The sequence below is a fragment of the Cydia amplana genome, chromosome 27, assembly GCF_948474715.1.
Source record: "Cydia amplana chromosome 27, ilCydAmpl1.1, whole genome shotgun sequence".
NCBI lineage: Eukaryota > Metazoa > Arthropoda > Insecta > Lepidoptera > Tortricidae > Cydia > Cydia amplana.
In genome coordinates, this window is record NC_086095.1 from 7,495,805 (window position 1) to 7,751,321 (window position 255,517).

Consider the following 255,517-nt stretch of genomic DNA (forward strand, 5'->3'; position numbering starts at 1 on the left):
CCGTCTGTCTGTCCGTCCGTATGTCACAGCCACTTTTTTCCGAAACTATAAGAACTATACTGTTGAAACTTAGTAAGTAGATGTATTCTGTGAACCGCATTAAGATTTTAATAATTACAAAAATAGAAAAAAAAACAATAAATTTTGGAACTGACTGGAACATACTTAGAACTGAAACTCAAAAATTTTTTTTTCATCAAACCCATACGTGTGGGGTATCTATGGATAGGTCTTCAAAAATGATATTGAGGTTTCTAATATCATTTTTTTCTAAACTGAATAGTGTGCGCGAGAGACACTTCCAAAGTGGTAAAATGTGTGTTCCCCCCCCCTGTAACTTCTAAAATAAGAGAATGATAAAACTAAAAAAAATATATGATGTACATTACATGCAAACTTCCACCGAAAATTAGTTTGAACGAGATCTAGTAAGTAGTTTTTTTTTATACGTCATAAATCCCCTAAATACGGAACCCTTCATGGGCGAGTCCGACTCGCACTTGGCCGCTTTTTTTGTTCTTATTTACTGACAATTTGGTTTGACCAACTATACCTATATCCATATATCATATATTAATTATACTTCATCTCATCATATTTCCCGCGTATTCAATCCGTCATTTTGAAATAAATAATCAATTGACCTATTATTATATTAGTTACTCGTAGGTATACGCTATATTAATAACTTAGGTACTCAATTCACGAAGCCAAGCCACTTCAAAACAAGATTGATGACTATTTGTACAAATATTACTAATATGTTTTCAATTAATGTAGCGAAGAATATAATATGGCTATAATGATAATAAAATGACTTGAATCATAATGTGTTCAATTGACACTTCCTGTTTAATTGATGATTAGTCCAATAATAAATCATCACGTACTGTCTCTGACTCATTGCAAATGCATTATTTTTTCTGTTCATCATATACTTGGTCAAGCAAATCTTTTCAGTAAAAAAAGGCGCGAAATTCAAATTTTCTATGGGCCGATATCCCTTCGCGCCTACATTTTTCAAATTTGCCGCCTTTTTCTACTGACAAGATCTGCTTGACCAAGTATAAATGTACGACTTTTATACTTTTATTTTAGACACATAGCTGGATTTATTTGGCTAGGCCCCCGGGTGAAATTAGAGGAATTAGTAAAATATATTAAAATTGAATCACGAAAGGTATTTAATCTAGTGTACTACAGTAACGTACCTATTCTATAAAATTTTTACGACCTGTAATTTATTAGTTCAAACGAGAGACGAACAAAAATAAAGACTGGTGAACTCTATAATCTTAATCTCTAAATAAAAGTTTCTTTACTAAGCTGCCCTGCCCCCTGCAATAAACTTTCTATGCAGTCAGTTATCTCTGCAGCTTAAATGTATGTATAGTGGATCAAGCAGACAGTGCCGGCCCGAGCCCTTGATCAGGGTATTTTTCTCATTTGCCATTTTGGTGCCCCCTCTTGCCATCCGGCGCCTAGAGCGGCCGCTCCACTCGCTCTACCCTAGATCCGGCCCTGCAAGCAGATCTTGACAGTAGAAAAAGGCGGCAAATTTGAAAAATGTAGGCGCGAAGGGATATCATCTCATAAAAAATTTGAATTTCGCGCCTTTTTCTACTGATAAGATTTGCTTAACTAATCAAATGGAGTTTTTTGTATGGGGTGATTGGGGTGTTTAGTTTTTAATTTTTCTCAAGACAATTATAATTTATAAAGCTATAAAGACATGCAATAGCACTCAACTTTTTTATTTATTTGATAAAAGACAAAAATAGAAGCATGACATAATCTAATCTAATATACATAGGTGCTTTTGTTTTGAATGCATTAAAATAAATTAACTCGAATTAATAAATTTATACTTAAAATACCGAATGTAGTAATGACATTTGGATTGGGCAGATTGGGTATTATAGTAAAACAGTTTATCAGTCTGTATTATTGCCTTGTCTGTGGCAGAGCCTATGGGAATATGGTTTACAAACATAGAGGTACATATACATACATTACATAGCCCATAATGTAATGAAATGAGTCAAAGTAGCCAGTAGAAAGTAGAACATACACGCCACATGCAATGTAATGCAGAAACTTAACTTGCGTTCTAAAATTTAATTTTTATTGACTTTACATGTTTTTTTATATTTTTAAATAATTGTCAAAAATTGCAAAGTGCGCAGAATAAAATGTTCTCAGTATTATTTTCTGCACGACACTTGAAATAGGCACCAATGTGTGACGTACGGGTAAATGTAAAATGAAACAGTCGACAACTCTTAAGAACATTGAGTCAATAATCCCTATTTAATCTAAACGGGATATCTAAGTGGAAACTTGCACGACAATTTTGAAAAAGTCCTGTAATTAACTTGCACATTGCACAGTTCGTTTTTTTTAGCATTAGAAAAAGACTACGCGATATTGACGTGTCTTTTAATTGAAAAAGGCTTTTTTAAATCAGTAATAATTACGAGTACATACTCTTACATACTTCGTTTCATTTGCTTTCATAAGTACATACTTATGAAATTAAAAGAATGTTTATTATCGTAGGTATATAATAATATGATTCATTGTTACATGTTTGCCGTGACTTATTTTACAAAAGCGTTTTTCAATAAAAATACACGTTAAAATTGTTTACCTTTGTTCTAATGGTAAAAAAATCGAACTATAGTTTGTCAAAAGACTGTCTCATTTCAGACTTAGACAGAGAGAATCATACTATCTTTGTCTTACACTAGTACTAGCAGAGCAGAACATCCAAAACTCCCAAAAAAAAAGGATGCGTATAGTTTTTTTGTTATTATTTACTGACAAATTGGTATATAAGTATGATAAAGGAGTTGGGTTACTGCTATACCACCGTATATGACCGTAGTCTGTTAATTACGTTAACGTTCGATTCCCAGCAGGCCACTTTCCATCGATTCATGTGAAAATGAAAGTTCTGCGAAAATTATAAATGTTGCAAATTATTGCAACACGGAGAGGCCTAGCTAATGCACACAGGGGGCCTACCGCGAACCATGTTCGGCGTGTTGCCTCCCTGTCACACTTACGTACGAATATATAAGTGCGACAGAGAGGCTACACGTCGAACGGTTCGCGGTAGGCCCGCACAGACTTTCGGCCTAATTCGAACTTTAAGATACGTCAAATATTAGGTCTCGATGCGATATGGATCGGACATACCAGACATATGACATATCCGATCCATGTCGTATCTAGCGCTAGTATTTGGCGTATCTTAAAGTTCGAATCAGGCCGTGTAATTACACGGCTCTTAATACATATTAAGAGCCGCCATACAATCGAAGCAACGCTCTAATCGACCGAGCGAAAACGAATGTGTCCGTTTCAGCTTGGAATTTTATTCCGTTAATCCGTATGTCCGGATGTTCTCTCATGCAGGGTCACATTTTCAACCGATTCTCGGGAAATGTATACTTGGTCAACCAGATCTTGTCAGTAGAAAAAGGCGGCAAATTTGAAAAATGTAGGCGCGAAGGGATATCGTCCCATAGAAAATTTGAATTTCGCGCTTTTTTTTACTGACAAGATTTGGTTGACCATCTATAGTTAGCGGGTTCGATATATAGGTACCAATAGTTTTTTTTGACATTTTTCCTATTCTGTTAACTGATGTATATGTATGTATAAACTCTTTTACAAAATACAAATTTATGCCAGAGGATAGGCAGCACAAAGGCGAACTTATTCCTTTAAGGGGTTTCTTCCAGTTAACCTTTGAGTAGATGTACCTGACCGATATTATTAAATAAGTTTTACCACAGATTATATAATAGTTCCTAGTACCTTAGTCGTTCCCCATAATTTTGTAAGTAAGAGAAACCTGAATTGATAACAGAACATGTTAATGAATGTATCGAGTTATCGGTTATTTCCGTACAATTAATTAATATTCTAAATAATCCGATCAACGGCAATTAAATTCAAACTGTTTAAACCTATAAGAGGATACACGAAGTCTCCATTTTCCTCTCTGGATGTTTACATTTTCGATTTTCCGTTTATTATGCGAGCGAAAAATAATTTCCATACCTTCCTAACTCTTATAATACCTAATGATAAATTAGATTTAAATAAAACAAACATAGGGGCATAGTTTTGTGGCTGATATTAGGTATTTATACATCTAATTGTTTAAAATATTCTTAATCATATTAATATCCAGAGAGGAAAATGTGTGTTACATACGTTTGTATGAAAATGTGATTTCGCGAGGTCGTCCACTTTTGTCTGAGGCATTCAGTTCAACTTCGAGTCTCTTATTGATTGGAGTATACATTTATCACACCGTTATACCCCAATAAATAATGGTTCCTGTATCGATATCGATACAACGATCAGGCTTTCTCGAAAACTAACAATTAGCGTTTCCTTACGCCAATTTTAATTAATACAACTGTTTTAATAAGAAAACTTCCATACCTATCACTACACCTTATAAAACAAAGTCCCCCGCCGTGTCTGTCTGTTTGTGTTTGTACCTATGTTCGCGATAAACTCAAAAACTACTGAACGGATTTTCATGCGGTTTTCACCTTCTTGTTTCGGTTTCTCGAGGAAGGTTTGTGTTGGTATAATTTGTTAATCCGTGCGAAGCCGGGGCGGGTCGCTATAGTTATAGTAGGACATTAGGTAAGTTACATACATACCTAGGGAGGTGAATTCGTAAATGCTCCAGACCGCAGGTGTTTGTGGCCCGAACCGAAGGTGAGGGCGATAAATATACGATCTGGGGCTTTACGAAACGAATTACCGTCCGTGGTTTGTCTAACTAAAATTTTACGTCTTGCCTTGGCCAGGAAGTGAGATTTCGAGAGTGAGGCCTCGCGTAGCGGGATGAATATCCCACTTACGGGCCTAGGGTGACGTAAAATATATTAAAAACTGGACACTCACGTATTACAGGCCAACGCAAACTCCTGACGATACTCCTCGGTACGGAGTGAAACACGTTGAGCGTTCTTCGATTTACAATACGTGAGTGACCCGTTTTTAATAAGTATATTTAAATGCAACTGTTATTAAATAACTCTGAGTAAATTTACAATTCCTATAAATAAATTAGTCACTCAAAATTAATACCTTCCAATAATCTTACCGTAGTATCAAACTAGAAAACAGTTAAGACGCTCCACTTTTGTCTCCGTTGCATCGTGCTTAATTCTAAATCGTTACAAAACGTCGTAAGTCTAAAGCAAATAACACTTAGTTACGACATTCTTTAAGTTACTAAATCCTGTAATTGTCAAAAAGGCGTAAGTACACAGCGAATGCTGGTTACATACGACATTGTTTAGTGTCACGATTATTTCTGTCTGGTTCCGAGAATGCACGAGAGGCGCCGGAGACGGCCGAACGGACTCGAAAGTCGTGGGCGGCGGGTTGCCAGCGTGGGGAAAATGGGGCGAATTAGGGGAATTTATTCATTGGTTATTTTTTGTTTAGATCCTTAGTTTTTGTTTAGTTTTATTTAATTATTTATTATTTCCTTGTAATATAGGTTTACAAATAGGGGCCCTCTTTAGATATAGATTTTAAGTTTTCCTTTTTTAAGTAGCAGTTTGAGTTTTGTAGGTAGTTTTATTTAGGTTATTTTATACATAATATATGTTGTTGTTCAATAAAGAAATAATTGGTTTTCAAATTGTAATTACTGTTAATACTGTTAATAGATCGAAATGAGCAAACAAAAAAGAAATTTAAATTGTTAGGAAATATTTTACGTTTTGTGGATTAAAGGGTTTCAGAGGGGCTACCGTAAAAATTACGGGGATCTTTCTCTTTTACTCCAATGAAGGCGTAATTAGAGTGACAGAGAAAAATGCCCGCAATTTCCGAACCTCCCAGCCCCAGCCTTCAGAGCCCAGATTTCATTTGTTATTATTACAGTTTATTTTCCGCTGGAACTTATGCTATATATAGATATTTTTTAGGTTAGTGATTTTAGTTTGCGATAATCCATTTATATTTTTCTGCTAGTGAAGGCTCGCAGTTTGACTTAGACGACCAACATTAGGCGCACTTGCACCATCCCACAAACCCGGGGTTAAGCGATTAAACCGTTAACCAAGTGCCAATTGTACTGGTAACCATGGTAACTCCAGGTTTAACCGGTTAACTCCGGGTTAGTGAAATAGTGCAAGTGGGTCTTACTGTAAAATGTGTAACGTAAAAACAGTTTTCATAAAATAAATAGAAAACTACATCATAACCCCCCATTTACGTGTTGCAGTAGGAATATTGTTCGCTCCGGTGACTGTAAATTATAACAATAATTCCCCCAAATCCCACAAAAAATCCCCCCAATCCGAATTTCTCCGCTAGCAACACCCGGCAACTTTTCCCTCAGTTTGTTCTCAGCGTCCATCGCGGAGCCACGTCGCTCCGCCGCGGAACTTTACGAAACCGGTTATTATTTGAAAGTGCTAGGTGTGGCCTACCAGTGTTTTATAGTGTGTGTTGGATTTACCATTATCACAGGTAATTTATTTAAAAAACTTTTAAGTGTAAAACAAAATAAAAGTTCAGAAACTTAGTCGAGTAATTTTAAATCTTGAACGCGTCTTACTGAGCGTCAGTTTTTTGTGTAGCAAACAAGCACACGGCTCATATCACGGTACGAGGACTCCGTAGTATATAGACACATTAAAAAATATTGCGTACGATGTTTCATTTTGTGAATAACCATTATCTTGTTTTATCTTGATTTGGATTGGTTTCCTCGACAGGTTGATAAAAACACGTACACTCATCTACCTGCTTTTTTTTAGCTGACCGCATCTATTGTTGCGTTTTGGGATCTGACCTGTGAAAAAAAAAACAAGTTGACTATGACCGCGTCTAAGATACAGCCACGTTTGAAAAAAAAAAAGAAAGGAAACTAGTTTAGGGGCTTAGTCATTTTGATATATTGATATAATGAAAGTAGTTCTCGAATATTAGTCTTTGTCAAACTATTTTTGTTGCCACGCTTCTATTTTAAGTTTGAAAAACACAGAAAAAGCTGTGGTTTCGTTTTAACCCATTATTTATGGTTACGGAGAACAGAATCGGCGGTTTCCAAGTTTTTCTCTCAAATATAAAGTGTGGGTAAACGAACTCTCATAAAAAATGCATGCGGTGTGAATATTCCCATGAATTGAGACACAAAAGCGAAAATAAAGAACGAAAGTTATAACGAAACGGTTTTTTTTTTCAATTCGCTATTGAATCGATATCGATATAGGTGATTACGATATTCAAATGAAACGGCCGCTTATTGAGATAGATAGACACATTCATTGTACAGCTTATCGACACGATTCGGACTGAAGGCATTCAACGTCGAGGCTACATTGCATCAGTGACTCATTGAGTCTTGAATCTTGCGAAGGGAAAGTTACTTTTAAAGGCACTATGCCGTTACTGAGGCGGTTGGGGAACTTATGGTTAGCTACGGACTGGTTGTACGCTTGGCCAAAGAGCATATAACCTCGTTTAGACTTGGCTGCAAAGCTGATGTTATGTTTAAACTAGTTTTAGTTCCAAAACTCAGCTGGGCTATATTTAAAGTCGGATATTATACTTATTTTTCAATTTGATATTATTTAGAATGACAAGCTCTTTCAATCGTAATAGGAGAAACAGTGTCCCAAGATTTTTATTACCATCCCGTTACTATTTTTCATATACTTTATATGACGGTAGCGAAATAGAAGGACTGAAGGACCAAAAAATGTATGGAAATTTTGGGACACATTTTTCTGCTATGCGGATAGGAAGAGCTCTTTTATTTATAAAAAAAAGGGTAGTGTACAGTTAAAATTTAATTTCCGACTCATTTTGTGCCTTGTCACAGTGACAATTAGTATGAAAGTCGCTAGAGACCTTGTCACTGTGACAAAGTACTAAATGGCTATGATTTTTTTGTCTGTACAATTAATAAAATGGCTTACCAATCGCCTGAAATAATGGTAGCCCTATAAAACGTGGGCAGTGGATCGATATCCTTATTCCAGTATGATTCAAATAGAACAAGTTGGACCGGTTTTAAACATTAATTCAAAACGCTTTTACGTAATAAGATACAGAATTAAACTTAATTCAAATGCAGAAATACGTAATTAGCTAATTAGCATTGTTTAGTCTCGCAACATTTTTGAAACGTTGTTGGAATAAGTATTTAACGTTCGTAGCCACAATTTCGGGGAAAATTATAATTTTGCCTGGCAACATTTTTTACGTTTTGTTTTTTCTTTTCATACTTAACTACAAAATGACAAATAGTTTTAGTTAGTTAGCGTATTGTTTAGTTTCACTTTATAAATATATTTAAGTAGCTACTTTGCTTTTATGTGTAAACACTTTTTCAAAAGTGTGAATGGTTGGTGGTAGAGGGAATGATTTTCGGTTTTTAAAGTTTTTTTAAATTTACATATCTGCTAAGAATTATTTTAGTAGTTGTAGCCACGTATCCCTTATCCTTGATGTCATCGTCTGTGATCTCAAAACTGAAATAAAGCGTAGAAATTCTTTTGTGAAGGAAATACCTACTACCTACGCATAATGCTTGTTATTTTCGTGATTCCTTTGTGTATACACGTAAACTCGACTCACAATGTCATTGTCTCATTGTTTTGTGCACACACGACATGATGCACTCGACATATTTATGACTACAAAACTGAATGGAGGTGTCTATGATTTTAGCATCTATCTTATTTATGATTTTAGATTTTAGCAGTAACTTAATTACCTATATGGATGTATGCTAGTGGGTAAGTAGGTAGAGATAGGTATGTCATGTTTTTAGGATTGTATTGTTTTAGTGAAACGTCAACCTGGGGGTAAAGTCAAGTTTAATTTGAGAACACATAAATAACAATAAATAAGTACCCTCGTCAGTACTCAATACAGTAATAATGTAATAGATTTAGATTTATTTATTTCATAATATGAAATTACAATATAAATTATTTTACACTAATCTATACGAATTTATATTATGATCGTCAAGTAGGAAAATAACAATTGATTATAATTATACAAATTTCAAGCAATACACAATTTAAAAAACCATTACAATCAATTAATTAACAAAAACAATGTCAAATAATATAAAATGAAAAAACAATGTCAATACAGTAAGCATGGATATCTCATAATGATCGTCAAATTAAAATAAAAATGCAATACAGGTCAATAGAAAAATTAATTATTTAATTAATATACTCGTAATAGATTTTAAATGTGTTTTTATATGCTTGATTTTAGATGCTTGTAATTCCATGTTGACGTGTAAAAGTGCCAGTTGTGGCTTATTTGCTGAATAAATGTTGATGTAAATCGTGGAAAATTAACAAAACTAAATTCCACCAAAATCCTTTGTATTTTTTACTAACTAATCAAGAAGAAAGGGAAGTTAGTTTTTGTGAGTTTAATTAAAGTTGTTCGTATAATCTAGCTTCGTTCAGTCTCCTATATATTTTGTTGTTCATTGTAGAATCCTCATCTAGACTCATGCACTGTTAAATTGTTAGTGCTTGAAAATGTCTGCGAGTGACTAAAAATACGTGAGTTGAATAACATTAAAACCGTAAAATTAGCTTTATTGCGCAATGATTTATAACTCAAGATAGGTTATAGTTCCAAAATTGAAGGGCTTATCTTGTGACATGATGGACAAGTTTCCTTTAGACGCGGCTGGACAAGCGAGAAATGTGCACGTGCTAACGAGCTCCCGAAAGAGAATGAGACGACCTTATGTTTAACAAGATGGATGTAATGAGAAAACTAATCAAAAATAACAGATTTCTTCGTAGGCACAGAAATAAATATGGAAGTATTTTTTGTGCTCCTCAAGTACTATGAGTATAACCTATTGTTATTGCGGAGTCTTTTTCTATTAATAATCTTACGCTTAATAATTTTTATATTAATGTCACAGTCAATGTAATGGCTCTTCAAATAAAAAAAATCATAAAAAAATATAGGTTATTTTCTTCCGATTCTGTAAACATTGGTTTCTTAATTTCGGGGAAAATGTTTATTAATTCTCTTCAATTGCGGGGAATGTAAATCTCTTTGTCTACAGAGAATAATTTGAGGAGCGGAAATATCTCTTGAGGGTTACCAGATTAATTTTTTTTTAACTTTTTGTTTTAAATGTGTTGATTTTTATTTTGTTGTTGATATTATAGAAAAATTTGGTGGATAGGTTGAGTTCCTTATACGCTACATAATAAGCGCTATTTCACCATAATGTCATAAAAAAATCTTCCACTGAGTTATTTATGAAAACGTATGGTATTTTCGTAACGGAAAATTACATAATTTTTTTCTGTCGAAAATTTGGATTTCATATTTTATCCAAATTTAACGAAACAAAAATGAAAACAATTAAAACCGGCCATGACAGTTTGTCCAAAAAAATCTGTCATTTTAGTACAAAATTGGTACAAACACATGATTGGGTACCGTAAGAGAGATGGTAGACCATTACATGTTGTAAATGAGGTTGTAATACATATAGTTTTCATACCTATCAACCTGGCGAGACTCTGCGCTCTGCGACTGTGGACTGCGACAAACCGTTGAGCATATTATACAGCGCTGCCCTCTGCAGTCTGCACTCTTTCCCAGGTCCCCCAGAAGATCTGTATAAATTAACACCTGACGTAATCTCGTGGCTCAGGACCCTGAATGTGGATTTATAATTATAACTATTTTATTTAGCTACTTACACATATTGTTTGAGAATGTTTATGTATATACGCCATACGATTAAATAAATAAATACCTATATAAAAACTTGGATTGAACAATTACCCGAGGAGCAAAGTACTAACAAAATATGGATGTAAATCTGATATAAATATTTTCAATTCGAAAAGTAGGCACATTTTATTGTAGTGCGGTCAATCGAACTGTAAATTAAATATCAGAGATATTAAACCACATTTTAAAACGAAATTAAAGGCATAAAATACCCATTGCACTCTCACAAAGTAATTAAATATTGAATACTCTCTCAATTAATTTGGGACAAAATTACGAAATTAGTAATTAAGCAAAACCACTGAACGCAGTTGAAAGCAGTTTATTACGTTAAAACGGTAAATTAATGTTCCTGTAAAATTTAAACAAGCCAATTTGACTGTGACCGGTACGTAATTATGTTTTTATTATTACACTATGTTGTTTCTGTTACCGTAGCCTAAGGATGCCTGCAACTTTAGGGGTGTCACGTGCGCAGAGTAGCAGAGACCTTATTGATTCTTGATCTTTGGTCAGTAGTTACTATCTATTTTCTTTGCTAATACTAATTGAAAAAACCGGCCAAGTGCGAGTCGGACTCGCGCACGGAGGCCATCAACAAAAATAGAACAAAACAAGCAAAAAAAACGGTCACCCAACCAAGTACTGACCCCGCCCGACGTTGCTTAACTTCGGTCAAAAATCACGTTTGTTCGGTTCGGTCAAAAAACGGCTCTAACGATTTCGATGAAATATGCTATATGGGGGTTTTCGGGGGCGAAAAATCGATCTAGCTAGGTCTTATCTCTGGGAAATACGCATTTTCGAGTTTTTATCGGTCACCCAGATATTTAAATATAACGCACCTAAGATATTCTTGCTCAAATACTACCTATAAACGTTTAATTTTTTTTTTAATAAAAAATACTAAAAAAATAATATTTGGCGTTTTCTAAGTACCTAATCTTGACATCCGCATCCGCATCCGCGGATGTGAGCCTTTAAATATCCGAATCCGCATTCGCATCCGCGGATGTCAAAAAATCTGCATCCGCAACATCCCTGATCTGAACACATGGCAACCCCGTGACGATAATCGTACAATTTAATCTTCTTGTTGTCGCGCAACCAGAAAAATGTAACTTGATGAATTCATGTGTGTGAAAACGGGTTAGTATCTTATGAGCATCTTATCTTTTGAATAGGTTACAAAAGGATTGTAGGAAACGTTTGTGATTCAAATTGCAATATAATATGCTGTTTAGAACCGGAATAGACATAAGTTTTTGTATTGTACATATTTGAATAAATAATAGGTAAGTATATTTTTATAGTTTAAATCCTTGCAAAAAAAGTCGGTGGCCTTTCTTTTTAGACATAATAAACAATAATTCGTGTAGGTATGTGGTTTTAAAAAACCGGCCAAGTGCGAGTCGGACTCGCGCACGGAGGGTTCCGCACCATCAACAAAAAATAGAGCAAAACAAGCAAAAAAGCGGTCACCCATCCAAGTACAGACCCCGCCCGACGTTGCTTAGCTTTGGTCAAAAATCACGTTTGTTGTATGGGAGCCCCACTTAAATCTTTATTTTATTCTGTTTTTAGTATTTGTTGTATAGCGGCAACAGAAATACATCATCTGTGAAAATTTCAACTGTCTAGCTATCACGGTTCGTGAGATACAGCCTGGTGACAGACGGACGGACGGACGGACGGACGGACAGCGGAGTCTTAGTAATAGGGTCCCGTTTTTACCCTTTGGGTACGGAACCCTAAAAACGGCCTCAAAACATGTTTTATACATGTCACAAACTGCATAAACATAAACATAGCAACGAGCTCGTTGCAAGCGTCTATATGCTAAGGTGTTCGCTTACCATTAGGTGAGCAGAATATTTATTTGCGAATGATTTTATGAATTTCGGAGACTGCCTTGTTAGGTATAAAGAAACCTAATTTAAAAAGAAATACCTCAGCAGTAAAATCCAAAAACCTAGCACCTTAATACATTATTTAAAGCTTTTGCTTCTACCTTTTTCCTCAACATTTCTTCCAAATAATGAACTCAAACCCAAGCGAAGGTACTTTAGACAGTTGATATTAATGGTGCTGAAGCGTTATTACTATAAAAAAGTCTTTATTTCTATAAAAAGCGACGTCTGATAAGACATTTTAAGACTGGACTTTATGACAGCATTTCACGGAAAAGTTCGGAAGTATTAAACCAACTTTTATCAATATTTATTTTCATGTCATATTACCGTAATAAATATTTTTTTACTGCCTACCAATAATTTCATATCTCTGACATTGGAAATTATTAAGGATTATTGTAGGTACTTATTTTATATTTCATTACGAAAACAAAATTATTTTTTGAAACCGCTGCACTCGCTGCTTTAGGTAGATACCAGGGATGTTGCGGATGCAGATTTTTTTGACATCCGCGGATGCGGATGCGGATTTTTAAAGGCTCACATCCGCGGATGCGGATGCGGATGCGGATGTCAAGATTAGGTACTTAGAAAACGTCAAATGTTACATTTTTAGTATTTTTTTAGGGTTCCGTATTCCGTACCCAAAGGGTAAAAACGGGACCCTATTACTAAGACTCCGCTGTCCGTCCGTCCGTCCGTCCTTGGCCGGTTTTTATTAAAAAACCAAACGTTAAGTATTTGAGCAAGAATATAGGTGTGTTATATTTAATAAACAGTAACGTCGCCGACTTTTCTGGATCTAGGCGATTTCGTTATAGGTAATGACGAAATTACCTAGCACTTACGCCGCCGCTAAGACGTTCCTGTACCGACTTGTTCAACATCCGCATCCGCATAAGCTCCGCATCGATTTTATGCGGATGCGGATGCGGATGTTGAAAATAATGCGGATGTTCCGCGGTTGCGGATGCGGATGTTCGCAACATCCCTGGTAGATACATAGTATTATAAACTGGTCGAAAAAAGAATCTCAAATATTTCGTGTTCAATTTCATTAAGTACCTACTTTGTAATAAATAGCAATAAAAACATTTTTACTACAAATATTTACAACCAAATTTATATTTACTGAAAGTAAATTCAGCTCTTTAAAATATATTGCTATTAAGACATCATTTATAAAAGATGTAAATGAAAATGAGTAAAGTTATTTAACTTAAAAGCGGGATTAATTTTGTTCAAATATCCTCGAACTTGAAATAAAAACAGATATTTTATAAATTGTAATTGTAATAAGTACTTTATTAAAAATAAAGTTTTAAGGGTTTTGAAAATCGAACTCTGGCAACACTTTTTCAAAGTCGCCATTTTGAATTTCGCATTCAAGGTCAATTCCCCATTTGCATTCTACCATTTGGTCGTATACCGTTGGTCGGTATGTAACGGTTTTGAGACACGCAAATAACTTCCGGCCTTTTTAAGTTATTAGCTCTTTCCTTAATGGAAATCGATCGGTAAAAGGGAAAGTTTATTTTGAGTCTTTAGTACGTACAAAAGTTTATTATTTACTCCAATTTATCGCAGAAAATTATGGCTGTGAAAATATTCTAAATGGTTTTTTTTTCTTCCATTATTATAGTTGTAGGTCCTCGCTTTCAGTACAGGCGGCCTACAACTATGTGTTTATGAGTGAATTTTTTCTTGTGTGTCCAGTGATGACATATTTTTTGTATGCATGTGCCTAGATTTAAGATTTCAAACACAATTTAATATTGTTACTGAATAAATGATGATGATGATGATGACCCAGGGTAATATAACCATGGCATGGCAGCGAGTTGCCATGGTTATGCTATCCTGGGTCACTCTTTAAAGCCTGATTTTCAGGCATTTTAATTCACCAACGCTTTTTTTGACAATCCTATCCATAATACAATTCTAATTTTTGCCACGTTGAGTCCGATCATCACATCTACCAGTAACTACATAACTAATACAGATAGATCAACTAAAGTTATTTGTCTCCTAAGCCTCAGGGTCATTTAGAATTTTGAACTTGGAACCTTCTTTTCATTCTAATAAAGTTCAAACTTCGATTTGATTTTGTCCTTTTATTAGGACATCAGGACTTAGGATATTCCCGACAACATAATGAACAGGATTAACCAGAACTCGGTTATTTTAACTAAATTAAGCCAGTAGGGGGCCACAACTAGTTTAGTTAACTAACTAATGTAACTAGTCTAACTACGTTAGACGTCGACTAACGCTCGTCGAGGGTTGACTGCCAGATATATGTATGTATGTACAAGTAACACTTAACTGTACATCCGTGGACCTTATTACAAAAAGCATAAGGTCCATCGATAGACAGTTAATTAACAGTGTGTGCGATAGTACAGTCAGCAGCAATAGTTGCTTAGCGGGCGAGGTAATCAAAATGATCGTGACGCGACTTTATTGTTAAGAGAATAAGAGCGTGTCCAGGTAATTTTGAATACCTCGCCCGCTTAGCAACTATTGCTGCTGACTGTACGACAGGGTGGGTCATTGAAATCAGATCAACTATAATAAAATCGTTTATTTCAGAGAGACAGTCCATATACTCGTACATACAAATTATAATTAATAATTGACTATTAAAAGAAAACATAGAAACACATTAACCTATAAAACTTAAAAACTAAATGTAAAAATAAGTAAAACTAATCTTAAAATAAATAACTAAATATACCTACCCCGGCATAATTAACTTAGATAATTACATACATTACAATTTTTTTATGATATAATATCAGGATCAGGTTATCCAATTTATAATGGCTGAAACATTAAGGAAGGTCATTTCATTACAAATTAAACGAATCCAACATTTAAACTTTACGATTAGGTACAACTCCAATTTAAAACAAATCTTTCCAATATTCTACAAAATTCCCCAATTTAAACGGAAATAGCTACACGAGCGAGCGGAGTAAACTAATGTAATGATTTTTCCATTTATTCGCACCTTCAAATTGGACTTTCGGTCAATTTGCCCGGGAATCCAGCGAAAGAAACAAAAGAAAAAAACCAAGTAACCTAGAGAAACTCCCTTCAAAGTTTTTCCTCACGTTCGGATTTGAACTTTGTGTAATAAATATAAAGTTGAGTTTCCTTTGAAGTGGTCTTCCGTGTTGCTAGTCTTTTGAAAATGTTTTCCCATTTCCCACGCAGAGTGACTGATGTTTTTTTTGGGGTTCCCGAATTGTACTTTTAGACGAAATTGAATATTCATCAATCGAAAATGTTGGTAAAATTACCTGGTCTTTATTTTATGAAATCGGGTTCAGTAACTTAGAAATATTATTCATTTTAAAATTGTTGAGTGTTACAATGACTGAATTAATTAAATTAGCCACTCGTTACACTCATTTAGAAAGAGAAGTGAATACTGTAACATGACATTGAGAGATTTAAATGGTTTTAGTTTAGGTGCATATAGTTTTTGTCTATTATATCTTAATTTTACGTAATTCTAAAATATTACTATAATACGATATTATTTAAATGTAAAAGGGTCATGGATCCCCCTGGCCCTGGGCCGGTCTATGACAATTATTTTTTATTTGCGATAAAGAATTAGAAGGAATTTGATCACGACCCCCCCCCCCCCTCCTGATTATAAAGCTGGGGGCCTACCGCGAAAATCGAAAATAGATACTTCGTTATCTTTCTATCGCTCGATATGCAAGAGTGATAGAGAGGTATAAGTCAACGAAATTCCGATTTTCGCAGTAGACCCTCTGGATGCGCCCTTGCTTGGTTGCTACTGAACCCATGCGAACACCCGACTCGCGCTTGGCCGCCACAACATATTTTCCCGCTCAGTTCACTCTATTTCTTCGAATGTTTTTTCTTTTCCACGAGGTGGCAAAGATAAGATTCAGCCGTACAAATGGCGGTCTTTTTTTTTTACTTTTTATACAAACGTTGCTCTTTGAGTGCGGTTGCTTTTGCAGTATGAAAGAATTGTTGGAAAACTTTGAAAGATAAAAGTGTTTTTAAATATGCAAAGGTTTATTTTTAGCCCCCCGACGCAGAAGGGTGTTAGAGTTAGACCAAGAGTCGATTTTGATAGCACACGCAGGGCAAGTGTTATTTTAAACGTCAAACTTCTATGAAATTATGACGTATAAGTAACACTTGCACTGCGTATGCTATCAAAATATTTGTAGACTTTTCTTGGTCTACTTTTCTGTCAGGCCAGATATGTCAGTAGCAATGTAAAGCAAACTAAAGTATGGTATCCGTAGGAAACGAACAAAAATCAGCAATGTGAAATGCAATCAAAACAGTTCCACAGATAAGATATAAATGACACGCGATTTTCAATCAATTCAAACGTAGTGTTGCTAACCCGCGATTTTTCAATTTTGCCACCTTTTTCTACTGACAAGATTTGCTTGACCAGCTATATGTTTGGCCAAGCGCGCACCACGATTTTTTGTCGCGCGATTATTTTGTCGCAGAAATGCAACGTATGTGTTTATATGCCAGTGCGCGCACATGCGACAAGAAAATATGTCAGCGCGATTTTAAAATCGTGTCGCAAAAATTAAAATCGTGGTGCGCGCTTGGCCTTTGAGTCTGTATATAGCATCATAGCTCTCCAATGGATGGACCGATATCGATGCGGTTTATTTTACGTGACAACGAATTTACTTGCGGTGGTTCTTAACGTATGTTTGATCGAAATCGATCCAGCAGTGTGAAGAATATCAGTTCTTTTCCAAAAATGATGTAGGCATTTTTGGCATATAACGTAGGAGGTTTTTAATTTTTTTTATTTTAAGATTACGGCTGTTATGCCTGCTGAGGGGCTACCGCGAAAACCGAATTTCGCAAATTGCGGGGATTTTTCTGTTTTACTCCAATGAAGGCGTAATTGAGCGTTTTCCAAAAAAAGTGTACATTTCAGTCATGTCTTCTAAATATTGACTTGGGCTTATTTTACTCAGAATAATTTGTACATTCACGCCTCATACATGAAAAAATGTGTCCCAAAATTTTGTATGATTTTTTTTTCCAGTGCGTCACGTTCATACAAATAAAAAAGAAATCATACAAGAATGTGACGATCTGGAAAGCAAATCTTTGAACACATTTTTAGGGTTCCGTAGCCAAATGGCAAAAAACGGAACCCTTATAGATTCGTCATGTCTGTCTGTCTGTCTGTCCGTCTGTCCGTCTGTCCGTCTGTCCGTCTGTCTGTCCGTCCGTATGTCACAGCCACTTTTCTCCGAAACTATAAGAACTATACTGTTGAAACTTGGTAAGTAGATGTATTCTGTGAACCGTATTAAGATTTTCACACAAAAATAGAAAAGAAACAATAAATTTTTAGGGTTCCCCATACTTCGAACTGAAACTCAAAAATTTTTTTTTCATCAAACCCATACGTGTGGGGTATCTATGGATAGGTCTTCAAAAATGATATTGAGGTTTCTAATATCATTTTTTTCTAAACTGAATAGTTTGCGCGAGAGACACTTCCAAAGTGGTAAAATGTGTGTCCCCCCCCCTGTAACTTCTAAAATAAGAGAATGATAAAACTAAAAAAAATATATGATGTACCATGTAAACTTCCACTGAAAATTGGTTTGAACGAGATCTAGTAAGTAGTTTTTTTTTATACGTCTTAAATCGCCTAAATACGGAACCCTTCATGGGCGAGTCCGACTCGCACTTGGCCGCTTTTTTTTATGTATGAGGCGTGAATGTACAAATACAAATGATTCTGAGTAAAATGAGCCCAAGAAGTCAATATTTTGAAGACATGAATGAAATGCACCCTTTTTTTGGAAAACGCTCAATTAGAGTGAAAGAGAAAAATGGCCGCAAATTGCGAACGTCGATTTTCGCGGTTATAGCCTTGGAACCTGTAACAGTAAAATTCGCTCACAGCAATGAATTAATTGGCACAACTTTTATTGCAAACAAAAACACATAGTAACCGCCATGAAAATATAACGAACATGAATATTCGAATTTGGAACGAAAACACGGTGGCTTATTATAAGAGTATCTTTTATGATATGAAAGAAAATAAATATGTTCCGAGCAATTTATACGAAAATCCCGGAATTACGTGTTTTCTTTTAGTTAAAAAGACGCATTTCAATAGGTTCGAGGAATGAATGTGTTTTACTTTGAACGGTTTAGATCTAATGAAGGTAAAATATGGGAATTGGCCGTCTCTTTCACATAATAGTAATTAGAGAAAGGTGGGTAAATATCGTGTTTTATATTATTAATACGCCCGCGGTATTTCTGGACGACCTTCAAACCTTCAAGAAATAAAATTACTCATAAAAAAAAAGTAAAACCGACCTCAAAAAGGATAAAATAAAATATTATCCCGTTTTATATGCGCTAGCAACTGAAACATTTGAATTCGGTGCCTCCTCCTTTTTTTGAAGTCGGTTAAAAAGTGTACTCCCATCTTAACGGCTGGTAACTCTCACTTACAACCCCTCAGTTGTAGCAGGTGTCCATGGGCGACGGTAATTGTTGACCACCAGGCCATACCTCTGATCGTTTTCCTCCTATGATAAGAAAATATGACTATTACTTTTACCCGTGAATAGTTTTTACCCAAAATGTGTCTGGAAGATGTTTTTACTTTTTACCTTATTTATTGGTTGGAATAATCGTAATATACATAACAAAGGTTATTGTGTAGACATCAAAAAATCATGTATAACGTCAATAAGAGACTTTCTTTACATACAAATAGCAATAAAAATGCTTGTATGCCTAAATAAATAATATTATGAGTTCCTACTTGTAAGCAATTTCGCCAGACAATCATATATTAATGATTATCTGCGACATTTGAGTTTGTTCTTTTCTTATTCAGGCTATAACAGCGAAAATCGAAGTTCGCCATTAAGTTCGCAAATTGCGGGCATCTTTCTCTGTCACTCTAATTACGCCTTCATTGGAGTAAAAGAGAAAGATCCCCGCCATTTGCGAATTTCGGTTTTCGCGGTAGACCCAATATGGACCGCGGTCTGCAATAAAGAGGAATACATTTATTAAAATATTAACCTGAATCATTAGGCCCATTAGGGCCTCAAAGAGTTAGAAAGCCACTTATAACCAATTCGGCCCAAAAACCCACCTCAGCGTGAAGATATACATCAATTACGAAATGTTACATAAACATTATAATACACAACACAGAACGCTTTCCATACTATTGTTTTAGCCGCTTGTGGGAATATGTTTGGCGCTGGCAACACTATTGTCAATAATTGATTGTTTTTTTTTTTACATTGTTTTTGGTCAGAACTTTAATCGTACTGCCATATAAGTTGTAAGTTTTATCTTTCTTGACATTGTATCTGTTTGCATGTTTTTCTTTTGTTTTTTGTAATGTATAGATGTTTCTAGTGTGTAAGCGAATTGGTGTAGTACTGTAAGCTTGCACTGTATTAAATAAATAAAAATAAATAAATATAAGTTTTACTCCCAATTTCACTTTTTTAGAGAATGATTATGTGATAAAAAACTATAATAACGTTTAGGGTGCTAAATTTTATATAAATCCATCATAGTTTTATAGTGTTTTAGTAACAAAGTTTATAATGTATAGTAAAATATGTAAGCTTTAAGAGCGTTAACTCTTCCTTACTCATTGTAGTTCTATGATTATACCCTACCGCGTGGGAGTATTTTTTTGCGCTAGCAACACATTATTGACATTTCAAACAAGATGGCGTTCTTAGGGGATTTATTAATTATTTCCTGGTTCGTTTGATCATTACGTTAATTACATGCAGAGTTCATTTACGTTTTAACAAACGCTTTTAATACTCATTTTGGTTTGTAATGGATACGAGTTTTGAATTAAATGTCAACCACTGAAAATAATTAATACCGGAAAGCTTTAAAGGGGTATTATGTTTGTATGTGACCTAAATACGTACCATCGCATCATTTGAACCCCTTGGAGCTAACGTAATGATGAAAAACATCAAAACCAAATATTACAGAAAAATAACTGCTTATGTATAAGTCCATAAGCATTAAAATGCATGAATGAAATTATTCAAACCGATTATATCGCGTATAATAAATTTAATATACATTGAATATAATTTAATATAGATATATTAATATACACCCTGAGGGGTAGCCCGCGAAATGCGAAATACCGGGGCTTGCGAAATTCGGTTTTAGCGGTAGCCCCTCTGACGTTTCGAACTCTTTACAGCGTTCGTGGTCAATGGGAGACTGAGGAGAAATATATTAACTTCTGTCAAAGTTACAAAAATTACCTAGGTACCTAATGTACCTATCCAAAAATAATGAAAAAGAACTATACTTACATTTTAACCGTAAGTACCCTTATAGGATCACTCGTGCGTCTGTCTGTCTGTTTATCCGACCATTCCCCCCCCCCCCCCACCCATCTCCGAAACTACTGGGTCTAAAATTATGAAAAAAATACTCAAAATAGTTCTTTACCTATATCTATAGGTAAAGAACTACAGGAAAACCTATTAAAAATGTGCAGTCAAGCGTGAGTCGGACTTAATGTACGGAACCCTTGGAACGCGAGTCTGACGTGCACTTGGCCGGTTTTTTTTATTGACAAATTAGTTTGACAGACTTTATTTCATGGATGAAGTTGCATCTGCGGGCTCAGCACGGTTCCATTTTTATCGACTATCAGACTATCACTATGCCCGTCACTTTCGCACTTACATACTTGTTAGAACGTGACAGCCATGGTGATAAACGATAAAAATGCGACCGTGCTACTAGGGCTGGTGTTGCCATGGTAAAAATGAAAATAAAATGGGTAAATCAAGAGCGCTAATTAATAGCAAGTTTTTAGCTTTATTGTATCGTCGTATCGACGCCGGAGGCCATTAGCGGCGGCGTCGATATAGGGCTGCCAGCAGTTTAAATTATTGAATTATAAAGCCATAAATTTACAATTTAACTAAATATAACAAATTTTAGTTATATTTTATTATGTAATAAGCTTTAATCCCATATGGAAATATTTTCTGGAATAAATTAATTTACTTAATTAATTAAAATTTCTTTTACAGGTAATAATCGTCTTATCTATTATCAACAATCTACGAGTGTATCTGGGTCCTGGGTTTAAAAAAAAAGGTAAAAAAAGTAATTGGAGGATTATTAAGCTTCCACGACGATTGAGATGTAAGATCAGGCTTATTCAAATGTGGGATTCAAATTCAGAGAACCGCTTACCATTAGGCGGACTATAGTTGGTCAAACCAATTTGTCAGTAAATAAGGACAAAAAAAGAACAAAAAAAAACTATACTCATCCTTTGCTTTTGGGTGCTAGTACCAGTGTAAGACAAAGATAGCATGATTCTCTCTGTCTATGTTTGTAATGAGTTCACCGCTATGGTATAAAAACCGTACACCTAATAAACTTAAAAAAAACCGTACACTTGCTAGTTTGAAAGATTAAAAGATCGGATCGGCCACACCGCTGCTCAAAATACTGTCACCATCTTTTTAGCAGCGGTGTGGCAATCCGCAAGATCACCTTTTCAACGCGAGTGGCAACCCTAGCCCGCTTAGTCTATGATAAATGGCGGGCATACAAAGAAAACAAATTTAAAGACCCGTAGTTTGTGGAGCGTTCTTTTGCTTCCTGTGAATACATTAAGGAGGTTTTTATACGGAACATTAAAGAGAATCTTTAGGTAAAAGCCGTAAAAGTTAAGGATAATACACGTACCGTACGGTAAAACCACTTAAGTATAGTCCAAAAAACTAACTCGAATCTCGAATATATCCCTGATAAGTGTGAATTCATACTAATATTCATACTTTCATACTAATATTAATAAATGCGAAAGTGTACATATCTGTGTATTAGAACAAATTAAATTATTTCCAGAAAATATTTTAATTTGTTTTTATTTCAAGTAGACACAGCAGACAGTCCAGAGATGCGATTTATTTGAAATACTTCTATTTAAAATGCAAATACAAAATGCAAAATACCTATTTTGTATTTTGCATTTAAATGCCTTTTAGTAAAAAGCATTTTGTATTTTATTTGAAATACTTTTCGAGATGTATTTTGCATTTTGCATTCATTTCAAAATGCAAAATACTTTGTGATTAAGTTTAGCCAACATTACCAGTCAAACAAAATGAAATGAACGAATGACGCTTGTATTGCCGAATTTGACCGATAGAGGCGCCTACTGCTAGCCATGCCAGTCAGAGTGCGCGCCTTATTCGCTCCGTGCAAAGCACCCGTAGGGGAAGCCGAAACGATCGCAGCGCTTGATGTGGCCAATAATGACAAGATTGGTATCAGTGTTTCTGTCAATTCCCATACTTCTCAGTTATTTTAGCTTTATAATCATACTTACGATAAAAATTGGTCACGATAGCTATTGTGTGGTAAACTGCAATAATACTGGACGAAACCGTAATAGTAAATTTTATATATTTTCAACGCCGAGCTAGATATTAGCTTTTTATACCATATAGTACTATTCCAGGCTTAACAACGTAATGGCTAAACATTTTATCTAGTCTATGTCAACACAGTTTTTCTTGTATGTTAATAAAATAGCTAATACAGTGTACCAACATTAAGTGACTGTAATATTAGTTATTTAAAGCCCGTCAAAAGCACACTTTTGGCACGTAGGGTTATCTGTCGTCTGTCACAAGTGTCACAACAGACATTGTGCCTTAAGCGGGAGAACATAAATTTTTAACATAAAATGTGTTGATTAAAACCTGTGAAAAAGGTCAAAGTTTTTATAATTACAAGCATCGTACGTATCCCCAGGAAAAGGATCACTAAGTGAGTCATCAAAACATAGTGAAACATGCGTTTATTCATTGAATTTGTAACGAAACAACAACGAAGGATATTGACCGAATAATATAAAATACACAGATAATTCTTACTGTTTTCACTAAAGCAAAAACCAAGTGTATTTAACATTAAATACGAATAGATTCCGCACATTGTTAAGTACATTATAGTAAATATTTTTAAGGAATAATCTTTATTTTGTTGCGCTCGCTATTTGACAGCGCCGACCACGTTGCGAACGCTAGGCGGCGCTGCCATCGTGCACGGTCTCAATAGTCGTTTAGACTTGCGGCTCGCGGCTCGGCTCGTGGCTCGCCTCGACGCACTCGCGTTCGGCTTGTCATTCGGTTATAAACCTTATGCCGTGCCGTTAGTGTTTAAATTATATTAGCTCGACGAGCTTGCGAGCCACGAGACGAGCCGCGAGCCCACCGCTTACACTCGCGTTTCGTGGCGCGGCTCGCGGCTCGTCTCGTGGATCGCGCGAGAGTCTAAACCGGCTATTATGTCTGACTAGTGTCAATGTCAAACGAAAACGACGAACATGATCTATGGCTATGAAACGCAACGCCGCTGACGCCGACGATTCGATTTCACTGATTTATTGTTTGCTGGTGCTGGTGAAGTGGTTACTGATTTGATTTGATTACCTACTTTTATGATATTGAAGTGTTGTTGTTATCCCTACAATACTGGAACGGCTATGTACTGTACTACAACAAGATAATTTAGATAATGTAAACATTTACATGATTTACATTATTGATACGCGTACCTACTGATAAATATGACCAAAATGTCATGCATAAGGTGCCATGTTATTAGACGTTTTTGTTTGGCTCGGCATTGTGTCTCTATTTCTCATGATAAATAAGTACCTAAAATAAATAAATATATCTGAGATTTGGTCAAAAGGTATTTTATTTTGAAAAAGTATTTTGAAAATACCTATTTTGTATTTAGCATTTAAAATACAAAACGCAAAACTATTTGGTATTTTGCATTTGAAATAGTAAATCTGAAAAGTATTTTGCATTTTGTATTTAAATGCTTTTTTAAAACCATTTTGTACATCTCTGGCAGACACACAGTATATAAATTATAAACTTGGGCACTGAAGGCCTTGGTCACTTTTTCTTAGTATATGACATTTATTTAAAAGTGTACATATCTGTCTGTCTGATGGTTACCTCTTCACGCTACCGCTGAACCGATTTAGTTGAAATTTGGTATGGAGATAGCTTTTATCCCAAAAATCACCCTTTAAGGCGGTGAAAAGGGGGGTGGAAGTTTGAATGACGAATAGATAAAAAGCGATTGGATAAAAATGTGACGTTCCACTGCAAAAGGTACCTTATGGCACTTGGCGCTTACGTCGCATAGCGCCGCAATAATAATAGCGCGCGGCGGCGGAGCGGCGTTAATAGTAGCGTAAGCGCCAACGGTCATAAGGTACCTTTACTCGTGGGACGTCACAAATAAGCTACCCAAATTACTAACTCCACGCAGACGAAGTCGCGGGCAAAAACTAGTATTATAATAATTTCGCAATTTCGCTAATTTCATAAAAGGTAGAATAAACGCTGGCAATGACAACTGTCATTCTAACATTCAATAAATTACCTACTACAAAATACCTAAATGTGCGGAGTGTTAGGAGGCCGTAGTCGATTTGAAAACGCGCGAAGATACGACATTTACACAGTAACCGAACGCCGGCCCCTGCTTGAAACAACGCGACCGTCTTAAACAGTATTGATACTTTCGCAACAAAATATGCGTAACTTTAGAACTTTAGTTGGGTTAAAATAAAACTTTCGGTAAATTTGATATATTCGTTTATTATACTTACCAACCATGTATTCATATAATAGTTATTTGTACAACAAGAGATCAAAGTTTGATATTTCTTCGAGTGCTTATTTTGAGTCCCGTGCAAGCGAAAGATTCTATAATAGATTCACGAGCGTAGCGAGTGAATCTAATTTAGAATCTTGAGCGTAGTAAGGGACTCAAAAGCGCACGAGATGTAAATAACTTTGATCTCGTGTAGTTCACAAAACTTTTCACCTCAGCAGTGAGAACATATTAGAGAACCCGAAAAATGTATTCCTTCTTCATCACTTACCTATTCACTCATGTTTTCTTAAGACATACCAACAATTAAGTTTTCACCTCAGCAGCTCGAACAAGGGTACTTTGCTACTTAAAAACAGTGAGCAAAATCGCATTTTGCTCACTGAGTGAGCAAAATCGCTTTTTGCTCATTTTGTCTCACTTAGTGAGCAAAATGCGATATTGCTCACTGTTTTTAAGTAGCAAAGTACCCTTGTTCGAGCTGCTGAGGTGAAAATTATATTGCATGGTGATGATGATTGCATAAGGTTATAATATTATATATATATATATATATATAACCTTAGTGCAATTTTACGGTAACATATATTATATGTTACCCTTTTAGTAAATGAAAATTTTAGGTGACAATGCAATATTATGATGATATGGAGCTAATCTGATGATGAAGTTGGAAGGTAGCCATAGGAACTCTGGAATGAAACGTCGCAACCCTATCGAGTTTGGGCTCGTTTGATTCGTCTTGACGAGTACTTTGTCTTTAGATGGTATCCGGGGTCTGATGATGGCGCTGAACAGTTGCCATAGGAACTCCGTAATAAAACGCTATAACCCCATCGAGTTTGGGCTAGTACGATTCGTCTTGACGAGTACTTGGTCTCTCGATAGTTTCCAGGGTTTGATAATGGAGCTGGGAGGTGGCCATAGGAACTCCGTAATAAAACAACTCAATCCCGTCGAGTTTGGGCTCGTTTGATTTGTCCTGGCGAGTACTTTGGTCCTAAAGAGTTTGATGATGATTTGATGAAGCTAAAAAGTTCAAAAAAATATATATGAATATAAGATTTTTTATTTGTTAATACCTAACAAAAACTAAAAACCTTAAAATAATGCTAAAATAATTAAATAATTAAATTTTGATAAAAAATATACCTACCATTTTATTAATACATTTTACAATACAGATGGTGCTACTTTACGGCACTAGTGCGATAATTAGCACATTACGTAACTATGTCGAACATTAAAATGGCCATATGTACCTACTGTAAAACGTTGTATGATACATAATTTTGTAACATCTGTAAACGGACATTCACAATCTGACAATAAATGATTACTTATGGAGAAAGTTTTTTAGTACATTACCGTAAGTTGACCCCTAGGAAACTATTGATACTAGATAGGAATGGGATCGATTGGCATATAAAAATATCATGTGAAAAATAAAAGTTTTCATTTTCATACAAATTGTATGGGAAAAGTTTTCCTCGATTTGTGGCTTTTCTAGCCGGAAATTTTTTTTTGCTTCCATACAAGGTTTTGATCCTCAATAGAAATGGGATCGATTGGCATCAAATAAAAAGTTTGTCAAAAATTACCTTTTTCTCGCACCCTGTATGTTTTTTCCAAAATCTGTAAAAGCCAATCTTCATTGATTTGAAATCGAGGGAAGGTCTTCTAAGACCATTTTCTCGTAGCAGCACGGGATCTGGTAGCTGCCCTCACTGACCCAAAAAGAAAATCCACCCTGTATATATATATATATATATAAAGCTACTACTAACCGTTTTTAAATAATATCGTGTTACATTTTGGCAGCAAGAGGAATAAAAAAGGTGTAACACGCTTTTATTAAAAAAAAAAAAACAACGGGTTGTACTCAGGGAGTGCCGGCAGAAGTGAAAACTCAAAGACTACTGCAAAATGCACTATGTATAATTGAGGTTAACGCCATCTAGCGTTATTTCGTCGCATTACTTGAAACCCCTAAGCACATCACTGTTAGTACTCGAGTTATATTAATACCTACCAGTTAGAGCGAAACTCACTAGATGGCATTCAGAGCTTGTTGAGACGAATCAAACGAGCCCAAACACGACGTGGTTTCACGACCTGGTTGATGAGTACTCTTGAGCCCCTGTCGGCTTCATCGTCAGACTCTGAGTACCATCTCTTGTCAAAGATCTTGTTGAGGCGAATTAAACGAGACCAAACGCGAAGTGGTTTCACGTCCTGGTTGATGAGGACTCTTGAGCACCTGTCGGCTTCATCACCAGACCCTGAATACCATCTCGTGTCAAAGATCTTGTTGAGAAGAATTAAACAAGCCCAAACACGACGTGGTTTCACGACCTGCTTGATGAGTACGCTTGAGTACCTGTCGGCTTCATCATCAGACCCTGAATACCACATTGTGTCGAATATCTTTTTGAGACGAATCAATCAAGCCTAAACACGATCTAACCAATAATAGACTAGTAGTTCGCCCCGAACTGAGAACTCGCGGTTCGTCAAAAAGATCAATTGAAAGCAGTGCTACTTATTCCAAGATGGGCATTTCGTAATTGAATCCTGATTCCACGATTACTTGAAATTACTTTTTAATCTGATTACCGATTCCCAGATTAGGTACTTTGTAATGTAACAATACCGAATTACTAAGTACAATTCCATTTGAGGAATCAGGAATCAATTTCTCGAATATTACAATTACTAGTAATTGGAATCAATGTCGATTCCTCATTACAGGAATGCATTACTTGATTCCTTTCAGATTACATTTCGTACTACTACTATCAAAAGTACATTTCGATAGTTGACTTACTAGGATGCATCTATATCTTATTTGAAACAGGTGCGCAGATTTCGAATATGATGACCATGACCTATAAAACGACATCCATGACGACTTTTATGACATAGTGCATGGCCGCCATCTTGAATTCCAAAATAGTCATCATTTTCGAAATTTGCGCCGGGCCTAAACCTATAAAACGACATCCATGACGACTTTTATGACATAGTGCATGGCCGCCATCTTGGATTCCAAAATAGTCATCATTTTCGAAAACTGCGCCCTTTAAAACCTATAAAACGACATCCATCACGACTTTTATGACATAGTGCATGGCCGCCATCTTGGATTCCAAAATAGTCATCATTTTCGAAATCTGAGCCCCCTATAACATATAAAACGACATCCATGACGACTGTTATGACATACTGCATGGCAGCCATCTTGGAATTCAAAATGGTCATCATTTTCGAAATCTGCGCCCCCTAAAACCTATAAAACGACATCTATGACGACTTTTATGACATAGTGCATGGCCGTCATTTTAGATTCCAAAATGGTCATCATTTTCGAAATCGGGGCCCCCTAAAACCTATAAAACGACATCCATGACAACTTTTATGTCATAGTGCAAGTCCGCCATTTTGGAATCCAAAATGGTCATCATTTTCGAAATCTGCGCCCCTATAATCTATAAAACGACATCCATGACGACTTTTATGAAATACTGCCTGGCCGCCATCTTGGAATCCAAAAAGGTCATCATTTTCGAAATCTGCGCCCCCTAAAACCTATAAAACGACATCCATGACGACTTTTATGACATAGTGCATGGCCGATATTTTGGAATCCAAAATGGTCATAATTTTCGAAATCTGCGCCCCCCAAAATCTATAAAACGACATCCATGACGACTTTTATGACGCAGTGCATGGCCGCCATCTTGGATTCCAAAATAGTCATCATTTTCGAAATCTGCGCCCCCTATAATCTATAAAACGACATCCATGACGACTTTTATAAAATACTGCATGGCCGCCATCTTGGAATCCAAACTGGTCATCATTTTCGAAATCTGCGCCCCCTAAAACCTATAAAACGACATCCATGACGACTTTTATGACATACTGCATGGCCGTCATTTTGGATTGCAAAATGGTCATCATTTTCGAAATCGGGGCCCCCTAAAACCTATAAAACGACATCCATGACGACTTTTATTTCATAGTGCAAGTCCGCCATTTTGAAATCCAAAATGGTCATCGATTTCGAAATCTGCGCCCCCTATAATCTATAAAACGACATCCATGACGACTTTTATGAAATACTGCATGGCCGCCATCTTGGAATCCAAAATGGTCATGATTTTCGAAATCTGCGCCCCCTAAAACCTATAAAACGACATCCATGACGACTTTTATGACATACTGCATGGCCGTCTTTTTGGATTTCAAAATGGTCATCATTTTCGAAATCGGGGCCTCCTAAAACCTATAAAACGACATCCATGACGACTTTGATGACATAGTGCATGGCCGCCATTTTGGATTCCAAAATGGTCATCATTTTCGAAACTTGCGCCCCCTATAACCTATAAAACGACATCCATGACGACTGTTATGACATACTGCATGGCAGCCATCTTGGAATTCAAAATGGTCATCATTTTTGAAATCTGCGCCCCCTAAAACCTATAAAACGCCATCCATGACGACTTTTATGACATAGTGCATGGCCGCCATTTTGGATTTCAAAATGGTCATCATTTTCGAAACCTGCGCCCCCTAAAACCTATAAAACGACATCCATGACGACTTTTATGACATACTGCATGGCCGCCATTTTGGATTTCAAAATGGTCATCTTTTTCGAAATCTGCGCCCCCTAAAACCTATAAAACGACATCCATGACGACTTTTATGACATAGTGCATGGCCGCCATCTTGGAATCTAAAATGGTCATCATTTTCGAAATCTGTGCCCCCTAAAACATATAAAACGACATCCATGACGACTTTTATGACATAGTGCAAGGTCGCCATTTTGGAATCCAAAATGGTCATCATTTTCGAAATCTGCGCCCCTCAAAACCTATAAAACGACATCCATGACGACTTTAATGACATACTGCATGGTCGCCATTTTGGAATCCAAAATGGTCATCATTTTCGGAATCTGCGCCCCCTAATACCTATAAAACGACATCCATGACGACTTTTATGACATAGTGCATGGCCGCCATTTTGGATTCCAAAATGGTCATCATTTTCGAAACTTGCGCCCCCTATAACCTATAAAACGACATCCATGACGACTGTTATGACATACTGCATGGCAGCCATCTTGGAATTCAAAATGGTCATCATTTTTGAAATCTGCGCCCCCTAAAACCTATAAAACGCCATCCATGACGACTTTTATGACATAGTGCATGGCCGCCATTTTGGATTTCAAAATGGTCATCATTTTCGAAACCTGCGCCCCCTAAAACCTATAAAACGACATCCATGACGACTTTTATGACATACTGCATGGCCGCCATTTTGGATTTCAAAATGGTCATCTTTTTCGAAATCTGCGCCCCCTAAAACCTATAAAACGACATCCATGACGACTTTTATGACATAGTGCATGGCCGCCATCTTGGAATCTAAAATGGTCATCATTTTCGAAATCTGTGCCCCCTAAAACATATAAAACGACATCCATGACGACTTTTATGACATAGTGCAAGGTCGCCATTTTGGAATCCAAAATGGTCATCATTTTCGAAATCTGCGCCCCTCAAAACCTATAAAACGACATCCATGACGACTTTAATGACATACTGCATGGTCGCCATTTTGGAATCCAAAATGGTCATCATTTTCGGAATCTGCGCCCCCTAATACCTATAAAACGACATCCATGACGACTTTTATGACATACTGGATGGCCGCCATCTTGGAATCCAAAATGGTCATCATTTTCGAAATCTGCGCCTCCTAAAACCTATAAAACGATATCCATGACGACTTTTATGACATACTGCATGGAGTGCATGGCCGCCATTTTGGAATCCAAAATGATCATCATTTTCGAAATCTGCGCCCCCTAAAACCTATAAAATGATATCCATTACGATTTAATGACAGTGAATGGCCGCCATCTTGGATTCCAAAATTGTCATAATTTAAAAAAAAAATCTTTAAAAAAACAATATTATAAATGTGTAAACCGAGCACTTTCATTTGATACCAAACTCGACCATACTTTCTTGCAATGAACATGACCAGAATAGCAAGACCCCTCACAAATGGCTTTTTAGCATTTTAAGCTCTTCTAGCTTAATAACCTCTTGTTCAAGCCAGCTCAAAATTTAATGACTAAAATATAATGCCCTCGACTATACGTTCACCCAATTTCATTTAAATTAGAATAAATTTACTTAAGTTATTGAGTATCAAACTATCCTCTGAAAGTTCAGCTTTAAAACATTGAAATGCCGGGACGTGCCCCTAGCCAGCCGTGTGTTCAAAGTCGAATGTAAGAACTTCGCTTCGCTTCGCTCGCTCGTTCGATGATAATACTATAAAAAACTATACAAGAAAATAAAGAAGTACTTACAACCAAGGATTAAAGTTCCTGGTCGTAGTATACACGCATACCATAACAGCCAAAGACGCAAACAGATATAATATTTTACACGGCGCGCACGCACACAACAATAAATAACTTCGCGATCGTCGATGCAAAGTGCGGAGCCGATCAGCACACGTCCTGCCTCTATAAGCTCTGGCGAGCGAATGAGTCCGCGAGCGCGCGTCACTGGTTATATACGAATAAAGAGAGCAGTTTTTAAAAATTCGTCAAAAAATAAAAGTTGCAATTTATATAAAATTATGTATCACAACAGTTTAAGTAAACGTTGCAGATTATTTGAGTATGAAAACTACGTCGAAAATAAGTAGATTTTCGGAGAAATTGCCACTTGTTTTGAGGTAATTTCTGGAGAAAATTGATTTCGTCTAACCTTCATTTACACTATTTCAAAGTCATAAAAACAAAAATGTAGTCTACGACAGTTGAAGTACAGGATATGTGTAATACAAAATTACCATTTTTAGCAGTCCAAACTTTACGAAATTCACAAATAAGATCGACTAAATCAGTGCTTAACGCGCGTTTACCTAAACGTCCATCAGAAAAACAATCATTACTAACTTAGTGAGTCTGTTTTCAAAAAATTGATCTGTACAAGTGGAAGATAAGAAGACGTGCTAATAGATACGAGTACTTGTTATTTCTATTACGTAACAAAAGGTGTACAACTTCATTGCCTAAATCTATCAATTTTACATTTTTGCGGCTAAAATCAATACCGGCCTCTTAGGGTCGGAAACGCGCATGTAACTCCTCTGGATTTGCATGCGTACATAGGCTGCGGAGACTGCTTACCATCACGCAGGCCGTATGCTTGTTTACCACCGACGTAGTATAAAAATACCTAAAACTAATGCACTAATGCCTAAGTCTGCAACGATTTTGATAGCACACGCAGTGCAAATGTTATTTTATACGTCAAACTCTTATGAAATTCTGACGTGTGCTATCAAAATCGTTGCAGACTTGTCTCGGTTTAACTTTACCTGCCTTTACATCTCTATAAAACTTTTGCCTTTTGACGTGAATGGGTAACATTTAGTATAATTAGGAGCAACTCCTTTGTGCTCTCTCTTAAATTAACGTCTAACTTTCAACAAAAGCTTAACGCATGGTTGTTGTTCTTATTACTATAGGCTGGCAAAGTATCGTCTCATCTCAACAAACCGTTGTAAAACGAGCACTCATTGCTAGGGCATTATTATAGAGTTAAGGATTAAATTAAATATATGTATAACAGATCGGGATACACATATGAAAAAAAAATACTTAAACCACGGTTAAATAATTGTAAGTAATTGATTTTATTTTATTTCGTGCTATGTAATTATGTACTTGATGTTTGTTGTGATACTTGTGATTATTTAATTTTAATTTAATTCTACAAATGTACTTTTTTGACATTTGTAGGTGCATTGTGTTAATGCCTAAATTTAATAATAAAGATATTGATTGATTGATTTATTGAAACCAGTTTTGTTTTCACATTGCCCGATCGAATATCGGATGAAAGTAAAATGTGTTTTTCTGTATTACAATTTTACTAAAAAACGATAGATAAGTCAAAAAAGGCGGACTTGATGCCATATGGCACTCTCCTGTAACTGTTTTCTCCTTCCGACAGATAGCAAACAGTGTGTCCCCTTATTAGTTGATGCCATCCTTTTCTATTCCAGTAGAAAATATGTTTATTTATAATATTGTATGTATTGTAATTTTAATAATTAAATGTATATTTATAATAATTTCATTTAAATATAGAATAGTAATGTATTGTATATTTGACTACTAGTCAAATCAGTTTTCGACTATGGAATTTATATGAAACACTAGCATGTGACGTCACAATCAAATTACCTACTCTTTATAGTTTAATACGGGTTTTAAAATAGAAATTGTGTCTACTGTCTATAAATAACTGCTACGTTTCTCTATTAATCTTCTGGTGCTTTATTTCATGCATGGTGTAAAATAATTTATTTTAAATACAGTCAAATACCCTATTGAATTGGCTAGGCCTCCTGCCATGAGGCGTAGTCCCGATAAGTCTCGTGAACAACTTGAACTTGTGAACTTCCTAAGTAAAAGAACCTCTTTCAAAGCTCTCTGTCCGTTGTTTAAGTTATTTTTAGAGAGATAACTTCACAGCGTCCAAGATTTAAGAGTTAAGTGATTAATTAAATACAAAGCACAAAGAAATTCCTGGATTACTCAATCAATCGGTATTTGAGAGGATAGTGGGCTACCGTTCTACATACAGAGTCCCCATTTTCCTTCCTGAATACCTAGTGACATTATGGAAAACATTTCTACACAATTTAATTTTGTCGTGTGATGTACACACAAAATTTCGGGGGGTTGTCACACTTTTTCATAGGAAAAAGATAGGTCTTTAATACGTACTGTCATACTTGGAATGGCCCCCTCGCACCCCCTGTTGCCTTGACGTAATATATGGATGAACCCTTATTGAAAGTAGCTATGACTTTTTTTCGATACGAAAGTTTGTTTTTACGTAAATCCGTAAATTGCAGTAAAATGTGGGTTGAGTACTCAGTGCGTCATACTTATCGGCTAATCTTATCATTATCGCGAGATAAACGACAACATTGAACGATACCTTCTGTAAATAAATATAACACTATAAATATATTACAGTCATCAAAAGTATATAGGTACCGTAAAACGAGGTGACTTTAGGAAATTTTGGGGATACTTTGATAGTTTTAAAACTGCCACTAAATTATCATTATTCATTATTTTCTCGAACTGTTCGTGTAACAAGTTAGATTATTATACGTACATACTTGTTTACCTACTACTAAAAAATCCGAATAAAAATATGTAACGGCTGAAAAACTGAAATATCGAAGTCGCCCCTGCATTTGAAAGTCACCCCGGTTTACGGTATGCAAACGAATTGTAAACTGTGTTAATGTAGTATAATATTTACTTAGTTTATTTATAAGTAGTTTTAAGAATTGTATTGTATGTTCGCAAAGGGCAGCTGTTGATACTATTTATTATTTGTAAGATCATCTATGTATACACAGTGGACAATAAAAACCTTCTTATTCTTATTCTAACACATCAAACAAATAATAAGTACTGTAAGGTTGACTGGTAGAGAATGCCATTTGGCATTAAGTCCGCCATTTGTAAACATTATGTAGATAAATACATAAATGATACATAGAAAACATTCATGACTCAGGTACAAATATATCCGTATTCCGTGGTCATCAACTCATCAGTCATCAGTGTCATCACACAAATAAATGCTCTTACCGGGATTCGTTCTACCCACTAGATGACTAGACCAATGTAGTGTAAGTTAACACAATGCAACACACATATAACACACATATAATTATTTTATTTCACGATATAAATTAACTTCGTATAGTTAGTATGTCATATTTTTACTCTGTGGTTCATTATGAATTATACTACCCACCGCTGAGCAAAAGCCGTGTACAAGTACTTACATTCACATCCGCTCATACGATTTTAATAAAGACAAACTTCCTACACAAAACCACCGCAAAAGCCCAACTCACGAAAGACATAAAAGAATCATCCTTTCACATGCAAACCTGAAACAAAAAGCGGCCAAGTGCGAGTCGGACTCGCCCATGAAGGGTTCCGTATTTAGGCGATTTATGACGTATAAAAAAAAACTACTTACTAGATCTCGTTCAAACCAATTTTCGGTGGAAGTTTACATGGTAATGTACATCATATATTTTTTTTAGTTTTATCATTCTCTTATTTTAGAAGTTACAGGGGGGGGGACACACATTTTACCACTTTGGACGTGTCTCTCGCGCAAACTATTCAGTTTAGAAAAAAATGATATTAGAAACCTCAATATCATTTTTGAAGACCTATCCATAGATACCCCACACGTATGGGTTTGATGCAAAAAAAAATTTTGAGTTTCAGTTCGAAGTATGGGGAACCCCAAAAATTTTTTGTTTTTTTTTTATTTTTGTGTGAAAATCTTAATGCGGTTCACAGAATACATCTACTTACCAAGTTTCAACAGTATAGTTATTATAGTTTCGGAGAAAAGTGGCTGTGACATACGGACGGACAGACAGACGGACAGACGGACAGACAGACAGACAGACATGACGAATCTATAAGGGTTCCGTTTTTTGCCATTTGGCTACGGAACCCTAAAAAGCATCCTTACCTCTTTATAAATACAGTACACATTTAAAAAACACAGCAATAAAAAAAAAAGCGGCCAAGTGCGAGTCGGACTCGCCCATGAAGGGTTCCGTATTTAGGCGATTTATGACGTATTAAAAAAAAACTACTAACTAGATCTCGTTCAAACCAATTTTCGGTGGAAGTTTACATGGTAATGTACATCATATATTTTTTTTAGTTTTATCATTCTCTTATTTTAGAAGTTACAGGGGGGGGGACACACATTTTACCACTTTGGAAGTGTCTCTCGCGCAAACTATTCAGTTTAGAAAAAAATTATATTAGAAACCTTAATATCATTTTTGAAGACCTATCCATAGATACCCCACACGTATGGGTTTGATGAAAAAATTTTTTTTGAGTTTCAGTTCGAAGTATGGGGAACCCCAAAAATTTATTGTTTTTTTTCTATTTTTGTGTGAAAATCTTAATGCGGTTCACAGAATACATCTACTTACCAAGTTTCAACAGTATAGTTCTTATAGTTTCGGAGAAAAGTGGCTGTGACATACGGACGGACAGACAGACGGACAGACGGACAGACAGACAGACAGACATGACGAATCTATAAGGGTTCCGTTTTTTGCCATTTGGCTACGGAACCCTAAAAAGCATCCTTACCTCTTTATAAATACAGTACACATTTAAAAAACACAGCAATAAAAAAAAAAGCGGCCAAGTGCGAGTCGGACTCGCCCATGAAGGGTTCCGTATTTAGGCGATTTATGACGTATTAAAAAAAAACTACTAACTAGATCTCGTTCAAACCAATTTTCGGTGGAAGTTTACATGGTAATGTACATCATATATTTTTTTTAGTTTTATCATTCTCTTATTTTAGAAGTTACAGGGGGGGGGACACACATTTTACCACTTTGGAAGTGTCTCTCGCGCAAACTATTCAGTTTAGAAAAAAATTATATTAGAAACCTTAATATCATTTTTGAAGACCTATCCATAGATACCCCACACGTATGGGTTTGATGAAAAAATTTTTTTTGAGTTTCAGTTCGAAGTATGGGGAACCCCAAAAATTTATTGTTTTTTTTCTATTTTTGTGTGAAAATCTTAATGCGGTTCACAGAATACATCTACTTACCAAGTTTCAACAGTATAGTTCTTATAGTTTCGGAGAAAAGTGGCTGTGACATACGGACGGACAGACAGACGGACAGACGGACAGACAGACAGACAGACATGACGAATCTATAAGGGTTCCGTTTTTTGCCATTTGGCTACGGAACCCTAAAAATTGCAATCTAATTAAACAGTTGGCAACACTAATTGTCTCGCGGAATCGGGAGATTTAATTTGTTACATGGCAACATTGGCGTTGTCTCTGACATTTGAATTTGCGGTGAATGTTCTATTCGAATTTTGAATTTTAAAGCGCGCGCTCGTTACTTTTTCATGCTTTCTTTTGAACTTTTGACGTTTATTTAAGATTATTTTGAACAAGGCAATAAGTACTGTTATTAAATCTCACGTGAATTTTCCAAATGAATTTAATGCCAGTTTTTTCATGAAGAATAATTGAAATGAATGAAACGGTTTTGCGACTTAACTTCGTTTTCGTACATTTACTTATTATTTTGTATGTTTGATGTTTGAGAAACCCCAGTACTGATGGTCGGATCAAAGAGGTTTTTATGTATTATATATAATTGTAAGTCCCTACCTATATTGTTAGTGATTTCCTTTCAAATAACATTACAATACAACATAGAAGTAAACATAGCAGGCACTCGTGTCGAATCGAGACAAACCAATTTGGTTTAACGATGCTTTAAGGTCAAATATTATATAATCGTGATTTATCTCAATAAAATAAAACATATAAATAATTAAAAAATACAGTTTTCATCTGAGTCATTCATGATCGGATCGGACAATGTGTTGTCCGATCCGATCCGATATCGGATGTACCTACTATAATCCTACGCGGGCACGCGCTCTTTAGCGGTTACGAACACCGCACACTACAACAAACATTATGCGGTAAAGGGTTAAAGATGACTCACGTTAGACCAGGCCGTGTCCGGGCCGAAGCTTCCGGCGCATACTTTTCTATGACAGATGACCGGTGATCACGTGATGCTTTCCATATAAAAAGGAAGCTCCGGAAGCTCCGGCCCGGACACGGCCCGGTCTAACGTGAGTCATCCTTTAAGTAGATACCTAAGTTAAATTTACATATCAACTACCTAGTATAAGCATTTTTATATTCTGTGATACTTTTATATTATATAGTATTATTCCAAGCTTATCAACGTAACGGTTTAATAAAACAATATGGCCATACAGTGAACCAACATAAGGTGCTTGTAATATTAGTTCTAATGACAGTTATTGAAAGCCCGCCAAATCTATACTTTGAGCGATATATGTTATCTGTGACTCTTAGCTTTTGCCTGTCAACTGGTAGAGAATTACCGCAAGATGAGAAACCAGCTTTGTACAACGAATATTAATTATAAACCTGTCAAGAAGAACATCGTCTTTACATTTTTAAGCAGTATACGAATCCCCAGAGCGAGGCCCACAGGGTGAGCTAACAATTCAGAAGCAGGGATAAGCTGCTCCAGCTTGCTTTAAAACCGACGCCCGCCAGTTGGAAAAGACGCTAAATCTATAAATTGGGAGCCAATGGTCAGAGAATTCCAGTTATTTTCATCTGTTTTGGCAGTCAGAAGAGTGATTGATTAGCTACTAACAATCTGAGAGTTGGAGAAAGTGATATCCGAATAAGGAAAACTAACCTATTTGAACAAACTTTACACTAAGATAACATTGCGAGATTTGTTTTGTGACGTGAATTAACACCAATAGCTGTTATACTCAAGTGATTAATAATATGTGTTTGGCTTTTCGTGAGCATATTGATTGTTAATGGGAATAATTTTCAAGGAAAATCTGGTTCATAATTGTTACCTATGAATTTCACACTGAATTACTGGCTGTAAATATCATGCTATATGTGTAGGTACTTGATTTGTTTTTATATTGTCCGTTTTAACAGTAAAAGTGAAGTATGGAAAGATTCCATGGTTGTAGTGTATGTACAAGGTGTGATAGAAGAAATACCATAACTACTGGTACACCATAAAGACAAGTGAGTAAGTAGGTCTATGGTTTAGGCGCACACATAACACATAAGTGGAGGGATTGTTGTAACATTCATCTCATTCACATAGATGGTACCAAGTACCAATGCGAGCCATCAGTTATTTTCACATGACCGGAATGAAAAATGAATAAATGATTGTGACAAAGAATAAATGATTGCGACGAATAAATGATTATTATGATTATGAATATTATGGAGAACTTTTGACAAACATGTTGAAACTGGGATAGGACAGCTCTTAGAAAATTATTATTATGATAAAATGGCATTAGGGTAATAAGTGTGAGATATCCAGTGATAAAGTTGTTTCAGGTAACAGGTAGGAAAAATAGATACCTAACCATTTTGAGTCAATTTATATCACCAGAGTACAATACTAGGCATAGGTTGATTTTGATAGCCGGAGCATCTGAGCACAATGAGAGAAACTGATGCTTGAAATTTATACATGGAGCCAGTTAGGGTCTTATGGAAGTAAAGTATACGCTACAAATTATTAAAATACTGACCGTTGAAGATGATTTAAAGTACTAACTTTAGGATGATTTGAGAATATATAAACTTTGCTTGACATTTAAAGTAGTAACTGGTTGTATTGCCATATGCAGCATAGTCATCAAACATGATTTCATACCTAGAGATGCGCAATGACATAATCTTATGTTCGGTACTAGCTAATGTAGAATTTAGAGAGGAAGATACTCCTATTACTTAACAAGCTGTTACAATGTACAAGAGAACTTAAGTGTGAGAGAAGTATACTAGTATGCCTACATAGTGATTCAGAGTGAAAGCAAAGGGTAAACATGTTTACTATCAAAGCAAGTGATATATGTTTAAGATGTTATTAAATGGAAAAATAATAATGATGATACAATTGATACATGTGAAAAGTTGTGATCAATTTGAAGTTTATTATTCATAATTAATTATAAAGTGGTATTCATAGCTGTTGTAAAATTGAAATGCTAAGCAAGTTAATATTAGTGAAAATAATTTGAAATACAAGAGAGTCAAGAGAAAGAAAAACTTAAATTTTGCATGTTACTGTTTAAGATGATAAAGATGTTGTTTTATCTTTCTGTTGAAATTGTGATGAGATCACTACAAGAGTAACAGTATGAGTAATATGAATATATTGAAATTGTGAAAGATATATCCAATACAACTTGTTATAGAGGGAAACTAATATTATTAAAGAGATAATTACCTGACCTGTGTAAGACGTTCCCTAATATTTATTTATTTTATATATGATGGGTCCATAATCATTTTCTAAAAGTGAGTCAGAGAATTTTGTGATCTTAAAGAGAAAAGGTATTGTATAATAATTTGTAGCACAGGAGTAAATAAATATAAGAGTGAATTTATAAAGAATAATAAATTTTGTGAGCTTAAAGAGGAAAAGGTATGGTATAAAAATTTGTAACACAGGAGTTATAAGAGCGAATTTATAAAGAATAATATAGCAATATGTCAAACAATAAAGAGTGATTCAGTATAAAAGACATGCAATTATTAAAGTTGAGTGAGCTATATATGGTACATACATTAACAGTGAGGCATTGCAGATGAAGAGCTGCAATGGAATAACAGTGAGTCAATAATATGTAAATCCATGTATTTTTGTATTAAGTGAGCAACAGTGAGTCAATGACATGTCAGTCCATGTATTGATGTAACAAGTAATAGTGAGCCAATGATATATGAGAATCCATGTATTTTAGTATGAAATGAGTAACTGACATGAGTCCATATATTGATATAGTAAATGAGTAACAGTGAATCACTGACATGTAAATCCATGTATTGAGTCAATGACATGTAAATCCATGTATTGATGTATTAAGTGAGTAACAGTGAGTCAATGTAATGATGTATTAAGTGATTAACAGTGAGTCAATGATATATGTGACGCCATGTATTTATATTATGTATTAAATGAGTAACAGTGAGTAACTGACATGACATGGTGGTCCATGTATTGATAAGTATAGTTAATGAGTACCAGTGAATCACTGACATGTAAGTCCATGTATTGATGTATTAAGTGAGTAACAGTGAGTCAATGTAAGGATGTAATAATTGATTAACAGTGAGTCAATGACATGTGAATCCATGTATTGATGTATTAAGTGAGTAACAGTGAATCAATGATGTAAATCCATGTATTAAATGAGTAACAGTGAGTCCATGTAATGATGTATTAAGTGATTAACAGTGAGCCAATGGCATCTGAATCCATGTATTGATGTATTAAGTGAGTATCAGTGAGTCAATGATGTAAATCCATGTATAAAAAAAAATGAGTAACAGTGAGTCCATGTAATGATGTATTAAGTGATTAACAGTGAGTCAATGACATGTGAATCCATGTATTGATGAATTAAGAGAGTATCAGTGAGTCAATGACATGTGAATCCATGTATTTATGTATTAAGAGAATATCAGTGAGTCAATAACATGTGAATGCGTTATTGATGTAACAGTGAGTCAATAACACGTGAAAGCGTTATTGATGTAACAGTGAGTCAATAACATGTGAAAGCGTTATTGATGTAACAGTGAGTCAATGACATGTAAATGCATGCATTGATGTAGTGTGTAAGAAACAGTGAGTCAATAACATGTGAAGGCATGTATTGATGTAGTTTATAAGAGTGAGTCGTTGCAGGCATTGGAGGAATGCCTGTAATGATGCAGTTCATAAGTTGAGTAATATTGATTCTTTTGTCTATTGTTCTGTGGTGCATTATGTGTAATGTGGATTATTTATGTTTAACTCTTTAAAACGCAGAGACGCGTTGTACCCAGGATTGGCCGAATATAAGCATTTTTATATTCTGTGATACTTTTATATTATATAGTATTATTCCAAGCTTATCAACGTAACGGTTTAATAAAACAATATGGCCATACAGTGAACCAACATAAGGTGCTTGTAATATTAGTTCTAATGACAGTTATTGAAAGCCCGCCAAATCTATACTTTGAGCGATATATGTTATCTGTGACTCTTAGCTTTTGCCTGTCAACTGGTAGAGAATTACCGCAAGATGAGAAACCAGCTTTGTACAACGAATATTAATTATAAACCTGTCAAGAAGAACATCGTCTTTACATTTTTAAGCAGTATACGAATCCCCAGAGCGAGGCCCACAGGGTGAGCTAACACTAGCTTACATAAACATAAGAGGAGCCAACAAACCACTCTGTGGGCGGTAGAAGAGTAAATGTATAGTGTGTCAAAGGTCTGTTTGATTTCAAACATAGACAGAGAGAATCATACTATCTTTGTCTTACACTAGTACTAGCACCCAAAAGAAAAGGATGGATATAGTTTTTTTGTTCCTATTTACTGACAAGATTTGGTTGACCCAGTATAATTAGTTGTAAGCAAGATTTGTGAATAAACTTTTTTTTTATTCCTACACATACGCACACAAACAAATACTTATGGCTGAAACCAAATGCGAAGCCAGCCAGCTCTACCAGCAGTGGGACGTTTAATTAAAGGCTGAATTAATAATTCTTATAGGTATCTATTATAAAGTGAAAGTCCAAATTTAAAACTTGAACCTACACTCGAATATCCGTTTTATTATAAAATTGACGGATCAGTTATCAGATGAGATCTACTTTCACTTTGATTAATATAATAAATAACGGAAGTGATTAATTAGACTTTTGGACAAGATTGTCCGGATACACCTCTTATATAGGTACTTGAATGTGATGAATTCATAGCGCTTATCTTTTTTAATTTATCATTCCACTCTATCACTATTATCCCTGCCAAAGAGAATTTGAAAATAGAGGCGTATTGTCAAAATAAATTTTGTAGCCACAGTAAATTTACTGCCATCTTTCGATACATGATTAAAACTTTTAGAACGCCATTTGAATTTGATCCTTGTTCTTTCACTTTCTACTTTTTGTTAAATATCAAAAAGTGGCGCCATCTACACGAGTATAGCCCAAAGGTATGGCGCCAATGGCGCCATCGCTCGAAAAGATGGCGCCAATGGCGCCATCGCTCGAAAAGATGGCGCCAAACCATTTACGTATGAAAGTTTATTCTATTCCTATAATTCTATCATCATCTAGCACCCAAAAGATAATGATGAGTATAGTTTTTTTTGTTCTTATTTACTGACAATTTGCAACTATAGATTGCATTTTTCATGTATTTTCAGCTATCTCCTTTTGCATTTTTCTTTAAAAGGCCAGATACTAATAAAGCTTCCGATAAAAAGGCGCTTAAAACTGAAATGTTCACTAAAAGCTCAGTGTTGCAAGTTAAAAGGACAAATTTTATTTTTAATCTCCTGACAAAGAGTTTTCCCGTGAAAGGAAAATAAAAATGTAAACGTAATATCTGCTGCATTTGCTGGCAACACTGTTGTTTCTGTGATGCTGGCATTACTGGAAGAGAGTTTTTTTGTTTTGTCATTTAAATGGCTCGAGTCTTTTTTCGTTGTCTGTGGAATCCTTAAAGGCTTCTACAGAAGGTGCGACAAATGGCATGCGATTTTAGATAATTGCTGGCTAATTAGAAGCGACGAACTTAATCAATCGACCATAGAAGCATCCTATAGAAGTGGTCTAAGCGTGCTTCCGTGAGGGACAAAACATACGCAATGCGACGCTATGATTGGTCGAATTTATTTGTTGCCCACTATAATCCATACTAATTTATGGTGGGGAATAAAAAAAAAATGTGAGACTGTGACAAGGACAAACAATAATAGCGCTTTCGCTGCTACTCCTGTTGAACGATACATAAGACTATCCCGTTCTGTCATTTATCCCCACCACTCATGCCCAAGGACCGGAAAACCCCTCTTTACGCTTAATCCTATCCATTCGGTAACCCAATCAATTCGGTTACCTTATCATTCGGTAACCCTATCATACTGTTACCTGATTGTAACGGTAAGCTTATTGAAACGGTAACCTTAACCGTTAACCGAGTTAATCTCAAAACCCCATCGCGTTAGGGTTTTTGTTAGGGGTTTTTAACCGGTTTTTATTCAGTTATGGTAACCTTTATTATCGGTTGCTTATTGGTTTGCTACATTCGTATTTAGTGATGTGCCGTCAGTCAAATACTAAGAAAAATTGTTAATAATAAATTAACTACATATTTTATAATAGTTTATTTTGTTATTTTTATCAATTTTCTTAATTTTGCTTATTTTAATGTTTTTGTTTATTTTACTTATTTTGTTTATTTTTTTATTTTGTTTATTTTACTTATTTCATTTATTTTATTTGTTATTAATTTTGTTAATTTTATTAATTTTATTTATTGTATTTATTGTATATATTGTATTTATTGTATTAATTTTACTTTATTTACTTTATTTACTTTATTTACTTTATTTACTTTATTTACTTTATTTACTTTATTTACTTTATTTACTTTATTTACTTTATTTACTTTATTTACTTTATTTACTTTATTTACTTTATTTACTTTATTTACTTTATTTACTTTATTTACTTTATTTACTTTATTTACTTTATTTACTTTATTTACTTTATTTACTTTATTTACTTTATTTACTTTATTTACTTTATTTACTTTATTTACTTTATTTACTTTATTTACTTTATTTACTTTATTTACTTTATTTACTTTATTTACTTTATTTACTTTATTTACTTTATTTACTTTATTTACTTTATTTACTTTATTTACTTTATTTACTTTATTTACTTTATTTACTTTATTTACTTTATTTACTTTATTTACTTTATTTACTTTATTTACTTTATTTACTTTATTTACTTTATTTACTTTATTTACTTTATTTACTTTATTTACTTTATTTACTTTATTTATTTTATTTATTTTATTTATTTTATTTATTTTATTTATTTTATTTATTTTATTTATTTTATTTATTTTATTTATTTTATTTAGTTTATTTAGTTTATTTAGTTTATTTATTTTATTTATTTTAATTATTTTATTTATTTTATTTATTTTATTTAGTTTATTTAGTTTATTTATTTTATTTATTTTATTTATTTTATTTATTTTATTTATTTTATTTATTTTATTTATTTTATTTATTTTATTTATTTTATTTATTTTATTTATTTTATTTATTTTATTTATTTTATTTATTTTATTTATTTTATTTATTTTATTTATTTTATTTATTTTATTTATTTTATTTATTTTATTTATTTTATTTATTTTATTTATTTTATTTATTTTATTTATTTTATTTATTTTATTTATTTTATTTATTTTATTTATTTTATTTATTTTATTTATTTTATTTATTTTATTTATTTTATTTATTTTATTTATTTTATTTATTTTATTTATTTTATTTATTTTATTTATTTTATTTATTTTATTTATTTTATTTATTTTATTTATTTTATTTATTTTATTTATTTTATTTATTTTATTTATTTTATTTATTTTATTTGTTTTATTTTATTTATTTTATTTATTTTATTTATTTTATTTATTTTATATATTTTATATATTTTATTTATTTTATTTGTTTTATTTGTTTTATTTGTTTTATTTATTTTATTTATTTTATTTGTTTTATTTGTTTTATTTGTTTTATTTGTTTTATTTGTTTTATTTGTTTTATTTATTTTATTTATTTTATTTCTTTTATTTATTTTATTAATTTTGTTTATTAAACATAACCTAACCATTGTTCATTAATTTTTGTCATAAGCATTTATTTATTTAATTTTATTGTTAAACATTTTTTTTTACTCTATTAAACATTTAGAAGACCTGACGTATTTTCCTTTAGGTATATAGTTAAATGTTGTGACGTTTAGCGTCGCATTTAGAGTTGGAAAGAGGTAGGAAGGAAATGAAAGTTTGGTTTAGAAAAGTTAGTTAATATTATGTATTTAAAATTACAATAAGTTAGCTAGGGTCGTGAGTCCTTATAACTGAGCCGGCAAGAATGAAATAATGAAACAAGTCTTTAATAGGAGGCACTTTCCTGGAACTCTACTTCGCAGGCGGGCAGTTGTAGATGGCTCCGCTGAACAAAGCAGGCATCGCAGTCGCAGGTCCGGAATATTCTAAGAAGGCTCCGCACTGTGGTCCAGGATCCTCAGCTCGGAATGGAAACCATCCAGATTGTGGAGCATGCGCATAGCGCAACCCGGGGTAGTGCAGGCTAGTGGGTTTTCAGAGTGAACCCCAGACTTGATCCCTAGCAATATTGGTCTTATTAGAATATGCACACAACGGTGACTGCGTCATCCGGCCCGCAAGGAAAGAAATATCAGGAAAATTAACCTTTTAGCATTTCTTTAGTGTTCACGGATGAAGCAGTCAGGAAAGAACAGATTAGTTAACAGTATAAAAGAATACAACGTAACATTATTCCCATAAGAAACTTAGATTAGAGATTCACAACACTTACCCGATCCGGGGAAATGTACACAGCATAATAAAAACTAACGGCAGTTTGCGATCTATTTTAAATCAAGGTTAGTATTAATTCTACATTAAATATCGAAGGTTATTAGCGAAAATATGTGAGAAATCAATGAATCTACACCATATTTTTCATGTGACAGATTCACAAGATTCCTGAAGGAAATTTTAAAATATAATGTTTTTTTTTGCAACCGGCCAGCACAAAGCGCCGAGCGCAAACGAGGTTTTATAGCAAACCGTTACATACCCCCCTTTTTAGGTTAGGATTTTTGCTAAGAAAATCCGCTGCTAAGTCTATTTTACTTAATAGAAATACAAGTTATCAATCAGGCTTCACACACAAAATACCTCTTCATACTTACAACACGCAGACAAACAAGCAATAAACACTACAGAAAAGTGTTTTTGCGGCCATACAGACTGAGTATTTTACTTAAGCTAGAATAAAATACTCTCATATAACTATAAATAGATGTTGATTAGTCTAACTCTAAACCTCAGTATTCAAGTTGTTCACGCTGTACTATTCTTTATCATAAAACTTTGTAGAAGTCTTACATCCTAATATAATAGGCAAACAGCTCATTAACCAGTAGGGGATAATGGCAAATTAATTTTTCGAACTTTTTAGAAGTTCATTAACCGGTAGGGGTTAATAAAAAATTAATTTGTACCTAATAAGTAATTAGAAAATTCAAAGAATATTATAGCGGTTTAGTTAGTAAGTACGAGTTTCATGAGGGTAGTTTTACAGAATTAGACTATAGACGTAGATAGACGTAGAGATAGCAACAAGGGAAGAAATGAATTTTAATACTTTAAGGATGACAGCATAGTCTCTGACTTAGAAAGACTATCCTGCTTGACACCATTTAGATCAATCGCAGGCTCTAAGTGAGATTCTAAAATATCCTCAGGTGGTATGTTTAATTTTACAATCTGGCTTCGGAGATCTTGTACTAAGCCAGTTGATCCACCTCTGAGAACGACCTCGTATTCAAGCTCAGCTTTTTGTAGAGACAAAAATTTAATAGGGTGAGCCATGATTAAGTCACACGAATAGGGTAGGTGTTGCGATTACACAGTAGGTTGAGAAACAGTTTTAGTTTCTTAGTATGTGGTTTTAAAACTTATTAGAATAGTAGAAGCTACAGTAGAAAGATAAAGGCTAGAAGTGGTAACCTTGACAATAATTAACAAAAATATAGAACCACGTACCAAGGAACTGCTCTAAACAAACTTAAACTAAGTATGACAGTACAAATATGACTTAAAAACTAGAATGACAAATGAAGCTACCTACATCAGTGAAAACTAAAAAAAAATGCTAAAGACCTGTTTCGGTAGTGCTCAGCTCAGTTAAACCTAGTATGGGCGCCAATGTGACGTTTAGCGTCGCATTTAGAGTTGGAAAGAGGTAGGAAGGAAATGAAAGTTTGGTTTAGAAAAGTTAATTAATATTAGGTATTTAAAATTACAATAAGTTAGCTAGGGCCGTGAGTACTTATAACTGAGCCGGCAAGAACGGAATAATGAAACAAGTCTTTAATAGGAGGCACTTTCCTGGGACTCTACTTCGCAGGCGGGCAGTTGTAGATGGCTCCGCTGAACAAAGCAGGCATCGCAGTCGCAGGTCCAGAGTTTTCTAAGAAGGCTCCGCACTGTGGTCCAGGATCCTCAGCTCGGAATGGAAACCATCCAGATTGTGGAGCATGCGCATAGCGCAACCCGGGGTAGTGCAGGCTAGTGGGTTTTCAGAGTGAACCCCAGACTTGATCCCTAGCAATATTGGTCTTATTAGAATATGCACACAACGGTGACTGCGTCATCCGGCCCGCAAGGAAAGAAATATCAGGAAAATTAACCTTTTAGCATTTCTTTAGTGTTCACGGATGAAGCAGTCAGGAAAGAACAGATTAGTTAACAGTATAAAAGAATACAACGTAACATTATTCCCATAAGAAACTTAGATTAGAGATTCACAACACTTACCCGATCCGGGGAAATGTACACAGCATAATAAAAACTAACGGCAGTTTGCGATCTATTTTAAATCAAGGTTAGTATTAATTCTACATTAAATATCGAAGGTTATTAGCGAAAATATGTGAGAAATCAATGAATCTACACCATATTTTTCATGTGACAGATTCACAAGATTCCTGAAGGAAATTTTAAAATATAATGTTTTTTTTTGCAACCGGCCAGCACAAAGCGCCGAGCGCAAACGAGGTTTTATAGCAAACCGTTACAATGTTCCCAAGTTTTAATTCAGGCGTTCTGGGTTTCTGGCTTATATTGATATAGCTTGCATTTTTATACTACATACATTACTACTTAATTCCTTTTACTCTTTCGGGTTTAAAAAAATCCCGTGAATTGGAGAAGAAAGTTTTGTTGGAATGTAAAAAGCATACTACGGAATAAGAACATACATTTTATTCTTATTCCAATCGATTTGAATAAGAATAATTATTACACTCGTTATTTTAGAATAAAATAAAAGTTAATAAATCATGTCACTTTTATTTTATTAAATGAAAAATAAAAAACGGAATATTTATTCCAGGTGTAGGATTATTCTAAATAACGTTTTATTCAATTAGAATGTTAACTATAGATAGATAGTAAAATGAATGTTCGGTATTAAAACCTTCTCCGTTTAGTTATATTGATTTTATACATTTAAAACATTGACATATTAAAAGAGTGTGACTTTTCTATTTAGATTTGCACCAAAAACATGTATTCTTTATTAATAAATAAGAAACAACGATGATACGTGTTTAAATATACAATACATAATCCACTTCAATTTCACCCCTCTTTTCAATGGTCGGATTGATTTGAATTTTTTTTTAGCGTAAAAGATTTTATTGTGATAGATAGGTACATTTTTTGAAGTCTTCGAAACGGTGATGATAATTTTATAATGAAGCTACATATAAAGTAAACTGCGAAATTATAATTATGATGGTTCAATGTATATTTCTTTGCGTATTAAGTATGTATGTATTTTGTTTATGATTCCTATCAGCCTTGAGGTCATACGTGTGCTATCTCTTTCACACCTACGGAAAGTGAATGAGATAGTAAATTACTGCAGGTAAGAAAAGAGTCCTACGCTTATCACTAGATTTGCAGAAAGTTGCAGGCGTGTTTCCACTTGAGACCGTCATTTATTACTCATTGGTAATAACAATAGGATTAAGTCGTGGCGTGGTGAATTCTTTGTCAGCATTTGCTAAACACGTGCGGCAAGCGTTGTGTCAAACGATATTAATATCTGTTAATTTCCGTCTAAATAATAAATGCAAATTTTAAATATCAGAAGAACTTTTAAAAACACCATAAGTCTTGGTAGTAACTCGGACACTGAAACCACATACTAAACATAATTCGAAAACAGAAAATAAACATGAGTATTTTCCCCATTTGTTCCTGCCCAACGTGACCGCCGCGATACATGAGGCATGATTTAAATGAAGCGCCTATTCCCATCTGTGCCCGGCGGGGAGAAATAGGAATACACCATATCGAGCCATTCCTTATCCTACCTTTAAAAACATCTTTCTTAGGGTTCCGTACCCAAAGGGTATAAACGGGACCCTATTACTAAGACTCCGCTGTCCATCTGTCTGTCACCAGGCTGTATCTCATGAACCATGATAGCTAGGCAGTTGAAATTTTCACAAATAATGAATTTCTATTGTTGCTATTACAACAAATACTAAAAACAGCATATAATAAATATCTAAGTGGGGCTCCCATACAACAAACGTTATTTTTTTGTTGGTTTTTGCGTAATGGTGCGGAACCCTTCCTGCGCTAGTCAGACTCGCACATGGCCGGTTTTTTTTATTCATAGCAGCTGAATTGTACCTGATGATTTAGATCACATTAAAAGAAATACGGGTATCGTCCAATACCAAGACTATGCGGCAGTAAATTAAATTTGTAAGATTTTATTGCATAAAATCAGGTATAAATTAGACAAGAAACATAGTAGTTTCTTGTCTAATTTACTTCTATCTATACGTAACGCCTATACGGCACCCAGACTGCATGTTTAATCTAGGAATATTATTTAGAATATAAAATCATGATCTTGGGGCACGGCAGTGCCCCCGCCAAGTCGAGCGCGAAGCAAACACTGCCGTACCATCCTTTACTGGAACCATTTCGCCGCATTTTCAGGCCCCTATTTGAGAACCTCTGGATAAGACCAGAACGCAGAAATTTTCGTCATCCAGTAAGTTATAATCACATACTTAAAATCCAATTTCAAGTCTGTAGGTCATTTAGTTCCGAAGTTAAGCGAAAGCAAAGTTTCGCATTTATGACACTCATTCACTCATGATCATCAGAATAGAACTAGTACTTCCCATAAACTCAGAGAGCTGAAATTTGGTACAGAGTTAGGGTTTAATGGCCACATAAAGGGTACACCTAAAAATATTGCAATATCACTCACGTTTTAAAGATCTAAGAACTGCATAAGTAAGTTTGTAATCCCATATAAATATATGATATTACAAATTTACTGTTGCAGTTCATAAATGAAGATATATTTAGTTATGATATGTGTATACATAGTATGGGTATGAGTACCCGAAAAGAAGGACTGCCTACAAAAAGAGATGAGATCCCTTAAAAAAACATTACATGTAAAAAGGTGCAAGTCTCGCAACGCTTTTACTACAAAAAAGTTTTGAGATGTAATGTGAAACCAAGTCGGTTATTTCAATCAGTGCCAGGGGGTATTAAAACCGTATCAATAAGATATCTTTAATTTGTAATACATATAATGACTTGGCAATCGCACATAATGCTTTACTCGTACCGTACTCGTAAATATGTGTAATGCTCAAACTGCAATTAGCGCTAGCGTTATGTTCAATTAGAATTATTTTAATAGGTGACGATGATCCTTTTGCCATTATGCAGCCGTGCGATGGCCAAGTCATTATACGTATTACAAATTAAAGATATCTTATTGATACGGTTTTAACACCCCCTGGCACTGATTAAAATAACCGACTTGGTTTCACATTACATCTCAAAACTTTTTTGTAGTAAAAGCGTTGCGAGACTTGCACCTTTTTACATGTAATGTTTTTGATGGGATTACATTTATTTGATTAAGAATTATTCTTATTCAATTTTTTCACATACTAATTATTTCCGATCAAATTTATTTAAATAATTTTGACGGGAATAAAATCAACATGATTTTATTCTTAGGAATTCTTATTTAAATAATGATTTTATTCTTGAATGACCAACACTGCTTACTAAGTATGTATGTATCTATTTAATTTAAACAAAACTATTTCACCTAGCAATGTTATAGATACCCAATAAATATAATGAATTCTGGTATTAATGAAAGATTTGAAGTATTAAAATAAGTTTATTTATCACTGCTATAGATATATATTTTCTGATCGCTGCATTAAGCGGTACAAGGTAAATTACGGCTTTTAGCTCATACAAACTCACCGCATATGAAAACATTTTAAACTAAAGTCTATTTTTTTATTCGGTAGACTAAAATGACATTTCATAGTATGAATGAACATCATGTGTCATTTCATTTCATACTGTGAAATGTCATTTTAGTCTACCGGATAAAGAATAGACTTTAATTGCTTATTATAAAATAAGCTCGTAATAACTAGTACATATGTAATTTGTTAACAATGGTAAAATATCTACCACAATCCACTAGCGCATGTATCTTTATCACAAAGTGATTTTTTTTAATCACTCTATCTCTATTCTCTGGAATCTAAAGATAAATTATACCTAACTATGTACCAGTAAAATTACTAGTTAGGTAAAAATTTTTCTTTAAATCAGTCTTTAATCTGTAGGTACATACCAACTGTGAACCCGAAAATAAAAATAATAATCTAAGTAGCATAAAATATAACTATGTAAATAATAGCAGATATTACTAGGATAGGATGTTGTTTACTTGCAACCCCTTTTCTAAACATTTCTAAACTAGAATTGCTCCGAAACACAACAATAGGAACACACAGGTATAAAGATAAACAAAGGAATAACCACGCTGCCTGCGGCTGTCGCTCCAAAATAATACTGTAATCGCTCACTTATGTTTTCAACTTTAGCTTAAGGACTCAAAGTGCAATATTGTTTGAATTGACAATAAGCGAAGTTACCGGCAAAAAAACTTGTTTGTGCTGGAGGCTTCATAGACCGCCCATGCCAACCACGGTTATTCAATAATGAGTTGAATTTAAGTCTGCGTAAAGATTACAATCGTTTGAACTGGTTCAAAACCTTATTATGAGGTAACAGAATCGACTGGGTTTTTATTTCGGTTACCGGTAACAGGGGTTAACTCGATCTGATACGGTTACCGAATCAAAGTGTTACCTTATCAGACGGTTACCGTTATGGTAGGGGTTTTTATAACCACTTCTAAAATAACCCTATGAAAAACCCCGGTTAAGGTAACCGGTTCCGGTCCCTGCTCATGCCCAATCCAGTTTTTAATACTAGATTCATGCGATCGACCAATTACCGCAATGTATTGGAAATCGCATGCGATTATCGCACGTTTGTAGAGGCTAAAGCCTGGCAGTATTTTTGTAGTTTAGACGTTAAATAATCTGTTTTATCTCCATTCTCCTCTATTTTACGAGTACTTAGTTAAATTTCTTTCATTTGCATTCCGTTGCCAAAACACCAAGAAACCCTTTATAGACCCCCCTAACCCCCCCCCCCCCCCCTTAACCCTTTTCAGCCTGCCTAAATTTACTTATGAAGTACCTATTATAATATTAACATTGAACAACAAAAATTGTAACTGAAAACGAAACAGGAACTACATTTACCCACAGACTTGTCATTTTCGCGCTCGCCATTTACCCATCAATGTCATCGGACCCCCAAAAATCCCATTTGCTAAAACAATGCGCTGTCAAAATGAATATTCCCGCCATTTTCAGTCAGCTGTCATTGGCAGGCGTTCTTTTAAATTCCTTCCGCTTCGCCGCGGACAGATGGAAGCCGGCTGAGGCGTTTTTCGTTTTTAAATTTGAGGTTTCGGAAATTGTCTTGTCTTTTGGCGTACGTTTTAAAATATTTGTAATGCAAAGTTTTAGAGTTTAATTCTGCATTGTATTTGCAATGACACGTGGTAATGTATAGAATACCTACCTCATTAGAAATATTAATAACCCTTCAAGTGGCAGGAACCGGTGTCTATATAGCTGGTGAAGCAAATCTTGTCAGTAAAAAAAAGGCGCGAAATTCAAATTTTCTATGGGACGATATCCCTTCGCGCCTACATTTTTCAAATTTGCCGCCTTTTTCTACTGTCAAGATCTGGTTTACCAAGTATAATTATTAATTAGGAGTAAAAAATAATGTCAAATTTCAATTAAAATATGACGTTTAACTCACATTTATAGACGGGTCTATAGCGAAAAAAATAAACAAAAAATGTAATAAGTAAATTTGTATTTAGTGTATGTGTTATGAATGTGAGTTAATATGTGTTCAAAACGGCTAAGTTTTAATTATTATAATATGACGTTTATAATGACACTCCCTCACTTTGTTCTGTCAAAGTCGGAGCAGTTTTTTTAATGATTCAAAATCATTCTTCCGTATTAATAGTTTGACCAATAAGTAATATCTGTTTCACAAAAAAAGCGAATAACAAAAAATGGAAAGGTGAAATGTCCGACACATGCGCGTTGCTGCCCTTTAAAGTAAGTAAGTAAGTAATCATTTATTGTCAAATTGTGCATGTCAGTTTACAGATGTTACAAAATTATTAGATTAGTGAGTGCACAATACTCACAATCAACCGGTTTACGGTATACAATTCCTTATTCCTAAAATATATATATAGTACAATTCAAAATACACTAAAAATTAAATAAATGGCAAAAATACAAAATTCTAAATAAACTAAGAGTCAATTCAATATTAGTATAATTTACATTGCTATTAAGGTCAGGTTGGTATTAAGGTTAAAACCTACATCTAATCGAAAAGCTTACTATCTTACAACTTTAATTAAGATTACAACTAATATCGGAAGATCTTTTATCAAACCATCTTATTAATGAGACTTGATTAATGGAAGCGGAAATACTCGTCAGTTTCGGAGATAAACCAGAACAGACAGACGGACGTTGATTTATTACTATTACTGACACGCCTCACGTCGAGTGTCGCAGACAGGTACCTGGTACAGTCGGATTTATGTTCAAACGAATTTATAAAAGTAACAATTCAATATACAATGTATTTTTTTTTGAAAGTGTAATCATTTATTTACATAAAGGATATATACCTACAGCGGTACTACTATATATAAACTAAATTAATAATTACCTTAAATCTAAAATAGGCCCTTGAGGCATTGTAAGGATGCTAGCGGCATTCTCTCGTTGTATCGCAATGCTCGAATCGGCCGCTCGTCAATTCAAAATGGCGGGTACCAGTGAAAAGTAAGAGTCAATTGATGCTCTTTTATTAGCGTATTATAAATTAAAGTAAGAATAATCAGAATATAAGCTATTTATAAAACATAATCCTTACATTTTTATACTATAACCTACTATCGTGGACTAATATCCTACCATTACCATCTACAGTATAAACCGTATTAACCATATCGTCTACATTTGTCTTAGGGCTGAATTTACTAGCCCTAAATGATATCCCATTGCAAGAGCAACTTTTATCAGTTTAGAATCGTACCTACATAACAGGAAACTGGTTCACTTCAACTAAAGACTATGACAAATGTATTTCAAACTCGTTTCTTTTCGAATCATCAGACCATTAAATAGAAAATTACCACTCCATTAACCAAACGAGGGAACTTAAAAACAGGAATTCACGCAAAAAACGCTTAAATACGTGATTTGGCCATTAAGACATTTTGCAACAAATTTGCGTACGACAATGCAGCCAACATAACGAAATAACCAAAAACGGTTTAGTTCCAAAACCATGTCACTGGTTTAAAAAGTAAACAATAGAGTTTAGACTCTATTGTGTCGTCATAAAGATCGAATTAGCTAAAACAAAAGGAGGTTGTTGAACTTAACGGGGTCCGTTAGTTGGCGCAAAAAGTTCGCGCTTTGAGGCGTTTTTTGTTTGTTAAATTGGTAATTGTTTGGTTGAGCGTTTGCGATATTGCCATTTTTGTGACGGATACGTTTAAAGATATATCATTTGTATACTCTGGAAAGCGTACTTAGTCAGTAGAAAAATATTGCGAAATTTAAAATTTGTATGGGAGATCGGTCCGCGCTTACATTTTTCAATTTGCCGCCTTTTTCAACTTACAAAGCTGGCTTGCCGGAGTATAGTCTCTTTTAAGGCCCCAGTACACAATTGGGCCATCGCCGGCCACTCCCAGGGACCCATTTATGCGTTAGAGGGAGCAAGTGATATTGCTATCTCATTCTACCGCATGGCTGCGTCCCTTGGAGTGGCCGGCGATGGCCCATTGTGTACTGGGGCCTTTAGATAGTGCGATATTAATTTAAATATATCTTTATTTTCTTTTAAAGTTTTTAAATTCTGTTTCTTGCTTGAGTGGATTTGAATCAAACAATTCGTTGGATATTAATTTCATAAGAATATTAAACATCTCGTAATTAAGTACCTAAGAATAATATTAATTATTAAACATCTTCTCATTTTATCGAAATCTTTGAGCAATTTAAATCTTAGAAGCTGGCTGTCTTATTTTACTTTATTAATTTAAGTTTTAAGGTATTTAGGTATCTACGCGTTCTTAGTTGCCTGAAACTAATTAAAATCTAGTTAAGTATATTAAATTTGCAGTTTTCTACAAATTATTAAATTTTAGGCTACTTACGAAAATATTGAAAAATTATGACTACTTATAGCAATTTTATATGTACGTACCTATACTAGCTACAGTTGTGATGAAGATTGTCATAGACTTTTTGAATCTACTTAAACAAGCAGTCAATAGTAAAATGAAAATTAGGGGAAAACTAATAATACAGCTAATTTTGATACAAAACTAGTAAAGGCTACAGCTAATTTTGAAACAATGTCAAATAATGCAGAAGAATTATAAGAAAATATCCAATATAATTGATCTAAAGTTATAGTTTTCCCCTAATTTTCATTTTCCTATTGACTGCTATTATATTGCACACAACTGTGACAGACAATTAACTGTAATAAATTTTATTAGAGATGCCCCTCTTGCCCGAATACCGATTAAGGATGACTCACGTTAGACCGGGCCGTGTCCGGGCCGGAGCTTCCGGCGCTTCGTTTTCTTAGGAAAACATCACGTGATCTCCTATCATCTGTCATAGAAAAGTAAGCGCCGGAAGCTCCGGCCCGGACACGGCCCGGTCTAACGTGAGTCATCCTTTATTCGGCAAATAGTGGCCGAATACCGAATATTCGTGGCATTTTATTTACCTACAATTATCATTTTAAGAATTTTAAGTACTTAATAAAAATAAGGATAAACTTTTTTTTTGAGATATAGTGTTTGGAACTATATCGTGTCGTAGGGGCCATAATTCGACGTGCGACTTATAATAAGGCCTTTATATGGGGCATTATCTATGAAAAGGGACCATATTGTCGATGGCGCTTACGCCGCACAGCGTCGCGCGGCATTATATTTATATCGGAGCATCGTTAGTACCTAATGGCGTAAGCGCCATCGACAATAAGGTCCCTTGTCATAGATAAAATTTAATATTATATCGTAAAACTACGTGATCACACAAACCATTGTCCACAGATTGAGTATTCGTAGACCTTATAACAAGGACGTAAGGTCCATCTTTGTTATTGTTAGAACGCATACACCTGCGAAATGTGCAATGTACAAGTTAGTGCGAACGCTGAGTCAGCGAGCCTTGACTCAGTTCTGACAGACGTGACATTTGTCAAAACACGTTTGTCTTTAGGCCAATAGGGAGACCTATAGCAGGAGTCACCAAATGCCGGAGCGGTCCGGATCCGGACTGCCAACCTATTTTTTTAGGGTTCCGTACCCAAAGGGTAAAAACGGGACCCTATTACTAAGACTCCGCTGTCCGTCCGTCCGTCTGTTACCAGGCTGTATCTCACGAACCGTGATAGCTAGACAGTTGAAATTTTCACAGATGATGTATTTCTGTTGCCGCTATAACAACAAATACTAAAAACAGAATAAAATAAAGATTTAAGTGGGGCTCCCATACAACAAACGTGATTTTTGACCGAAGTTAAGCAACGTCGGGCGGGGTCAGTACTTGGATGGGTGACCGTTTTTTTGCTTGTTTTGCTCTATTTTTTGTTGATGGTGCGGAACCCTCCGTGCGCGAGTCCGACTCGCACTTGGCCGGTTTTTTTTTACTTATTAAAACTCAAGTAGAAACGGACCGCGATGATGGTCATTTTATTTTAAAAACCGGACCCCTGAAGAAATTGATTGGTGACCTCTGACCTATTAGGGAGCAGCATATATAGGTATCGGTATACTTTCATAGGTCTTTTATTTATTTCTTCATTTCTTTATTATTTTTATTTATTTTTTACGTGAGTCCGACTCGCACTTGGACGGCTTCTTTAAAACAATCCCATTATTTATAAGTCCAACCCCTAAAAGGTGAAAAAGTGGCCAAGTGCGAGTCGGACTCGCCCATGAAGGGTTCCGTATTTAGGGGATTTATGAGGTATTAAAAAAAAACTATTTACTAGATCTCGTTCAAACCAATTTTCGGTGGAAGTTTACATGGTAATGTACTTACATAATATATTTTTTTTAGTTTTATCATTCTCTTATTTTAGAAGTTACAGGGGGGGGGGGGAACCATTTTACCACTTTGGAAGTGTCACTCGCGCAAACTATTCAGTTTAGAAAAAATTGATATTAGAAACCTCAATATCATTTTTGAAGACCTATCCCTAGATACCCCACACGTATGGATTTGAAGAAATTTTTTTTTTTGAGTTTCAGTTCTAAGTATGGGGGACCCCCAATATTTATTGTTTTTTTTTTCTATTTTTGTGTGAAAATCTTAATGCGGTTCACAGAATACATCTACTTACCAAGTTTCAACAGTATAGGTCTTATAGTTTCGGAAAAAAGTGGCTGTGACATACGGACGGACAGACAGACCGACATGACGAATCCATAAGGGTTCCGTTTTTTGCCATTTGGCTACGGAACCCTAAAAAGGGGTTGCCAGGTTTTAAAAGACGAAATCACGGACGGCTTGTTTACCTAAAATTATTCTACTTTTTGGGAAAATACTCTAAAGTAAAGTTGCCCACGCTTACTCACCCAACCTTGACATTGCCCTACTCTACATTCGTGACACTTGTCTAAACACATAATGACAGCTTGTCATTTACACTACAGCCACAATAATGGCCATAGCGCGAAAATGACAAGTCTGTGATAATGGCGAGTCAATAAGGTTGCGACAACAGTTTTTGTGTTTTCGACACTAAATTACCTGCCAATGTTGCTTAGTTTTGTTTTTTTTTTTACTTATGAAAGTATATGTGTTATGATCTGAATTTTTATTAAAGATACATGTTAAACATTGCTGTTGTTTCGGACCAAAAATAACTCTACATTAGGCGGACTAGGGCGGATTTTTGAATTTGCTGTGTTACCTATTTTGCAACAGCCGCAATTTAAGTCACTAAAGTCTATTTTTTTATTCGGTAGACTGAAATGACAGTTCATAGTATGAACATAAAATGTCATTTCATACTATGAAATGTCATTTTAGTCTACTGAATAAAAAAATAAACTTTAGAAAAAGAACAATTTTTTTATGTTTTTTTCTTTTAAGTAGCTGCTTTGTCATCAACTATCATTTAAAAGGGGCAGAGTGCTTCATAAACGACGAATGGTCGGTCGGTACTTGTAGCAAATTGTGTCATTATTTTTTTATATTGTTAATTTAAAGTGTTAAAAATATATGAAAATATATGTTTACTGTTTCTCATTAATACTTAACTTACACCACGCTGTAAACCGTTTAAATTAACCGTAAACTCGACGAAACAGCCTAATAAAACACCTAATTAAAAAAGTTAAACGTCACTTTTTTCAATGCCGACCAACTTATCCTTTACACACGTTTACGTCCTTAATCCCTTTGTGTAAAGTTGACTTTCGTTTAACAAGAATAATGGATAAGTTTGCCATGTTCAGCCATAGTTCCGAACAAGGTTGTGTTAGCAAACTGCTAGTAATGTTTTCTAGTTGTGCAAAAGTAAATTAGTTTTAGTTTAGTATTGGGAAACGGTGATTACTGATTAGTTTTAACTGTTTTAAGCTAGGCAGGCGTAAAAGGAGTCTGATACCAAGGTCCTGTCTTTTTCTAGTAATTCTAAGCATAATATTAATTGAGTACAAAAGGAGTAGTTTAAACTAGGTAGAATGACTATCATTTTTTATGTTTGATACCTCAGAACTTTGTAATAAAGCCGAGAGAAACATCTAAAATACGACAGAGCAACAGAGGGCCTAAGAGCCTCATTTACACACTACTAGTCTAGTCATTACATGCGATGGAGCCCTCAGTTTAGTAACCACACAAATACCCATCTGGATGCCAAATTTCAACTTGCTAGGTCATCTAGAAGTGGGTTAGGTTTTTGATGATAGGTGAGTCAGTACGTGAGTGTCAGTGAGAAAAATCCCGATTTTTAGATGTAAGTATGTATCATAATCAGGGGTCGGACAAAAAGTGCGGATGACGTAAAAATGACGTAATCTTGCACACAGGATGATGTTTGAGTTTGTATTTAAACTTCCGTGTGACATGTAGTAACAAAGTAGTATTAATGAAGTAACAAAATAATCGTAAATAAATCCATGGAATTAATAATACAGGTGGTAGGGTGATGTAGTGAATAAAATAAATTTCACGAAACTTGTTACCATAAGGTATAATTATTTGAAAATTAGAACACTTAGAACAAGTCTGTGGGATCCTCAGATAAATAGGTTTAATAGTCAAAAATGGGAACAGTAGGTAAGATTAGTAAAAATAAAAAAAGATCATTTGATGCTATTATACTTTTATAGCTAAATTTTAGCTAAATATAATCGTGAAGATACAATAGCTAAACAATAACGAAGTCAATTTATTGTTCATCTGATTGACAATGTGTCAGTCAAAAACGTACTTACTCATTTCAAGTGGCGATATCGTTTAATAAAGAGGTTGATAAATGATAAGTGATAATTGTTTATGAAAATCAAAAATACTATTTGAAATCATCCTATAAGTGGTTTGACGTCATCCGCACTTTTTGTCCGACCCCTGATCATAATAATCGGTTGAGCTATATTCATGAAATTTTACTAGTTAGCCTTAAGGGTCTTAATAAATGAAACTAATTTCAAATTGATTTTGAGCTACGTAGGGGCCAAAAGTGGCTCCAAATGGTTCGTGTAATATAATCGTGTAATGTAACACACGGCCGATGCGTCGCCAAGAGGTCGCCAATGTTCTCTTCTTTTGAACTTGGCTTTACACGCTGCTGCGTGTCTGGATTATATATTTTTTTATATAATAATAATAATACTTCTTTACAATAGCCCAGTATGATTGTCCACCCAAACTTCAATCCATAGACCGATATACTGTTTACTTTTTCTACAATAGTCCCAATGCCTGCAGCGACCGGTTCATGAGTGTCTATTGTTGCACCTGTGAACGGGTTCCAGCAGGCGTTCTACATGACATCAAAGCTCTCCAAGGGGCCTCTACGTGTTGGATCTATATCCCCACGCAAGCCTATCAAAAGACCAGGATTTATAGGCCCGTGATCCCAAAAAAGGAGATACAAATAATAATAATAAAATCTTTATTTCGAAGCACATGACTCCATAGTTATTAAATTAAATTACAATAATTAAAATAATTAAAATAATTAAAATGGTCAAGCGCTGGTGGCCTAGCGGTAAGAGCGTGCGACTTGCAATCCGGAGGTCACGGGTTCGAACCCCGGCTCGTACCAATGAGTTTTTCGGAACTTATGTACGAAATATCATTTGATATTTACCAGTCGCTTTTCGGTGAAGGAAAACATCGTGAGGAAACCGGACTAATCCCAATACGGGCCTAGTTTACCCTCTGGGTTGGAAGGTCAGATGGCAGTCGCTTTCGTAAAAACTAGTGCCCACGCCAATTACTGGGATTAGTTGCCAAGCGGACCCCAGGCTCCTATGAGCCGTGGCAAAATGCCGGGACAACGCGAGGAAGATGATGAATTAAAATAATTAAAACTATGTTAGTGAAACTTTACTGTATCCTCCGTGTCCACTTACTTATGCATATATTAATAAAGCAGTGTGAATCATGGTACACATCTAATAAGTACTTAAAAGGTATATCTACTACGCAGTTTCATGCATGACTCACCTCAGATTCGCCACTCAATTCCCTTAATAGTTTTATAATAACATATTCCTTGATACGAACCGGACCCTTCTGCCCCCAATTCCATACAAAGTGAAAGGCTTTCACAAGTGAAATAAGCCTTGATAACGCTCCAATGAATGGATATTTTGAGGTTAAGGAACTAGCTTTGTTTGGACTTTGGTCGCCATGTTGAGATTTTGGTCTTTATTTTTATGGACATAGGGTTTTAAAGTGCCATTCTATGGAACTTACTAACTATGTAAACAAACCGCCATATTGAAACTGTAAAAAAATATGAATTTAGTAGTAACTTTTGTTTAGCAGTTAGCAAGTTCCACAGAATGACACTTTAGGGGGTTATGTGAAGATATTTTTGAGTTTGATAGCACAGCGGGATGTCTAAGTTCGAAGTTGTAGTAGGTAAGTACCTGTTACAAAAGAATATTGCCACAAACCCGCCGCCAAAAAACTTCACGTATACTCGTAGCGTTCCAAAAGTTCCGTACATTACCCAATTTTTAATAATTTATTTTTTTATGTGGAACGTGAATGAAATGTATAATTAACCCGTAGGGGTCGTATCAAAAACTAAGTAATTTAGTCCGACTTACGCTTGACTGCACATTTCGAATAGGTTTCCTGTCATCTATAGGTAAAGAACTATTTTGCGTATTTTTTCCAAATTTTAGATCCAGTAGTTTCGGAGATAAAGGCCTAGGGGTGATCGGACAGACAGACAGACGCACGAGTGATCCTATAAGGGTTCCGTTTTGACCTTTTGAGGTACTGAAACAAAGGGACCCCCTTTTAGGTGCATGATAATAGCTTCCTTTACATGTTTCTCGTTTCAAAGCCTTTTTTATTTAGCATACTTTTAGCCATGTTTAAAGCAGCTTTAAGCTTAGTCAAGATTTAAATTTAATAAAACATCCATCTCAGAGCTCATTAAGCATCGCTTGCCTAATTGACATTAATTAAATTAATCCCTTTTTACGCCTTAATTTATTTTTAAACCTGACCTAATTTACAATGAAAAACCGGCCAAGTGCGAGTCGGACTCGCGCACGGAGGGTTCCGCACCATCATCAAAAAATAGAGCAAAAAAATCGTGTTTGTTGTATGGGAGCCCCCCTTAAATATTTATTTTATTTTATTTTTAGTATTTGTTGTTATAGCGGCAACAGAGATACATCATTTGTGAAAATTTCAACTGTCTAGCTATCGCGGTTCTTGAGATACAGCCTGGTGACAGACGGACGGACGGACAGCGAAGTCTTAGTAATAGGGTCCCGTTTTTTACCCTTTGGGTACGGAACCCTAAAAACCCGAGAAACTAATGAGAGTAATGAGGTTCACTAATTAGCAGACGGTATTTAGACTATACCTTTCACTCTGAGTTGTACGTATGTACATGTATGTACATGTACCGTCCTCAAATGAATCCTGTTTTGAATATATTAAGATACTAGCGACCCGCCCCGGCTTCGCACGGGTTAACAAATTATACATAAACCGTCCTCTTGAGTTGAATCACTATCTGTTAAAAAAACCGCATCAAAATCCGTTGCGTAGTTTTAGAGATCTAGCATACATAGGGACAGACAGACAGACAGGGAAGCGACTTTGTTTATTTATACTGTGTAGCGATATACGGACTCAATATTGTGACGATTTTGCTATATTTGTTGTGTTGCTATTTTTATTTTACCCTCGACTTACGGTATCCTAATATCACTATCACTACACCTTATTAAAACAAAGTCCCCCGCCGCGTCTGTTTGTGTGTTTGTATTATGTTCGCGATAAACTCAAAGACTACCTACTGAACGAATTTTCATGCGGTTTTCACCTATCAATAGAGTAATTCTTGAGGAAGGGTTAGTTTCACCCTCACGTCGTTGCTCTGCCACTGGTTCGTACCAAACGCTATGCATCCAGCTTTATCATGCGAAAGGCTAGGGAGTGGAATTCACTTCCTGCAAATCTATTCCCAATCCACTATAACTTGGATCTTTTTAAATCGAGAGTGAATAGACATCTTTTAGGTAAGCATGTTCCATCCTAGACTACATCGGCACTTACCATCGTGATATTGTGGTCAAATACTTACCTATTTCTAATAAATAAATAAAAGGTGTATATGTATATAATTTGTTAACCCATGCGAACCCTGTTTATGATTGTGTTTTCAAGATTTGGCTACGGTTTGGTATCGGCTTATAAAAATAAGGGTTATTAGAGTCATAAAGTGGAATAGTCTTTTGTTATTGTAACGAAAATAAAACAATTTTTTTCTGTTTACAGGTAAATATCACCCTATACCAGAAAGAAAACAACTGTACAAATAAATACACTGAGCTGTACACAAATGTATGTATATGTACACAACACACATACTTAATACATCGTATGCTAGGCCTTATCAGAGAAAGCAGAGTTGTATAATCTTAGTGGGTCAGTCAGGTGTGCCCGATATACTTGCTGATTACTTACTAGCTTTATTAGAAAAGTAATGTAATGTACTATTAGCTATGGTAACCACTGAGCTATTATTACTACTAAAAGTATGTTAATGTGTGAGTGCCACAGATAAGTAATACAATATGGAACGATAAACTGGAGAAAAAGAAAAATATCGAAGAAAGCGGGCAATGTTGTAATGTTTTACGGTACTACGTAATACTGAGAGATAATATCTGAAATTCGGAACTTATGTACGATAATTTAATATTTACCAGGCGCTTTTCGGTGAAGGAAACGTGAGGAAACCGGACTAATCCCAATAATAAGGTAGGCCTTAAACTAGGGTTTACCTTCTGGGTTGGAAGGTCAGATGGCAGTCGCTTTCGTAAAAACTAGTGCCTTCGCCAATATTTGATACTTGGGATTAGTTGTCAAGCGGATCCAGGCTCCCATGAGCGTGGCAAAATGCCGGGACAGCGCGAGGAAGATGATGCTGATGACATAATATCTGAAATTAATTAAGAAGATAAGAATATAGTGCAATGGAAGCTAATATATGCACTTTCTACGTGCTACACTAGATTTTAAAAGCTTTCAATATAGATATAAAGTGTAGCTTTTAGTTTAGTTTTAGTTTACTTCGTTTTATAAAATCGTTAATAGTTATTGGTTTTCCTGCGTTTTAGAATTTTGTTTAATGGACGCATTTTTTGACGAAATGGTTTTTGCAAGTTTAGAACAAATAATGCGGTAAAACATATTTCTTAATTTTTTTTTCGAAAACGACATTTAATAAATTCATCCAACCGATTTGTTATTTTACTTATAAAGATGTACAAAAGATGATTTGATAGTAGGTTATTATTTTATTATCTTATTATAAAAATTGATTTGACTAAAATTTCACACTCTACCTACACCTGTCGACACTTCCCTAAAATATTCAAAAGAACCAACAAACAATCCATTGGTTGGAGTCGACCGCATTTCCCTACAGGGTGTGTTGCTAGGCGACAGAGTGGTCAACACAGGGGGTGCTGTTACACCGTTTAGATGGCTTTTTAAGGGCCATAAGAACATAGACGACGCCATTAAATCCAAGTAACGCTTTTATTTAAAAACTACACGGTGAAATAACCACACATTGATGTTTAAAGTAGAGTCCGACTACGCTATGTTTTCATGCCAAGAGCAATCGTCACGTATGATGCTTTTTGTGGACAACCATCATGATTTCATCAACGTTTTGTATATTAATTAGTACTTACGGCCTAATTCTAACTTTAAGATAAGTCAAAATTTGCTAAAGATTCGGTATCGATTGGATATATTGTATCTTTAGCAAATTTTTGACGTTTCTTAAAGTTCGAATCGGGCCGTTAAACCTTTTATTTATATCAATTACTAGTTAAAATGTATGTTAATTACTAACATTATTTCCATGAAAACAATCATCGTAAAACTTTTAGGTTTTACGTCAAATGCTAACAAAATCCGATATAGTGCATTGGGGTAAATGCGAAGGCGGGGTAAATTTCGAAACTGGCAAATATCTACATATTTGCCAGTTTCGAAATTTACCCCGCCTTCACATTTACCCCAATGCACCCTATACTTGTTTACATTATTTGTCTTTTCTATTGAAATGAAATCCACTTTACAAATAATATTATGTAGTAGGTACTTGCAAGATTTGACCCGAACAAACATTACCTACCTACACAAACAAACATTTGCAAGTTAAATAGAGACAAACCAAAGAAAGTCTGCAGCGCTAGATTAAAAGTAGTTTTTAAAAATCAGTATGCGACAACATCACAGAAAATGGATGAAATAGTCTTGATATTTGTGAAATTTCTACCATATTTACCGTCTATGAAAAAATTAAGCTGTATGCACAGCTTAATTTTTATGGTAAAATAAATTTCATTCCAACAATAGATGTCACTATTAATATGTAGACATATACTAATATTGATAAATAATATTGGGAGAATGTGACATTTGGCTTCATCAAAACTAATAAGCTTTTGTAATATCCGCGACGGCGGTAAATAGGTACAGAGGGCCTACCGCGAACACCGAAGTTCTCAATATGCGAGCATCTTTCTCTTTTACTCCCATTAAGGCGTAATTAGATTGACAGAGAAATTGCCCGCAATTTGCGAACTAAAGTTTTCGGAAAAACGAAATAAACCATTAAAACAATATACATATATTAAAAATTAATTTTAGCTTTAACTAGTAGGTACCCATGCCGTGAGCATAAGCATGGAGGTTGTGGGTTCGAGCTCAAAACCCGGCTAGTACCAATGAGTTTCTCGAAATGTTAGAGGAAGTTCATAAGTATGCCTATACCTATTAGGTGTGTTCAATTTGCTGTGAAACCTTTGTCTAAACCAAAATTATATTATCTAAGTAGGTACATATGGTGAAGTATTAAGATGTTTCATTCCACTTACCCAGAGGCGTATTTACAAATTTGGCGCCCCGGGCCATTTTGATTTGCCGCCCCCCTTCATCAGTGACGATAAAGTATTTTATTTAGGAAAAAACCAGCAACAAGTACCTTTGGGGTGTGAAATAAAAAAAAACTAAACATTTAACATTTACTCACATAGGCATTTACATTGTTTTGCTATGTACAAATTGGTTGACGAAATCATCAATGACGCTGTCGTAATTTAAAACGTTTGTCGGCTCAGCTTCTATATTAAGAAGAGCTAAGCTATTCAGGCGCTCTTCGCTGATGGACCCGGCCACATGTCAGCGGTGCGACATCAGCGGCGCCGCAAACCGCTCTGCGGCGTCGCCCGCCGCGGCGCCACGGTGCCGCCGGGCGGCGTGCGTCGCCGCGTGCGATGCCGCGCTGCATAGTAAAGAATAAAAATTCGACTAGGTACCAGTTGTTTGATCAGACATGAATCCCTTCACACGTGTTCTGCTCTTGCTGTTGTCGAGGTGATATTTTGCTTAAAAGTTCTTCAAAACACGGCACAGACATTCGAAAATACCTAGTTATAAAATTTAGTTTCAGTCATCTTCAACGCGTCGTATTTTCTTTTGAAATGATTTCCATCTTCATATTGTTTTTTTATTTCTGCGCCTTCTTAACAGCAGCAAGAGCAGAACACGTATGATAGCGCTGGCAGTACACCGAGAAATTCAGTAAAATGCTGCAAATGATGTTAAATGTATGAAAATCGGTACGATTGATCTTTAGGACATTTGAAACAATTTGACCCGAAGCACCAACAAATAAAAAAACGAGATAAGGACGTCAACTATTTTTTGTATAGAATTTTAAAAAAATGTTTAGAACCCTATCGTGTGTGCTATTAATCGAAAGGGCTTTCTGAGCCGATTCTAAAAATATATCATATCATTACACTTCAGTAAATTTTTTTTTATTATAATAAAAATAATTTTCAAAACATACCAATAAGTTTGGGCTTCTCCAGATACAATACCATTCAATATTTTTTTGTAAAATATACCTCAAATTATACCTATATGAGGATATTTAAAAATAAAAAACTAAATGTAAATATTTTCAAAATTGCTTTATTAGGATTAGACATGTGGATATTAGGTATAATTTGAGGTATATTTTACAAAACAATTTTAACGGTATTGTATCTGGAGAAGCTCAAACTTGGTATGTCTTGAAAATTAGTTTTATTATAATTTAAAAAAAAATACTCAAATGTAATGATGTGATATATTTTTGGAATCGGCTCAGAAAGACCTTTCGTGTAATACCACACACGATAGGTTTCTAAACAAATTTGTTTTATTCTATACAAAAAAAGATGATGTCATAAATCCTCTCGTTTTTTTTTTTTATTTGTTGGTGCTTCGGGTCAAATTGTTTCAAATGTCCTAAAGATCAATCGTACCGATTTTCATACCTTTAACACCATTTGCAGCTTTTTTTGGCGAACCGCTATCGCTATGAAGGGATCCATGTCTGATCAAACAGCTGGTAGTCGAATTTTATATTTTACTATGCAGCGCGGCATCGCACGCGTCGCCGCACGCCGCTCGGCACCGCAAAGTTTTGCGGTGCGGCGGGCGACGCCGCGCGGCGGCGGCGGCGTCGCACCGCTGATATGTGGCCGGGCCCTGGAACGTAGATAATTTTTTTATTCTTTTGAGTGCAGAAAATGATCGTTCTGCACTGTAATTAGTCACTGCAGTGCAAAGAAAAATGCGCTATGCAATTTCTACATATGGGAATGCTTCTTTAAGGCCCTTATTTTTTATGAGTAAGCTTAGTTGCCTTAAGCTCATTTTATTTTCGTAGGCGGTGATCACGCCCTACATGCGCCGTACTAATACTACTTCAACGAAAATGTTGCTTAATTTAGGTACTTGTTGGTAGATATTTTAAGCAATTGGTGGGGTTTGAAGCGTTCGTCTGTTTATTAATTTAAATGTCAATTAAAATATAATAAAAAATATAGCTAAGTTTGATTATAAAAGGCGCCCAGAAAAAGCCGCGAGGAGGCGGCTTCGCCGCCCCCCGCGGTCTGTCGCCCCGGGCCATGGCCCCCTTGGCCCTAGGGTAAATACGCCCCTGCACTTACCCGTCATCAACTCCAAATTTTGTAAACATTGTCGTTTTTCAGCTTGAATCGCCTCGTGCTGACTTTTTACAAGTGTAAAATTATTCGTCATGCGGAAAAGTAACTCCCGCACGCCGGTTTTGTAAGGTTTCACCATGTTTATTCCGTTCATCACAAAACACAATGAATATTTAAACGATTTTGACAAACACAAACCATAGTGCATGACGTTTACTGACTGCTTAAAAAACATTGCCATATGTAGTTTTTTAATTCGATGTCAAATTATTGCGCTGCAGACTTTCTTTGGTTTGTCTCTAAAAGCTTGTAAAAAGTAAGTGTTTATTTTACTACTGATTGACAACTTCTTTTTGCATCAACTACACAGTACATGTATGGACATAAATACCGTTTTAAGCGCCAAGTAACTTGATACTTTCTCCGCGAAAGTAGTATTTTTATTTCACTTAAGTCGGATCCATTAAATTTCGCTTAGTTGACGACGTGGACTTACTATAATGGAATATTTGCAGTCGGATGTTGTACTGTGCTGCCGTGCAGTATTTAAACCACAGTAAGTGCTACGGTTGGTAGGTAACACTTACTGTTGTTTAAGTACTGCACGGCAGTGTGGTCATGTCACCGGTGATCCGTAGCAATGTCACGAGATTCACGCGTTGACAGTTAGCAAATAGTTATTTGTACAACAAGAGATCAAAGTTTGATATTTCTTCGAGTGCTTATTTTGAGTCCCGTGCAAGCGAAAGATTCTATTAGCGAGTGAATCTAATTTAGAATCTTGAGCGTAGTAAGAGACTCAAAAGCGCACGAGATGTAAATAACTTTGATCTCATGTAGTTCACAAAACTTTTCACCTCAGCAGTGAGAACATATTAGAGAACCCGAAAAATGTATTCCTTCTTCATCACTTACCTCTATTCACTCATGTTTTCTTAAGATATACTAACAATTAAATTTTCACCTCAGCAGCTCGAACAAGGGTACTTTGCTACTTAAAAACAGTGAGCAAAATCGCATTTTGCTCACTGAGTGAGCAAAATTGCATTTTGCTCATTTTGTCTCACTCAGTGAGCAAAATGCGATTTTGCTCACTGTTTTTAAGTAGCAAAGTACCCTTGTTCGAGCTGCTGAGGTGAAAATATAATTGTGCCTCTGTAAAATTTTTATAACCTCTCGCGTTGAATGATGGTCCCTATGTCAGTTCACCAAGGGTTTTTAATTACTGGACCCTATTACTAAGACTCAATTGTCCATCTGTCTGTCTGTCACCAGGCTGTATCTCACGAATCTCATAGCTAGACAGTTGAAATTTTTACAGATCATGTATTTCTCTTCAATTCTTATTTAAATTAAGCGCTGCCAAGCCAAAAGATATATTAGAAGGAACTATCATAGAGACCATTATTTGACGCAAAAGCCTACCTATAAATAAAAACAGGCAAGTCAGAGGTCATAAAATCGGCTAGTCACATTTAATTTTAATCGTCTTAAATTATGTACGAACTCTAAAAAATCCTAAGTTATAAAATTGGCTACTGATTTGAGATAACTCAGAGTACCTAAATGTAGACAGATACTCGTACGCTACCGCTGTGATATTTATGATACGAGCGCCGAGCAAACTAGGAGTCGAAGTGGTCGCCATGGCCGAAATCGGCCGGAAGGATCATCATCATCATCATCATCATCATCGTCATCATTTATGATATTTTGAGGCCACTTTCTTATCTCAAGCTTTTCAGTAGAAAAAGTTATTTGTGCTAATAAAATCATTCGAAATTCAACCTTAATATCTATACGAGAAGATTCTATTTACAGTAATTGTATAGTCAAAATCAATCAACAATGGGTACACAGATAAAATCAAGCGAAAGTTACAGCAAAGTTATTGACTTGTCAAAACTTTGTCCGTTTTATAAGTACACAAGTTAATCATTCAATCATTCACTTTTGACAGTGACATTGACAGGCGCTGTCACTCGCCTGTTAAACCGTTGCTAGATTTAACGGGTTGTCATGTTTTTGATACTTTCACCTTACGAGTTATTATTGGGTGTATCAAGTTTCACATAAACTTTAGCTTTAATGGCTCCTCTACACGATGGGCCAACGCCGGCCGACGCAGCCATGCGGTAGAATGAGATAGCAATATCACTTGCTCCCTCTAACGCATAAACGCCATAACATTTTATTTATTCCATCTGAAAATGAAAATGAAAAAATGATAGTTATCTTGATAATTATCGCGATAAATATCGTGATTTTTATGCCTGATAATTATCGATTTGATAATAACCTAATAAAATTTATAAAAAATAGCAAAAAAATGCCCCAATTATTATTTACTATCAAAGAATTCAAAAGTAAATCAATATAGCACTATCCATACCTGGGATATATTATCCGATATTTAGCGAATAATTATCGGATAACTATCGAGATAATTATCAACGACTATAATTATCTGGATAATTTCGAACCCTGATTTCTAATTCTATATCTATTGAGCCTGGAGTCTCGAGACACCGCACTTTTACCTCAGCATCATAATTTCGGCAACTTTGATGGTATGGACGCGCCCCCATAACACTTGTTGAATATAGCATTCCTTCCCAGAATGGCTCATCATACTACCCAGATACTTAGTACTGATGGCACATAGTGAGATGGTGACTATAGTTGCCCATCGATGGGACCTACTGTAGGTATAAAACCAAACAACAGTTCTACCAACCAGGGCTTTAAATACCGTTAAAAAGTTGGTATCGTTACCACAAGGTGACAGATTTAACGTTAAGTTGTAACTAACGTTAGACCAGGTACCGTTAGTTATACTACTCTTTACCGGTAACAAAATGGTAACGTTAGCAGCTGTCAATTTGAGCTAACGTTAAGTCAAAGGTATCGATACACCATTGTTAACGTTAGTAGGTAACGTTAACAGCTGCTTATTTACCGTTTGATTAACTGATAGGTGCCATCATCATTGACAATCGAGCGAATGTTCATTCACTCTCAAGCAGAGATGGGCAATTTTAATAACAAAACTTCCGTGAGACAAAGACATGTTAAATGGAGATGGGCATTTCGTAATTGATTCCTGGTTCCACGATTACTCGAAATTACTTTGTAATCTGATTACCGATTCCCAGATTACTTTGTAATCTAACAATACCGAATTACTAATAGTGGAGTCAATATAAAGTTAAAGTTACATTAATTGCACAGTAAAATGTTTCTACACGGGTGAATTATATATCATATTGAATACCCGTCTGCGAATTAACAACTTGATATCTGTTCCCGTTTTTTAGAAATAACATTTTTTTTTATTTTATATTTTATACTACCTAAACAGTAATTTCTAACTAGAATTTTTTTGAAGAATGGGCTATGAAGCTTACACGACTACACGGTCAGAATTTCTCCCGACAATAATATTAATTATAGATTTAATGAAAAAAACAATAATTTTGTAAGTTTTCCATGACCGAGAATATCCCACACTGAGAGAAAAGTTTACTATTGTGGTTAATTTAATAGTATTTGTTTCGATCATGTTTAATTTATCTGCCCGAGGAACTGCTATATTCGCAGAATAGCAGCATGATTTTGGAAACAAACAGCAAATAATGTTCTACACAATTAATGGACACTTCTAGTTTTTTGGCAGTACATAACTGTACAAGTTATTGAAGACTACATACTTATTTTTCTCGCAATAATTAAATCAATTTCCAGCATAAAAAGTCAATGAAGTATGCTGTATTTCCAGGCTTCCACAGAGGCCAAGTCAAACTTTGTTTAAGATGTCAAAAAGATATCATTTTGTTATCATTCGCCCAACCGTCTCGCTCGCACCAATACATATTTCATCTAGTACGAGTGAAATGCACGCGCGAATGATATAAAATGACATCTTTTATAACAAAGTTCGAATTAGCATCAAGGTATATTAGGAAAATATACCTTATGACTTATGGCATTGCGTTAAGGTTTAATAATTCAATGCATAAAGTATCTGTGTTTATGTGAAAAATGATAGGTGTCAATTTTTATATCTATTCACAAAACGTTTAGAATACAGGATGCACAGTCAGATATAAATAGACCCTTAAAGTCTTACAACTATCTATGATACTGGATCTCAAGCTTATTTGGTTAGTAAGTACCGTCCACCAAGTTATACTTCGAATAGCCACCCGGACAAATTCCAAAGCTAATTTCGAATTTTAAAATTTGACAATTCACGAGAAGAGTAACGTAACGTCAAAGGATATGTTTGTCCCTTTTCAACGATCCTGTCATCCGATGCTTGAGTAGAGAAACTAAAAGAAGCAAATGTCAGCAATTCGTAACGCTTAGTTTTTGTTAGCGATAGCGCATCGCGACATGAGAACTAGTATGAGCCTGGCACTCGATTACGTATAATTGCAAGGAAACTTGGGATCAATTTTCTTAGTCAATTTAGAGCAGTTGGAAATCAACTCATTGTGAAATTTTTGAACGTTTTCAAATAATTTGTTGGATTAAGTAGTAAAAGTGTTACAGTATGTTATATATTTGTGATCTACTCACAAGGCCCTTTCATTTGGTACCCCACATGGTATGTTTAAAAGAAAAATGGTAAAAACTTTGCATCACAGTAACTACCCTCACCACTTTCGCGCTTGTCATCTCATATATTTGTGTTCAGGATATTATACTGAATGCACTGATACCAAATATACCTACTCATATCCGAGACGACATGAGCGTAAATTTTTCTAGAAGACTTTTCGAGAAAAGGCCAGGCTACAATATCTTTACAGGTTGATTGATACTGAGTGTATTAACACCATGTTCACCCATATCCAAGACGATATGAACGAAAAGTAACCTAAAGCCACCCTACCAACATTTTCGTAACAATGAGAGATTACACTGATTTAAACTTTCACGATTTTTACACATTATTAAATTATACAACGATACGCGATTAAGTCCCGTTGTATAATTTAATAATGAGAGATTATTTCTTGGAAATAATGTTGTAATATAAACTCCTTGTAGAGCACCTACCTGCGAAGAGATCGTGCTGTCAAAGTTGTTAATGATTTAATATAATATTGTTAGTTAACTAAAGTTTTAATAATGCATCATTTCATCTTATACACCGCGGGATTTAATAACCCGAAAGATTTAAACCACGTATTTTTGACGACAGTACGAGTAAATAATGTTATATCAACATGGGTCCAATTATATATTTTAATTAAACTACTATTTCAGTACAAATTAAATCATATTAATTTACCGCTTCTTTGTGAACAAGCCTTTATTCAGAGAGTGAGCGAGTTTAATTAATCTCAAGTAGAGAAACAGAGAGCGAGCATGACATTTCACGAATCACTCCGATATCATACGATGCACGGCGAATGCAGTGACATGTGTTCCATGACAAGAAGTGTCAAGTTATGTCTAGGATCATGTTTACGTTGAAATTATTTCAATTGATTGGCACCTCAAAATACCACAAATTGTATCAAAACTTTATTAATTACTACAACAGTAGGTACAGTGCAGTTATTATTGTTGAAACTTTGCGATAAAATCTTTTCCTTTGAGTGAGATAACCAAAGCCATTAACCATGATTATATCCGAAAGAAATCATGTCTCTTATTGTTTTAACTCATACTACAGCTGGAAAGGGATGATTACTTTGTTAAAATCAATGAATGACCTTTTGTTAAAATATCGATCATGCTTATCAGTACGTATTTTAAATTCTCGATGTGTTGATTTATACTGAGTAAAGTAAAATAAACAACTATGTTAAACAATTACGCTTTTTTATTAATTTAATGAATTAGGTTTTCACACCTGAGGATGCCGAAGACCGGGCAAAGTGGAGAAGGCTGAGCAGGAAAGCGGACCCTGGCGCTAGACCGGGAAAACGCTAGGTTGAAGAAGAAGAATGAATTAGGTTTTCGAAGTGTGTACCACCGTTTTCAGCACAAAGATTTAATTTTAAACGGATTTCATTATTTAGGTTTACAAAAGTGTTCTTTATTTCTTCGGAAGCCGTTCGAATTTTTATTAATAATTCTTCTCCAGACTTCACTGGTGTTGAGTATTCCTTCCTTATCTTTCAGAGTTCCAAAATCTTTCGGGTAATAACCCCCGCGGTGTATATAACCCTATTACCCTTTGAATGACCTTTTTCACGTTTTCTACAGCAATGCAGTCGACTGCAGCAATTTTGAAGCGCCACATTGCTACCGACTGCATTACTGTGGTAAATGTCAAAATCGAAGTTCCTGTCTGGATTTTGGCGTCCATTAAAAATAAATAATCAAAGGAGGTCATCGATCAAATGGCCCGGAGGACAAGCCATCGTTAACTGGTAGAGAATACCTTATGGCATTAAGTCCGCCTCTTGTACTATAAGGTTTTTCTTTTGTGCAATAAAGATTAACCACTTTATTCATAAACTTTACGGGCCTGATTTAGTTCAATTATGTTTATCCCTTACTTACAAATACATAAGTTAAAGTGACAGATAAGGACAAACGATTATTACTATTATTAGCTAATTGAAGTTTGTAGCGCGTTTATGAATAAGGGGTTAAAGAAATAAAATAAATACAGATGATGACAGTAATTATATACGCATTTTATTACGGAAAAAGATTTAATATTGGGTGTAAATGAAACGGGAATTGGAAATGTAAAATAAAATGATATTAAAATCTCGAGTGTCGGATTCATGTTTTGATATATTTTTTGTATTTTAATAATAGTTTGGATTTATTAAAAGAATGTGACATATTTTGTGGAGATTTCTTTTTAAATATAGTATTTGCAACATAGGTTATCACATCTCAAAAAATCTCTGGTGTGAGAATTCATGTAGAGCTCTCATACATTATGAACTGTGCTGACCAGACTATTTTACAAGCAAGCAGTAACATCAATAAATAGGTGTCTCATTTAATATAATCCGACTAAATTACATTTCAGCAACACCTCCATATTTCACAAAAAAAATCAAGACATTATCCAACCTATATAATCTTGACGTATATTATATAAAAGACGCCTGTACCTAATATAAACCGACCAAGTAACGAATTAGCTATACCATCATATTTAACAAACTAATTTATGACGTTTTGCAACCTTCTTATTTTGGCAAATATATTCCGACACAGCCGGGTGGTATTTTATCTGTCCAATCTCGGTCCATTGTGTATTTGCGTCTCACATTTTGCTTAATGAGAGAGTGAGACGCAATGCATATTGGACAAAGATCTTAAACAAGTAGAATACCACCTCTTTCATTTGATAAACATAAAGAATAATGACAAAAGACTATGAACTCTAACTACTAGAATTAAAGTTGAGTTTTACTAACGTACATAATTATCTTTAATGTATTTTGACTGATTCTATTTCAATTTGACAGAAGCCCTGCCGTATTTATGGTCAATAAGGTCTACTGGCCTTAAAATTGTGTATGAAATTACAAGCAAATATCAGCTTAAAGAATGATAGTGGTAACGTTAGTTTGGTAACGTTAGTTTATAATGTGAATTGGGTAACGTTAACAAGCCCTGCAATAAAAAATAAAATTACCGGTAAAATTAACGTTAACTAGCTAACGTTATAATAATGTTAAGTTATCAAGTATCGTTACCATTTACTACCGGTAATAAGGTATTTTTATGATTTTAACGTTAAGTAACGTTACTTTATAATGTGAATTGGTAACGTTAACAAGCCCTGCTACCAACGTGAGTTTTGAATGCCGACCGTAGATCGCCGTCGGTGTGACTGCGGCCGGGCGCCATGTTGGTTAATGGCAGTAGGCACTGGTTGATAATCGTCGGCTATTCCAAATGCTATAACTATTAAGTAGCGCGTTTTTTTAGTAAGTATTAGAAAAATGTTAAACATCTTGACGTGTATATTTATTGATAAACGCTTTAAAAAAATAACTATTATTTATGAAAGTAAAAGAATGTAAATTATCATACACGTTATATGATTCATATTTGATTTGATTTATTTTTCAAAAGCGTTTTTCATAAAAAAAATACACCTCAAGATTGCTTACCATTTTTCTAATGCTAAAAAAAAGAAGTATAGGTAAGTAAGTAGTAGGTACATATAGTCAAACACAGCTAAATCAGCATATCTATACCTAGTCTAACTAGTTTCATCTTTAAAATGACGGAATATTATAGACATAGACATAGAAAAACTTTATTAGAACCTTTTAGGCGCAAAACACACACGGTGTGCGTCAGCCAAGTTCTCAATACACATTATATGGAACCTGGATAAATGTATACCTCTAGCTAGGCTAGGGCCATTCGTTGCTGGATTCTGTTCAAAAGGGATTATGTAATTTTTTTCTATGAAACATCAGTTTTTTTTAGGTTGGCCCCATAGTCAAAATATTTAGTAAGACACACATAAACATACGTATATTCACTCCTAAGAGTATGGTCGGAGTTCGGACATAAAATGGTCTATGTGTAAATTTATAATGTGTATATGTTGTGTTTTATGTGTAATGCTTGCTTGTATGTTTGTGCTGTATATCTATGTGTTTAAACCACACGAAACCTTGGACCTTACAAGCGACAGCCTGGAAAGGCCCAGACGGCAAGAGAAAAAGAAGACGGCCATTGGCACGCTGGGCTGACGACATTATTAAAGTAGCGGGGGTCAACTGAATATGGGAGGCCCAAGACCGCACAAAATGGAAAAAGCTGGAAGAGGCCTATACCTCCAAAGAGGGTTCTGGTGAAATTTAGATTTAAGCATAGGTTAAGTTACTAATACTTTAATATTCATGTTATGAAAACCAGAAATAAAAGGCTTTTTTATTTTTTTTATTTTATTTATTTATTAAACCACACGAAATAAATATTTTTGAATTTGAATTTGAATAACAAAATCACTGACATCACTGTGTACCTACTACCTATATTGATGCGAAAAAAGGCAGCAAATAGTGCCAGGTCTGAATAACGCTGGCTTTCAGCGTTTGAGGTGGAATATGAACACGAAATGGAATCACGGCGACTGATGACTCACTTCTTTGTCCACATATCGATCGAGACGATTATGTTTTACGAGCTTTCATGTGACGCCGTACGCGTGTATTTGTCTGCTCCACGTGACCGCCGCCATACAGGGGGGACACATGCTCATGATTTTGAAATTTGGGATTTTTTATGTTATTTCTACTCAGAATCACGAGCTCTTTCTATCCTAATAGGAGAAAAAAAGTGTCCCAAAATTTCCATACATTTTTTGATCTTTCCATTACGTGACCGCCATACAAAGTCTATGAAAAATGGTGACGGAATGGAAATAAAAACCTTAGGACACTTTTTTTCTCCTATTAGGATAGAAAAAGCTCGTAATTCTGAGTAGAAATAACATAAAACCCCCAAATTTGAAAAAAAAGTGTAGGGGATAACAAAAAAAAACGCCCTTTTACGAAAGCGACTGCCATCTAACCATATATGAATAAGAACCACAAAACTAAAGCCACAGTCTTAGTTATCAAAATTTGCCCATCAGAAAAATTGGTAGCAAGTATTAGGTACTTACTAGGTAGGTAGGTAGCTAAAGTCAAGAAATATGTTAGGAATACATTTTACTATAGGTAGTTGTCCTAGATAGGTTCGAATCTTTTTAAGAGATACATATTTATTTGTGACCAGCGTACAAATTCTTTTTCCGTAGGTACCTAATGTTTAAAAAAAAATCAGTAGGTATTTATAAAATATTTAAATCGTCGTCTAAGGTAAACGCCCACGAAAAGATCTTTGTTAAGTTTAGTCTGGGACCTAGTCAAAACAACATAACGGCCATTTTTATATTAATGAGAAACCTCTATTACCAGTATGAAAATTTTAATATATTTCACTACACATGTTATACATGTCAACATGATGTTATACCGATATACAGCAAAGATATTAAACTCGGCACGAATGCGACCGGGATTCCAATTTTACACGCAAATATTCGCTTCGATTGCTCCAAATACTGCGCAGACTTGTAAAATGGCAGCCAAGTTCGAAACATACTTTATAGAGTCGTATCAAGTTAACTCGGCACAGCCTTTGCAATAAACAAAATTACTCATTTATTACTAATAAAGACTTACGGGCACCAAAAATGGGGCCAGGGCTATAACCACGAAAATCGAAGTTCTCAAATTGCGGGCATCTTTCTCTGTTACTCTAATTACGCCTTCATTGGAGTAAAAGAGAAAGATCCCCGCAATTTGCGAATTTCGGTTTTCGCGGTAGACCCCAGCACACTGGTGAGCACACGAAGGCGAGGCAATCGTGCAGTCCAGCGCAACTAGTTGCGAGTTGCGACCAATCGCGCGCGTGGTGTGAACTTGAAATCGTTGCAGACAAGGCATTTTTCAGACTGCACACATTGTGTCATTTTCTTTTACTGTGTTCATAATTTTATGTTTGGCTACTTTTTTTTTAATCGAGACAAAGGGTACACAGGCTACTTATTTTAAAAATCGAATGATGTTAGGGAGAGGACGGGAAAATGACAATGCCACGGCAAATCTCAAGCTAACTTTCGAGTCCTATATACAGTGTTGACGTTTGTGACGATGTGCAGTGTGACAATAAAACATTTTTTTTTAAGAAATTAACAGTGACAGGAGATTGACAGTGACATATATCGCCCACATCAATACTGATGATGTCGTCACCCAAAAGTCACCTTTAGTGTGAGATAACTGTGATCAATTATTTCAGAACTTGGCCCGCTGTTTACACTCACGCCCAACACTGTTTTATTAAAATGAATTCATATAAATTTAATTTAAATTTTAAACACTTTGCTCGAACAATTTGCGAGAAGCATAATTACTTTTATTGCTTATTTCAATTTGGCAATTAATTGATACTGGAACACTATTTATTGGAAATAAGTAATAATCAAAGGCTAGTGAAGAAAAAGACTGACAACCTCTATACAACGCGTTTCCCGTGTGCCTCAAGTCCTCAACACTATTGTAGTTGACGCTATTTGACTATTTTCCATTTTAGCTTTCTTCTTAACTATGAAAACTGTCACTTTATAGCTATTTACGACTTTTGAACGTAGAATTAGTAAGGTTGGCCCAAAAATTCCATGGCAAAGATTTTACCGTGCATATTGTTAATAATTTGAAGAAATGCGTTAATAACATATTTTGAATGTAACACGTTTTGTTTAAGTAAAGGATTGTAGGTTTAATATTTTATAAAAACAAATAAAACGACGTTTAAATAATAAAAATATTACTAAAAAATGTATTATAAATAAATGAAAAGTATGCAAAAAAATTTTTTGGTAACATATTTTTTGACCATCCTGTAGTGTGGTGTGGGTGGCATGGAGGACTGTCTGTCTAAATTAATTAGGTTCTTTAATAGATTTAATAATAAGATTTTATTAAAGATAGAATATTACATTTTGCTTCAGTGATCTATTGGAATTTTGTTAATTAAATGATTGATCGTCGGTTCTGGCCGTAATAATTATTAATTATATCTAACAAAGCCGAAATCTCATTACCTACGAGCAAATATGTAACAATTATGAATCGTATACGATTGTTTACATTTCTTTGCTTTCATAAGTAATATTGATCTATAAAAGCGTTTTTCAATTAAAAGACACGTCAAGATTGCTTACATTCTTTCTAATGCTAAAAAACGAACTATAGGCGAACTAATTTTCACAAGTGCTCGTATGCCAATGTGCGATGTCGGTGGAGGGGGAAGTGGCGCTGATCGTCACAAACACAGGTAATCTTATGGAATGTCCGATATTATAGTTCGTTTTTTAGCATTAGAAATAAGGTAAACAATCTTGATGTGTCTTTTAATTGAAAAATACATTTTAAAAATAAGTTACGGTAAATATGTAACAATTATGAATCTAATACTAATATTTTATAGTATTCTGCTTTCATAAGTAAGTAATAGTTATTGTTTCAAGTTCTTTCTAATGCTAAAAAAACGAACTATAGTACTAGCGGCAGCCGCTTGAACTAATTTTACTCCATAAGATTTAACGTAGAAAGTCCGACAAAATGAGGACAGCACCAGTCGTGCACGTAGCGAATAGGGATAGGGTCATATCATAACAGAACTGTGAAAGTGGTTTCATACTGGTTTCTGTGACTGTGGTGGTGGTGACCTGTAAAACATTGACTTTTATGAATAAATGTCTTGTATCTTGTATCTTGTATACTGCATTCGGACTATATTTGCGAGCATATATTCAGCACGGCTTGTCGGAGCTTGGTTTACTTCTGTTATCGACTCGGCTATTAAACAGGTTCAATGAACGGTATGCTTTGCCTTCACAGGTGTACAACATGTTGTACATACTATGTATAGACAAATAAATAGACGTGTAAAGTGTGAAGACAACAGCAGTATGTAAAGACAAGACTGAAGAAGTATATACGTATAAGACTTTTTGACTTATACAAACTAACTCCTGCCCGCAACTTCGTTTGCGGGAAATGGTGATGCCGATTGATAAAAACCATCCTATGCTCTTCCTCGGACCTCAAATTATCTCTATACCAAATTTCGTGTAAATCGGTTCAACGGTTTAAGCACTAAGAGGTAACAGACAGGCAGACGGAGTTATACTTCCGCATTTACACTGGCATGCATTTAGGTATTTTAGCAAACAAATAAGGCAACATTTTTGAAAAATGTAGGCAGTAAGGGTCGAACATATTTAAAATTACGCACCTCTTTTGAATGATAGTTTGGTTTAGGTTAGGTACCATCCTTACAGTAGTGTAGTTGTATGAACGCAATTGTTAGCAAGAAAATTTATTGATTTGATAGCTTAGGACTCTTAGGAGGGTCATAATGCACTTCAATTTGGACCTAAAGTTGTGAGATATAAACCCTAAGTTTTCTTCGAAATAAGTCTTATCTATTCACGACATTCACGTGTCTATGTGATAAAATTCTTAATTTTTAGTACACAAATTAACACCACAATTACAACTTTTATTTTAAAATCTGACCCAGACACAAATGCATCCAATACATTGCACAGCCGGTCTTACCGACCGTGAGAGATATCCTCCAGTTCGAGACAAAGATGGCTATTTCGGGAGCGGATGCGCGGGAGTGGGAGCGTCGGCAAAACATTCCCGATATAATTAACTTCACGTTTATTTTTACTTCGATACAGTCAGCAGTAAACGGTTCGTTTGTAAATATATTGAATATTTGTGCGTGATTTATTTGCTGGCTAAAGAAAACTTGAAGTATCTTCTTGATATGACAAGTCTCATCTGTTTTATTATATTACTAGCGACCCGCCGCGACTCGCACGGGTTAACAAATTATACATAAACCTTCCTCTTGAATCACTCTATCTAAAAAAACCGCATCAAAATCTGTTGCGTAGTTTTAAAGATCTGAGCATACATAGGGACAGACAAGGAAGCGACTTTGTTTTATACTAAGTAGTGATACTAGCTCCTGTCCAAGATTTTGTCTGCGTAAAATGATTAATTAAGTAGCGGTTTAAATGTAAAGAAGTAACAGACATAAATAAACGGATTTTTAAATCTATTATTTTAAAATCCCTTTATTTCTGACTATTCGACAAAAGTTTTAAAAAACTTACTCAAATCGTTAATAATATATATAAATTCACACGTTTTTGACAATCAATTCCGCCATTCAAGCCAAAACCTTCTTTACATGTTCATTCCAGACCTTGACGACGTGATTTTAAATATTATAATTATATCTGGAAGAGATCGCTCTTTAGCGTTAAGGCCGCCTGTTATTTACCTCTGTCTTCATGTTTTATTTGTGTTTCCATGTACATTTATTCTGAGGTTGTGCAATAAAAAGGATTTGTATTGTATTGTATCTTCTTAAGTTATTTTTATGCGAACGCTCCGTCTGCGTGCGTGTGAAAGGCGCACGAAAAAGCGCAAAACGAACTACACACAAGTGTTCCGCGCACGCTAGCACGCAAATCTCTTCATTGTACACTTGAGAGCATTGTAAATGGGTCAGTTTGCGAGGGTCATAATATTAAGCATACATCGGGGTTTTCGGTGCGGGGGGAACGTTTGACATTAGCCAAAGAGTAGGTAAGTACAGTCGCCATCAGATATATCGGAGCGGCCAAGGTGTTCACAATATCTGAACAAGCACTCTAAAGCCTTGGAGGCCTAAAGAGGAAGGTTTATGTATAAGCCGGAGTAGCTACTTGCTACTTAGTTAATAATACCTAGTTTAATGTTTTTCCCATTTTATTTATTTTTATTTCTAAGCTTTGTGATACCGTTTGCAGATGTTTTTGCTTAATACGAAATTAATTAATTTCACACATATACCTATATCATGTAAATTTTATGAATTTGGTCTCCGCGGGTGCGCACTCAGCCGAGCTGTGAAGTCAGTTGGAAAGCTCGATAATGAATGGGGATTAAATACTAATTTATTTAAACCCTTGTTAGCTTTTATTGAAAATATTAATGTAATTAACATAGGAGATAAAATACACATTTGTATTGAAAAACTGATTTTCAACAACAATACAGGATGGAACAAAAATAAATGGATACGTAGTAAAATATTTTTTCGGAATATTATCTTACTTACATTTTTATATTGTCACTAAAAGTTAAAACTATAATCATTCGTAGATATAATAGGTAAATTTTTTAGGGACTCTATCTATACCTTAAGATTTTATATGCTTTGAAATACTATTTAGTGGCTGTGGACTTCGGTTAAAGTTCTGTAGCTCGTATACATCCTTTTTTAAAACGAGTAGTCCAAAAAAACTCCATACAATTTCTATGTCGTTAGTTTTTTAAGTAACAGTAAAAAACGCCTTTCTACGTGCATCCTTCTACATCCTAAAACCGAAACAGCTTAAGTGCATATAATTATAATGTCGTATATCACGTTCTATAATAAGTTTGTAATAGAACTCGGAGATAACCGGTCCGACTAGTTGGAGGTGTCCGTCCTGTAGTTTACAGACACTTGGATTTCGAGGACGTGAACAAATACTGTTCAAATATTTGTAAAACTTGCTATTTACAGTTACGTATTTATATTTTGTGCTGCGTACAAATAGGTACGTTGGTACAGGACTCAGTGTAAGGGTAACATTCCGTTTCTGACCGCAGCTGCACTACTGGTACTGAACGCGTCGCTGTTACTGTCAATTTCCATAGTAAAATGAACAGTAGTGCCGCTGCGGTTGGAAATGGACTGTCACCTTAAGGCTTGAGTGGACGCTCGAAGGGGAGCGTTCGGCGGGGCGTGCAGCGTGGCGTCGGGGTACAATTGCGGCTCTTTACGTCAAAAACTAACCCTTGAGTGTTCTTACACCACTGAGCTTCCTGTCAACTAAGTACTTATTTGGCTGGCGCGATGACCCAAAATGAGTTTCGGCCTCCAACACAAGAGCAGGCCACTTTGCTCGCTCCAGAGCGGCATCACACCAGCCTTCGCCGACGCCGAGCTCACAGAGATCTGCCTCCACTCTGTCCGCCCAACTATATTTAGGATGACCAACAGGACGACGTTCAGTTGGTCGACCCAAGTAGGCCCTTTTGGCTGCCCGATCTTCACCCGTCCTTTCGAGGTGGCCAAGCCAGCGGAGACGATGCTTTAACCTCCTCAAAGGACAAATCCAAATTTTTTGACTAAAATTTGAACCCATAGTGTAGGAAATAGAGTTGATTTTGCGTGGTTTGAAAACTCAACGAAACAAAGCAAAAGTAAACTCTTTTCCAATTGAATATGATTCAATTTCACTGTACTGAATAATTACTATAGGTAGGGCCTTGGGCCTTAAAGTGTCATTCAATAGAACTTGCTAACTATGTAAACAAAAGTTACTAGTAATTTGACATTCAGTGTCAATTTTAGTATGGCGGTTTGTTTACATAGTTAGCAAGTTCTATTGAATGACACTTTCAGAGAACACAGCGCGCGCATCGTATCATTTTAACATAAATCTGAATATCAAATCTCCATCCCATTCCCATTCCCATCTAGCATTAGCCCATTTTTTCACCGAAACAATTCTGACCTGTGTTTCTCAGAAAAAGCGTGGCCGCTACGGAACCTTACAAAAGCGAAATGTCAACTTTATACGACTTTTAAAGGGACATATGTCGTTTTAGATTAGACAGTTGTAGCCACCCTAAAGTTTTCGGAAGAAAAATGTCAATTTTGTATGACACTTTAATGTACATACGTCGTTCTGGAATTGAACGTTGCGGCTCATCAGTTCTGGAACGCTTCAAATTGCCTAATCTGTGATTTTTATTAAAAAAAAGCGTCCGCGGCGAAGTGGGATCCGTTTTGTAGATAAGGGTTCCGTAGGTTTATGTTTTTGAGATAAGTTGATAGCTTACTAGAAAGTTAGTTGAGATTGTAGTTATCTGATAGTGGAATGTGGATACTGTAGTTAGAAGTTTATAACTAGACATACGATGAAAGTACGTTTCAGTTTTTTTTTATTACTCTTTAACGTGCTAGTGAAAATAAGGCGGTTTAACTACTTTCTACAGAGTTTTAGTTGACATTTTTTATTATTATTGGGAAACAAACAGCAAAAACAATGTAATTAAATACATACATGTGTATAGAATATAAGAGACTTTATATATAGAGTATACATAAAGCATTCAGTTTCAATTCTCAGGATAATAACATTTAACATTTTTGTTGCTCAAACTAGACTTAAATACATTTTTCACCTCAGCAGCTCGAACAAGGGTACTTTGCTACTTAAAAACAGTGAGCAAAATCGCATTTTGCTCACTGATGGAACAAAATGAGCAAAATGCGATTTTGCTCACTCAGTGAGCAAAATGCGATTTTGCTCACTGTTTTTAAGTAGCAAAGTACCCTTGTTCGAGCTGCTGAGGTAAAAATTTAATTGTTGGTATATCTTAAGAAAACATGAGTGAATAGAGGTAAGTGATAAAGAAGGAATACATTTTTCGGGTTCTCTAATATGTTCTCACTGCTGAGGTGAAAAATGTTGTGTACTACACGAGATCAAAGTTATTTACATCTCGTGCGCTTTTGAGTCCCTTACTACGCTCAAGATTCTAAATTAGATTCACTCGCTACGCTCGTGAATCTATTATAGAATCTTTCGCTTGCACGGGACTCAAAATAAGCACTCGAAGAAATATCAAACTTTGATCTCTTGTTGTACAAATAACTATTGGTTTAACTTCTATGACTTTGTAATGTAGGTTTAGGTAAAATTATTCAATTTTGACTTTTCCCAGAGAATCTAGATAGTGGAGTTGTTGACGCTATTTTTTTATTGTATCAATTTTGGCTTATAAACTTTTTTTTCATATCTCAAAAAAGATTTTTCAAATCTATTACTTAAACATTTTTTTCAAAAACAGACCTAAACACTCTTGCCAAAAGAACCCCAAAAACCTACATAACTCCCATTTTTTGTTTCAGAGTGCGCGCAGTGAGTGAGCAGGACAACGGAACCGGTCGAAGGATACGTTTTTTTTTTAAATTGGTCTAGTTATGCTGTGTTGAGTGTGAGTTTAAAAAGTTAAAGTTCCAAGATGGCTGCTTTTCCCGCGTTACTGTTGTTGTTCGTCGCCGTCGTTTCAGGTGAGATTTAGATTTTAATTAGTATTTTAGTAAATCTAGCTTTTGCCCGCGACTTCGTCTGTGTGGAATTAGTAATTTAGGTAGCTATTAATGCTATTATTTTATCCAAACTGCTTTTTATCGATTTCTCAAACTAACTTCCACCCCCTTCCCCCTTAGAGGATAGTTTCGGGGATAAAAACTAACCTATACTGTCCTTTCCCAGGACTTAAACTAAGTATCTCTATTCCAAATTTCAACTAAATCGTTCAGCGGTTTAAGCGTGAAGAGGTAACAGACATTAGTATGGATTTATAAAATTGTGCATTTTTAGAAGAAATGTTCATATTTTTTCCTCTTATATCATAAAAAAAGTCTTTGTTGGTATTCATATTTTTTGGCAACTGTATTATGATCAATAAAACTGCTAGGATTTTTCAAACAGCTGGCTGAACCTACTGCACCTTAACTAAGTAAAAATGTAATGTATAAGGCTAAAATGTGGCTTTCCATCAAATACGGGTCCTAATGCTTCATATGCATAAGGACCCAGGACCCTTCTCCATGGAAAGCCACAAATGGTCAAACTTATAGGTGAAGGTTTTTTGAAATTCATAAGTCTGTCAGTTGCATTCTTGTAACACGGCGCGCATCAGATCGTGCGCGGGCGCTGCCGAAACGTAAATATTTACATGAACATGACCGAGACATTGAACTGAAGCCGTCGGGTTCTGTCGTTAAAACGTTGTTACATAACGTTGGTGTTGAGGTAGGTATTAATTATTTTTCATCACACTTGTTCGTAAAAGGTGTTATTAGTGTTATTACACGTAGGCGATGCGGTCCGTAAATCCTAATATACTTTATTTGACGTTCATAAGCGCATTATATTTAATATGCCTACTTGAATAAACTATCTTTTATCTTAAGTATCTAAACCTAGGGCTGTAACCTACGTATGAAATCAGGCAGCAGTTTTATTTATTTCCCTTGTTTCCTAGAATTACGCATACAATCAGTCTATATGCAGGGGGGTCACCTCCCTCTGCAGCTGACTGTACTATTTGGAACGTTATTGGCTTATAAAGATATTCAATACTTACTTTTTTTTTATTACGCATTACGTATCTTTATTTAATTATCTTACTCTTACAAATACATTTCAACACATTGGTCGTTAAATTCACCATAAAAAATAAATTACAATTAAATAAAAACTAAATTACAACTACTTAACACAAATAGTATCCCAGATCCGATCCCTGCGGAAGGGTGCCCATAATGCTGGCTACATTCCACCGCTGAATGGCAACTCCGATTCTTTCCTAGCCAGCCCTAGGATCTCTGGTGGTGTCAAGGAGCATCTTCTTCAAATCTTTATACAGACTAAGCGCATCCTGACACCAAGGTCCCAAAGTTTCAACCGCAAACGCCGCAAATAAGGGCCACCCCACATCTAGCGTCTTTCGAGCGTCGGCGTCTGGTCAGCGCTATGGAAAATGACGTCGCTGCGCAGTTGCGTCGACGTTGCGTCGAGCAGCGGCCATAGAGTTGTAGACGCCGACGCTCGAAAGACGCTAGATGTGGGGTGGCCCTAAGCGGCCGTCCCATCCGCCAGGGAATAAGGGTCATTCCGTCGGGCCTCTTTCCATCGTCACGCACAAGACCGGGAGGCTCCAACACGGATGGCACGCCCACACTGACAAGGGCCCGGCGGATAACATACTTACTCAATATTTTACTGCAATTTCACAAAGTAATTTTGTACAGGTGGTAAACTTATAAGCCAGGTATTTGTGAACCCTGCAATATACTATTTACAATTCCAAGGAGAGGAGAATTTATGATTAATTATCTTAATAAACAATAATTAAAAGCAAATGTACCTGCCTTCAAATAAAATTAAATTTATGTCAAAATATTTATGAACTTGATTTTGACTGTACCTCTATCTAGCCTAAGGAACCCTAAAACAATACTCCGGAAGAGCGTGTTTACAATATTGAGGTGTCTGTCGGCGACGAGTACACAAAACACACACTACGCTCACGTGCTTCCTCCACACTCGTGGGACGATTCATTATGCCGGCTGTATACACGCGAGACCCTCTCGCCGAGTCTCGGCACCGGCCCCGTAGCCAACATGCCAATCGCTAACGCTACGTAGCGAACGAAACGCAACTGTCACTGTTGGACCTTGGAGGATATAATCAAACGGAGACGCCATGTCTGTAATTTTCTGTACAAAACAGTCTGCCGATTTTTGCGGGGGAGGGGAACGTCAAATGTATGCGTAACGTAAAAATAGCCATGTCAGATAAACGTCAGTCCATACATTGTGTATGACCGTTGGCCGCCTATTTTCGACAGAGGGGAAAGCCTGTTAATGGCTACTCCGTTTAGTTGTATCCTCCAAGTGGAAGACTGATAGAGAGACACAAAGCGATTCATCCGCTTCGCGCTTTTTAGAGTTCCGTACCCAAAGGGTAAAAAACGGGACCCTATTACTAAGACTTCGCTGTCCGTTCGTCCGTCTGTCACCAGGCTGTATCTCACGAACCGTGATAGCTAGACAGTTGAAATGTTCACAGATAATGTATTTCTGTTGCCGCTATAACAACAAATACTAAAAACAGAATAAAATAAAGATTTAAGTGGGGCTCCCATGCAACAAACGTGATTTTTGACCGAAGTTAAGCAACGTCGGGCGGGGTCAGTACTTGGATGGGTGACCGTTTTTTTGCTTGTTTTGCTCTATTTTTTGTGGATGGTGCGGAACCCTCCGTGCGCGAGTCTGACTAGCACTTGGCCGATTTTTGTATTCGTCATGTGTCTGTCTGTGATGTTCATAACAATTAAAATAATCGACGATGTCACAACTCTCCTCTGTCACAACTTACCTCGGTCTCCACAGTCCGCATTACATCAAAAAAGATTACGAGTAGCTAATTGAGAACCTCCATTTTATAGTGATGACCTGTCACGTTTAGCCCATTACGGTACGGTACTAGTCATTATAACCATGACTAAATACTAATTCGTAATTCGGAAGGTCAGTTCTAACGTTTAATGCCTAGCAGGCTAGCTACTCGTATATAGTCCTAAATACTAAAGTAGCTGTCCTACCGACGACATTGAACGAGAGCTAAGCAGAGTTTAGTGTTTTAGAAAAGTTTAAAAACTTATGTAAGTTTCCTTTGAGTTACTAAAAGTAAAATACCTACGTTTTTGTAAGTCTTAGGATTTTTTAGGACAGTAAAATTGCGCTTATATTGTACTGAACAAGTACAGAATAGAAAACTCAATCCATTCACCAAATTTTATCGAAATCTAAAAAAAAAATTCGAACACAAGATTAAATCGGGCCACATCTTAGTGTAAGTATAAGGCCTGAGTGGACGCTCGAGTTGGGCGTGTAGCGGGGCGGGGCGTGCCCGCTCGAAGCGGAGCGTTCGGCGGGGCGTGCAGCGTGACTGTGGGCTCACGCGTGATGTGAGCAGCGTGCATTAAGGCCGCTCCTATACGCTTGCATTTGTTTAACATGCACGCCCCGCCCCGCTGCACGCCTAACTCGAGCGTCCACTTAGGCCTTACACTTAGGTATTTGATTGCTAGTTGCGTTCTCGCTGTCGGTAGGACATATGCCTAAAGGATGCCGAGCCGTGTCCGGGCCCGAGCTTCCGGCGTTTACTTTTCTATGCCAGATGATCACGTGATGCTTTCCATAGAAAACGAAGCGCCGGAAGCTTCGGCCCGGACACGGCCCGGTCTAACGTGAGTCATCCTTAGCGCTAGGTTATTTAGGTACTAATTACAGTAATTACCTAAACTAATTATAGTTGGACCTAGCTAGTTGAATCATCGTGATTATTCATAATGATTCATGCTAGAACATAGCGATTGTGACCTATGCGACCACATTTTTGTTCAATAAATGACCACATAATTGCTGTTCAACTGAATCATTTCCTTTGTTGATATCTCGATGGTGGTAACTACACTTGGTCAACCAGATCTTGACAGTAGAAAAAGGCGGCAAATTTGAAAAATGTAGGCGCGAAGGGATATCGTCCCATAGAAAATTTGAATTTCGCGCCTTTTTTTGCTGACAAGATTTGGTTGACCAGCTATAGCATACACTACTTTTCATAAACTTTTTTTTTTAACTTTAGGGCTATTATGTTTATTTAATTCCTATTTTTCGGCCAAAAGAAAATCTTATCGTACAAAAATAAGACTTTTTTTTTCAAATGTTTGCCGATCTCTGGTATAAGTAGGTAACTATTACTATTAGTGCCAATTGTGCCAAAGTATTACTAGGTATAGGTAATAATATGTTAATTAAGGGCATCTAGTCAGCGCTATGGAAAATGGCTTCGCTGCGCAGTTGCGCCATCGTTGCGTCGAGCAGCGGCCATAGAGTTGACTAGGACGCCGACTCTCAGGAGACGCTACTATGGGGTGGCTTTATAAGTTCAGTAAATTGTAATTCCATCCAATTTGGTAGACTTTTTAACTGTAAAATAGGTTTAGGTTCCAATATCACTTATACGACACAGGGCTAAAGCTAGAGCTTATTCCAATACCTAGAACGTACAATACCTAAGTTAGACCTAGGCTAATCACTACGTAGCGTCATGCATGAATCAGTCTGAGTCAGTTTGGTCTAGGCAACCTACACAATGACCTAACCTTCGTGAACCTTATTACGAACGCATAAGGTCTATCTTTGACTGAGTTGCATAATCACTTGCAGGTGCATTGTGTCACTATTGTGATGCAATGCTCAATGTATGATGGGTTAGGTTTATGTAGGTACATACATTTTTAAGGTTACATTTAAATAAAGATGTTAACTGTAATTAAAACAGATTACTTTAAGCCTATTAACAGGAAATAACGGTCCGATTCGAAGTTTAAAACACGTCAAATAAATGTATTAGGTTTAGAAACGATGTGGACTGACATATCTAATCCATATCGTTTCTAGACCTAATATTTGACGTAGATATCTTAAAGTTCGAAGCCGTTAGTCAGATGTAAATGTCAGAAAAACAGACCGCATACATTCTTGGGCACAATGAGGCAAAATAAAAATAATGGAAAATATATAGCTACCGTTTTTATAGCAATGCAATAAATAAATACATAAATAAATTTTGACATAATCATGACAATGCAGAGTTAGCTTGGTCTGCCTCTAGAAACCTCCTTTTTGAAGTCGGGTAAAACACCTTGCGTCATTGTGAAAAGGCGAGTCAATGAAACCCCCCCCCCCTTCGACATCTGTTTTAACGGTCGTACAGCAAACTTGACCAATAGTATACCTTATGTTGTTGGAATAGAGTTCAGGATTGGTTGTCAGGTTGTATACCAGACATGCTCTGTTGCGTTCAAGGTGTTTATATTAAGGGTGCAAGGTTGAAGATAACATTTTTAAAGCATTTTAAACTTTAAGTCAGAGGTATAATGTTGAAAATTGTGTACGTATTTGTGGTGACTAGACTATAAAGTTGTGTTAAATTTAAATTTTAAATTACAATAACAAAAGCAGCCCTAGTAGCACGGTCGCATTTTTATCGTTTATCACCATGCCTGTCACGTTCTAACAAGTATGTTAAGTGTGAAAATGACGGGCATAGTGATAGTCGATAAAAATGGAACCGTGCTGAGCCCGCAGGTTGCATCTGTATATGTCAATAATGTTGTGTTGTTGTTAAATAATTTTAATAAAACATAATTTAACCTATTTTAACAAACGAACGTGCGTGTTTCTATAAACTTTTTTGAAGATAATCTTACTGTTTTTCTAGTAAAATTTATGTAGTTTCAATTTTTAATGTCAATTTGTGATAGATGTATTAATAAGAAAAATGTGTCTAAAAATTATTTTATATGTAGGTACATATACATAGAGACAGACAGACAGCGGGAAGCGATCAAGCGATTTTGTTTTATACTATGTAGCGATAGCGCGTGATCATATATTACTGGTCAGGCTTTACCTATACATAATTAATACATAATACATATTTACAGGTAAAACAGCGAACCTTTGTCTGACATCGTTTAAAAAGAGCCTTAAGTATCGAGCATTATTCTCCACGAGCTTTCCAAAGTTGTACATAGGCAAGAACTTCGGAACTTATCAAACAGTCATACTTTTTGTTTTCTATTAAACTTTCTTACTTTTAGCTCAGCTGTTGTAAGTTGTAACTTATAAAGGATAATGTATTTTTTAAACCTGTATTATTAAGCTGGAAACAAATTATCGGACGCGGCTGACGGACGCGGCTGACGCGCGCGACATAAAAGTGTGCACAGTCAGGAACATCCAGCGCGCCAGATTTCTGTCGGATGTCCGAAGGCTCAAGGTTACGCCGTCCACGGCTTACCTCCGATAGTTTGCACAGTTCAGTGTATATTCATTAAGTATCTAGATACCTATAAGTCGCGGCTGTGACCCGCGTCCGTCAGCCGCGTCCGATAATTTGTTTCCAGCTTTATTCTGCATTGGTTATGTAAATGTACACACATACAGTCAAATTTAATTTATGTACAGCGAGCTGCAAAATTGCATGGATACATTATCAAATCAAATTGTTGTCTGAAGCCCACCATAGTTTCAACTATCAAAATCCTAACCACTCAGCCGAGTAATGGGTATGCTGGAGAGCACGTCTCTAAAGGAAAGGGGCCCACTAATTAACAGTCCGCCGGACGATATCGACCTGTCCGTTAGAACAAAAAGTTGACAGTTCCGAATAACTGACAGGCCGATATCGTTCGGCGGACTGTAGCGACAGCGCCACGCGCGGCTTATTGCTAGCTATCAAAATTGGTGTGGAACGGATGTACTTTTAGCTACCTGTAGCAAAGCGACGAAATCCCGGAGTGAGCCACGCCCGGGCTCAGCACGGTTCCATGTTTATCGACTATCACTATGCCCGTCACTTTCGCACTTACATACTTGTTAGAACGTGACCGGCATGGTAACAAACGATAAAAATGCGACCGTGCTAATAGGGTTTAAGCAGAGATGCGATTTATTTGAAATACTTCTATTTAAAATGCAAATACAAAATGCAAAATACCTATTTTGTATTTTGCATTTAAATGCCTTTTAGTAAAAACCATTTTGTATTTTATTTGAAATACTTTTCGAGATGTATTTTGCATTTTTAATATTCATTTCAAAATGCAAAATACTTTGTGATTAAGTTTAGCCAACATTACCAGTCAAACAAAATGAAATGAACGAATGACGCTTGTATTGCCGAATTTGACCGATAGAGGCGCCTGCTAGCCATGCGCGCCCTTTTTAGGGTTCCGTAGCCAAATGGCAAAAAACGGAACCCTTATAGATTCGTCATGTCTGTCTGTCTGTCTGTCTGTCCGTCTGTCCGTCTGTCCGTCTGTCCGTCTGTCCGTCTGTCTGTCCGTCCGTATGTCACAGCCACTTTTCTCCGAAACTATAAGAACTATACTGTTGAAACTTGGTAAGTAGATGTATTCTGTGAACCGCATTAAGATTTTCACACAAAAATAGAAAAAAAACAATAAATTTTTGGGGTTCCCCATACTTCGAACTGAAACTCAAAAATATTTTTTTCATCAAACCCATACGTGTGGGGTATCTATGGATAGGTCTTCAAAAGTGATATTGAGGTTTCTAATATCATTTTTTTCTAAACTGAATAGTAACTGTAACTTCTAAAATAAGAGAATGATAAAACTAAAAAAAAATATATGATGTACATTACCATGTAAACTTCCACCGAAAATTGGTTTGAACGAGATCTAGTAAGTAGTTTTTTTTTATACGTCATAAATCGCCTAAATGCGGAACCCTTCATGATGGGCGAGTCCGACTCGCACTTGGCCGCTTTTTCTTCTTTGGTCAGAGTGCGCGTCTTATAGCCGTTTAGAGTTTAGACTCGCGGCTCGGCTCGCGGCGCGTCTCGTGGCTCGCCTCGACACACTCGCATTCGGTTTGTCATTCGGTTATAAACCTTTTGCCGTGCCGTTAGTGTTTAAATTATATTAGATCGACGAGCTTGCGAACCACGAGAGTCTAAACCGGCTATTTATGTCTGACTAGTGTCAATGTCAAACGAAAACGACGAACATTATCTATTCTATGGCTATTCTCATGATAAATACCTAAAATAAATAAAAATATCTGAGATTTGGTCATAAGGTATTTTATTTTGAAAAAGTATTTTGAAAATACCTATTTTGCATTTAGCATTTGAAATACAAAACGCAAAACTATTTGGTATTTTGCATTTGAAATAGTAAATCTGAAAAGTATTTTGCATTTTGTATTTAAATGCTTTTTTAAAACCATTTTGTACATCTCTGGGTTTAAGTGTATAAAGTATCGTTATTACCATGACAGTGCAAGGGAAAGCCGTTGGCCGTGCGAACCCAATCGCATTCTTTTACCGACGTAAAAAAATGGGGTCATGTTTCAATTTCGTTTGCTCACTAACTATTCTAATACGTAACTGTTATAACCATAGTAAGTTTAGCATTAACTTTATGTTGAAAAAGGCTATTAAAGTTACGTCACTTTGTGATAACCATGACAGTTGTAGTTCGTGTACCGTAACGGACACTTAAGAGTAAGAAAACGGTTCATTTTGTACTAGCGACCCGCCCCGGCTTTGCACGGCTGCAGGGCCGGATCTAGGGTAGAGCGAGTGGAGCGGCCGCTCTAGGCGCCGGATGGCAAGGGGGGCGCCAAAATGGCAAAAAAGACGCGAGTGTGGCGAGGGGGGGGGGAGGGTGGAAAATACGCTTCAAAATTTCAACGAAGGGCGCCAAAACTCGATTTCGCTCTACCCTGATCAATGACTTGGGCCGGCACTGTTGCACGGGTTAACAAATTATACATAAACCTTCCTCTTGAATCACTCTATCTATTAAAAAAATCCGGATCAAAATCCGTTGCGTGGTTTTAAAGTTCTAAGCATACAGACAGACAGACAGCAGGAAGCGACTTTGTTTTATACTATGTAGTTATTAAATTCCCATAAATGATGTGTATGAGCAATGTATAAGTTTAAAGTATTTCCTTTTTGATTAGGTACAATTTTTCATATATATATTCTTTGTACGACGGTAACGTATTGAAGGTAAAATAATGTAGGTACTTATTAAACATATTAGTACACTCTTTTCCTTTTTTGAGAAAAAATAAAACATTTCATAAAGAAAAACAATGATTTGGAAATATACGCAACAGACAAATGTATTTTTTTAGAAATATGTAGTTGTATCTAAATCTCATTTTAACTTTGTAAACAGTGAATCTTTACTAGGAAATCTTTGAAATCTACATAAACTTCTGTCATAATAGCCTGGCAAAAAAGAGTAGAAATTAAAAAGTGGCAATACTGTAGTTTCGTCCTTTTCAAATCAATCTAAGAAAAACGGGACGACACTACAGTGTCCATAGGCAACGGTGTCCTCTTATATCAAGGGGCCGTTTGCTTGTTTGCCACTGACGTGTTATTGACTTTATATAGTTGCATCACTCAACCCTTTTAGGTTATTGCAAGTTCGTGATTCAGTTGTAGATGCATATCAAAGTGTGACGAGTTGCATAATACGCTTTTGAATATGCTCTTCATTATGTGCAATAACTCTTTTATTACAGTCGCGTTACTTGCGTTATGTAGGTAGATGTAAGTAGTATCAGACCGAAGTTTCGGTTTCGGCAGGTTTCGGTACATCATACTTTAGCCGAAGGTTCGGTTTCTGACAAAAAACGGCTGTTCTTTCGGCCGCCGAAACTATATTGTCGTGTTGTCGGTCGGACCGAAGATTCAGTTTCAGTTTCGGCAGATTTCGGCTTAAAATTCATGTTTCGGCCGAAACTAGAGCAAAACCGAACCTTCAGTTTCGGTAAAATCCGGTTTTGCTCGGATACTATTGAAGGTAAAACGAAATTTGAAAAATATATCGGTATCTTCAAATGATGTCCATCCAGCTCCACCAGGAACATTTTTGAAATTCAATCTCAAGGTGTAGTTGCAGGCGTCTATAGGCTACAGATACTGCCTACTATCAGGCCGGCCGTACGTATGCTTGTTTACCACCGACGTAGTATTAAAAAAAGGTATGTAAGAATAACAGTTTTGAATGATTCACGGTTAGTTTCACTAGACTTATATCGACCGGGATATGAACCGTGATTTACCTTTTGTGTTGTTTTCGAGCTCCCGATATTTCGACGCAGTTACATGCATCTTGTTCACGGGTAACTGAAGATAGCAGGGAAATAACACAAAAGGTAATCATTTCGCGGTTCATATCCCGGTCGATATAAGTTTATGTAAGAAATAAACACTATATAAAAATTGCTTACTTTTTGCCGTGGGAAAACAGAATGGCAATGCAAAATAATAACTATACACATGTGAAGGTCGCTAAACTAAATACAATTTGTGGGTCTATGTGAAAATATGAGCAAGGCCGTTCAAATTATCAAGTGCAACCCAAAAGTACCTAACAAAAACCTTGTGTCAATGGCATAGTGTATAAAAGCTTCAAATCATTTTGTGTTACAACACGCATAATAATAACACAAAAGCAATTTTATATTTTGCGATTGTTACATTCATTATCATTCGGTCATGTCATGTCATGTTATGTTATATTTTTGGCGTATTCGCAAAATTTTAATAGCCAACCGAGTGGAGCGAAGGCTGCGAAGGTAACTTCTATGCCACTAGATTTATTTAATTTTAAAAGTTTAGGTACCACAGTTTTAATGCACAACTTTTTAATTTTAGAGTTTTTTTTTAAACGTTGGATTCCTATAAATTACGGAAAAAGTCGAGGCGAAACAATGACTACAATGAGCCATTTTTGTGAAAATAAATCGAAACAAATCATACAAATTTACCTTTTTAAATCAATATATACCTATAGTTATATACTCGTATGTATTTATGATTAGCAATGCAATTTTTTCATGATGTAGGAGGCAAACGAGCAGACGTATCGCCTGATGGTAAGCGATTACCGTCGCCCATGGACACCAGAGGAGTTGTGAGGGGGTCGAAAACAGACCCCCGTAAGGCTGCCGTTCCAATGAGGAGATGAGAGGAGATGTGAGGGAATCAACTAACGGCATTGGTGTAATCCACTTCTCTTTTCCGCTCTGCTGGATTACAAGACGCGGCCACATTCGGCTGTCAGTGTCAGAAGTGACATTTCTTCAACCAAAAACGTCAAAATGGTTTGGACACGTGGAAAGAATGAGTGAAAGAAGGCTGACAAAGAGAGTGTAAAAGGGAGAAGTAGAAGAGGGAGTTGGAAGAGGTAGACCTCGGCGGACTTTCTCTGATCAGATCGGGGAAATCCTGAAGAAAGGCCAGGTCAAGAGCACCCTAAACCGGCGAGCGTGTATGAGGAATGTTGTGAAAGTAACGGAAGCGAAAGAGGTAAGTATGTCAGGATCATAGCAAATGGAAATCCGTGGTCTCTGCCTACCCCTCCGGGGAATAAGCGTGATTCTATGTATGTATGCATTTATGTCTGTAAAAACGTCACTTTTGACACTGACATATCGGTAATCGGTATCGTATCGCTATGGCATCTGGTAAGCATTGTTCGAAATGTGCCGCAATGCTATTAGAAAGAAAGAAAGAAAATATGTACATTTATTTACGTTGTCTATTAGTTGTCTAGTTGATTCCTATTCCTGCCTTCCTCTTGCTTTCCAAGTTTGAAGGTTTATTTCGAATAGTTTATTCAGTAGTAACATGTGTACTAATGTACCGCTAGACGCACGCGCGCAAACAATGGCGGTCGACGACCCACTTCCACGCATGGCGACGCCTGCGCAGACACAATCGAGTGACCATCGGTCAACCTTGTGTGTCGGTAATAAGGTTTACAATTGATTGTTTAAAGTTAACCATATTTAAATGCTGGGTTGACCAATTCTGCTGTTTTCGAGCAAAAGCATTTTCACACTTTGCAACTTAGGGCCACTTGCACCATTCACTAACCCGGGGTTAACCGGTTAAACCTGGAGTTACCATGGCTACCAGAACAATTTGACACTGGGTTAACGGTTTAACCGGTTAACCCCGGGTTAGTGGGGTGACGCTTAAGAAACTATTATTTTTATGATATTATAATAGGCAAATGAGCATACGGATCGCCTGATGTAAGCAATTACCGGCCGCTCACGGACACCTGCAACATCAGAGGGGTTGCTACTGTTGCTAGTGCGTTGCCTGCCTTTAAGATGGGAGTACGCTCTTTTCTTGAAGGTTTAAAGGTCATATCGGTCCAAAAATACCGTGGGCGAAAGTTCATTCCATAGTTATGGAGGAAAAGGATATCCTTCTATAAGGATTCTGCAGAGATGTACAAAATGGTTTTAAAAAAGCATTTAAATACAAAATGCATAATACTTTTCAGATTTACTATTTCAAATGCAAAATACCAAATAGTTTTGCGTTTTGTATTTCAAATGCTAAATGCAAAATAGGTATTTTCAAAATGCTTTTTCAAAATAAAATACCTTTTGACCAAATCTCAGATATTTTTGTTTATTTTAGGTATTTATCATGAGAATAGCCATAGAATAGATAATGTTTGTCATTTTCGTTTCACATTGACACTAGTCAGACATAATAGCCGGTTTAGACTCTCGTGGCTCGCAAGCTCGTCGAGCTAATATAATTTAAACACTAACGGCACGGCATAAGGTTTATAACCGAATGACAAGCCGAATGCGAGTGTGTCGAGGCGAGCCACGAGACGCGCGGGGAGCCGAGCCGCGAGTCTAAACGGCTACATAGAGAAATAAGTAAGACAAGAGTGCTCACTCCATACATCAGTTCAGACTATTAATTTCAGTGTCTACATCTAGCATCGAGTAGCGGAACTATCAGTACTGCTACTTGACAATAGATGTCGCACCGACTGGAAAGTCTTATCTCAACAGCATAAGACTTTCCGGTCGGTGCTACATCTATTGTCAAGTAGCAGTACTGATAGTTCCGCTACTCGATACTAGATAGTCTTTTTGGTACTAAAACTGATGTATGGAGTGAGCACTCTATGTATTTTTTTTTCTCTATGACGGCTATAAGGCGCGCACTCTGACCAAAGAAAAAAACCGGCCAAGTGCGAGTCGGACTCGCGCACGGAGGGTTCCGCACCATCAACAAAAAATAGAGCAAAACAAGCAAAAAAACGGTCACCCATCCAAGTACTGACCCCGCCCGACGTTGCTTAACTTCGGTCAAAAATCACGTTTGTTGTATGGGAGCCCCACTTAAATCTTTATTTTATTCTGTTTTTTGTATTTGTTGTTATAGCGGCAACAGAAATACATCATCTGTGAAAATTTCAACTGTCTAGCTATCATGGTTCGTGAGATACAGCCTGGTGACAGACGGACGGACGGACGGACGGACGGACGGACGGACGGACGGACGGACGGACGGACGGACGGACGGACGGACGGACGGACGGACGGACGGACGGACAGCGGAGTCTTAGTAATAGGGTCCCGTTTTTACCATTTGGGTACGGAACCCTAAAAAAGGGCGCGCATGGCTAGCAGACGCCTCTATCGGTCAAATTCGGCAATACAAGCGTTATTCGTTCATTTCATTTTGTTTGACTGGTAATGTTGGCTAAACTTAATCACAAAGTATTTTGCATTTTGAAATGAATATTAAAAATGCAAAATACATCTCGAAAAGTATTTCAAATAAAATACAAAATGGTTTTTACTAAAAGGCATTTAAATGCAAAATACAAAATAGGTATTTTGCATTTTGTATTTGCATTTTAAATAGAAGTATTTCAAATAAATCGCATCTCTGGGATTCTGACTTTTGCAACTTAGCAAACCTCTTACGGATCATCTCATCAGATACAAAGACTAATAGAAAAAACTCACTGCCGGAACAGTTTCCTACTTTCGGTAGCCAATCGTACTACATAAAACCACGGAACCAATGACTTCAGGTCATCAAGACTATCAGGAGCTTGCGTTACCGGTGACGGACCGGCGCAGGTACCGCTAACGCAAGCTCCTGATGATGCTACTTGGTACGGAGTGAAACATATCGAGCGTTTTCGACTTAAAATACGTGAGTGACCCGTTTTTAATTATATATTTAATGTCTGTGTCTTACGCGAGTTTTGTTATAAAAATATTACTTTGTTTAAATAAGCCTAAACCTAAGCTTGGCTATATCCTACATACATAACATACATCAGTCAATTCGCTCTTCAAGCTACGAATCGAACTCAATGTCAGATCCAATTTAGTGTAAGCATCTACCCAATTGGAAGCAAATACCTCAGCTGGATAGTCTACTGGGAGAAATCTCCGGCTGTCACGTATTCCGTTTTTTCAACAAATAGCCGTAACAGGAATCTGCGACAAATTTCCGATACAGTTCGAACGCGTTTCCACTGCACTATGGGGAACATTTTATCGCTCCAGTTTGGAAATGCAGACGGATGGCAAAGTTGCAATTTATACACATAAATTGCAACTTTGCCCGCTAGCCCGCCCCGGCTTCGCACGGGTTAACAAATTACACATAACCCTTCCTCTTGTATCACTCTATCTATAAAAAAAACACATCAAAATCCGTTGCGTAGTTTTATATATCTAAGCATACATAGGGACAAACAAACAGCGGGATGCAATTTTGTTTTATACTAAGTATGTAGTGATATTAAAGATTAATTGTTAATTGCCGCTACCTAGGTTGTCTGGAAGAGATCGCTATTAGCCGGCCGACCTCCTGTTGTTTACTTCTAGTTCAGTTGCTGTCCAATAAAGCCTATTAATTAACCTTTAGCCGCTCAGAGACCTATAAAATGGTCTCCTGTTCCATTCTAATTTGAACTTTGTGTTGACAAAATAAAATTTCATTTTGCTTGGCAAGGTTTGACGTATGGGCGGCTTGAGGTTAAAGAGTATGTGTACTTACTTGTATTTTGTTTTTCACGCGTCAGCAATGGTTTTGCGCTTTTTTCAAGCTTTTATAAGCAGATTTATCGCTATGAATTTAAGAGATCTTCCAGGCAACCTTCTATTTATTAATATACAAAATTCGTTAGATCAAGATGTAGAACATACACTCGTTGTGTAATATATTTAATTTACTGCCGTATCGTATGCGAATGGGCCGGTGCCGACACGTGGAGGCGCGCTCTCATTACTGACGGCGCAGGTGTTTATTTAAACCGTTTTTTTTATTATCGTAATATCTATATAGTCGGTCGGAAACTTGCAAAAATATGGGCTTTTCTATATCTATTTTAACAAGATTTCCAGTTTTACTTCGGTTTGTTTTAAATTTCTGATATTTAGGATTCTGAATTATTTCCCTCTCATTGTAAACCCCGTGTTTTCAATGTTACACGAATTTTTTTTTAACACGAGTAAACTTGAAACGAATGTCACCGACTGAAAATGAATTGAATTCATTCGTTCGTTCATTCATTCATTCATTCATTCGTTTGTGGGTTTGACAAACGCGCCGCGTTACAATCAGATATTGTTTGCATATTGATTTAAACCCGACTGTACAGTCAAGTAAAATACCTATCGATACGGATAAAGAGACGAAATAGTACATCACGATACAAGTGTGAAAAGTAGGAAATTCGCGACGAGTGGCGATAAATTCAAACACGACTGAAATGAAATTTGTTACATGAGGGTTTTTGGGGGCGAAAAATCGATCTAGCTAGGTCTTATCTCTGGGAAAACGCGCGCTTTGAGATTTATAGTTTTCCGAGCAAAGCTCGGTCTCCCAGATATTAACTATTAAATACAGTAAATCTAAATATTCACCACTCAAGAGTATATGTTGGTAAAGTGTCATTCTATAGAACTTGCTAATAACTGTGTAAACAAACCGCCATATTAAAACTGTCAAAAAACATGAATTTACTAGTGACTTTTGTTTACACAGTTAGCAAGTTCCATAGAATGACACTTTATCTAATAGTGAGACATAAGTATAACAAAATCAACCTGTATACACAAATAAGGTATTTTCCTCGATAACATAGAATATTTCGTCTGAATCGACTCTAAATTATACATTCAATCCACGTGCCTTTGACAAATCGGGTACAATTACCATCACCGAGTATTGTTCGGTTATAGCAGTGTTGCCAGATCGTACCTTTTAGTACGGTTTTCCGTACTATTTTGGACCCTTGCGTACCTTTTTTGTAAGCAGCGTACATCGTACTAAAACCGTACCTTTTGATGTACGATTGTTTATCAACTTTTTTTTTCGTTGTATTGGTTCAGGATGGTTTGTTCAGGGCAAAATATCTAAAGTAATATCGTTTATTGCAAACCATGTTAACCATGGTACAATAGAATAGATGTTACAATGGAAATAGACGACATGGCACCCTGGTAGGGTATTGGCAATTATCCATAAAACTACATTAAATAATTTATGTGTAATATTATTAATATTGCTTTGTGATTGCTTCTAATGCAGTGCAGTTGCTCGAAGAATAATAAAAACGCTAAAAGAAGTTAAAAAAATTATAAAGAATTTGTTCTCGGGCTGTCAGGTCTAAGTCATGTCATGTCCATAAATCCTACTTGTTTATCTTACCAATCTTATTCACATGCATTTCTTTTTAATTTATATATGTACATTTGCATATCCAGTAGAAAGTTACTTAGTCATCTGAGTGTATTTCGTTTTATTTGGCATTATTATCCAGATTACAAAACTCAGGTAGTCAAAATTCAGCCGGCCATTTATAGCCCGTCAAACAACTTAGTCAGTATAAAATGGCGCGAAATTTAAGTTTTCTATTGGACCATAATCCTTCGCACCATTTTTTTTAAATTTGCCGCTTTTTTCATCTGACGGAAATGGCTTGACAAATTTTATTTTTCATGTACCTATCTATATCAATGCAAACAAAATTGGTTAACTATAGCTGGTCAACCAAATCTTGTCAGTAAAAAAAGGCGCGAAATTCAAATTTTCTATGGGACGATATCCCTTTGCGCCTACATTTTTCAAATTTGCCGCCTTTTTCTACTGACAAGATCTGGTTGACCAAGTATATGACGTGTACACTACACTTATAGTTGGTCAAATCAATTTGTCAGTCAGTAACAATCAGGAAAACTATACTCATGTCTCATCCACCCACCATACCCCCCACCCACACACCCACATATAAATATTGTTTCTGTAAGAAAATTATACTAATAAAAAAAACCGTACTTTTTTTATCAAAATCGTACCTTTTTTGACGTAGGACCGTACATAAGCTGGAAGCGCTCTGGCAACACTGGGTTATAGATAGAGTCGCAATCTCGTCATTTTGATAACGTAGGTTGGGGAGTGAATAGGCTCCCTAATTTAAATAACAATAATTATGTATTAAAATTTAACTAATAATATTTATTGTAAAAACTTAAATATAAATACAAACTAAAAATATAAAAAAACTACTTTCTAAAACCCGTCCCGGGCTGTCCCCGACGCAAAGGTGCCCATCACGCTCGCTGCGTTGCCGCGTTGTATTGCGATGGACAGCCTGTATTAAAATAAATATAAAATCGATTTTAGTAAGCAAGGAAATGTGTTTTTTTTTATTGGAAAAAGGTAAACAATTGACCACATTTTTTGTTTCGATTTAAAACACTCCCTTCGATCGTATTTTAATTTATCGCTACTCCTTTCGAATTTCCTATTTTTCGCACTTGTATCGTACAACGTTTTACAGTACATATGACCCTTTAAATTTTCGACATAGGCATGTATTGTGGTTACCGCACTAGGGCGGTAAAGTATGTAGTAAGGTTTATTCGGGTAATTCTTGAAATCGGGTAATCCCGAAAATCATTGTAAAATCACCCATATTCCGTTGTAGTAAGAGCCAGCTTTCGGAATTATCCGCCACTATTCGGAAATACCCGAATACACCTTACCATATGTTACATATGTACTGTAAAAACAATGTTGCCCCTTTGTAAAACAAATAACGATTTTAAGTCACATTTCATTAAAGGAACTTACTTATCTCCCACTTAAAATTTGAATAAAATGCAAATACCCAAAACTGCAGGTGCAGACGAACTAGAATTAAATGGTAATAAGCTAAGTTAGGACAAGTTAGTGCTTAAACTGGAGCACTAACTTCAGCTGTTAACTTGGAAGTAACATTTCGGAGTTTGACATTGATTTATCCCAGCCGATAGAGCATATGAGACGCGCGGTCAATTTCTGAACTATTTTAGATTAGAGTTTTGTTACTAAGGACCACTTGAACCATCCCACTAACTCAGGGTTAACCGGTTGAACCTGAAGTTACCATGGTTACCAGTACAATTTGACACTGGGTTAACGGTTTATCCGGTTAACCCCGGGCTAGTGGGATGGTGCAAGTGGCGCTTAAGAGTCATACGCACCTATAGCTATCACCAAATCATAGAAGTTACACTTTCATTATGAAATGACAAGCTTACATTACATGAAACTTGGCATAAATATTAACGTAACATACCTATATATTTATGTCAGGTACTAGTTCTCGTTGCTAAATTATTATACTTACAAAGAATATCGCTCAAGGTAATTTCTTTATATACAATTCCTAGCAACGAAACTTATAGTATCAGACATAAATATGTTACCTGTTCATGCTAAGTTTCATGTAATTTAAACATAAACTGAAATAAATATAAGAAAAAGTGACCAAGTGCCCCCAGGCTGGAATCGAACCAGCTATCGCGGCAGATGCCTGCACACAAAACCAAACAACACACAAACTAAAATATTTTCTAAAAATAATTAAAATTTTTCTTATATTGTTAGTAATTTAAACATGTTATTTTAAAATGAGAGCGTAACTTCATTTATTTTGTCAAGCGGGGCGGCTAGGTTTGTGCTCGGGGTAGCTTTGTAGGCGCTTTTCAGTATTTTTAAAAAAAAAATTATGATATAGGAGGCAAGTTTTCTTATGCTGAATCTATTGGGAGGTAATCTGTAGCTTAGTGAAGACAAGTAACTAAGTAACATGTATGAACTTGTTCCACATTTGTAGTTTCAAATGGTTAGGTTACTTAGTTGGCAGTTCGGACGTCCGGGGTTCAAGTTTTTGCTTTGACCTCATACAAAATAGGAGATTGACATTTGTCCGTACAAATGTACGCAACACGGTATTTTTTGTATGTTTTATAACATAAACTGACATTTCTGGAGGTATATATCCCGGTAAGGGCATTTATTTGCGTGTTGAGCACAGTTACCTGTTTGTTCCGGAGTCTTGGGTGTTTTCTAGTATTTATGTATTTGTATATGATAGGTAAATATCGTTGTCTGACTACTCACAACACCTAGATATCTTTTTGATGTGTTGTTTTGTTGTTGCGTGGGTTGTTGTTGTTTGCACTTCCCTTTTTTCCTCTGTCTAAGCTACAGGGTATACAATATTCTGTCGGATGTAACCATACTTTGCGTTTATAATTATTTATGGTTTAATTTAATGTAGTTTATTTACAAGAGATCTATTATAATTATAATTCAAAGACCGAGTTTTGTGCAATAAAGTTAAAACTGAATACTATTATTTGTCTTCCATTCACGTTGTATGGAAATAGCCTGGCGTGGGCGGGCGTGGGAGGGGGAGGCCATCACACGGGTATTGCTCCTTGAATCAAGGATTATAATAAAAATACTCATTTTAACGTTTAACACTTCAAAGGCCACGAAGATTCGTGTCATTCGTGTTCTTCTCTCACTCACTGAGCATAAGCGCAATGATATACAGGGTGTTGCCTATAACAGAACAGGAGCAATAAATTAAACTGTAGGCTGTACTCCTCAAACTGACCTGCCCTACTAGTAGCACGGTCGCATTTTTATCATTTATCACCATGCCTGTCACGTTCTAACAAGTATGTAAGTGCAAAAGTGACGGGCTTAGTGATAGTCGATAAAAATGGATGGGTTCAGCAACTTTTAAAAATAAATTATTCTTTTTGATTTTTATTACACTTTAAATTTTATTGTAAGACGCAATGTTGTTATGTTTAAAACGTGACAGGCAACGTCAAAGACATATTTAATTTGTATGAAAAAGAGAAAATTTAAAGAATTCACAATTTTTAAAAGTTCTTAGTCAAAAGTTCTATCGTTTGAGGAACACAATATACCCATGGTTTAATTATTTGCTCGTTCTACAGGAAACACCCGGTATATAGTGTGTCAAGAAAGTGCTTTTATTTTTATTTTGAGTTACATATATCTGCCGTTTTGTTTTGGTTCTGCCGCATTTCCGTCTTATTTGTAACAAAAACAAAACAAAATGTTCTCTTTCGAACAATAGTTGGCGTTTGACTTAGAACTTGACCTAGTATGACCCCACGTAAAGGCTGAACCGAAACTGATGGGATTAGCAACAGTTTGAAACAATAGACAAATCTAATCAATGATTATACACCGTTAGATAACGGAGTTCGTTGACTCTTCGTGTTTTCACTTTGAACCAGAAACATAACTAATTAAATGTTAACTAGTTAAATGTGTTAAAGCAAGAGTTCGAATAATATCCATCATTATTATATTTATAGTATGTATTTTATAAATATGTGGTAGTTTATATATATTTTATTTATTTATGTAATTTATAAGTATAGTTTGCTTTTTTTTAACTCACTCAATATATTTTCTCTCTCTGCACCAATTGAAGGTATCTCTGTTTGGCCCTATGGTTGTCTGGTAGAGAATGCCATTTGGCATTAAGTCCGCCATTTGTACATTGTTGTATATATTTTGTGCAATAAAGTTTAAATAAAATAAATAAATAAATAAATGTACGTTTGTTACGTATGTTTTTACGCTCTGGACCCGGCATGGCTCAGAACGGGTTTTAGTTCTTAAGTTTTGTATTTATGTTATTGGTGATTGATTGGTGAAGTGGAGTGAGGGAGAGGGGCTGCGACCCCCGCTCTGGGTCGTACCTGGTTCAACAGATCTCCATTGCCGTGCAGCGAGGAAACGCTGCAGGCATCATGGGGACTTTTGAGCCGGGTACGATGCAGGGTGGAGGCGCATATTAGACGTTTTTAGGGTTCCGTAGCCAAATGGCAAAAAACGGAACCCTTATAGATTCGTCATGTCTGTCTGTCTGTCTGTCTGTCCGTCTGTCCGTCTGTCCGTCTGTCTGTCCGTCCGTATGTCACAGCCACTTTTCTCCGAAACTATAAGAACTATACTGTTGAAACTTGGTAAGTAGATGTATTCTGTGAACCGCATTAAGATTTTCACACAAAAATAGAAAAAAAAACAATAAATTTTTGGGGTTCCCCATACTTAGAACTGAAACTCAAAAATTTTTTTTTCATCAAACCCATACGTGTGGGGTATCTATGGATAGGTCTTCAAAAATGATATTGAGGTTTCTAATATCATTTTTTTCTAAACGGAATAGTTTGCGCGAGAGACACTTCCAAAGTGGTAAAATGTGTGTCCCCCCCCCCTGTAACTTCTAAAATAAGAGAATGATAAAACTAAAAAAAAATATATGATGTACATTACCATGTAAACTTCCACCGTAAAATGTTTTGAACGAGATCTAGTAAGTAGTTTTTTTTTATACGTCATAAATCGCCTAAATACGGAACCCTTCATGGGCGAGTCCGACTCGCACTTGTCCGCTTTTTTTTTAGTTTATTATTAGTTTTAATGATTATGTTTTTTTTATTATTTGTTTATTATATTAATGTCAAATAAATAGATAATATTATATAACTAATAAATATCATTAATTTGAATTGATATAAAATAAATATACTAATATTTATGTTATTGAAATAAATTTTATTAATTGTTATATGACAATCTTACACAAATCGATCTGGGTCATACACATTTTTTAGCAAACTCGTTCGCATCTTTCCTGTAGACATCGCAAATTTAATGAACCTAAAGCTAATTTTTACAGAGGCGGTATAAATTTTTTCAGTACTTACTTGAAACTAAAATGAGAAAAACGGGATATCTATGTACTGTCCACAGAAGTGACCTTTTTCTAAAATGTGTTTGATCCACCTAGTCCCACAGGAAGCTCAATAAGTCTTGTGTTGTGGGTACTAGACGACGATAAATACTTTAAACATACCTATACAGTGTGTAAATCCAATACGGGCGAATATTTAAACGGTGGTTAGCATAGGACCTAAAAAGTATATTGAGATAGATTTTACTTAGAAATGCATGGAAAATTTTAACCATACAAAATAATTCGGCCCGCAATGTAATACACCACACAAGTTACGGGATACGAGCTTTTTAAAGTAACTGTCAACGCTTGTTGGCAGTTACTATAAAAAGCTCGTATCTCGTAATGTCATGTCATCTTCTGTTTCTTAATGTTTGCAGTACATTGCTGCTCGGTACATGTGGAAAAAATTAATCACGGGGTCATAATTAAGTGTAACTTAAAAAAAACATTTTAATTAATGATAAGACGGGTAAATTCTATATCTGGTTTAATTTATTGCCCGTATTAGACTTACACACTGTATGAAACGTCGAAAGATGGCAATAGATAAATAAAATAAATATTATAGGTCATTTTTACACAAATAGCTTAGCCCCACGGTAAGCTCAAGAAGGCTTATGTTGTGGGTACTCAGACAATGATATATATAATATACAAATACTTAAATACATAGAAAACAACCATGACTCAGGAACAAATATCTGTGCTTATCACACAAATAAATGCCCTTACCGGGATTCGAACCCGGGACCATCGGCTTCACAGGCAGGGTTACTACCCACTAGGCCAGACCGGTCGTCAATACAATATATTTACAATGCAAATATACAATACATTTAATTTATTTGCAATGGCAGTAGGTATATTTACGTTATTATCGTCAGAAACCGATTGGTTGAAGGTTTGAATGTATTAAGCACTTTAATGGCTTAGCCCCAAGTGTTATAAAAAGCTGATTTCGCGAGATTTTTACTTACAGTGAAAAAGCTATATACCTAGAGACAGTTTAAGCGTTAACAAAGGTCATTGCTACCTTATGTATAAGTATTACCTAAGCTAGGTTCTAGACTTTGTCTGAAGTCTAGGTATTCCAGCCAGACAGTTGAATGCACTTGCAGTCGACGATCTCTTGCATAATAGCTGCACGCGGCGTTGCTTGCTTTATACATACGATGACTTTTTAGTTTTTACAATACCACCATTAGAAATATGGAAATTGCTTTCAGCCGAAAAGTACATTTTTACTTAAGAGAGGACTAATATCATCCTAGCTTCACGCCCCCTATTAATGACTGGAAGAGATCCCTTCCTGGAGATCCTGGAAGGGATAAGTTCGCCTTTGTACTTCTTACTAATTTTATAAAGTTAAAGTCAAAGTGTTTTTATTTGCGAGTATATGTCAAACTGATTACAGTGGCGGTAAATAAATATTTGTAGTACTATACCCTGCCTGATGGCATACAAAAACTTGATTCATTTCTTTACATACTAACATGCGAAATAATTTTACATATGTATACATATACCTAGTTATTATTAATATTAAATTCATATCAAATCAGAAGCATTAAAATTATACAGCAAAAATTCAGAAATAGTGTAAAAACAATTATCAATTAAAAATGTCAGTAGTTTGTGCTTAAACTGATTTATGGGTAACATTCTGAATGGGACAGGCAATTTGTTATAAATCTTACTAGCTACCTAAGCAGATGTTTATGTGTAATTCTTGTATGTTTATTGTTGTATATAGCTGTGTGTGTAAATCACATGAAATAAATAATTTTGAAATTTAAAATTTGAAATTTTAGAACACACTTTTGCGCATAGGGCAGTATTTGCGGAAACAGGAAAGAGATTCTGAGGATACCTGGAATCTCTAGCAAATACCTCAGATACCGTTCTGAATAGTGTTGGGTTTGTCTCGATGTACATCGCAATCTCAAAAATATATTTTTAATATGTATGTTATATTTCTAATATGTATCTTTGTACAATAAAGAGTTTACTACGTTTATAAGGTAAGTTGGGTTTACGAACGAAGTAGCGGGCAAAACCTAGTTTCAAAAATATTTATTTCACTATTCAATTTCCAATATTTCCATAGAGAAATAGAAAATCATATCGCCTCAGGGTTTGGGAGATGCACTCGCAAATCTAATACTGAACCAATATCACTTTGTATTTGTAGCTAGTCGGTAAAATACTGGCACTCGCAACTATAGATAACATTTTTGAGAAAGATTCATGTATCATGTAACTTTTTTAAAACGAACAATTTTTGTATATTTATTTATTTATTTATTTATATGTATATATATTTCGGGGATCTCGGGAACGGCTCTTACGATTTCGATGAAATTTGCTATATGGGGGTATTCGGGGGCGAAAAATCGATCTAGCTAGGTTTTATCTCTGGGAAAACGCGCATTTTTGAGTTTTTATATGTTGTCCGAGCAAAGCTCGGTCTCCCAGATATTAAGTTTAATGTATGTAGTTGGTATTTTGACTTCGTTAAACTTACTTAAAATTACATTAATAAATAAATCTCTGCGGACAATCGCTCACAGATCAGCCTATGATATGACATAAATATACGATTCTTTATTTAATTTGCTGTTGTACCTAATGTATGTTTTTTACGCCAAATAAATATTTTCTATTTTCTATTTTTTTTATTACTTTTATTTATTAAAACCACTACTTACAATAAAAAGTAACCTAAAATTAAAACTACCTATAAAACTAAAACTAATACCTCAAAAATGTGACCTAGCCCAATATGTATATATTAGGCTAGATCACCCAGGTTCGATCCGTGTGGAAGGGTTCCCATAAGGCTGTCTGCGTTCCCCCTTTGGATGGCTATGCCGATCCGTTGGGCGAGGAACGAGCCAGCCCTACGGTCCCCGGTGACCTCGAAGATTTTTTTTTCACCTCAGCAGCTCGAACAAGGGTAGTTTGCTACTTAAAAACACTGAGTGAGACAAAATGAGCAAAATGCGATTTTGCTCACTGTTTATAAGTAGCAAAGTACCCTTGTTCGAGATGCTGAGGTGAAAATTTAATTGTTGGTATATCTTAAGAAAACATGAGTGAATAGAGGTAAGTGATGAAGGAATACATTTTTCGGGCTCTGTAATATGTTCTCACTGCTGAGGTGAAAAGTATTGTGAACTACACGAGATCAAAGGTATATTTACATCTCGTGCGCTTTTGAGTCCCTTACTACGCTCAAGATTCTAAATTAGATTCACTCGCTACGCTCGTGAATCTATTATAGAATCTTTCGCTTGCACGGGACTCAAAATAAGCACTCGAAGAAATATCAAACTTTGATCTCTTGTTGTACAAATAACTATTGACAGCTGCTACTTAATTATATCTAAATTAAAGATTATTTGGAATAAGAAAAAAAAAATTGAGTTTATAAAAGAATTATTGTAATACCTAACCCTATATATGGACTTCATGTTCGAAATAAAAATATTTCATTTCATAAAACAGCCTTATTTGCTTAAAACGACAATATTTTCAGTAAATTTGTAAGACTTAAAAAATAGAACAGAATTAACCTTATTAACTCGGTTTTAAGCCCAAATGCATTCTTTCCTTCACACCGATCGACGTTTGGTTAATAATAACTCCGTATATACAAAACGTACGTTTGTCTGTCTGTTCCCTCCCAACATAAACACACCAAAGTTAAGTATGCGGTCACCACCTTTAAACGAACCCAGTTAAGTCTGAGTTCTTGATCCTGTACAAATATGTGTAATCAAAGTCCTAATTATATTGGTTTATTGTATGGGAATAAGGCTTGGAGAAAACAAACATTAGATAGGTATTTTTGAATTGATCATGTTTATTTTACTTTTTTATGGCGGCAGGCGGAACAGAAATCTATAAGAGATCGATAACCTATCCCTATATACCTTGTATCTTAACCTGTATTATGTACAATACAGTGTTTACAATTACATACATACATACATAAACTGAAGGTGACTGAAGTAGGTACATACATGCCGCATGTACATTTACAAAACATCCTTCAACGCATAGCCATCCTATAGAGGTCCCTTTGTTTCACGTAAAGTTTTAAGGTTTTAACTGTTTTAAGTCATAATGTATTGATTGTCATATTATCATTAGTCCTAAAACTGAAACCGTTAACTTTTGAGGATTTTCGTAAGGTTATCCTATAGATAGGTTAGGTTAGGTTTCTTTTACGGCAATCCTGAAAAGTTACGCGATTCTAAACCAAACAAATAATGACTTACGAAAATTCGGGCAAACAATACATTATGACTTAAAACTTTTTGGGAAACAATAGAGACCCCCATCTTCTGTTTTAGAGGAAAGTAACGCACCGAAGATATTAGATCTCCCGGTTCTTAGATACTGGCCTATCCGCTCTAACCTGAGATACTAAAATTTTATTGGCTTATATTTCACAAATACAACGTTTGTTCAGAGGGTAACTTACAAAATATGTATAATGATAATATGTGTCGAAAAAACTACCCCATGTGGCCCACACCATCCCTTCCTTGGTTTGGGTAAACTTCCCTAATTACAGTAATTACGCATGTTAATTACCTTTAACATGTTCATCTCAAAGTACACATCGCATGTAGGATCATGTATCGAACTTATTGGATCTCGAAAGTTGCGGAATGAAGTATTTCCCAAACACGACGCGGACTTGGCTGTGGTTCTTCCGTGTACGTGACGTGACAGCGCAATAAACATATTTGCAGTATTTTATGTATTTTTGAACAATGGGGTTGGAATTCAAAGGTTTTATAGATGGCGCCAGCATAGGTGTTTTCCGGTTTCGGTTTACGCTAGCATGAAAGAAAAAACAAGAACTATTAGTAGGAATGAAATAAATAAAGCTGTAATAATAATAATAATGTTGATTCGACGATCATTGTCCCGATAGTCGTTTCAGCGAACGGTCTAATAGCGAAGAGTCTCGACCAACATCTTGAGAGACTCTCGCTAGGTGGTTGGATCAAGGGTCAGATGCAGAAGGCGGTGATCTTGGACACGGCGCGGATAGTCCGCCGGTTCCTCTCTCTGCAGCCCTGACCACCGGCAGCTTGGGCCTTGCCCCGCTGCTGGCGGCACCCTAGGTTAGGTTTTTTATAATATGTTTATAAGTATTTTGTATTGTTTTTGTAAGTGTTTTTGTATTTTATTTTTATATCCATATTATAAAATAACCTAACTTAAGACCAAAAATAAATAAAGAGAATAATAATAATAATTAGTAGGAATGACAGTATACTACTTAATACAACCCTTTATGAACTGTTATAACCACATTTTAAGTGTCAACCATAAATGACGTCACACGAATATCAAAATTTTAACCCCCAGCCCCCCCCCCCTTTCCATTCGCATGATTTGGCAAGTGAATGGACTTAGTGTGACGTCACAATGCACATATTTGGCAAAAAAAAAATATTTTGAACGAAATCGGCAATTCTAATTAGGTACCTACATATTATTATATTTTGTTGTTATGCAAAGGTACACATAATATATTATATTATGTCAATAGCTTAAAATTAGAACCTTATCAAAATACCTGATTTGAATAAACCGAACGCCGGCGCACCCACGCCGACCGTCTCTGACTAGTTTTCACTGCCACTGGCACTGGCAAGGTCATTGGTCGCCTACATGTTTTCGAGTTAAAATGTCGTATGTGTGTAGAAGCGGTTGTGACCGAGTGGATCTGACATCCGACTTTCAATTCGAAGGTCGCGGGTTCAAATCATGACCCGTACCATTCGTACCAATGAGTCTTTCGGAACTTATTTAGGTATACCACCGAAGTGCAAAAGTGTATCTGTCTGTTACCTCTTCACGGCTCACGCAAACCGCTGAACCGATTTCGACAAAATTTGGTATGGAGATACCTACCTAGTTTGGGCCCCGAGAAAGGACATGGGGTAGGGTTACCAGAAGTCAGGAATTTTGGCCGTTTGACAGCAATGCGGCCGGAATACGAAAATGTCAGGAATTATAGTGAATTATCAATTTGTACCTAAAAAGGTTCATTATTCAAATCACTACATAGTATAAAACAAAGTCGCTTCCCGCTGTCTTTCTGTCTGTATGTATGCTTAGATCTTTAAAACTACGCAACGCATATTGATGCGGTTTTTTTAATAGGTAGAGTGATTCAAGAGGAAGGTTTATGTATAATTTATTAATCCGTGCGAAGCCGGGGGGGTCGCTAGTTTACTTATCAAGCATATTACGGCTAGACGATTAAATCATCCCTGAAGCTTCAAGCTTTTGAATCTGAAATCGCTTACTGGGGATGTATGCTTGTTTACCACTGACTAGTATAAAAATAATAGTTCCATGACTTGTACATTCCGGGCGCCTACATACAATTTGAGTGACCAATTGACCAGTTTTCACTGCCACAGGCAAGGTCGTTCATCTTCACACCGTTAACTGATTTTATACTTTAATACAAAGCCTTAAGGTCCACTATTGGTCACTGTTACCTAGTACAGTCACGTCTAAAACTATTGAACGGACACAGTGCCAAAAATATGTACCTACACACTTAATACGTGGGCAATAAGGTCGTGTATACATATTTTTGTCGCTTTGTCCGTATCGATATTTTTGGGCCGCACTAAAAAACATCACTAAAAAATCCATCGCTTATAAAAATTTTCGTTATGACATTAAAGTTGAATTTCGTATTAAGTACATTCCAGAGTAGATATGACGTTTTGGTATAGGTTGGTGGAGTCGTTAAACTTTGTATCGTTTTGTAAAATAGTTTGAATATACGGTTACATACGTTCAAGCTTTGTGCATTAGATTACATTAATGTTTTTGTTGAGATTTCTAGAGTTGCTTATGTAAATGTCCTTTGAGAATAGTCAAAGGTTTATATACTTAAATATATTATATTCACCCTGTTATTACCTCTGTCTTCATGTATTATGTGTGTCTCGCTGTAAATGTTTTGTTGTTGTGCAATAAAGAGGATTTGTATTGTATTGTATTATGTAAGAATATTACTAGTTATATTCTAAAATCACAGGTACTTAAAGTAAATTTTAGAATCACGAAATATTATGCGGTTTTAGAGGAATATCCTCTCGCGGACGCTCCGGCTGTGTATAGACTATAGAGTTCTTTATAAAAAGGAGTCTATAGTCTATATAAATATATAAAAATGTAACACCCCTGCAGTTGCAGGCGTCCATAGACTACGGTGACCGCTTACCCTCAGGCGGACCGTATGCCTGTTTGCCTCAGACGTGGTGTAAAAAAACTGAAATGGCCCTACGGAAGACCAGCGCTGGTTTTATAGCTAGCATTATGCTGAGTTGGGTCCATTTCGTGATGCACACTTCTGGGATATTCATAAATTACGTCATTTCAAATTAAATTAGGGGGGGGGGTCTGGACATCGGATGATGGTAGCATGACGTAGGAGGAAACGGGGCCATTCGAAGCATGATATTTCGATGATTTTAGGGGGGGCGGGTCAAAAATCGTCAAAAATAGTTGACGTAATTTATGAACAGCCCCTTATGATTACAAGTAATTGTACATTAAAAAAAAAACTAACTTATCTATAAAATAAAACTAATTTAAAACTAAAAACCAATACTAAATTACAAAAAACCTATAAAGGACCCAATCAGGGCTCTTCCTAATTTCCATTTGCCCCTTATTGATTTCTTCTTTTCTTGTTGTTGTTGTTTGTCTGTACAAGTCCGTTCATGTTTTGCGATCGTCACGAATAAAATCTTTTATCTTTATCTAAATGGACGGAGGATAAAATACTGTTTAGCAACTGTATTGTGTAGTATAAAGGTGACAACAGGAAGCTTTCAGCATCGAGAGGCTTTTAGCGAACTTCCCGTTTACCTGCGATAGTGTATGCGGGTAACTATATTTGTTTATCCTTTTTAGGGTTCCGTAGCTCAGAAGGAAAAAAACGGAACCCTTATAGCAGCGGTCGGCAACCTTTTAGCAGCCAAGGGCCACATAGCACTTTGTTAATATTTATGACTTTATCAGACATTGTCGTTTGTCAATATTACATACAAAATAGCCAGGGAGGCTCGCGGGCCGCAAGTGAGAGGTTCGCGGGCCGCCGGTTGCCGACCGCTGCCTTATAGGATCACTCGTGCGTCTGTCTGTCCGACCATTCCCCCCCCCCCTTTATCTCCGCAACTACTGGGTCTAAATAGTTTCTTTACCTACCTATAGATGACAGGAAAACCTATTATTAGAAATGTGCAGTCAAGCGTGAGTCGGACTTAATGTACGGAACCCTTGGAACGCGAGTCAGACTCGTACTTGGCCGGTTTTTTATTTTGATCGGTCTTATTTTATGGCTCCTCTACACGATGGGCCAGCGCCGGCCACTCCAAGGGACGCAGCCATGCGGTAGAATGAGATAGCAATATCACTTGCTCCCTCTAACGCATAAATGCGTCCCTTGGAGTGGCCGACGCTGGCCCATCGTGTAGAGGAGCCATTATACCACGTCGATGGCAAACAGTAAGTGGTCATCGTAGCCTATGGACGCCTATGACTCTAGGTGTGTTACATACGCGTTGCCGACCCTTTAAAAACCTGTACACTCACTTTTAGGAGAACTCCATACTGTGGACCAGGTAAACCCTCGAGAAATGGTAATTCCACAGCCGCAGTGTCCGTGGGAGGAAATTCCTCCGGAGCGTTAACGATTGGCATGTTGGCTAAGCAACCTGGTGCTCCTGCCCAAAGGTGACAACAGCCACACTTTGTCAGCTTGACTCGACTATAACATACCTACATGTTTTTGTTCGACTGTTTACATGGATAATGTTTTTGTTCGACTATAACATATTAGATGTTTCTTCTTTAGCACTAAATTCCTTGTAAAAATCCCATTTTTACATACAGGGTGTCCCAAGAAGTAGTGATATACTGAAGCTGGGAGGTAGAGGACCTAGAGGGCTATCTGAATCACCCCCATGTATGTTCCGCGATTTTTCGTATTTTCGGAGTTATGTTTTTTTTTAATTTTTCACCTATCGCCGAGTACGATGAGATTTTTATTTATGGTCAGCTTAGCACACAAAAAAAATCAAGCATCTACCGCAATAATTCACGTCACCATAAAAAAAATCATAACTCCGAAAATACGAAAAATCGCGGAACATACATGGGGGTGATTCAGATAGCCCTCTAGGTCCTCTACCTCCCAGCTTCAGTATATCACTACTTCTTGGGACACCCTGTATAAGCCAATATAAAGTACACTCAAAACCGAATACGGCGAAGCACGTTGATATGCAATCGACGGTCGATGCATTGTTCTTCGAACGAGAGTGTGGCCATGAAACGAGCGGATTCTTTTTTCGCATTTTCATGATTGTAAGTGTTATGTCTGAGCTGGTTCTTATACACATTTAATGTACTTATGCTTAACCCTACGTATGTCTAAGCACTGATCAGTGCGCACGAATTTAAATCCATTGTTGAATACAATAGGTTTAAATTCGTTCGCACTGATCAGTGCTTGTACATACGAAGGGTTAAGTGTAAGGCCTGAGTGAACGCTCGAAGCGGAGCGTTCGGCGGGGCGTGCAGCGTGGCGTCGGGCTCACAAGTGATTTGAGCAGCGTGCACTAAGGCCGCTCCTATACGCTTGCATGTAACTAACCGCCTTCATTTAGATATAAATAGTTGTAAATATGAAATGTACCTAACTGACGTGTAAAACTATGTTTTATAAAGGAATAAATGAATGCATGCTTAATATGCACGCCACATGCCCCGCCCCGCTGCACGCCCAACTCGAGCGTCCACTCAGGCCTTACACTAACTCATTCGTGTCTTTCTTGTCATGTACACATCGAATATACATTTTAATTTTTTTTCAGTACTTTAGACTTAAATAAGAAAAACATGTATGTGGGTATACTAGATTCGTTAACATTTATGTATTGTCCACAAAAGCGAACTTTTTCTGATAACATGTATTAGCCCCATCTGTAACCCCTTTTAGGCTGCGTTTCCACCAGAGATGTGCGAGGACGCGTAGCGAGGGATGTTTGTTAATAACCAATAGAATAACTTCATTTGTTTTCCTCGCTCAGCATGCAGTGATTCTATTGGTTCTTAAAAACATCATCTCATCATCTCTCGCTGCGCATCCCCGCACATCTCTGGTGGAAACGCAAAAAAAAAAAATCTGTTTACCATTGAAGTTCCGCGCTCGCTCGTCGCCCATTCTATGGCCTCGCAGCATATCGCAAGGTATTTAGCATAAGAATGGTGTTCCTAAAAACGGCGTCAGTGCCTTCTGCATGACAATTGTAGCCATTGTCGAAGAACTTTGAACTCGGACACCGTTGAAATTGTGTCCCAATTTATTGCAAGCATGTGTAGGAAGTCTAGCCAAGATGACAATCGTACAACGACAAACGACAAACGAAAAGATAGTATCGATGACAGACGCTACGAAAAGTCACGTGACTATTTCCATACATTGAGGTTTCGATTGGCGTTGTCTACCAACGATTGTCATCTTGGCTAGGCTTCTGATATTCAGAATAATCAGGCCGCGTAGCCAACATGCCAATCGCTTACGCTCCGTAGCGATCGAAACGCAACTGTCACTGTCGCACTAATATAGAAGAGTGATAGAGAGAGAGACACAAAGCGTTTCGTTGTCGAAGCGATAGCGATTGTCACCTAAGGCTAAGCCGGCAGATTGAGTTCGCAAAAACATGTATTTAAACATGCCAAATACAAAGAAACATATACAATACAATACAATACAAATACTCTTTATTGCACACCTCATTACAGAAAACAATACGGATAATACAGGAAGAAGAGGTTAAACAACAGGCGGTCTTATCGCTAAAAAGCGATCTCTTCCAGACAACCTTTAGGTAGCGGAAATTAATAAATTAATATACCTTAATTTATAACTGTGAGTTTTTCGGACTTGCACGTGTTTATTTATATATTAACAAGTAGGACATTTTAAACAGGAAAATCATACCGGTTCTCTTTGGAAGACAGTTTAATATGCATTTCTAGAGCTGCACGGTAGATATATTACATTTTCCGGTGCTAGTATATTTCAGGGTAAAGTCTTCCTCTAACCACAGATTATATATGCTCTATAGTATTGTTTCCGCCATTTCTTACTTCAGTCTGTTTAATTTCTCTTGTTTTTGTTGCAGGTAAATAATGTGCAGAAGACACAGACTATGTTATATCTGTAAGTAAATATGAAGAAGGCTTTATAAAGGCTGCGTCACCACCAGAGATGTGCGAGGATGCGTAGCGAAAGATGCTGAGCGAGTGAAACAAATGAAGATATTCTTTTTTTTTACATAATAGATACATACAATTAGGTATACCTACAGTGGTACTACTTAACGAAATTAATAACTAGCTCAAATCTAGAATAGGCCCTTGAGGCATTGTACCAAGGATGCTGGCGGCATTTCCTCGCTGCGCAATGCTGATACGTTGTGCGAGGTAGCCGCCAGCTCTTCGGTCACCAGTTACGTCAACCAGACGCGTCGCGATTTCTGCAAACAACTTGTGGGACTCCATGGACCTAGAGTTTCAACAACCTTTGTTTTAAATCTGAATTCCCTCAACCTCATATTTCACCCTCCCATTTCCAACTTTTAGATATAATTCTATTCCGCGCGTACTAATTATGCGCGCCGTCTAAACATTATTCAGAATGAATATGCATGCGTTTTTAGAGTCCTCTGGGCACGAAAGTAAAAAAGGTATGGCTTGACAATGTGGGGCTCGTTGGGAAATGTATGGAAGGCTTTTTGAAAAATAAGAGCCACAGATTAAGTACAGTCACCTGCAATAATATGTTACTCTTCGAAGGCCTCAAAAATATGTGACACGCTCTTATGTCTTTACAAATAAGATCGTGTCAGATATTTTTGCGGCCGTCGTCGTGTTACATATTATTCCAGGTGACTGTACCGTCAAGTCAGTCAACTGTCAAGTGTCAGCTGGGAACAGGAGGGGTAACATTAGACAAAAATTATGTGTTGACTAATAATCCCTAATCTTAACGGGAACTTTCCATGTGGAAACTTGGCAATAGTATTTTCTCATGAAAGTTTCTAGAAGTTTTTGAAATTGGGACTTTGTTCTGCAACTTGCACATGCACATTGCTACTCCAAGATGATTTTTGAAATTAAAGGAACTTTCCTATTATCTAAATGTGTGTTTTTATTGCTGTTACGCGTTATAAAATGCACATAACTTATACAACAAGTGAAATAGCTTAACTTTACCTTCACCTAACCAGCAGGACGCCCTAAACACTTTTTTCCATAATTATAAACCAGTTACGGTTATCTGTCCATCACTGGCCCCCTCTTTAACTGCATTATATCCAAAATGGCGTAACAACCATGGTTTTCGTACAAAATTAGGTCGTTTAGTATTGGGCCTTCTTATATTTAAAATGACGTATCAACCATAGTTTTTGTATTAAGTTAGATTGTTTAGTTTCAAATAAAATGACTTCCTGTCTCTGGACAGGTGGTTAACAGACGTTGTTATTATCTGTTTTGTAACATTTGGGGTAATAGTTGAATTTATGATGTGGTTAGTTGTTGTGTATAAAGTTTTTTTAATTGTAAAACATTCCGGAAGTTCACTGTTTTTTAAGTTACTGTCTGTACAGTTACCTTTACGTTACCTTTTGTCCCCTGGGATGAAAATAGATGCTTCGTCGACTAGCTATATTCAGCCCTATGAAGAGCTCAGCCTTTGGCCTTGCTTTTTAAATTGGCAATTGTTTCTTGTCCGAGTAACTCTATTAAAGCACGGCTTTTGGTCTCGCGTGAACGCGCCCTACAGAAAAGCTACACGCCTTCAACCATAGGTATGCGTAGGTTAAATTGGCCTTCGGCCTCGCTTACACTTGAATATTGGTTTTTATTCCAAGCTCTGAGTGCTTACCGCGAAAACCTAAGATAAAAATTTCGTAATCAGCCTCTCTATCGCTCCAGTAATAGAGATGCAATGATTCAATTTTCGTTGTAGGTCCTCAGATCAGACCTCCTGCAGCTCGGCCTTCGGCCTCGCATGGAAGGGCGTAATTGAGCGCCCCGGGCCTCGGGCCATGCGGTCTTGATGTTTTAGGTATTCTACGGATTACGGATTATACAACTACCGGTAACATATACATTATGTGTGTATCGATGAAAAACTCTCGCCTTGTCCTCGTTGAGAGGTTTCACTCGACAACAATACACAATAGTTCCCACATGTATCGTTATGTCTACACTCTACATTATGTAACTGTTTAATAGATATTAGCTAAGAGGGTACAGAAATGCTGCGAAGTTAACATAGATTTAATCAGTTTCACTTACCATTCTTTTTTGCAAGAAAAGGGTCATCTTGTCGGGAGAGGAAGGGGGCAAGACAATACAAATAAGTACAAATACAAATTTCGGTTTATTCGCAGTATTATGCAATGTCACACATTGTGACAAGGGGGGGTCAAAATATCTTGAAATTTACGTGACGCAATTAATGGATGACCCCTATGGTATAATATGGAGATACCCTAAAACACTAGTTATTTTCATAAAGTTTGGTATAATATGCATAAGATTAACCTTTCGTATGCTAATGCAAAATGTTGGCTGTTCAATACATGGACTTATTGACATGCAAAGTCGAATGTACTGCAGGGAGGTGCGACATTGTATGGAGAAATTATGAAATAATTCATTGATAAAGTCGCCATACACTATGGGCTTTGCGGCTGATGGTACAGATTTATTTATTTATCGTATGGCGTTTACACACTGGTTTTTACAATAATGATTACATCAAATTAAAATTTACAGTTTTGCAGATATACACTCGCGTCCTTTGTCAGTTCAGACAGATTAGGGCTCCCGGTATCCATGTTACACGCCGAAACGAATACCCGTGTTCTTAAGCCCGGCGGTGCTAAGAACACGGTTTACACGGAACCGCCGGGATCCGGATACGTCTCCAATAAACGTTCCCAAGACACGTTTCTCAGATACGTATCTCCGTTTACACGGGTACTTAACACCGGCCCGAACGGATCCGAAACAGGTTGACCCAATCAATGCTCTAGGTCTTGGTATGTAAGGTCTAATATTGAATGTTGACTTCAGATGAACTCGTTTGGCGTACGATTTTTTTTTAATTATTTATAACTGTGTTGATATAACATATTTAGCCAACTATACAATATATTAATCGAAGTAGGTGTCCCTATCCTATATTGTCTACTATTTTTAATTTTAAACCTACTCGTCCCTAGTTTAAATTAAAACCTTCATTTTTTTACTATTATTGCTTTTAAGCTAACATATTCATTATTAATTACATAATTAATATAATTATATTTCAATCAAAGAAATACATTTAATACATGTATAATTGTGTAAGTAATATAGTTTCGTGAAGAATAGATGTGCAGACAAATACTACCTATATTAGTTAAAAATAACAGTTAAGAAAATAAGTATGAATTACTTTGTGGTTATTTCACCTTGTAACGGGCGACCCCCGCGCGGGCAGCTTTCTCGCGCAGAGAATTGCAATCAAAATCCAGCGCGGGAACGCTGCCTGCGTATTGGGCAAATGGGCACCCTCCCGAGGGCACCAAATCTTATTATTATCAATTTACTGCTGAGCAAAAACAGCAAATCTGCCAACGACGCAAAAAAAAGTCCACTGGTCCACGAGCCAGGCGCAAATTTCGTCAGTCATCGCCTCCCGGGTGAAAACTCGTATACTGGTTAACGGCTATATATGATGAACCCTCGTGGACGTCAGCTGCCGCTACGTTGGTGGGTTGAGGAATGGCAGCCACCGAAACACGTAAAAAAAAAATTTTTTTTCAGTCATCGCCTCCCGTTTGATACTTAGTCAGATGAAAGTTTAGGTGCTATTGTTAATAAAAACAATCGTCAGCCGGTTGTATCGCGGTGGAATCACCGTCAGCTGTACACATGAACATGTAAAAAAAAAATTTTTTTTCAGTCATCGCCTCCCGCTTGATACTTTGTCAGATGATAGTTTAGGTGCTATTGTTAATAAAACAAATCGTCAGCCGGTTGTATCGCGGTGGAATCACCGTCAGCTGGTCACATGAACATGTAAAAAAAAATTATTTTTTCAGTCATCGCCTCCCGCTTGATATTTTGTCAGATGATAGTTTAGGTGCTATTGTTAATAAAACAAATCGTCAGCCGGTTGTATCGCGGTGGAATCACCGTCAGCTGGTCACATGAACATGTAAAAAAAAATATTTTTTCAGTCATCGCCTCCCGCTTGATACTTTGTCAGATGATAGTTTAGGTGATATTGTTAATAAAAAAAATCGTCAGCCGGTTGCATCGCGGTGGAATCACCGTCAGCTGGTCACATGAATTTATAAAACAAATAAATAAATACAATCTAAAATTTAAAATAATTGGTTTCAGTCATCGCCTCCCGTTTGATACTTTGCCAGATGATAATTTAGGTGCTATTATTAATAAAAAAAATCGTCAGCCGGTTGTATCGCGGTGGAATCACCGTCAGCTGGTCACATGAACATGTAAAAAAAAATTTTTTTTTCAGTCATCGCCTCCCGCTTGATACTTTGTCAGATGATAGTTTAGGTGCTATTGTTAATAAAACAAATCGTCAGCCGGTTGTATCGCGGTGGAATCACCGTCAGCTGGTCACATGAACATGTAAAAAAAATATATTTTTTCAGTCATCGCCTCCCGCTTGATACTTTGTCAGATGATAGTTTAGGTGCTATTATTAATAAAAAGAATCGTCAGCCGGTTGTATCGCGGTGGAATCACCGTCAGCTGGTCACATGAACATGTAAAAAAAATATATTTTTTCAGTCATCGCCTCCCGCTTGATACTTTGTCGGATGATAGTTTAGGTGCTATTGTTAATAAAAGAGATCGTCAGCCGGTTGTATCGCGGTGGAATCACCGTCAGCTGGTCACATGAACATGTAAAAAAAATGTTCATTTGACCAGCTGACGGTGATTCCACCGCGATACAACCGGCTGACGATTATTTTTATTAACAATAGGACCTAAACTATCATCTGACAAAGTATCAAGCGGGAGGCGATGACTGAAAAAATAATTTTTTTTTACATGTTCATGTGACCAGCTGACGGTGATTCCACCGCGATACAACCGGCTGACGATTTTTTTTATTAACAATAGCACCTAAACTATCATCTGAGAAAGTATCAAGCGGGAGGCGATGACTGAAAAAAAAATTTTTTTTTACATGTTCATGTGACCAGCTGACGGTGATTCCACCGCGATGCAACCGGCTGACGATGTTTTTTATTAACAATAGCACCTAAACTATCATCTGACAAAGTATCAAGCGGGAGGCGATGACTGAAAAAAAATTTTTTTTTTACATGTTCATGTGACCAGCTGACGGTGTTTCCACCGCGATACAACCGGCTGACGATTTTTTTTATTAACAATAGCACCTAAACTATCATCTGGCAAAGTATCAAACGGGAGGCGATGACTGAAAATATTTTTTTTTTTACGTGTTTCGGTTGCTGCCATTCCTCAACCCACCAACGGAGCGGCAGCTGACGTCCACGAGGATTCATCATACGTAGCCGTTAACCATTATAGGAGTTATCGCCTGGGAGGCGATTGGTCATGGAAACCTGTTCGTGGCTCGCGGTCTATACACACAAGCGGCATTCGAAACACAGGATTTCACGCGAGAACCTTAAAAAGAAACCCATGCTACCTTGGTTACCTAGCGATTATATTGTTAAGAACATTAAGATAGATCTCAAAATTGCTAATCATTCATGTTCACTTGGGTCACTTTCACACGAGTGTTCAGGTAATAAATGCCGGCCGCTGGTGTTCCATTCATTAGAACGTGTTGTTTTCCAATACCCTTTTGTCTGATATCGCCGAAAACAAGTAGGTTCCCAAACCATTATCAGAACTGCCACAACCAATTATAAGCTTTATGTCGGTGTAATAAGGTGAACACGTCTACACAAGAAATTGTAACAAATGCAGCGGTAGATACAAATGATTATTTATAAATTTTTACATGGTTTACTATAATACTTAATACCTAGATGCCTGGCTTACGTAAGTTAAAAAATAATACAATTAAAAAATATACATTTCTTATTGACAGAATATTTATTCGATAGATATACCTATTCGAGAAAACTCACACATACATTGTAGGTAATATCAGTATTATGATTGACAATTGATTGAATTATAATTATACTTATAGGACTAATATACTATATTTAGTGTATTTATGGTACATGTTAATTACAAACACAATGGAGAAAAAAAAACTAAACGTTAAAATTAAAACTAAAATAAAACAAATCTTAAACAAAACTTATAAGTAAAAAATGCTCCCCAGGTCACCTTCATCATGCGATATGGTGCCCAGAAGGCTGGCAGCGTTACCTTTTTGGATGACCAGGCTTATCCTCTGTCCGAGGTAGCTGCCAGCCCTCCGATCACCTGAGGTGTCAATGAGACGCTGGGACATTTCCTTAAAAAAGCTTTTTGCGCTAGGCCCCCACGGTCCCAGAGTCTCTACGCCAAACGGCGCAAATATGTAGCCCTCGCCGAGGACAGCATATTTGCGCCGCTTGCTCTGTTCAGCGGTTGTAGCCGCAGCTCCCGCCTTGACGGAGGTCGCCTGTAGGTGGGACGGTGCGAGCGTGTCAACGCAGGTGGCGTCCCAAACAAGCGTCCTCCCCAGCCTCCAAGGAATGAGTGTCATCCCGTCGGGCCGCTTGCCGTCGTCGCGTGCGATACCGTTCGGCTCAAGGATGGCCGGCACGCTAACGGAAGCAAGCGCCCTCCGGATGACATCATTCAGGGAGGCGTGGCGAGAGATGCGGCCCGCGCTTCTCTGGCAGGACAAGCCGTGGTGGCCCAGCTCGTCAACATTGGAGCCACAGCGGCAGCGGTGGGGCTCATTGGTTTTGACCCCCAATCGCAGACTGGTAGCGAGTGTGAGGGTCGTTCTCTCAAGGAGGGTGCCTATGTTGGGGGATGGCAACGCATGGAGCCAGAGCCCCGACTCTGGCTCCGAAACGGCTAGGAGGCGAGCGCGCTCTGCAGGGCTTTGAGCATTATCAATAAGAGATTTTAAGGTGGCTCTGCAGAGGGGCTCATCCCAAAGTTTTTGTGAATGTACGAAGGCTGGGATTGGATTTTCCGGGCAGGCTTGCGTCCAAGCATTTTTGGCCTCGATCTGTATTTGGATGCAGATATTGTCGGCGGGAGGGCAAAAAATTTTATTGGCGAGATCTTGCGTGCTGTGGAAAGAGGACAAAAAAGCTGGGAGGGCGACGCTGACAACTTGTCGGATGCCCAGGCCGCCATGACGGATTGGCAAAGAGGCCTGGGACCAGGCGCGGTTGTCCAGGTTGATATTGAGAATTGATGAAAGTGTGAGTTTAAGGACGGAGTCTAGGGGTTCGATGAGATGAGGGTATTTCCAGACGGGGCTGCATCTAAGTATGTATGTGAATTTGGGCACAAAAAGACAAAATTTAATGATTACTAACGCCATGTGTGCACTGATTTTTAGAAGGCGGTCCGAATAAGCTTTGTGAGTATTTAGATGTTCACTAATGATAGGTTCTATGGATTCCGGGAAGATAGGAGCACCAAGGAGTCTAAGAGAGGTTTTGTCTATGATTTTGATATTAGGAGCTAAAGTGTTGAAATTTGAAATAAGGCTTTGCAGGTCGGTAGTGGGGCCAGGATTATTTATAAAAAGTTCACATTTTGTAAAGTTTAATTCTAAGCCTATTGTGTTAAAAGAGTCGGTTAGGCTTCTCAAATCATCTAGAACAGACCTCCAATCGCCACCTAGTGCTCCGTCGTCCAGGTACCACGAATTAAATTTTGATTTTAGGTTGGAAATTATGGGGTGGATGGCAAGGCTGAATATAGCTGGTCCAAGTGGGTCGCCCTGCTGACAGCCCACAGCTGACGCCAAGCGATGGGTTTTGAAGAGGAGGTTTGTTGATTGGTGGTAACATTGCCACAGGTATTTGTAGATAAGAGGTGTGGCATCTTGGATTTGTGTCAGAAGGGCGCCTCTATCGACGGAGTTGAAAGCGTTTTTCACGTCCACTTTCAGCAGCACCTCGCACGAGTCGTCATCGACAAAGGCGCGCGCTGCGTGAACAGCAGCCTCGCAGCCGCCTTTGCTGCCGAAACCAAGTTGGAAAGGTTGAAATTTTTTGGTGAGGGTTGGAAAAATATGTTTGCAGCAAATTTTAGAACAAATACGCCGAAAGGTAAAGCCTACAGCGATAGGCCTTATACCGCCGTCTTTCTTTTTAAGGGCGCAGAGATTTGCGCCATATAAGATTCCTGAGATCTCGCTGCAGACTTTACCAGACAGCATGAGGTTTATCAGTTGGGTGATACCGTCCAATAGACGCTCGCCAGCATCACCGGTGGCACCGCATTAGATATGAGCGCCGCGCCGGCGCGCCGCCGCCGCCGACAAAATTTTCGCGCCGCCGCCGCCGACGTTGCGCTATCGGCGTGGCATCGGCGTGACCTTGGTAGTTACTACTACTTTCAGAATCAGATAATATATTTTTAATCGAGTTTAGATCATTAACGGCGCCACTTCGAATAGTTTATAGGCATTGAAAAGGTATTGTAGGCCCATATAATTCAAAAATATCGAAGGCAAATGCAAACTTATCTGTCTAGTAACCGCGCTACTAGTCTTGGGGAAACGAAATTATTTAATATCAATTTTAACATCAATATGCTTGTAATAAACATACTGATTACCTTCCAGTTTTATTGTGGAACGTTCCACATTACAATTTATAGATTGTATATATACACTAGACATGTCAATCACAATGAAAAAATTTACTGTGATCAACTCTGGCTAACGTGAGACTCGAACCCACATCTTTGGATTACCGATCCAATGCATAACTAATTTTGCCAGCTAACCATCCGTCATTTACCGCGAATTTAACCATTGCAAGCATGGTTAAACGTCTTTAAAAGGTATAAAATGGGGTTAATTTTGAGATTTTAAGCGTTTTCACGTCCAAATGTCCGGGCCGTTGGCTTCACACGGAAGGGCGTCGGAATCGGGTCTCAATTAAACTTGGCCACTGTTGAAATTTCAAGCTTTGCTCTCTCGCAGCTCAATGCTCCAGGCGTTCAGCCGTCAGCCAAACTTACACTTGGCGTTCGATTCTTAGCTGTATGCTTACTTGCAGCTCATCCTCTGGCCTCGCATTGGGAGGCGTCGAAATCAAGTCTTCGGTGTTATATGAAGCTCGGCATTGGGCCTTACTTTTTGACATAAATCGGTTTTGTTTGGTCGATATTGGTTAATGACGGAGCTCGTTTTTTTTTTACTGTCGACAAGACGTTTCCCTGATACAGTCAATCCGCAATTTTTAACTTAGTACAAAAGATAAGGGCCTCGCTAAGATCTTCCGGCCAAAGCCTCGCCATGATTAAGACCGCCTCTGATGCCGCGCGATACCGCTTATCCACAGTTTATACGATATCTATTTTTTTCGTACCATTATTCAATAAATTATCCTTGAAAATAAAAAATGCATTTATTTCGTAACTTTCTTACGTAACATGTTTTTTCGGTAAAATTTTGGTTTGAATTCTTTTTTCATTAATCGAAGGTATTTCAAGGCCACGCCGCCGATTCGCCGCCGCCGCCGACCAATTTTGACCGGCGCGCCGCCGCCGGCTATATGCCTATCGGCGCTCATATCTACACCGCATAGCAAATCTTTTAGGTGTTGCGGCGAGAGGCCATCGGGGCCACCGGCGGAGCCGTTTTTGAATGACATAACTGCGGCCAACACTTCTTTCTTATTAGCAATCAGGTGTGGTGCATCGGGCTCCGGGGGTTCAGGCAGGCGGAGGGATGCTGCTGGAAGTGGATGTTTAGAGATTAATGCTGAAACGGTGTCAGGGGTATCTGGAGCAACAACGTCACTGGAAAAAAGCATTTGGGCGGCACCCTTTATATCACCGTCTGTGACTTTGTGTTCCACTATTTTAATTATTTTATTATTATTTGGGGTACGATTCGACTGAGGGCGGGGAACTGGGTCAGTTGGAAGGATACAGTTCGATTTAATTTTCTGAGTAAGGGATATGTTGTTGTTTGTGTCGCTGACGTGTAATGTTCTGTAGGTAAAGGATAATAGCTGGGTCCAACTTTGAAATGAATTCTCGCTAACAGTTTTTAATATAATTGGGCATAAGGCATTCGCGACGGAAATGCGAGCTCCCTTAGGAATTCTTTTAACGATAGGAGTTGCATTCCGTTGCGAACCAAGCCAATCCGGTAAATTGTTAATTGTATTGTCGCTCCTGATATGACTGGGCGCTGTATTTATGTGTTGCGACTGTTGGGAAGTTTGCGACTGAGATATGTGAATACGAGTAATATGGATGTTGAGACCTCTGCTACCTTTGTAAAGACGGCGGGACTGTGGGCAGTGAGGGCAGGGTAAAAGATCTTCAGTGACGTTGTTGCTGGTAGTGCTAGGTCCATTTTGGTAAACGGATGTTGAAGGGGTTTGTGACATAAGGCTGGGGAACATTAACTATATAATAGGCTAAATACTATGTCTTAAATATAAGTAATAAGAAATAAAATTATATAAAAACACCCTGCACTAAATGAATCTTCTGCACAGGATAAGTTTTTACGGAGTCGGAGAAGAGTCGAGCTAACAAAACTTGAAAACTGTTGAGTATCTGCACCACTGATACAGCATGCACTTTTCAAAGTGTAGTTTCGATAATTGGCGGAATATTTTCACAAAAATATTTGTTAGTAAATATTTTCAATGTTGACATATGGTGTCAAACGACGGGGCATCGAGGTGCACCACACACAGGCGGCGCCAGCCCGCACTGCGGTCTCCGCAGAGACAGTGCTGTTGTGCGGCTTGTCTATAGCTTGCGGATCTTAGGGATATCGGCAAACGATATATATATATGATTAGATTGATTAGTTTTATGAAATTTTGTGGAAGAGAAATAAATTTTACTTGTTATTCCGTTGCTAGGCGTTCTTATAGGACTTATATCTACAGATTATTAAAAATATAAGAACTGTTTAATAATGTGTAATTGGTAAGAATATTGTATGTATTTCCAGATCATGCATGGCCAGTTTTTATCGTACAGTCTTTATACTCTTTATTGCTTTTATTTTTTATTACTAGCACTTTATATTTATTGCTATCAAGTTATATAATAAACCATAAAGTATTAGTATTTGAAGTCTTGTATAAAATACTATTTTGATAGTAGCATGTAGGTATACCTACTGTATTTCTAATTTTCTACTCGTATTGCAACATTGCAAGCAAAAACTACCTGCTCAGAAAAGGGGTTACCGTTTATTGAATTTCGACTCTATGAACCACGAAATAAGGTTAAATATGACAGAAACACCTCATGAATCTTGTCTATTCATTTGTAGCTCTTAAGTACCTACGCCGGTTCATTCCTTCGCTACTCGTCAAGGACGTCTCCGGAGCCACGGGTAAATAAGATCCGTTTCTTCGAATACCCGTTTATCCGTGGGAACGGATCTTAATTACACGTTTCTTAATTACACGTGCGGAACGGGCCAGAAAACCGTGTACGTGTTATTCGGAAACGGGTATTCGAAACGTGTAAACGAAACACGGACTCGACCGCGAGCCCTAGTACTACAGATGCACTGATCAGTGGTCAAGCATTAAATTAATCAAGCATAAATACCAACCCCAAGCCTCTATATATAAGGCGCTTTGCTCCTTTCAAAGTTGGTACGAAAATATAGAAACATTGTAAAAGTCAGAATTAGAAATGCCAAGCACGATTCATGGACAGTGAGGGCAACAAATTGCTGGAAAACATTACTTTTATCCAGCATTTACATTTTACAATCTATAAACTTGCGTAAGGACGGTGCATACCTACTGAATGCTGTTTTTTATTTTTCATTCATAAAAAATACTTATAATTAAACAGTTTACAGAAATCCTCGCCAAACTGTGACGTTTGATGGCGAGAGGCGCTCATTGTTTCAGACATCTTAAAATCAAAAAGAAAAAACTATATACCTTATATTGTTCATTAAATAAAACAATTGAAAGTAACACTCAAGATAGTGAGTGCTCGAAACTAATTGATACATCGGGACCAGGGATGTTGCGAATATCCGCATCCGCATCCGCAACCGCGGAACATCCGCATGATTTTCAACATCCGCATCCGCATCCGCATCCGCATAAAATCGATGCGGATTTAATGCGGATGCGGATGTGGAACAGGTCGGTACAGGAACGTCTTAGCATTGGCGTAAGTGCTACACTGCTAGGTAATTTAGTCATTAACCAAAAAAACCTATTAGAAATGAGCAGTCAAGCGTGAGTGGGACTTAATGTACGGAACCCTTGGAACGCGAGTCTGACTCGCACTTGGCCGATTTTTTGAAATAAAAATTACTAAAATGTAATATTTGACGTTTTTTATGATACTATCTTGACATCCGCATCCGCGGATGTGAGCCTTTAAAAATCCGCATCCGCATCCGCATCCGCGGATGTCAAAAAATCGGCATCCGCAACATCCCTGATCGGGACATTAGTTTAAATTTAATATTAAATATAAGCTATAATAACCCGTTTCATCTTGTTTTACTCAACTCAACCGTTACGACCTCGTTGAGGACCCGCGCGAAATCGCCTTTTCACACAAACGTAGTCCTCATTTTGCTCTCTGGATATTACCCCTTTTCCTCTTAAGTAGGTAATTTACCTGCAGCGTGGCGGTGATCGCGTGACGCTTTCTACAGAAAACTCCCCGGCCCGGGCCCGGACCGTTGTAGAGTGAGTCGTCCTTTATTTTATCGGTCCATATTTTATGCAACTATAAATCAAGCGTAACCCGATCAAACGTACCGCAACCACACGACCGCAGCGGATCGCGACCGCACCGCAAACCGCAACCGCACCGCAACCGCCGCTGGTGTGGCGCGGGCTTTAGCCATTTGCATTTACAATCCATAAAGTGCTGGACTTTAAATAGGTCGTCGGGTATTTAGGTTAATTTTGAGATATGCTTATGACGTAAGGACATGAGAAGTACCTAGTGATAATGAAATTAAATTAAAAAGCTTTATTTTCGGATTTTTTTATTGAACCGATTTTTTATTTGTTACCAATGTTACCATTTGTCGTCATATATCTTTTTTTCGTCAGATGTCGATAAAATTTAGTTCCCAAACAATGATATTATTATACAACCATAGATAGGTTATACTCATACTTGAGGAGCACAAAAAATACTTCCATATTTATTTCTGTGCCAACGAAGAAATCTGTTATTTTTGATTAATTTTCTCATTCCATTCATTATTGTCACACTCGTTGTTAAACATAAGTTCGTCTCTTTCTGTTCTGGTGTGCGGGAGCTCGTTAGCGCGTGCACATTTCTCGCTTGTCCAGCCGCGACTAAAGGCAACTTGTCCAATTTGTCACAAGGTAAGCGCTTCAATTTTGGAACGCCTATAACCTATCTTGAGTTATAAATCATTGTAACCAAATATATATTTTATTTTGGTTTTACTTTCTACAAGTTGCCGCTTTCTATGCTAACCTCTCTGACGCCTGTCACTTTTCCAAGATGGCGCGCGGTTCATTAAAGACGCGGGATTACTCGTAATGCCGTAATACCAGTAAAATTCTCCCCTTTGTACAATTTGGCTTTCCTTAGCCTTAAATTAGGTGCTGGGGTGATTTAATAATCTTACTTTAATGAAAGGTGAATCTTATTTGACTCGACTATTTCGGGAAAGAGATAATTTCGGAACCTAAAAGAACCCAACAATTTTTCGAAGTCAAGACAATATTAAGCATCTGTATAAAACGAAACGTGCCTAGTTAAACTCGGAAGATGTTATAGGTACCTGGTCTACGTGTTAAAGGCGGTTGGTCATAGTTCATAATTAATTTAAAAAAAAGCTCTAGAGCAAATTATATTTTTTTATTGTTCCCAAAAATATACAATATTGCAAAAGTTGAAAAAAATATCCCACTGAAAATGATTTGATCCCTAATCCCTAACAGTGAAATTAATACATACCTACTTATATTAATTATTCAAATAAAATCATATTTGGTAACACTCACGCTAGGATCATATGCAAATACGAATTATTTAATGAATATTACATTTAATAAGAGTCAAACAATTTCCGTTATGAACCATATTCATATAAAAATAAGGTTGAATTCACATTCCATTTCAACTTGTTTGAAATAACCAGTGATGCTCAAAGTTTAAACCGCGACTTTGAAATGTCTTAATAAACCCCCTAGACCCCAATTTAGTGTTAATTTGCTTTCTTCACGAAGTAATATCGTAGTTCCAGGCTCTAATGATAGACATAACTGATAATAGCTTTTACTGAAGTTTTGAGTCGTGAACACGGATTGAGATACATATTTGATATTTGAATGTTTTCTATGCAAGTATTTATACTATTTATCTAATATTGTGAGAGTGATAGAGAGACACAATTCACAATGCGTTTCGTTGTCGTAGCGCAAGCGATTGTCACCTTGCCTTATTGAGTTTACTGTTGGACCATTTTGATTTGCGTAAAATATTGCCTTAGATAAAAAAAAGTCTTCACTTTTGAATTTTTATTTATATTTATGGATATTTTGATTGGATTTCAGCAACACATATTAACCAACGAAAATTTTAGTATTAATTATAAATGTGTATGATTATTACCTTACGTAACAACATGTAACACGACATTTATGTATGTTGCGATGTCCATGCGGGGTCATTAAAGTTTGAGAACCGTTATGTTTAATCCGGAAATTTGATCGGAATCGCAATGCGAGTAGTTCCGTTGATTTAATAACTCATTCCCTCTCTCTCTCCGTTTCCGGTTTCATTTAAGCACGCAATTAGAGATTAAAACAACATCATAACTGGGGGCCTAGCCAAGATGAAAACCGAAAAAATAAAACTCAACGCACAGAAATTCGTAAATAATGATACTTTGAGAATTTTATAATATTAAAGGATGACTCACGCTAGAACGGCCCGGGTCCGGGCCGGGGCAACCGACACTACATTTTCAATAGAGAATGATGCATTTTATAAAAAAAACGTATGCCCCGGTCCAGACCCGGGCCGTTCTAACGTGAGTCATCCTTTATAATGAATTTAACAAGTTTTCTTGCCCTAATTTAATTAAGCAGTTACTGTAATAGGTAAGTATAGTTATTTAAATACGTATTACGTAGGGGCAGGTCAAGACGCGGTTCCCACGCTTCCATAATTGTTTATGATTCTAAGCCGTCGTGACGTCGTTGTGGAGTTAATGATCTCTGTGGTAAGCTTGTTTATGGGTAATTAGCTTCTGCCCGCAACGTTGTCTGCGTAAAATGATGATGATGATTAATAAAAACTATGTCCTTCCCTGGGCTTCAAATCTCCACTTCTATCTCCACTACGCTTGTTTGATGAAAATAAACATTCATTCTTTCATTCCATATCTCATTAAAATCAATTCAACGGCTTAGGTACTTACGCAATTATAATAGTTAGTAGGGATTTTGTATTCTAAACGGCCGAGCCACATATTTTGACTAAGGTGTAGAGTTTGTGAAGTTAGGGCTTGTAGAGTTAGAAGCTTGGCTCTACAACTTGTACAAGAGATCTGGCGGCCTAGCCAAGGTGACGACCGCTTGCGCTTCGCTATCGAATCGCTAAGTGTCTCTTTATCACTCTTCCATATTAGTGTGACAGTGACAGTTGCGTTTCGTTCGCGATTGGCATGTTGTCTACGGGGCCAGGCAACTTTTTGACAGTGCGAGCCATGGTCTCGTCTTGGCAACATTTTATGTGAAACTGTTTTTGGTTGTTTTACTACCTACTTTAAGGATTTGTTGATAACTTGAGACGATATTTAATTAATAATTCGTAGCAAGTGGAAATCCGTGGTCTCTGCCTACCCCTTCGGGAAATAGGCGTGATTATATGTACCTATAGGTATAAGATATTTAATTAATCACTAGCACTAGTACAATTTGCCCCCGAAATACCGGGCTATGGTGATATTGCTGATGAGACAATGCACCATGCATACACTTTTATTCTTTCTGCGGCAGTGTCATAGTTTTACCTAGCCAGCCAACTTCTGGTGACTAACATTAAAATAGTAATTTAAACAGCAATGGCTGCCGGAAGCCAGTGGTCAGAATGCGTGTCGCCGGAACCGTTACAATTGCCGTCTCTATCGGAAAATGGAGTATTTGTGGACGTAATATTTGGATGTAGGCTTCGCTTGATTTTAAACGGCTTACCTACCGTAAAAGCATCCAACTTTGGTTTTGGTATTAGATAGAATCTATGTTTTTCAAACTATGGGTCGCGAACCCCTGGGGGGTCCCGAAGCCTCTGCTAGCCTTGAAAGAATACATAAGCGAAACATTTTGTTCGTACTAATAAGGGGGTACGTACTATAAAGGTATTCTTTATTGACATACCTCGGTAAAATATACCTATAGCTTAAAGAAACACAATTGATTAAAGTTAAAGGTAGAACAGGCGGTCTTATCGCTAAAGAGTGTTCTCTTCCAGTAACTTTGTTACATGTTACTGGTCTTAAGTTACGTGCGATCTCGATCTGAGACATTTTTTAGTTTACTTCCCTAGTGTGTATTAAACTATTCGTATGTATATTGTATGTATGGCTATTATACTTGTTTGTGTCATATTCGTTATAAATAGCGTGCCGTATTTAGCGCAGTGGCGCCCCCTTTGCGTGCTACATGACAGACGCCCCAGATAATTACTTCCACAGAATGCGCCCAATGTTGATGATATCTGGATTTCAACGGAAATATGTTAACAAATATGAATTGAATCGTATTTAATTAATTTCTGGTGTTTTTAAAAACTGTCAGAATTTTAGTAATTTGTAATATTTTTACCTGCATATTTTGGTTAACTAAACCTCTTGTTTCTAGGATTTTTTTTTGTGTTTTCTATCACGATGTTACATGTTACACAAAACATACGTACGAGCGCATGCTTCGTTATTCTAAAGGATGACTCACGTTAGACCGGGCCGTGTCCTGGCCGGCAGTGTTCTGCAATCTGTGGGTCGCGACGTCGCGACCCCCTACGTGGTCGCGGAGCCTTTGCCAGCCATGAAGCAATACGTAAGCGAAACATTTTGTACGTACCTACTAAGGGGGTCGCGTCATGAAAAAGTTTGGAAAACACTGTTCTTAAGTATTATAAGAGCATTTTTATTTTAACTTGTGCTTTATAGCGCGACTTAAGTCGTGTTTCAGTAACGTCTAACCGTCACATTCCTGACAAAATGTATGGGATTTTGACATTGACCGTCAGTTTTGTGACGATTGCTAAGCGGCCGTTAATGGTACACAGTTATAGTTTGTCAAAGGACTGTCTCATTTCAAACATAGACAGAGAAAATCATTGACAAATTGATTGAATCATTGAAATTTACTGACAAATTGGTTTCACCAACTACAAGTGAAAATTATTAAATTGTACAACGGGACTTAATCGCGTATCTAGTTTCCATGTCCTGTCCACGGATCGTCATTTCTACAGCAGGAAAGTATCCACATGGAATCCAGCCATTAGTAAATGTAAGCGTAAACGAATATCGACAGTCGATAAATCGAATATCGTTAGTGTTGTGCGTCGACAGAGTGACATCCCTAGTGCGCAAAACGTTCAAGCGGATAAACAAGACCAAGTGCGGGTAGTTCGAAAAACTCGCGCGGTTAGAAGATGCTGATGTCAACTTAAGCCAGTCTTCTCCGAGACCACGGGGACAACGCCGTCCTCGAAACGTCGGAGGTAAATATTAAAACAGATACGCGATTAAGTCCCGTTGTACAATTTAATAATGTGTAAAAATCGTGAAAGTTTAAATCAGTGTTACAAGTGAAAATGCCCATAAATCATGAATACCTCATTGTTGTGTTCTGTCATCATCAAAACCGGAACAAAGTCTTGCCGCGGCTTAATCGGGAACTAAACCGGCGGCAAGATGGCGCCTCTCATTAAAACTTGCCAACTTCGGACGGCGAGGTGTGTTCGGGCTATTCCGGCAACGGGAAAAATCGGAGAATTTAAAATATGAAAATAAATACAATATCAAACTTCAAAGAGTAGTATAATATACCAAACTTACAATACAAAGTAACCTAAAATTAAACTTACCTACAAAACTAAAACGAATACCTAAAAAAGTAAATAAAACATAATTACATATTGGGCTAGATCACCCAGGTCCGATCCCTGTGGAAGGGTTCCCATAAGGCTGACTGCGTTCCCCCTTTTGATGGTTATGCCGATCCGTTGGGCGAGGAACGAGCCAGCCCTCCCGTTTAGCGTTCCCGCTGACCTCGAAGATTTTTTTTATGGTTAAATTATGGTTTAATTTAAACTAGCGACCCGCCCCGGCTTCGCACGGGTTACACAGAACCTTAAAAAATTATACACCTAAGGAATTCTTTTCGACACTAATAACTGACTGTTCGTAACCCTTAGTTCAAAGAGAATAAGATCTATTGTTGATCAAATGTGTTTGTTAGTGATGGTGATTGAGTGAGTCGACCGCGTGAGAACGGTCACTAGTGACGGGCTCTTATCTATCGCCATATCTTATCTATTCTTGTTTCTTATGTATCGATGATTTTGACAGATAAGTTTAATGGCCGAGGCAGACACTTTGTCATATTAGGGTACCGTACCAACACGTTAAAAGAATACTTACTTCAGGCAATCCTACACAGATCAACCTATTAGCACTAAACTAAGCAATGCTTGTACTATGGGTACTAGGCGACGATATACAATACATATACATAACGATATACAGACTGTCTCTGACCATGGGGCTTTAAATCCAGGGCTCGATTCTACTCGCTAAACTGAGCTACTTTTATTATGGCACCAACCCCGAAATCCCGAAAACAATGTTTACTTTTTCATACATTTTGGCTGATCAGATGTCCGTGACGTTTTCTATGGAAAAGCCAAAAATATTTCCCCGATTTTAGGGTTGGTCCCATTATAAAAGTAGCTCAGTTTAGCGAGTAAAATCAAGCCCTGGATTTAAAGCCCCATGGTCAGAGACATACTGTATACAAATAAATACATACTTAGATACGTAGATAATATCCATAACTCGGGAACAAATATGCGTGATGAGTACACAAATAAATGCCCTTACCAGGATTCGAACCCAGGACCTCCTGCTTCGTAGACAGGGTTACTTACTACCGACTAGGCTAGGAAGCCGTAAAGAGTTTTTTTCTAAAACAGAGCATAACCTACCATTTTGACACAACTCCTCAGGATTTAAACTTGCCAGCTAAAAATCCTTGATGGTGTAAATTTAGAATTTAATTTTAAATTTCTTTGCGGTAGAGATAGTTTGTGGGAAGTCAACGTTTTTGAGTAAAGAATATGATTTTTTTTTTATTATTATAAGGATTAGGTGCAACAATGTCCATGAAAAAATTAAATGCTCCCAACTCTTATAATAATTAAAACTCGAAAAAAAATCAAACGAAATAGCATAGCTGTAGTAGATATACCTAGACCTAGGTACATCAAAGTGTGTCAAAATATTTTCAATATTGGTAATATTCAGAGAGAAAAATGAGGGCTACGATTGTATGGAAAGGCAATTTCGCGCGGTTGTCAATTTCGTCTTAATTAAAACCAAAGAATATCGATATACGTGTCGCATCCCTACCGCGGTAACCGATTGCTCGCTTTCTCCGTGAGATACGTTGCGGTTACAAGTTACAACACTGACTGTACCTTCGAGACTATTCACTTTGTACTTACAAGTCGCAATACAAATGTAGTCATACATTTATCAACGAACTAGAATAGATTTAAAAGTGGAAAAATTACTGTATTGGGCGAGACTTGGGCTCACGGCCTCTGAATAGATACTACAGCGCTCTGCCATCTGAGCCACCAAGACCTCATCCATAGCCAGCAAATCTTTCCACCATATGGGTCAAGGGGACCCGAGTCAAGTCTCACCCAAGACAGTAATTTTTCCACTTTTTAATTTATTCTAAGCTTAACAGCATCGATCGCAGACGTTTCTACTTTTTAAAAATAAAAAAAAATAACTAGAATAGGTACCTACCTGTAGATATAGAAGTTTAAGGGCCTCTTGCACCATTCATTAACCCGGGGTCAACCGGTAAATCCTGGAGTTCCCATGGTTACCAGTATACAATTTGACACTGGGTTAACGGTTTAACCGGTTAACCCCGGGTTAGTGGGATGGTGCAAGTGGCGCTAAGCAGGGATCGGAACCGGTTTTTTGCAAAAACATAGAAATAACCATATTTTTCGAATTATTTTATACTCGAAATGTAGCACTCAGTTGTGTTTTTAGGTTACGACTTCGTATTATTAGATTCCCCAATTAGAAATGAAGTAATTAGCAAAGAACGAAAAAATACCGTTTCCGTTCCCATACAAAAAATACCGGTATCCGATCCCTGGCGCTAAGTAGAGCTCAAAAAAGACCCCATAGTAGTTTTCAAAGCAAAAGTCATGCCAATTATATATTTTTTTTTCATGAACTATCGCCCGCGGTATTTCCGGACCGATAAAGAAGATTTAAACTTCCAAAGAAAGAGCTTACTCCCATTTTAAATTCTGGCAACGCACTTGCAACTCTTCTGGTATTTTTGAAGTATAAAGAGAGCCTTTACGAGCTGGTGTGGTTAAAAAAATATTTAATTAGGTATTGTACAGTTTACTCATAATAATGAGTAGGTAGGTAATTATAAATTCAAAACAGCCACAACTGAAAACTGAAGGTCTCCTTTTCACTTTAGCACCTGCTTAGTTCCCGAGTCTTATTAGCGCAGATATTGGCAAAGTTTGAGAACCTCCGTCCACGTGATCCATACAAATGCGATGGGTTTCAAACTTTACTATCTGCCATATTCGAACTTTAAGATACGTCAAATATTAGATATCGAAACGATATCTAATATAAAAAAAAAAAAATATATATATATATTATCTTATCTTATCTTATATGGATTGGATATGTCAGTGTCAAACGAGTGTCAAAAGTGACGTTTCTTCAAACAAAAACGTCACTTGTCGGACCAAGCTGATTCTGCATGAAATATGCAATGACAAAGTGATATGATAAATAAATGAATTTTATAATGACACTCCCCCACTTTGTTCAAATCGGTGCTAAGTATAGCCTAGACAGATTATTTGGCTTTCAAAGTTAGATTTTCTACAAGAAAACAAAATCATTCCCGTAGAACGCATACATCTATAGCCACATAGTTCCAAATTCCAAATTGCTTATTTACAGCCAAATAATTAAATATAGACTTTAAACTAAGTGCAGTAAAGTCTAAATTCAGATCTCCACAGTTGTACTATGGTTGATTTGTTAGTACTGTTATTTCGTCTAGTCATGGCATTCTGATAGACAAAGAGCTAGGCCCGGATAATGTATACCATTGTATTTATTTATTTAATATATTTATTTCGGATAGATAACAAGGTCCAGATCAAGATTAATACAATAAATTAAATTAAACCAAATCTATTTTTATTTTATATTTTTTTAAGAGCAATGCAATAAATAAATCGCCTTTCTATACATTGTATATTTTTTTTTAACTGACTTATACTGTACAATAAAGTATACATACATAAATATTATGGATCAATTTTACACACTCGAACACAAGGCTGTTGTTGTGAGGATTATATGACGTTATATATAATACATATGATGTATAATTATGTATGAATACTTATGTCCTACATAGAATGGTTGTTACGCAAATTGTGTACCATAAAATTATCCAACTATAGTACAATACTACAAGTACTAAAACTATGGTCTATATTTTCAATACGTAATGATGTATTATGAAAATATTTGTTCTTATTAGTTTTGTGTAGCAATGTGAGTTATTTCTCTCAGTTTTGTAAATATCTAGATATAAGGATATATAGGATAGCCTCAGAACTGCCTCATTCAAATAATGTTCACACGTAAAAAGTCCTTCAATAGAACTTGCTAACTATGTAAACAAACCGCCATACTAAAATTGAGACTGAATGTCAATTTACTAGTAACTTTTGTTTACATAGTTAGCAAGTTCTATTGAATGACACTTTAGTGCCAGTTGCACCATCCGCACTTGACAGACTGATCAACAACACCCAGCGCGCCGCGGCGGTTTACTAAGAAACTTACCATACAATAAAATTTAGCGAACTCTTTAACGATGACAAACAGTTTGGTGCAACCGACGCTTAAACAATGATAATCAAATGATAATTTTTGGACCATGGACCCGTTTCTCAAAAGCTTGTAACTTGTAATACAAGCGGATGTCACTTTTTGGCAGCTTTTGTTAGAAAGCGACTTCCACTTGTATTATAGTTGGGAGATTTTCTACTATAGTTGTGTGGTTTTACGGTGCCGTATTCCGGGGTTAGCTCTTGTGCTATAGATGGCGTGAGCGTAATGGAGTACCAGGGGAGCTGAAATAATAGAAATTAGATGGAGTCGGGTAATTCACACGAAACACCGTACCGGAACATGCATACATGTATATTTAGAGCAGACGTATAAGTTATACGTCTGCTCTAAATATACATATGTAGAGTTACCTAGACCAAGATAAGTCTCTATTAGGGATAAGTTCGCCTTTGTACCTACATACACTTAGATCTTTTACTCTGTTGTTTCTGTTTAGTGTAAACTTATTTATTATTTATGTGCAATAAAGTGACATACATACATACATAAGTCTGCAACGATTTGTGACGTTATCTATGAAAAGGGACCTTATTGTCGATGGCGCTTACGCCATTATTAACGATACTCCGATATAAATACAATGCCGCGCGACGCTGTGCAGCGTAAGCGCCATCGACAATATAAGGTCCCTTTTCATGGATAATGCCCCATTTTGATAGCACACGCAGTGCAAGTGTTATATAGAAGTTTGACGTTTAACACTTGCACTGCGTGTGCTATCAAAATCGTTGCAGACTTCTCTTGGTCTAACTTTATGCATGTTCCGATTTTTTGCCGAAACCGAAGATGAGGTTTTGTTCTATTATAGTTTCGTCCGAAACCAAAGTTAATAAACCGTGGATAAAGCGATCCATAATACGCCTGCCGTACTTTTACTATCACCCAGGATACGAAGTATAAAAGATGACTCACGCTACCAGGCCGGGGCCGTGGCCTCCGACACGTCATTTTCTATGACGGCTGATCGGTGATCACGTGGTGCTTTCCATAGTAAACGTAGCGCCGGAAGCTCCGGCCCGGCCGCGGCCCGGTCTAGCGTGAGTCATCCTTAAGTTAAGCCTAAAAGTGGAAGCTTTTATCTCCGGCAGCTGAAAGCTTAGAAAGCTCGGTTAAGCCATCGAAAGTGCCCGCGCCGCTTTCACGAAGTGAACGGGTCGCGACTAAAAGTTGCGATTAATCGCCGCCATGACTGTTGAAAAGTGCGAATTGAAATTGTTTGTGCTAGATTGATTCAAAAGGCAAAGCATGAAAGTTATTAGTTTAAATTTAAATCTCATAAAGGTTGGGGCCCATTTCTCGAACGGTATTTAGTTGACCGAGCGTTAGCGAAGCTCTATTTTTCAGCTTGGCCAAAATTCTTCCTTTTGACAGGATGCTCTCATTGCTGGTTTAGGCGGAGTATGTCACTTTCTTAGGAGGTCACTTTCGAGAGTTTCGAGTTAGGTCACGTTCTGAGGACGTCACATCCTGAGTACATCACTTTCTGAGAACGCCACTTTCTGAGTAGGTAAGTACGTCACTTTTTTAGCATGCACGTGCAACGTGCGCCTGCACGAACAATGGATGCCAGCAATCATATTAGCTGTACGGCATACGGCTGCTTTTATATGACATACAGAGTATTTTTACACATACAGTCGGAATCCGACCGCAGGTAAACCGGAATTTTGATTTTCAACCGATCCTCATGAGATTTTGTGAGTAGGTATGATTAAATAGTTTTTTTGCCGATTCAGTATTTGGAGATTTTACAAAATGGCGGACATGTATTTGAAGGTATCCTCGCGAAGTCTTGGCCAAAATTCTTCCTTTTGACAGGATGCTCTCATTGCTGGTTTAGGCGGAGTATGTTACTTTCTTAGGAGGTCACTTTCGAGTTAGGTCACGTTCTGAGGACGTCACATCCTGAGTACATCACTTTCTGAGAACGCCACTTTCTGAGTAGGTAAGTACGTCACTTTTTTAGCATGCACGTGCAACGTGCGCCTGCACGAACAATGGATGCCAGCAATCATATTAGCTGTACGGCATACGGCTGCTTTTATATGACATACAGAGTATTTTTACACATACAGTCGGAATCCGACCGCAGGTAAACCGGAATTTTGATTTTCAACCGATCCTCATGAGATTTTGTGAGTAGGTATGATTAAATAGTTTTTTTGCCGATTCAGTATTTGGAGATTTTACAAAATGGCGGACATGTATTTGAAGGTATCCTCGCGAAGTCTACAGCTCACAGAACCACTAGTTATATTAATATAATTTGTATTATGTGTACTGTAATGTGTAATTGTGTACTGTGTGGACCATTGTTGTCTGTAACTAAATAAATGATTATGATTTAATGATTATTTTATTATTGTCTGTATTATACCCCATGAGTTTTAAGTTAATTATAAGGTAGGTCGTAGCCTTGCATTACGCTGAGTGGGGTGGGGGGGCCTTTTAACGTCCATCTGACCTATATCTTGTTATAATTTAACTGGTTTTGTAAATATGATGACGTGAATAAATGTATTTTCTTTCTTTTCTTTCTTTCTATTATGATTATATTAGGTATTTGTCTTCAAACCGTCAAATCGTACGTGCTTCCATGATTATCTTAGTGACCGAGCTTTGTAGGTATGACGGTAACGGAATGGAAAAAATGAAAAATTTATGAACATTTTGAGTAGGTAGTTTTATACTACTGATTAGTACTGATATTGCTACAAAATTTACTACATCTACTTACTTATTCCAGTTATTGCCAATTATCACGATATTAAAACAAAAACGGGGCGTCAAACTTCTTTGACCCCATAATGTCCAAATGATACATTAAAGCGCGCTATACACGCATTGTCACATGCCACTTTCAATTAGTGGATTCGGTGTAACCATTAACCTACTTTCTGTGCGTTATTGGGTAAGGCGGGGTTATTAGCGTAAAATAAGGAGGGCCCGATTCTAATTGGGTCGGGTCATTTTTAATTCAAGCTAACATGGAGGAACATATCCTTCCTAAAATAGCCTGCGGTATTTCCGGACCGATACGACCTTCAAATTTCAAGAAACGAAAGGAAGAAAAGATAAAAAAACATACCTATAGCTGGATGCACATAAATTATAGTCGGGTAAACCAATTTTGTCAATATAAAAAGGCGGTATTGATAAATGAAGGCCCAAAAGGTTCGATCCCCCATACAACCAAATAAAACTTACACATACATATTATTATATAATATATACGGGCCATTTTTAGGGTTCCGTTCCCAAAGGGTAAAAACGGGACCCTGTAACTAAGACTCCGCTGTCCGTCCGTCCGTCCGTCTGTCACCAGGCTGTACTTATCTCACGAACCGTGATAGCTAGACAGTTGAAATTTTCACAGATGATGTATTTCTGTTGCCGCTATAACAACAAATACTAAAAACAGAATAAGATAAAGATTTAAGTGGGACTCCCATACAACAAACGTGATTTTTGACCGAAGTTAAGCAACGTCGGGCGGGGTCAGTACCTACTTGGATGGGTGACCGTTTTTTTGCTTGGTTTGCTCTATTTTTTGTTGATGGTGCGGAACCCTCCGTGTGCGAGTCCGACTCGCACTTGGCCGGTTTTTATTTAAAGTTGTCCCCTACACTTTTTTTTTAATTTGTGAATTTATATTAAACATATTAGTTAGTACTAGATGCGTATTAGAAAATAAAACTTCAGCGTACGATGTAGGTAACTCAATGTAGTAATGTTTTCAATCTGACTACACAATACAGGCGTAGCCTAGTGTGGCAGTCATAGGTTAAGTAAAACCTGAAAATTTTTTGGCAAATAAAACTATTTTTTTTTTTTTATATATGTTATTTCTACTTAGAATCACGAGCTCTTTCTATCCTAACAGGAGAAAAAAAGTGTCCCAAGGGTTTTTTCCCATTCCGTTACCATTTTTTCATAGACTTTGTATGGCGGTTTCGGAATGGAAAGATCGAAAAATGTATGGAAATCTTGGGACACTTTTTTTCTCCTATTAGGATCAAAAGAGCTCATGATTCTGAGTAGAAATAACATAAAAATCCCAATTTAAAAAAAAACTGTAGGGGATACCTACAACTTTAATATACGGCACATAATGGCCCATTACACACCTCAGTAGAAGAAAATAATACATATAGGTAGAGCTAAACAACAGGCGGTCTTATCACGAAAAAGCGATCTTTTCCAGACAACCTTTTATGTAGCGGAAATTAATAACTTTAGACATGTCAGTAGCTGGTGTAGTCTTTAAGATGTATGCGATGGTTTTACCCTGGGCCCAAAATCGTCTCCTTTAATTACTTGACAGAAAGCTCAAAATGAGGTAAGTATGACAGCTGAAAGGCTATAATAGTGGCGTCTCCTCTCAATCAATCAAATAATTTATTCGCAGAAAAAGGGTAAATATTACATGTCTACTCTGTCACTGTTCAACGTCGTGCCACAGTATTCTAACAGATGGCGTTAGCACGTTTTACATCGCGCTTACAGAATTCCGAATGCCAATTATCTACTAAAGTGTAATTCAATAGAACTTGCTAACTATGTAAACAAACCGCCATACTAAAATTGACACTGAATGTCAATTTACTAGTAACTTTTATTTACATAGTTATTAGCAAGTTCTATTGAATTACACTTTATAAATATAACTTCTGACCAATTCTACAATTATTACTTGACCTAACTTCCGTATTGTTTGCAACAAAGTGTAGCCAAATAAAATATGAGTTGTAGGTACATAATACCCGCCTTGGCAAATATACGATCACTTATAATATTAAAAATGGCGTGAGTGAGTTACGGGTGCGGCGCCGCGCCTCCGCTAAATACGAGTGTCACTTAGCGTGTTGCCATGGCTGTTTGTTATAGATACACAGACCAATTCGAACGTATACTGATATCAAAATGACATCTGGTGCATTTCGATCGTACTTGTCCGTACATATATTATGACGCGCGATAACTAAATGACATCACTAAAATATCGTATTATCTACTAAATATTTCTGATGCAGTGTTGTAGCGCGGCATTACTCAGTCAGAACATCAAAAGAAATTCAATAATTGCACTACAATCAGTAATAAAAGTACGTATGTCTCCAGTTACGGAATGGACGTCCCTTCGCACAAACCACTTACCTTAATGTGGCTATTATAGGTAAAAGCCTTTACTATACTAGCTATACTCGTAGATATTAGTTTAGTAGGTAGGTTTGTGTATACATATGTGTACAGTCAAAACATTTAATTTCAGTACAGTTAGCAGCAGACGTTGCTTTTATATGAAACATTACACAATGACGTCACGATCAACTCACCTATTTTTATACATATTACTATTATTATCCAATTTATTAAATAGAACTTGTGTTTAAAAATAACTGCTATCTGTGTTTTTCTAATAATTATCTGGTGCTTTATTTCATGCGTGGTGTGAAATAATTTATTTTAAATACTTACACTCAAATACCTTATTGTGACTATGACGAGGTACGAAATGGTACTGAAAAATCCTTGACCGTACGGAATTAGTTACAAGGGCCGTTTTTTAAGTTGTACTTAGTGTACAACTCTTTGTCAAATTTGAGAAATCTCATGCTATTAATCACGAGCTCTTTCAATCCTAATAGGAACAAAAAAGTGACCCAAGATTTTTCCATTCCGTTACCATTTTTCATAGAATTCGTGTGACGGTAACGGAATGGAAGGAACGAAAAATGTACTAGTCATTTCGTTTTAATTACTTTTTAATACGCAATACAGGTGAAACAACAATTCTACTTTATCCTTAGTTATTCGATTCTACTTTAATAGGGGCACAATAGGGGAAACTTTATAAAAGTATGAAATAACAGTGGTCCTAAAACTTCGCCCACGCCGGGATAAAAGCGCGGTTCCGTTTCAGTACTTTTACCACTAATGCATTAATTCGTTCTCACCGCTAGGGTTGTCACTTTTGGAACTGTTATAATGAGCCCCTGAAGGCTCAGCGGTACTCAACCTGCGGCCCGCCGGGCTTTTTAAGTGGCCCGCTAGGTGACGCTGGTGTATCTACAACCAATGTTTGGCTGTAATCAGTAAAGTTTGAATATGTTTCATGACACTTGAATACTGATTGAAAAAAGCATAATTTTTTAAAGAATTGTCTGGTATGAAAAAAAAAAACAAGAAGTGTGGTCGTCTGACATGTAATAAGTGTTTATATGTGGTACAAGATGTAAGCTGCTAAATTTTCATTTATTTTTAACCTCCTAATTCCTAGCCTTTTTTTCGGATTTGAATTTGAAAAACATTATTTTTGATCTGTTAAAGGGACATAAAGACTTAAAGTATAAACATTTTGGGATGATTTTACATGATAATACTTCATCTGATAAAATCCGCTACTTACCTACTAACTCTAAGCTGGTTAAATCTGCAAGCAAAAGTTTTAAAACTTTGCCCCAATTACAGTGGCAACCCTGGCCCAGGGGCGCACCGGACACGTTTTCCATTACCGGCCGGAGTTCGCGCCGGCAATGCTCATTGTTATATATGTTCCCGGGGCGGGAACTGTCATATTACTTGCTACTTTAGTTTGACGTTTTTGCGTGACTAGCTTTTTGGTCAACTTTTACGTTGCAGATCTTATTTATTAATTTATTTAAACTTTACTGTACAAAATTTATACAACTATGTACAGTCGCCATCAGATATATCGGAGCAGCCGAGGTGTCCAAAAATATCTGAATACGCACTCTAAAGCCCCCTACAGACGGCGAAGTCGCGGGAAGAAACTAGTAAATTATATACCTATTAAAAACTATACATTAAACGTATAGCAAAGTGTCTTTTAACGACTTTATAAGTTCATAAGTTTACCACAAGTTTTGCAGCAGGTAAAAGCTGTATAAAGTATTAAGTCGCGGTTACACAGCAAGCGAGCAGCGTGAACATAATACCAGGCGTGTCTCACTCCGCGATTTCGTCGCTTTGCTACAGGTAGCTAAAAGTACATTCGTTCGGCCCCAATTTTGGGGAAAGCCATAAGCCGCGCGTGGCGCTGTCGCCACCTAGCGGCCATATCTATGCTGATCGTAACAGACGCGTTTTGTTAGATAGTGAGTCTTCTGTACTTAGTACTATTATTTATTCTGTGATAATACATAACATATCCATTGACGTATATCTCAGAACGGGTCTTAAGTGGCCCACTGATTAACAGTCCGCCGGATGATATCGGCCTGTCATATAGAACAAAAAATTGACAGCTCCGAACAACTGACAGGCCGATACCGGCCGGCGGACTGGTAATCAGTAGGCCCCTTTACGGGCAATAAGAATGGGGCTCGTAGTAACTAGTTACGTTAGACTGCACGATTGGCTCGAATTCGTGAGTGACACCGCTGAATTAGCACCATTCTTAGTGCCAGTAAGGCCCGTCCTGAGTTATACGTCAATGAACATATCACTGAAATGAAAGTTATCCTTTTCATAAATATACCCCACCCGCAGCTATAAATATTAGGTACACAATACACCATTTACTACTCGCGAGCTATTAAAATAAAGTGGCGCTGGGTCAATAATACACACTTAGGCTGCGTTTCCACCAGAGATCTGCGAGGATGCCTAGCGAGGGATGTGTTTTTAAGAACCAATAGGACCACTGTACTAAGCGAGGAAAACAAATGAAGTTATTCTATTGGTTCGTAACAAAAACATCCCTTCTTTATTCTTTATTCTTTCATAACTGCATAGGTACATGTAGTAGGTACAAAAGATATTAAATATTACATTTATTTCTTACATCCTCGCACATCTCTGGTGGAAGCACAGCCTTAGATTTGGACTTGAGTTGTCTAACTACGCTAGGTTGGACCCTCGTTAAAAGCTTCACCTGCACAACTTGCACTTTGTCTTTAGCGAGGCGAGGCCCCACTGTGGGATTGTCTGAGTCTGAGTTTGAGGCGAGGCCCCACTGTGGGATTCTCTGAGTCTGGGTTTGAGGCGAGGCCCCACTGTGGGCTTGTCTGAGTCTGAGTTTACGGTGAGGCCCCACTGTGGGATTGTCTGAGTCTGGGTTTGAGGCGGGGCCCCACTGTGGGCTTGTCTGAGTCCAAGTTTGAGGTGAGGCCCCACTGTGGGCGGAAACTACTTTGTTAATCCGCTCCTTATTAAGGCCCACTTGCACGATCCCACTAACCCGGGGTTAACCGGTTAAATCGTTTACCAAGTGTCAAATTGTACTGGTAACCATGGTAACTCCGGGTTTAACTGGTTAACCCCGGGTTAGCGGAATGGTGCAAGTGTAAGTCTGCAAGCGCCGCATTTCCACTCAAGCTCACTCCATCCAGATCCAGGCACGTGAGACCAGACCTTTGAGTATTTAGTTTATTTGATAATGTGTAAAACACGCGTCCAACTAAAACCGGGATTAAAATAACAATTCTCTTTGAACGCTGTACGATATATTACATATATACAGGGTGGAATATCAATAGACCGTTCAAGTCAAAAACATCATAGATAACGGCAGTTATTGTGTTTACCTGCTAAACCCATTCTTTACATGAAATTATAAAACCATTAACCAGGTTCGAATCCTGGTAAGGGCATTTATTTGTGGGCTATTACAAAAAAAATATCCTCAACGATTTTTTTTCTATTTCGTTAGCATTTTTAATATTCTATCACATAAAGAATCAGAATGACAAGATATGAGAATTACATTTACCTGGCCCCTATTTCACCACGGTGACAGGTGCGACAATTGTAAAACATCACTGTTGCTGACGTCACAGGCATCCATGGGCTACGGTTACCGCTTACCATCGGGCGGGCCGTATTCCAGTTTGCCACCATCATTGTATTATTAAAAAAAAACTTTATTATATCGGAAATAAACAGGTATTTCTCTTGCGATGTTTATGACAATTGTCACAAGATTTCAAAGAATTTCGTGTAATTCTTGACAGGAAATGAGTTCTGTGTCGGAATTTCGGGACAAGTGTCGTGTTTCTTGTGACAATTGTCATTAGCTTCGCAAAATAAGTACCTAATTCTAATTTAAGTGCAATACATCAATCAATTACCGGGATTCGAACCCAGGACCTCCGGCTTCGGAGGCAGGGCTAGGAGGCCGTTAAATAAGTTGTAATTAATATAAAATTAAATATCAAACCATTTATTTGCAAGAATACAGTCAAAACATAATATGAACCGCTACATCATTTTATTGGGTTACCATTCCTATTGGACCAACTGGTATGAATATTTAAAATGCTAACCCCATTTTAATGTAATTTCATAATTCATAGCGCGGAACACGGAGCTCACTCGCTGGAGATTTTGTGCCACATACGTGACCATGCACCGCACTCCGATGTACGAACGAGACGGCGTTATACACGCATAGCAATGTCCAGCTCGCACACCGAAGACCCACATACGTGACAAACATACGGACGGGGACATGAATAAAATTATAATGTGTATAAAATTGCGTTTTTATTAGTACGTGATATAGTCCATGCGTGGCTTAATAGGAGACACATTCCACTCTTTTAAATTAGCTTAAGTGATATTCAAATAGAATACACTCACTCCCATGAAGTATTGTAGGTAATTATTAAATACACACTGTTGGACTGAATGAACAAATTATATGGTATTAACAAACACAATTCAATTCAATTCAAATATTTATTAATAAAATTACAATTTTACACGTCATTCAAAACTTAGTACCTACCAAGTACCTACCTAATGACCCACAAAGCGCTTGAAACCAATTACCGATACAAATCTTGTTCACACACTTCAAAAGTTTTCAAATCGGTCCCGTCTACAATACCACCCCGTATCTTTCCAAACTTATTGAGCTTCGGAACATGCAAATGGCATTAGAGGGATTGTGAAATATTTTCGAATTTTAAACATGGCGGAGTTTTTGTAATATAAGTACTATTTATTACTGAAAATTCAGGGTTCTAGCTTCAGCCAGCACAAAATTATAGGACCTCGAAAATGGCCTGGCCAGGACGTGGAAAACGATGGTACGGCCGTGCGTCTTTGTTTTGCTCGACTTGGCGGGGGCACTGCCGTGCCCCCAGATATTTTACAACGGAACTTTTAAGGATTTTGGTAAATGGTTTAAGGTACCTATGCTTGTCAATTTTTAAACTATTAAAAGGTAAGTATATTGAAACCAAAATATGTCAAAGTTTAAATTATTAGGTTTAATAAAAATCTTTAAATATTTTTTAAGTTATACTTACCTACTTAAATTAAAATTATAAATAACCAAGCAACAAACAAAACAAAAATGCTTAGTGTTAGTATGTTAAAGAAGTTTTAGTTTATACTTATTAAAAACTCACTAATTTCATAATTTCTTAAATTTCTTCTGTTTATTTTTAAGACGGCAACGTAAATATTTCTAATACTAATGAAATCTTGAAAAATTCCTTCAATTATGGATAGGTTAGATTATTGACGATTTAAAAGCCCCATGGCTTTACACTCAATTGTTGGATGCAACTACAGAACCCGTCTATCCCCCGTCGGTTAGCCTGAGGGTTTAATTTCCTGTCTGCAAGTTTGTCTGTTCCGCCGTAGCTGCAGAACTATAATCACAAGAACCTAGCCTGCAGGCGAAGTTACGCTCTCATTTTAAAACGTTCTGAAATGACATGATTTTGGCATGAAGTCATGAACATTTGAACAATCAAGTAATATGCGAGTACGAGCGAGATGCATAGAAGTGATTTATACGTAGAAATGAGCGAATAGTGTGGCTACCACTAGTTTGGCACTAACATTAACGCTAGCGTAAACGTAACTTACTTTCTATGCATCTCGCTCGTAGTGATATATATGAGTGTGAGAAAGATGTATAGAACGTACATTACGTAGAAGTTAGCGTATATGTGAGTGTAGACACTGTCAGTGACTCGTGGAGTCGTGGTACAGATGTAGGTAGTGCATAATTATTTACCATCGTATTTTCACGGAAACGCACGAACGTGTTATGCTAAATATTTCAGTCAGTCTCTGTACAATAAGTAGGTACTGAGGTTGACAAATACCAACGTTTCCGAGAAAATACAATGGCAAACAACTAATATGCACTACATCTGTACGGGTATATAGGTATAGTTTCTCAAAGGACTGTCTCATTTCAAACATAGACAGCGAGAATCTTTGTCTTACACTAGTACTATAGCACCCAAAAGGAAAAGATGAGTATAGTTTTTTTTGTTCTTATTTACTGACAATTTTGTTTGACCAACTATAGAGTGAGTCCAAGTTTCACATAGATTTCAAAGGCACAGTTATCAAACTTTCGCAATCAGTCCTTATTGAAGCGAAGTTCGTTAAGGAATTTTGTCACTGTCATTTTGCGAACTAGAAGTACTTATTGGAACTAGGGTCGTGTCCACTTGCCCAGTCTAGAACCCGTACCATGAGTTACTGACAGTGTAAAACTATTCGCTATCGAGAACACAATTTACTTTCTATGCATCTCGCTCGCACTAATATGCGATGCACAGACAGTAAATTACGTTATCGATGGCGTCTATGTCAATGCCAAATTGTACCCACACAGTACCTCTAGGGTAAATTTCATTCGATAGCATGACGTGACGTCCGCGTTTGAAGTGTCATGTATGGGATGTATGGCATTTGAGTTTCCAAAACGTCCCGCTTGGCGCGTTGTTCAAAATCCCATACAATAATCAACATAAAATAAACGCAAACGCACGTCACGCTACCTATCGAATGAAATTTACACTAGGGGTAGTTACAAAACTTGTCGGGCCAAAACGGGCCGGAGCTTCCGGAGCTTCGTTTTCTATGGAAGCATCACGTGATCACCTGTCATCTGTCTTAGAAAAGTAAGCGCCTGAAGCTCCGGCCCGGACACTGCCCGGTCTAACGTGAGTCATCCTTATCCGTAACATTAACGGACAAGTTGACGTGGTGAATTGATCGAGCAATGGAAACGGGTCACAATACTCGCAATGCAATGCCACTCGCGATTCTCAGAAATAGCCGCAGACAGTCGCACGAGTATCGCTGATAATGCTTCTTGGACGCCATACTTACATCCGGCTACGATTTGACCCCTTAGGGCCACTTGCCATCCCACTAACCCGGGGTTAAGCGGTCAAACCGTTAACCCAGTGTCGAATTGTACTGGTAACCATGGTAACTACAGGTTTAACCGGTTAACCCCGGATTAGTGGAATGGTGCAAGTTGTGCTTAGAATAGATCTATACATATAGTATCTATACTCTATAGATCTATCCATATATGGGTGTTGATTTTTGAAGGATAATAAGAGGAAAGGGGATGACCTCCTCTCCCTTCTAGTCCCCATTTTTTTTTCTTGAAATTTATTGTATGATACCACTAGCTTTTGCCCGCAACTTCGTCCGCATGGGTAGCTTTGGGTAGCTTATTTTAGATCCAATCTGCTTTTTATCGATCCCGCGTACAAAACAAACTTCCACCCCCCTTTTCACCCCCTTAAAAGATGACTTCTGGGATAAAAACTACCATATGTCCTTCCCCGGGACTCAAACTATCTCTATAACAAATTTCAACTAAATCGGTTCAGCGGTTTAAGCGCGAAGAGGTTAACAGACACAGATAGACACACTTTCGCATTTATAATATTAGTATGGATATTAGTATCTTTTGATTGTTTCAAGGTTTTTATTTTAAAAACGATCCAATTCGGTGAAGTCAATATAATATCCTTAGGAACTTCGTAACTCGTGAAATTATTGCCCTACTTCGCTGATCATCCGACAGTCCAAGAATTAATTAAACTTGTTAACGAAGTTACTGTCGACACCCTTATCAGTATCGGTTATGGGTGGACAAAGTTGTACACGGACGAGGTGGTCATAAATATCTCAACTTGATCCCGATGAAAATCTTCATCTATAGCGCTTTTCTAGTTGCATGTCACCTGGGGCCCGTTTTTCAAAAGCTTGTAACTTGTAATACTAAGTGGAAGTCCCTTTCTAACAAAAGCTGTCAAAAAGTAACATCCGCTTGTATTATCACCTGTCATCTGTCTTAGAAAAGTAAGCGCCTGAAGCTCCGGCCCGGACACGGCCCGGTCGGTTCAGTCTAACGTGAATGATCGTTAATAACCGCGTTTAACCTCCTGATTCATGGTTTTTTTTTTTTAATTTTGACCCAATAAAATTTCAAAATAGATTCCCGAATACATACGAAAATGTGTAGGTATACCCTAATAATAAAGGTAGGTAATGTGTGTACCTAGCCAAAGAGAATTTGAAAAAGAGGCGGATTGTCAAAGTAAATTATGTAGCCACAGTAAACTTACTGCCATCTTTCGACAGAAGATTAAAACTGTTAGAACGCCATTTGACTTTGATCCTTGTTGTTTCACTGATATGTGTTAATTTGTCAATCTATTCGAGCGATGGCGCCTTACGTTTGGCCTACTATATTCAAAGGAAGGGTATGATAGAGCTAAGGGCCGATACAGACGGACTGCAATCCGACTGCAATTTGTATGGGAACGGCACGCCAACTGCAACGTCGGCGAGCAGTTCCCATAAAAGTTGCAGTCGGATTACAGTCCGTCTGTACCGGCCCTAAAAGATAGTGAATCCGAAGTCAGTTCAGGAAAATTTATAGTCAAAAATAAATTGATGCTGACTAGGTAACATATTTAGTTCTTCTACAACATATCTATCAATAATCTTAAATATCTGGGAGACCGAGCTTTGCTCGGAAAACATATAAAAACTCAAATTTGAGCGTTTTCCCAGAGATAAAACCTAGTAGATCGATTTTTCGCCCCCAAAAACCCCCATATAGCAAATTTCATCGAAATCGTTAGAGCCTTTTCCGAGATCCCCAATATATATTTTTGTTTATTTATATGACCAATAAATAATCAAAAATTGCTCGTTTAAAGGTATAAAATAAGATATATTTTATTAAGGAAACTAATATCGTGTCGCGTAACAACGCGAACGCACGCAGTAACGGTAAGCTAACCGTGTCAGTCCGTCTAAACAACACGGGCTAGCTATTAACGAAGCATTGTGAAATTATTCATTCACTGTGACTTTATTTACAATCATAATAAATTAATTATTCAATGAATTGGCAATCTTAATATTTTTTTAAAACCTATCAAATAATGTGTCAGACCTTGATTTTACTTTTATTTTTTCACTTCTAAATAGGTATATATTTTAACATCTAAACTAAATAGCGGCTTACAAAATACGTTCCACGGAAATAGTTTCCGAGTAAAATGGCTGTGACGCGGGCAGACAGACAGACGGATGGGCAGACGGACATGACGAAACTACGAGTATAAGCTAGGGTTCCGTTTTTGCCACTGTGGCTATGGAAATCTCTCAATTGGACGTATTCAAGCGAGATTAAGGATGACCGACGCTAGAACGACCCGGACCTGGACCGTTCTAGCGTGGGTCATCCATAAGTGTTCCCTGAAATTGGAAATGTCTCAACTGCACGTGTGCAAAGGTCAATTTATACCGGTCAACGCGCAACGCGTAGTCAAGTTGACAATCATTGTGAATGCTGACCGCTTGAAATGCTGACAGCTTCCTTTTAACGCTTGGCTGACCCACTGTGGGTACGGCATTGACTTATATATTACTTCGTAAAGCCGGGCCTTACGGGCACTAAGAATGGGACCAGTACAGCGGTGTCACACACTCAAATTCGAGCCAATTGTGCAGTCTTACGCCACAACGCGATTGGTTGCAATGCAACTAGTTGCGTTAGACTGCACTCTCAAATTCGTGAGTGACACCGCTGAACTATTATAGCATCATTCTTAGTGCCTGTAAGGCCTGTCTCTATATATAAGTCAATGGGATACGGCATTTTTTCTGATAGAGGTTGCCGTGGCGTCTGGGGATGTGCTGTTGTGAAGAGGGGCATTTGTCCTTTAAGGATGGCTGACGCTAGACCGGGCCGGGCCCGGGCCGAGGCTTCCGACATGTCATTTCCTATTACGGTTGATCGGTGATCGGCCCTCCTCGTTTAATTTTTTTTTTCACATTACAGGATAAGATAACAATTTATTTTTACATAAAACATTTATACAGTGATTATACTACTAACAATAAGCTAAATTAATAACTAACTTAAATCTAAAATAGGCCCTTGAGGCATATTGTACCAAGGATGCTGGCGGCGTGATTTATTAATTGAATAAATAAATGCAGAAAAACACAAATATGTCTTGTATTTTACTTTTATTCGACATCCCATATTGGATCGGGAAATATTAAAACGATCTTATTTTGAAAACAGACTTACAACAACCCCAAAAACCTTCCCAAGGTATATAAAAGTGAATTTTCGCCCCCAACCGGAAATGAGGCGATACCGGAAATGCAACCAACATAAATAACTTGAGCGCCGATAGGGGGCGCTGTGGAGCGAAATCAATGACTTCCGGTTTGAGCGCCATCTTGGATGTAACAAAACATACTTGCCGGGAATTTATCACTTGTTCTTTGCTTAATCGAGAGGAAAGGGCCATTTTGAGATGGACTAATGGGAGTCATGATATTGCTTGATTATACTCAAATGCGACAATGGCAACTAGGGAAAAGGATGTAACTATTAATGTGGTCAAGAAAAATAAATAAAAACTAAATAAATATACATTTACCACTTCGGGGCATTTCTAAAGATTAAATAATTAAATACTAGGTACTAGTTTATTTAAATGCAATCACTTTAGACTTGAAGATGTCCGAAGATATACCTAAGATATAAGTGTATATAGATATAAGTGTATATAGGTATTTGTCAGCCTTCTTTCACTCTTTCTTTCCACGTGTCATCTCAACATATATTACCTTTCTCAATTTTTGTCACTATATCTTCGTTCAGTCCACACTTTTCCCTTATGGAAACTATATATTTCTTAACCGCAATACTAAACCGATTCACTTCCCAACTATCCCCACAATCCTGAAACGAATCACCTTTAAGCCATAGTTTGGAATCGGTTAGAAGCAAATATACGTTTAAAGACGGTCTGACAAAATGGCGCTCCCGATCCGATGAGGGAATAAATTGGGATCCTGAGGCGGCGGGGGCGGCACTCACACCGAAGCGAACCAACAAAGGTTGCAACAAAACAATGTAGGTACCTATGTAGTGCACAGCAAAAAACCAGTGCGGTAGCCTCAGATGACAATGGGTAAATTCCAGCGGGCCCAGCATGGTTCCATTGTTATCGGCTGTCACTATAATGCCTGTCACTTTCGCACTTACATGCTTGTTAGAACGTGACAGGCATGGTGACAAGCGATAAAAATGCGACTGTGCTACCGCCGCTGATGGTAGATATTAAGAAAGAAATGTACTTATTCCATCAAACCATAGAGTTATTATTGAAGGATGGAGGAAGGACTTGAAGGATGAAGAGTCTTGAAACGTGAATCTTGGATTTGGCCAAATCATCGACAGTATCGATGGACAATAAACATTAAACTGTAACGGGTAGCTACAATTTCTTTGTCTACCCCGAACATTTTTATAAACTAATTTCGGGTAACTACCCGGAACTCAGTGTTGTTTGATTTATATCCCCATTGACATTTGCTGGGACGTCCGTCTTTCTGTGACCACAGCTGATGCAACTCAGCTCAAACGACAGGTAAAAACAATGAAACTATATCGCGTTAGACCTGTTTGTGTGATTAAATGAAATATCTGGGAGACCGAGCTTAGCTGGGAAAACATATAAAAACTCAAAAATGGGCGTTTTTCCAGAGATAAGACCTAGCTAGATCGATTTTTCGGCCCCGAAAACCTCCATATAGCAAATTTCATCGAAATCGTTAGAGCCGTTTCCGAGATCTCCAAAATATATACATATATATATATATACATATATATATAAATAAATAAATAAATAAGAATTGCTCGTTAAAAGGTATAAGATTAGATATTACCCAAATATATTAAATTGACTGTTTAAGCGGTCGGTCTGACAGTCGTCCATTGGGTTAATAAAGTCGGGTGCTCAGAACGTAAACCTGTCAATACGGGCTGCATTATTGACAGATTTACTCACTTCCCTGTAGTATCACTGTAGGATTGTTCTAACCGATTTCTTAGAAGGACGTTTGACAGTTTTTCACGTTTTTCACGTTCGTAAAAATGGGACCCTATTACACTATTATATGTATAATCTGTGCTACCTATTACTAAGACTCCTCTGTTCATCTGTCTGTCTGTCACCAGGCTGTATCTTACCATGAACCGTGATAGCTAGACAGTTAAAATTTTCACAGATGATTTATTTCTGTGGCCGTTATCTATATATATAAACGTGAAAGACCTGTACGGATATGATGGTCGTTCTTGTCTACGTGACAGCGTGATAAAACGGTGTCCGTCACTTTCTTTCCCACGGTGTTAAACAGTGACAGTTATTTTATCACGTGGATAAAGATGGATAAAGCTATCCATAATAGGCTGGCTGTACGGATATGATGGTCGTTCTTGTCTACGTGATAGCGTGATAAAACGGTGTCCGTCACTTTCTTTCCCACGGTGTTAAACAGTGACAGTTATTTTATCACGTGGATAAAGATGGATAAAGCTATCCATAATAGGCTGGCTGACTGACTGACTTAAATCAACGCACAGCCCTAACCGCTGGGACTAGAAAGTCCAAATTTGGCAAAAGTAGGTTCCTTATAAGGTCTAGGGGTCCACTAAGAAAGGATTTTTCAAAATTCATCCCCTAAAGGGGTGAAATGGGGGTGCAAAGTTTGTATGGGGAAAATATACTAATCCACGGGTACAGAGTCGCGGGCAACAGCTAGTAACAAATTTAATATGCATAGGCCTGAGCAAAGGGCCCCTCTTCGTGTACGCCACTTGTCCCGGTCCTGTGCTAGTCTCATTCAAAAGTGCCCCGCGAATTTTCGAAGGTCATCCACCCAACGAGCCAACGGACGCCAGGCGCTTCTTTCGTCCGTAAGCGGCCACCAATCCGTCAACATCTTGGTCCACCTGCCATCACTCTGCCTAGCAACATGTCCCGCCCAACTCCACTTAAGCTTGGCAATGACGTCACCCACGTCTCGCACCTCGCACCTTGGTGCCGCTTCGGATCTCAACATTATTAAAGCCATAATCTCTTCGGTATTGTGTATTTATGGACCCACATGACTTTTGTGCTAAAAATTCTTTCAAATCACATCATTCTTACACTCTTGTAGGCCTCTTTTTCATAAGTATAAGATTTTACCACTACCCTGTTTATATATTAAAGAAGTCGCTATGTTTGTAAAAAAAAACCTTAATTTATATCAAAGGAACGATAAATTCCATCGTAACTTGAGAAACGAGTACAAACTTGTAAATACGCATCAGACTAAATCGATTTTTTACAAAAATAGCATTTTTTCCATGTCAATCAAGATTTATAACAATATTCCGGATGTATTTAAGAACCTTGACAATACTAGATTTAAAAAAGCACTTAATGAATGGCTACTGAGCAAAATGTTTTATTCCCCACGTGACTTTTTAAATAACAATGGCAAATTATAAAATATTAGTGAATAATGACTAAGTTGACTTATTAAGATGTAACGTAATGACACAAAACTGGGGACTTTATTGTATAAAATAGTGTGTTAGGTATATGTTTACTTATACTGTAAATAACTTGACTGCATGTAGTTAGTGCATGATATTAAATATTGTACACCATAAATATGGTAGACTGCGGAAAAGGATTTATTATCATTAACATCTTTATATTTTTTACCTGTGGTCTGACAATAAATAATTTCTATTTCTATTTATTTCTATTTCTTAGCCCCCTTGATGTCATAAAAAACGCTAAGTATGCGAAACAAATTTATGTCAAACATAAACCATCAAACACTCCCCCATGCCTTTCATTTGTCAATATACCCAAAACACTTACAATTTCCACCTTATTGCATTTAAATAAGGTTTAAAATTAAAGAAGTCTTTGAACTTAACCCTATGCCTAACCAATAGTTAATATGACAGGATTATAACCCTTCTAATGCTCGTACGATATTCAGTCACGCGTTGCTAAGCCAGCTTTAATTGTTCTACACGTAGTACAGATTTATACTATTGGTAGTACAAAGGTTTCGGAAGCTATAGCCACTTTACTATTCAAGAGAAGATGTATTATATATGAGCTTTGTAGTATTATGTTACCGATTTAGAACGCGAACGTAATATACTGTCACTTGATATTTGCAAAATAGGCTACCTATAGTAAGACGAAACAGGAGCTGAGATTTAAATATTTTAGGTTAATATACCCGTCTCGCTAACGGAAGCGGCTCCTAAAACTAGTGCGATAAGGACAAGGCGAAAAATCCTGCGTAAAAATCTCAAAAATCGAGGTTTCGTACTCGACTGTTTCCTCCTCCAAAACTTAACTAATCGTAACCAAATTTGGAAATCTAAATGATTATGAAATTATCTGTCGAAATGTGAAATTAACAAAACGGTCCAACGTTTTGTTTTTTGGCTAATTAATATCAGTTTTGAAAACCACGCCTCTCATTGCGGCATAGTCAATTAAGCCATTTTGACCATTTTTGAAGGGCTTTAGCGCCTTAAAAAACAAAAATATCAAAAATAGCAAAACGGTCCGACACAGATATTGACAATCTCTGTTGAAAAAATCATTGCTCTAGCTTCAAAACCCACGGAGGAAACAGTCGAGTACGTTTGTATGGAGAAATGACCACTCCTGTTGCCTCTTAACCCATGTATGGCCAGGGGCCCGTTTCCCAAAAGCTTGTAAACTTGTAATACAAGTGGAAGTCCCTTTCTAACATACCCTGTCAAAACGTGAGATCCGCTTGTATTACAAGTTACAAGCTTTTGAGAAACGCGCCCCAGAAATATTTGCTGTTAACCCATAATTATATGCCCAGAAATTGCGCAAATTGCGTCTCCGTCACTCTAATTACGCCTTCATTAGAGTAAAAGAGAAAGATCCCCGCAATTTGCGAAATTCGGTTTTCACGGTAGTCCCTCAGGAATCGTTTTGGTATGAGCTACTCAAGGTTAGGTACTCTTCTTAAAGCAAATATAATTTTGATTAGTAAAACAATACGAGCATTTTATTTTTTTGTCAATTTGTTTTTTGTTATATTTTTTACCGAAATAAACACGAAATCCCAATTTGAAAAAAAAAAGTGTCAACATTAGGCTGCGTTTCCACCAGAGATGTGCGAGACGAACCAAACTACACGCTGAGCAAGAAAAATAAATCAAGTGAGTCCATTGATTCTTAACAAACATATTCTTACCGAACACCTTTGTGCATGTGTACCTAGGTATTTTATTATAAATATAAATTATTCTTATTCTTATATTCCTCGCTACGCATCCTCCACATCCCTGGTGGAAACGACATTTTTTGACGGTATACATAGACACAACATGTAAAAGAATTCTACCAAAATCGCATCACCCATTTAGAGCAATGATATTATATAACCTAGATATGTTATACTCATACTAGAGGTGCACAAAAAATACTTCCATATTTATTTCTGTGCCTACGAAGAAATCTGTTATTTTTGATTAATTTTCTCAATCCATCTTTGTCACACTCGTAGTTAAACATAAGGTCGTCTTTTTCTCTTTCGGTGTGCGGAACTGCGGAAGCTCGTTAGCATGTGCACATTTCTCGCTTGTCCGGCCGCCAGTGCCGGATTAAGGTATTTGGTGCCCTAAGCATTTCTAGACCATGGTACCCCCTCTCCCTAGCGCCATCAAGATTACATTGAATTTTCTTCGTAAATTGAGTGACGGTCATTTTCAATCCGTCACATCATTTTATCACGGAAATTGACAGTGCTGCAGCAGTAACTTTGCAACAGGAATGCTGCTGCAGTCGCCATCCGAATGTCACCCCTCTCAAAGTTGGCTGCACTACATAGTATAAAACAAAATAGCTTCCCGCTGTCTGTCTATCCCTATGTATGCTTAGATCTTTAAAACTACGCAACGGATTTTGATGGAGGGAGACAAGAGGAAGGTTTATGTATATTTGTTAACTCGTGCAAATCCGGGGCGGGTCGCTAGTAACCTTTAAAATGATATCGAAAACGCGAGCGTAGCGAGCGCGAAATTTTTTCGATAAAAAAAACGCAATTCGATAGACAATTGTACAATTTTTAGTTTTCGGCTTCGGCGGGGCCCCCAGTGCCCCCGCCAAGTCGAGCGCGAAGCAAACACTGCCATACCATCCTTTACTGGAACCATTTCGCCGCATTTTCAGGACCCTATTTGAGAACCTCTGTATAAGACCAGAACGCAGAAATTTTTGTCATCCAGTAAGCTAATCGCACATAATGCATTACTCGTACCGTACTCGTAAATACTCGTATGTGTAATGCTCAAACTGCAATTAGCGCTAGCGTTATGTTCAATTAGAATTATTTTTAATAGGTGACGATGATCCTTTTGTCATTATGCAGCCATGCGATGGCCAAATCATTATACGTATTACAAATTAAAGATATTTTATTGATACGGTTTTAACACCCCCTGGCACTGATTAAAATAACCGACTTGGTTTCACATTACATCTCAAAACTTTTTTGTAGTAAAAGCGTTGCGAGACTTGCACATTTTTACATGTAATGTTTTTGATGGGATAACACATTGACAATTAGGTCGCAGGATCGCGGCTATGCAGCAACTTGGCCTGGCCGACAAATCTGGCGTGCAAGAGAGCAAAATTCGCTATATAATCGGTAATCTATGTCGAAAAAATCAGCTGGCCGCAAGCCCGACGGCAAGATTTTTTGGCCATGAGCTTGCTGAGGGCCTCCGTGTATGGTCAAATCAAATGCCTACGATGAAGACGTTCTTACGTGCTCTCACTCTCTTACTCCTACGACCCTTCAATGCTAATGCAGCCTGTGCGTTTTTTGCCTACGTGTTTGGTTGGTTGGTCCCCTAGACGTGGTGCCCTAAGCACGTGCTTGTTTTGCTTATTGGTTAATCCGGCACTGCCGGCCGCGACTAAAGGCAACTTGTCCAATTTGTCACAAGGTAAGCGCTTCAATTTTGGAACGCCTATAACATATCTTGAGTTATAAACCATTGATTTAGAGTAAGTACCTAAATCACTTCACCCGCTCCCGCTTGACGCTCCAAAGACAGGGGCGGTGAAGCTAACGCGAGCAGAAGTGTTGCCACAACGCTGTTGGCTTGTTCAGATGCATGTTGGGGTTAACACTGATGACAGCAGGAAAGGGTTAATGTCACGAATCTAGTATTTAACTGAATAAGCCATGAGGGGTGAAAAACTTTTAAAAATAAGTCACGGCAAATATGTAACAATTATGAATCATATACGATTATTTACATTCTTATATGCTTTCACACGTAATTTCAATTAAAAGACACAAGATCGCGTAGTCTTTTTTTCTTAATGCTAAAAAAACGAACTACTTATAGCAGCTGGGCACTGCCTGAGGGGCTACCGCGAAAACCGAAACTCGCAAATTTCGGGCATCTTTCTCGTTTACTCCAATGAAGGCGTAATTAGAGCGATATAGAACGATGCCCGCAATTTGCGAACTTCGATTTTCGCGGTTATAGCCCTGAGCTGCCGGTGGTTAGGGCCGTAGGCAGAGAGGGAACCAGCGGACTATCTTATACTATCTATTTATTATTTTGGTAAACAAATAATACCTACTTAATACTCGCTGTTTCTGTCCCTCGAACTACCTGTTTGTCCCTCTTGCCATGGAAACCGCTGGCTATTGGTGTGCAGAGGCCAGGTCTTTCATTGGGGAAGTGGGCAGGCGGTTGAGGGAGGGGGGGTCAGAACTCTCGCTCCGGGTCGTTCCTTATGCAAAGGTTCAGCGTGGCAACGCGGCGAGCGTGATGGGCTCCTTTGCATCTGGAGGGACTCGCGAATTTTGTGAATAGTTTTTGTTCTGTTAGTTGCTAGTTTAGGTTAAGATATTTGTAATTTTTAGATTCGTATTGTATTGTATTGTAGATTGTAAGATTTGTATTGACATATAATTAATTATTCTTTATACAAACATTTTTTTTTATTCAGAAAACGCTTAATTTTAGGTATTACATGAGACAACAGAACTAAACTAGAATTTGAGTGCTTAATACTTGATTATAATTACCTACATAAGTACCTAATATGTTTAGTAAATACTAATAAATATTTTTATTTGTTACAGGTACTTGCCATCCTAGTTCGTAGCTGCAGTTATAGTCTAGTCTAGTAAGCTAGTAGGTATACCTAAGTAGTATCGATTTAAAAACATCTAACAGATTAATGTAAATTCAAATACAGATGTAGTGCTTTAATTATTTTCCATCGTATGTTCACGGAAACGTACGAACGTGTCTCGCTATTTCAGTCAGTCTCGGTACAAAAGGTACTGAGGTTGACTGAAGTAGCATGACATATACGAACGTTTCCGAGAGAATACGATGGAACACAATTTTGCACTACGACTGTACCTCGTTTTTGACATGTCGGCGGCCGATCGTAAGATCAGGCAGATCGTAATGTTCCTGTGTATTGTTTGACAATGCCACCATTCACAGAACAAGTAGAATGGCGATGCGAGCAGGGTACGTGTCGCCGCCGGTTATGAGCAAACGCTCGCATGCTAGTACTCGCCCGCGCTGACCGAAAAACGTAAACATGCCTTTTGCGCCACAATAACGTTCAGATTAAGAAGCCAGACATCAAATCTGTCTAAAGGAGGCGTATCCATTCACCAGGCACACAAGTTTTTACTACCGTTGCGCGAGAAATGTGGAGATGTGGAGAGGAACGAGCGGCGACACCGGTTCCGATACTAACTGCGCGCGATAGCCGTTCTAACCTCTTTAATAATGTTCTGTGGTGACATTAAACCAATATATAGGTAGGATAGGTTCGTTAGGTTGCTTTAGATGCCCGAAGGGCAAACTGCCCAGAAATAGGAGCCCCGCTACGGGGCTCCGTCGACTCAGGGAACGGGTCAAAGATTTTCACGTTTCACGATATGCCTAGGAATTTCACGATATGCCTGTTTCAAGTGTTCTAAAAAAGGTCGAATACAACTTTTGTTATTATTACCATTATATAAATCACAACTGTCCCAATATCGTTTTCTAAAGTTGTTTAAAAACCACAATCCCAAAAAAATACAATAATACACGTCCCTTATAATCCGGACTACTGTGACCACACGCTCGATAATTTCGGGACAGTCCCATTCTATTCACGGGACAATCCCATTCAATCACACAATACCCACTTAGATACGCAGATGTGCATATCGGATGACAAAAAAAAGATTAAGAAAAAATTGGGGCACTTTTTTTTTGTCGTTGACTTTTTTGCGAAATGTTTGCTAGTATGATATAAGTGGGTCGTTGAAATTTTATAGGTTTTTTGCAAAATGGTGTATAAATAAATGTTGTTTGAATAATTACATGCTTGGTGGTAATATAATATGTTAACGTTTCTGATATAAGTATTTTGATCACACATTGAACTAGATTGCATTCTCGTATTTATTTATTTACATTTAAAGTGATGCCGAAAAAGAAGGCTAAGTATAGACTAGACTAGACTTGTTTATTGTATTTTTAATGTTGTATAATGCGGCTATCTTTATGAATGTGTCACTGTCAATTGATTCCATTTTCAGCTCCGGGTGGTATGGCATATTTTTTACCAACTTCTAATAATGGCGGAGTTCTTTAAGAACAGAAATAAATTAAAAATAAATTATAATTTTTTTAAACGTTTTACTAGTTAGTTTCTTCTAGATTTATATTTCATCTATGTAATGCACTGACTTCGGCGTCACAAAGTGTGGAAGTGCTACAATCGTCATATTTTCGTTCGACGTTTTTATTTTTACTCAAATTTCCACTTTTTATCATTGTAGAATCTGTGTAGTTAGTTTGGCCCGACTCTAGGTCGATTAGATATCATGGTTTTTCCAATCATTAATTAGCAAAAGTAATAACTTAGAATTCCTTTATCAGTGACCTTAACCGATAACCTTAAGTTTCAAGAATTTAATAAGACGTCGTACAAAAATAGTTGCTGATTACATTTTATTTTAGTATTCCATAACGGATTATTTTTTTGTACGTTTTTCTTTACCCGATTATAGGAAGGACTATAATTAACCGAGCGAGAGCAAGCGAGGTTTTATAATATTTAAAAACTTTCGCGTTTTGAACACATATTATTAACTCACATTTCGCGAGACGGGTCTATCGCGAAATTTATTTAATTACCTTTATTTACCGACGTTTCGACAGGTTTCACTGGTCGTGGTCTCGGCTAACTGATGTCCCAGCAAAATTTCAAAACAGAGATTTGTGCAAATCTGGAGAGATTAGTGCTGATTTGTTAATAGGAGAAGGTTTTGTACAAAAAAATCTGAAAAAGTGTATCAAACATTTAGCTTATTGACTTGACTGAATGCTTATGCTATAGTAGCAATCTATAGTCAAATCAAAATCAAATATCATTTATTGTCAGGCAACTAAGGCCCATAGATACATACCTTACAAACTAACATACATACAATAATAAAAATCTTACAAGCTAAAAATTATTTCGGCGACACGGAGGTTTTCTGTTGTGTCGCATGTTCCGGTGTAGGATTTGGCAGATTCCCACGGAACCGCCGAAACACCACACCCTTCGGCCAGAAGTCCGCGCTGGCGATGGTTTCCAGCAGCGGCCGCGGCACACGCACCACGAACGAGGTGCACGTAATGGCGCGATCGCAGCTTGTAACGGATCTTCTTGCGAACATATTCCACCACATCGTCAGTCGTATAATATATCTATTACAACACAGGATATGGCAATGATATGTGTCGCGAGACAGATGGCGCGTTATCATATATGGGTCATCTTCATCTGAGTATCTTAGTACTGATTACTGAGATATTCTCAATGCTTGATATGTGTTCGTGGCCTTAAGTATGACTCACATTAGAACAGTCCGGGTACGGGCCGAGGCCACACTTCAGTTTTCTACAGAAAGCATCACGTGATCACCGACCCGACCGAAAACAAAGTGCCGGAAGCATCGGCCCGGACCCGAACGGTTCTATCGTTAGTCATTTTTAGGGTTCCGTACCCAAAGGGTAAAAACGGGACCCTATTACTAAGACTCCGCTGTCCGTCCGTCCGTCCGTCCGTCCGTCCGTCCGTCCGTCCGTTCGTCCGTCCGTCCGTCTGTCACCAGGCTGTATCTCACGAACCGTGATAGCTAGACAGTTGAAATTTTCACAGATGATGTATTTCTGTTGCCGCTATAACAACAAATACTGAAAACAGAATAAAATAAAGATTTAAGTGGGGCTCCCATACAACAAACGTGATTTTTGACCGAAGTTAAGCAACGTCGGGCGGGGTCAGCACTTGGATGGGTGACCGTCTTTTTGCTTGTTTTTTTTTTTTGCTATTTTTTGTTGATGGTGCGGAACCCTCCGTGCGCGAGTCCGACTCGCACTTGGCCGGTTTTTTTCAGTCCTTAGTCAGTCAGGGGCTCACGAGTCACATGAGGCTCTTGTGAGGTAAAAATGTGGGTCTTCAAGTCACCCTTATAATTCACACTTAGAGTTTTTAGACCACTGAAAATATCAATTGTGGAGGGCATGTATGTTTCTAGTAATACACATAAGAGCAATGATAAAGGTCACTTTCTACATTTTAATTATTGTTCAGTGTACATACACAAAATGACACATTGCCGTTTAGTGTATATAATCTTAAGTTCCAACTGACACTGGTTTGGTGTGTATTTGCTAGTCATTGTTGTTAATTTGATGGCCTATTGAATTATTCTACATATGTGATATATATGTTAAGCGAGACATATATCAAACCCATTTGCGTTTGAGCGACGTATTTGGGATACAATGATGAAATATAATCCACCCTTTATGGATCTATTATTGGACACGAGCCTCTTAGGATGAGATATAGGTTTACTAACAAAGATACAATTTCGAATCGCTAAGACTCCTCGATCCTTTTATAAATTACTAGCGACCCGCTCCGGCTTCGCACGGATTAACAAATTATACACAAACCTTCCCCAAGAATCACTCTATCGATAGGTGAAAACCGCATGAAAATTCGTTCAGAAGTTTTTGAGTTAATCGCGAACATTGAAATACACAAACAGACATACTCGGCGGGGGACTTTGTTTTATAAGCTGTAGTGATTAATAGGAAATTTATCTCGGGATTAACTGCGTAGCATTTATCGTTTATTTAGTTAGGTTAGGTTATGTATTCTTAGAATTCCAAAAGTTCGACCTCTGAATTCGAACTATTATTGTGAATCCAAAGGTCAAGAATATAACGGTCCCAGTCCAGAGTTCCAGACTTTTGTTAATTATCTTGCGTAACTCGACCCCTGTATTATGACGTTATCTGCCCTGACCGTCCACCGCAATTAGTCTAGTCTACCCCTTCACAATTTGTCGTCGCCATTAGACACCCCTTTATCGTCATAACACACCGTAGCGTGCGTCGAATACCACTCTTATCTGTCTTCGAACAAAGGTCATGTTTGTGAGTCCCAACGGCATGCGTTGGAACTGAAAAGGGTCAGATTGATTGGTAAAAGCAGTTTTGTACTGTAGATATGGCTATAGAATTGCTATTGTTAAAGTATTTAACACGTTGATATAAGATTGAATTTGGCATGGCTCTTTTAAAGTATAGCTTGGTAGTTATGACGTTTTTTAATAAAGAAAAGTAACATTTTTCGTCATTATGTGGTAGCAATTATCGGACAGATTGGGGGAAGATTTGGTAATTTAATCGTTTCGTAAAAAATGGTTGGTTTAGAAAATGATAAATTGCGTTGTTATTATACCAAGTTAATGATACCACCATTTTTGAAATTTATACTAAAGTTAATTTTTATGATAGGTTTTTGTTAGTACATTAATTTTATTAGATAATAGCTAACTTACAGTGACTTTAATTTTATCTTATACTCAATATACCGTAACATTTGACAGGACACGTGTAAACACAGACGATATGTATAATTTTATATTATCTATATACAATCATACATTTAGTCGGTATACTACATTAATTATTTCATAATTTCATCCACATATAAAGTGACACAGTGGCATTCGCATTTTTATCGCTAGTCACCACGCCTGTCACGTTCTAACAGGACAGGCGATAAAAATGGAACCATGCTGGGCCCGCAGGAATAAAATTAATATAAATATTATTTTTACTGACCCAGCGAAGGTAACATTTTCCTATCACCTTTGGCAAAAACTATTTCGTATATATATTGGGATATTTTCCTCTACAGGTCGCGATTACAGCGATTTCCATGTGTTATAAGAAAGCGACGGCTATCTGACCTCCCCCCAACCTAGACGGGAAACTGGACTTGTTGGATTTAGTCCGGTTTCTTGGTTAGGACGTTTTAAATTTTCTAACTTAACTTGTATATAAGTTAGAAACTTATTGGTGAAATCTAGGATTTTAACCTACAGCTGACAATAATAAGTAAGCTTCACTGTTCACTCCACACGTAGAAATCTATTTAAGTATAATAAGTTTTAAGCGAGTTCTAAACTTATTCATAATACGTTTTTTCATACTTCCCATACTTATTACGAGTACTTATTAAATAAGGAAACTAATGTATGGCGGTAGCACTCTAAGCTTTATTTCTCTATGCTCCGTTTTAAAAGTACTTGACACGTGACGTGAACTAAGTACATTCTGCGGCCACATGACATGACATAGAAACATGAATTGCGCAAGAGATTAAGGAGCCGACTACATTTGTTATGGGAACTTGGTTGTGCAATGATGAAGACACAAAAATTCACAAATAAAACGGCTCACAACAACATTTCGATCTTTCGATAAGATACCACATACTTTACTACTGTTTCTTTTTTTAATAAAAACTAAACTATAATGTTAAATAAATTAAACCTAAAATTAAACCTACTTCTTTTTCTACAACTATATTTCTGTGGATGGACCCACGGTCGAACTAGTTTGTCAAATATTTAAATAACAAATCACTGGAATGAGTATTTGTCCTACTGTCACTCACAACGGATGCCATTCAAATCCACCCTTGTGCGGTTTCGGTGTTGGGGTTGCGGCGGCAAAAACTGGCATCTGTCTGTCTGTGTGTCTATAGTTATAATCTGTACTTAGTAACATAAAAGAAAGACTGAGAAGAAAAAAATGGGTAAGTTTAGATTTATTTTTAACTGAAAGTTGCATCTCTGGCAGCGGTACCTTTTATGACAAGTAATATTTAATGTGTTTAAATAAATTAAGCGAAATCTCTACCGATTTCGATGTACGACCTTAATTTTACAAAGGCCAATATTCATTCTACATAGGTAGGTCATATTCTTGAGATAATTCAATTTGCAGTTTGGACTTTTCTTTCGCATCTCAAGCAAGAAACGCTCACACTATACCCATTAGTGAAACGATATGCTCTGTAGGAACCGTATAATTTTACAATTTACTTACTTGGCAAGTTAGATAGTGCACAAAGACTGTGAATATATCCTTTACACTTCTTTTTAGCGGAGAGTCTGCTTATTATAAAACATATTTTATTAAATATTTGGTCGTCCTTAAATCAATATTAATATGGAAACATATTTAAACGCAAATAAATACTGTGATCGTTTTATTCCACCTAGCTAAAAAGGGTTTATATCTAAAATATATAAAAAAAATACCTACTTGGTGTAATCACTCTCTGTCTCATCAAGTACCCTCGCTAAATACCCCGACTCGCGCTTGACTGTTGCCGACCGCGCTAAAGAGGGTGTATCGGTATAACGAGATCGGTACAAACCACGGGACACGCGTTATTTGTAATGGATTAGTAGGGTGGCCACGCTACACTCAGGAATGACGGTATACCGGGTGTGGCCCGTAACACGAGCAAAAAATAAAACTGTAGGCTGTACTGGGCAACATTTTGTTCAGCGACTTTTACAAATAGGTAACTTGTGTTTTGATTTTTAATAAATACACTTTAAAGTTTAATGTATCGCGAATTTTATTATGTTTAAGGGGTGACAAGCAACGTCAATCCCAATAATAAGTTTTTCGATGGTAACTTTTTATTGTCCTAAGAAATATCCATGAGATTTTAAGCAAGGATATTGATAATGTGTTCGGGACTATCCCTCCCAAATTTAACGATTCTTTGTCAACACCATAAAAAGTTAGCATAGAAAAACAGAAAATATGTCCTATAATATTTATTATTTTCTATAGTTCAAAGGACTGTCTCATTTCTAACATAGACAGAGAGAATCATACTATCTTTGTCTTACACTAGTACTAGCACCCAAAAGAAAAGGATGAGTAAAGTTTTCCTGGTTCTTACTGACTGACAAATTGGTTTGACCAACTATTTTATAAATAAACTAGCGACCCGCCCCGGCTTCGCACGGGTTAGCAAATACATAAACGATCCTCTTGAATCATTCTATCTATTAAAAAAACCGCATCAAAATCCGTTGCGTAGTTTTAAAGATCTAAGCATACAGACAGACAGACAGACAGGGAAGCGACTTTGTTTTATGCTATGTAGTGATTATTTATTTATTTATTTTATTTTTATTTATTTATTGATCAAATAAGTAACACAGCATTACAGTATAAAACCAAGGCACTGTGAAACTACAGAATATAAAAGAAAAGACACAAAGAAAAAAAAATATGCATAAAAATGAAATTAACTAAATATTTGATTTGGGCGACGACGTAACAGCGTGGCTCCGAGCTCCGTAGCGTCAGGTTGCCCCGGAACCGCCGAAACACCACCCCCTTCGGCCAGAAGTCCGCGCTTGCAATGGTGTCCTGCAACGGCCGCGGCACGCGCACCACAAATTAACTGATGTACCTATCCCTCATTTCTAAACGCGTGGTCACCCCACCCAGTAGCCGCTCATTAGGGATGCCCACGAGTTGCGCACTTTAGATTGACACTCTTTGAACGAAACGAATAAATGATGCGAATGAATGGGTGAATGATTTAGTAGGGTGAATAATACCGCATTCGGAATGGTAATAATTCCTTTTGAGGGAGCTGTTGGTGGTTTTATTTACTTTGGATTAGTGGAGGGATTTAGTTACTCTATATATGTATTTCTAAGTACTATTATTTATTGGCATTTTAAATGGATGTACCTATATTGAGTTTTAAAAGGTAAGTAGGTTATATGAGGTACCTCATATAAGAAATTTTTCATACAGTTTTTTATTTTTTATTTCCCTAAATTAAAAAGTTAAGATAAGATAAGATAAGATAATTTATTGACCATGTAATATACATTACATTTATTATTATTCCTTTATTTATTTATCTTCTCTAAGCTAGGGTTTTTTACAATATGAATATAAAAGTAAAATATAAAAACACTTACAAAACAATAAAAAATACATATAAACACATTATAAAAAAACCTAACCTAGGGTGCCGCCGGCAGCGGGGCAGGGCCCAAGCTACCGGTGGTCAGGGCCGCAGAGAGAGGAACCGGCGGACTATCCGCGCCGTGTCCAAGATCACCGCCTTCTGCATCTGGCCCTTGATCCAACCACCTAGCGAGAGTCTCTCAAGATGTTGGTCGAGACTCTTCGCTATTAGACCGTTCGCTGAAACAACTATCGGGACAATGATCGTCGAATCAACATCCCACATGGCGGTTATCTCGTGAGCCAAGTCTAGGTACTTACTAGACTTGTCCTTCTCGGCTTTCACGAGATTCTCATCATGGGGGATGGTGATGTCAACGAGCACGGCCCGGCGCTGCGATCGATCTATTATCACAATGTCAGGCTTATTGGCTACAATAGTCCTGTCAGTGATGACAGATCGATCCCAATAGAGCGTGGCACGACCATTCTCGAGAACTTGCGCAGGTGAATACTTGTAGTACGGTACTTCGCGGTCCACAAGGCCGTATAGAAGAGCAAGCTGCTGGTGAATAATCCTGGCTACGAGATTATGTCTGTGCAAGTACTCGCCGTTAGCAAGATGAGAACAACCGGAAATGATATGCCTGAGTGACTCTCCGGGACGGCGGCATGCCCGACAAATGTCGACCGTACCGTCCTTCAGGATATATTTCCGATAGTTGTTCGTCATCATTACTTCGTCCGCAATTGCACAGGCAAAACCCTCGGTTTCTCCGAAGAGGTCCCCGAATCGTAACCAGTTCACCGACGCGAGCAGGTCCACATCAGGTCCCGTGAGGGCCTTGTAGAACCGCCCGTGTAGCACCTTACTCTCCCATGCCGCCTTGCGATCCGCAGTACTTAGTACCACAGGTTTGCGCCAGTTCTCGTTTGCCAAGGAGAGCGGCGTGAGGTTCCTGTCTACTGCCACCACATCACGATGCATCCCACACTCGTTGTTAAGGAAATAATTCCTGAGATTGTACACCTCGCGGTTGTGGAGATCCTTGGCGTTTAGGAAGCCTCGGCCTCCACATTTCCGTGGGATGTACAATCTCATAACTGACGAGCGTGGGTGTAGCATGCGATGTGCGGTGAGCAGTGATCGGACCCTCCGATCCAGGGCGTCCAGCTCGGTCTGAGTCCACCTTAGTATGCCAAAGGAGTATGTGAGTAGGGGCATTACCCAGGCGTTGAAGGCGCGCACTTTGTTGCCTCCTGACAAAAGACTGTTAAGGACTTTTGTGAGCCGACTGAAAAAGCGCTCCTTCACCGACCGTCTAATACCCTCGTCCTCAATACCCAACGACTGTGACATACCAAGGTATTTATAGGTTTCTGATTCAGAGATAGATCTGAAAGCCATTGTCTCAGAGAGTTGTAAATTTGTTGAATTTACAACCCTCCCCCGCTCTACATGTATAACCGCACATTTATCGACACCAAACTCCATGTTGATGGCACTACTGAAGACTTCGGTAGTTTTCAGTAGGTCCAACAAGTCTTGGTTATTTGGTGCAAATAATTTGAGGTCATCCATGTACAGAAGGTGAGAAATGACTTCACCCTCTCTCCGAAGCCGGCAACCTAGTCCCAAATCTTTCAGCAGAGTGCTGAGGGGATTCAGAGCTAGGCAGAACCACAGGGGACTCAGACTGTCACCCTGAAAGATTCCTCGCTCAATCCTTATAAAATCCTGCGGACCAGAGCGGTCATTCCCGCCTCCTGGTTGACGAAGGACTGTGGTCCACCGCCCCATACACGCGCTTAGGAAGGCTCTCAAAGTTGCATCAACTTTATACAGCTCTAAGACCCTCCCCAGCCATGAATGAGGCACCGAATCATAGGCCTTCTTGTAGTCAATCCAAGCGGCTGAGAGGGCCCCCTTGTTCCGCCGGATTTGTTGGCATATGGTCATGTCTATGAGGAGGAGCTCTTTAGTACCACGGGACCCAACCCTACATCCATTTTGAGCGGAAGCCAAAATATTATTTGCGACAATGTGCGCGTTGATTTTTGCTCTCAAAATGGATGTAAGGAGCTTGTAGAGTGTAGGCAAGCATGTGATGGGTCTGTAGTTTTTTGCTTCCGTGGTACTACCGGACTTGAAGAGCAGGAAGGTGACACCAGTTGTTAAGGAAGGTGGGAGAGAACCAAGCTCGAGGGCTTGTTGAAATTGTGCTGCCAAGCAGGAGTGCGAGCATCGGAACCATTTTAGCCAGAAGTTGTGCAATCCATCCGGCCCAGGACTTTTCCAGTTCTGGGTCGTGCGGATGGCACAACTTACGTCATCGGGGGTGATAGTGACTACCCCCATAGGTTCGATGGACTCGCATTCACGCTCGACAACATTCATCCAACTCCCCTCGGTGTGTCCGACAGGCACCGACCAGATGCTACGCCAGAAGTCAGTCATGACAGTAGGATCCGGCGGCTGCGTGTCGGACTCACGAAGGTTGGTTTCCTCCCACTTTCGGTACACCTTCCTTTGGTCACTCTGGAAAAGACGATTCTGCTGGAATCGATCCACACGCTCTCTATAGCGGCGAATACGGTTTGCCCATGCATAGACTTTCTGCTTTAGAAAGTCGATGCGCTCCGTAACGTTGGCCATGTAGTCGCGGGGCCTGATATCCGTCCCCGCGAACGCCTGGTTTACAAAGCGCATTACTCGGGGGCGGTTGTTGCCCCCCCTGAAGCAGATCAGCTTTGCGATAAGAGTCCTAAAGGAGCTGATACGTCGCTCGATCCGTATTTGCCATGCGGGGGCACCTCCGGCGGTCCTAGGTGCACGTTCAGAGTCCGGAAACTTGACTCGTGCAACACGGCACGCCGCGATGGCTCCGCAATACATGATCGCGTGCGTATCATCTAAATCTTTACTAGTCCGCAAATATGGCTCTAGTAAAGCGTTTAGGGCTCCCATTAGCGCTAGATTGCGTCTATTCATAGGCAAACGTGGTAATCGCGGCCTAGTGTTGGGAGTGGAGCGATACTGCGTAATCGCCTCATCCAGAGTCCTCCTCAGTTGCTCATTGGCTGTACTACTCACACTCTGCGCGATCTCCTCCTCGTCGGCGTTGAGATCCAACCGCGGTGCCCCCGGTGCCCGGTCGGGTGCGGGCACCGGATTCGGCGACGTCGCGGGCGGGTCCCGCGCCGAGGTGGAGGCCGCGCAAGCAGAGAGAGCCTCCAGGCGAAGCCGATCAAGTGTCAAGTCATCCAACCGCTTTAGCCGCTGAATGACGCGCACCTGATCCGATAATCGCTGCTCCGACACGGTGATGGTGGGTTCAAGAGCCTGAAACAGAGGCAGTATTCTTGAACGATAGGCGGATAGCTGTGTTCCCCCCTCTGTAGCCCCATAATAGGCGCGCATGACATTCTCGTTCATTTGTCGAGTCCATCTCATGCGACGCACTACACCACCGGCAGCGGGAGCCGTGGGCGGGGCAGGATGTCCCGCAGGCCCCAAGCGTGCCGGCAGCGGTGGCCGCCCTCGTCGCGCAGGTGGTCGTGGCGGCGGCGGCGGCGGCCCGCACTCGTCGCTCGACTCGCTGGTGTCGGGCGCGGTGGCGAATTCATCGCCCGACGACGGTTGCGAGGAGACGGACGAGGCGGGCGAGGGTGGTGAACGTGCGTTTCGTGGAGACGCTAGTTGAGCTCGTGTTTTGCTTCTCGTTTGCATTTTCTTTCACTTAGGAGTTTTGTCGTACATACTTAGGAGTTTTGTCGTACATTATTATTATTATTATTCTATAAGCAGGCAGGCAGTTGTGACAACTGATATTGCCTGTATCCAGTAATCATTGACAGTTGTCATTGACAAGTTGATGTATAGGTGTGCTTGTCTAGTTGATTTTTAAATTGGTTCACATTTTGTGCTGAGACCACATCTTCAGGAAGTTTGTTCCAAGCCCTCACTACTCGGTTGCTCAAAAAGTGTTTGTATGGGTTACTGTGGGACTTATGCCTTTCTAACTTTAAGTGATGACCTCTCAGACGGGTGTTGTTGTTGCGCTTGAACATTTCATGAAAATCCTTGAGGTCATAGTGCCCAGAGAGTATTTTATACGTCTCTATTAGGTCTCCACGTTCTCTGCGGTGCTTAAGAGTAGTGAGCTTCAGTTCCTTCAGTCTCTCCTCATATGGTTTGTTCTTAAGTTGCCTTGGTAATTTCGTGAAACTCCGTTGCACCTTCTCCAGCATATCTATGTCCTTGGCAAAGTAAGGGCTCCAGGCTTGAAAAGCATACTCCAGTATGGGTCTGACGTACATTTTGTAAATTTTTAACATCATTTCTGGTGTCAAGGTTTTGAAAGCTTTTCTAATGAGGTAAATGAGGCTTCTGGCTTTTTTTACCATTGTAGAGATGTGCTCTTCCCACTTTAAATCCTCTGAGATCCTAACGCCTAGGTCAGTTTGTGTTTTTACAGCCGTTAGTGGGGTGCCATCCAAGTTGTAAGTCAGGCGGGGGTTCCGATTTCCTATGTGAAGTATAGTACATTTGGCAGAGTTCAGATTGATTAGCCATTCTTTAGACCAGCTTGCTAATGCATCCAAATCATCTTGTAGATGGTACGATTTAGCACGTCATACATTACAGTTTATTCAAAATTTATATTAATAATATTTTAGACACTTCTTTTTCAAAATTAATTCACTAAACTCTTTTATAGAGTACACAGGGTTTTTTTCCAATAATCTCTTGATTTCTTTCTTAAAGTCCTTCTGTGGTAAACTAGTTATATCTGTAGGTAGCATGTTGTATAGATAAATTTTAATAGACTTTCCTTGCTTGTATAATCTCTTTGTTCTCGATTTAGGCATACATAACTGTTCTTTATTCCTCGTATTATATCTATGAATATCTTTCTTTTGTTTAAAATTACTCTTATCTTTGTGTATTTCTAGAAGACTGTTGTATATAAAAAGTGAGATAACGGTCAGTATCCGGTCTTTTGCAAAATATATTTTAGCAGATTGAGGCTTACGTAAGTTATTTAATATTCTGATTGATCGCTTTTGTAATTTTAATGCTCTCTCAATATCTCCTCCATTTCCCCATATACTAATCGCATAATTTATGTTTGCTTGAATATATGCGTGATATACAGATAATAATGACTGTTTATTTAGTAATGGTTTAAGTTTCAACAGTGCATAATTTCCTTTAGAAATCTTCTTGCAAATCTTGTCGATGTGGTATTTATGACCAATTTTACTGTCTATTTCGTATCCCAAAAATGTAGTTCTGGATTCATTTTTCTCATTGCCAGTGTAGTTCAATATGGTGGTTTTGTTTGTGTTAAGTATTATACCATTAGCCTCAAACCAGTTTTTAAGAATAATCAAAACATTTTGAATTTTGTCTTTATTGTCACTTGTATCATTTCCTTTTATTCCAACGTGCGTATCATCCGCAAAAAGAGTAACCATTGCATCGTTTGGTAGACATGCTGGCAGGTCGTTGATATATATGAGAAATAAAACCGGTCCCAGTATTGATCCTTGAGGTACGCCTGTATCTATTTGTGTACACTTAGAGGTCGTGCCATTCACGTTTACTAATTGCTTTCGGTTTTCTAGGTAATTTTTAACAAGCTGATATTCTGATCCACGAAATCCATAGAATGATAGTTTCTCCAGGAGGATGTCATGTCTTAAGCAGTCGAACGCCTTCGACAGATCACAGAAAATGCTGGAACATTTCTGCGACTCATCTAATGCGTTTAAGACAAAGTCAACAACTTTACGGAGTGCCTGCACCGTCGACCGATTTTTCCTGAATCCGAACTGGTTATCGGCAAAAATCTTATTTATTTCGAAATACTCTACTATCTGAGTTTTTACAACGCATTCCAATATTTTTGATAATGCTGGTAGTATACACACAGGTCTATAGTTATTGGGGTCTTCTTTGGCATCTTTTTTGTGTAATGGAATAACTTTTCCTATTTTTAAGCAGTCTGGGAATACGCCATCTAGAAGGCAGCTGTTGATTATATGTAACATTAACTCCATTAAATAATCATTCTCCAATAAAATTTTCTTCACAAAAACTGTATCCAGATTAAACACATCTTTGGAACGCTTACTTTTCAGATTTTTTATTGTTTTTCTTAATTGATTTACAGTAAGTAACACAAAGTTAATTTTCCTCTCCGGTTGTTTGGTTAAATAAAGGAAATTTAAACATGTTTGAATATTAGTGGGCATGTGACCTGTTAACCTGTGAGCAACTGTAGAAAAGAATTTATTAAATGTTTCCGCAATTTCATTCTTGTTTGTTGTAATTTGGCCATCACTTAGTTTTATAGCTTCTATCTGTTTTTCTTTTCGCTTGTTATGTTTGCTTGTTTGCTCCTTAATTATGTTCCATGCTTCTTTGGTCTTATTTTCAGCTTTATTTATTCTCACAGAGTATCTAATCTTTTTTGCATTGTTCAAAACCTTTCGAAAAACCTTCCTGTAAAGTTTTATTTTGTGGCTCCTAACAGGACATGGAGATAAATCTTGAATAAGTAACAATTTATTTAGGTTATTTTTAGAAATTTCTATTCCTTTGGAGTATAATTTTTCTTCTCTGTTCTTTAAGATAGTTATGTTGCGCTCAGGAAATGCTACATTAAAATAATGTTGCACTGCATTTTGAAATGTATTCATCTTTTTATTTGGGTCTGAATGTAACATAATTTCTGGCATTAATTGTTCATCATTATTAATTAAATAGTGGAAGTAATCATAATTTTCTTTATTCATTTTTCTTCTTAAAATTGTGGCCTTCTGTTTTGTATTTTCAGTTTGACAAAAGTATTTTAATAATATCGCTGTGTTAGCTGAAGGAAATCCCTAAAATGGATAATGTTGCCTTTGTACGCAATCATTTTATCCTATATTATATCATAAAGTGTTTTACTACTACTTCTCACACTCGTACTTCGTACCTATTTATTTACTAACATCGATTTTTACAAAACTTTTATTATTATTTTTTTATTTTTTTTTATTTATTTATTATTTATTTATTTATTTATTTATTTATTATTTATTTATTTATATACTGTTACATGCTAATGTTACTTAAATATGTTTTGATATCATTCTCTAGTACCTACTCATAAAACAAACGTATTTCATTTATTACATTATTTCAATTAATTGATTCATACATCCAAATAATAATAAACAACAAATGCAACTGGTACTTCATATAAAACGTGGCATTTTAAAATGCCAATACCACAATAGAATAATAAAATCCTCCCCTCTAATATATTCCCCCTGTATTCACTCTAATTGCTAATCAGGACACCCTGTTAATAAAATGGAGCACCCTCTAGCTGCCGGCAGTCTGATTATTGTATTGCATGAATTTATCACTTAGTAAAATTAACCGACGGTTATAAAGGAGGGTTATGAGTTATGATACAGTTACGTTACTGTACTGTACAGCTACCATCAGTTTGGCACTGACATAAACGCCGTCGAGAACGTAATTTACTTTCTATACATCTCGCTCGTACTCGCATATTAGTACAAACGAGATGTATAGAAAGTAAATTACGTTCTCGATAGCGTAAATGTCAATTTTGACACTGTCAGTGACACATGGTACGTGCTCTGACCATTTTACTAGGGATTTTGTATACTAACTATTACTATACTACGTACATACCGTAGAGTTTCGTATCTTTGCCTGGGCTCCCTATTTTCGCCTACTTTGACAAAAGTTGCCATTAACAAAATGTTTCTAATGTAAGCCTTACATAAAACTACTAAATACAAAGTATTTTTTACGGGTGTCAACATTCTTCGAACAATCTGCGGCTAACTTCACACAGTTTACGTTCAGTTAGGTTTTTTCGCGACGCCGACCACACGTTTTTTTAAGCCAGTGTTTGAACTTCGGTTTTTAACAGTGATACAGACCAGGTAAAGTTAAACTCTTTACATGATTATATACTATAACTATTTCTTTTTCATATGAAACTATTATTTAATGGCTAGCTTACGTTTAGAAGTCACAATTGGATAAAACATTGGTGAAGGTACTTTGCGTCCATCTTGTTGCCAAATTTCGCCTACCCCTAGGGTTGTCAAATTTGTTTTACCACATTAATAGGGTATTTGACTGTAAGTATTTCAAATAAATTATTTTACACCATGCATGAAATAAAGCATCATAAGGTTAATAGAGAAACGTAGACAGCAGTTATTTTTTAGACACAATTTATATTTTAAAACCGGTATAAAACTATAAACAATAGGTAACTTGATTGTGACGTCACATGCTAATGTTACATAATAAACCCCATAGTAGCAAAATCGTTTTGACAGTTCGAAAAAAGAAACTGATTTGACTAGTAGTCAAATACCCTATTGGTGGTGGATGGCATTACTTGTTTCCAAATTTAAATATTTTTGTACAGTCAGCAACAGAAGTTGCTCAGCGAGCCAGGTTTAAATATTAAATATTTTTGTTAAAAATTATAATTTTTTTACTTATAAACCATTACTCCCCTTTATTTGGCATGTTGGTTAATTTTTGGCAGCCCTAGCTTCGTTATAGAAAATGTATGAAACCAACTTCAGACTGTTACCAAACTTCGCCTACTACACCGTTTTTTTAAAATATGGCTAGTCTGGTGTAATTAAGGTTCATAGTATAGTAGCACATTCCAAATAGATACGACTTAACATGTGTTAGTCACAGAAAAGTGTATTATTAGCGGTAAAGCATGCCGTAGGCGAAGATTGGGAAAAATACCCAAACATCGCCTATTGCCTTTGAGGCCATTTTTTACCAACTTAACCAATGAAATTCAAAGTTTCAATTGTGAATACTGATAGTTAGGAACACTAAAAAACGTTTTTTCGCCTTAACGGATTAAAATGCTTTCAAATTTGAGAGATTTTTTAGGAAAAGTGTCAAAACCCAGGTGAAGATAGGAAACTCTACGGTACTGCTAGTTTTGTAACTGTGAGAATGAACTGTCGCCTGCGGTATTTCCGGACCGGTACGACCCTCAAACCTTCAAGAATAGAGCGTAAGTACCTACTCCCATCTTAAATGCCGGTAACGTACTTACAACCCCTCTAATTAAAAAACGCTTTTTAAAAATCAGTAACTATTACTTTATGAAAGCAAAAGAATTTCAATTGTTACATGGTACAATAGGTACTGTAAATTGGTAGTAACTACCTACTGGGAATTATTTTTCTCAATTTTTACCACTTGGTGACAACTAGTGGGAATTAACCCGTCTTTACATGCATCCAGCGGTTGTCATTGCATGCAGCATGCACCAGTGTCCCAAAACTGGACCAAATGATGTACTTACCTATTAGTTAAGTTAGATTATATAATTTATTTGTTGACATTTTTTATATTCATTATTTTATATTGTTATGTAAGTATCTATATAGTTTGTTATTGTGTCGTTTAAGTACTTGTGTTATGTATTGTGTGATTTGTCTCAGTGTTTTATGGGCTAAAAGCCTGAAATAGATGATTTTTTTTTTACCTATAGATAACAATGATTAAATAGCGTCGCCACGAAAAATCGCAAAGTACTTCGCTATTTTTAGGTGGCAAGTTTTGTCAATACAGCTTTTGTAAAGCCCGCCGGTGTTGGGATAAGCCTAAAAGCCTTCTCTGGTTTCAAGCTTTCGCAGATTTCAGTTTAGCAATAGATAATACAATAATATCTAAAATGAGCGTTTCTTATATTTTTTGCCATTTTTATATATTGTGACCTTTTTTGCCACTTTTGTGTTACCTATTTCGCGAGCCCTTTTCATCCTTATAAGAGAAAAAAAATGTCCTAAAATTTCCATATTGTTTTCAAACTTTCCTTTTTGTTACCCCCATACAAAGTAGGTAGGTACCTATATGGGGAAATGGTAAAACAATAGGAAAAAAACTTTAGGATCAAAAGAGTTCGTGAAAATGGCAAAAAATAAAAGAAACGAGCTCTTTATAAATAAATATAAAAATAAGAGGAAACTAACGTTTTCGAGCGTGATGTTATAGTGAATTTGAGGGATTTTTATTTTCATATTTCTACGAGTTTTAAGTTTTATGAATAGGTATATTCATAATTTTTATCCATTAAGTAGCCTTTACATTACAAAGGGTAAAAAAAAACAACCTAAACGTCGTAAACGCCATAAAGTTCATGTCGCTTACGCGTTTAGGTCGCGAGACTCACGCTCCGCTTCTTTGGTTTGTTGTCAAAATAACAATACAATACAATACAAATCCTCTTTATTGCACAACCTCAGAATAAATGTAGGTACATGGAAACACAAATAATACATGAAGACAGAGGTAAACAACGGGCGGCCTTATCGCTAAAGAGCGATCTCTTCCCGACAACCTTTACAACATCAACTCATGGCGCATAATACTGGCTCTCTGTGGCGATATGGTTTTTTTTTTCTCTGAAATCCCCCTAATATGCCTAAATCAGAAACTTTCATATAGCGCGAATCAAACAGTATGGGAGTGGAATGGAGTACTCCTACATTTTCCAAATTGGCCGCCTTCTTCTAATGACAAAATTGGTTAGCCAGACAGACATGTATACAAGGTTACGCAAACAATATTTCATCAAACTAATAAAACATATAGCAATCACATCAAATATTCACCACAGACTAATTTACAAATTTCCCTCATATCCAAATCTAAAACTACGTTAACTTTGGGGGATCGTTCCGAAACCAATCATATTACTCTACCCGAGGGATAGCTTCAAAGACATCGTTTGTTTTTATTACCACCCTCCGACATTCATTGGATGGGTTGATCACAAGTATATGAAGTCTAAATTTCGTGAAAATTGTCTAGTTGGGGGTCTGATGATTTGAGTGGATATTGTCTATCACTACACCTTATATAACAAAGTCCCCCGCCGCGTCTGTCAGTTTGAGTGTTTGTATGTTCGCGATAAACTCAAAACCTACTGAACGGATTTTCATGCAGTTTTCACCCATCGATAGAGTGATTCTTGAGGAAGGTTTGTCTATTTTTATAATTGTAATTTATTAGTGCATACAAACTTAATACACATAACTAGGAAAAAAAAACATAATTAAATAACTAACCTACAAAACTTAAAAATTAAATCTAAAAATAAATAAAACTAAACTTAAAATAAATAATTACAAAATATCCCCCTGCGGAATGGTGCCGTAGATACTGGCAGCATTTCCTCGCTGTATCGCAATACTTATTCTTTGTGCGAGGAAGCTGCCAGATCTACGGTCACCAGTGGCGTCAGCTATCCTTTCCGAAAGATCCTTAAAAAGGGTAGACGCGTTCGGACCCCACGGGCCAAGGGTCTCGACACCAAAAGGTACGAAATCGTATTCGGGGCCTTATAATTTGTTAAAAAAAGTGCAGCAAAAATACCGTGGACATTTCACGGCAACTTTGCAATTTTTGAAAATTATCTTAGACACATTGCTAAGTTGCTAACTCTATATCCCGTCACGACTATTTTTAAAACGGCCATCTTCATTAGCTCATAATTCGAGGCTCAACTAACCGGTGTCAATGAATAGCCAGTGTTAAAAACGTCGTAAGTGCATGTGATGTACTTAAACACAGAATTTTTCGGTTCTGGGAAGAGTTTTGACGGTAATCAGTAAGGATGTTGACGCTTAATACTCATAAAACCGGCCAAGTGCGAGTCGGACTCGCGCACGGAGGGTTCCGCACCATCAACAATAATAGAGCAAAACAAGCAAAAAAAACAAGCAAAAGAACGGTCACCCATCCAAGTACTGACTACTGACCCCGCCCGACGTTGCTTAACTTCGGTCAAAAATCACGTTTGTTGTATGGGAGCCCCACTTAAATCTTTATTTTATTCTGTTTTTAGTATTTGTTGTTATAGCGGCAACAGAAATACATCATCTGTGAAAATTTCAACTGTCTAGCTATCGCGGTTCGTGAGATACAGCCTGGTGACAGACGGACGGACGGACGGACGGACGGACAGCGGAGTCTTAGAAATAGGGTCCCGTTTTTACCCTTTGGGTACGGAACCCTAAAAATGAGTAAGAAAAATATGAAACCAGGTACAGAGATCAGAAGGTTTGGCACTACGTGCAGAAAAAAATACCGAGATCGCTTCATGGGAACTTACATTTTTTGATAATTCTCTTTGCTTACTAGGCCCCCAGTTGTTTAATAGTTGTCATCAACTCTTCATTCATGACAGTTTTAATTATATTTAAAATTAAAACCCGTTCGTCGTTAACGAGATTGAGAGTTCGTGTCCCGTCAGCCACACGGTTAATTTCATGTGAATTTTATCGGAAATCCCTCAGATTTTGCCTTTTAAATTATATTAAGCTAATTAAGACATTCAGGTATGATACTAACTAACACTCAGATTCATTTTAAGTTATAATTTGTATTCACAATCTGCCCATAAATAATAGTATGTACATGCATGCATGCATGATTAGGCAATCAGAGTACAGCAAAGCTAAGCCAGGTAAACTATAAGCTAAGTCGGGTGTCAGGGCATACAGGTCCAAGGTAAATAATAAATAAACTTAAGAGACAATTTTACACATATGGCTAAAATACTACGTAATAGTTGTTTGTTTACTAAGGGGGCAAAGTTGTTGTTTAACTACTCATCCTAAAATTTATACCCGATAGAGTTAAACAAACTTTGCTACCAATTTAAATACAAAATTTTCATCACGCCAACGCGACGAAAACACTATCTGTAGGTATAATATTACTAATCTAATCCAAATGGATAACGCTATTAAATTATAAACTGAAATAAAACTATGTACTACTACTGCTATTAAATATTTATAATTTATAATCATCACTTATAAGAAATTCGCATCAAATTACTTTGCCACTTTTGTGGATGGATAAAGTGCAACTTTTCATCAGTCTTTGAACAATCAAGACTGTCTTTACGAGCTGGTGTGGTGAAAAATGTGTGTCCTATCTATACACTTACGACCTTTTGTAACGGAGCAGCAATTGACAGTGACGCAAGTCCCGAACTAACGGATAATATCTTCTAATAAACCGGCGGTCAACAGAACAGGGAACGCTATGGAGTATACCTATTAACTTATTTATTTATTTTTATAATATGGGAGGCATCGCCTGAGGGTACGCGAATACCGTCGCCCATGGATGGACACCCGCAACACCAGACGGGTTGTAAGTGCGTTGCCGGCGTTTGAGATGGAAGTACGCTCTTTTCTTGAAGGTTTGAAGGTCGTATCGGTCCGGAAATACCGCAGGCGACAGTTCATACACTTTAGCAGTTTAGTTTATTCCACGGAGTCGTCATTTTGGCAGTCAAAATGTTAAAAAGAAATGCCCAGATCCTAGGAGAAGTATTCTGTGCAACAGGTACATAATAAGGGTTCTTAAAATTCAAGGGCCGAAGATACTAAACGAGACTACGTCGAGTAGCAGGCTCTTAATTATGTTATTATGAATGTATAGATATTTACTTTGATTTTAATTTAATTTTCACTTAGGTGTTTGCTGTTGTCTGAGAAAAAAAATATTGAGTGCAACGGTAGGTACCTAATTAGGTCTTGAAATTCTCGGGCCTGTAACTTCGACCTTTAAATTTTAAGAACCCTTTTTCATGTAGCTATTGCTCAAAATACTATTCGAACATCACTACATAGTATAAAACAAAGTCGCTTCCCGCTGTCTGTCTGTCCCTAATGTATGCTTAGATCTTTAAAACTACGCAACGGATTTTGATGCGGTTTTTTTAATAGATAGAGTGATTCAAGAGGAAGGTTTATGTATAATTTGTTAACTCGTGCGAAGCCGGGGCGGGTCGCTAGTGGTAAATAAAATACCTACTTTATAGAGCTAAGGTCGACTCTACGGGCGCCCTGTCCCGACGCGTCCTCGTATTTTTCTATTGCCCGGCTTCTCATGAGCTGGAATTGGTAGAAGTCATGCAATTGCCACTCCAATTATCACGGAAAGAGGACGATGCACGAACAATTCATTAATAATACAATAAAAACTATGAGACATACCGACTAGTGGCTCTGCGAAACTGAATAAGTGGCTCCGCCATTTTGAAAAAATATCTTAAAACTAAAGCGGAGGCAAAATTCGTACCTGGCCCCGTAGCCAACATGCCAATCGCTAACGCTCCGCCGAACGAAACGCAACTGTCACTGTCACACTAATATGGAAGAGTGATAGAGACACAAAGCGATTCGATGGCGAAGCGTCACCTTGGCTAGGCCGCCTGCTCTTGCCTCAAACGACTGTCTTTTGACTAGACCTACTGTGCTGTAAGATCCTTGTCCCAAACCATTTCAAGTATAATATATAAGTATAGTCCTCCTCATCGTTTTCGACGACGGCGACCCTAAATAAATATCATGGACGCTGTCTAGCGTGAGCCCTAATGTGGCTGGCCAGACCGAACATGGACTTAAATACTTTGTTGTTTGTAATATTAATATTATACTAACAATGAATTATTATCTTCTTTTTCTCCTTATTCTTTTCCCATTATTTGGGGTCTGCTCTCCTAGTTATGTTTCGCCAGATTTCAAGGTCCTGGGTCGTCTCAGTACGGTTACCATCAGTTTGTCACTAATATAAACGCCGTCGAGAACGTAATTTACTTTCTATACATCTCGCTCGCACTCGCATATTAGTGCAAACGGGATGTATAGAAAGTAAATTACGTTCTCGACGGCGTTTATGTCAGTGACAAACTGATGGTAACCGTACAGGTGTGATTTGGGCTTCTTCCATAATATATCCCTCTTGACTGTTGCTAGCCATGTCAAACGGGGTCTTCCTCGTCGTGATTGTGTGGGGAACATATCTAGCACCTTACGTGTCATACTTACAATAAATGGATTGTGAAAGAGGTATTATAAGTAATTCCATGCCTGTGTTGTAAGACTAGTAAGTTGTAAGTTTCTTGCCCAACTATAAGTTACAAACAGCCCGCGGCGTTAGCGATTATTTCGCTGCGGAACTCAAACTTGCTTGAATATTGTCCACTGTCAGATTCTACAGCGATCTAGTTGAAACTTCCGTCGTGTTTGTCATTGCTCGCAGTAGATGAGTCGAACGTTGAATACTATTTAAATAGAATAGGTTTAGAATAAGACAAAATTAGGGTGTGTAGGAGTCTCATTAAAAACGTCAATTGTTTATTATATCTAGGTACAGTACCCCTATACGGCTATCATCAGTTTGTCACTGGCATAAACGCCGTCGAGAACGTAATTGACTTTCTATACATCTCGCTCGTACTCGCATATTAGTGCAAACGAGATGTATAGAACACTGTCAGTGACTCGTGGCACGGGCTCTGTACCCCTAGTGTAAATTTCATTCCATAGCGTGACGTGACGTCCGCGTTTGCGTTGTTTGTATCCATGGGATTTTGAGTTTCCTAAATGTCTCGCTTGGCGCACTGTTCAAAATCCCATATAAAAATAGACATAACGCAAACGCGAACGCTCGTCACGCTATCAAATGAAGTTTACACTGTAAAGGCTGAGTGGACGCTCGTAGCGGAGCGTTCGGCGGGGCGTGCAACATAGCGTCGGGCTCACACGTGATGTATAGCAGCGTGTACTAAGGCCGCTCCTATACGCTTGCATTTGTTTAACATGCACGCCGCACGCCCCGCCCCGCTGCACGCCCAACTCGAGCGTCCACTCAGGCCTTACACATTAAGGGTTCTGGTTTATGCGTTGGACTCCTCTTTTCTCAGATAGCAATCGGAACAAACACCGAGTAGTTTCAAACTTGGGCGTGTCTTTAGTTGCAGAATTCGGAAGTTCCGTCTTAAAACTGTTGTGGGTTCGTGAAAGAATAGTTCATTTCAAGTTTCGGGGACGGATTAAGAGCAGAAAGTTTTTGGAGAAAATTATTTAACGCGGATGAAAGATAAACGTATATTACGTTGCAAAAGCGAGGGAAAATAAAAATAGTTGGAGGTATTTTGAGCGAAAATTGTTTTACAGTACATTATGGCCCTATTTTCCCGCACTAGTGCGTAAAATAGCACTTTTCGTGTGTATATGTCAAAAGTTTAAAGGGCCATAATTATGTACTGTAAACATACGTAAAACGTTGTACGATACACGTGCAAATAGGTTATTCGCAACTCGTGTCGTTAATTTATCGCCACTCGTTTCGAATTTCCTCTTTTCCGCACTTGTATCGTAATGACTTTTGTCGCTGTTTATAAATGGGTTACAATGAAATAAAACTATTGAAAAGGATAAAATCGCGTACCTATAATGAATTAAAAATACATTTCGACGTTTCGAACCGCGACGGTGACGGTGACGCTATAAACTGTATAGGATTTATATAAATAATTAAAAAAATATTTACCGGAAAAAATACATATGGTTTACTTAACCTATGACTATGACCGCCACACTAGGCTAAGCTTGTCTCGTGGAGTCTGTTTAAACAATTCAAATTTTCAATTTGAAAGGTAGGAATGTATTTCCACTAGGTATGTACGCTATTTAATCCGTTTCCATATTTTTTTTTCATGAATAACTATCGTGATAACTGAAAACAATATAATGGGTTACATTACAAGTTGAACAATCAGTTACAGTCAATAAAACCCCTAAATCCAAACTATAATAAAAACTTGACTTGATTCCATGTGGATAAAATCCTTAAAGCATCGTCCCGAATTTAAACTGTTGTGAGACATACTAACATTGAATAATTTTACATTAAACAAGTGAGTCTAAACCGTAAAATTATTCAACCGTCGTCCCGATTGAAATTTCAATCATGTCATGGCGTAAGTACGTTCCATCGGCATAGCTTGGCATTCGGCATACCAGTCAATACTCGCAGATACCGCCTTTGAAGTCCGTCACAGTTGTGTGGAGTATGTAGCTGCTATTCTATTACTGTATGGAGTGCTTCCAATCGGGCAACAACACGGCAACAATCACGACACTATTGGTATTTTGGTATTTTGGATACACAGGGTATTTTTGTTATTGTTAAGTTGTTTTAGAACGCAGCAATTTTTTTAATTTATATATTTTTTTTTTATTTTATATTTATCCTATTCAGAACTATAATTACAAATTGTAGTAAGAAGTAAATGTTTTTTTTATATTTTCGTGTATATTATTTCACATACATAGGTCACAATTAAAATATTATGGGAAGTCTTAGAACGTAGGTCCTGTAATTCAATTTGAATTATGGGCTACTTTATACTCATCATATAGGTACGTAGAAAAAAAATATTCTTTGTCTTTCATATAGGTTGTCATTGCAATAAGTACTACACAGGCCCAGAAATGTAATCAAATTAGTTACCTAAACTTACCAGAACTATTTTAGAGAAATAGGACAAAATGAGAATGACACATAACACATAAAATACATAGGTATACACACAATAATAATATTTATATTATAACATTTTAAAAATGTCACCATTCAGTGTAGTAGTTAGAGACACATTTAGATCTCAGTTTAATTGCTTAGATCGGGAATTCCGCCACCACTGGCGCCTTTTGTTTGTCATCTGCCAAATGCTGTGAAATCTACAGTTAAGAAAAAAAAAGTAAAAGTTTACTTTTCTAAAAATCACTAATTAAGACCAGGAAATCCTTCATGGTAGAACCATACATGCATGCATAGTGGTCTGACCATACTCTGAGGGGTGAGTATGTAATTATGTATGTAGATCATACTGAACAACTTCTAATATGGGGTTAATCCAGAAAACCCGAATGAAAAATCTGCTGTCCCATAGAAAATACTGACATATGATTCGCCGAAATGTATGAAACGGCCGCTTTTTTTTTCGCTAAATCGGGGACAGCGGGGTTGGCTCCATATTAAAAGTTATTCAATATGACCTAAATATGAACTCAGAGTACAAACACATCCTTTATTCACTGATCTCTGATAACATTAAATAAATAGGAGCATAAATAAATATGTATTAGTGGTATAATTGGACACTATACCTACTAGGTATCGAGCATATTATATACCTAGGCAAGTAGGCACATTATCCACTAAATATGTTTTTTTAATAATTTTTCCTGAATTTCAAAACATTAATTTTTCTGTATACTTACTCAATTATAATGTATGATTAATAATCATTGATTATATATGTAGAATGAAGCTTATTATATCTGTTTGTTTGTTCCAGGCCAAATCCAAATAACGCCTCGCGAAGCAGTCCGGCAAGTCGGAGAGAGCCTCGACGTGTTGTGCAAAGTCAACTACCCCATCTCGTTCTGTCGGTAAGTACCTAGCTACTTTCAGTCCTAGGCCAGCAATGTTGTGCGTTGAGCACAAATACAGGTGGCGCAACTCGAGTCATATATTGATGTACTCTGCAAAGTCAACTATTTCATCTCATTCTGTCGCAAAGTAGCTACTTTCAGTCCTTGGCCACCCTTGGCCAGCAATATTTCAGCAGGTAATCTAGTTAACGCATATCGGCCAGGCATAACGAGGTTTTTTTGTGTATTTAACACATTTTTTGTATTTACTTAAGTATTTTAAATGTAATTATATAAAATATAGTCGTACCACTTTAATACTTACCTTCCCAAACACAATACAAGTCAAATTATTTTTATGAAAATATTTTGTTTTCTTTTTTAAGTAGTCACACTACTATACTTTAAATTATAAACTGAAACAGATACCATACACCAAAGAAAATGTCACTAAATCCACCGGTGTCCGAGGCGGGAATCGAACCCGCGTCTTCAGCTTCGCGGCTAACGTCCCGACCACTAGACCACCCGGCCACGGCGGTACGCGTCGCAAATTCTAACTTACCTTACTTGATTTGAATGTGTTTTTTTTTCGAATGTGTGCGCTGCGATGTTAAAAACGTTGGTTTGATTTAGGGCTGATTTAGACGGCGCGCAAACTCGTATACTATTTTAGTTACAGTGAGGCACAGACAATTAAGTTAAGACATCCTCTAGATTCAGCATAGTAACGCTACCCCTTCTGACACAAATATACGGTAGTTTTACTCCATCTTCGAGTCAAAGTGTCAGAATCCCGTGCCGTGATTGTGATTGGTCCGCGTCTTTGAACGGACCAATCACGGCACGGGATTCGCTCACCTCGTCCCCCGCACCCCTGTATTTTTGGCAGCATCGGTTTCAAGAAATAATTGCTCTAAACTCCGTCTAGAGGATTCCTAGTCTATGCATTGAGGACTGTTGGTTACGTCCAATTCAACCGACCATCAAAACCCGCAATGTAATGAAACTCGCGTGCGAGTTCTCGCATCGTCTAAATGAGCCTTAATATTTGTTGTATGTATATTTCAGAGTGGAGATCGGGAGAGAGTCCTATACGATCCCCAGCAACTCCCCCGCCCCTGGAGACCCCACTTACTATGGCAGAGGCCTACAGGTGAGACGCCATCTTTATTTTCATTTAGCTTTACCCATGTCCGTTTATCCTTATGTCACTAATTGCGAACTGCAGAACATTCTCAAAATTTCTGGAAATTCATGAGAAAATTCACATACAAGGTTCCACTTACAAAGTAAAGAACTTTTGTTAGCGATTAATAAAATAGAAAATTATATTTATTTTCATATTCCTTAGATCCATTGATTCATATTTTATAGATACTTAAAGCAAATAGTCAGGAGTACATAAAATATACAGAAAATAAAATTACATTTCGCTAAATGTAAAGATAATCGATTTAATCGAGTAAACTTAGATTCATAGATTGTTAGTTACAAGAGTTGTTTTGTTTAACATCTGCGTCACTCTTTGGCGGGTTACCTACGCCATTTCGAAAGATGTTTTGCCGATAGTTGTTTCGTCGAAGACCTTTTATCGAATCTACTTTTAGACGAAAGCTTGATCAATCGAAGGTACCATTCATCGAAATATCATTTCACCGACAATGCGTTTTGTCGAAAGCTTAAAACATCGAATATTCATTTTATCGAAACTTTTTTACACATGATATTTCATCGACATTTGAAGTACTTACCTACTTATGCAATGTTTTATTTTATCGAAAAATGGAATCTTGACCGTTGCGAGGGTTTCAAGCAAAAATTCTTATAAAACTGGAAAACCGTTTATAGGTTTTCCTTTCCTCAAAATTTGCAATAAAAAATATAATATAATAAAATATGTATTTTTTTAAAGCGAAACCTATAAACCTAGAATATATTATGCTGAAGCGATCGACATCAAAATCAGAGTGGTTTGTTAAGATTAGTTAGTGGAAACAAATACGAAGTAGGTAAATAAGTTTCACAATACATATAATCACCTACGGCTACACTAACCGCGTAGTGTGCAATATAATAGCATGCATATAACCCGCCTAGGGGCCGATACAGACGGACTGCAACTTGTACATATGGGAACTGCACGCCGACATTGCAGTTGGCGCGCAGTCGAGTCGACTTGCAGTTTCCATACAAATTGCAGTCGGGTTGCATTCCGTCTGTATCGGCCTTAAGGCTCAAGGTTCTTTCTAAAGTAGGTACATATTAAGAGGGATGAATAGCTACTGACAATAATAGGTACATGTTTGATACAATTTCCATTTCGGGAGAAAACGGTTTCCACTAACTAATCTTAACAAACCACTCTGATTTTGATGTCGATCGCTTCAGCATAATATATTCTAGGTTTATAGGTTTCGCTTTAAAAAAAATACATATTTTATTCTATATATATATAAATGCACGTGTCCTGACTAGATATGAGCGCCGATATGCATATAGCCGGCGGCGGCGCGCCGGTCAAAATAGGTCGGCGGCGGCGGCGAATCGGCGGCGTGGCCTTGAAACACCTTCGATTAATGAAAAAAGAATTCAAACCAAAATTTTACCGAAAAAACATGTTTTTGCTGTAAGAAAGTTATGAAATAAATGCATCTTTTATTTTCAAGGATAATTTATTGAATAATATTACGAAAAAAATTGATATCATATAAACTGTGGATAAGCGGTATTGCGCGGCATCAGAGGCGGTCTTAATCTTGGCGAGGCTCTGGCCGGAAGATCTTAGCGAGGCCCTTATCTTTTGTGCTAAGTTAAAAATTGCGGTTTGGCTGTATCAGGGCATATAGAAAAAAATACATAGAGTGTTCACTCCATACATCAGTTTTAGTACCAAAAAGACTATTAGCATCTAGCATCGAGTAGTGGAACTATCAGTACTGCTACTTGACAATAGATGTAGCACCGACCGGAAAGTCTTATGCTGTTGAGATAAGACTTTCCGGTCGGTGCTACATCTATTGTCAAGTAGCAGTACTGATAGTTCCGCTACTCGATGCTAGATGTAGACACTGAAATTAATAGTCTGAACTGATGTATGGAGTGAGCACTCTTGTCTTACTATATTTCTCTATGATCAGGGAAACGTCTTGTCGACAGTCCAAAGAAAATTGAGCTCCGTCATTAACCAATATCGACCCAATAAAACCGATTTATATCAAAAAGTGAGGCCCAACTCCGAGCTCCATGTAACACCGAAGACTTGATTTCGACGCCTCCCAATGCGAGGCCAGAGGAAGAGCTGCAGGTAAGCATACAGCTAAGTTCGAAAGCCAAGTGTAAGCATGGCTGACGGCCGAACGCCTGGAGCGCCGATTGCGGCGCGCTTCAGTGCGAGGCCGAGCTGCTAGAGAGCAGAGCGAGGGTACAGGCCGATAAAGACTGAAGCCATAGTGTTAAAGAGATCTGGAGCTTTCCTGCGGGCGCATTCGTGCGACGCCAAAGGCCGAGCTGCAATGGAGCTAAGATCGGATAAGGACCAATGCTCAAGCATTTTAAAACAGGCCGAAAGTTGAGCTCCAACCAGGGCCAAAAACTTGCAGGTTCAGATAGCGGTTTAATTCCATGCGAGCGATGCACAGCCAAAGATTGAGCTGTGAGAGAGCAAAGCTTGAAATTTGAACAGTGGCCAAGTTTAATTGAGACCCGATTCCGACGCCCTTCCGTGCGAAGCCAACGGCCGGACTTTTGGACGTGGAAACGCTTAATATCTCAAAATTAACCCAATTTTATACCTTTTAAAGACGTTTAACCATGCTTGCAATGGTTAAATTCGCGGTAAATGATGATGGTTAGCTGGCAAAATTAGTTATGCATTGGATCGGTAATCCAAAGATGTGGGTTCGAGTCTCACGTTAGCCAGAGTTGATCACAGTTAATTTTTTCATTGTGATTGACATATGTCTATTGACTATCGTATATATACAATCTATAAATTGTAATGTGGAATGTCCCACAATAAAAATGGAAGGAAATCAGTATGTTTATTACAAGCATATTGATGTTAAAATTGATATTAAATAATTTCGTTTTCCCAAAACTAGTAGCGCGATTACTAGACAGATAAGTTTGCATTTGCCTTCGATATTTTTGAATTATATTGGGCCTAAAATACCTTTTGAATGGCTATAAACTATTTGAAGTGGCGCCGTTAATGATCTAAACTCGATTAAAAACATATTATCTGATTCTGAAAGTAGTACTAGCTACCAAGGTCACGCCGATGCCACGCCGATAGCGCAGCGTCGGCGGCGGCGGCGCGAAAATTTTGTCGGCGGCGGCGGCGCGCCGGCGCGGCGCTCATATCTAGTCCTGACTGATTGACTGACTGACTGACTGACTGACTCATCAACGCAGAGCCGAAACTACAAACGCTAGAAAGTTGAAATTTGGACACTAGGTTTGTATAGGTGAAGGTTTGTATAGGGTTCAAATTTTATTTAAAACTAGGAACTTGAAACTTCGTAAAAAGGTATTTTATAAAAAGAAAAGAAAACTAATTTCAGAATTTTTGATAATTCATCCCCCAAAGTGGTGAACAAAGGGTAAGGGTAGGGGGTGGTAGTTTTAAATAAAATTTGAACCCTATACAAACCTTCAACCGTTTTTTAACCGTTTTAAGGGATGAATCTTTATAAACGCTGAAATTACTTTTCTTGTGTTCTAATAATATGGCTTTGTACAAAGACTCAAGTCCCGCACTCTCAAAAATATTTGATTTCCATACAAACTTTCAACCCCCTTTTCACCACCTCAGGAGATGAATTTTAAAAAACGCTTAAAAGTAGTTTCCTTCTCTTTTAATGAAATAACTTTTCACGAAGTTTCAAGTTCCTAGCTTTAAATCAAATTTGAACCCTATAGAAACTTTCATCCCCTTTTGGGCCCTTTTAGGGGATTCGTTTTTAAAAACGTTGAAAACACTTTTCTCGTATTCTAAAAATATGTCATTATAGAAAGATTCAAGTCCCGCACTTAAAAAAATGTTTGACCTCCATACAAATTTTCAACCCCTTTTTCACCACCGTAAAGGATGAATTTTGAAAAACGCTGAAATTGGTTTTCTTATCTTTTAATGAAATAACTTTTTGCGAAGTTACAAATTCGTAGCTTAAAATAAAATGTAAACCCTTTTCTTTCAACCCCGTTTTAACCCTTTTAAGGGACGAATTTTAAAAAACGCTGAAATAACTTTTCTTGCGTTCTAATAATATGGCTTTATACAAAGATTCAAGTCCCGCGCTCAAAAAAATGTTTGATATCCATACAAACTTTCAACCCCTTTTTCACCACCTTAGGGGATGAATTTTCAAAAACGCTGAAATTAGTTTTCGTGTATTTTAATAATATATCTTTTTACGAAGTTTCAATTTCCTAGCTCAAAATAAAACTTGAACCCCATACAAACTTTCATCCCCTTTTTAACCCCCTTAGGGGTTGAATTTCTCAAAATCGCTTCTTAGCTCTTATACATTTTATAAATGCAACCTAGTGTCCAAATTTCTACTTTCTAGCGTTTGTAGTTTCGGCTCTGCGTTGATGAGTCAGTCAGTCAGTCAGTCAGTCAATCAGTCAGGACACGTGCATTTATATATATAGAATAAAATATGTATTTTTTTTAAAGCGAAACCTATAAACCTAGAATATATTATGCTGAAGCGATCGACATCAAAATCAGAGTGGTTTGTTAAGATTAGTTAGTGGAAACCGTTTTCTCCCGAAATGGAAATTGTATCAAACATGTACCTATTATTGTCAGTAGCTATTCATCCCTCTTAATATGTACCTACTTTAGAAAGAACCTTGAGCCTTAGGGCCGATACAGACGGAATGCAACCCGACTGCAATTTGTATGGAAACTGCAAGTCGACTCGACTGCGCGCCAACTGCAATGTCGGCGTGCAGTTCCCATATGTACAAGTTGCAGTCCGTCTGTATCGGCCCCTAGGCGGGTTATATGCATGCTATTATATTGCACACTACGCGGTTAGTGTAGCCGTAGGTGATTATATGTATTGTGAAACTTATTTACCTACTTCGTATTTGTTTCCACTAACTAATCTTAACAAACCACTCTGATTTTGATGTCGATCGCTTCAGCATAATATATTCTAGGTTTATAGGTTTCGCTTTAAAAAAAATACATATTTTATTATATTATATTTTTTATTGCAAATTTTGAGGAAAGGAAAACCTATAAACGGTTTTCCAGTTTTATAAGAATTTTTGCTTGAAACCCTCGCAACGGTCAAGATTCCATTTTTCGATAAAATAAAACATTGCATAAGTAGGTAAGTACTTCAAATGTCGATGAAATATCATGTGTAAAAAAGTTTCGATAAAATGAATATTCGATGTTTTAAGCTTTCGACAAAACGCATTGTCGGTGAAATGATATTTCGATGAATGGTACCTTCGATTGATCAAGCTTTCGTCTAAAAGTAGATTCGATAAAAGGTCTTCGACGAAACAACTATCGGCAAAACATCTTTCGAAATGGCGTAGGTAACCCCTCTTTGGCGTATATTTAGGTGTTAATAGAGACTGTAAGAAGTGTAAGAAGCTTTGGCAATAAATGTGCAGAAAAAATACCGAAAACATTTCATGGGAACTTAGCAATTTTAGAAAATTCTCTTTCGCACAAGTATATCTTCGAACAGGTTATAGTCGTTCGATTTGTAGCTGGTCCCGAACGGCTAATCCTTTGTCTAATTGTTCAGTAAAACCGCACGCACGTTCTACTGCTATATTATAATACAGTCAGACAAATCTGCAAATTCCTGCCATTCGTTTCATGATCTGCAGGACAGGATGTTTTGTCTAAAAATTATATATTTATTTAACGACTGGTCTGGCCTAGTGGGTAGTGACCCTGCCTGTAAAGCCGCGGTCCTGGGTTCGAATCCCGGTATAAGGGCATTTATTTGTGTGATGAGCACAGATATTTGTTCCCGAGTCTTGGGTGTTTTCTATGTAGGTATTTATGTATTTTTGTCTGAGTACCCACAACACAAGCCTTCTTGAGCTTACTGTGGGACCAGTGGGACTTAGTAAATCTGTGTAAGAATGTCCTATAATATTTATTTATTAAAAATATTTATCTTATTTTATTTATTTTCCAGGAGGGTGAATGCGGTGCCCACATCACGAATATAAAAGAGGCGTGGAACGGAGACGTGTACTGTTCGGTACCGCAACAGATCGGCAGCCGGGAGATCAAACAATCTATGAAGCTTATAGTTGCACGTAAGTTACTAATTGTTACTAAGAAGTACCTATCATAATTACACTTTAAAACAAAGAAAATAACACCAGCTTACATAAAACTAACACAATGTTACATTTTGTAACACAATGTTACATTTTGTAACACAATGTTACATTTTGTAACACAATGTTACATTTTGTAACATTATGTTACATTAGCGTAACACAATATTACATAAAAGAGGCATGGAACGGAGACATGTTTTGCTCGGTACTCGGTTCTATAATAGATTGGCAGTCGGGAAATCAAACAATCTATGAAACTTACAGTTGCTCGTAAGCTACAAATTGTTACTAAGAAGTACCTATTATAATCGCCTAAAACTTATCTGCTTTGCCTAAAGGTTGACTGGTAGAGAATGCCTTATGGCATTAAGTTCGCCTTTTGTACAGTGTGTTTTTTATGTGCAATAAAGATTAAATAAATAAATAATTACACATTAAAACAAAGAAAATAACACTAGCTTACATAAAATAACACAATGTTACATTTTGTAATATTATGTTACATTACATTACCGTAACTCAATATTACATAAAAGAGCCATGGAACGGAGACGTCTACTGTTCGGTGCCACAACAGATCGGCAGCCGGGAAATCAAACAACCTATAAACCTTATAGTTGCACGTACCTAAGTTATAAATAGAATAATACTTTAAAAAATTTAATTAAAAATTGAATAAAAGATCACTAGCTTACTAAACTGAATGTATGAATCCGCCATTTTGAAAATACACTATCTGTAGGCGATAGTTCCTTATTTCATGTCTAATGTAAGTTTAGGTATAATCTTAAATTTATTTCTAGTATTAAGAAATCCAAAGATTTCTTTACAATGTAAACTATATGTAGTTTCAAAAAATCCCTGGCTACTCATTATGTCATTGTATTAGTCATAATTTTAATTAATAAGGTTTATTTTGTGCATACTAACTCCATCTGTTGAGTCTAACACACTTTATTGTGAATATTTAAAAATAAAGTCACAGAGGGCGCTGGCGTGTATACTTAACCTAAAACATATTGCGAATGTACCGTTACCTATCTGCTCACCACGCGACACGCGAGCACTCTCTCATATTTTCACTTCAAAAACCTAGTTTTTATCCATCTTCCACCTGCGTACCCTACAATAAGCTGGTCTTCAAACCGGATCTCATGTGAACAGTGCCAATTAATGTTTTTAACGCCACCGAAGATGGTAATTACTCGCCGGCAAAAAGAAATGGCCGAAGCGAAGGCGAACTCGGTACCGCCGCCTACAGCCGACGTGTTACCTGGAACTTCTAACTCCAAAAAGGAAGTCAAGACCTCTGCACCCTCTGTTGCAAGCAGTAGAAGATCTACAGCATCCTCCATAGCAAGGCGTAAACAGCTGGAGTTGCAAGCAGCAGAGGAAAAGGCTCGAATCCAGATGGAGTTGATCGACAAACGCCTAGAAGCTGAAATTGCCGCCGCCGAGGCCGAAGATCAAGAAAAGTTTGACGTCGCTAGTTTAAGTGAAGTGAACCAAGATCGAGTGTCGGACTGGTTGACCCAGCAACAGTATGCCGCCGAGCACCGCCCACCTGTGCCCCCCGAGCCGGTCGCGCAAGTTTCCGATCGTGCAGCACCAGCACAGCATGTGGACACCGCTAGCAGCATCATGGAGTTGGCGAATGCCCTAAAGAACATGATGGGCCAATCATCGTCGCATCGCGAGGAACGTCTACTCAGCCGTTTGGCCACTCCGCGCGACCTACCTATATTTAGCGGAGACAGTCTAGAATGGCTGCATTTTAAAAATGCCTACGATGAATCATTATCGTCGTGCAAATACTCAGAATACGAGACTCTGTCCAGACTTCGACGAGCACTGCGAGGCGAAGCCAAAGAAGCTGTCACCGACCTACTGATTGGCAACACCTCATCCAAGGATATCATGGATGCTCTCGAACTTAAATACGGACGAGCAGAAACTATTATTTGCAACATAACTGCACAATTACGTAAGTTGCACCCGTTACCTACGCATTATCAGCAAGATTTAGTTAACTTCGCCACAAAAGTAAACAACTGCGTTGCAACTATACGTGCATTAAAACAAAGTGATCATTTACGCAATCCTGAGCTCGCGTCCGCTATTACAAGCAAATTACCGAGCACACTTTTGGGAAAGTGGACTGAATACGCTTACGAGAAGATTCTAGCAGGAGAATCCAAACTAGAATTGCTGGCACAATTTCTGAAGAAAGAAGCCAACATGACCCTGGTCACCGGAGCTGTGCAGCCGCGAGAAGTGAAAAAGCCAGCACCGACCGAGCCCCATTTTAAACGCGACAAAAACGATGACAGAAGTCGTTATACGCACCACGTACTTGCTACAGTTGCTACCAGTACCAGTACACGAACTAATCATATTTCGTGCTCATTTTGTAAGAAAGGCGTACATTCACTACCAGACTGTCGCGTATTTAAACGTGCGATGCGCAGAGATAAATGGAAATTTGTTAAAACACAAAGATTGTGCTTCAAATGTTTAACCGCACGCCACGATATAGACATCTGTGATGCACCTGACTGCGACATAGAGGAATGCGGACTAAAACATCACCGCTTACTTCATTGGAAACAAGCTACATCTACGAGTACATTATCATCGGACTCCGCGACTCCCGTGAGCAACGAGCAACCGAGCACGCCGCTCCCGCCGGACCCGCCGCTTGCTCAACCGCGCCGCGCTGCCAGTGACGCCGCCGATGCTACGATCGCTCACGTCGCGACGCCCAACGATGTGACGGCCGACTCGAACGAGAACGTGTTATTAAAAGTAGTCCCAGTGAAATTGTATGGACCCCGTGGTGAAATACAGACTTATGCGTTACTTGACGATTGCGCTGCCGTTTCGATGTTGGACTCTAGTCTAGCCGATGAACTTGGTCTACAAAGTGAGCGTCCTAGTGCGATAAGATTCGTTGACGCGTTCGGGATTGAAGTATATCAATCTGACGCGCCTAAAGTTCGCGCCAAAATATGTGGACTGGACAATACCTTTTACGATATAAGTTTGCGTAAAAGTTCGAAATTAAATATACCACCGCAAAATTTATCCGCCGTTAATCAAATTTCGTGCAACAAGTTAGCTGGAATAAAAAATATTGTTTGTAAAAAACGTGTTGTGCCTCGCTTGCTTATAGGTGAAGATAACTATTATCTAATAGCACCGCTCGAGATCATTCATGGTGGCAGAAATGCTCCATATGGAACCCGCTGTCGGCTGGGATGGTGCATCCACGGCTACTGCAGTCGCGCTCACTCCTCCGCGTCTCAGGTAAGTCACAGTGTTTGCCATCTCGCTCACTCTTATGATGGGATCGACAGTACTACTAATCTTGATACCAGTGCACTTAATGACCTAATTTAGCAGTCGTATTGCCTAGACTCCATAGGAGTTTCGACCTTATGTCGCGAGAATAAGGCACATCTGCGTGCTATTCAGATTTTAGACGAAACTGCACGCTTGATTGATAACCGATGGGAAGTAGGTTTGCCATTTAAACAGGATAACTTTACTATGCCCGATACTTATAACTATGCATTATCTCGCATGCAATCTTTGTTACGTAAATTTGAATATGATCCTGTTTACGCTAATAGGTATGCTCAGGAAATAAATAAGTTATTATCCGAGGGGTATGCGCGTGAGTTGCAGGAAAACGAACTCTCAGTCAATCACGTATGGTACATTTCACATTTTGGTGTACAAAACGTAAACAAACCCGGTAAATTAAGATTGGTTTTTGATTCAAGCGCACGCGCTAGGAATAACATGTGTTTGAATGATTATCTATTGACCGGGCCTGATTTATATAACTCGCTTTTAGGTATAATGTTGAGATTACGCGAGAAGGAGTTCATCATTATTGGTGATATTAAGGACATGTTTTTACGTATTAAAATTCGTCCCGAAGATCAACATGTTTTTCGATTTCTATGGCAAGCGTCAGCCAGTGATCCGATCAAAACATATGTAATGCAAAGTCTTATTTTCGGTGCAAATTGCGCGCCCTTTATCGCGCAACATATAAAAAATAAAAATGCGCTTAAATACGAAGACCAGTATCCCGAAGCTGTTCAAGTGATTATAAACTCGCATTATATGGACGATTGTTATTATTCCACAGATAGTGAGGAAAATGCTATTCAATTAATTAAAGATATTACGTACGTACATAGCATGGGCGGCTTCGAGATACGTGGTTGGTCTAGCAACAGCAAAACGGTTTTGAACGCGTTACCGGCCACGGCGCTGGCTCAGTCAGCTGTTCAGTTCAAGGACGGAGCTACGAATATGACTGAGCGCGCTCTCGGTTTAATGTGGCATCCTGCCGACGACACCTTTAGCGTAAAAGTGTCGACTGGGCAGATCTCGTCCGAGATTTCAAATGGAAGCGTTCCGCCTACAAAGGCTAAAATGCTAAGCATTATTATGTCAATTTATGACTTACATGGTTTTCTCACACCATTTGTTATAAAAGCTAAAATTTTATTTCAAGACGTACATCGAAGCGGAGTCGACTGGAAGTGCCACATCCGGCCTGAAGAACATACTCGTTGGAAGGTTTGGCTCGACGAGTTGAAACAGCTGGAGTCGCTGCGTATACCGCGCTGGTACCTGCGCGCCGGCACCTGGACGCCGTGCTATGACTCACCGTCTACGTCTGCGTCTTGCGAGAAGATACTAGATATACAGATGCACATTTTTTGTGACGCATCAATTAAAGCCTACGCCACGGTAATATATTGGCGTTTTACGCGTGCTGATGGTTTCGTACTCGTTTGTTTGGCTGCTAGTAAAAGCCGCGTAAGTCCTTTACGTCCGATTTCGGTCCCGAGACTCGAACTTCAGGGATGTCTGCTTGGGACACGGCTGGCAAAGACCGTTGGCACTGAGCAAAATAATCTGGTGCCAAGTAAGCGATATTTTTGGACGGATTCCAGTACTGTCTTACAGTGGGTAAGAAGTGACCCCAGGAGCTACAAGCCTTACGTTGCTCATAGGCTTGGGGAGATCGATGAGCTGACTAATGTCAATGAATGGCATTACGTGCCATCTCGTTTGAACATAGCTGATATTGCTACCAAGACGGATAGCCCTCCGCTGAACTACGGTGACGCCTGGTTTCAAGGTCCTGCATTCCTGCGTCAACCCGAAGATCAGTGGCCAAAAGACTTGAAGAACGCGAAGATCGTCGAGGAGGCTACCTGTGAAAAAAGAAGTATTAATGTGGTTAGTACACTTGAAATACACTCACCTGTACCCGATGAAGGACGTTTCTCCAGCTGGATCCGACTCGTACGCACCGCTGCAAGAGTTTTATATTTTATAAAAATATGTAGACAGAAGTGTCAAGAAAGAAAACTAAATCAAGGAAGAAAGAAGAATGAAAAGAATAAAGACACAATACAGCTCGATTCTGCAATGATGAAGAGGGCAGAAAAACATATAATAAAAAAGTGTCAAAGTGATACCTTTGCTGCCGAGATTGCCTGTGTAACACAGGGTAAACCACTGCCGTCAAACAGTCGTCTACTAAAAGTGACTCCATATTTAGACGACGATGGAATCCTTCGTGTTGGCGGCCGCATAGATCAAACTGCAGGGGTAGAACTGTCAACTACACGTCCACCAATCTTGGATGGAAAACACAGAACCACTCGGTTATTGGTTGAATACTACCACAGACGTGCCATGCACGTGGCGAATGAACATGTCGTCAACGAATTACGTCAGTCTTATTGGATCGTAAATCTGCGTCCGACTGTACGCAGCGTCGCCGCGCAGTGTTTGTTTTGCCGCTACCGACGCGCTCGACCGCAGCCTCAGAGAATGGGTGATTTACCTGCCGCGCGTTTACAGTACAGTCGAAGGCCTTTTTCATACACAGGGGTTGATTTTTTCGGCCCTATGGAGACGACCATTGGTCGAGGAAGACAGAAAAGATATGGCATGCTCTTTACATGTCTCACTGTGCGAGCCATTCACATTGAGATCACAGAATCACTGAGTACGGACTCTGCAATTATGGCGCTCATACGTATGTCTGCTCGCCGTGGCACCCCGCTGGTTCTATTTTCAGATAATGGTACAAATCTGCGGGGAGCCAACAACGAGCTGAAGACGAGTCTTCAGCAACTGAACGTAGAAAAACTGCGCGAAGATGGAGCCGTCAGAGGGATTGAATGGAGATTCATCCCTCCCGGAGCCCCTGAAATGGGCGGCGCATGGGAGCGCATGGTCCGTACAGTTAAGACGGCGCTCAAGGTCGTCATGAAGGAGCGCGCACCACATCCTGAAACCTTATCCACGTTGATGGCAGAAGTGGAGGCTCTCGTAAACAGCCGTCCTATCACACACGTGTCGACGGATCCCGGTTACCCCGAAGCGTTGACGCCTAACCATTTTTTGATTGGCAGTTCATCTACTGGAGCTCCTATCGGTAAGTACGACGACTCTGACCTTTGCCTCCGCAAAAGGTGGCGCGTAGCTCAGCGTCTTACAGATATGTTTTGGGCTAGGTGGATAAAAGAATATTTACCTACGCTTTTACCTCGTCAAAAATGGACTAGGGAATCTAGATCGTTAAAAGTAGGAGATTATGTAGTACTGGTCGATCCCAATTTAGAGCGCGGCTCCTGGCGACACGGTGTAGTGAGCGCGGCGCACGCTGGCCGTGACGGCCGCATTCGAGTGGTAGATGTGCGCACACGCTTAGGTCAATTGCGCAGACCTGCCACACGCGTCGCATTACTGTCCCCAGTTGATGGCTAGTGCTTATCAGCACTAAGGGGCGGGGATGTAGGCGATAGTTCCTTATTTCATGTCTAATGTAAGTTTAGGTATAATCTTAAATTTATTTCTAGTATTAAGAAATCCAAAGATTTCTTTACAATGTAAACTATATGTAGTTTCAAAAAATCCCTGGCTACTCATTATGTCATTGTATTAGTCATAATTTTAATTAATAAGGTTTATTTTGTGCATACTAACTCCATCTGTTGAGTCTAACACACTTTATTGTGAATATTTAAAAATAAAGTCACAGAGGGCGCTGGCGTGTATACTTAACCTAAAACATATTGCGAATGTACCGTTACCTATCTGCTCACCACGCGACACGCGAGCACTCTCTCATATTTTCACTTCAAAAACCTAGTTTTTATCCATCTTCCACCTGCGTACCCTACACTATCCAAAAATTGAATCGTATAATCTATGTATGAAGCTGTATTTTCACGTAAGAAGTTTCATTGATGTTACGGAAAAGTAACATATTTTTACATAAATATTACAAAAATTAATACAATGTTACATAAATGTAGCACAATGTTACAATAACAAAAAAATCAATGATAATCAAAATATGTTTGTCTTTTTTTTCAGGACCCCCTGGCAACCCCGAGTTAATAGTGTCGCCGCCACAGAACGAGCTGAAAGAGGGAGAGACCATCCGGGCGATATGCAGGGTGCCGCGCGGCCGCCCCGCTGCCAACATCACCTGGCATTTAGGTATGTAGCAGGGATGTTGCGGATGCAGATTTTTTGACATCCGCGGATGCGGATGCGGATGCGGATTTTTAAAGGCTCACATCCGCGGATGCGGATGCGGATGCGGATGTCAAGATTAGGAACTTAGAAAACGTCAAATATTACATTTTTAGTATTTTTTTATTAAAAAAAACCAAACGTTTAGTATTTGAGCAAGAATATAGGTGCGTTATATTTAATAAACAGTAACTTCGCCGACTTTTCTGGATCTAGACGATTTCGTTATAGGTAATGACGAAATTACCTAGCACTTACGCCGCCGCTAAGACGTTCCTGTACCGACTTGTTCGACATCCGCATCCGCATAAGCTCCGCATCGATTTTATGCGGATGCGGATGTTGAAAATAATGCGGATGTTCCGCGGTTGCGGATGCGGATGCGGATGTTCGCAACATCCCTGGTATGTAGTAGACATGTTCGCGAGTGAGTGATTTAAGTGAGCTATATCTTTAGATTGAACTCACTCACTCTTCAACTCACTGATGATTTAACTCGCTCAGTAGTGTTGAGTCGCTCACTCGTGAGGCACCTCATTTGTACCACTCATTTTGTTAATTTGTCGCAGTACTTCGTACCGCAAAAATGTCTTACTTCACTCCTCTATTCATTTTACTTGATTCTAAAATTATCTTTCTCCTAAAAGTTCTATTCTTAACCTCCAGAATTGCACTCCAATTAAATGTTACTATTTATTTATTTATAAAGGAAGTGATGAATACATAAATATGTATATACATTAAATATTTTTGTCGCCGTTGGAATTAATGGAATAGTCGACGCTGAAAATATGCTAGTACCTCACCTCATTTGAAGTAAGACATTGTAACACCTCATTTTAGAAAATGAGGTACTCATACAAACTCATTTTAAATTGATGTCCTACCCATCACTATCGCTCAGTCGCTCGTCTATCTCAGTGTTCCTTGCACGCTCCTTCCCACTCATGATTCGAATGAACCGGCCGAGCGAGTGAGACGATGCGAATAGGTTTCGCAGCGGTTCGGAAGAACTCGGAGGTAGTCGGGAAAACATGGCGGGATCGTATCGCGTGATTCGCCATCTTGGTCGCATCTCATAGTATGTAGTTAGATCAATTCGGTTGCGGTCATTGCGGTTTAAGAGGAATTTCCTCCCGCGGACGCTCCGGCTGTGGAATGAGCTCCCTTCCGAGGTTCTCCCGTGGGTTTATAGTCTACAGTATGGGGTTCTTCAAAAAAGGAGTGTACAGGTTTTTAAAAAGTCGCGGCAACGCTCATGTACACCACACACAAATTATTTTTTCCGTTGTGGAATAATATTACATGCTTCATTCTTATTATTACGCTATCTTTCTTTTTCCGTCGGGGGTAAAATATTAGTAACACCAAATTCACGTTAAAATTAAACGAATTATTTATTCACTGTGAGATTAACTGGAGAGAGAGATTCCTCATAGGGATATAACTTCTTTTTCACTTCTCATGCTCAGAAAGTGCACCTTTATGTCGTGCGTAGACGACATAAAGCTGCTTATTATGTTTTAGAGCATAAAGTAAAATCATCTATTGCGACCCTTATTGACCTAGCAATAAAGTCCAAAATCTGCCATACAAACTGCCAGCCTTGCCGGCGCGCCCGCGCCCGACCGGCGTTTTCTTTAGTCTTGAATAAATACGGGAAAATAACCTAAAATATTGGATATTTTTGTATGTATATTTTCCTCGCAATCGAAGTGAAAAGCAGATTGTACAACAAGGGCATAAATGTGATAAATGTCCATTTTTACCCTCGTCTACTATTTTGGTCTTCGCTTCGCTCAGACCAAAAAATTGCCTCGGGTAAAAATGGGTCACTTTATGCCCTTGTTGTACAATCTACTATTTTATACCAAGAAGTGTTTTACTTACTTTCGTTATTAATACTTTTTCCAGGTGACGAAGAAATCCTGAACGGCCTGAAGCCCCCCGTCGTATCCAACTCCTCGGAGCCGGGGCTGGAGGACGTGACCCAGGAGCTGAACAAGGTGCTGACGGCTGATGACGACAGGAAACAGCTGGCGTGCCGCGTGTCGCATCTCGGACTCAACAGGCCTCTGGAGGCCCGCAGGCAGCTCGATGTGCAGTGTAAGTGGACAAAATGTCACGCATTCCTGGTGAACATCACAATTATGGGTGCGACACCAATAATGAAACCGCCAGTAGGAAAAAGCGGCAAATTTCAAAAATGTAGGCATGGGTAATCGACCTATAGAAAATTTGAATTTCGTGCCTTTTGCTACTGACAAACTTGTTTGACCGTCTAGATTACTCTAGATTATTACCGAAATATTATAAATAGATACTTCAACTTTGATTACTAGGTATTCGCCTTCTAGTCTAGTCCATAGGTAGTGAGCCCAGAACATATTAAAGAGGTTAGAATGGCTATCGCGCGCAGTTAGTATCGGAACCGGTGTCGCCGCTCGTTCCTCTCCACATTTACTAACACTCGCGCAACGGTAGTGAAAACTTGTGTGCCTGGTGAATGGATACGCCTCCTTTAGACAGATTTGATGTCTGGCTTCTTAATCTGAAGGTTATTGTGGCGCAAAAGGCATGTTTACTGCTCTGCCCTGCTCGCATCGCCATTCTAACTTGTTCTGTGGTAGTGAGGGTATGCAGAGTATCTCATCTCGGACTTAATAGGCCTCTGGAGGAGTTTGGAGTATTTTTTTTTTTACTTAGACGGGTCAAATATCACCATAGGTAAATCTTAAATTAGTGATTAAATTGGAGATTGACGCCAATTTTATTTCTGATCAAATCAGTCGATTTGATCATCCCGTCTGAACACCGCTTAAGACTAGCCCTTATGGAACTAGATCCTAAGTAGATGTTAAAGATTGTTCTATACTAATTATTTGCGATGAGACCGCCTGTTTTTTATTAACCTCTTCTTTTCTCTAGACTAATATCGACCGGGATATGAACCGTGATTACCGGGACATGAACCGTGATTACCGCGATGAAAGGTAATCACGGTTCATATCCCGGTCGATGTTAGTCTAGAGAAAACTCTTCTTTCCTTTATTCTTATTGTTTTCCGTAATGAGGTGTACAATAAAGAGTATTTGTATTGTATTATTTAATATTTTCCCCAGACCCTCCTCGCCGCGCCGACGGCAACAGCGACGAGCAGATCACCATCTTCGGCCTCAAGATCCAAGAGGACGGTCGCCTCAACGTCACCGTCCGGTCCAACCCGGAACCCACGGTGGAGTGGAAGGTGTCCGACGTTACGCTGGTGCCGGGACACCCCAACAGCCACCCCAATGAGAACAGCGTGTGGACTGCCCTCCATCCATTGCGATTGGTAAGTTACATAGTTACATACAAAGGTACCTTGACGCTTTTCTGTTTTGCCTTATGGTTATTGACTGGTAGAGAATGCCTATAGCGGCATTAAGTCCGCCTGTTGTAGTCTTTTGTCACTATCTTGGACCTCATGATCCAAGAAGATTAAGGCAGCCTTAGCTCTAGACCTCCCCTAAAACATTTGAGTCCCCCCATCAAAAGTGGTAGAATTTGACAAAATCTACCCTCTTTTAAACGTAATGCGAGGGGCATATCCTCTATTTTAGCAACATAGCAGTGTCCTCATGTAACACTATTAGTTTTTAGGGTTCCGTACCCAAAGGATAAAAACTGGAGCCTTTTACTAAGACCCCACTCTGTCTGTCTGTCAGGCTGTATCTCATGAAGCGTGACGTGATAGCTAGACAGTTGAAATTTTCACAGATGATTTATTTCTGTTGCCGCTATAGCACCAAATGCTAAAAATTAAATTTGTAAGGAACCCTCGGTGGGCGAGTCCGACTCGCGCTTGTCCGGTTTTTTAAATGTTGTATTAATTGTATTCTTTCCCCAGCCTCAAGACGAGGTGCACGGCAGCGGCTACTACAACGTCACCCTCGTCCTGTCTCCCGTCACCAGCGAGGACGTGGAACGGAACTACTTCCTGGCACTCTCGAACAAGCATGGGGAAAAGCGGCTCATGGTCAAGCTGAGCACCCTGGAGCAACCTGCTGGTAAGTCCTCCCTCGTCACACAACGTCACCCTCGTCTCGTCTCCCGTCACCAGCGAGGACGTGGAACGGAACTACTTCCTGGCACTCTCGAACAAGCATGGGGAGAAGCGGCTCATGGTCAAGCTGAGAACCCTGGAGCAACCTGCTGGTAAGTCCTCCCTCGTCACACAAAATCACCCTAGTCCCGTCTCCCGTCACCAGCGAGGACGTGGAACGGAACTACTTCCTCACGCTGGCCAACAAACATGGGGAGAAGCGGCTCATGGTCAAGCTGAGCATTCTGGAGCAACCTGCTGGTAAGTCCTCCCCCGTCACCAGCAGACGTCGAACGGACGTCCTCATGTTGGCGAATAAGCATGGAGAGAAGCAACTTATGGTCTAGCTTAGTACCCTGGAGCAACCTGCAGGTAAGGCCTCCCTCGTCACCATCAGCAGACGTGGAACGGAACTTACGGAACTACTTGTTCACGCTGGGAATCGGGGACATAGCAAGCCCGAGGGTGAACTTATAGGTTTGCGATGGTCGAAGCGTATGTCGGAAAGGTACAGAGCGGTGTCTGAGCAGTTTCGTGTAGAGCTGATATTATGTATAGTTGAATCAGCCACTCAAAATCTGCCGGAAAGATCCGTACGTACATGCCTAGCTATGGTCGAGTGTGTCAAAAGCGAAGCGAGGCCATAAATCTGATATTCTGTATTTGTCCACTTTGCTGTAAAGTTCTTTTATATTATAATGGACATGATAACTGCTTACTAAATACTTTTAATACTTACTGCTGCTGAAACTCCTACTAAATGCTATTTTTATTAGGTACATCTTTTACATATATCACCCATATTGAGATACCGTCCCGTCCTCCAATTGAAGGGGGATTTAAATCGATTTAAATCTCGAGGCAGAGGTGTAGGGTTGGAGCCGGTGTAGCTTTATTTGACGTTCATAAGCGCATTGTAATATGCCTACTTGAATAAACTATCTTTTATCTTATCTTAATAAGATAATATCTTTTATAAGATATTTTCTTGTTGGTAAAATCACTTGTTTTATAACCAACAGCTCAGGCCTCGATCCTGCGTCTGAATGTTTACGGTAAGACAAGACGAATGATCTGATCCCGTTTTTGCTACAAGCCTGCATCGAGAATGTATTTTTGAAATTATTTTTTAGATTTTGGCATGCTCGTCTTGTAAAATTTTTGAGTTGTTTTAAATTTCAGGGCAAGTTTTAATTTCTATTTTTATAAACATGTTTAAATGTACATAATTTCCACATTCCAATCACACTTTCTTGTTAATACAAAAAATAAAAGTTTCAAAACTCTTTACTTTTCGATTTGCTATGTTTCGACGACATGGTTTATTCACAACAAACTTTATCTTCCAAAAAGGACTTACGGATTATTTAAATTCCTAAATAATTTATTCGCACTTATTTTTTTTTTATTCTTTATTCTTTCATATTGTATTCTTTATCGTGTATAGTCTTTTAAATGAACATATATCTATTTATAAAGGTATGTATGAATAGTTTTAGATGGCGGTAAATATAAGTAAACTTCCTAATTAATAATCTTAATTTTAATTGTGTAGGTTATAAAATTATTCGATTAAATATTTATGGATGTGAAATATGCTCGAAGATGATTGAACCTCTAGTCGCCCAGAGCCCATCCTTTCCATTAAAACTTAATTTTAAAACTTTATTTTGACAACTCATCATTTCATTTAGCCCTATTCAGACGGTTCAACAACTTACATGCGATTTTCGTTACATTGCGGTATTTGGTCGATCGACTGAATTTATAGTACTTACATACATGGCAATGTGTCGAAAGTACTCGAACCGTCTAAATCGGGCTTAAGTACTCGTATCGGCAAGTTCTGATTTTTGGGCGCCTAGAAGACTGCATGATGATTTTTTTAATACATCCGTAGAGAACGGTACATACCTATTATTAGGAGCATGTAACTTGAATGCAAGTAATTTAAAGATAATTCGTGTTCAATAACTATAGCTCGAAATAAATTGTATATAAAACTCCAGTATTTAGTACTAATGTGTTTAATAAAACTCTGACTATTGTACGAGGGCTGTTTGATAAGTACCCGTTTTCCAAATGTATTAATATCACGGGCCGAAAATATCTATACAACCGTTTTAAGCCATTTTTCAGAGGTGGGATTTTTTTTTTAAAAACAGCATTCTTTTGTTTTTTTCTCATTTGACAGCGATTCAGTGAAAGTGTGAACTTAAAATTGTGAAAATGGAGAAAGAGCAGTATCGGTCTGTAATTAGATTCTTGTTTTTGGAAGGAAAAACATGTGATGAAATAAAAGTAAGAATGCAAGTTGTTTACCATGAATGTGCTCCTTCTATGACAACCGTCAGATACTGGTTTAACGAGTTAAAGCGGGGGAGAACAACCGTCTTTGATGAGGATCGCCCAGGCCGCCCAATTGAGGTGACTACAGACGATATGGTTAAGAAAATTGAAAATATCGTTTTAGCCGACCGCCGAATTAAACTTCGAGAAATCGTTGATGCTGTAAATGTTCCAATCGAGCGGGTACAAAACATATTAGAAGAAACATTGGGTATGAAGACAGTATCGGCGAGGTGGGTGCCGCGTTTACTCACGGAGGAGCAAAAACGGAACCGACTGACTACTTCGGAGCAGTGTTTGGCCATGTTCAAACGTAACCCGAAGGAGTTTCTGCGTCGTTTCGTGACCGTAGACGAAACGTGAGTTCACCACTACACCCCGGAAATGAAAGGGCAGTCGAAGCAGTGGATTTTACCGGGTGAACCTGCTCGAAAGATAGCAAAAATCGTCCCAACGGCTGGAAAGGTCATGGCGACCGTTTTTTGGGATTCGCAGGGTATTATACATATTGAGTTCTTAGAAAAGGGGAAAACGATAACAGGGCAGTACTATGCCAATTTATTGGATGAATTTGACGCTGTGTTGAAGGACAAACGACCCCATTTAAAAAATAAAAAAGTACTGTTTCATCACGACAACGCACCAGCTCATTCGTCTAGAGTTGTGATGGCTAAATTAACACAATTACGCTATGCCCTATTGCCTCACCCCCCGTATTCTCCAGATTTGACCCCATGCGATTTATTTTTGTTTCCCAACCTGAAAAAATGGCTCGGTGGTAAGTGATTTGGATCAAATGACGAAGTCATTGCCGTCACAGAGGCCTATTTTAATGACTTTCCGAAATCATACTTTTTGGATGGTTTATTGAAGCTTGAATATAGGTGGAACAAGTGTATAGAGCTAAAAGGAGACTATGAAGAAAAATAAATGCATATAAACCAAAACAACTAATAATTATTTTCATAAACGGGTACTTATCAAACAGCCCTCGTAGTTATTCGCCTTGACCGTAAAATGTGTAAAAGCATGCTATTTTTCCGCATTACTTAAATGTCTGTGTACTCTTTCCAATAAGTTTTTTGGGTCCAGAGTAACCTTTATTGTGTACGGACACGACAAAACAAAAGTCTATCATCTTTATTTACAAAATAAATATTTATTATGATTTGAAAATAAACAAAGAATAATTAACTAAAAAAAATATTTATATAAATATCCGGTTCGAAGGATCATGTCACTGCTCTTGAACTTCTTCTTTCTTCTTGAAAACAAATAAGGATAGAACTCGTCTAATAAAAAGCGTTCACCGCAGCCTATAGACGCCTGCAGGGGCGGCATTAGGCGACTTGTACCACGGCCTCGCCCACCCCAACGTCTCACGTGTCACGTTTTAGAAACTTTTTTTTTAAATGTCTAACTTCAAAATCTCTCCAGGGATGGAGCTGGAAGCCGGAGCGATAGTCGGCATCGTGGTCGGGGTCCTCATCCTTCTGCTGGCCGTCTTCCTCGTGGTGTTCGCCAAGGCCACCGACAGATGGTGCTTCGCAGGTCAGTTGTAGTTCCCTACATCTACGTATAGATGGCGCCGTGTGTTCGCCGTCATTTCATGGTGTTACCACAGAGATAGAAGTACCGCGGGGCCCGTTTCTCAAAAGCTTATAACTTGTAATACAAGTGGAAGTCCCTTTCTAACAAAAGCTGTAAAAAAGTGACATCTGCTTGCATTACAAGTTACAAGCTTTTGAGACACGGGCCCCAGATGTGCAAGTTAACAAATCTGGGAAACTTCCTCAATTTTTTGTGAAAACCTTTCCAACTTTTTGAAAACTTTGGAAACTAGCACATCTGTAGTTGGATGATAAGCAGAGGTAGGGTTGCTAAATCAAAACTGTGATTTCATGACATGCCGATGTCCCTGTGTTACGAGCGACACACACCACACAACGTGCATGGCACAATCTCAATAAGTGAATAGGTATGTGTGTGTGCAAAATCGGCTCGCCATTAAGTCACCGTTTTGAAAAGTGACACCCCTGTTTATGTGTCAACTCTGCTTCACTGCTCTGTTGTAGGCATTACTATAGTTGATTATAGTAACTTTTTTTGGAACAGGTAAATGATTTCATTGGCAAGCCGTCTTTAGAATTGAATGTTACGCTTGCATTGTGCTTTTATTTGCTTATCATAATAATCAATTTAATCACGAAGCTAGATTTCTTCCAGTGGCTTGCTTATATCTAGCGATACATTTAAAATTTACTGCTTCAGAAAAACACAAATACGTAATTAATTCAGAATTATGTAACATATCTACACTTCTACAGACATAAAATTCACGTAAACAAATGAAAAGACACGCTATTAAAAATCTTATAACACTTTTATATTTATTCACTTTATTTTAATTTTATAAATTTAATTACACGATTGCACGTTGACCTTTATATTTATTCAAAGTCAACAGATATTTTAAGCAAACCACTGTAACTTGGTCGTGATTACTGATTACTTACCGTCCTTGTAGTGACTACTCGTACATTTGTGAGAGTCATGAAAAAGGTATGGTGCCACTATTTGACATTTTAGGCATGCCAAGGAATGCGGCGGTATTTTATGCAGTTCATCGAGAAATTCACAATCATTTAACTATTATTAAATTGAAAACATTTTATTTAATAATTATATCGAATTTTTACTATTTTTCATAAGTTTGTATAGCAATTTATATCAGAAAGAGAAAAAATCGGACTTTCTAATATAAATTTATATGTTGTCAAATGATTGAGTATTTTAGATTATTTTCCCCATAATAATCGCTTCGATCCTTGCACAAAAAAAATACAAAAAATAATCAGGATTACGATTTTAACCCGTAGTTAATGTTAAGTGTACCCATGGCAGTGTTCGTCTGTATGTTATTATTATAATAAATTGTATATTTAGAATAGTATTTAATTATATTTTAAAAGAGCGATGATATTTAGCGATCAAGAACGAAAATTATTGATTTAATTTTTTGCATGAATTTAACTTTAAAATCTTTAAATTATATTTACGCATGATCTATCTGGTTATTGTTTACTAAATTACTTTTATGGATGTTAAAACTGTTTGGATTATATGATTATGACTAACGCATGTCATTTTTTAACTTTTCATAAACATGCATGTTTTCATTATTAATTCATGAATGAAATTCTATGTGACATTTAATATTTACTTAATAATTAACTATATAAAATTTTCTTAAAGGGTATTAAATAGAACCTCAAATATACTCATAATATATCATAGTCGGAGTGGACAAACAAAATTTCCTGGGTTCGATTCCCAGTGAAATAGATTTCGGAAAAATATAAATATAGGTACCTTTTTTTTTTAATTTAATTTTTAAACCTAGCACAAGGAATCCTAATATGGGGCGGTTTTCTGTAGATTCTGTAGTTTGTGTGGTGATGGTTGTAGTTAATAATCAATAACTAAAACTAAATCTAAATATATTAATATTATGTTTCTCTGCTAGGCGTTGGTTTCTTCACTTATAAAGGCAGTTACTAACTAATATTAAATAAATAATTATAAATAATAGTTACACCAAATCCTTACCTGTCTCGCCAATCTATTGTTAGTGATCTAACATTATTTTATTTTAAAGAAATAACTAATCATTATAAATTTAAAAAAAGTGTTTTATAACTATTAATATTCTACATGAAGTCTATGTGAGTGGTACCTAAGTATAAAATCGACTATTGCTCGTATCGATTTTTTATTTATTTAAATAATTTTATTTATAAATATTTTGTAAAACTCTTTTTAGTGATGTGAAATAAATATTTTTTCTAGACAAAAATCTTAAAACTTTACTTCTTAATTTATTTTATCATTTATTAATGATAATTAATATCTTATTTAAAAATTTATATTAAATAATAATTGTGTCTTAGTAAGATATTCCGCCGAAATATTTAAGGACAAATTATCAAGTAACGAAGCGATGCAATAAAAATGGCGAATTTATTAAATTAAAGATTATTTTAGTACATTTAGAGATCACATTTATATGACATTTATTTAAAGTTTATAATTTAGAGATCAGTTAAATATTAGCATATTTAACAAGGACACAAGTTAAATATTCAAATACTCAAAAGGTATAACCCTACCATACGTATCTAAAAAAAAACAATAAACAATGGACTTTTTTTGTTTGCTTTTTATTATTTAAAAATTCTTCATATACGCCACTACATTCTCATTCCATGGTGCAAATCAATTTTGACCCATATTAAGATATAGGACACATGTTTTTTGCCCAGCTTTGAGACATGACAATAATTAACTAAAAACTTATCAAGTTAACCATTTCACTAATGGGGGATTGGCCCAGGTAGTAAATCATCTTGACCCATAAACAACATGTTTCTTGTAGAAAACCCAAGAATTATTACCTAATATGTGCTTTAATAAAGAATAAAACCACATAACTGGAACCATACTGACCTTTGCGCCAATAAATTCTTAACATACAAACTCAATTTTTCTTTGAGCTTAGATCCAAAGATGAATAGCGCAAACCAAACCAAGTAAGTTCTTGATCGCTATATATTGCTCAGGGTCGCCTCCTTTGGACGGGGACTCCGAGGCTCCGCTGCCGCCGCACGACGACGTGAAGGGCGCCGAGAACCCGACGCACGACCACGAATACATCGGAAACGGAAACACGAAGAAACCCGACACCCCAGTCTAGGAGCCCTAGGAGGCCTAGGAGACGAAAATATTTTGTTGGTTCAGTTGCTTGTAACCGATTTAGGGCCAATAAGTAGTATTTTTTTAAATATAAATCGACATAAACATAATGAACACGAAGAAAAGTCGACTTAGGGCTCATTTACACGATGCGAGAACTCGCATGCGAGTTTGATTACATTGCGTCATTTGATCGGTCGGCTGAATTAATTGATGTAACCTCAATGGCCCGCAATGTAACTAAAATCGCATTCGAGTTCGCGCACCGTGTAAATCAGTCCTTAAGGAGACACGTCTAAAAGTAGAGGTAATCCTAGACCTCTAAATAAGTAAATAATTATATAAACAAACGTAGTTTCTATAATTATATACGTTGGTTTTATTTGTAACCGATTTAGGGCCAATAGTATTTTTAGTTCCACTTTTACTGTATGATAAAAAAAGGTTACAGTTTAAAAATTGGCCCTAAGTTGCGATTGGTGTCAATGGAATTAGCTAACGATTAATTAATTAAGTTGCATTGAATAATATTGGATATAGCTTTCTTAACTATTCCTTTTTCAATGTCTTCGTAATATTTGTTCGGGTGACTAAACATTTTGTAATTGACTTTTATTAGGCACTATAATATAGTTAGTTTTATTTGCATTAAAAATAACTCGATAGAAATAAGAATAATATTTTTGATTTGATTTGAGGCTTTTTAACTAAATAATAATGGAATTATCTAATGTAGCATCGGGTCAATACTTATAATTTATTTCAAATAACCGTAAAAAGTGCCCCATTTAGAACCACAATCGAAGTTCTTTCTAATGTTAAAAAAGCGTTATTTTTTATAGTACCTAGTGAAAGATTAAACATCTAAACTGTTCGTAAAAATAACTGCAAAAATACCTCTAAATTCAATATTATCTCTTTAGTTCTTTTTTCCTTAATTTTAACCTTAGTAGCCGATAACACTGTTTTTCCGCTTTGTAGCGAATAGCGTCTACGGACAGGGAATCTACCATGCCGTTCGCTATATAACAGTGTATGTGTTAAACTAAATATTTAAATAAAGACAAGAGCTTCATTTATCAAAATTTAATTCTTATTCAACTTTATTGCACTAAATTTAACTATAATTGACCAAAAAATATAATTACTGTTTAAAGATATTTGATCTCGCAAGAGCGACAGTTACGATGTATTTTAAATTTAAATTTAGGTGTATTTTACATTGTAATTTGAATTTAGTTTCGTTTAGTGCCAGATGTGTTTAGAGTTGTTACTTATTAATATATTCTAGGGTAAAGTGTAACATTTAAATCTGATAATTACTGACTTAGATTTTTTATTAAAGAGATTATGCAGTTTGAATACTTTGAAATTGAATATATAAAGTTTTAAATTTATTATAAGCGTTTATATTTAAGCCTGATCACAGTTTTATGTAACAACATGACAGTAAAATCTCAATAAATAGTAAACAACGAAAAATAATCCCATCGTATATATGATTAAGTAAAATAAATAAAGTTAATAAGAATAGTGTAAACAAATAGCAAAAAAATCGCTTATAATTTTTTTGCTGATCTATTTCTTTTATGCAAGTTTTTACTTATCCTACAGAGACATTCTAAACGTAATCTTATAATACCTAGTTTAAGTATTATGTTCGTACCACCATTTTTATAAAATATTTTGTACATAAATCGTAGTAAAATAAACTCAATTTGTACTTTATACTTTTTTAAGCTTTTTAGGATTTATCTTTAGCTGTTTGAGTTTTTAGATGGTGGGCAAGCCGTAAAATGTATTTCATTAAATGTAGGTATGTAATGCTAATATAGCTGGTCAACCAAATCTTGTCAGTAAAAAAAGGCGCGAAATTCAAATTTTTTATAGGACGATATCGCTTCGCGCCTACATTTATCAAATTTGCCGCCTTTTTCTACTGTCAAGACCTGGTTGACCAAGTATATCTATTATTGACATGGAACTGTAAGTTAAATATATACATTCATAAATTACTAACAATTAATACAATTGAAATTTTAAAACCTTTTGCCTACACACTATTTAGTAAAAAAAATCGTAAACTTTTGTAAAGAGTTTTTGACATGTTTTTTGAAAATTGAGCTTTCACCACTTTTTTAATACTTATATTGATTGTAAAATGCTGGTTTAATACTTGCGTGCCTCTAGCAATGATTTTTGACGGAATTTTGGTACAGATCTTTACATGATACAAATATTTAACGTAGTGAATAATAAATATTTTATAAAATACATATATGTACATGACAATTTTAATCGTAATGTTTTAAGAAATAAATGAATTTAGTCATATATGATGAGTTTATACATATATGACCGAGTGCGTTAAATGTTAAAAATAATTGAGACATGTTTTTTATATTGTTACTTTTAACGTAATAAATTATAGTACTTGTTTAATGCGGTAATATATGGAGCTTTTATATGATTCACATGAATTTGCCATAAATAAATCGCTAGAGGCGCGCAGCGGCAGCCATTTTGTATTTTTACATATTAAGTTAGCGCGATAAGTCACCTCCATTGTGATTTAATAGTATTTCGATTAAGGATTTATTTTTGTACCAGTTTAGTTTTAATTATTAGCTTTTGCAAACTTACGGAAGTCAATCTCTATACCATGGCATCACACTGTTAACTGGCAAATCGTTAATTTTGTTTCAATGACATAAGGCACACCGATGATCCATTAATAGTGTCGCTGTAATAACTCTCGTGTCGAATGATGGTCCTTATGACAGTTCCTTTAGGGGTCTCTTTAGGTTGGGCTCAATAAAAAAATAGAATAGAATAGAATAAGATTTATTCAGGACGTTAATACAACAACATTTTACATATATTTTTATTGAAGACATTATGTTTTACCGTGTATTTATTACTTTAAAATTAATGTGCTTTACCTCCAAAAAATATTTACAAACATTTAACGTGTCAACTACTGGATATAAAAATGAGCTGTTATATCATTCGACGCGAAAGTGTACAGACATGGTCTCAAATATCAACCCGCACAAGGGAACAGAAATATGTGAATTGTGAACACAACTATATATTTATGACCTTAACTGTATATCAATGTTACAGAGACACGAGACAATTTTGTTATCATATACTAAATACTCTAAATTGTACAATGTTACAATTGTAACTTGTTGCGATGAATCTCATACACCTTTAATGTTTGACTTCAAATAGCGACTTTTAAATAGAAAATGTCATTTGCCATTTCTTTCCTGTCAAAGCTAACAAGCTTAACTTGCAAGTTTTCTGTTAAAAAGTAGCTTTTTGGAGCTCTGTTTATTATATTAAGATTTAATTAATCCAACAGGACTTCATTTTATATATAACATTTGTAAATAATTATAAACAGATATAAATTCAGTATATTTTTCGCATCAAAATTGACACGATAAACACTTTCTGTCAAATTGTCAATTATGTAAACCTCCGAACACTGCCGTTTGACACTTTTGCAAACTTTAGCTTCTTTAAGCTCAACATTACTTATTAGCTTGGTAATAGGCATTTTGACAATTTATAAATAAATATATTTAATACGCGACTCGTCTGGACGCCACTGTGCAAATACATTATAACTATTTAATAATAATAATTAAATCACATTAATTGAATTATGTCAAACTTTTTTGTGATGGAGAAGACTGTTAATTTGATTATCTGTGGCATTGTAAAAATAAACCATCGACGAATCATTAACAATCAACTTTTATCAACTTCTTTGAAAGGCGCATCTCACACAGTCTGAAATTAAGTATCCGAATCTCTAAGATTACTGAATAAATTCAGAATATTGTCTCTGGTATATAGTTGTTTGTGTGTGGCACCTGTGGCCTATTTTATTTATAAACTGGTGTTTCGTACAAAACACAAGGTACATTACACAAAAAATCCTCATCTCTGAATTTATTCCATGCCATAGATATTTCGGTTTTTAATTTTAAACTGCCATCAGTTCAAAAGTTCATGTGATAGTCAAAAAGTCATGTTTGATTATTTACAACTATTTTGATTACATTTGTAATCAAACAATTTTTTTTAAAGGGGTGTTCAGACGCGTCGTAAGAACGTTCACTTTGTAAAGACTATACCGTTAGAATGTATGAATAATCATCGGTGTTTACGATCCATATTAAAACGATACGATGAATATTAAAGTATTTATTAAAATAATAATATGTCTTTTTTTATCGTCCTATCAACAATAGTAGGGTAGGCACCATGAAACTAAATACCGGGGGGCCCTAATAATATAAGGTAAGGTGGGGTAAAATAAACTATGGGACAAGAAATAAAATACAATGTGCTCTAAATATTCGACTTTTGAGATAAATATAAAAAGTTTATCATTTTGTTATTTTTAATATTTTTTTTAGGAGGCAGAGGACGCGATCACACCAAGAACTCTGGAGAATCGTAAGTGTCTTTTCAATATTCATTTTATATTTTTTATTAATTGACAACATTAAGAAAAACATAAAATACTTCAATCTTTATATATGTATAAAATAAAGTTTATAATTTTGTTCAATTTATACATTTAAAACAGTTCTGAGGACATTTTACTTAAAACCCTGTAACCGATTTTTACTAGTAGGTAACTGTAATGGAAATTACTATTTATTGATGTGTGATTAACATTATTAAATGGCTTCTTCCTTTAATAATTTTGGCAATATACAGTCAAAGAATAGTTATTTTTATTTGTTTTACAAAAGGGCAAACTTGTTGTTTAACCCCGTGCTTCTAATATTGATACCCGAGCAAGTGAAAGATTCAAAAAATTAGTTACTCCACTTTTTTTTACTAATTATGTCCTGGATATGAGTCTTATGTGTCTCTATGAAATAGTATTGCAACGCAAATAATGATATTTTTTGGCTGTATAACCGTACCTTTGTAATATACGTTTAAACAAATGTGTACCCTATCGCTTTGTAAATAAAGCCTGTTTTGTCAAGGACGCCGGCGGGCGATGTGCTTATTGAGGGGTTCCCGCTGCCTTCTAGAACGTATGTGGCTAACTTTTGACACTTATATACAGTGGGTTACGGTTGGGATAAGACAGACGTATGGATAATATCGGTTGAGCTAACTCTTGTCTTATAAACTGAAATAGATCAAAAATTACCATGCCCTCCAATGGCCTAGGCCGGGATCGAACCGACTTCTTCGGCTTCAGCTTACGCGGGTAACGTTCCTCTAGTTCACACAGTCACGGGGTGAATAGAACACTTGATTTCGTGTCCCATACAAAAATCAAGAAATAAAGGTTTTCTCCAATACAAAAATCAGGAACACCATTTTTGCCTTTTTTCTGCTGCGTTACCGTACAAAATGTAACTTTTATCAGATCAAGTTGTTAATTTTTTGTGTTAATTAAATAGTTATGTAAGTATTTAATAGTGCCCGTGTAAATAAAAAAGTAAAAGAGCCCCATTTACCAAGTGTGAGTGGCGAAAAATGTTTTGTCCATTACGTCTGTCTTACCTCATTTATACTTACCTACACTTACTACACTATATACTAACCATCAGACACGGAAACTGCACGATGTAGAGTATAAATATTTTTATTTTTAATCACGCGCACTTTTTATAATTTCATTCATAATTTTCTTTCCTTCCCCTTGTTGTGTGTGTGTGTGTTGTGTAGGTGTATACCTACCTCTTGCCTGTCTGATAATATCTGGTGTTGAACTTTAACAAATTCACCCTTTTACCGCCAAGGACGTCAACGGACGCGGACGCGGCTACAGCCCGTTATCAACCTTCATGCATGTGCATGTCTTGTTAATCATCATGTTCATCTTAAAGCCGTATCAGACGGGCGTACAGGACCGCGACCTTGGTCCGGTCATAGGCCTGTTCCAGTGTGTGGAAGGTGGTCTACGTACCGTACGTCCGTGAAGACCCAGCTATAAGCGAGAGCGAGAAAGATATTTTGTTTTAACCGGACCAAGGTACCAGTCCAGTGCGCCCGTCTGTTACAGCTTTTATAATTGATCATTTCGTGATGCGGCAATCATTTCATGAAATGATCAGTTGGCCACATCATAAAAAAGTCATACCTAACCTAACCATATAGTATGACTCACGCTAGACCGGGCCGAGGCATATGGAGTGCACCACGTGTTCACCGATCAGCCGTCATAGAAAATGACATTCGGACGCCTCGGCCCGAACCCGGCCCGATAGAGTGAGTCATCCTTATCAAGGCAGGATCTATATCTGAATCCCTAAAGTCTTTTCTCCTATCTTTGCATTCCCTAATATTGTTTGTCATAATGATCAGTTGTCCTAACACTAAAAACCCTAATTTTGGTTTCCCTAATTATTGATGGCTTATCCTAATGTTATTAAGCATATTTTCTTTTTTGCGAGGGTCGCAGTTCTAACCCTAACCTAACCCACTTTTGTGGCAGCAAGTTCTAAAACCTAACCATTTTTCAGAACCTTACATTATGGAAAATAATCGTTATGACAATTGATCGTTAGGGCATGTGCCCATTAGGACAAACCAGTTAGGGCAAGTGACTTTAGGACAAATGTTGTTAGGGATTCAGAATGACACCCATCAAGGCATGATCAACTCTAACCTGATTCTGACCTGACATGCATACTAACATACATTTGTCAGTAGCGACACGGAGAGCGCGGTCGGCAGCGGGCGGCCATCGCGGCTAGCTAACCTGGGGGCGCGCGTTCGGTCAGTGCTGCCGAGGGGGAAGGATAAAGTGCAGGCTACGGAGCCACAGGCTGATAAGGTTGGTATACAAGTTGAGCCTAAACGCACAGACTAAAAAAGGAAGAGTAGATCGCTAGTTTAGATTGTGGGTAATTATTCGGAAAGTGTAGCCATAAAAACATCGATTTAGAAAAAAGATAGACAACTAAAGTCTATTTTTTTATTCGGTAGACTGAAATGACAGTTAATAGTATGGAATGACATTTCATGTTCATACTATTAACTGTCATTTCAGTCTAAAAATAGACTTTAGTTTAAGTATTAGTTTAGACGACGAGAACTGCATACTACGCTAAGCAAAGCCAATTTATAAGGCATACAAGGTATAAAAGCTTTATACCTAGGGTCAGGTGGGGTATACCTAAATATAAGACACGGGTAAAAATAAGACGTAAGTTTTAACACTCAAACTTGTTATATTTCATTCCTACTTCATTTAAAAACAAGCCTTGTCTGTAGACTTATTTTAAAATGGAATAGGAATGAAATATAACAAGTTTTCGAGTGTTAAAAAGTTAGTCTTAATTTTGCCCGTGTCTCGTACTTACTTACCCCATTCATTATTTCTGCATTTTTATTTTACTTCAACTGACTGTGAGAAAACAGTGTATATTTAAATCTTTAATTCGATAAAGCTTTAATATTTTATTATAAATTTTATATTATTTTTCCAATTTCACGTTATAATATTACTCAGTCAGTAGTGTCAGTACACAACAGCTTCAAATTTATTATTACTAGCGACCCGCCCCGGCTTTGCACGGGTCAACAAATTATACATAAACCTTGCTCTTGAATAATAAAAATAAATAAATAAATAAAACGTTTATTCAGAGATCTTGCTTACAACTAATTACATATATTCTTCTGCCAAACCACAGAGTGGTTTGTTGGCAGAATCACTCTAGTTATTTTAAAAAACCGCATCAAAATCCGTTGCGTAGTTTTAAAGATCTAAGCATACATAGGGACAGACAGACTGCGGGAAGCGACTTTGTTTTATACTATGCGGTGATTTACGCAGTTTTAATTTTATTTATTTATTACAGCCCTTAGCGGAAGAGAAAAAAGGCGTAGTCTACGCCGAGCTCGCTCTCGGCGAGCAGACCTCGGACAAGCCGCAACCGCCGTCCGCCGAGTACGCCGAGATCGTGTACACCGAGCAGCCCACAGACACCAAGGAAACCAAGGAATAAACCGGCTTATACTTACTTAGCGGAAATAAACTACGAAGAAACATACTTGATAAATAACGAGAGAGTTAGTGTAAGGCCTGCTGAGTGGACGCTCGAAGCGGAGTGTTCGGCGGGGCGTGCAGCGTGGCGTCGAGCTCACGCGTGATGTGAGCAGCGTGCACTAAGGCCGCTCCTATACGTGCGCATTTGTTTAACATGCACGCCGCACGCCCCGCCCCGCTGCACGCATAACAAGAGCGTCCACTCAGGCCTTACACTTAGTGGGAAAAGCATTAGAAGGGCCATTTTATTTAAAGTTGTCCCCTACACTCTTTTTAAAGTTGTGAATTTCTATATTATTTCTACTCAGAATCGTGAGCTTTTTCTATCCTAATAGGAGAAAAAAAGTGTCTCAAGGTTTTTTTCCCATTGCGTTACCATTTTTCATAGACTTTGTACGGCGGTCACGGAATGGAAAGATCGAAATTTTGGGACACTTTTTTAAGAGCTGATGATTCTCAGTAGAAATAACATTAAAAAAAAAAAACAATTTTTGAAAATAAAGTGTAGGGAACAACTTTAAATAAAATGGCCCAGAAACGTACTTTTTATCACTGACAGACTTTAGTGATCCGTACAAAACTTTGTTCACGGAACACTTATCGGATCACGGTCTTGCAAATCAGTTAAATGCTTTTTTATTTAGGTATTTAGTGGCTCTGTGAGCTGTACCTAGACTGCATTAAAAAAACAGAATCAACAAAAAATGTTATCCAACCTACTCACCGTTTCACGAGAATCGGTTCTAAAATGCGATCTGTATTTTTGACTAAGCTGAAACGAAGACCTTCGCTAACACCCGGTCAGTTATATCAAAAGTAAAATGAGATGAGCAGAACCCATTGACAATTCAGAATCTTTAAATTTTTGTCTATGATTCTCAATGTAAAACCGTCAAGGGTGCCTTGTAAATGTTTTTTTTTTCGGTCAGTGATAAAAGTATCATGCTAGCATAAAGTAAGTAGAAATGTGGTAGGTACAGCTGGGTACTTGTAAAATCATTATTACACTACCATTTACAACACACTAATAGTGGAAATAAATAACTAGGTACCTTACAATGTAATTTTAATACATTCACTATTAAGTGTCGGTAAATAATTTAAAGTAAAAAGCGGTAAATCACAACTAAGCTCTATAATTTTAAATTGCTACTTCGATATTTTGCTGAATTTAATCAGTAACACAGAAATATTTACAGAATTCATAAATTGATGCTATTACTACTTATCATCTGCCATTCATAAAGTCATGCAAAGTTAGCATCAAAGTCGATACTGTCGATATATTTGGCCACTTTGGCGTAACTATTTATTTTTGCTGACTGTACTTTTAAAATTAGGTGTTCCCAGTAGGTACTGAAACATACTTATTTTAAATAATATTAAACAAAATATTTAGCAAAAAGAACATTAAGCACATTAATATTATTATCGACTATTATAGCTCTCAAAGATATTCATCAAACAATACAGTGCCTTTTCACATCTTGAAACGTTTATATTAAATTAGTATTGGAATCCACCGAGGAACGTAAATTATGAATATTAGTGTCTATTTATAAGAAATTGGTGTTATTTAGATAAGTAAATAGCGAGCATTTTGAATGATGAATAGACGAGTTATACAAAAATTATATACATAATATAATGTATGCCTTAGTCAGTCGTTAATGCCACTAGAAAAAAGGCCGGAAAGATCATATAAAACTGACTTTTTAATCTTTCCCCTTATGCTAGTGACATTTTTGGCTAGGCTCAAGACTTTGGCTAAAATATGGTTCAAGCAAGAAAATCTAAATTTAATAATAGTTTAGAGTAGGTATGATTATAACAAAAAATATCGATACAATTTTCTGTAACAAAATCTTATCTTAATAGTATTTGCATTTTTTTAAAACGGTAACTCATTTATTTGTCATTTAAAAAGCTCAAAATAGTAATCTCATTTATGAAAAGAGTGTGCTTTTGATATTATAGCTATTATTAGATAAGTGTATAAAATAATTGTAATATTTTAGAGTTGTTCAGGGGCTTTTTCTTTAACATGTTTTAATTGCATAATTATGAAATTGACGAAAATGCGGTAAATTCAGAACAGAGGGCTACCTTAAGACAACATTTTTATTTGTATGAAGGATTCAAATGACTAGAAACTGGTAGTAAAAAATACACACATAAACAATATATATTTACAAATTTACAATACGTTGTGGACTGCCTTTTTCAAAAACTAAACACAATTTTTCTTGTCTAAAGTTATCCCCATCTGATGTTACTCGATGTTTTTTGCGCACAATTCAAAGAACATGTTTTATCAAATATAGCTGAGCTCTTTTTTCAGATAATTATACTAAAGCATGTTGAAAAACAACCCTCTGAATATTTCACTGCCTTCGCAGAAACCATTTTAGTGATGTACAAAATATTATTATATTAATTTAGTAGGTATTTAAAATCATATTATTACCGAAACATAAAAATATACATAGTTTATAAATAAATGCATTCATTTAAGCTCATGCAATTGTGTGCGTGAGGTGTTTATGTATATTTATTTTACAAATGCAAAGTTACAGTAAGTATGTATGTGTCCGAAGCTCCTAGGATATTTAATTTCTAGGAATTCGCGCGCGGACTGTATGTTGGAATAATTAATCGCATTTAGGCCACCCTAAACAATTTTTATTTTATTTTTTTATTCCATGTTTGTATGAATTTACTGCTATTTATAAATATTGTATTTTATAGATGTTTTCACTTTATATTCCAAATAATCACTGCCTTTAAAGACCGTAATTTTTGTATTTTTATAGATATTGTTTAGTTAGTTCCTATAATTATCAAAAATCTGTATGAATTCATTTTTATAATATGACATGTGAAATTATATAAATACAAGAGACAAAAGTCCGAATACAATTTACGTAAGTATATTTTATTTATAATATTGGATAAATTTACTATTATGTGTAATTTAAGACAAAAGCAGGGTTATAACATTGGAGGCTTGAATCCATTATAAATCCACGGTACAAAGTTATTTTAATTTAAAAGACTTTATATTTTGACGTGGTGACTGCTCTAATAGAGGAGAATATTTGTAAGTTTATATTTATGTTATTCCGTCCAACAAGATTAGGTTATTTTAATATTTACCACTACGCAGGTGCTTCAAGTGTAATCAATAAATGTGTTGAGTAAGAATTAATGTAAAATGCTTATGTATAGCAGTAATGTTATATTACATAATTTTTGTAAAATTAGGAGGCACCTACGGTCAATAAATTTGATCTCTGTGTAAGTTCGTACCTTGTCACCTACCTACTATAACTTGCAAATTATTTTTCCATTAGTTCATTTTGAATCTTATTGCAATTTCCATAGGACTTGTAATTCAATAACCAGTTAAAGTGACTGCACCATTTTTTATGCAGGGAGTAGCACGTGCCGATTGACTTAACAATAGACAAAGGATAAGAAGCCGTTCGGGGCCTGTTTCAAATCTGCGGACTATACCTAGAGTGACTTATTATTGGCCACTACATAGTAAGTGGCCTTTCCTAACAAATCAGAAAGAAACAATTAAGTACTATGTAGTGGCCACTTACTATAGCAGTCACCCAGTCCCGGCCCGAGCCCTTGATGGGTAGAGCGAAATCGGGTTTTCAAGCGTATTTTCCATTTTAAAACTTTTTTTTTCATTTGCCATTTTGGCGCCCCCCTTGCCATCCGGCGCCTAGAGCGGCCGCTCTACTCTCCACTCGCTCCACTTGCTCTACTCTAGATCCGGCCCTGCAGTCACCCTATCCATACTAGCTTTTCTATTAGATACTTACCAGAAATCTAATTCCTTGGCTGTGCCTTGAGACAACCAGGACTTTATTCGTTGTGTAGGCTTTATAATTATAAGGGTTTATTAAATTACTGCTATACATTAATTTTTTACCTATTTTAAACTATATAAATCACAATTTTAAATCTTAAACTTAATGCATTTTCTACATTTTATGTTTTTACGATATTTACAAGGTGCTTCATGTATTTAAACGCACATTCGTATTTGTATAAAAACTGGAGGTATAATTTTCTATTTAATTCGTACGAAATTATATTTCTGCAGTTCTGATGAAATTCAAAAGTGGTAAATTTTAGTTTTTATTGCGATTTTTGCTGCAAATCTGCGTTCACGGCACTAGATGACTTAAGGCAAGGTGCGCCGTGAGTGAAATGTGATTCCATTTTCTACCGAGAGAACATACGTAATCACCAACTGAATAAAACACAAATACAATATACTGAATATACCACAAATCGATCTGGGTACCTATATCTCGCCTTAAGGTGTTGCCTGCCGACAACGCATATATTTCGAATAAGCAATATTTTCAACTCGCAAAACTAGAGATTTGAAAATATAAAAACTAAGAGTGTAAAATACGAATTTCCACTTTAGTAATGAATCAGTTGTGCTTGTATTGTATGTGGCTTCGGTTGTCTGTCTGTTTGTAACTCTAGGAAGAGGTACTTAAGACCGCGATATCATTGTAATTGTAATAAATTTGTGTCATTTTTTAAACATTTATTTTATTTTCAACCACCTTTAATTAAATCATTAACCTCCGAGTTCTACAAATAAAACGATATTGAATATTAGTTATTTTTTTATTTACACACGAATAAATATAACAAGTTATCAACGAGACCTTATACTTAAACGCCTTCAAACAGAATATGGTACAAGATTCTTGACTACCTATTTATGACTCGATGGGTGTGAAAGAGAGTATCTAATTTACATATATTTTGTCTCTTTTTAGCCGATTGCGACTAAGCCTAAAGGAAGGCACCAGTATTAGCAGATTTCGTATCTTTTAAAACCGTAATACACCCATAAACTTAAACTTACAAACTATGAGATCTCAAGTCTCGACCATTGAGTAAGTACCTAGAATAGAAGAATAAGAAGGCTTAACTTTCCATATCCTCCTAAGTCCCGATGTCCTTTAAAAAGGACAAATTCAAATCTAATTGGATCCGGTCACCTACGGCCACTTCCCTCAACGTCTACCTTCCAAATTCCTTTATGGTCCATTTCCTAGTTCGTCCGTTTCCTTATCCGGCCATTTCCCCGATTGGAATTCCTTCCTTCTATGTCCAGTTCCCCGAACGGCCGCTGTAAAAATTCCTTGTTTGTCCGATTCCCTGAACGGCCATTGTTAAAATAACTAGTTTGTCCAATTCCCCGAACGGCCACTACAAAATTTACTAGTTTGTCCAATTCCCCGATTGGCCACTACTAAATCCAATTTTGAACTAATAAGGAATAAAAGAAGGTGCCAAATTCAAAACTGCAAAAATGTCTTTGGGACTTAGCAGAATATTTAAACAGCTTAGATAAATCTCCACTTGCATGTAATTTTGTACAGTTTACTAAAAGCATTAAACAAACTACATTAACATTACTCTCTAGCGTCCAACCGTTCTAATTTTAGTACTAGTAGAGTTGTTTTTGTTTTGTTTCGTTCGATTTTAAAACAAACCAAATTCAATTCTATTTTCTAATACGATTGACTCAAATTTCACTGCCAATTTTTCTTGTACAATGGGCTGCTAGAGCTCAAACATTTTTCAGGGGGGTAGTTTATGACTTCCTACTTATTTCATTCGTCCTTTCGTCAATTTTGGTTAATCTAATAGACACATTTAAAAGTCGCGAAGGAAATATATTACAAAGGACTGAACTGTCACTCATGGGACAAGTATCTCTATCTTCAAATATGATAATAGACTTATCACAGACAAAAACATTAAATATCATATTTAGACTAGTTGCACGAAAATGCAATTGAGAAGTATATACAAAAAAAAAATACAATAATCATTTCTTATAATATTTTCGCAACAATTCTTATCGACTCGGGTGTGGTTAAAATATTGTATGTATAGCTACAACAGGTTAACCCTTTGACCACCAAAGACGTCAAGTGACGGGCGCGGCTACAGCCCAATATCAACCTTCGTGCATTCCGACAAGGTTTATAATTAGGTACGCGCCGCACACGATAGGCCAGGCTGGGTGGCAATGAATGTGTTAATTCTTTGAACGCACAAAGAATTAACACATTCATTGCCACCAGCCAAACAAGACATCCGCGCCGGGGGTCACAAAAAAATCGTCATATAAAGCTGTAGTACCACGATCCCGACTATCGGGTCGTCCGGCCTGGGAACGAAATCATAAAATACCCGATAGTCGGGTTTTTAGCACTGAATGTGTTAAAGGTGCGCGTTTTTTAATGTTATTTTTTTTATTCAACTTCTTCAATTTTAACCTCATTTTTGGTGATCCCATACTCAACATTGGGATGTTTTCTATCATAATGTCTAATAACGTTTTGTTTATGCGAAAAATTTCTTAAACACACATTACAAGAAAATGGTTTCTCTTTAGTATGAGACCTCATGTGATATTTCAACCGGCTTTCTCTAGGAAACTTCTTATTGCAAATATGGCAGACTAGATTTTTCACTTTGCTGTGTCTGAGTTCATGTCGATCCCTATTATGTTTATGCGCAAAGGGTTTTTTACACATTCTGCAGGGGTATGGTTTCTCCCCTGTGTGTATACGCATATGCGGTTTAATTAAACCGTAAGAGGTAAATCTTTTGAAGCATATTTGGCAAAAATACGGTTTATTGCCGTTATGTACCTGCGAGTGCCGAACTAAAGTGCTTTTATGCTTAAAATTCATGCAGCATATGTCGCACATGTAGGGTTTTTGGTCGTTATGCCGTGACATATGGCTGTTAAGTAAAAACTCTTTATCGAAAAATTTATTACAGACAGGGCATTTATAGGTTTCCGTTTTCGCTTTATGTCGCTCTCTGTGTTTCAGCATATTGCCTCTGATGCCGAAAGTTCGTCCGCATATATCACACGGGTGACGTTTTATATCCGAGTGCGACTTTTTGTGTTGCTCCAAATTGGAAACAGTTTTAAATCTCTTATTACACACGTCGCATTTATACTGCTTCTCTATTGTATGTAAGTAGATATGTTTGTCGAAGAACTTCTTATTTGTGTACGTGCGCTTGCAGTAGTCGCAGGTGTATGTTTGTTTGTCATGCAGAGCTAAATGGCGCTGTACGTTGCCTCGATTTGAGAATACTTTGTGACAAATGGGACAAGATGACGTCCCGTTGACTTTGTCTACTGAAGTTGGATCTGAAAGGAACAAGCAGCACTTATGAAAACCTTTAGTCTGACCACAGTATACATATTTCATAATCGAATGTTTAAAGTGTTTGGATTGTCATGAATATATATATATATATATATATATATATATATATATATATATATATATATATATATATATTATATATATATATAATATATATATATATATATATATATATGTGTGTAAATAAATAAGACATTAACTAAACTAAATTTCCCAGTAAGGTTAAGAAAGCTTGTGTTACTCGTATAGGATTTTACTTAGTTACAATTCAGCCGACCGATCAAATAATGCAATGTAATGAAACTCGCGAGTCTGGCATCGTCTAAATGAGCCCTTATTGAGCTTAAATACTGTGGGACTAGATCGATCTGTGTAAAATTGTCCTATAAAAAAACAACCGGTTGCACTTAGGGAGTGCCGGCAGAAGTGAAAACTCAATCACTATTGCACAATGTCTGCAGCACTATGTATAATTGAGGTTAACGCCATCTAGCGTTATTTTGTCGCATTACTTGAAACCCCTAAGCACATCACTGTTAGTACTCGAGTTATATTAGTACCAGTTAGAGCGAAACTCACTAGATGGCATTTAAATCAATAAAGAAAAACTCAATGACATTGAAGTAACAGTTTTTCGATCAGGTCACGTGTCCGTCTTACGTCTTAGGCTAGATTCACACGGCGTTAATTTTTCCCGTATACCGTATACGGGATTTTATCGAATACCGTGTGAATCTAGCCTTACGGTCACGTGACACCTGTTACGAGTTTAACATTTTTTCCCCATCACAAAAAGTGCACAGCGCCGCTAAAGAAGTTTTCACTTCAAAAATAAGAAGGTGGTACGTACCATTGTAGTCGGGAATGTCCGGCAGAATCAGCTTCGGGGACGGCGGGCCCTGCCGTTTCTTCTGCTTCACTACTTTCTCTCGCTGCAAAACAAATAAACTATTTAATATCCAATAGTATATATGACTACTAGTCAAATCAGTTTCTTTTTTAGAACTGTCAAAACGATTTTGCTACTATGGAATTTATATGGAACACTAGCATGTGACGTCGCAATCAAATTAACTACTCTTTATAGTTTATACCGGGGTTTAAAATAGAAATTGGGTCTAAAAATAACTGCTGTTTATGTTTTTCTATTAATCTTCTGGTGCTTCGTTTCATGCATGACGTAGAATAATGTATTTTAAATACGGTCAAATACCCTATTGTCTTTATTTGATCCTGCACTTGCTTTGTAAACGTGTGCAATAAAAATTATTGTATTATTTTATCAATAAACCCATACAGAAATAATTGACCGAGCGTTAGCGAAATTCTCCGTTTCCGCTTGAACTAAAAATAAATGCTTTCGTATGTCCGGATGTTCTCCTCTACAGGTCGCAATTCTAAACCGATTCCCGTGAACTTTGAGCAGGTTCACGAAATAAGTAGTTTTATTTATATATAGCTATCGAAAATTTTCAAACTGATTTCTGAAGTTCAGAAAAAAAGCCATGGGGGTTCATGAGGTCACCAGCTCACAGAGGCACTAGTTAAGTAAGCTTAACCTATATACCGTTAACCGTTTTTTTTTATATACGATATAGAGATAGTAGCCAAGCCACATATTTTGACTAAGATGTAGAGTCTGTGAAGGTAGGGCCTGTAGAGTTAGAAGCTTGGCTCTACAAGATATCTGATAACTTTTTGTCAGTGCGAGCCTTATGGTTTCGTCTTGGCAACATTTTACATGAAAATGTTTTTGGTGGGATTTAATTTAATTTAATTTATATTTAAAAAAAACTCCTCTCCAACTCCCTATACAGTATGTATCAGAACGAAAGGCCAAGAAAGAGACCCATTAATGTTTAAGTCATACTGAGCAACTTTTACTATGGGACCAACCCCGAAAACGCGGAAAAACAGCGGCCAAGTGCGAGTCGGACTCGCCCATGAAGGGTTCCGTATTTAGGCGATTTATGACGTATAAAAAAAAACTACTTACTAGATCTCGCTCAAACCAATTTTCGGTGGAAGTTTACATGGTAATCTACATCATATATTTTTTTTAGTTTTATCATTCTCTTATTTTAGAAGTTACAGGGGGGGGGGACACACATTTTACCACTTTGGAAGTGTCTCTCGCGCAAACTATTCAGTTTAGAAAAAAATGATATTAGAAACCTCAATATCATTTTTGAAGACCTATCCATAGATACCCCACACGTATGGGTTTGATGAAAAAAAAATTTTTTGAGTTTCAGTTCGAAGTATGGGGAACCCCAAAAATTTATTGTTTTTTTTTCTATTTTTGTGTGAAAATCTTAATGCGGTTCACAGAATACATCTACTTACCAAGTTTCAACAGTATAGTTCTTATAGTTTCGGAGAAAAGTGGCTGTGACATACGGACGGACAGACAGACGGACAGACGGACAGACGGACGGACAGACAGACAGACAGACAGACAGACATGACGAATCTATAAGGGTTCCGTTTTTTGCCATTTGGCTACGGAACCCTAAAAATTTGATGTTTCATACATTTTGCTGGTCCGATGTTGAAATTTCCTATAGGAGAGTCACTTTTTTTTTCGCGATTACGGGGTTGGTCCCATAGTAAAAGTTGCTCTCAGTATGACTTAAACATTAATGGGTCTCTTTCTTGACCTTTCGTTCTGATATATACTGTATATTATATAGTCTGAAAAAAGAGTAGAATTAAAAAGTGGCAATACTGTAGTGTTGCCCCCCCCCCCCCCAAATCAATCTAAGAAAACGGGACGACACTACTGTATTGCCATTTTTTATTTTCTACTCTTTGTCAGACTATATACCTATAGTTGGTCAAACCAAATTGTCAGTAAATAAGAACAAAAAAAAACTATCCTCATCGTTTTCTTTTGGGTGCTAGTATTAGTGAAAGATAGTATGATTCTCCCTGTCTATGTTTGAAATGAAACAGTCCTTTGACAAACTATGTAATTATTTAAAAAATAAAAAAATACTTACAGGTAAGTCCGGATCAATTGGCTCTATCTTCACCAGGCCTATGTGTACGCCTGTCTGTTCCGCCTCATATTCAATACAGCCAGAAGGCAAGCCCGTTTGTCTGTCTGTCTGCTCTTCATACTTTATGTCGACATCCTGAGGCTCAACCTTCACTGTGACTAGATTATCAGGTGTTTCATCCACTCTGGAACTGGAGAAAGTTTTTATGATAACATCATCATCATCATATCAGCCTTACTGCCAACTGCTGAGCATAGGCCTCTCTTCGAGTACGCCACATATCCCGGTCCAGAGCCAATCTCATCCAGAAGTGACCTGCAATCTTCCGAATATCGTTCACCCAACAAGCCAACAGACGCCAGGCGCTCCTGGCAGTATAACATTGTATACTGTATAGGGACTCTTTTTAACACCCAACGCACAAGAGGGGTGTTATTTATGTTTGACGCCTCAGTCTATAGTCCTCCTAATCCTTTGACGTTTGTGGCTTCGTAGCCAATAATGACTCAATGATTGAGACCCTGAACTTTTTTAAAATTACCAATAAACTGATGATGCCGAAGACATAGAGCTCGTCACTAATATCATAAAGAAATATAGTAAGCATAGCATACATCAGTTTTGGTACCAAACCGCCTATTATTTTCATAGTCGACATCTAGCATCGAGTAGCGGAATTATCAGTACAGCTACTTGATACTAGATGTCACGTACTCACGAAAATTGTATTGCTGAACAAGTTACAACTAATATTACAAGCAGAAGGAGTTGAAAACAGATTTCCGGTTAATCCGGTTATAATATTAGCTGAAAATTGTTGAGCATTAGACTTTTTGTTCGTCGCAACATCTATTGTCGAGTAGCAGTACTGATAATTCCGCTACTCGCTGCTAGATATCCACTACGAAAATAATAGGCGTATTGGTAAACTGATGTATGGAGTGAGGACTCTATGTAAGTACCTACTTTATTCTTTATGCTAATATATAATTATCTTTACCAATTACTGATCCAACGAAGCAGTACTTTCCTAATTTATAAAATTCAAAAACATAAGAATTACCTTTCTTCCACAATTTCAATTTTTACATTGACGAATTCAGTCTCCATTTGCGATCCCGGTACGATGCACATTTCTTCTGGATCTACCGGCTCATTCTTAACAACAACCTCCAATGACATTATGATAACTTACAATACAACTAATTCAAACAGATACACGGATTTACAGCTAATTTACATCAAGATCAATAGGTTTTTCTCCTCAATTTTCCTATAGAAATTGGAGTACAATTGTAGTATTGACAGGCATCGAATGCGCGTTCTGAAACCACAAAATATCGTGTCAACATGGCGGCAACTACGATAAAATGTATATAATTCCTAATGTTTTCAGTATATTCTGTTAATCTTTCATTCATTATTTTCTGTGTAATTTTATTTTATTTTGATTAATGTTTAGTTATCTTTAAATTGTACACACTGGTTTATAATAATAGATAGGTACAAGAAACGAAACGCAAAGGTATTCTAAATTATGAACGTAGCTTCAGAGCATGTTCTGAAAAGCGGTGTAGACTCTCGCACGAGCCACGAGACGCGAGCCGAGCCACGAGACGAGAGTGTAAGCGCTGGGCTCGTGGCTCGTCTCGCGGCTCGGCTCGCGCTCGCCTGGCTCGCGTGGAGGAGCGGTTTTTTAGGCACGAGCCAAAGGGGCTCGCGCGGGACGCGCGCTTGCGTTCACACTCGCGCTCGGCTTGTCATTCGGTTATAAACCTTATGCCGTGCTGTTAGTGTTTAAAATATATTAGCTCGACGAGCTTACGAGCCACAAGCCGAGCCACGAGGCGAGACTGTAAGTGTAATCAGTAGCTCGACGGGCTTACGCGCTCGAGGCGAGCCACGAGACGCGCCGCGAGCCGAGTCTAAACCGGCTATGAGGGATGTTTTTGGGGTGAATAGCGTGGAACATCAATCAATCACCCTTTCTCACGTTAACTATTGTTAATTAGAGTTAGACCAAGAAAAGTCTGCAGCGATTTTGATAGCCCACGCAGTGCAAGTGTTATTTACACGTCATAATTTCATAGAAGTTTGACGTTTATGTTTAAAATGACACTTGCACTGCGTGGGCTATCAAAATCGCTGCAGACTTCTCGGTCTGATACATTACATCGTTGTCTTTTACCTGCGATATGGGCATTTCTAATTTACGAGGGGCGTTCAAAATATTCTCGGTATTGATATCTTACGACCTCTTCTAAAATTTCTTTCGTTACTGGCCGCTAAGGTTTATTCATTGACATTAAAAAAAAGTATAATTCGAACCGAGATGGTCTTTTGTTTTTCTGCAATTGCTGAACAAACATGAACATCATGTGCGAATTGACAATGTTAACTAAATTAGAACATCGATGCGTGATAAAATTCTTGACAAAACAGGGTAAAAATCCAAAAACCATAAAAGAGGAAATGGATTGTGTTTACCGTGAGTCTGCTCCTTCTTTATCTACCATTCAAAAGTGGTCAAGCGAGTTTAAACGCGGAAGGGATATTAAAACCTCATTTTGTATCATGATGATGGTTGCTATGCAACAATGTTTAATTTTTCTAACAGTTGTGTCACTCGTGTCAGACTTCTAATTTACGAATAAATATAATGTTGTACATTTTACTTTAGAGCATTTAATAACGCGCCACTGACTTTAATAGGTGATGTGCCCTGCATGATGGATCACAATTTAACGACTACGAAATTGTTGATCGGAAATCTCGAAGGGAAAAGTAATTGGTCAACATGGAAATACAAAATATGTATAGCCCTAAGGAGCATTCCAAAAGCGTTAGATGTTGTCGAAGGTAAATTATTGAAGCCCGCTCTTGTAGAGGAAGCAGCAGCGGCAGCGGGGGCAGGAGACCAGCTTGCTACCTATACGAAGGCTGACTGTAGTGCTTTGCTCCTCATGACAAGTAACATGACTGATGATACTCTTCAAAAAGTCATGCGGTACAACACTGCTCGAGAAGTCTGGTTAGAACTCCATAGATTGTTTGACGGGACTAGTGAAGATAAAAGCTATAACTTATGCATGAGCTTCTTCGGTTTCAAACGGAACTCAGAAGATGACATAGCGACGCATATGAGTAAACTGAAGAATATTTGGTCCGAACTTAATCAAGATTTGAAAAAAGATAAAAATGAGTTACCCGAACTCTTCTTGATCTGTAAAATTCTTGACACACTAAGCGAGGAATATTCATCATTTAAAAGTAGCTGGCTCTTAGTTCCGAAAGCAGATCGAACAATAGAGAGTTTAACAAATCATCTTTGTGCTTACGAAAGGTCAATTAAAGGTAATTCCGTACCTGATCAAGAAGCATTAGTTGCTCACTCGAATGATGTCCGAGTAGATAAGAAGAGCAAAGATAGAAAAATGAAATGTAATTACTGTTCAAAAATCGGTCATCGCGTCAAGAACTGTCAAAAATGGATAAAAGATGGCAAACCTCCGAAGAACAGCAATGTACAGAAGGGCGACAATACGCCATCTACTTCGCAAGCGTCAGTTGTAAACATGACAGTTATGCTGGTGCAGGAAGAAGTATTAGCCGTTGAGCACGACAAGGACAATTGGTATGTAGACAATGGTGCCACCAGCCATATTACTAATAGAGGTGACTTGTTTACAACTTTCCATAATTTTGAAGACACGCATACCGTTACAACAGCCAATGGTCATGTTCTAAATGCCAAAGGAAAAGGATCGGTAGTCTTAGAAGCAAATGTCAATGGAAAACTTTCTACTGTCACTTTAGAAGATGTATGGTATGTTCCAGGTATCCAGAAAAATCTATTCTCGGTCCTAGCGGCTCACGATAAGAATCCCGATAGCAAGTTTATATCTACAACTCAAAATTGCAGTATATATATCAATGGAAATGTCAAGGCTATTGGAAGACGTCAAAAATGTGGTGGTCTCTATAAATTAGATGTTAAAAATGTCATACCAAAGAAGATGGTGGCCTATCTAACAACAGAAACTCAACTTTACCATGAAAGATTTGCCCACCAGAATAAGCGGCATATTAGAACGTTTGTGAAACGAGAGTTAGGGATAGAGCTTCCCATAGATGATTCATTATGTGAAAGTTCAATATTTGGTAAATCACACAGTCAGAAATTTGGTACGAGAACTAGAGCATCACAGCCAGGTGAGCTAATTCATAGCGACGTGTGCGGACCATTTCCCAACTCTATCACAAATTTGCGTTATTTCGTTCTGTTTCGTGACGATTACTCTGGATATCGTCTGATATACTTTATGAAAGCCAAGTCTGAAGTAAAACAGAAACTAGAACAGATGATTTTAGAAGCACGCAATGCTGGTCACTCAATAAAAACGCTTTTAAGTGACAATGGCGGTGAATATGACAACAAAGATGTCAGAGAGATTCTTGCTAAGAATGGAATCAAACAGAGGCTGACAATGCCATACACGCCAGAGCAAAACGCTTGCTGCGAACGCGTCAATCGTACTTTAGTCGAAGCTGCTAGAACGATTATGTACAGCGGAGAAGGTTTCCCTCAAGCGCTTTGGGCAGAGATCGTGAACACGGTGACATATGTCATTAATAGAACGGGTCCCTCCAGAGTCGAAAATAAGTCACCGTTTGAAATATGGAATGGTAAGAAGCCAAAAATATCCCACTTAAAGATAATTGGCAGCACTTGTTATGCTCATATTCCAAAACAAAAGAGACAGAAACTTTCAAAGAAAGCACTTAAAGGAAGACTCGTCGGATACGATAATGATGACGGTTACCGTATATGGGCAGCAATAGAAAACGACAGATATAGACTTATACGATCTCGCGATGTCATATTTGATGAAAAGCCGCTCACCAGAGAAAACTCGGAGATTAAAGTTCCTCTGAAAAATAGAGATTTGAAACCCAATGAACTGGAGATAAAAATAGTATCACCAGAAAGCCGTCCAACATTAAACTTTGGCGTACCAGTACCAAACGACTTACCAATATATCGCCAAGAAAATACATCGCCGTTCGAATTTAGGGAGGAAAATGAAGTCGAAGATTCGATAAGCGTCGGTGAAATTCCATTTCTTACCGATGAAAGACAAGAAGTCGAAGATTCGCTAAGCACTGGTGAACATCGAATGATTTCTGAGGAAAGACCAGAAGGATCCATGACAGCTGACGACGAAGCATCAGCTGAGGAGACGAATTCAATCGCGTCTGCGTCAATTCCTATTGAAGAAGAACCAGTGGAAGAAGCATTTTTTGACACCGTAAACTCCGATACGGTACAGCCCAGATACGAATTAAGACCAAGATCGACCCTTCGACCTCCAGAGAAATTCGACGACTATGTATGTAATGTAGACACTTTTACAGATCCTCAGTCCTACAGAGAGGCTATACAGAGTCCTCTGAGAGAAAAATGGGAGGATACCATGAAAAAAGACTTAGAATCTTTAAAAGTAAACGACATGTGGACGCTCAGTGAACTACCACCAAATAGAAAGGCACTCTCTTCAAAATGGGTATATAGAATCAAGAGAAACCCTGATGGCTCTGTAGATAAATTTAAAGCACGCCTTGTGGTAAAAGGTTTTAAGCAGCGAAAAGGTGTTGATTATGACCAAACTTTCAGTCCTGTGGCAAGGATGGCAACAATAAGAGCGCTCATAAGCGTTGCGGCTAAGGAAAGACTGGTACTAACGCAATTCGACGTCTCAACAGCATTCCTGTATGGAAAACTTCAAGAAGACATATACATGGATCAGCCAGATGGCTTCAATGATGGCTCAAAGAAAGTCTGGAAGCTAAAACGAAGTTTATATGGTCTGAAACAAGCACCACGCTGTTGGAACTCATGCTTCGCTGAAATCCTTTTAGACTTAGGCTTCACACAGAGTGACGCAGACAGTTGCCTATTCATTAAGAAGATTAATGGAAAGAAGCTTCTTATAACTTTGTATGTAGATGATGGGCTAGTTGCTGCTACAGATGCAGAAGTTACAAACGAGTTTCTAAAAGACTTGCAAAAAAGGTTGAAGATAACTACAAAATCTGCATCCTACTACTTAGGTTTAGAAATTATACAAGATGACGATGGATCTGTCAGCATAAAACAGGAATTTTACACCAAGAAAATTCTAGAGAGATTTCATATGGCTGACTGTATCCCCTATCAACTCCAATTCAAAAGGAATCAGTGACACTGACTACTGAAACAGGGAAAGTAGTAGAACGGAGAAAGGTCTTTCCATATCGAGAAGCCGTAGGTGCTCTGACGTACCTGATGGTAGGAACTCGTCCAGATATAGCATATGCGGTTGGGATCGCATCTAGAAAACTTGAGAACCCTGACGAGTCGGATTGGCTAATGGTCAAAAAGATTTTCAGATACTTGAAGGGAACAAGCAGCTTCGGTATAAAGTACAAATCAGACCATCCCAAAGACTTTATCCATGGGTACAGTGATGCTGACCACGGAGGAGATCAGACAACTGGAAGATCGACCACTGGTGTCACCTGTTTATACGCAGGAGGAGCTGTTTCGTGGCTGAGCCAAAGACAACCATCAGTGTCAATCTCCACAACTGAAGCTGAGATCGTTGCGGCCAGTGAGGCTACAAAGGAATTAATTTGGCTTCAGAGAATATTCAGCCAGCTAACACAGATCAAGGAGATTCCGACTCTTTTCGTTGATAACGAGGCTGCAGTTCGTCTTGCCTATAATCCTGAGTTCCACAAAAGAACCAAACACATACGGATTAGACACTTCTTCGTAAGAGAAAAGGTTCTCGATGGACAATTAACTGTGGAAAGGATACCCACAACGGACCAACTGGCAGATATGTTCACTAAACCAATGCCAAGACCAAGGCTTGTTCTGATGAGAAGAAGAATAGGCCTTACACATTGTTGAGGGAAAGTATTAAAACCTCATTTTGTATCATGATGATGGTTGCTATGCAACAATGTTTAATTTTTCTAACAGTTGTGTCACTCGTGTCAGACTTCTAATTTACGAATAAATATAATGTTGTACATTTTACTTTAGAGCATTTAATAACGCGCCACTGACTTTAATAAGGGAGAGTATTGAAGATGACCCTAGACCTGGCCGGCCTGTAGTAGCTACTTCACAAGAAAATATTGATAAAGTGGAAAAACTTATATTGGAAGATGGTCGAGTGAAGGTAAAATCTATAGCACAAGTAACCAATCTCTCTATTGGTACCGTACATGATATTATTATTACGCTGCACAAACTTCTTCAATGATAATATAACTTGTAGTAGGCGCATCATGCCGCCTTCGGCCATGCTATTTAGAGAGAGAAAGTTTTTCTCAAATTCAGACTTCCGAACGCACGTCACGCAACCCACGCGTGACGCTTCTGTCAAACGTCATTGTCGTTTTCATGCAGCCGACGGCCATTACGTGTCCTAAAATAAAAAGTCTTTTTGTTTATAAAAGGACAAGAAATTCCTTAAAATACGTGGAAAATAGGATAAAAAGTGACCCAATTGTAAATTGGAAGAATAAGAAGATTGGAGAAGAAGATACAAGAACGTACGCGATCAAGGCTGAATGCGACCTCTCGTCGCCATGGGCCGCTATGCGCGGACGCGGTACATATCGAGATCACGATCTTGGGCCTATTCTAGGTCTGTAATTCTATATCATCAAGATTCCTATCTCCGCCAGCGGCGTCGAGAACTAGATCTCGCTCGGTATCCACAGTAAGCCTCGCTCTCTGAATTAGCATCGAATGCCAGCATTCGAATAGTTACTTTTTTAAAACATGTAACATTCCAAAAAGGAACATAAATGGTAAGTAATAGAGTGGTAGTACCAAATGCTAATTTGTTATTTCTATTTAGTGTTGGTGATGTGGTTTTGGAGTTTTATAACTAGCCAACTCTGGTTGCTGACTGTACTTGGTGGTTGTGCTGTACACATGCATTCTGGAACGCTATTCTAGGCGTATCTGTTTCTAAATGCATAAAATGGCTGTGCTAATCATTTTGGAGTGTTAATTTAGACATCTCTGTTTGATATTCGCACTTGGCAACCTTGGCGTACTACACTAGGTGCGTTCACTGCCAGTAGCCATGGGATATTGTCACATATTCCTTGCCAACAGCACTGAGACATTGCTCATGTCCTACCTGCAAATAGGTAGTGGACCATAAGCCACCTACAAGTCTTGTTAGATAAACTTACCTACTGGGTTTTGTGGCGTGTTACACTCTAGACACAGCTCTTAACCAAATGAGTTAATCATGTGGTATGCCAATACTAGGCCGTCTCTTGATATATACTCATTTTCAAGTAGCTGAATTTAAGTAGGTACTTATTCTAATTCAAGCAAGCGAAGTACTAAGCGAGCGAGCAAATCTTGACCTTGTGGATAAAGGCACCTGAAATTCGAATATTATGGGATTAACCCTTCTAGGACTTTGCTGTTGTTTGTTCGCAGATATATAATTAAGGACATTACAAAATACTCCGCGCTGTAAATAATTATTGGTGCTCCGAGGTGAACCCAGAGAATTACGCTGCGGCTGGCGAGATGCTTGTCAGTAGGGAACAAGGCTAAGTATTGAAATTAAACAAAATCAACCTGTTCTCTAACTGTGATGATTTAGCTCTCAATACAATTGTGCACTGTAACAGAACCATAAGTGACTGCTCATTTTTGTGCGATTGTCATCATTAACAATCTTAGCTAAGGTAGCTGTTCAATAATGAATCCCAATAAATGGCATAAGATGTTTTAAAAAATCTTTTAAACATGCTGTTGACAAGTGATGTATGTGATAAGGTGTGCTAGCAAGAATAACTAATGACTTATAAATTATTGTAAGTCCTAAGAAATTTAATCTTACAGGGCTCAACTACCAATCATATTTTTACAATGTATGTTTTTGATGTTAATTATCTTTGTTTCATACAATAAAGTATTTACTACTTACTAGCAACATACAAAATAGCCTGGTCAAAAGCAGCAATAAGGAAGCGGAGCAACACTATCCTCTCTGCAGGCACAAGGTCGCTCCTAGTCCCAGCGACAGCACGGCCTGGATAAAAGCAGCAATAAGGAAGCGGAGCAACACTATCCTCTCTGCAGGCACAAGGTCGCACCTAGTCCCAGCGACAGCACCAACACAACAGCCTGTGTTCACTTAGAACAATTTTTTATAAAAGCCCTGGTTTAATTAAATTATATACCTTTTTTCATAGCAATGTCATCATACTTGCAAGGATTCTGTCCAGGACATCTCATACAAAACTCCTATCTTATCTGTGCCAGTATTTACAGGTATTCCGAAAAATGGATATTTCTGTAAAATTAACAGTCAAGTACTGGAAAAATATGTGACTTTGATATATGCTGTGTGTACAAAATAATATATGCCTATGATGTTCTTAATGTAGGTACCTACATTTCATACAGCTCAATATTTCGTTAAAATATTTTCTGTACAAAACCCTATGGGAAATAAATACAGATATATTGCTAAGACAAGTAAAATTATTGCATCTAAGCAGTTTTAATACAACAAGAAATTGGAACTGCCATAAAACTAATAACACAAATTGTTACATGGCACTAGCTCCAAGTTGTTTTTACCCGATTCTTGAATTTGGGAAACATCTGTGTTTCATATGGAAATATGAAATTTCAATTTTAATTCCTGTCATTAGACTATTATGTGATTATATATAGATATCTCTCTAGCTATATGTATCGGACCTTTCATGAAGTGTATAAGGTCTAGAGGTCACACTATATCTATTGTTGAAACTCCTTACAATAAATGTTTCTTATACTATGTATGTACCTATACAAGATATATGGAGTCATAATCAAATGGAACTAGCACCTAAATACCTCAGAAAGCTGGCTAATATCTAGATTATTTATTTACCCAATATTTTATAAACTGGTTACATTTTTATAAGTTTATAACTTTGTTCATATAAATGGGTTGTTTGTATAGCTATAAGTTTGGCTAAATGAATATGGCATACACATGTATGTTTAAAGAGCTAAATACTGAATTTAATATATTTTAAAGAAATATAATGCCAATAAATATCACCTAGTGTAATATAAATTGATGGCTAAATATTACGCATTTGAATTTGAAGAATGCAAGAAGAGAAAAATTGCCAAGTTTGACGCAGCTCTAAGAATTGCTTCAGAATAATCGGAGCGCGAACGGAACGTCGCTGTCACTGTCAAATCCATGGGTTGTCATTGTCAACTTATCTCTTCAGTAATATGTCGATTGTCGATCGTCTTTATGTTCAAAGACATTCCTTTCAGATTTATCAGTGTGAGATACTACTGAAAGAAGATAATACAGCTATCTCAACTAATTAAAAACCGACTAGGTGAAATGAAATACAGTATGTTTATGTCTAGGATCATTTAGCATAAGATGAGTGAGAGATGATAAACTATTCGATTTTGCTGATAAAAACCTGCCAAATATGCAAGTGAGAATCCTATAGGTATTAGAAATCAATCTGAGATTGTCATACGAGTTTCAATTCAACAGTGGTTACTCAAATGAGTACGTCTGATTGTCTGTCAAGTTAAACCAGTTTGACAGCACTGGCTTACCTCGAGTATCAAGATCTCGGAGATTTAATATAAATTAAACAATGAATATTTTGAAATGTGTTGCAACATTCTGGAACTCCTCTGATCGAGTTATTAATAGTCGTGCAGATGAAATATGTGAACGCTATACATATACTTACCCTAGTGAAGTAATTAATTAACCCAGATGTTTTTCTACATAGATGCTTTCACATTTTCATGGTTATAAAAAACATTTTATCTGTGCTTTCCTTCCATTTGAAATGAAATTCAAGGTATTAAAGTTCTAGGAAAAGCAGAAGGCACGGTCATTGTACCTACTCAGTTTTACAAAATATTTATATGTTACATACATATAATTATATGGATTTGAGCCCTAGCTTATCAATTATAAAAACTTATTCCATTAACCGGTTTCACACCGGGTTAACAAGATTCAACATCGTCTTATCCTGGTTACCCCTGTGTTAACCGGGAAGTGTCTTCAGCCATCACTGAAGGAGCGGAGGAGAGAGGAGGAACTTCCGATTGGCGCGACCAACAGTACGGTGGAGTCCCTTGCGCCCAACACCGTCAACACTGGTGTATGTTTTTGTGGAACAATTAAGCATACTTACATTAATTATTTCATAGCAGCTGTTCGAGAAGTGCTTGCTATTTAATAGAATTATGTAATGAGGAAGCTAGGTATAGAAATATTTTTTTATAAATTGCTCTTATGCCTGTATTGCGGCATAGGCTCTCCTCAAATGATAAGGTGGAACGCTTTATGAAAAACGTTTTTTGACTACACCCACCTCAACCTTAAGTGTGAGCTTGTACCTAATCTAAATCAGTATTTAATTATTTATCAATAATTTCACCATCTAATAAAAATCTTTCATTACAAGATTAAGAAATAGTAAAAAATTACTTATTATTCTGGCTATGGTGATTGCACACAGCGCGCTAAAACCCTATCCTTGATTTTAAATTTGAGAAATGTTGCTATCTTTAACATTTTGTAGGGAAAAAACTACTTAATTTGATATTGAATGAGGTTTGTTCTCAGGCCAAAACATTACCTAGCTGTATGTTACTGATATATAAGAACGAAGAATGTTATTCATTAGTTATTATTTATTGCCGGAAAAATACCTCATCACTTCCCAAACGATTCGTAGATGAATTAAGTCGACTCTTAAAGATACTTTAAGTGGTATTGATATTTCTATTTTTCAACAAACATTCAACCTGTTATGCGTTGGTGTCATATTGATGGAAGAAAAACATTACGTTGGAGTAAGACTTCTGACGATTTTGCCCAATTTCATAATAATAGGGCCATAGTTTCATCCAATGATCTTGTTAGATCCTTAGTTATTCTTTCTTCTATCTAGTTAATAAGAGAATAAGGGTTGCTAAAAGCAGCAACACACTGTTAAGAGACAGTTAAGAGTTGCTTATAGCTATTGAATTCTCTAAAACTTTCATTTTATGCCATCTTTAGATTTTTTGATAGTCCTATACTTCATAATTAAGTTTTTTATTTGGTACTAAGTGGTACTAATAAAATACCCTTTAATAAGGAACAATGTATTATTTGTTTCAACTAGGTATCATATGATAAGCAGTTTGATGAAATGATGATCTCACTAGATCTCTAAATAATGTGTAAGAATTAAAATTATATTCATATTGGAAATAGACAGTTACTCATACCGAACTAAAACGGTAGGTATTTTAAAATGAAATCAAAAATCATTGCTTTCATTGTTCCCATACAAAGCCAAATCAAACTTTGAATACTTATCTCTAAACATCTACAAGTTATATTATCATTGAAGAAGTTTGTGCAGCGTAATAATAATTGGAAATTAAACGAACTTACCTGTAAGTGAAGTTCATTTCAATTATATTAGCTGCACAAACTTCGAAATGATAATCCCTCCCGCCCAGTACCCGCGTTATCCTGCGACAACCAGGGATTCTAATAGTGAAAAATCCCTGTCAAAGTTTTAGACAATTTTGGCTTTGCCGAGTTGGCCAAGCTGTTATATCTGTTGGCATATTCACTGCCAGTGCGAGCTACGAGCGAAGCTGATAATATGTGTTTTTCCGCTTTGTAGCGCCAAGCGCCTAAGAAAAGAGAACCCGCCTAGCGGGTCTCTGGCAGTGAAAGTGTTTTGACTTGGCTTGTTACTCTAAACTAAATGACGTTTGACAGAAGCGTCACGCGTGGGTTGCGTGACGTGCGTTCGGAAGTCTGAATTTGAGAAAAACTTTCTCTCTCTAAATAGCATGGCCGAAGGCGGCATGATGCGCCTACTACAAGTTATATTATCATTTCGAAGTTTGTGCAGCTAATATAATTGAAATGAACTTCACTTACAGGTAAGTTCGTTTAATTTCCAATTATACATGACCATCTTAATATGTCAAAAGTAAGTGCAAGATGGGTTCCGCGAATGCTGACTCGGCTTCAAAAAGGGTTGGACTGTAGCAAAGGGGGGGCTGGGACTTAGATTTTTTTTGACAAAGTGGTGTCATTATGACACTATTTTTCTTGGAGGATACAACTAAACGGAGTAGCCATTAACAGGCTTTCCCCTCTGTCGAAAATAGGCGGCCAACGGTCATACACAATGTATGGACTGACGTTTATCTGACATGGCTATTTTTACGTTACGCATACATTTGACGTTCCCCTCCCCCGCAAAAATCGGCAGACTGTTTTGTACAGAAAATTACAGACATGGCGTCTCCGTTTGATTATATCCTCTAAGCTATTTTTAAATGATTGTAATGTGTATATCACGTCAAAATAAGCATCTTTTATTGGAAAAACTTTTCTCTAAAATAAAAAATGGCCGAGTTAGACGCCTCCAAAGATTGATATTTTTAAAGGGAGCTGGGACTTAGAAAATTTTCATTGAGAGTGGTGTCATTATGACATATATTTTAAATGATTTTAATGTATAGAACACATCGAAATAAGCAACTTTTACTTGGAAAACTTTTTACTAAAACTGAAAATGGCGGAGATAGAGCTTAAGGCAGGCCAGGCTTTTAAGGCAGGTCGGAGTAGGTACGACGACGAGCGAAGCGAGGAGGAGTGTTAGGTAGAACTGCGACCATACAGCGCGCGAGCCGAGCGAGCGAAGCGAGCGTGCCGCGGCAGCGGCCGGCGAAGCGCCAGAACCGACGTTTTTATAATAATACAATTTTACAAGTCCCAGCTCCCTTTAAAAACATCAATCTTTGGTCGCGTCTAACTCGGCCATTTTTTATTTTAGAGAAAAGTTTTTCCAATAAAAGATGCTTATTTTGACGTGATCTACACATTACAATCATTTAAAAATAGTGTCATAATGATACCACTTTGTCAAAAAAAATTCTAAGTCCCAGCCCCCCCTTTCGTACAGTCTGACCCAAAGAATAGTTACTGGAGATGAAACCTGGGTTCATCATTATGACCCAGAGGGTAAACAAGAGTCCATGCAGTGGCACATTAAGGGTTCAGCTCATCCCAAGAAGTTCAAGGTCATCCCTTCAGCTGGCAAGGTCATGGCCACGATATTTTGGGATTGTGAAGGAGTATTACTAATCGATTATAAAGAAAAAGGTGTAAATATCACAGGACAGTACTACGCTAACATTCTACGTCAATTAAAGGATGTAATTAAAGAAAAGAGGCGAGGAAAGTTAACCAAAGGTATTCTGCTTCTGCATGACAACGCCCCCGTCCATACTGCTCATATTGCCAAGGCAGCTATTGTTGAATGTGGGTTTAAAACTGTTACTCACCCACCGTATAGTCCGGACTTAGCCCTCAGCGACTTCTTTTTGCTCCCCAATCTTAAAAAGGATCTGCGTGGAAATAAATTTTCTGACGATGAAGCATTGAAGGCGGCAGTGGAGGAGCATTTTTACACGAAAGATAAAAAATATTTTTACGACGGATTAAAAAAAATAATTGATCGATCTTTTAAGTGTATGAACATAGGGGGGGAGTATATTGAAAAATAAAAATATCAAACTTTTCGTACTTGTTTGTTTTCATTCTCATACCGAGAATATTTTGAATACCCCTCGTAAATAACGATTTTCTTATCACTTGTTAGGTACAGTCGCCATGTGCTGGACTGTACCAAGATATGTCTCCTGGGTCACCTCATAACATTTCGACTTTGTGCATTTTAAATTTACTTTATTTACTAACGGAGTAATTTAATTTATTCATTTAAACTTTATTGCACGATAAAAATTATACAAATGGCGGACTTAATGCCTTAAGGCATTCTCTACCAGTCAACCAATGATAGGTAACTACATTATTTCTAGCAGACTATATTACTATTGTCTCTTGGGTGACGGAACAGAATAACGAAGCAGTTGATCCTACCTTTTGTAAAACATATAGAATGTTTTAAATTTCTTCATAACTAATTTAATTTAAAAATGGTGTAGAACATAAACATACTGAGAAATGTGACAGACACCACGGAGCAGAATAAAAAAGACAGCTGAATGTGCTTTTTGCAAAGTTAGAGGTCATATATTTTAATGCAAAATTTCGGAAACAGGTCTAATAAAACAAACATTGTTTTAATTAAATATATTTGATCACATATCACATCATTATTATGTACATAAAATGTAATAAAGTATGTACTTACACTTACTACATACATACTTAATATAACTAAGTGTTTTAGGAACTACCTTTGTAAAATCGTAAAAAAAGTTGATGGGTATATTGAGATTTTCCTTATATCAATGCCTCTTAACGTGAACATTTTTATATTTGTTTAAATACTAAAAACCAAAAAGCAATAAGCAACCAGAGTTAGACCAAGATAAGTCTGCAACGATTTTGATATCACACGCAGTGCAAGAGTTATTTTTTCGTTAAACTTCTATGAAATTATGACGGATATAACACTTGCAATGCGTGTGCTATCAAAATCGTTGCAGACTTATCTTGGTCTAACTCTATTACCTTATTATCGAAAATATTTTATACTTTAATTTCCAAAATGTTCGATAACTAATTTGACAATGATGATAGACAGATGGACATTACAAAGGTAGTTCTTAAACTAAATGTATTTACTATCAGTAACAAAAACAACACTGAACAATAAAGATCCCATTGACTAACTGACAACTGACAATCGAGAGGGACGCAGATATGTGATACAAAGAAACAATAATATACAAATATAGGGTGGAAAAAACTAATGGGCCCTGTAAAAGAAAATGTATTACAAAATTTCTTCTGAAAGACTGTACTGTATCTTGGGTAACGGGCCAGAATATCTTCACACAACCGCATCCCTCTTGCCATGACAATTGTACGAATCTTTACCTCTCGCGTCGAATAATGGTCCTATGACAGTTCCTTGTGTTCAGTTCCCAGTGTCTCTATCGGTTGGGCTTAACTTAAAAATAATTGTTTTTATCGTATTTTTATTATTTAAATCTTTTCATATATACTAAGCTTTAAAAAAATGTGTACCAACTTTTTACGAAACAGCTACTTCATATAAAAACGAACTGTCATAGGGGCGATCATTACTATCATTAGACGTGAGAGGTAGGTATAATTGGAACTCGTATTTCAAAATACGCAACATGACAATTCTTATAAAAACATCAAAAACATGTAGGTACACTTCTTCATTACATACAGTGGCTTAAGATATATCGGAGCGACCAAGACGCACTCTAGAACGACGCCATACTTGTGGTTTAGAAATTCTGTTTTTCGACGACAACTTTTTATTGTCCTAAGTCCTAACAAAGATCTATGAAATTCAGCAAGGATGTTAGGAATCTGTTCGGGACTATCCCTCCCTAATTTTACGATTATTTGTCAACACCATAAAGAGTTATTATCGAAAAACAGAAAATTCTCATGTCCATGCATGTTTAGATATTTTTGACCACTGGCTGGCCCATCGCATATATTTATCTGATAGCGATTTATTTAACCAGGAGAGTTAAATGTCATGTTTCTTCTCCGATGGATGTTGTTAATTGAAAAGTGTACGTATTGGTGCTAAAAGTGTATCCATTCATACATTTTCAACCTAAGCCTCATTTTATAAGTTTGTTTCACATATATTACGTTAAAAATCTACTTCAAAATGGCAGTTTCACATAAGAAATGCATCGATTATTTAACAGACGGTAAAGTTATAATAATGTGCTATTAGTTAGGGAAACAAAATCTTAATATTGTATACGAGTAGGTATACGATGTTGATAATGTTGATATTATTTATGTTAATGTTAAATAAATTAAAATATTTTTATTTAAATAAAGATGTTATTATACTTTACTAAGTAATTAATTCAATTGTGTCCCTTGGCTCACCTTTAGACCCTTTAGCACTGAATTATAACTCTTCGCTGTGTTATTATAAAGTATGTATATTCGATTGAATACAAAGCTAAAATGCTATTGTGTTTTGGTTTTTATTACAAATGCAAAAAAAGTTGTAAAAAGACTTGTATGATCCGATCGTTGCTCTGATCGTCCTGGATAATAACTCTTAAATACATTTGTAAAACATCAAATATAAAACTGAACCGGTACTAACAAAAGCAAATAAAATTCTAGGACTATATTTCCTAAGTTACATATTTCTAAAAGACTGTGTTTAATTATACGATTGTCTCTTAGCTAACAGGATTGAATCAGCGAATATATCGGAGCGGCCAAGGTGCTCACAGATATCGGAACACGCCTCTTGAACACCTTGGCTGCTCCGATATATCTGATGGCGACTGCACCTATTACTGTTACTGTATTTTAATTTTTCTGGAGTAAATGATGAAGGCGTCATATTATACGCACCTGAAAACGTCAGTTCAAACTTCAATATAGCTCATTAAAAAAAATACGACTGTCACTATAGTTATATGCATCTTATTTATTTTTTAATTTTTGAGCTATAATATAATGTTGACAAATAAATATACGTATAATTTCTTACTGTTAATAAGACATATAATTTTGGTGTCACATTCAATATTTATTTGTCATAATTTTGCCTAACAATTATGGTTTAATATTAGTGTCCGACCGAAACATGTTTTTTTGCCGAAACCGAAACCGAAACCGAATGTTCGGCTTTGGCTCTAGTTTCGGCCGAAACCGAAACCGAAACTTTTGTAAACTTGTTAAAATCGTTGAAAAAATGTCATAAAACCGCTTTTACACACATATTATGGGGCTGTCAACACCCAATGTCCTTGAAATTGATGTTACTTAAGCAGTTTTTTATGAAAATTACTAGAGTTAGACCAAGATAATTCTGCAACGATTTTGATAAGTTGATAATACACGCAGTGCAAGTGTTATTTTAAAGGTCAAAACTTCTATGAAATTATGACGTATAAATAACACTTGCACTAGTTGCGTATGCTATCAAAATCATTGCAGAATTTTCTTGGTCTAACTCTATTCATTCACCAGTCAAGCTAACATGACTGTAGATACAGGGTCAACCAAAAACGCGAGCGCAGCGAGCGCGAAATTTTTTGTTAACAATATCGCATCGCAAGGCCGGGTACCGATCTTGACCTGGGCCTAAAAGTCCGAAGTGCCCCATTGAGGCGAACTTTCATGCGAAGTCAAAGCCGTGCTTAAGGCTTCAGGATAAGTAGTTGAACACAGACTCCAACCAATGTCCATTGTATTAAAAAGCGAGACCGCAGGCCGAGCATGGCGCAGCGAGGCCAAAGGCTAAGCTGAAGTAGAGGACATGTGGAACACAAACCAATGGTAAATTGAGGTAAAAAGTGAGGCTAGTTTTCTTATTATTCTCTTGCCCAGGGCCCATGCGACAGTGCTATCTCATTCACTTATAGGTATTGACAGCCTCTTAAGACTGCGTCAACCGTCCAGTGGCGCCCTCATTAGTGGAATTGTGTTTTATAATAAACCAATTAATTTCTGTGCCTAATATACATGAATCAGTATATGTAGGTATTAATATTGTTGTCCTACTTATTCCCCAACTTTTGGTCTTTGTCCGAAGTACCATTTCGTAAGTTTCGGCCCGGCCGAAAGGTTCGGCCGTTTTTTGGCCGAAACCGAAACTACAGCCGAAACATAATTTTTTGGCCGAAACTGGCCGAAACCGAAACCGAACCTTCGGTCGGACACTATTTAATATCTATATATTTATAAAATTTTGCTAATGTTTTAAATTTATTGTGATAGATGTTCATGTTACACCACTCCAT

The 255,517-nt window shown here is 37.2% G+C and overlaps 2 protein-coding genes across 5 annotated transcripts; one reads left to right on the top strand and one right to left on the bottom strand.

Annotated features, from left to right (window-relative positions):
* The first annotated feature begins 6,371 nt into the window (after positions 1 to 6,371).
* On the top strand, positions 6,372 to 226,344 carry LOC134660564 (fasciclin-3). 4 transcript variants are annotated; one of them, XM_063516337.1, is made up of 14 exons: positions 6,372 to 6,519; positions 86,680 to 86,841; positions 192,168 to 192,261; positions 193,315 to 193,399; positions 199,425 to 199,548; positions 206,995 to 207,120; positions 209,071 to 209,262; positions 210,279 to 210,490; positions 211,046 to 211,205; positions 212,263 to 212,295; positions 215,027 to 215,140; positions 222,778 to 222,817; positions 225,041 to 225,167; positions 226,198 to 226,344. In XM_063516337.1, the coding sequence occupies exons 2-14, from the start codon at positions 86,793 to 86,795 to the stop codon at positions 226,342 to 226,344; spliced, it is 1,503 nt and encodes a 500-aa protein (XP_063372407.1). In that variant the 5' UTR covers positions 6,372 to 6,519; positions 86,680 to 86,792. The 4 variants fall into 4 exon arrangements, with proteins under 4 accessions (XP_063372407.1, XP_063372406.1, XP_063372408.1 ...); XM_063516336.1 differs by lacking the exon at positions 212,263 to 212,295 and adding an exon at positions 223,363 to 223,413; XM_063516338.1 differs by lacking the exons at positions 222,778 to 222,817; positions 225,041 to 225,167; positions 226,198 to 226,344 and adding an exon at positions 218,209 to 218,364.
* A 6,346-nt stretch (positions 226,345 to 232,690) lies between these two features.
* Positions 232,691 to 237,813, bottom strand: LOC134660371 (gastrula zinc finger protein XlCGF57.1-like). Its single transcript, XM_063516103.1, has 3 exons — positions 237,695 to 237,813; positions 234,480 to 234,607; positions 232,691 to 233,610 (listed from the first exon to the last, which is right to left on the bottom strand). Exons 1-3 carry the CDS (start codon positions 237,811 to 237,813, stop codon positions 232,694 to 232,696), a joined length of 1,164 nt encoding a protein of 387 aa, XP_063372173.1. The 3' UTR covers positions 232,691 to 232,693.
* Between the last annotated feature and the right edge of the window lie 17,704 nt (positions 237,814 to 255,517).

What these genes read in the sequence shown, in the direction of transcription:
- LOC134660564 (XM_063516336.1), top strand. Translation starts at nt 86,793, where the DNA reads ATGGCTGCTTTTCCCGCGTTACTGTTGTTGTTCGTCGCCGTCGTTTCA. An exon ending in CGACAGATGGTGCTTCGCAG is followed by an intron (nt 215,141 to 222,777) that starts GTCAGTTGTAGT and finishes TATTTTTTTTAG; the next exon opens with GAGGCAGAGGACGCGATCAC. An exon ending in TTCCCGCTGCCTTCTAGAAC is followed by an intron (nt 223,414 to 225,040) that starts GTATGTGGCTAA and finishes TACATTTGTCAG; the next exon opens with TAGCGACACGGAGAGCGCGG.
- LOC134660371 (XM_063516103.1), bottom strand. Translation starts at nt 237,813, where the DNA reads ATGTCATTGGAGGTTGTTGTTAAGAATGAGCCGGTAGATCCAGAAGAA. An exon ending in ATTGAAATTGTGGAAGAAAG is followed by an intron (nt 234,608 to 237,694) that starts GTAATTCTTATG and finishes TGATTTGACTAG; the next exon opens with TAGTCATATATACTATTGGA. An exon ending in GGACATTCCCGACTACAATG is followed by an intron (nt 233,611 to 234,479) that starts GTACGTACCACC and finishes TGTTCCTTTCAG; the next exon opens with ATCCAACTTCAGTAGACAAA.